Raw genomic sequence first — 288,358 nt, 5'->3', positions numbered from 1 at the left:
GACCTGTGGCTGATGTGGGCAAGGTGTTGTGGGCGTACTCCACCCATGGAAGCTGAGCTGACCAGGAAGTGGGGTTGGAGGACACCAGACAGCGCAGGGTAGATTCCAGCTTCTGATTAGCCCTTTCTGCTTGTCCGTGGGCTTGGGGATGGAACCCTGAGGTCAGGCTTATGGTGGCTCCAATGGCTCAGCAGAAAGATTTCCACACTGCTGATGTGAATTGCGGACCTCGTCGGATACTATGTCCAAAGGCAGGCCGTGAACTGTGAATACCGCTGATACCAGGAGCTCGGCTGTTTCCTTGGCTGTGGGCAGTTTAGGCAGGGGCAAGTAATGAGCAAACTTGCTGAATTGGTCCACAACCGTGAGTATTACAGTCATACCTTTTGATGGTGGCAATCCGGAGATAAAATCCAGAGACAGGTGGGACCAGGGATGACGTGGTATGGGAAGCGGATGTAGGAGTCCAGGGGGTGGTTGATTGGATCCTTTATTCTGAGCACAGACGGAACAGGCTGAAACAAAGGTCTGCACATCCTGCCTCATGTTTGGCCACCAGAACCGCCTGCGCAGAAACGCCAGAAAGCGGGCTACTCCAGGGTGGCATGAGAGTCTGGAGGAGTGGCCCCACTGTAACACAGATGACCGAACAGAGAGAGGTACAAACAGACGGCCCGGGGGGCCATTACCAGGGTCTGGCTGATGTTGCAGAGCCGTCCTTACCTCCTTTTCGATCTCCCAGGTGGCAGCTCCAAAGATACAGGCTCTGGGTATAATTATGATAGGCTCAGCAGCTGTTTCTTCTTTCTCGAACAGTCGAGATAGGGCGTCGGGCTTCACATTCCTGGATCCGGGTCTGTAGGTGAGGGCAAAATTGAAACGGCCAAAGAATAGGGCCCACCTGGCTTAGCGAGGGTTAAGCTGTTAAGCTGTTTAGCTGTGTGGATATATTCAAAGTTCTTATGGTCGGTACAAACCATGAACTGTTGCTCGGCGCCCTCCAGCCAGTGTCTCCATTCCTCGAGTGCCAATTTGACCGCCAGTAGCTCCCGGTTACCAACATCGTAGTTTCTCTCTGGGGAGACAAGTGATGGGAAAGAAAGGCACAGGGATGCAGTTTGTTATCCTCAGGGGATCGCTGGGACAGGACAGCTCCAACTCCCACCTCCGAGGCGTCAACCTCAACTACAAACTGTCGCGAAGAGTCTGGCTGGGTGAGGATTGGAGCTGAGGTGAATCGCTTCTTCAGCTTCACGAAGGCTCCTTCAGCTTCCGGGGACCAGTGAAATGGTCTGGCAGGGGAGGTAAGAATGGTTAAGGGTGCAGCAATGTGGCTGTAATTTCTAATGAAGCGTCTATAGAAATTAGCAAACCCCAAGAATCTCTGCAGCTGCTTTCTACTTTTGGGCTTGGGCCAATCCATGACCGCTCTCACCTTTTCGGGGTCCATCCTCACCTGACCTTGGGCTATGATGTGGCCGAGAAATGTGATTGTGGATACGTGGAACTCACATTTCTCTGCCTTGACGAATAGTCGGTTCTCCAGCAGCTGCTGGAGGACCTGACGAACATGCTGGATGTGCTCCGCTTAACTCTGAGAAAAGATGAGAATGTCATCGAGATAGACAAAAACAAATCTGCCCAGCATTATCTCTCAGCACATCGTTAACCAGACACTGAAATACTGCGGGGGCATTGGTGAGGCCAAAAGGCATGACGAGATACTCAAAGTGTCCCAGGGGAGTGTTGAAGGCAGTTTTCCCACTCATCGCCCTCACAGATCAGGTGGTAGGCGTTGCGCAGGTCTAACTTAGAAAAGATGGTTGCTCCCTGGAGAGATTCAAAAGCAGAGTTCATGAGAGGGAGTGGATACTTGTTCTTTACCGTGATTTTGTTCAGCCCACTGAAGTCGATGCACGGTCTGAGTGTTCCATCCTTCTTGCCCAAGAAGAAAAAGCCGACTCCCAGAGGTGAAGAGGAGGGACGGATGATCCCTGCTGCCAGGGAATTGTGGATATACTCCTCCTCCGTTCAGGTCGAGAGATTTTATAAAGACGGCTACGGGGATATGTAACTCCTGGTAGCAGGTTGATAGCGCAGTCGTATGGTCGATGCGGGGGTAGGGAGAGAGCCTGTTGTTTGCAAAATACCTCAGAAATCCCATGGTATTCGGCTGGTACTAACGACAGGTCCGGTGGCACTGGTTCGGGTTTCTGGAGGGTTACAGAAGGAGGCAGAGCAGATTGCAAACAACGGGCTAAACAGGTGGGGCTCCAGTTCTTTATTTTGGCTGCAGTCCAGTCAATGTGAGGGTTATGAATAGACAGCCAGGAGAGCCCCAAAACAAGAGGTATAAATGGAGAATCAATGACAAACAAGGAAATTTGTTCGAAGTGGTTACCTGACAACTGGAGCTGGACTGGGCAGGTGCGGGTGGTGACTCGAGCCAGTAGCCTCCCGTCGAGAGTGCTAGCTTCCAGTGGCTCCTCTAGTAGCTCGGTAGGCAGCCCCAGCTGTTTAACCAACCTGGTGTCCAGGAAGCTCTCATCCGCTCCAGAATCCATGAGGGCTAGAAGCTCTAGTGTTTGGTCCTTCCAACTAAGGGTGGCATGTAACTGGGTTCGGGGACGGGAAGACAGGTATACCGGCCCGGCTCGCTAGGATGCTTCCCCTGGCTAGCGAGCCCTTCGGTTTAACAGTCGGCTCGGGCAGGTGGCAAGGTAGTGACCCTGCCCTCCACAGTAGAGGCGTATTCCGCGACTCTCCGAAGCCCTTGACAGAGAGAGAACAGCCTCATGGAAGCGTCTTTACCTTGAACCGGGTGATCGAAAACTTTTGACATCTTGGCAGCAAAGGTGGCATAGGTGGTGGTGACTTGATCCTGCTTCCTCCAGTGAACCGAAGCGATCTTCGCTTTCTCCATAGCGTATGTGAGGGGCTTGAGATCAAAGACAAGACCACACTGCATGAGGAACATTTTGCATTCTCCCAAGTTCCCGTCGTACCTCTCAGGTGGGGAGACCCAAGGCTCCCTGCCGGGGTTGGCTGTAGTTTGTGCTCCGGTAGCTGGCACTGGAGGTGGGTTTTGCGGTGCACCCTGGAGATTAGCCATGCAGGTCCTTGAGCGGAGACGGCGTGACGGACAGGCTCCAGGTCTGCTGAGTCCATTCTGGCCGGATCGTTCTGTCAGGACTGGTGACAGGACTCAAACGCAGACCAGGAGTTAAAGTGATTTTCAGTGAGTTTATTTGAAAACACAGAAATGAGTAGTGGCGTGAGTTGCTGAAGAGTCTGGGCGAGCGCATGGATCGGAGCTCCAGGGGTCTTGGTCTGGGCTTGCTGGCAGGCGGATCTGGTTTCAGGCAGAGCGAGTGAGACATGGACAGCCAAAACAAAAACACACCAAGCACACAAAAGGAAGCACAAAAGAAAATCCAAAACTACACTCACTCACACACACATACAAAGCAGCCAGCTCATGGCCGACGGGTGGTGACAACACCCCTGTGTCTGAAAAAAATGATCAAATTAATGAGCTAAGGGAAAATGCAGGAGTGCTGAGAGAAGATGGAGAAAAAATAGACTAACAAGTCATTATGAGATTTTACATCAAAAACTCAAAACCTACAATAATACAGTCAAAAAGGCATGAATTTCCCATTTCTCATCAACTCATCATCAACCATAACAACAATCCCGAGTTCCTCTTCTCCACTTTTGATATTTTAATGGGCACTAATTCAAATAAAGTTTTTAAGACACCAACAGATGAGCTTTGTGAGAACTTTGCAGACCACTTCAGAACAAAAATCAAGGACATCAGATCCTGCCTTTTACCCCAACAGGATGTATCTGTTGACACACCAGAATTGCTGTCCTTGCCTGAGGGAACACTGGAGAGTTTTGCCCTGGTTGATACATGGACGCTTGGTTGAGTTTTCTCCCAACCCAACAACCAGCCTTTTAGATCCAATTCCCACGTCACTTTTAAAATCATTTTATGGATTATCTGAGGAACAGTTTTTAAACATCATGAATTGTTCTCTTCAGACAGATGTCTTCCCTACCACCCTCAAAACAGCGGTGGTGAAGCCCCTTCTGAAGAAGAGCAATTTAGATCAATTTAGATGTTTTTAATAACTACCGACCTGGATCAAACTTAACATTTTTAAGCAAAATTTGGAAAAACTGTTTTTTAACCGTGTCAACGACTTTTTAAACAGAAATAACATTGTAGAGAATACATGTTCCTCAGGAACCCATGAAAATTGGATGTGGGGTTCCCCAAGGGTCAATTTTGGGTCCACTTCTTTTTAATCTGAACATGCTTCCCTTTTGGGGACGTCATCAGGAGGCACAACATCAGCTTTCATAGTTACGCTGATGATACACAACTATATTAGGCCCTGTGTCTCCTTTTTTTTTGTCTGTATAGTTGAACACCACAGGGTGTCAACATTATATGAGGTTGATGCAGTTATATTCTTGCAGCTGAAAGCTTTATTACTTCAGTGCGTGAGTGTGACCCATCCACCCCCCCGGGGTGGCAGGAGTGCCGCCAAGGCGGACGGAGACCCCACCCACCGCAGCCCCCCCAGCCCCAGCGCGACAGAGCGACCGGACACGCCCAGGGTAGTATCCAGCAGCTCCCCGCACCCTCAGGCACTGACGCCAAGGCACCAGGTGTGGCCCCAACCGTTGGGGCCCCCCGGACCCCAGGAAGGTCCCCACAACCAGCGAGGGCCCAGCCACCAGGGGAAGGGAGGAGGGGCCAGAGGAGGAGCCGAGTGAAGGGAGGAAGGCGTGGCAGAGGGTAGGGAGAGGAGGGGACAGGAAGCCCGCCAGGCCAGACCGCCAAGGCCCGCCAGGAGATCCAGGAAGAGTCGGCCACCGATACACCATGAACCCAGGAAAGTGAGCAAGCACCGAAGCCACAGGGAACCCCAGGCAAGTCTCCAGCACCACCCCAATTGGGGGAATGGGAGGCCAGCCGGGTAAACTGCTCAGGGCCGGAAGTCAACCCAGGGTGAGAAGGAGTAGGGCACCCCTAATGTATGCTCAAGGTGTTGTGGTCCGAGGATCCTCCTTAGTAAACCTGGATGAAAAGGGCAATAAAATCTTTTCCATAACGACATTCATCACTGTAAGATAAATTTTTGGCAAACAAAAAGTCAATTACAGAAAATCTGAGTCAATTGATTTTTTGGGGGTAGTAGATATTTTCTCCAATGATATATAATCGGAAAGAAGGTTCTGGGAAATGTTTAGTGACTGTTTGTTCTTCCAGTTCATTAGGATTGTTTTCTTGGCAATGGTGAGAGCTACAAGGACAGATTGTGATAGATGGTGAGGAAGACTGACTGTTTCCAGGTTACCAATGAGGCACAAGTTAGGGGTTAATGGGATTCTGCAGTCCAAAATTAAGGTAAGTTTCTGTGTTACTAGTGACCAGAAGTGCTGTACCGGAGAACAGAGCCAGAGAGTGTGGAAATAGGAATCTGAATAGTTTTGGGTGCATTGCGTACATTTGTCGGCTTGGGAGAAGCCCATTCTATGCATCTTGTATTGAGTTGTGTGTGATCTGTGGAGTATTTTAAACTGAATCAGCTGTAAATTCGAGTTTTTTGTCATTTTAAATATATTTTGGCAGATCTGAGTCCAGAAATCAAAGTCTGTAGACAGGGAAAGATCGGCTTCCCATTTTGATATTGGTAGATGTATAGAATGGGTGGTTGATAGCAGCTTATATATTTAAGAGAGGGTTTTCTTCTTTTTTGGTGCGAGTTTTTTAATGTTGGTGATGAATTGTGGTGGCTGTATGCAGTCCTGGAGCACTGGGATTTTCTTTCTGATTGTCTTGGTCACCTGTAGGTATTGGAGGAAGTTTCCATTTCCTATTTCAAATGTATCAAATAAATCTGTGTGATTCATAAGTAAGTTCCCCTGGAAGAGATGATGGAGGTGGGTGATTCCTTTATGCTTCCAAGTGCTGAGGTGAAGAAGGACAAAGTCAGGTTGTGCCAAATCGGGGAGAACCCACAGGGTTCCTTCTCTCTTCCACCAAGCGGACAGGGTGGCGGCAATAATGGGGTTTTGGAAGCAGTTATGATGCTTAAGGGTGATTGTAATGAAGGGCAGGTCCGAAATGCATATGTTGTGGCAGTTGGCCTGTTCCATTTCTAGCTACAAATTGTAATCTGCCTCTGGGTTTATCCATTTGGTGACATATTGCAGCTGATTTGCCAGGTATTAATTTGTAAAGTTCGGTGCATTTAGTCCTCCTTCCGATTTATTTTTTTGAAGGGTGGTGAGGCTAATTTTTGTCTGTTTGTTTTTTGAGTAAAATTTTGTGACTGCAGAATCTAAGTTCTGGAACCATTTTGCTGTGGTTTTGAATGGGATCGTGGAAAATAATTAAGTAATTAATTTGTGACAAAATTTTCATTTTAACTGTTGCTATGTGTCCTATCAGAGAGAAGGGAAGATTGGGCCAGCGCTTTAGGTCATCACAAATTTTCTCCAGGAGTGGATCAAAGTTCAGTTGCACTAACTCTGATAATTTAGGTGAGATGTTTATGCCCAGGTATTTGATATTTCCTATGGAAAAGGGAAGTTGGGGTTTATGGTCTGCAGGATCCCATGCTTTGTCCGTTATCAGTAATATTGTTGATTTGGACCAGTTGATTGAGTAGTCAGAGAGGGCTGAAAATTTTGAAATACAATTATAAGCTTCCTGTAATGATCTCTGAGGTTGTTGCAAGTAAAGTAAAACATTGTCAGCATATAAATTGATCTTATGTTCAGAGATGGGTGAGTGGATAACCTGGATACTGGAATTCTGACGTATTGCTGATGCGAGCGGTTCAATGGATATAGCAAACAGTAGGGGAGACAGGGGGCATCCTTGTCTGGTTCCCCTCTGTAAGGTGAAGCTTTGTGATGTGATACCATTAGTGGTGACTGTGGCTAAAACAATGGCTTCTGTGTTTCTACGCTGGGACATGCTGATCAGGTTAAGGAGCCTTCTAACGTTATTTGTAGATTGTCGGCCTTTCATGAAACCTGTTTGGTCATTGAGAATTATCGATGAAATTACTTTCTCTAGTCTAGATGCTAGACTAGAGAAGACTAGACTGCTTTGGAAATAATTTTGATATCTGTATTAATCAATGACAGAGGGCGATAGCTGGAAGGAAGTGTTGGGTCTTTATCTGGTTTTAAAAGTTATTTAATTGCAGCAGTATTCATTTTGGGTCCTATACAACCTGTGTTTTTGATTTCTGTGACAGTCCTTAGGAACAAGGGGGCCAGATCTGACCAGAAATGTTTCATAAATTCGACAGGGAAACCATCTGGTCCAGGAGCCTTGCCTGTAGGCATGTTTTCTAATGCTGTTAATAGTTTTTCCATGGTCAGTGGCGAAATCCAACATGTTTCTTTGTTCTGCAGTCAGTTGGGGTAGATTGAGGTTTTTGAGGAAGGCCTGAATGTCGTCAGGATTCAGGTTGGTAGTTGTTGAATATATATATTTTTATAGAAGCTATAAAAGATATGATTAATTTCCTGTGGTGCTTGAGTATGTTTGGCACTTGAGTCCTGAATTGCACTTCTAAGAGATTTTTCTCTGTTGTGTTGGAGTTGATTTGCAAGAAATTTGCCTGATTTATTGCTATGCTCAAAATTGTGGTATCTAAGCTGTTGAAGTACAAATTCTGTTTTTTTTTTTGTCAAGATATTTTCTAATTTTAGTTTTGCATTTTGTAGTTGGGTCAATAATTGTTCATTTGGGTTTGCGGTGTATTGTTGTTATTTCTTTTTTTTTTTCTTTTTTTTTCCGCATTTGTCTGCATTTGTCTGCATAGTTGAACACCACAGGGTGTCAACATTATATGAGGTTGATGCAGTTATATGCTTGCAGCTGAAAGCTTTATTACTTCAGTGCGTGAGTGTTCCTCCCTGGGAACTGTCCTGTTGATCTTTATTGAGTGTAGTGACCTTGTGTGGCAGGGAGGGCAGTGCTACACCTCAGTGAATAGAGGGGGAGAACAAAGGACAGAAAAGATGTAGAAGGATGGACAGTGGAGGAGAGGCATGTGTTGCTAGTAGGAACTAGTGGAGTGTAGGGTTATGTGTTTCCCAAGTCACCTCACTCAAGTATGACTGGGTACAGTCATCTCTGGAGAGATGAGAGAGTCCAGGGGGGTAAGGGTGTCCCAATGGAAGGAGAGAAGTCTGCCATAGGGCACGTAGTGATAGAGTGAAAGCAATAATCCAGCCCTTAATAGCCGGGACTCATCAATTCCTCTTGATGTGATCCAGCACGGGCTGGCAGGTGACAACACACATGCATGTGGGCATTCCCTAAATATGAGTAAGACCATTACCAGGGCTCAGAGTCAGGTCAGAAGCCCCAGCGCCCAAGAACCTCCACCCCAGTGTGGGGCGCATGGGTGACAGGACCAGAGAACCACTGTAGCCACGGGGCAAGCCACACCCCAGCGCAGATGGCGAGCGACGACCAACACCCCCAGACCGACCAAGCGAGCACAAGCCGGTGCAGGCCAGAGCGGCTCCCCATACCCCCCACACCCCCCAGCCACTGCAGCCCGTCCACCCACCGCCGCCAACAACCCCCCCAAAGACCCCACCCCCCGCCCGCAGGGCAGCCATGGACACCTCTCCAGCCGAGAGGACTCCCCCAGGAGCCCAGCAAAGCCCCCACAGACTGGCACCGGCCCAGCACCCAACCAGGGACGGGCCATCCGAACAGGGGGGCCAAGGTGCCGGCCCCATGCCCCTGGCGCACCCAGGCCAGGGAGACCACAGGAAGAGGGAGCCCCCACCTGCCAGGGAGAGACCCCAGCCCCCCACTGGAGGGAGAGGGGAAGCATCAAGCCACCACCCAAACCAGTCGATACCAGAACAACCGGGTACCCAAGGGAGCCGTCACAAACCCCTCGCCACGCAGCACCAGGAGACAAAGCCAGGCCAAGAGGACACCAGAGAACCTAGGTAGGTACCCTTACCAACCGCTGTGGGGCCACAGACCACCAGCCCAAGATGCCCCTGCTAGCGGAGGACCAGGCCCCCCAAGCCGTGCCAAGGGATAATGAAAAGTGACAGTGTCCCTATTACTGTGCTTCATCAGTCCCTGATGACTGCAAGCCCCTACACCGTGACCCTGTGACCCTGGATGTGGTGTGGTGCATTTAGACAGGGGGCAAACAGGAGGGTCGGGTGGGTCAGAGGACTGCAGCACACTACTGTCCTGCAGCCTGCCCTGACCCTGACCGATCCTGGGTGGACCCCTAAGGTGAGGTGCATTAAAAACTTGGGATGGGTGTATGTGGTGTACCTAGCCTTGGTTGTAATGAGCGACATAGTGTATGGTGGAGTGTGAGGTGAGTGCAATTTAGGAGGCAGGCAAGTGAGGGCCAAGTCCCCGACAGCAGGGCCGAGACGCTACAGCAGCCCATGGGACCCACAGATGTGGCGAGGGCCCCAAGGACTCACGAAGTCCCCCGACCAGAACCCGCCCCCAGCCCAGCACAGCAACCAGGATGCGACAGACCCCCAGGAAACCCCGAAGAACCAACACCAACCAGCGGAGCAATGGCATCGCCTACCCCCCATCCACCCCCCGGGGTGGCAGGGGTGCCCCCAAGGCGGACGGAGACCCCACCCCCCGCAGCTCCCCCAGCTCCAGCGCGACAGAGCGACCGGACACGCCCAGGGTGGTATTCAGGCAGCCCCCCGCACCCTCAGGCTCCGACCCCAAGGTGCCGGGCGTGGCCCCGACCGCCGGGGCCCTCCGGACCCCAGGAAGGCCCCCCACGACCAGTGAGGGCCCAGCCACCAGCGGAAGGGAGGAGGGGCTGGAGGAGGAGCCGGGCGAAGGGAGGAGGGCGCCGCAGAGGGGAGGGAGAGGAGGGGACAGGGAGCCCGCCAGCCCAGACCGCCAAGGCCCACCAGGAGATCCAGGGAGAGTCGGCCACCGATACATCACGACCCCAGGACAGTGAGCAAGCACCGAAGCCACAGGGAAACCCAGGCAAGTCTCCAGCGCCATCCCACGTGGGGGAGAGGGAGGCCAGCCGGGTAAACTGCTCAGGGCCGGAAGTCAACCCAGGGGTGAGAAGGAGTAGGGCACCCCTAATGCATGATCAAGGTGTTGTGGTCTGGGGATCCTCCTTAGTGAACCTGGATGAAGAGGGCAATAAAATCTTTCCATAACGACATTCATCACTGTAAGAGAAATATTATTATAGCATTACAGTAAGTGGAACAGAAGTGGCAAAAGCTAGCAGGAAAAGTCAAGATGTAAATTAAGGTTGAGGGAGTCGCAGAATACAGACCATTTTTTGGCAAACAGAGTCAACTGATTTTTTCGGGTAGCAGATATTTTCTCCAATGATATATAATCGGAAAGAAGGTTCAACCACTGGGAAATGTTCAGTGACTGTTCTTCCAGTTCATTAGGATTGTTTTCTTGCCAATGGTGAGAGCTACAAGGACAGATTGCGATAGATGGTGAGGAAGACTGATTGTTTCCAGGTCACCAATGAGGCACAAGTTAGGGGTTAATGATATTCTGCAGTCCAAAATTAAGTTTCTGTGTTACTAGTGACCAGAAGTGCTGTACCGGAGAACAGAGCCAGAGAGCGTGGAAATAAGAATCTGAATAGTTTTGAATAGTTTTGGGTGCATTGCGTACATTTATCGGATTGTTCTGTTATTTCTTTAATCTTATCCTTGATGTTTTTTTCTGCTTGTTGGTCCTGTTTTTTCTTGTAAGAGGAGTAAGATATAGTTTTGCCTCTGATTACGGCTTTCCCTGTTTCCCAGATCAGAGATGGGGATAAATTTGGAGAGTCATTTATTTCCAAAAACCCCTTCCATTCCTTCCTTATTAATGAGTCAAATTCAGGGTCCCTCAGTAATGAGGTGTTGAGGAGCCATGTAGGTGATGGTTTTAGGGAGGGTTCTATTTGAAGGTTGAGGGACACCAGTTCATGATCACTGATTATGATAGGGTGTATACTGGTGCATTGTAAAACCCGATAAGTCAGATAAGTCAATTCTCATTCCAATTATGTTACAACAACTCAATGCGGTATAGCAGCTACTCAAATCATTTAAGGAAACTGAATGCCTTGAACCATTTAAGTTACATTAACTCAATACAAATACTCAAGTACTTAGTTGCTGTGAATTTATTAAAACAATCACATTTCTTTACCACAACATGACAACTTCCACAGCTGCCAACAGAAAAAATAAATTACTGATCAAATACTTAGTGCTTTCAACAAACAGTTACAAAAGTATTAATGAAAGGAATCATAAAAAGTTCACATTTTCTCTTAACAAAATGTTGAGCTTGCTTTACAACTGGCCAGCTGGGTTTGAAATGAACATGTATTAGCACCAAACACTCAATCTGGAAAGCCGGAGTCTATGGCTATTGCCAATTGACTATCAATAATCAAAGGACTATTGTTAACAGACTGGCAGAACAGTGATATCCCTTGGTTCCTACTGTAGAAAAGACATCCATGACAACACTTCAGCTTCCAGAGTGCTGTCATTTACAGCCTGACCTAGAGTTGACGATGCTCTATGAATTTAGTCAATATAAAAGGACTTTCCATCCAAGGAAACTGAAGATAGTCGGGGTAATTGAGTCCCAATTTTTATATGCCTGATCATTTTTACATACAGATATCTGCATATGAGACAACATTGAGCTGTGACCATAGTGCTCTGGAAGTTGAAGTGTTGGTGCAGGAAGTCCCCTGTACAGCAGATACCAAGGAATATCATTGCTCTGTCCCTGAATCTATTAGCTATAGCCATAGATTGTGGGTTACCCGTTAGCCAAACGGATGAAATGCGGGGTGTATTCAGCAGACAAATCACTATGGATCACTTACCATTTGTAAAAATATGATTGCAAACACTCATGGCTTTGGCCTATTGTGAAACTTGCTGCTGATCAAAATACATATACAAACTAAAACACTCAAATACAAATAAAACACTGGATCTGTACTGAACAGGTTTGTTGACAAACAACCATCTTTTGCTGCACTACATAAAACAGTAAGTAAACCAAGTAAATGCGGGCAATTTACAAAGGTGGTGAAAAACTACAACCTTTCCAATGCTAACAATTCTCACTTTTTTCCTACTGGTTCTGTGAAAAAAACACATGCTCAAATTAAAATTGTAACTGAAATTAAAACCAAAAAGTGCCAGTTTCCGACCACACCCAATCTGACTTTACTCAAGCTCATTTCTCAAGGCCTGCAACTTTGGTCTGAGCTGCTTTCTTCCATCATCAAGATTTAAGAGTACAATCTGGATGAACTCAAAGAAGCCACTCAACTTTGCTGCATAGCTCAAATTGAGATTATAGATCAAGAACAGCTACAATTTCCCATTCTCCATATTTTTATTCAACTGTAGCAGGTAACCATTATTACAGCAATATTCAAAAAAATAGTTGAGTTACCAGTTTACATACAAGGCATCCATAACCTGGTCAAGTCACCATACATCCACAACACTGATTACAAACTTGGTGAAACCTCACTGAAAATGAATCCATACTATCCAGACAGTTGACGAGATGTGGTATCCATACTTGAACTACTTGCTGACTGTGGTAAGGTTGCAGTTTCTGAGCTGTAACCACCTGAAGAGAAGACAGAAAAAATTAGCTGTTATTAAATAATAACAATTGGAATGGAAACATTACTTGTTTTGTTCAGACATGCTGTGTAACAATTTAAGACGTTGTGATTTACATTGGATTGTGTGTGTACACACACACACACACACACACACACACACACACACACACACACAATAGCCTACAGTGTTAAATAGTTATTTTACTATTAATTTCTCAGTGATTTTAAGTGATTTTATTTTACGTTTTTTTTTTAGAGTTTTAAAGTTGAATTTTACAGTTTATTCCATTAAATAACAGACAAATGTTTGTAAAATTAAGATACATTTGTGAACATATTTTAACAATAAATATCTGTATTTCTAATGGGGTGTTTTGTAAAAGTGTTTCACGGTTACAGTCATTTTGTGTTATTTTACATTCTCTTTTTGTAAATTAAATGACATTTTAAAAATACTGAAACAATCTGTAAAATAAACAGTAGAATTCTGTATTATATTACTTTTTTTATTTTTTTTACAGTGTATGCCATCAGCAAGTCTGTCATCTTCTCACCAAAAACTTCAGTCTTCCTCTGTTTGTAGAGAGCCCATGTTGAAGTCTGAAATGTCTCAGTAAGCATACCCTGATGGCACTAGAAAAACCCCATAACTTACATTTTCACATGACTTCAGTCTCTGGGTTCAGCCACAACTGAAATGAAAATTAGTTAACATTAGAAACGTATGCTTAACAGACAAAACATTGGCTGAGTTAAGGCAGCAGTTTGGTAAAGTTGCTTTTCAACTGTAGCAACAAATATTTAACATGCCTTATTTAAAATATACTGACTACCGCGGCTCGACCCTTGTAGCTGCGTCAGAGACTGGCTGCGTGTTAAGGCGTGACACGCTACAAAAAAGTTGAGCTGGCCTCAACTTTTTTCCAGCAGCTATTGCACGCTTAGCTTAGCTTAGTTTCAAGCGGTCACTTCAATGTCCCTTGCACACTGACGAGTATAATTTAATTAAATTATAAATACTTTGCTAGCAAGCTCATACAAGAGAGAATAGCATTAACTTACTTGGTTTTAAGACAGCAAGTCACAAAACCATCGAAAATCCACGTTGTGTGTTCTCCAACTTCAGCCCCAGACCAGGTGCGTGTTGAGTCACTGTTCAAAAATAATGTTTTATGGTGTGACAACGCTGTGGTTAAGGTCTTGTTAGGTTTAGGCATAAAAGTTACTTGAATTCGGTTAGGAAAAGATCATGGTTTGAGTTAAAATAGCCGCTTTTGTCGCCGCAAAAATAGCCGTCGTCATAGCAACAGTAAACAGTCAACCAACCGGTCTCCCGCTGAAAAGTCACTTTCTCCATCAAATCTACCTATCCTCAAAAGAAAAAAAAAAAAAAAAAACTTCAGGCAGCAGTTAAAATATGAGACATGGAGTTGATAAAAACATGTTTTTGCAATACTGTCTATAAAATCAATTTAGATCAAACGAGTTAATATAACTCATTGGGATCGTTCCCCATAACTTGAAAATCTACCAATAGTTGATCAAACTCCAAATAACTAAATCATCATGGCAGCAATTCAATTTTGAGTTCATTTTAGTTTATCACTTGAGTAACTAAAACTTTCTTGTCATATAAGTTCTGTTAACTTATTTCTTTTATTAAGATGTACTGTTGGGTTTTACAGTGTGTTGATTCTTTGTACAATAAAATAGTTTGACAGAAAAAAGTCAATTCTAGAAAAGGAGTGGTGTACTGGGGAAAAGACAGTGTATTCCATCTTTGTCGGGTTTTTGATTCTCCAACCATCGCCAAGTCCAAACTCATCCATGTATTCTTTAAGGATTTTGGCTGATTGTGATTTTTTTGTGTGTGTCGAGTTATGGGACCGATCTAGAGAGGGATTCAGGACTGTGTTAAAGTCCCCTCCAATGATTGTAATGGGGTTGACGGCTATGTCAGATAATTGCAAAAAGACTTTGTGAAAGAAGGCCGGATCATCATTATTCGGGGCATAAATGTTTGCAATTGTGTATAATTTATTTATGATTGATGCCTGAATGATGATGTATCGACCTTCTGTGTCTGTTATCAATTTGTTTAAGGTAAATACGAGTCTCTTATGGACCAAAATCGAGACTCCTCTTTGCCTACTATTGAAACAGGAAGACAAAACATGGTTAAAATTTCGATCTGTAAGAGATTTTTTTTCTGAATCTTGTAGGTGAGTTTCTTGAATGAGTAAGATATCGGCTTGTAATTTGGAGATATAATCCATAATTTTAATTTTTTTGCCTGCGAGCGAAATTTAGTCCAAAAATAGTCATTGAAAATTTTTACTCTACATTTCAGAGGGAATTATTGTACTTTTTACATCACTACATATGTAATAATACACAGGCCTACGTGATATATAATAATAATGAGTAGTATGCTACTTTTTCTTTAAAGATTTTAAGTATTTCTTTTTGTGGATATATGTTTTTACTTCTTTGAAACTTTCACTGCAGGATATGTACTTAACAGAGTAGTTTCACGGAGTGTTTTTTTTTTTTTTTCTTCGACCTGTGGGCATGCGCAGCTCCTTCCTCTCTAAGTTTGACGTTTAACAACATACCTACAACGGACGAGGAGCTGGGCGTAATCCCTGCAACGGCACTCGTTACCGTTATTTTCAGCATTCTTGTGCTTGGAACACTCATTTGGTGAGTAATATTTTACCCTTGTTTAGACCGTTTTCTTTCTGTAAGTAAGCGCCATATTTTTCGTGTTTGCTAGTAATGACGTGTGTAGTAATGTTGGCTAACGTTAGTTCAAAGCTATAGAGCTCTGCGCTAGCTGAACTATATTCTGGACATAACATGGCTAAATTTTGATGGAACTTGGTCAATGTTTTCAACCCACGACTTCCTCGGTGTTGAAAATAGGGAACATTAAACACTTTTGTCACGTTAAATTTGAGGAGAAACTAACGGTCGCAGGCGTGCTCGTCACGTGCGCGCGCACACCCCGCTGTCGGAGTTGATTTTTTTTCTGAGACTGATAATTTATGGAGGTACTGACCACGATGAGAGACTGATCCTCGCGGTTTTTGAATTTCCATGAACAGAGGGGTATTCACATGGCAGAAAATCAGAACAAGTCTGGATGTATCATTTTATTTAAGCTCAGCTGTTAAGTTAGGACTATACTAATTTAGCCAGCTTTAGTTACCAACAATAACAATCTGTGCTTGTCAAAGACAGGACTACCACTGTGTGTCGACCTATAATTGGGGATACCACCACAGTCAACAAACCCCATCCCTACTGACCCCTCTCTATACTTTTCAGGTGTTTGCTGAGTTCAACAGAATCGCAAGTAAGAATCATGGGGGAGATTTCTTTGAGGCTCTGGACCAGTATACCCTGCAATTCATTGAACTTCAAAACAAAAAAGGGAGCTGTTGGCTAGAAGCTCAGTGAGCTGATGCAGAACATGAGCTGGATGGTGATTAGGTTAATTTTGCTTTTGATATGTATGATAGTTCATCAATCAAGTTCTAAATGAGATCCTCCAGCCCAACCTATTCAATTTCCTGTCTGACTTGTGCCTTGCAAATTACTCTGTTAACTGGTCTTTTCTCTCTGTGTATTATTAGACACCAGACGTGACAGTACTTCGCTCTGTTGTCCTCAAAGGCATTCCTATTTTACTTGGTGACAACTCCAGTGAATTATCAAAGGCATGCTCTGTAAGTACTTGCACATGATAAAATGTTTGGTCTGCAATAAAATAAAACTATATCTGTGCTTACATAGAGGATGAAATTCTATCTCCACAATATACAACATACATTTTGTGCAGTGATTGATGTATTTTGTATAGCAATTCTCCACAGCTAATCTGAGAGGTATTTAAACAGCCAGTAAATAAAAATGAAATTTGCCAAATAAACACTGTACACATTAATTCATTGTTAATCTAAGGAGCAGGAGTCCAGGTTGAAAAGTCAGTGTCACTCTTCAAGAATATATGGACCTTATGGACCATAGCTTTAGTTTAACCATACCAAATGAAGTAGTATTCATGAAGAATATGTGTATGTGTGTCTTTGTAGGATACAGTGAGAGACGAGGCCCTAGAATGCACTGTTGGTGTGCTGACAGTTGTCAGTGAAGATAGTCCTCATGAGGGTCCAAGTTTAGTAGACCTCTAGCCCATCTCCACTGCCATCATTCTGGAGGGAGGTATTGTCATGGATCGTATTAAAAACTTGCCTCAGGCAGTTTGTCTGTTATTTGGGCTTACATAGGCTTACATAGGTATAACAGCTAAATAGATACGAAATGGGATAGAGAGAGAGAGAAGAAGGACAAGGACTCATTCAAGGAAATTGGTTTGTTTAACTTAAGTGGACCGAAAAAAAAAGAGTGAGTAGTAACTAGTAGATATTTAGTAATTCTAAGTAGGGTTTTTTTTTTAATTGTTTTGAGGCAACACGTTTGCATTCTTTAAGTAAGGTCAACTAATTAGATTTTACAGTGTGTTACATTATTTTCCAGGAACTGATGCTATTGTTGATATGTCTGTATGACATTGTTTGTATCAGGTATAATCAAGTATTCCAACACTCACCTCCTGATTTCTCTCCATCGTCTGTACATCCTTTCATGCTGACAGCAGCAGACGACCCCGTAAAGACGTACAAAATCCTCTTCCAACACAACATACAAAAAAGGACTGAATGCTCTCAATCTCAATGTTGCAGTTAACTGTTGTCTCTTGGAATGTGCATGGCATTCGCTCGCAGGCAAAAAAAATTAAAATTATGGATTATATCTCCAAATTACAAGCCGGTATCTTACTCATTCAAGAAACTCACCTATAAGATTCAGAAAAAAAATCTCTTATAGATCGAAATTTTAACCAAGTTTTCTCTTCCTGTTTCAACAGGAGACAAAGAGGAGTCTCGATTTTGGTCCATAAGAGACTCGTGTTTACCTTAAACAAATTGATAACAGACACAGAAGGTTGATACATCATCATTCAGGCATCAATCTTTAATAAATTATACACAATTGCTAATATTTATGCCCCGAATAACGATGATCCGGCCTTCTTTCACAAAGTCTTTTCACAACTATCTGACATAGCCGTCACACCCTTTACAATTATTGGAGGGGACTTTAACACAGTCCTGAATCCCTCTCTAGATTGGTCCAATAACTCGACACACATAAAAAAATCACAATCAGCCAAAGTCCTCAAAGAATACATGGATGAGTTTGGACTTGGCGATGGTTGGAGAATCAAAAACCCGACAAAGAGGAAATACACTTTCTTTTTCCCAGTACACCACTCCTTTTCTAGAATTTACTTTTTTCTGACAAACAATTCTATTGTACAAAGAATCAACACCAGTATACACCCTATCATAATCAGTGATCATGCACTGGTGTCCCTCCACCTTCAAATAGAACCCTCCCTAAAACCATCACCCACATGGCGCCTTAACACCTCATTACTGAGAGACCCTGAATTTGACTCATGAATAAGGAAGGAATGGAAGGGGTTTTTGGAAATAAATGACTCTCCAAATTTATCCCCATCTCTGATTTGGGAAACAGGGAAAGCCGTAATCAGAGGCAAAATTATATCTTACTCCTCTTACAAGAAAAAACAGGACCAACAAGCAGAAAAAAACATCGAGGATAAGATTAAAGAAATAACAGAACAATACACCGCAAACCCAAATGCACAATTATGGACCCAACTACAAAATGCAAAACTACAATTAGAAAATATCTTGACCAAAAAAACAGAATTCGTACTTCAACAACTTAGATACCAAAATTTTGAGCATAGCGATAAATCAGGCAAATTTCTTGCAAATCAACTCCAACACAACAGAGAAAAATCTCTTATAAATGCAATTCAGGACTCAAGTGGCAAACACACTCAATCACCACAGGAAATTAATCATATCTTTTACAGCTTCTATGAAAAATGATATTCAACAACTACCAACCCGAATCCTGACGACATTCAGGCCTTCCTCAAAAAACTCAATCTACCCCAACTGACTGCAGAACAAAGAAACATATTGGATTCGCCACTGACCATGGAAGAACTATTAACAGCTTTAGAAAACATGCCTATGGGCAAAGCTCCTGGGCCAGATGGTTTCCCTGCCGAATTTATGAAACATTTCTGGTCAGATCTGGCCCCCTTGTTCCTAAGGACTGTTACAGAAATCAAAAACACAGGTTGCATAAGATCCCAAATGAATACTGCTGCAATTAAATAACTTTTAAAACCTGATAAAGACCCAACACTCCCTTCCAGCTATCGCCCTCTGTCATTGATTAATACAGATATCAAAATTATTTCCAAAGCACTAGCATCTAGACTAGAGAAAGTAATTTCATCAATAATTCTCAATGACCAAACAGGTTTCATCAAAGGCCGACAATCTACAAATAACGTTAGACGGCTCCTTAACCTGATCAGCATGTCCCAGCGCAGAAATACAGAAGCCATTGTTTTATCACTGGATGCTGAGAAAGCCTTTGATAAAGTTAACTGGGCTTTCCTCTTTGCCACCCTTCAAAATTTCGGCTTTGGAGAGTCATTTATCCACTGGGTTGCTGCACTGTATAATTCACCTAAGGCCACAGTCACCACCAATGGTTTCACATCACAAAGCTTCACCTTACAGAGGGGAACCAGACAAGGATGCCCCCTGTCTCCCCTACTGTTTGCCATATTTATTGAACCGCTCGCATCAGCAATACGTCAGAACTCCAGTATCCAGGGTATCCACTCATCCATCTCTGAACACAAGATCAATCTGTATGCTGACGATGTTTTACTTTACTTGCAACAACCTCAGAGATCATTACAGGAAGCTTATAATTGTATTTCAAATTTTTCAGCCCTCTCTGACTACTCAATCAACTGGTCCAAATCAACAATACTACCAATAACGGACAAAGCATGGGATCCTGCAGACCTTAAACCCCAACTAACCTTTTCCATAGGAAATATCAAATACTTGGGCATAAACATCTCACCTAAATTGTCAGAGTTAGTGCAACTGAACTTCGATCCACTCCTGGATAAAATCTGTGATGACCTGAAACGCTGGACCAATCTTCCTATCTCTCTGATAGGACACATAGCAACAGTTAAAATGAAAATTTGGCCACAAATTAATTACTTATTTTCCATGATCCCATTCAAACCCACAGCAAAATGGTTCCAGAACCTAGATTCTGCAGTCACCAAATTTTACTCAAAAAACAGACAAAAATTAGCCTCACCACCCTTCAAAAAAATAAATCAGAAGGAGGTCTTGATGCACCGAACTTTACAATCTACTACCTGGCAAATCAGCTACAATACATCACCAAATGGATAAACCCAGAGGCAGATTACAATTCGTGGTTAGAAATAGAACAGGCCGACTGCCACAACATATGCATTTCGGACCTGCCCTTCATTACAATCACCCTTAAGCGTCATAACTGCTTCCAAAACCCCATTATAGCCGCCACCCTGTCGGCTTGGTGGAAGAGTCTAGAGACCACAGGATCCCTGCTGGAACCCTGTGGGTTCTCCCCAATTTGGCACAACCCTGACTTTGTGAATAACAAAGTCCCTCTTCACCTCAGCACTTGGAAGCATAAAGGAATAACCCACCTCCATCACCTCTTCCAGGGGAACTTACTTATGAATCACAGAGATTTATTTGATACATTTGAAATAAGAAATGGAAACTTCCTCCAATACCTACAGGTGACCAAGACAATCAGAAAGAAAATCCCAGCGCTCCAGAACTGCATACAGCCACCACAATTCGTCACCAACATTAAAAAACCCACACCGAAAAAAAAGAAAACCCTCTCTTTAATATATAAGCTTCTATCAACCACGCATTTAATACATGTACCAATATCAAAATGGGAAGCCGATCTTTCCCTGTCTACAGACTTTGATTTCTGGACTCAGATCTGCCAAAATATATTTAAAATGACCAAAAACTCAAATTTACAGCTGATCCAGTTTAAAGTACTCCACAGATCACACACAACTCAATACAAGATGTATAGAATGGGCTTCTCCGACAAATGTACGCAATGCACCCAAAACTATTCAGATTCTTATTTCCACGCTCTCTGGCTCTGTTCTCCGGTACAGCACTTCTGGTCACTTGTAACACAGAAACTTGCCTTAATTTTGGACTGCAGAATCCCATTAACCCCTAACTTGTGCCTCATTGGTGACCTGGAAACAATCAGTCTTCCTCGCCATCTATCACAGTCTGTCCTTGTAGCTCTCACCATCGCCAAGAAAACAATCCTTATGAACTGGAAGAACAAACAGTCACTAAACATTACCCAGTGGTTGAACCTTCTTTCCGATTATATATCATTGGAGAAAATATCTGCTACCCGAAAAAATCAGTTGACTCTGTTTGCCAAAAAATGGTCTGTATTCTGCGACTCCCTCTACCTTACTTTACATCTTGACTTTGCCTGCTAGCTTTTGCCACTTCTGTTCCACTTACTGTAATGCTATAATAATATTTCTCTTACAGTGATGAATGTCGTTATGGAAAGATTTTATTGCCCTTTTCATCCAGGTTCACTAAGGAGGATCCCCAGACCACAACACCTTGTGCATGCATTAGGGGTGCCCTACTCCTTCTCACCCCTGGGTTGACTTCCGGCCCTGAGCGGTTTACCCGGCTGGCCTCCCTCTCCCCCACGTGGGGTGGCGCTGGAGACTTGCCTGGGGTTCCCTGTGGCTTCGGCGCTTGCTCACTGTCCTGGGGTCGTGGTGTATCGGTGGCCGACTCTCCCTGGATCTCCTGGTGGGCCTTGGCGGTCTGGGCTGGCGGGCTCCCTGTCCCCTCCTCTCCCTCCCCTCTGCGGCGCCCTCCTCCCTTCGCCCGGCTCCTCCTCCGGCCCCTCCTTCCTTCCGCTGGTGGCTGGGCCCTCGCTGGTCGTGGGGGGCCTTCCTGGGGTCCGGGGGGCCCCAACGGTTTGGGCCACACCTGGTGCCTTGGCGTCAGTGCCTGAGGGTGCGGGGAGCTGCTGGATACTACCCTGGGCGTGTCCGGTCGCTCTGTCGCGCTGGGGCTGGGGGGGCTCCGGCGGTCGGGGCCACACCCGGCGCCTTGGGGTCGGAGCCTGAGGGTGTGGGGGGCTGCCTGAGTTCCACCCTGGGCGTGTCCGGTCGCTCCGTCGCGCTGGGGCTGGAGGCTGGGGGGGTGGGGTCTCCGTCCGCCTTGGGGGCACCCCTGCCACCCCGGGGGTAGCTGATGCCATTGCTCGGCTGGTCGATGTTGGTTCTTCGGGGTTTCCTGGGGGTCTGTCGCATCCTGGTTGCTGTTCTGGGCTGGGGGCGGGGTCTGGTCGGGGGACTTCCTGAGGCCTTGGCCCTGCTGCCGGGGACTTGGCCCTCACTTGCCTGCCTCCTAAATTGCACTCACCTCACACTCCACCATACACTATGTCGCTCATTACAACCAAGGCTAGGTACACCACATACACCCATCCCAAGTTTTTAATGCACCTCACCTTAGGGGTCCACCCAGGATCGGTCAGGGTCAGGGCAGGCTGCAGGACAGTAGTGTGCTGCAGTCCTCTGACCCACCCGACCCTCCTGTTTGCCCCTTGTCTTAATGCACCACACCACATCCAGGGTCACAGGGTCACGGTGTAGGGGCTTGCTTCCTCATCAGGGACTGAGGAAGCACACTTATAGGGACACTGTCACTTTTCATTATCCCTTGGCATGGCTTGGGGGGCCTGGTCCTCCGCTAGCAGGGGGATCTTGGGCTGCCGGTCTGTGGCTTCACAGCGGTTGGTAGGGGTACCTACCTAGGTTCTCTGGTGTCCTCTTGGCCTGGCTTTGTCTCCTGGTGCTGCGTGGCGATGGGTTCGTGGCGGCTCCCTTGGGTACCCGGTTGTTCCGGTATCGACTGGTTCGGGTGGTGGCTTGGTGCTTCCCCTCTCCCTTCGATGGGGGGCTGGGGTCTCTCCCTGGCGGGTGGGGGTTCCCTCTTCCCGTGGTCTCCCTGGCCTGGGTGCGCCAGGGGCATGGGGCCGGCACCTTGGCCCCCCTGCTCGGATGGCCCGTCCCTGGTTGGGTGCTGGGCCGGTGCCCGTCTGCGGGTGCTTTGCTGGGCTCCTGGGGGAGTCCTCTCGGCTGGAGAGGTGTCCATGGCTGCCCTGCGGGCAGGGGGTGGGGTCTTTCGGGGGGGGGTGTTGGCGGCGGTGGGTGGACGGGCTGCGGTGGCTGGGGGATGTGGGGGGTATGGGGGGCTGCTCTGGCCTGCACCGACTTGTGCTCGCTTGGTCGGTCTGGGGGTGTTGGTCGTCGCTTGCCATCTGCGCTGGGGTGTGGCTTGCCCAGTGGCTACGGTGGTTCTCTGGTCCTGTCACCCATGCGCCCCACACTGGGGTGGAGGTTCTCGGGCGCTGGGGCTTCTGACCAGACTCTGGGCCCTGGTAATGGTATCACTCATATTTAGGGAATGCCCACATGCATGTGTGTTGTCACCTGCCAGCCCGTGCTGGATCACATCAAAAAGAATTGATGAGTCCCGGATATTAAGGGCTGGATTATTGTTTTCACTCTATCACTACGTGCCCTATGGCAGACTTCTCTCCTTCCATTGGGACACCCTTACCCCCCCGGACTCTCTCATCTCTCCAGAGATGACTGTACCCAGTCATACTTGAGTGAGGTGACTTGGGAAGCACAGAACCCTGCACTCCACTAGTTCCTACTAGCACCACATGTATCTCCTCCACTGTCCATCCTTCTACATCTTTTCTTTCCTTTGTTCCCCCCCTCTATTCACTGAGGTGTAACACTGCCCTCCCTGCCACACAAGTTCACTACACTCAATAAAGATCAACAGGACAGTTCTCAGGGAGGGCTGGTGATGGTCACACTCACGCACTGAAGTAATAAAGCTTTCAGCTGCAAGAATATAACTGCATCAACCTCATATAATGTTGACACCCTGTGGTGTTCAACTATGCAGACAAATGCAGACAAATGGAAAAAAAAAGAAAAAAAAAAGTAAATTGTAAACAATAAATTTTTCACTTTTTTGTGAATTATGTCTAATTCTTGAGTTAAAATTCAATCATGAATTTGTGATTATATATTTCATAACATTGTAATAATTATGAATATACAATATCCTAATGAAGACTAATTCAGGGACATCTGTAGATGTTCTTTTGACAACAAGAAAACGACGGCTTTTTACCTTTCACTTTTCAACCGAATTTAGACGTTGTTTGGACACACATGAGATACGTCTTTTCAACGTCTTTTCAACTAGTTTTTGCTTGGTGGGAAACCATAACACAGGTGACTCAAAATTCAAAGCATGGACTACTCAAAACGTATTCCTAGTCAGTATAAATCAGTGCAAATAACTAAACAATAAATGGCGCTTACATTCTGGCCCCTAATTGTTACTGCTGGGGCATAACAATTACATTTCTACACAATAAAGCGTCATTTAATCTGAAACACTGAAAACATGATGAACCTCCTTTTGTTCCTTTTGTTTATATTAACCAATACAAATTTCTTCACATAAACAGTACTTCAAGTACAACACATCTATCTAGCATCATCTTGAGCAATCGTTCAAGCTTAGTGTGAAGCATAAATCACATGTCACACACAACATGAAATTATTCGTCCACCAAACTATCTGCATGTCTCACTATCGTAATAACATAGGGTCAGCAACTATGTATGTAGGTGATGTGACTTTAAAATGCTAAAGCATGAAAACTGGAGATCCATCATCTCACCGTCTTAGTCAGATTGTTGTGCAGAACTTCTGTGTTCTGTTATCCTCCATAATGCTCTGCTAATAGCAACTTTTGCACTGACATAACATGGTTGTGTCACGTTGTCTAGTGCAAATGTGGCCTTGTTCTTATTTGCAAAAATTGAATTTCATGTAGATCAGCTACTGTTGAGATGCATTATGGATTCAATCTAGACAATATGCAAAAAAATGTATCTGGACTTGCAGTTTGAACAAAGACTTGCTTGAATTGATTTATACGTAAAAATAGGTTAGATATTTTTACTATTTATTCAAACACACACACGACTATAGTAGATTGTTGTCTCTACTAGATAGTAGTCTCAACTGTCTGATGATACAGCTGAACTTTCCGCTGATTGATGCTCAAATACAGCCCCTGAATGGTCTGCTGCAAGTCAGACCATTGATAAAAAATGTTGTTTTTTTTATCAGTGAACTGTTAAGTTCAGATAAAAGTGAACTGCAAAGTTCACTTTTATCAGTGAAAAAAGCCTTTAGTCCTGTACCTGTAGTCCCCTGCTGGACATCTGACACCCATGTCTGAAGCTTGTCTTCCTGTAGATTCAACTCAATGGTGAGTCTGTCAAGGTCTGCTGCTACCTCTGCAACCCTTTGTACAGTCTATCAAGTATCTACATTAAAAACAGTATGTGGGTCAATGACAAATAAGCCTTTTAATTTTTTTTTATAAATCTTTAAAAATGTATAGAATACATTTATTTGAAGTTGGAAGAGTGTGTTTAAAATGTGTCTCACTGGTTGGACAACATTTACAGGGTTTTAGTACAGTTTTATACTGTATTTGCAATTTCACCAGCCAAAAAATGTCAGGTGGCGCAACCAAAAGTTTCTTGAAAAAAAAAACACACTTCCCTCTTTTTTTTTAAGAGATTTTTTTTAGCAAGCATACCTGAGAGTGTCTACTCTGCCTAAAACATTACTATTTTGTAGTTGAGCTGGGTATTAAAAGTAACTTATGGATTCTTTATTGTAGGGGGCAGGTATTTTGGTTTTCCAACATCCAACTTTAGATTTCAAATGTGAGTAAATACTTTACATATTTAAAAAATATATTACTGTATAGAATGATTATTTACACCACAATTTCCAAACACTTGTTCACATCAATCTCCCATTTCTTGGTTTAAATTAGTATTTTATCTGGTTGCACCACCTTACGATGCGGTTATGCCACATGATAAGATTCATAATAACATAATAACAACAAATGATGAAAAATTGCATTTTTATTTCACAGAATAATAAAAAAACAAGTGTCTTGCATCTATTCAAGTATTAATTGGTAAATATAAAAACTTATTCATTTTGTAAACTGGACTAAACAGATCAGAAACAACATTGTTTGGGCAACATTACATTACAAAAATTACATTTCGTATACAGTAGAAACTGAATAGGCTCGAATCAAGCATTGATTGTTACAGATAAAAACTGGTTTCATTCCATTTAAGTAAACTGTACTAAACTAATCAGAGAGAACATTATTTGGTAGAAACTGAATAGGCTCCACTGAATAGAACTGATTCATTTTAGGTGGGCCTACTAAAGCAGTCCCAGTCTGCATTGTTAAGGCGCGTGTGCCTTGAATAAAGTGGCTCTGGTTTGGACATGATCTTAATCACATCAGTGTGGTAATAAAAGGTGACATCTGCAGGATGGGGCCAAGTGAAAGCATTCTTTAAGCCCAACTGCTGCATGCAACTTACCTCTAGCTCATCAACCACCTGAAGCACCTGACCCCACAAATGGCTGTTCCTCATACTTTACTAACACAAATTTCCCAATAAGATCCTGTTGAACATTTACCTCAGCACTACTGTTGTGAAAGCTTATTCTGGTGGTTGTGTAGCATTGGCAGATGTCAGGCCTGCTACAGAAACAAGACAGCTCTCGGTGCAGAATGGTCCCTGGTTCAGTTGACAGAATCTGGTGTATGCCCAAAGTTCCTTTTACCAAGGGCACAACTTCAGGGACGGACTCATCATACTTCCTGATGTCCTCCTCACACGCCCAGAAAAACTTAATTTTACCTGATTCCTGTCTCTCCTTCAGAAATCGGTAGAACTCTTTGGAGGTTTGAATGTCTACTCCCATGCTGACAGAAGAGTCAGCGATCCTTTTAACGGGTGTTTGTAGGCAACACATGGGTGTACAGTTGCCTGCCTTCTATTTCCTCCAAAGTGGAAAGCCTGCACTTCCCTGTTGAGTTTACAGTTGATGTTTTCTGCAAAATCAACATGCACAACTACCTCATCATCTCTAAGGTTGTCATTTAATGCCCTGCACTCTTTGGCCTGGTGGAGCCAATTAAAATGGTGTTTTGCAAGGTCATCAAGCTTTCGATTGAAAAGCTCCAACATTTCAGAGAAAGTACCATTCTGTGTCTCCTTCACAAAGTTCATGAATGTCCTTTGCTCCTCTGTGATTTTCGGTTTTCTCACCCACTGAGACCACATCACCATCTCCTCTGTCTGGGGTTGTGAAACTTCAATTTCATTATAGCAGCATTTTGCACAAATTCTGTACATACAGTTCTTGTTGTCTGGATTGCATACAATTGCGGACAACAGCTCAAAGACACTGGATGATTTCAGAAGACCTTTCTGCCGCAGTTGCTCAGACAAGAGTTTCACATTCTCATGGTCCATGCAGGCACATGTGTTCCTGTCAGATGGTTTTGGCTGAGTCACATAGAAAGGACAATATCTGACAAATTGTCTGTAAGAGAGCATGTGGGACCTCTCCATTTCAGAATTAAATGAGGTATGGAGTTCCACTAGGGGTTTAACAAGAACACGCCTCTGCTGTTTGTTCTTGTTCTTTGTCACTGTATGTTTTTTCCCTGGCAGCAAGCGACTGTTTTCATCACGACAGCCAATTTCTTTGTACTCCTTCTTCCTTCAGTTGTAGATTTAGCATTTTCCTGACTCCTGGTTCTGTTCTGTCTCAATCTTTCTAGGTGTTTTCAAAATCTTTCTGTCTCTTTTCTGGCAGCCTCCATTTCCCTTATCACACATATCACGGCGCAACTTTGCTCTCTCTCTCTGCCATCTAATGCTGCATGCTCTCAGTGGTATGGAAGATGCTCTTGGTTGCTGCACATCTAAACTGTTCTCAGCATCAATGTTAGGGGGGTCAGGCTGAAGCTGTGCTATTGGAGATGGATCAAGTGACTCAGGTCCTACTGCAATGGGAGTTGTATCCAGTGACTCCGGTCTTTGGTCTCCGGTTTTTGAACATCAGGACTTGGAGGTTTTTACAGACAGTGTACTGTGCTACATCAAGAACTGTATAGACACTGTAGCTGTGGATAAACGCATCCGGGTCTTCCCAAACCAGAAGCCCTGGATGACTCGGGAGGTCCAACAACTGCTAAAGACCAGAAACACCGCCTTCAGGTCTGGGGACTGGACCGTCTACAGCACAGCCCGAGCTAACCTGAAGAGAGGCATCAGAATGGCTAAGTCTGACTACAGGAGGAGGATAGAGGGCTATCTTGACATCAACAACAGCAGGCAGGTGTGGCAGGGAATCCAGCATCTCACCAACTACAGGACCAACCTCGCAGCTGCGGAAGACAACGCCACGCTGGCAGAGGAGCTGAACCTCTTCTTTGCCCGCTTTGAGGTGAAACCAACACAGGCAGCCACACTACATCAAGCAACCCATAACACCACACTCCTCGTTGTAGAGGAACACGAGGTGAGGCGCACACTGCGGGCCGTCAACCCAAGGAAGGCTGCTGGACCTGATGGCGTCCCTGGACGTGTCCTGAAAGACTGCGCCGATCAGCTGGCTGGGGTCTTTACCAGGATCTTCAACCAGTCCCTAGCCCTGTCTACAGTCCCATCCTGCCTGAAATCTTCCACCATAGTCCCCATACCCAAGAAACCACACATTTCTTGCCTCAACGATTACCGGCCAGTGGCACTAACCCCTGTGGTGACGAAGTGTTTTGAAAAACTGGTCCGGGGTCACATCACAGCACTTCTCCCTCCTGGCTCTGACCCCCATCAGTTTGCCTACAGAGCTAACAGATCCACAGAAGACGCCGTGACCACAGCCCTCCATGCTGCTCTGTCACATCTGGAGCAGCAGGGGAGCTATGTGCGGATGCTCTTTGTGGACTACAGCTCTGCTTTTAATACTATTCTCCCTCACAGATTGGTGGACAAATTGGGGGACCTGGGTCTCCCTCACTCCACCTGCATGTGGATTCTGAGCTTCCTGACCAACCGACAGCAGAGAGTTAGGGTGGGAAAACATACATCCACTGCCCTCAGCCTTAGTACTGGCTCTCCACAGGGCTGTGTGCTGAGTCCCCTGCTCTATTGTCTGTACACATACGACTGCACCTCTGCCCACCACAGCAACACCATCATCAAGTTTGCTGATGACACCACAGTGGTGGGGCTCATCTCAGGAGGCGATGAGTCCGCCTACAGAGATGAGGTGGAGCGGCTGTCAGTGTGGTGCAGGGAGAACAATCTGCTCCTCAACAACTCAAAGACAAAAGAACTCATAATAGACTACAGGAGGAAAAAAACGGACATTATATCACTAACCATCGGGGGAAAATGTGTGGAGAGGGTAGCTGACTTCCGTTTCCTGGGGGTCCACATTGAACAGGGCCTCACATGGAACGCAAACACCTTTGAGCTGATAAAAAAGGCCCAGCAAAGACTGTACTTCCTGAGGGTTCTCAGGAAGAACAATATCAAGGAGAAACTGCTGGTGTCCTTTTACAAGTGCTCCATAGAGAGCATACTGACTTACTGCATCTGTGTATGGTACAACAGCAGCACTGTGGCTCAAAGGAAAGCTCTCCAAAGGGTCGTGAATACAGCCCAAAAAATCATTGGCTGCCCTCTCCCCTCACTGGAGGACTTGCACAGCGACCGCTGTTTCAAAAAAGCACAACACATCACAAAGGACACTTCTCACCCCGGACACTCTCTGTTTGCACTGCTGCCTTCAGGCAGATGATACAGAGCAATAAGAACAAGAACTAACCGTCTCAGAGACAGTTTTTACCCAACAGCTATAACAAAACTCAATGCAATCAAAACAACCCTCAATCAATATGAATGATGTGATGTGTGAGAATGTGGCTATTCTTATTTATTAGTTTTGTTTGTTTATTTATTTATTTATTTATTTATTTATTTATTTTGCACTGGCTGATGGCACTTTTAATTTCGTTGTACTCGTGACAATGACAATAAAGATCTATCTATCTATCTATCTAAAATTCAAGATCTCTTCCAAAGTCCTTTTCTTTTACCTGCTCTTTCTCTGATCTTGCTTCCACTGTTTCCTCACTTTATCCTGTTCTGTTCTGGACAGCTGGCTGATTGGGGGCTTCACAATTTTTCCCTCTCTCTTCCTTTTTTGATAACTATAAAAATATAAACACTAAGGTCAACTGAAATGTTCCAATTCAAAAAAAAAAAAGTCTGACTGACTGTTGTACAAAATTAACAACTCCACAGAAACTGTGGCTTATCTACATGTATCACCTTTCTTTCCCGTTTGCAAGATATCTTTCGCTTGCAGCTGAAAAATTTTTAATGCGCTCCCTGTGGCGTGCCGATTTTTCTTTGCTTGATAGTGGCATTCATTTTTACAATACAATAAAGAGTTTTAGATTAAAATAACTTTTTCTTAGTTTTATATTGGTTGTACCACCTGACATGTAAACTGTACAAGTCTAACTATAAAGAGAAAGTATTAATGAAAATATTTGAGAGAGATTTACATACCTTTCATTCATCAGTCGACGTCAATTGGGGTCCGTTAGATGTTGCAATATCCTGTTTACTCATCCCTCTCTTAATTTCAAGATAAAAGTTGTATGAATATGGTTGCGGCGCCCTGATATTTCAGATATGCAGATTTCTGGACCAAGTTGTTTTTAATATTCCAAACAATTAAAGAACCACTAAACTAATAAACTTTGTTTATTTTAAAAGTTTTCAATATAAAATGATGCCCCCATATTTATATTATATTAATTCATATTTTAAATTACATATTTAATAAATTTCATGTAGTGTTAACTTGCTCGGACAGTTGCACCACCTGACATTTTGAGGGTTTGAGATGGAAAAACATGAAATAGAAATAATTTTTATGATAAACTGGAAACATGTTCAAATTAAACAGGTTTTATAGAATAAATGATATTATTATGAATCATTTAAAAATATGTTAAACCAAAGTAGTGCGCTCGGACACAAAAATGTCATGTCATTGACCCATTTAATTCAATGTTACAATTTAGGAAACAGAAGGGGGGCAGGGGGAATTATAAGAAATATGCAATTGTCACTCATTACCTCACACATCCAGAAATGTGCTTTAGCATGCATAATGGGACTGTCGCGTAGCTGCCCAGTGATCAGTGCCACATTTGCCTTTTACATGCTTCTAAAACAGATGAACAAAGGAAAAATATAGACACATAGACAGCTGTATTGATTAAAGCTGCAAGCAGCTATGGGTGGGACTTCCTGTATCTGCTGGATGTTGCCCCCAGGCCGTAGATGTCTGCATTTACCTCGTAGGGAATTGAAATGGTGAGAACACACAAACTTGTAGGGATTCTGGGACTATCAAGCACAGGATGTTTGGACCTCACACTATTATGTATGCTTGATCTACAAGTATTTCATTTTTTATTTTTCCCTAATTACAAGGAAGAACTACTGCCTGCCTACTGGCAACATGACATTTGATGAGCTCTTCACATTGATACTGTACATAAGATTTGAAAAAAGTAGGTTACAAGCATTCCTAAAACTTAAATTTTTTTGGTCATAAAATATGGAGAGATGACAAGTAACTTTACTTGTCTTGTTGTTCCATGGATGTAGTCAACAAAGGAGGACACTTCAGCATCCTTGGCCAGGAACACCCCATCAAAAAATCCATCAAGTCTTAAACAAAAACAAGGATTAAGCTTACAAATGTTTTATTTTTGGCACTCTAGAATGTCATTGGAAAATAATTTTTCTCACCCTTGTTGGCTCTTAAAACGATATAGTTTACAGTTCTCATCCACTGCAACAGCCAACATGAAGGGGGTGCATGCAGGGCACTGAAGATGCTGCACCTGACACAGCTTATTAACCTCAAATTTCACATAGGTCCATTTCAGAAATGTCCTCTGCATAATGTCCCCAGATATCTTTCAAACTGATAGCAAAAATAGTAAGTAAAATATCAAACATATATGCAATTCATACAAGGTACTCACATTTTCATCCTGTACTCACTCAACCAAAGATTTTGCCATGACAGTAGCCACTCTCAACCAGATCACCTATGCCCACTGACCAAGTCTTCCCGCAGGAGCAGCTAACACTTGGAAGGTACAGATTGTACCATCCTGGAATTTGAGAGAAAATAATTATTCCAATAGTCATGCAATTAAGAGGATTTTTTTATTTATTTATTATTATTATTTATTTATTTATTTATTTTTGGAAGAGGCTGCCCTTCCTTGTCCCCCTTAAGTCAAACCAGTTCAGCCTCTGTTTTTGAGCTGCTGGCTGTTACTGCTGCCTGCTTAAGACATAGAACATCTGAATCAGTAAATAGGAATTAAGCATGTAAAAAGAAAAAAAAAAAAAACATTTTTAAGACAGCAGTGCTATGGTAAAGAGTGCATAGATGTCAATATAGATACTCCTGAGAACCAATGGGGAAAAAGTGTCTTACAATTTCTGTTTTTTTTGTGTGAATTCCTATTTATTTGGGCCTAAAAAAAACACCTTACAAATTAAATATTTTTTATTTTTATTTCACAGAATGTCCACTGTAGAGGACAACAGGACGATATCCGTATGAAAATAGAATGAATTTAGAAAATGAGAAAAAAGGAGCAGATTATATCTTCAGAGTGATATTCACCCAAGAACACATTCTGTATCACTCTTATGTTACTTGTTGCTTACAAGGACAAAAGTTTATGTAATAATACATTACAATGTAATGACAAACATGAATTCAGTTCAGCAGTAAACTATACTAGACATAAAACATATGCACTATGTACTGTGAAGAGTACTGGATTGGACTCCAGTATTCACGGACTTTGGGGTCATCTTGATAGGCAGGAAGCCCAGGTAGCAAAGGTGTGAATCTGTTATGATGGATGGAAATATATATATATTATAAGCATATTTTTAGGTAACTTGCATATATTTAACAGCATTTACACATAGCACACATACTACAATAATCTAACATGATAATAGAATTGAATACATTAGCCTGAAAATATATAAAACATACAAGTTAGTCCTGGCCCACAAAGCACGACAACTTGTGCTTTGCCCTCTCTGCCTCTGACTCTTTCTTATCAGATTCTCCTGCATCTTCTTCCTCTCCTTCTTCATCATCATCTTCTCCTATCACAGCCTGATACTCATCCTCCTCATCCTTTTCCTCATCTGAAAGCTCCAAATCTGAATCTCCCTCTAATATCTGGTCTGCTTTACTATTTTCTCCTACAACAATGTGCAGTCATTAAATACATTAAAATTGTCCAGAGATGTCCACTACAGTTGACATTCATTAAATGACTGTTATTTCAAAACAGAAATAATTAAACTGTTTTCAGATGTAAAAATATTGTTATTAACATGTTTATGAACAAGAATATATATAACTATCATGGTAAAAATAGCAATAGGTAAAGAATATTTGACTTAAGTCTCCTCTTTCCATAAAATGTGGTTGTTGGTATGGGGGCCATCGTGATAGAGGAAAAAAGTCAAGTTCCCAGCATGCAATCCCATCACATGATGCATCACTGGAAAGCCCAGGATGTCCTCTACAGAATACCATAGGGTTTGGGTTTAGGGTAACTCCAAATGCTTCAGGAAGATACAAGTGAACAGAATGTCCATTGTAAAGGACATAAATGAATAGGCCGGGCTCAGGAGGAGATAAATAGATGAGCACTGTCCTTATAATCTTGTCCAATACATTAACATACATTAAGGAAGACACAGCCCAATACAATGCACTCCAGTGCGCCACCACCACCCACTAACCTCAATAATAAACACAAAGTAATTATCACCTTTCTGACCAACCTTTCTTAACCAAAAAAATAAGAGCTTCTTTAAAGTGCAATGTATGGCAGAGCTGTTGTATTGGATCACATTCAATTGCACAGGTAAGTGGTGAGTGGAGAAGGCCTTTAATGGTTCGCCAAATTAAATACCCCCCCATTCCCACACACATACCCACACACTCCCACACACACACACAGCGACAGATGACTGTAGTTAATAAACAAAAAGTTTAAAAACATCAAAGTACTTACCTCACAATCACCCAAGAGCACATCAGCAAGAAATATGTCTTCGTCCTCTTCTATCCGACCCATTTTGGTCTCGTAGCATCAAAATGTTGCTGGCTATGGGTAAACTGGTTTTGAGGTTTTTAATCTGATGGAAACCACCTTGGCACATGATGTCAGGTACATCAACCCGGAAAGGAGCAATAAAGGACCAATAAAAATCCTCCCAAAAAAGCAAAACAAAACTTCAGCCTAATAATAAAATAAAACAAACAAAGAAAAAACTTTTAGTCCTCGCTCGACCAGACTAACCGAGTGGGTATTTATCCATGCTTGTTGTCTGAATTTGATTTCAAATAAAGTTTTGCTTAACAATAAAAAACAAAAATAATAAACACAACTGAATTGTCTGTTTTATTTTATTTCATGTTTTTTTTTGATTAGAACGACATGCAGTTGTTGGACTTATTATTTAAAAGAACGATTATTATTAATTAAAAGAAAGAAGCACTAACATCTATTTTATGTTGTTTTTTTATTGACTGGATATCATGAACAGCTACACAAATATTTTAACAGCTCAGACACACACACAATGTAACAAATAAATGCAATAACATACACGCAACTTCAGCATCCCTAACAACCTGCGTAACAACGGCAGAAAACGTGACACTGTAACAATTTTACACCAAGACATGAAACAATCATCGTAATACCAAGCAAACCAAAGATTATATACAAGAACTGAACAAATATTGTGAATTTTTTATGTATATTTGTCGCTAGAAATGTCATCAAAATGATTCTGTGTGTATAAACTATCTTGAAATAATGCATTTTCCACTGACAATGAAGGAATAGCCTCAATGTTTTTATTTTGAGAAGGCCACTGCAGGCAGTCACGTCACCCATAGAGGCCAATAGAAAAGATTAGGATTAAAAAACGTGAACATTTTACAATTTACAGGCCTGAATTGGGAAGCTGATACGTTTTGCACTGTGGACAAACGTGGCTATTTCACATTTTGCCATGAGACTGAGTGTACACTGCCAACAAAATAAAGGTTCATCAGGGGAAAAAAGCGGAAGGTTTTAGACTGGCCAAGTCAATCACCTGACCTTAACCCAATTGAGCATACATTTCACCTCTTGAAGAGGAGACTGAAGGGAGAAACAAACAAGAACTTAAAGAAGCTGCGGTAAAAGCCTGGAATAGTATCACAAATGAAGAATGCAACAGTTTGGTGATGTCGATGGGTCGCAGTCTTGAGGCAGTCATTGCAAGCAAGGGTTATGTCACCAAATATTAAATGTTATTTACTTTATACATTGATACACAGGACGAGATGTTACAATCCCTTGTGCCATGATCTGAGGAAAAACTCAGAAGCCCAGTCCAACTGGAGACCCTACCAGCAGACCAGTGGTCAGCTACTAACTCGCCTAGCCACCAGCAGTAGGTAAGAAATGATGGGAATGTGACCACACTCCAACCAAACATTTCTTCCTTCTGCCTATATCAGAAATAGGATGCAACCAGACACCGGCTAAGTAGCCTAGTCCACAGCATGAGGTAATGAGAGGTGGTGGGACATGTGACTACCCTTCAACCAACCCCTGGTGCTAGGATCAGAAATAAAACACTATCAGACTAATAAGCCTAGCCACGGAAGTAAACCACTAAGGAACACCAGCTAAATAGCCTAGCCACTAGCAGCAGGTAAGAGATGATGGGAATGTGACCACACTCCAACCAAGCACCTCTTCCTTCTGCCTATATCAGAAATAAGAAACAAGCAGACACCAGCTACATAGCCTAGTCCACAGCCAGAGGTAATGAGAGATGGTATCAGGAATAGCACACAAGAAAACGGCAGCTAACAAGCCTTGCCAACAACAGTAGGGAGTGTGTAGCGTGCGGCACATCATTGGGGTTTTCAAGTGGGCACCTCCCTTCACCGATGTTTCATTAAGTTAGGCCCACGACACCTCAAGAAGGCTTAACAGTGAACTCCAGCATCCCGGAATCACCCCCCTCAATGCAGCCACCACGCCACCATATGCCTATCAACCGACTGATTAGATTAATCCTACTACAACTGCTACCTATTAACAGTACACAGCTAGCCTTACCTTAGCATGCTCCCCAGTTAGCGTGTTTCCTTCTTAGCCACAGCCACTCACTCGCTCGCTCCGCTGCCAGGAACATGCATTTTACAGCGACCCTCTGTTCTTTGCCACGAATACCCAACACTTATAGGAGAGTAATGGTGGATTTTGCCACAAATCCACAGCAGCCGACCTCCATTGGGCACACCCGGGAACTCCAGTCTCGCTGCTCAGCTTCTGACGCAAACTCCGCATCAGAATCTATCTGTCTTGCACTCATTCGCCTCCTCAACTCTGTCTTCCCATGGGACAGTTAATACCACAAAATACACTTTCCTTTCTATTTCGGACCACAACAGCAAATCTGGTCTTTTGAGAGTCAAGGCTATTTGTTGTGGAACGCTCAGGCGGCCATCTAAGTCGGACTTCAGCTCCCAGACTCCACCCACACTTAGCTGCCCCGCACTGTGCCTGATCCTCGCCAGTCTGTCCTTACCTCCCTCCCGAACAAACATAATATGCCTCTTCTCCTTTCTAGCAGATGAGGAATTTGCTTCAATACGTTTTTCCTCAATTGCAGCTGCTAAGCATTTCAGAACTTGGTTGTGACGCCAGGTATATCTCCCTTGGGAGAGGCTAACCCTACAACCTGTCAGAATGTGGCTAAGCGTACATACACCAGAACAAAGTGAGCAGGCAGCATCCTCCCCTAACCACTGATTTAGGTTCTGGGGAGATGGCAGCACATTATAAATAGCCCCTATCATAAATCTAAGCCTACTAGCCTCCATGCTCCATAACTCTCTCCAAGACGACTTCCTTTTCAGTTCACCCACTGTCCTTGCTGCCCTAGTGCATCTCATTGCTTCCTCATGCCTATGAATTTCTTTCACTACCATCTTCCTCTTTTCCGCTGCGGATGCTTTGCTCCACAGAGGTTTCCCTGCACACAGTCCCAGGCCTCCGCGGCCTTGCTGTACATGCCCTATGATATCCCTAAGTCTGAGGGCAATCTGTGCTTCCTGAACCACGTCTCTCGGATTCCACTTCCTCCCTGTTTTAACCGTGGGGGCTTTATGCCTAACTACTGGATCTTTTGACAGAGTAAGAGTGATCTCCAGTCTAGCCTTAGCACACTTAAACTCCTCTATTAGACTAGTTACTGGGAGCTCCAGTATGCCTTTCCCATGCAAGGCTGCACCACTTAAGCAATGTGGGACACCAAGCCATCTCCTAATTGATGAATTAATCATCCTTTCAAGCTTCTCAACCTTTGTCAGAGGGACCTCATATACTGTCAGTGGCCACATTAGTCAGGGCAATAACCCAAATTGCATGCACCATAACCTCAACTTTTCTGGGAGCCCTGACCGGTCTATGCTTGAAATGCCTTGTATCATTTCTTGTCTCAATCCCTTGAATTGTGCTACAGACTTCCCAGACTCTTCGCTGGCTTCTCTAGCACTGTGGGAATCACCTCCTCATTTATGACAAACTTCTTATCTACTACCTTTCCTTTAACAACTGAGATACTCCTAGACTTACTTGGCTTCAATTTCATCCTAGACCACTGCAAGTTGCTGTTTATCTTATCTAGCAGTCTGCTAGTACATGGAGCAGTTGACGCCACAGTCATCGTGTCATCCATGTAGGCCCTAATTGGGGGGAGACGAAGCCCTCCATGCAGCTTTTCTCCACCTACCACCCATTTCGAGGCCCTAGTAATCACCTCCATTGCCATTGTAAAGGCTAGTGGTGAGATTGTACAACCTGCCATGATGCCTACGTCCAGCTGCTGCCATGCTGTAGTATAGTCTGCTGTGGTAAAGCAGAGCTGTATATCTGCAAAATACGCTTTGACTAGGACTTTGATACTGCCTGGGACTCTAAAAAAATCAAAAGCTTCCCATAAAAAACAGTGGGGGACTGAACCAAACGCATTAACCAGGTCTGAAAATACAGCATGCAGGTCCCCCTTCTCTCGCTTTGCTAACTGAATTTGGTGCCAAATCATGCTGGTGTGCTCTAAGCATCCAGAAAGCCGGGAATTCCAGCCTTTTGCACCGATTTATCAATCAAGTCATTTTCCTCCAAGTAACTGGACAGCCTCTGTGCTACCACACTGAAGAAGACCTTCCCTTCAACATTAAGCAAACTGATCAGTCTAAACTGACTTATCTCTAATGAGCCCTTCTCTTTGGGAATGATAATCCCCCCTGCTCTACACCATGCCTTGGGAATAGCTTGTTTCTTCCATATTACCTTCATCAATTTCCAAAGAAATCTCAGTATATCTGGTTCACTTTTATACAGCCGATATGGGGCTCCATTAGGTCCCAGGGCTGAAGAGGTGGGCTATCGTCACACTGACTACCTATTTCTCCAATTGGTGGAATATCAGGGGGTGGTGCCATCTTCCTAAACCTTTCCTTATCTTTGTGTACTTCCCCCAAGTACTCCTCAAGTTCCTGGTTTGGCACCATCAGGCTGCCATTCTTCTCTTTACCAAATAGCAACTTCACAAATCTAAACGGATCCTTATATAATGCTACTCTGGCCCACTCTTTCCTTCTACTGTTTTTCCGAATGCTATCCGCCCTTCTTAATGGGCGGATAACACCCCTGCCTGTAAGCAATTAATGCCTTTCTTCTCCTCCTCTGTAGCTTTCTTCCACTGCTTCTTAAGCATTCACCTATCCTGTATAAGTCTATCAATTTCCTGTTGACATCTAGACCAAACAACCTCTCCCTCTGGTTTCTTCAGTTTCCCACTAATTCCAAATCTTATTTGTTCCATTACTTTTGCTCACCTAAAAAATGCTGTGGTGTAATACAAACGGCGATATACCCTAGGTAAAACACAGATGTGTGATGGGGTCACCAGTATCAATGATCGTGGCCAATCTCTACATGGACGAAATAGAGACTAGAGCCCTGGACCCCTATACAGGTTCCACCCCCACCCACTGGTACAGGTATGTGGATGACACCTGAGTCAAAATCAGGACAGAGGAGGTGGAATCCTTCACACAACACATCAATGCAGTGGACAGCAACATCAAGTTCACCAGGGAGGACATCAGCGGGGATAGCCTGGCCTTTGTGGACTGTTTTGTGCATGTTGCAAGTATATAGAAAACATACACACACAGACCAGCACTTGTTATTTGATTCCCATCACCCTCTGGAACACAAATTAGGAGTCATCAGAACCCTCCAGCACCAAGCACAGACTGTACCCACAAGACGGGATGGCAAGGAAAAGGAGGGACAACACATCAAACAAACCCTCAAAACATGTGGCTATCCCAACTGGACCTTTGTCAAAGGCACAAAAAGATATCACATGAAGGACAGGGAAGAGGACCACAGCAGAAGGAAGAATATCGACATCCTCTATGTAGCTGGTCTATTGGAGAAGCTGAGGAGAATTTTCAGAAAACACTGCATCCCAGTTTATTTCAGACCTGGCAACACACTAAGACAGAAACTGGTCTACCCCAAAGACAAAACACCCAGACAAAAACAGTAATGTAGTGTATGCTGTTCAGTGTAGTGAGGAATGTACAGACTTGTACATTGGAGAAACTAAACAACCCATCCACAAACGCATGGTCCAACACAGGAGAGTCAACTCATCAGGGAACGACTCAGCAGTCCACCTCCACCTGAAGGACAAAGGACACTCCTTTGAAGATAACAACGTCAAAGTCCTGGCCAGAGAGGACAGATGGTTTGAGAGAGGAGTAAAGGAAGTCTTCCATGTCAAAGTGGAAAACCCTTCTCTAAACAGAGGAGGTGGACTGAGATTTAATTTGCCATCTATTTATAATTCAGTTTTGACTTCTGTCCCCAAGAAGTTTCAACATCATTCACATCTTGAGCCTTTAGGCTCCCACCAACAATAGCCTCGTTAGAGCTCTATTCATAGGATAAGTAGCCTTGGCACACAGTTCCCCCCATTCAAGGACAGGTAAGTACCAGCCATTATGGAAATAGTGACTCCAGTTCTGGTCAAGCAAGTTTCTGGTGGGTGTACCCACCGAGTTTTCCTATTTAAACCTCAATTTCCCACTAGTTTATCAGAACTGAAGAAGCTACTCGTATGAGTGGCCGAAAGTCTTAAAGAAATTCTACAAGTCCAGTTGACCTTATTCAAAGCCTTTTGGATTACCATGACCTGGATGACTGAGAACATTCACAGACAGATATATCCTAAGTTGTTTAACACATCTAGATTTAAATACCAGGAAATAAAAGCTGACATTCTGAACTCTTGTGTCATACTCATCTTTTGATCTTAAACCCCACTCAACATTCAACTTGTTTAAATGTATTACTTATTGTTAGTTCACGATGCTCTTGGACCCTACTTGCTGCTACTTGGGTTACCGGCATGTGCACAGTCTTATTTCCCGGCACTGGTGGGTGATAAACTTGCTTGCAGCTCCGACGACGGCAGACGCAGATGTCCTTTCACCTTACATTAGGCAGGCTGAGTTCTTACTATAACTCCCGTTCAGTCAATCATGACAGAAGTTGTTCTTCCAGTCACAGGCATTTATTTCCCTTGTAATTCACCAAGGAAAATCTCATAAGAACCACATAAACTATAAACACAAATTAGATTCATGTAACACAGAACAAGTTACAAACACAATATAAATAATAATATAAACATACCTCAATGGCCTTTTTAACTAAATGTTAAGAAAGTTAAGGGAATTTAATTCTTCTTCGGTCATCTGCTTCTTTTATATCAAACTGTTACTGATCGTCGGTCTATCTCAAGCATGGTGCAGGTAAGGTGCGTCAAAAACAAAACCGCTATCTAAATAAAATACAGTTCCCTTTAAACATATATATATATATATATATATATATATATATATATATATATATATATATATATAAATTATTTCCATTTTAACTCAAATTATTAATAATTAATTTAAATGAACTTAAATTGTATAACTGACTCTGACGGCAGCTACAATTATGGCCTGTGGCCATACTGGATGTGGCCTATCAATTTTCAGTAAGAAGTCAATGTTAGCAGTGCCTAGGGTTTAAAGCCTGATAAGAACTTGATTATGTCACCATCTTCAGCTCCTTCCTCAATGCCTGCAGTCGTTTTGTCTCCTGTTTCTCTTTTCTTCAGTCATTTTTTTTTTTAAAGATTTTTCCACATCACATGCTTCAACTGTATGTGTGTTACGACATATGACAATACATATCTTTATATGTTTATTTTTATGGTAAAAAAGAAAAGGTTTCAGGGTGGCTTTTGTAAAGCATCTCGATTTGAACTGAATTGAATTGAATTGAAATTAAATGAAATGAAAGCACAGCAGCTCAGCGATTAGCGCTGATACCCCCCAGCGAGAAGGCAAGAAAGTCTGGGTTTCAGTCTAGCTGGGTGGAGTTTGCATGTACCCCGCCTCACACCCAGTGACAGCTGGGCTAGGCTGCAGCAACCCCCACGACCCTACTGAGGCTAAAAGTAGTAGAAGATGAACTGAAATTGAATTGAACATCCTGTGGCACAGTGTCTCTGTGTTAGTACTGATACCTCTCAGTGAGAATGTATGGGTTCATGACCAACTCTTGCTTTTATGTGTGGAGTTTGCATATTCACCCTGTGTCTGCATGGGCTTTCTCCAGGTACTCCTACCTCAAAGACGTTGCTCGTTAGGGTGGTTAGTGATTGGTCTAAATTGACCCTAGGTGTGAGTTCGAGTGTGAATGGTTGTTCGTCTCTGTGTTAGCCCTGCAACCTGTCCAGGGTGTACCCCGCCTGTCATCGGATAACAGCTAGGATAGGCTCTAGCGACCCTAATGAGGATAAGCGGTAGCAAAAGATGATTTGAGATGAACTTCCTGCTTCATTTTAAAAAATGGCAACTGAAACGTTTGGCAAAACTGTGGTGAATTTAGTCAACCATAACACGAGACATGCAAATGTCTGTATCTCCAAACTCCTCAGTTAACCTGACCAATTGTTTATTGATACAAAACAATCAATTCCAAAATTGCAGAGATAGAGAAGGAGCCAGAAATACACTACTACCAAGTTGACCAACCACAGCCCTTGCCCTCTACATTGCCACAGCGCATAGTTAAATTTCTGGGGCGGCGCACATCAGGGCAAGTTCTGCGCATGCTCTGTATAATTGTCTGTGTTGTCACTGTCACTGTCACTGCATCAACTTAACACAGAAGTATAAACCCTTTATTAGGGCTAGTTTGAGTTATCACTTTACACAAGTTGTTTAGAATTAGAGTTTATAGAATTAGTATTAAGGGCAGTACTCATTGCTGCATGATTACATCAGATTATAGGTGCTTTATTTTATTGGTATTTCTTATGAAAAAAAATGTGTTAGGCCTCCCTTAAAAACTTTAAGAAACACAATTAATTAAAATACGAACCTATAAATACCATTTTTTCCCTTATAGTTTTTTTTTTTGTCAATTTCTCTGTTTCACCTTTAATAATATTTATTTATAAATCATTCTAACCTTCTTAAACCTTCATACCAGATGAATGATATCTGAGGCTGAAGTTAGTAGACATTCTGGCTACAGAGCACAGGGTTCAGGTCATGTCAAGTCCATCTGTCAGCTGGTAGGTCAGTCTACAGATGCTGTGCTGTAACTACAGCAGCCAGGGGTTCGGATGGCACACATCATCCTCTTTCTCTGGCAGTTGGTTTTCCTGTTCTGTTTTTCTGAGGTACTTGCATTTTGGTGTGACAGCGTGGCTGCACATTTTGCTGTCTCCTTGATCTGTAGCTCCAGGTGCCTCTGGATGGCCAGACCGAGCTCTTCAGGATGTACAGATGCCCCATACACCTCCCATGTCATCCCCTCTGCATCCCACTTCACTTCCTTCACTAGGGATTTGGGAGCATCATCTGGTTCCTTGCTTCCATTGTTGTCACTGTGTGGGGTCTGGCTATTAGAGGTGTCACCTCTACCCTCATCTGCAAGACAGATCTGGGAGAACACATGAGAACTGATGGTCTGACCTGTCTGCACACTGACATCCCTGAGAACTTTGGAGATTGTCATTGTCCCCATGTCATGGGTCATGGTTCTGACTTGGCCAACTGGACTGCCGCAGTACTCATCTCCACTGAAGTGTTTTGAGGATTTAGGGTCAGTGCAAGTAGCCAGTGAGTTGATCCAGGAAGAACTGAGGTTGCAGTAGCATAGCAGATGTTTGGCATCTAGGCCTGTCTCACTGACCGAGGAGATGAGATGAGGCAGGGTGAGGTGGCTGGCAGCTGAAAGAGGTGCCCTGTGGATGTTGCAACTTGGGTTTTTGGTTGCCATGCAAGGCAGCAGCTGGAGCAGTACTGGAATGGGCTCTGAATGGCAGTAAGCACCAAATGTGTCCTCAGAACTTGCTTGGTTAATATAAGAATCATTACAGAACTCCTCGTCACATTTAGCAACATAATGTCCCTCTTCCTCAGTGCACTCTAATTTGACTGCCGCCTTGAGAGGTGACATATACTTGCTAGGTTGTTGCTGTATACCACTGTCTCTGCTGGTGGCCTCTCTGCAAATAGTGGTAACAGTGCTGCTGTGATGAAGTTGCATGGGTTGAATACAGGTTAACATGGGTTGAGTTTCAGCTTCTTGTAAACTTTTATCGCCTCCAGTACACGTAAGTCCACAAGTCACCCTGTCTTGTGCATGGGGGGACACTCCTTTCTTAATCAGAGGTAAAGTGTCTGACAGACGTCTTGGAATTGGTAGATATGGCAGTTTGTCATTCAGCAACATTTTGGCAGCCTCTGTGTTATCATTTTTTGCCTCCACAAATAGCTCATGGTAGGGTGTGGATGAATATGTCTCAGCTGGTCTAGGTGGGCAGCTTGAACCCCTTGAGTGCACACGTTCAGGTGGTGGGCTTTGTTGCAGTTCAGTAGGCCATCTATTGGCCCTTTTACTGTAACTCAGTCCTTCAGCCAGTCTAGGTTGTATTATTCCCTGTGTGTAGCTCTTAGAGGTTTCAAGGAGGAATTGACCAGAAAGGACTGATTCCAAGGGAACAAGTCCCCTGAGTGGATCCAGCTCAGAAACAGAACTCTTGGCCTCTGCCATGGAAACCTTCAAGAATAATAATAATAAAAAAAGATAAATTGTAGTTTATGTGAAAAATCTTATAAAAAGTACAACTGCCGGTACAAATATAACGTAACATTTACTGTAATTTTCACAAAGACGAAATATCAACAGTTAGAGTTGGCATTGTAAAGTGCTTTACAAACGATGCACATTTACCCATTCACACACACACCAGTGGTTGCAGAGCTGCAACTAGAAAATACCCTCTGGCAAATTTTGAAAGGGCCATGGGGGACTACTGCTGGGGGTACCGTCTCTGTCAACAGGGGTTAACACAGTAAGCCTACAGTTAGCACAGTTAGCGCAGCTAACCCACATTTAGCACAGTTAACACACATTTAACACTGTTAGCACACTTAACCCACATTTAGCACAATTAACCTACATTTAGTACAGTTAACTCACATTAAGCACACTTAACCAACATGTAGCTCAGTTAGCACACTTAACCCACATTTAGCACAGTTAGCATGCGGTTAGCACAGTTAGCCTGTGTGTGAGAGAGTAATGCACGCATACGCATGCATGTGTGTGCATCCTACAATTCTTCGTGTGTATATGTGCAACTGTAATAACATAAAGTTCCCTGCGTGTTTGTGTGTGTATGTGTGTGGGAGTTAAGGGACAACATTGCATCATATTAATGTATATATATATATATATATATATATATATATATATATATATATATATATATATATATATATATATATCATTTATTCATTTACTTATTTATTGTAATTTCTATTTCATTTATCTTTTTATATTTTTAACATTGAATAACTGATGTCTGCACTGGTTATTGTTATTGTGTATTGTTTGTCTGTCTTCTATGTGATGGCACTTTTACCTGTGTGTTTGTGTGTGTATGTGTGTGGCGCACTTACGTGCACACGTGTGTGTGTGTGCCACTGTAATAACATAAAGTTACCTGTGTGTGTGTGTGCATGTGATTATTGTGATTGCGTATTGTTTGTCTGTCTTCTATGTGATGGCACTTTACCTGTGTGTATGTATATGTGTGTGTAACTGTAATAACATAAAGTTACCCGTGTTTGTGTGTGCATGTGTGTGGCGCGCTGGCGCGTGCATGTGTGTTTACCAAAGTTACCTGTGTGGGCGGAGAAGTGTGTGCTGGTGTGTGTTGTTGTGGCTGTGGCTGAGTAGGTAGAGCGGGTTGTCCACGAACCAAAGGGTTGGCGGTTTGATCCCCCGAGAGCATCCCCAGTTGCGCCCAGTGCAACTGGCACTGGTGTGTGAATGTGTGTGTGCCTGTGTGCGCAAATGGGTGGATATGTCTCTGACTGTAAAAGCGCTTTGAGTACCTTTGAGTAGGTAGAAAAGCACTGTATAAGCCATTTACCATTTACCATAAATGTATGGGGGACAGGGATCAGCAGTATTAATAGCAGAGACATCAGAGGAGTCCCTGATTAATGAATTGGTCTTTGCTGTGGCTCAGGCCTGCGGGTCAGGGGTTGTCATGGCAACTCAGGGTGGTCGTCAATGGCGACAGAAGCGCTCTGAGTTGGGACACAGAGAAGAGGTGGATTTTTACAGAAAAATACACAGACGGTGGGCGTCACAAGACTTTCCTGAAGACTTTAATATGTTTTTTGTCTTCGTAGAGTAAACATTTTGGAGTCACGTGCGAGTTTAAAACAGAGGTCCCTTCTGCTTCTCTCTCCAAATCTTTGCATTACAGTCAATGGAGAACACAGAGAGACGTGACTGCCAACAGAGGCTCACAGTTGAAATTCAGTACATTTCACTGCTTTGCCGAGCACATTGTGAGAAACAGAACAAGTTTGTCTACAACTGTGGGAAAAATCATGTGTCTAGTTTATAAATTGTGGCCAAGACGAGCGTGGAAAGAGAAAAGTTTCAAGCAATTTCAAGCATGTGCCTTGACTCTGGCTGATGATGTCACGCACTCAAGCACGGATTTCTATGAAAATTATCATGGTCATTGAACAGTGATTGATCAAAAACTATAAGACCTATTAAAACGCAGATTAATACACCAATACACAAGACTCATGTCAAATATTAAAGTTTAAAATAAGTCTCTAGGTGAAAGTATGCCTGAACAGTAGACCTTAGCAGTTAAAATTCGTATTTCGTAAAGAAAAGTAATTGCTCACCAATCCCGATCAAACCGCACGTTTTGATATATAACTCTGGCTAGGAGGCTAGGATGAGGATAACTGTGCTAAAAGGAGGAAGAGGAAAAATAAGAAGAAACATGCGGTATAAAAAAAGTGCCTCGGGGGTAACGCCCCGTGGCCCTAATAACTAGAAAATTCCCCCAGGGAAACTTTGACCGAGGAAATGCTGGCATAATGGCATATTGGTATTGGCATGAGGTGGTCATAATCTTTTGGCAGGTTATCTGAGACCCAGCATTGTGTTGGTAGAGAGACCAGAACCGCAGCTGGGCCACAAGTGCCATGTTAATAAGGGCTCCCGCCCTAATGTAATGCTGTAATGGCCTGAGTGGTCGTAATGTTTTGGCAGACTTATTTGAATGTGGGGTGGGGGGCACATTTGGGTGTGCACTAGGGGCGGGTGGTTATACGCTACAGTGGGGTGTTTGTGGAGTGAGATCTGGCCTCCTTCTCCTTTTCTGTGCATGTCTAAGCTGGTCATCATGATTCAACGGTTCCATCGTGATGACCACCAGGTACACAGCTGTTTTGTTAATGAAAGCCCCCCTCCTGAAAGCCGTTCTTCACTATTACGACTGTGTAAGAAGAAACACCCAGTACAGTGAAACCTCATTCATCGCGGGGGTTACGTTCCAAAAAGAACCCGCGATAAGCGAAATCTGTGAAGTAGCCAGCTTTATTTTTTTCTGTTGTTATCCCACGTGTTTCTTCTTCTTATTTTTTATCATTTTTATTTTTCATCTTCCTCCCTTTTTTCGTCCCTTAACTGACGAGTTATATATCAAAACGTGTGGTTCGATCGGTATTGGTATGCTATTACTTTTCTTTCCGAAATACAAATTTTTTGCGACGTAAGTCGTGAAAAACTGCGACAAATTTCCCACTGAAAATGAAAGGGAAAGCCGAAAAAAATACCCACATTTTTTTTAAAGATCTACTGCTCAGGCATACTATCACCTAGAGACTTCATTTAAACTTTAAAATGTACAGGTGAGCCTTGTGTATTGGTGTATTAATCTGCGTTTTAATAGAACAGAATGCACTGTAAAAAAAAAAAAGCATAAAAAACTGCACTAAAAACATCCGCGAAACAGCGAAGCCGCGAAAGGTGAACCGCGTTATAGCGAGGGTTCAACAATAGTGCCCCTACAGCTATAGTGCCCCTACAGCTATGCTCGGGCGTTGCCCCGTGGCCCTAATAATAAAAAATAGTATGAAGAAGCACACGGTATAACAATAGTGACTTGGGTGTTGCCCTGTGGCCGTAATAAGAAGAAACACGCGGCATAACAATAGGGCCACAGGACTTTAAAAGGTGTCATTGTGAGAATGTTACTTTGCATTAGCTTCACAGTTTGGAGTATGTTGTTTCTCCAGGACTCCAGTTAGTCCCCTCCAAGTCATAGTCAACAATGCTATTGTTGATGGCAGTGAATAGGATTCAGATTCAATTTCACTGTCGTTTGGGTTTGTAGTTGGGACTAAAACTGACGACAATAAATGTGTTACTCCGTGGAAACTGGGAGGACAAGTTGCAAGTCAGAGGAAGATGAAGATGTGCAAGCACTCCGGAAAGAGATTAAAAAGTTGAGAAAGCAGGTCTCAGTCATGTCAGTCAAGGTTCCTCGCCCCACCATAGCCAAGAAAAATTCCCACCTCCAAGAGATCCAAACAACCTCTTTTGCTCCCGCTGTGGTGAGGATGGGTATTTTGCAACTAAATGTAGTGCTGCTGAGATCTACCCAAAAGTGATTCAGGAACTCGCCAATGTCAAGAAAAGTGCTGTCGTGGTGCAGACTAGCCATTTGCTGGAAGGGTTAATAGTAATAATAAAACTGCCCCTGTGAAAGTGGAGGGAAAACACTGCATTGCTCTACTTGATACTGGATCACAAGCAACTATATTCTTTGAAAGTTGGTATGACAAGCACCTGTTCCATATACCCCTACAGTCAGTCAGTGGTTTAGCCATATAGGGTTTTATAGCTATTCAGAGGCTGACTCTGAAGGTTGAAACCCAGACAGTCCCTGTCCTAGCTTTAGTATGTTCAGATTCCCATTCTGCAGACAACATTCCCATCCTCATCAACACAAATGTTTCCAAATTCAGACCATCCAATGCCACATGGGAAATATCAAGATCAAATAGCATCCACATGATAGGGTACTGCAGCCCAGCAAACACCTCTACCTCTACCTGTCACCAAGCCAGTAAAGGTCACTCCTGTGGACAGCTGAAATGAAGTGGTCTGGCCCTGGTCCCTTGCTCATTCGGGAAGGTAGTGAGTATATTGCTTCCTGTAAAGTCCAAGAAACACACAGTGGATAACAGTATGCTAATCACAGAACAAGCTCCCTCACTTCCCCTTTCACCAAGTGTGTTAGTAAAGCCAACTGTATTGTTCTCTAAAATTATGGACAAGAACAAATTCGTGCTGCTGCAGAATGTGTCACTGAAGGATACCTCCATTCCCATGGGCACAGTGATTGCACACCTGCATGTGGTTGACTGAGATCCCAAATTCGTTGTCCAGGATACCTGGAGGGGCTTAAGCCTAAGCCCCTCTAGGTATTGGTTGCTTTTGCTAGCAGGAAGTTGAGTGCCTCTGAGAAGAACAATCAGCAGAGAAGTTGAATGCAACCGGTCATTGCTGGCTTGCAGCCCTTTCAACGTACAACTTGACCCTCCAGTACAGATCAGGGAGCAGCAATGTTGATGCTGACGCATTGTCACGCGACCCCCTGCCAGACAGTGAAGGTGAGTGGAAGAACATTCCACCTGAGGAAGTTAACAACCACAGTTCATCAGTGGAGCAGAGGCCTTAGGCATTTCCTCTGATGCTATCCCTGAGTGTTTTGCATTTCCCACACACTTGGATTTTGGTTTTCTGAAACAGATAAATCAGTGTGACCTGATCAAAGCTCAAAATGCTGACTCTGTAGTCTCTCCAGTGAAGAAAACCATCAAAGAGGGGTGCTCAATTTATTCAATCAGTGGAGAGAACCCCAGAGTTGCACTGTTATGGAAAGAGGCAAACAGGTTGCAGGAATCTGATGGACTGCTTTACAGAGTAGTCGAGAGATCACCCAGTATGGAAATGCACCAACTCATTCATCCTAAAGAATATGTCCCCCTTGTACGCCGATGAGTTGGGACATCTGGGAACAGAAAAGACACTCATACGGAATAGTTTTTAAGACATAAGACAACATTTATTTATCCTACGTATGTGAAATTACCTTGTTACAGTAGTGCAGAATTAGGTACGAAATATATACAAGAAACAATAAAAGACAGTATCAAATTTATTGGCCAAAGATGGGGGCTCAGGTGGAACAGTATGCCAAAAACTGTGGCTGATAACTGTGACTCAGAAAACACCCCCATCATCATTAAAGCAGATAACCAGCAGAGGCCCACTTGACCTAGTGTGTATCGATTTTCTGTCTATTTCTTGTTGTGACAGATCATTTTACTAGATATGCTCAACCTTTCTCAGCTAAAGATCACAAAGACTGAACTGTGGCAAAGATTCTTTGTGAATAGTACTTTGTGCATTGTGGACTTGCTGCATGGATACGTTCAGATCAAGGGAGGGATTTTGAAAGTCCTTCCCCAAATGCTGGGGATCCGTAAGTCCAGAACAACACCTTACCACCCCCAGGGGATCCTCAACCTGAAAGGTTCAATTGCACTCTTCTTTCTATGCATGGCACTTTGGATTCAAGTCAAAAGCAGAAATGGAGTCAGAAGACCAGTCACTTGGTGCACGCTTACAGTGGCACTTGCAATAAGACAACCGGTTACTCACCTTATCTGCTCGTGTTTAGAAGAGAAGCTCGTTTGCCCGTTGACATATGCTTCGGAGTAGTTGGGTAGTGGGTACTGACAAAACTTACGTATCAGCAGTATGTTACCAAGTTAAGAGCAGCTCTTCAGCATGCTTACGAACTTGCAGTCAAAGAAGCTGATAAGAATCATAAGAGAAATAAGAGATCACATGACAAACTGGTGAAAGCACAAGTCTTGGAAGAAGGAGACTGCGTTCTCCAGAAACTTTGGAGTTACTGGAAAGCACAAACTGAAAAATAAATGGAGGTCACAGCCCTATATTGTTATCGAGAGGATGCCAAATCTGCCAGTTAACCAGGTCAAACTAGAAAGAGGAGCACTGCAACCACCTGCTACCCATTGGTTATCTAGTGAGACTGCCTGCTGACAATGATGAACCAGAGCTATCTTTGGGGCCAGTCACTAGAACACAGCAGAGAAAGGTTCACGGCCCCCCACAGATTGTTGGTAATGGAGATGTTTTACTTTCCTCAGATTGAATGGGTGGATGTGGATCTACCAAGACCACCTACTGTGGAGTGGAGAGGCTTGTGGTCACAGTCTGAGCTGAACTCTGGACAACCCAGTCGCTTCAGGAATGAAGACGAAGGTGGTCTGCTGAGTCTGCTGATCATCCGAATGCTGATCTGCCTTCTGCAACTGATTGGGAGGCTGACAGTGTTTTATAAGGGGGAGCAGACTCTAACGAGCATGAAGTGAGTGAAGAATATGAACTTGGACGCTCAAGAAGAGTGAGAAGACCAGTGGTTAGGCTAAGTTATGACAAGTTGGGAAAACCATCTTACCAGCTATTAACTGTCCTGAGCCATGGTGTGCTTGTGGGAAGTGGAACCTATGGAGCTGCCAGACGCCAACCATGCTGGACTGCCTGGTTCCCATTCTGGGGACATCAGACCTCTTAGAATGGGATAATATTAACTAGATGTTTCCCTAGATGTTTGATGACTATACATTCATATGTTAATATGTATGTCTGGTTAAATGTGTGAATTGGTTAAAATTATGTTTTATGATATTTTGTGTCTAAGAGAGTAAAAGGAAAAGCGCAGATCACTCCTTTATTTTGTTAGCTTCACACCAGACTGGTTGTTGTAGATGTCATTTAGTGATAACTGCGGTAATTGATGACAGGTGGGGAAGTGACGGTAGGAATGGAAGAGGTAAAAGAAGAAAGAGGAGCAGAGAGACAGGGAAAATTCCAGAGTTAAAAAGCAAAAAAAAAAGACAGGAATGACTGAACTTAAAGGGGGTCGTTATGAGGACGTCTTCACAGTTTGGAGTATGTTGTTTCTCCAGGACTCCATAAAGTTTTCTCCGAGCTACAGTCCAGGATGCTATTGTCGGCAGCAGTGAATAACGTTAGCAGCAGCAGAAGCACTGACAGCAGACGCCACAGTTATCGGCAGAGGACGGCCACAAATGGCGGAGGACGGAAGCACTCCAAAAGGACTCATTTTCGCTGTCGATTCGTAGTTGGGACTAGTTGGGACAAGATGGCGCCAGTGTGTGTGACCTGCCCTCTGTCTCTGGCTCTGCCATTGTTACGTGTGTTTGTGCTGTTTCTTTTCATTTGTCACTCTAAATGTGTACTCGCTACTGGTGTATGATCGCTAAACACTGTTGGATATTCAAGTTTCTGCCAAAGATCTGGTGGGGTTTGATCATGGTAGACAAAAGTCTTTGCTCCCTTTCCTATTGGGAATACCAGCTCACCTCTGCCGCGCCCCAGCTCCATCCCTCCATGGTAAATGCAGCTTTCGACTCTCAAGGCTTAAGGCCTGTTTGTTGCGAATTTTAAAGGCTTCTTGGGTAAAGTATTGAGCATCGTTATTTCTCGACGCTCACTGAATCCTGTCGACACTTGGCCTTGTACCTGTCGTTGGCCCGGTTGAGATGCTTCAGCCTCGCGGCTTTGTGTCGGGCACCCCCAGGCGGTTACTACTATGCACCCGCCAGTTCCTGCCAAGTTTGGGCTAATCAATGCTAGGTCGCTAGCGAACAAAACTTGTCCTGAAGGATTTCCCTACTTCCCGAGGACTGGATTTTCTCTGGGTGACTGACATGTGGCTAGCTGTTGGTGAGTCCATCACCCTCACAGAACTTTTACCTGGGGACTGCTGCTATTTTATCTCTACGCGGACCTCGGGCTGAGGAGGAGGAATACCGACTATCCATAAGTCATTATAAATGTAAGCAACGGTCTCTGTTGTACTCCTTCTCCAGCTTTAAGGTGAGTTTATTTGAATTAGTTTGCCCTCACACAGTGTTGTGTACAGTGGTCTATAGACCTCCCAAATACAATAAGGATGTCATGGCCTCTGAAGGCCAAGCCATTTGATGCAACGCTGCCCCCTGTGGAAGCAAGAGTAAATTCAGTCTTGACTCCATTTAGTTAAGTTTCATTTTTGGCTTTGGGGGAAGGAGATACATGGCTAGTGCTGGAGACCATTTTGGTCATCTGTTTAGCTGTGGGAAGATTTTATTTGGATATTGAGGCCACAGAAGACCATATCTGTAAGTTTTTTATGTTTCATACGTTTATAGGTGAAGATTGTGTGTTAAAATAACTTTTGTTTTGTACATTTTAATAATCCAGCCATGTAATGAGACATAATTTAGCCATGTAGCTCTTCTGATTTATTTGAGGTGTTTTCTCCTTTTTAGCATATCAGTGTTGTATTATGATGATTATTGTGCTTGTGTAACTTCATTTAGAATTTTTTATATGTGTGTGATAATTTGTATTACAGTTTCACAATTGTGATCTTCAGTGAAGATCAGTGACAACGCCACAGTCCGGTCTATACTTCTTTTCTGGGGATTCTTGATTGTTTGGGCTAGCTGGAACATGGAGAACTTTGTAAGTGACTTTTATGATTTCCTGGCTGAAATTATACCCAAGTATTGTTGGGGATTTTAATGTTTATGTGTGCTGTTCTAATAGGCCAATGGTGAAGGACTTTCTTAACCTCGCTGACTCTTTTAATCTGGTACAGTCTGTTTCTGTACAGTATGTTTCTGTACTCGATCTTGTTTAATCACATGGTTTGCCTGTTTCTAACTTAGAGATCTGTGACGCGGTGTTTTCAGACAATATGCTTGTATTGCATCATGTTGTTGATGCCTGTAACACAGTTAAACCTCACGCTGCTGCTGCCCAGTGCTGTTGTGTCATTAACCCTTCCACTGCTGGGCAGTTCTCGGCCGTTTTTAATCAGAGCTGTGTCGTTCCGGAATCAATGTGTAACGACATGGATGAGCTTAGTTCGTGGTTCAACTCCACCTGCCATATTGTTTCAGACACTGTGGCTCCACTAAAAATTAGGTAGCCTAAAGCTAAATCTGAACCTGGCTAAATGACACTACTTGCGCTGTCAGATGCCAGTGCGGTAGAGCTGAGTGCAAGTGGAAGAGAGACAAACTGCAGGTTTCTTTTCAAATGTTAAGAGAGTGCTGGCGTAACTATCAGACAACTGTGAAAGATGCTAAAACTAAACATTTCTCTGATATTATTTTGTCAAACTGTCATAAGCCTCGTGTTGTGTTTAAGACTATCGACTCCGCTCTTAATGCTCCACAGACCGTCGCTATTGAGGCTTCGCCTGCCATTTGTAAAGACTTTCTTAACTTTTCTGATAAGGTTGCTTGCACTAGGGCTCTCATCTCACCTTCTGCATATGACCCTTCAGTCTCTGTCCCCTGCTTAGCTGTCCTTGATAGGTTTGAGTCTGTGACTGTCAGATTTACAGGACCCTGTTGGTCATTTAAGTGACTCTCACTGAGCCTCCACCACCATCCAGGTATGAGTGAGCTTGCTGCAGCAGGTTGGTCTATGCGTTTCCCATTTGGGCGTTCCTGGTAGCGTTTCATTGATCAATCGTTAAGTGTTTCGCAGGGGACGCCTGGAACGCTGCCATTTCGCTATCAAACACGTGTGTACACAGGTAGACCTCTCCTGTCTCCCGGAGAAAACGTGATGGTCCGGTGAGAGATTATGTCAGTAAGCTGATAATTGTTTATTTTGACAACATTTACTGGAAAGTATTCTAATTTGTGTGACTAAAATAACTGTTGTGTTGTCTTTATTGTATCCAAATCCAATATCACTAATAGCGACAAGCATGGCTCATTAGCAGCTAATCGTTATCTCGTCCATAAGCAACGCAGCTATGTGTAGTTATAGGCTAAAGTTTACAGTGAATATTTGTATTACATCATTTTTTTTTCTCTTGAACAATGTTTAAAAAATGTTCAAGAGGAATTCTATGTTTTACAAAGTTCAAATTGTCTAGTGAAATATTTTGTGCTTTCATTAAATACAAAAATGGAAAAATAAATGAACCCTTGGAGTGAAAAACTGATTGAATTTTTATTGTCTGGTAACTGCCAATGTCCCATTTTTCAATAACCTTATTTAAGTAAGTCACTTAGATTTAGAGTCATTTAGACTCAACTGCTCTTGTTGAAAACGAATATGCTTGCTGCGCAACCCCAACATTACCCGAATCAGTAAACTCGATCCTAGCTGATATCTGACTATGCTTAAGTACGTAAATCAAACGTAAGCTTATTAAGTTTAAATGAATGTTCTTTAACTTGCTTAGCTTACTAATGGTAGCTCTATGCTACCTGTCATATAACCTGACTAGATGTTATTTTGAAACATTCGAGAAAAAATAACTAGCTAACGAAAGAACTTGCTAGCGGATGTTGCTATGTTAACTCAGATATTAACCCGGATGTTGACAAGCATGGGTAGGCGAAGAAGAAGGGGGCATTCCTATCTGCGAGAACGGGAACCCCCCTAACAACAGGAACATCCATTTTTGTGTAGCAGCCGGATGATATTGCCTTCATCACATGGGATGTACGTGCCACTGGACGGTAATCTCTTAGTGCGTTTACATGCAGAGCTTAATCGAGCTATGCTCAATATTTGACTTTCTGACTACAGTCCTTCTCCCAGTTTACATGCAGCACAAGAAAATTGAATAACTGTTCTCCTCTTCCACACTAGGTGGCAATACGTGTCTTTTCAGCGGGATAATACCACGTTAATACGGCCCTGATTTCCAGTTGACCTATTACGCAATATAATAAACAAGGGTCGTTCATGCGGCGGGCCAGCATTTCAAACAACAACCAGACGGATAACATTTCTCTTCTTCTGCGATCAGCTTTCTTGAATGTTTTTGTTCCGGGATCACATGCCAGCGCAGTGGTTGTGGAGCATGCGCACACGCATTATCCGATGAAAACTCCGATTCCAATCGCATTATCTGGGTGTCTCAATCAGATAATGAGAACTCCAATTATAATCAGAGTAACATGTTTACATGCACTTAAGTTCTCCTGTTATAGTCTGATTAAGGCAATACTTTTTTCACATGCATGTAAACGCACTGACTGAGGCCAGATGGAGAGGTTGAAGAGACGTTGGAGAATGAGCTGCTGTGTCTGCAGATGGGAGATAGTGGTATTGATGACTTTAGCAGCCACCTCGGCATTGTCTGATTAGGTTATTTACTGATTTATTTATTTTAATGTTTATTTAACAGGGACAATGCATACAGCATTGCCACAAAGAAATGGAAAATGCGATGCATACAAGACATCTAGCTTGAGCTAATTTGCAGTCCCTGTCCCTGGTCAGGCTTTAAATTAGGATACAATATACTGAATACAAAATGCAATAGTACAAATACAGTGCATAACACAGTGAATAAGTAACATGAATAAATAAACACAGCTACAAAATTTAGGTTAAACAATTACACAAGTTAAATTCAACATTATACATTAATAAAATGCTATTTTGACAATGACTTAAGAGAAGTTAGTGATCGCATTTCTGCTGCTGCTTAAGCCAGTGTTAAGCTTTAACACTAAACTTCTTTAGCTCTGTTTGGGATTGGAGTTCTGAAAGTAAGTAGTTCCATAGTTGTGTACCTTGCACTGAGAGGGATGATTGGCCAAATGTCATCCTGCATCTTTGAATTTTACAGTTTTGCTTGGTTGTGGTCCTTGTTGTCTTATAGTCATCTGTCTTAAAAATCTGAGACATCACTTCTTGGGTCATTCCATTTACACAATTAAAAACTACTTTCAAAAAAGAGAATTTTATAAAATTGGAAAAAGTCAACAGATTGTATTTCTCAATAATTTTGCAATAGTGCCATTTTTGTGGCTTCTGATCTAAAAATTTTAAAGTTTGTTTATGGAGTGAGAATAGAGGTCTGGTGGCTGAGTCAGTGGCCTGGCTCCAGGCAGTGATGCAATAGGGCAGATTTGAAAGAACCATGGCATGCAGATATAAATGAGCTGCCTTAATAGAAAGACATGACCTGATAAGTCTGAAACAGTTCAGACTAGTTTTTACAGTTTTAGACAGCTTCTTTATAGGTGCGTCAAAGTTGAGGATCTAGAGTCACGTCTAAATACGTCCTCTCCTATGGAACCAGCTCCCAGTTTGGGTTCGGGAGGCAGACACAGTCTTAACGTTTAAGGTCAGGCTTAAGACTTTCCTTTTTGAAAAAGCTTATAGCTAGGGCTGGACTTAACCATCCCTTAGTTATGCTGCTATAGGCCTAGGCTGCAGGGGGACGATGCACTGAGGACATGTCCTCTCCTCTTTCTTCTCTGGCTCCTGTCCTCTAATATCTTATCATTTTATTTTCTATCTCTTATAATTTACTAACCACTGTGTCTTACTCTCTCCCCTCCGCTCCCCTCCCCCTCCATCATCTTGTGAGGGTCTCTGGGCTGGAGTGCTGAATATCTGACCTGTGGAGTTCTAAGCTACATCTGCTGCCGTGGCCTCATCAACCAGCCCAGTCTTCATGGTCTGGAGTGCTGTGTATCAGACCTGTGGAGCTCCATAAACTACATTTGTCCCAGTCATCATGGCCTCCTCCAGTTGTGCACTCCTACCAAGATGAACAATTCACCAACCTGCCCATAATTCCTGTTATACTCACAAACTGTCACAGATCATCAGCTATGTGTTATATTACTAGACCCTTACATGTTTCCTTCCGCTTGATGTATGTATCTATGACAGAAGTTTGTTTATCTTGTTTCTCCTGCTCTTCTTTTCTCTCTATCTTCTCTGTTTCTAACCGTCTGGCCTTCGGCAGATGGGTCCCTCCATATGAGCTGGGTTCTGCTCAAGGTTTCTTCCTGTTAAAAGGGAGTTTTTCCTTGCCACTGTCGCCCCCAGGCTTGCTCTGGAGGTTGCAGGCTGGTTTTTGTGAAGCGTCTTGAGACAATTTGTATTGTTATTGGTGCTATATAAATAAAACTGAATTGAATTGAATTGAAATAGATGGTGATCACAATGGTGGACGTGAACTCCCTCAGCAAATTATAAGGACGCAACCCTACAGCCAGTAGTTCCACGTTTGGGGTACAGAGACGTTCTTTCACGCACATGTGTTACATCTCAGTCCGCCCGCACAGGTACAAATCCCGCTGCATTCGCGAAATTCCCTCTTGGTGTTGTTCAGCGTCGCGAGCTCGTCCGTCTTGTTTGCGAGAGAGTGAACGTTCCCCATGGTGATCCCACGTCCCACGAGATACAAACGTCTGGCTTGTATCTCCTCTTCTTAGCTTTCACCTTCTTTCCAGCCCTGCAACCACAGCGTCTCCTCCGTAACTCATCTGGGATTACAGGCCTGGCTCTGGGCGGAAGTACAGGTTTACACAGCGCAATCAACTGGTCAAGTGTGTAAACAATGGTCATGCCACTGTGTGCGTAACACTCCATTACAAAGAGTAACGAAAGTAGCAGTAAAAGTGAAAGGAAAAAGTTGAGATTCACAAAAAAAAATTACGGCACAGTATTTAGTTCCAGTTTAGGTAAAAAAAAAAAAAAAAAGACACGAACTCGGGAGACAACATCAACTTAAATAGACGTAAATATGCAATCAAAAAAGAAAATAAATTGCTTTAAGAAAATAAAAACATGCAAGATTTGCTATCTATCTGTCTATCTATCTATCTATCTATCTATCTATCTATCTATCTATCTATCTATCTATCTATCTATCTATCGTTTTACGTCTTGAAAAATTTGTATTTCAAAGACAAAAGTAATAGCACACTGATCCTGATCAAACCACATGTTTTGATATATAACTTGTCCTACAATTCTTTGAGCTGTACGACGAGTTAAGGGACTTTGATATGTTTTTTGTCCTTCTATAGTAAATATTTTGGAGACACATGCAAGTTTTAAACAGGGGTCCCTTCTGCTTCTCTCATACTGCTTTCACAACAATAATCCCGAGCCAACCTGGCATTTTCAGACCTAGGTCGATTGGCGCGCTTTCAAATCACCAGAAGTCCCAGGTTGGACCTCCCGCTGTGAGAGCTGCATGCCTGTTTTTTCCTCCCTCATCGCGTACTTTGCAGGTAAACAGTGGGGGGCATTGTGTAGTTTTTTAACACTTTCAGTTTGTTGATGACCTGAGAAATGGACTGGGCAAACGTCTGCTCTTTCAAAAGGCTGCTGATATTTGAATAAATCACTTTGTCCTGCACAGTGCCCGATATCTGCTGCCGAATCTCCCACTTTCCTCGGATGCAAAGCACTGGCGTGACCATTAAAAAAGTGTGTGATCTTCCGGTGGCTGCCCAGGCATGATGCACATGTAGTTCCAGGCTCCGTCTTAAAAGTCCGATAAATATATGAAATATCCTACAATTCAGAAACTATTCTAGTCTAAATTACGTGTAAGTATCACTACAAAATGTTGAGCGGGAGATGAGCGAAGAGTAAACTGACTATGTATGAGACACCGGGCAAAAGGAATGTTTCGGGCCAAACACTGGAGGATACGTCAAACGCCGCCATATTGTTAACATTGCGTGAGCAAGAGAAAAGGCTAACTGGAAAAGTTAAGCCTGCTGTAAAAGAGGCAGTCGAAGAAATGCTTACTGGTGAAATCCAAGCCCTTAAAACTATGATTGAAGCCTCAGATTCAGCAGTGAACAAACTCAGCCAGGATATCACAAAGCAAGCCAAGGCCAGTAAAAAGCTACATGGGAGGCTAGATGCTACATTGGCTCAGAGTGGTGAAAAATGATGTGGGTGACCTACAGAAAGAGTTACTGAACCTCTGCCAGAAAGTAGCTGAGATGGAGGAAGGATCACAGAGGCCTAATCTCCGACTTATGGGCCTGCCAGAGTCAGCAGAGGGTGAAAACGCCATTCGATTTTTGCAAGATAATTTTCCTGTGTGGATCCCCTCTCTGGCCGGGGAGAAGATTGAAATTCAGTAGGCGCATCGTACATTCACCACCCAGAACGTCCAACTGTGGTGATTGGGCACAAAATGATCATGTGTGCTTCCCTTTTTAAATTTTATTCTACACAAGCATATTACCTCTTAATACCGATTATTAAGTCACTTTCAGTTTTCAATACAGGCCAGTGCAGGCTGATTCCGAGGAGGTAACCTGATTAGAATCCAATCTTGCATTACAAATGGATGATTACTGGTTTGGATTAGATGTTTCTGATGCCTATAAGGACTCGGACAGAAGACTTGTATCGCTGTTGAACGCCACAGTTAGTAAATAAAAAAGCTCTTTTTATTTTTATTTTATTTTCTTCTCCATCCTAAGAGACCATGCATCATCTCTTGTGGATGTTTTGTTGTAATTGTTCTGTGTTTGTTGCCAAAGCCCTGCCATTTATGTAGAGACTGTTTTATGTTTTCTTCTGGTTTGCATGCTCTGCATTTGAGGAACGCCATTTTGTGTAGATCTATATATCCCCAGTTGGTAAAATGGTACAGATCTTAATATGAGTAACCTCATTAATGTAATGTCGTGGAATGTACGGGGCCTAAACTCCCCAGTAAAATGCACCAAATACCTAGAATTCCTTAAACGTAAAGCGGTCACCATTGCCTTGATCCAAGAAACACATTTGAAATCAACTGATATTCATAGGTTTCAGAATAGATATTATAAGTGTGTTGCTCACTCTTCAGGGACAAATAGGACAAAGGGAGTGGCTATTCTGTTCAGCAGGAAGTTAGGGGTGAAGGGGGAAAAGCGGGTAATGATGACTGACGTCTGTGTTATAATTAATAATACAAAAATTGGTCTTGCATCGATACTGGACTGGACACACACCTGGACTTCAACCAGGTGTGTGACACACATTTAGACAAATCTATGAATACAAGTTCAAGCCCGGACTCCCCTCGTGGGATCAACACCTTTATTTCTGAGCTCAATATTATCGATCCATGGCGCTTTTGTTAAGAATTATACTTTTTTCTCAACCAGACATAAGACATATTCGAGAATTGATTACATGTTCATTTCCCCCTTCCTGAATCACTGTATCAATTCCACTGATATCCTCCCTATCATAATATCAGATCATGCCCCTGTGTTATATAATTGTAAGTTCCTACTGACCCACAGTAAAGACACACACAGGTGGCTGTTCAATACAACATTACTCCAGAATGCAGAATTTTTGAAAAATATGAGAAATAATCTTAAAGTATTAGTAGTATAGAGACAGCAGCCTCACCCCAAATACTTTGTGAAACAACTAAATGCTTTATAAGGGGAGAGGCTATGTAATTTTCCTCCCATTTGAAGGCGGTCAGGAGGCTCAGGGTCTCGCAATTAGAAGATGAGATACAAACTTTGGAATCTAACCTAAAACAGCAGTTTTCTTAATAAAATCACTCAGCTCTCTCGGCCCTGAAATTTGAACTGAATAATTTGCTCAAGGCTAAAGCTGAGTTTATAATTCACCGTACGAGACTCACATATTATGATCAGAGCGAAAGAACTATCAAGCTTTTAGCTGCCAGATTAAAACAAAATGAAACCTTTTCCACTATCAGTGCAATTGAAACATCATGTGGACCTGTCACCTATGACCCTAATAAAATAAATAATACTTTTGCAGAATTTTATTCACATCCCTGTACAGCGGACCCTGCTCCTGACTTGGCTGCCCTTAAATGGTATTTCTCAGAACTTAAATTACCATGGCTATCTGACAATGATGCAGAATCCCTTGAAACACCATTTACTCTTTTAGAACTTAGAGAGGCATTGAGCTCGATGTAAAAGGGAAATCGCCTGGCCTTGACAGGCTGCCTCCAGAGTTGTTTTTGGAGCTGTGGGACATTGTTGGGCCATTGCTCTTAAATTCACTTAACTATGCTTTAGACATTGGTTCCTTTCATCGTGATCAAAACACGTCTCTCATAACAGTTCTCCTTAAAAGGTAAACCACCTTTGAATTGTGGTAGTTACAGGCCAATATCCATTATCACAACAGAACTAAAACTAGTTGCCAAAGAGTTAGTTAAAATACTGGAGCCATATGTTGGTAAATTAATTCATTGTGACCAAACGGGTTTTTTAAAGGGGAGACTTGCATCGGACAATATCCGACATCTTTTCCATATATTACATGCGTCAGAATTGGATACACACCCCGCAGCTATATTCAGCTAACAGCCTTCAATCGAGTGAGCTGGATATATCTGTGGCAGGTTTTGTAGAATTTTGGATTTGGCCAAAAAAATTATATCAATGACCAAAACACTATACACTAACCCTTGTGCAGTCGTACAAACAAATAATACTCTGTCTAAAATGTTCCCCGTGCAGCGTGGAACTCGGTAAGCATGCCCACTGTCCCAACTCCATTTCACTCTGTCACTTGAACCACTTGCCCAGACTGGACTGCCTCATCTCATCCATTAATGTACAAGGCACACAACATAAAAGTTCGCTTTACGCGGACGATGTTTTGCTATTTTTTACTAAAATTTCTGAGTCTCTACATCAAATACTCAAAGCTTTCACACAGTTTTGTCTATTTTCTGGTTATAAATTAACTGGGATAAATCCCTCCCCATTCCTATAAATGCCCCTGCGAAATCCTTTACCTTACTTGCATTCAACATATTCAGCGGCATAACTCAACATTTATATACCTGGGCATGATTGTAACCAATTTCTCTGATATATCACAGGAAAATTACAATTGGACATTCAGAGGTGGCCTAGTCTTAAGATTGAATTTTCTGCTTTCTATGATCCCTATGCCCCCACCACCTAAGTATTTTGATGAACTACAATCCCTCACCACTAAATTCATATGGAGTGATAAAAGAGCTTGCATTTGCCTACGCATGTTCCGACGACCAAAACACTCTGGAGGCTTGGCAGTACCTGACTTTAAATTGTACTACTGGCCATTTCAAATAAAGCTATTGACAGTTTGGTGCAATGAGAATGTTGTCACACCCTGGCGTCAGATTGAGAAAGAGATGGTGAAGCCACATAGGTTGATAGACATACTATTTTGTGGGTTGAAACCTCTGTGTGTAGAAAGTTTGGACCAATCATAGGCAACTCCTTGAAAATCTGGTCTGCTATCCAGAAATGAGTAATGGTATGGGATGTAATGTAAAGTTTTGTGACCGTTCCCCTGTTTGGTACAACTACAATTTATTGCAGCATACTGGTCCATATTTTAACGACAGTTGGACTTCTGGAGGAATTCATACTTTCAAAGACCTGTATGACAGAAATGGTTTGATTTCACTCCAAGAGCTTAAAGAACGCTATTCGTTGGAGGTCGGCAATCCGTGCCCATGGAGTTCCATGGGATTCAGCTTTACTCTCTCATCTGCTGGACACTGGGATTTCCTCTCAAACACCCTCTACTGGATTAGTATCCACTATTTACAATGACTTGCTCTCTAAAAATGGCAAACCTCTGGAGAGGATCAGTTCCTGGAACCGTGAACTTGGGGGTCTTGGTTGTGATCTGGATTGGGAAAATATTTGGACCAACATACACATCTCGTCAAAGAATCCAGCACATCAAATTATTCATTTTAAGTTTGTGCATAAATTTTATGCCACACCATACAGATGCTTTACAATGAAACTGACAGATGATCCCAACTGTACAAAATGTGATCAGAACAATGTTGGCATATGTCTTCATGTTTTCTGGGAATGTCTTTCTGTGTCTAGCCTTTGGTCTGAAGTGCATAGGTGCCTTGAAAATATTTTAGGGGTCCACCCCCCTCTATTTCTATTCAATGATGACTCCATTCTTAGTGGCAATACCAGATTGGCGGAAAATTGGAGGAAAATTATATTTGCAGGACTGACTGCAGCTACAAAAACTATAATACACTCATGGTTTTCCCCAGACACCCATCAGCAAAAGAATGGCTTAATGGCTTTAGAGACATATTGTTCTTTTAGAAAGGTCACTGGCTGTCATACACAAAGCAGGAGCATCTAAAAAACAAAAAAACAAAAAACAACCCGTTTTTGGACAGGTTTGAGTAACATTTTTTTTTTTTTTTTTTTTTTTTTTTTTAAAGCCACTACTTTGGCTTTGGCACACAAGTGGTTAAGACCTCCAGGTCACACGTGACGTCATACACCCAAAACAGCAACGTCAGGCAGCAGGAGCACTTGACAACAAGCAGGCTTGACAACAGCTAGCTCTTCAGTTGTCTTTGGGTAGTAGCACCTGAAGTGTAACAAGATGTCACAAAAAAAAAAATCCATGTTTTTCCCCCCAAAGGTCGTCAGCAATCAAAGTGAACATGAACAGAACCGGTGACAGGTAGCCCTGATGGAGTCCAACCCTCACTGGGAACAAGTCCGACTTACAACCGGCTACACGGACCAAACTCGCGTTCCTTTGGTACAGGGACTGAATGGCCCTTAGCAAGGGGCGTTGAAGTTCCCCAGAAGGACAATGGAGTTCCCCAGAAGGACAATGGAGTCCCCAGTCAGGACACAATCCAGCATCCGACCTAAGGTCTCCAAAAAGGGCGGGTAATCTGCACTGCTGTTCGGTGCATATGCGCAAACAACAGTCAGGACCCATTCCCTGACCCGAAGGCGCAGGGAAGCCACCCTTTCGTCCATCCGGGTGAACTCCAACATACAGGCAGAGAGTCTTGGCCCTTCCTGGACCTCCTGCAGATGGTGGGCCCACAGGGAGGCGAGTCGTCCACATAACCGGTTCGGACTGGGCCTGGCCAGGCCCCATGGACAAAGGCCCGACCACCAGGCACTTGACCACAAGCCCCAACCCCAGGCCTGGCTACAGGGTGGGGCTCCGGTAGCCCTCTGGGCCGGGTACACTGGCTCTCATTTCAGGGTCTTTGGAACCGTCCTTTGTCTGTCAAAATTATGTAAAAATGTATAATTTCGAAAAGAGTGTTGCAGCTGGAACTACTAGAGGGAAGTAGCTAACATTAGCTAGCTAGCAGCTAGTTGATATTACATGGGAAGAAAATGATCCGTCATTATTATCATCTGTCTGTAAATGCAGACAGATGGTTAGATTGCAAGAATTTACTGTTTAATTTTAGATTAACATCAAATGGATAATTAATTATTTTACGTTGTTTTTAACGTTTAATTACAAACATTTTACATTTTAAAATAATGAAATTACCCATAAAGACGGCAAATTAACATTGTAATATGAATAATAATGCTTAAAGTAACAGAAATGTGCTCTTATTAGTTGTTTTAATGGCATTATTTTATTTAAAAAGGCTGTAGGCTATATTAGATTAGATGTAATATAACAGTATACAACAATAATTTGATCTTTTCAAAACATGAGAACATGAGAAAAAATGAGACCAAGCTGAACAAGAACAGCTACAATTTTCCATTCTCTGTATTTTTATTCAACTGTAGCAGGTAGCCATTATTACAGCAATATTCAAAAATCTATTCAATTAAAATGACTGGTTCTGAAACAAAAACAAAACCAAAACAAAATTCAACTGAACTGGTAATGAAAGAAAAAAGTTAAAAAAAAAAAAGAAAAAGAACAAAAAATAGTTGAGTTACCAATTTAGATACAAGTCACCATACATCCACAATACTGATTAGAAACTTGGTGAAACGTCACTGGAAATGAATCCATACTCTATACCAGGGGTCGGTACCACTCAAAGAGCCCTCTGGAAAGAAAACACTGGGAGCCACAAAACCCCTTTGACATCTAAAATGAAGATAACACTGCATATATCATTTTCACCTCCATGCTAGGCCCATAATGTGTTGCATTTATGAAATGAAATAACTGCTACAGAGAAAACGAAATTGCATTATGCATACATAACGGGGATTTATCCATGGTTGGCTTACCTGGGGTCGAAAAGTTCAATAAATAGCGAGCTGGACCTGCCGGCGGGTGTCGCACATCGGCAGTTGTGGCCTATATTTTGTGCAACAAAAAATTAAATGTGGGAGTTCAGTGTTTTTTGGTTGATGTTACAACCATGAGTGTGGTGTGGCATTCAGTGTCATTCAGTTGTTGTGTAACTCTCGCTCGTTCACTGATGAGTGACTCGTTGCTGCTATTCTGAGGCAGTTAGTTAGCGTGAAAAAGTGAACGGCTTTGATCAGCATCCTTGCTCCACACCGCTCGCTGCAGAGAGCTGCAACAGAGGAACGAAAGCACTGCATGCGGCTCCGGAGCTGTGGGTTGCCAACCCCTGCTCTATACAGTTGATGAGGTGTGGTGTCCATACTTGAACTACTTGTTGATCTTAGTGAAGTTGCAGTTTCTGAGCTGTAACCACCTGAAGAGAAGACAGAAAACATTAGCGGTTATTAAATAATAACAATAATAACCCTAATAACAGTTTAAGAGGGAGGACCAGGATAAAGGTGCAAGAAGATACAGCCTTTTCCAATACCACAGCAGTCACACGAGTCCCACTATAGATGACACCGTTGCTTTGGGACAGATAAGCTTGCAAGATCTCAACATAACACACTACAAAGAAAATACACACCAGGCTGACTATACATGGGAACTAAATGAACAACATATTGTTGTTGGGGGAACTATTGCTACTGCTGGATAGAAAAGTCATTTTTTTCTGTACATTGTGATAAAGTATCCTGTGTTCATCCCATAATCCAATCCCATCATTAGTTGTGTGTCATTTGCTACCGAATCAGAATCTAGAGAAGATAGACCCAACTGATGATACTGATTTATAAGCACACTGTCAATTCACTGCTGCTGATTGTACTATATTACACTAAATTACAGGTAAATTATGTTATTTTTCAGCCCATCGATCCCCAAAAAGAGTAATTGTGTGCAACAGATGCATGTACTCACCAGAGAGGGGCATCTGGTCAGACTGTGTTACTGGACTTGTACTGGTACTGGCTCTGCTCAACTGTTGGTTGCTCTGGCTGCTTGGAGGACTGTCCAAAACATGTTGTTGGCCTTATTAAAGGACAGATAGTATTAATATTTAAACACAGACACCACATAGCTCAATGTGGGTATATTATTACCTAACATAATTCTATCCTCAGTAGCCATTGATATATTTTAAACTGTTCCTTTCTCAATATAATGCAGTACACCACCACTAAGACCCACTATGAAATCAGTGAAGAACAAGGTGTAGTGTATAGTCAGCACCTTTTTCAAAACATCAACAAAAATGTAGAGAAGATTCTTTGAAGTATAATTCATAGTAGAACTGCTGTATTGGACTGCATTGATTAGTACAGGTGGACCTAATAAGTAGATTTTGACTATGCACATTTTTTTAATGTGAAAGTTTATTCTGTACAAACTGAAACACATACTTGTCTTTTTGAGCAGTGACAGACGTTTCCTGGCTTCAACTGGTCTGAGGACAGAAAGGAGGTCACTATCCTGCAGGTAGCTCAGGTCCTCAACTCCTAAACATTGCAGATGCTCCAGCAAAGGCTCAGGGTCTCTCAGTTTAAGCACTGATTTGATGAAAGACAGAAGCGGACTCTCTGCATCCATGACTAGGAGGACTAGAAGGAATGAAAAATACTGTTACTGTCAGATTTTAATCTTTCAAACTCCAGATGACTCGGAGTCAACAATGCTATGCTTAATTGAAATTACTCTTGTCCCACAAAGCTTGTACACATGCAAATGGTAATAATCTAGTTTCTGCTCAGGCTTCCAACAGTTCATGCTTGTTTCACTTCATACAATGCAAATGCTGGCACATAGGACACATCATGAGGTGTAACAATAAAGTATACATGCAGTCAGTCAGTCAGTTCACAAAAGTAAATGTAATTCCTCACTGTTAAGTGCTAAGCTAACGTTAGCGTAAATAAAATAAAAAGTGGTTGGTCTGGCTGACTACACACACAACACTCATAGATATATATCTATGACTAACACTGGCAGATGCCGCGTGAAGACGCCACCACCGGCCATACTTTTGTCATCGTAGTTAGCTAACATTTCAATTGACGTCATGCTAGCGGACTGGTTTTGTCGACTGAGTAAAGTCAGAGGCATGGTGGTAAATATAGCTAATAATACTCAGCTTCAGTTTGATACTTGCCTTCTGCCTTCGTCCTTCCTCCAGCCTCGACATTAGCTGCTGTTTGCTCCAAGTTTCTGTGACCAAACGGAAACAGCCGCGTGGTGGTTGTTGACCTTGTTAATCGTAACGTCAAAGACGGATGTTCAGTGTCCCAACAGCCAGTGGCATGTCTTGTTCTTCTTCTTCTTCTCCAACCGTTTCTGCCGACCAATCCAAACGGGACCCGCGCTTTTCAAAGCACGTACTCCAATGACATGTCGCGTTCATGTTTTTGTCTTTTGTGTTTCTGCAGGGAGACGTTGCAGCAGTAAAATGTCTCCTGATTACACGTGTTTTGTTCAGACATGCTGTGAAATAATTCAAGACGTTGTGATTTACATTGGATTGTATATATATACACACAATAGCCTACAGTGTTAAATAGTTATTTTACTTTAAATTTCTCAGTAATTTTAAATGTTTTTTTTTTAAGTTTGAAGTTTTGTTGAATTTTACAGTTTATTTCATTAAATATACATTTGTGAACATATTTTAACAATAAATATCCGTATTTCTAATGTTTTTTTTTGTAAAAGAAAAGAAATATCATGTTTTCACACATATTTTCACAGATCACACACATTTTTTAAATTTGGTATGTAAAATCGCAGTCTTTTTCGTTGATTGTCCAGATTGTGTCCGTATTTTTAAAATACAGAAATAATCTGTAAAAATAATCAGTAAAATTCCGTTATATTCCTTTTTTTTTTTTTTTTACAGTGCATATGAGTATGTAAAGAGCATTAAATGTACAAAATAAAATAATCTAAATACTGTACATGACAAGATGCATTAAACATCTCAGTGTTAACTGTTGCTGAATGGTTGCTGTTGGTATCTTCAACATGATGAATGGGGCATTTTTGTGCCTGGGCTATTGAGGGAAGTTTGTGAAAATTGCTAACCTATTTGGTATTAACTGATAACCATTAAATGCCTTAATTCAATTCAGTCCAGAAGAGCAGGTACCTGTAGGGTATGTGGAGAATGTCTCTATGTCTAAAAATTTCGACACGCACTCTGTGCGCGCATCTGCTTAACTTTTCTGGGCTAAGCCCCGGATGTATCAAAATCCTAGAGATGCCCCTGGCTGTCGTCAAACTCATGTCTCCACAGTGGTGCCATCAGGAAAAACCAGCAGTACCAAGGTGTTGAGAGCAGATTGATGGGATACATGTTTCAGGTCCAGACCTTGGCGTCGGTTACAGCAGGAGTCGCTCTCAATGTTGCACATGTAGAATGGAAATTACAGTCTTCGAAGAGTTGGTGAAGTGTAATGGTAAAACGTAGTTGCCAATAATAAAATTAAAAAATACTTCCATTGGCCAGTTGAAAATATCTACAAAAATATCATTAATGCATGACTGTCTTGACAGTTAAAACAAAAGAATTACCAGCTTGAACTTTGAAAATGTTGTGCGTTCACTGATGAATTTACATAAATATTATTGGTTACAAGTGTACATTTCATAGTTTCTAGTTCTAGTGGACACTTGCAGTGACTCATAATGTAATTATGATTCATAATGTAATAACTTAAATCTAATAAAAATTCATAATGTTATAATTGACTCATAATATAATACAATCATGAGCACATAATGTAATAACGACTTTGTACATAATGTTATAACTTATTACATTATGAGCCTTACTAGTGCCACTCATAATGTAATAACAGCTCATAATTTAATAATGGCTCATATGGTGATAGAAGTGTTGCATTATCATGATTTTTACCTCAGTCATTTCTGCAAGGGTGGAAGGAAATGCTTCCACCCCTGTCTCTCTGTCACTATTTCTGCAACACTTAGATGCAAATACCTCTGTCCTCAATACATATATGTAACAAGGAAGAGAATTAATTGGTCAAAACTGCACACACTGACAACGAACAAGCTTTAGGGGAAGAGGTCTGTGTTTGACAGTAACCAACCTCAAAAGCCAGCAGGAGAAGAGGGTAAATTAGGGAAGGAGGGGGATTGCATTTGATTTAATTTAAAAGAGATTTTTTTTTCATTAACTGTTGCTACAATAAATGTAGACACAATAATAAGTGAACACTCTTTCCTTCCATGCCACCTGAAGACCTTCCAGCTGCTGTCTTAAGGCCACTTAAATAAAGACTTTTAAGCGTTATTTTCCTACTACTTACATTAATAGCAGCCTGCCACAAACGGATACTCAAGTAAAAACATAAGTCCAAATAAATTTAACTAAACACTATGCATAAATAATACATGATCACAAATTAGATCTGTCCAGGTTGTACCCCACCTCTCACCAAATGATAACTGGGATAGGCTCCAGCAACCTCCATGACCCTAGTGAGGATAATTCAATTAAATTAAATTCAGTTCAATATTATTTATATAGCACCAATAACAAAAACCAGCCTGCAACCTCCAGAGCAAGCCTGAGGGCGACAGTGGCAAGGAAAAACACCCTTTTAACAGGAAGAAACCTTCACCAGAACCCAGCTCATATGGAGGGACCCATCTGCCAAAGGCCAGCCGGGTAGAAACAGAGAAGAGAGAAAAAGAAGAACAGGAGAAACAAGATAAACAAACTTCTGTCATAGATACATACATCAAGCTGAAGGTAACACGTAGGATCTAGTAATATAACACATAGCCGATGATCTTATGTGACCATTTGTGAGTATAACAGGAATCATGGGTAGGTTGGTGAATTGTTCATCTAGGTAGGAGTGGACAACTGGAGGAGGCCATGAAGACTGGGGCAGATGTAGTTTATGGAGCTCCACAGGTCTGATACACGGCACTCCAGACCATGAAGACTGGGCTGGTTGATGAGGCCACAACAGCAGATGTAGCTTAGAACTCCACAGGTCAGAGAGATAGAAAGAGATAGAAAATAAAATTATAAGATATTAAAGGACAGGAGCCCTTTTTGAACCGTAACCTTACCGTGGTGGATCCTAGGGGCTATGCTGTCCGGGGTATTTTGCCCCCTATGCTGAAGGGTAAGACAAAGAACGGCTCAGAACACCCTGAAATGGAGGGTTACCAGGGCCCCACCCTAACCACTGTGTCTCACTCCCTTCCCTTCCCCTCCCCTCCCGCTCCATCTTCTTGTGAGGGTCTCTGGTCTGGAGTGTTGAATATCTGACCTGTGGAGTTGTAACCTACACTTACTGCTGTGGCCTCATCAGCCAGCCCAGTCTTCATGGCCTGGAGTGCTGCGTATCAGACCTGTGGAGCTCCATAAACTACATCTGCCCCAGTCTTCATGGCCTCCTCCAGTTGTCCACTCGTACCTGGATGAACAATTCACCAACCTGCCCATGATTCCTGTTGTACTCACAAACGCTATATCAATAAAATTTAATTGAATTGAAACTAAAGATCATATACAAGAACTGAACAAGTATTGTGAATTTTCTATGTATATTTCTTGCTAGAAATGTCGTCAAAATGATTTTTTATGTACAAACTATCTTGAAATGATGCATTTTCCACTGACAATGAAGGAATAGCCCCCATGTTTTTATTTTGAGAAGCCCGCCGCAGGCAGTTACATGACCCGTCTGCAGGCCAATAGAAAAGAATAGGATTAAAAAACGTGAACATTTTCAGATTTTCAGGCCTAAATTGCGAAACTGATACGTTTTGCCCTGTGGACAAATGTAACTATTTCACATTTTGTCATGAGACTGGGTTGTGAAAGAACGGAGAGAAAGTGAAAGAGAAGCAGTGGAAAAGGTTCAACAACAGACACAGAGCTTGTGACCTTGCTGGACTGTATCCAGGAGACCATATTTGGATCGACATGAAACAAAAAGTACTATCACCTCCCAGGACCTCAATGGGAGCTGAACATCAGTCCCCCAAAAAAGCACAGCAGAGGATGTAATTCCTGCAGCAGCTGAAGAAATTCAACCTGCCAAAGACGATGATGGTGCATTTCTACACAGCCATCATTAGGCCTCATTCACTAATGCGCAGAAATGTTCTTACTGTCCGCAAGAAAAAGTACTTGCGCAAAATCACCGTCGGATTCATGACACCTGCATACCAGACAATTTTGTTCTCACCACCGAGCATATATTAGTAAATCAGAACCATTCTAAATTGACAGTTGCAATCAGCATACTGCCACGCCTCTATTTCTCTATATAAGGACATCCGTTTAGTCAATGGGAGCAGCTGACAGAACGTGAAAGATGGCCCCAAAAAGTATGAAGAACACAGTACACTCTTCTGTAGTGTGTCCACGGAATAGAACACATATTGTAGCATGAACAGAATAAATGATTTACACTTAAGATATATTATTTTAAAGAGTTACTCACCAATAAGCCACCCGTCCCTTACAGTGAGCAGTGTGTCGGGTGATGGAGATGCGGCTCCAAGGAATTGCACAGCTCTATCAAAACATGCCTTGGCAGTCAAAAACGGCTCATAAGCCATTCTTCACTTTCATCAAACATGTTTTGACAGTCCCTGAAGATTCGTGCTCTCCTGAATGCACAGGCAGTGATACCTTCCAGCAAGGCTAGATCTGCCATCTCTCCACATCAAGGAAAATAAATTGAACCTCTTTATATATCCATGCCAATTAATCAATGAAATCAACTACAGATGTGCGCAGTCATACAAATACAAATCTTTCGGAATCACCTATCAATTATAGGTCAATAAACTATTTGAACATTCTCATATGGTCTACTCTATTGTAAAATTAATAAATTACAACTGAATTGCTGTGATTGATGATGTTAATTGTGATAATAAATTATGAGGATGAGAAGGTATTTATGTTTGGTCCATACATTAGTAAATTCAATTATTGTTATGATTAAAGCCTTTTTTCCTGATAAATTATGTTTTAATATAGTATGTATTTATTTAAAAGGGTGTGTGTTAACATCTAAATTTTTTCACGGAGTGGGAAAATTTTTAGGTAAGAAGAAACTGATGAATTCCAGATTTGTGCGTAAAATGTGCGTGTCCATGGTTCATGCACAGATTCGTGCGTACGCATGGTTCGTAAATGAGCGCCATTGAGTCCATCCTCACCAACTCCACCACCACCAGGTATGCTGCAGCATAAGGACAAGAGCAGACTGCAGCCTGTCATTCACTCTGCAGAGAAGGGGATTGGCAGTCTGAAGTCTCTCCCTGAGCTGTACATTTCCAGGACACTAAAGCATGCAGCTAAGATTGTGGCTGATCCCTCTCACCCTGGACACAGAATACTTAACATATTCCCCTCTGGCAGGCAGCTGCAATCCAGTGAGTGGATGACCACTTGCCTGGCAAACAATTATTTTCCCACCTACAGTGGGTCTGCTGAACAATCCCCCGAACACATCAAACCCACCACCATCCCACTGTAAATGTTCCTTGTTGTATATACAGCGAATATACATTTTGTATACTTTTGATTTGTACATTAGATTGGCAAAAAGGTGCAAGTCCCCTACCAATCAAGGTGCTATTTAATTCCACAAATTTTCACCCCTGGGAAATTTCACAAGCTGTAGATTGATGTTTATATCCTTCTCCCCAGCTCTAAGAACAACAACAGTACAAGCACCTGTGGCACAGTAAGTAGAGCGGGTTGTCCACGAACACTGAACTGAAGTTGCCTTGCCATGAGGGCCAGGAGGTCTTTGCTTATATACTGGTGTTCTTCATTGTGATGGACCACGACTGGTCAGAGTTCAGCCGGTAGGCAGCACCACAGTCTAAAAATGCAGGGGTGGAGGTGAGGGGCCTGGCAGGACGGAGGCAGGCTGGACCATGAGAGGGAAAGAAAGTAATGGGAAGGAGCGGAGTAGAGTGGTGGCATCCATAATAATTGCAAGTCCCAAGTCGAGCGGGTTGGATTTAGGCAAATCTGATTGCTAGACAATTCTGTTGTGTTTTGTAAAACTAATACATGCTTAAAAAAATAATGAAGCATCTACAGTATGTTTCCACCATGATCATTATTTGTAAAAGGGCTACACAGAGTTAAGTAAGTAGTAAGTTAGCAAGTAAGCTGGAAACCATGGGAAGCAGCTTCCCAGTTTCTGTCCATGTACAATGTGATTCAATATATGTTGTATTATATTTACCTAATTTTTAGTTACAACAGAATAGTTGTACATGTTGTTATATGCTTGAAAAAGAAATCTGTGGAGCATTGTGACCTGTATGTATTGACTCATTCAAGGAATTCACTAGCAGATTCTGACAATGCTGAAATGATCACAATACGTTGATCCCTGTGAACCAGGGCAAACACCACACCAGTTTGCTCAACAATCTTGTGAAATAACTCCAATTTTCCACTGACATGTTGCAGACATACAGACTCACACACATATACTACCTTACCTTTTGTGGCGGTGACACACACCGACCTCTTTACGTCTCTTTGTTAATGAAGGTGCCTGTAATCCCTCTTGCCTCTCTCCTACAATCTCCTCTTCTTTCCCTCTTTTGTCTCAGCACCAGCAGCTGTGCACAGAACAGTGTAAACCTTGAGATTATGCTCCTCTTCATCGGATTATAATTGTGAGGATGCAATCTTGAAATCCCTGCTCTGTAACAGACATTTGAGCTGGTTAGTGCTCATCCAGCTGTAGTGCGGGACAGATGGAGGGGGAGGGACAATGATAATGAGAGGAGATAGTCAGGCAGTCACCGTCATTGTTGCTCCACCTGGGTGGAGGAAAGCAGAGTTGAATGAACATATGGCCCATAGATTAAAAAAACAAAAACATTTCTTGTTTGTTATTCTTCATCTCTGTTCTCCACTAATTCACTTTGACATCAGTGCTCTGGTTTTACATTCTCTGTCATTCTCTGGACCAATCTCCCTGCAACTTCTATCACCACCGGCACTCTTCATCACTATACCTGTTACTATGGAAACTGCAGCACTCATTTTGTTTTGTTTTTCTTCAAGAAAAAGATAAAGAAAATGTAATCCATTTGACATGGGCTAAGCATCATGGACACACAACACATTGTTACTTAGGCTTGTACAAAGATCTGTAATGCCTTCATTAATTTACAATGGCGATTCTTGCTGAAATACGAGTGTATTCGAGCTGCCCAAATACTCAAATGGTTCCTGTAGGCAGCATACAGAGAGAGGGATAGCTCTTGGCTCTTCTGCCGCACCAGATCTTGAAGTGAAGGGAGACATCTGCATAGGTCAGCACAGGGGCGGTACAAAGCTGGGAATTTAGGGTCTCAAAGCAATGCTGGTGTTTTTCACCCCACACCTCAAAAACATGTTGTTTAGACTGTTTGAACTTCGACTCGCCCATCTCAGCTACAAGGCGATGTAGAGGGGTAGCCAACTTACAAACCCCTCCACAAAGTGACGATAGTAGCTGGTGAACTCAAAATATTATCGCATGCAAAAATGATGGCCTAGATAGCTCTTTCTTTCTCTTTAAAGAAAGAACACTTAATCAGTTTGGCCTTCAAGCCTTCTTGTTGCAAGCACCCCAAAGTTCCTTTGCATGAGTTGCTGGAACGTGCCAATGCATTGCATTGCAATGCATTGCAATGCACAGGGCTCCAGGCAGTGTGTCCAGCACCTCTTCAATACAAAGCTGGAAGTCCCTCATCTGGAAGCTTGAACAACACCGTGGCCCCAGAGTTCTGAGAAGAACATGTGGCAGGGATGATATTCATGACTTTCATGGCAAGCCTTTCTGCCACAGACCTTGTTACGGCGAGAGACGTTGGAGAACCTTGGAGGCCTGGTGACAACTTGCAGTTCCAAGTAGCGTAGGGACTGGGTAGCCCGTTAGCTGCTTGGAGCTCTAGCGACCTTAGCTTCTCCTGGCCCTAAGTCTCATAATGTTGGCGGAAGAAGCTTTCGCGATGGTTGACACCATCGACCCAGTTTCCACCAAACAAGGAACCTTAACACCCCCATGACTACATTGACATGTGAACAAGCAGCAATTAACTTGGCTGGGATTATCTGGCAACATGGTGATGGTGGCAGTGAGTGGTTTGGCTGACTCCCCTCATATGCAAAACTGCACCATTTTTACTCCCAGCTACTCAATTTCTATGATTTCTCTATGGATTCTAAGCAAACTATCATATGGTGATCTGGATCAGTGTGGTAAAAACAGGGGAAAACTTGATCATCGTAACGCTAGCTTGTATCTCCTAGTGTGTGGCGTCCCACTATTGGTGCCCACTTTATCCATCTGCAATACACCCGGGACTGCAGCTAACAAAGCTAACAAAAAGTACAACTGAATTTCCTAGGATATGGCTCAGTCACAGTCTTCGGCCGAGTCTTTAAGGACAGACAAGCTCAGATCCTCAAGTCATCACACATAACCAAACTGAGAAGACTGAATGACAGCGGTCACATACACCACAAAGCCAAAAATTAATTTATATAAAGGAACATTTTAGATGTTCAAAACTTGATTGAAACGTTAACTAAGAGTGCTTGGGACATTAATGTGATTATTTTGCCAAATATGAATTTTAATATTGTTGTTCTTTATATCCCTTCTTCTCATGGTGTAGATTTTTATTATGAATGAAATAATCTTCACTCTGTTTGTGACAAATATAATGAATGTATTCTACTTGATGATTTTAACATAAACTGGATGGATAAGAGAGAAAAGTCGAAATTGAAACCACTCATGGAGAAATTTAAATATAAACATTTGATTAATAGACCTACTCACATTACAAGAAAGAGTGGGACACTCATTGATCTGATTCTCACAAGCCAGAGAGTGCAGTAAAAACGTATAATCTAATCACTGGGCTCTCTGATCATAATATGATAATAATTGCAAGAAAGCTAACAAAAATTAGACTAGTTCACCATAAAAAAACTGAAAATCGAAAGATAACAGGAATACCTAAGTCAGAAATGGCAGAATTTGAATATGATCTATCGCAAGTAAATTGGGAAATTATAACTAAAACATCAACCCTGAAGCACAGTGCAAACAATTTTACCTCAACTTTAGTTAACCTGATAAGCATATACAAAAACATGGAAAAGTAAACTGAAGAAACTGTCTCTCTGATATCCACCAACTTATCAAAAAGAGAGATGACGTTCTTAAAGGTCTTCAATAACGAATAACAATACTGACCACCTTACCTTAACCAGTCTGAGGAACAAAGTAGTGTCTGAGCTATGGAAAGTCACAACTAACTACTTCCTCAAACTAATTGAAGAGACCAATGGCAGTAGTTCTAAACTATGGGAGCAGATCCATAGTCTAGCGGGCTCAAGAAAATAAACAAACAAACAAAAAAATTAAAATAACCAATCTTAAAGTAGACAACATCCTAATTAACAGTAATGAGTTGATAGTAAATGCTTTTAAACACTTTTTTTTACTGAGTCTGTGCATGAACTGGCAAGTAATTTCAAATTAACTGACCCCGAGTGTGTGACAATGCTTCCCAAGATGGTTTTCGCATTAAAGAAGTATCCAGCGACACATCTAAAAAGGTTAATACAAACATGAGCACTTCCATGTCAAAGGATATTAATAACTTAAATGTAGATTTATTTAAGAAATATCACAAATATTAGTGAACCTCTCAATAGGAACAAGTACATCCACAGAAAGTTGGAAAACATTGTGATTGTTGTATTGTACAACCATTGCTTAATGCTCCTGAAATGAAAGTGCTCATATGTAAATCTTCCCAAAGGGGCAAAGATCAGTTTCACAACAAAGGGACACACCCCGGAGAGTAGTGGTGTGATAAAGCGTCTGGCCAGTCTTAGCTCAGTTCTCTCTTAGCTCACTTCTTTTTCAGTTTTCTTTTACTTCTCTTCTTTCCCAGTTCTTTTATTTCCTAGTTTGTCTTTGTCTTCGTGATACTTTTTACTTTTAACTCATTTTGTTGCCCGCTGTTGAAGAAGGATACTTTCCTCTCCTTCAGCCCAGGATCTTTATGCCTTTTGGAAAGGATAGTCCATCTATGCACAAATCACGTTAGAATTTCTCACATTTAGGTTATTTATTTGGTACGCAGAAAATAAGTATTGATTTCAATGCTGGGACATCAGTCAATCCACCTTAGGGGTAGAAAAAACAAAATAGGGATCAAATGATTGTCGGCGCCGATATTCGGCATTTTGATGCATATCGGCATTGGCCTTTTTTCTTTTTAATCCGGTGGCTGATAAGAGATCAATATAAAACTTTGTTATTTTGGCTCTGATGCAGCTGCGCCTCTCTGTCTGCTGTCACTACGCTGTCTCCAGCATTGTCCCACCCAAAGGACCATCTGATTGGTTACACGCAGAGTCATGGCACGGGTAACAGCCAATCAGCAGCGAAAACTGTACATGCACATAGCACACACAGACGCATACGGCGGAGAGAAGAAAAAGTTTTGCCACCGTTGAAAGCCGGCGCTGTTCCTGCGGGCTTGATTTCGAGGTAAGTTAAGGTAGCAGAGTCTCCCGCAATTGTAATAAACATCCCAGTCCTCTACAACTCATAACTACTAGTAAAATTACTGTGAGCCCATTTACGTTATAAACACATAAGCGGCAGCTCCAGACGTGCCTGTTAATCACAACAACGACAACTAATAATCGGTATCTGTATTGGCCCTGAAAAAACCATATTGGTCTATCTCTAAAACATAAAGCCCCCCTCTAAACATACACAATACCCTTATATATAGAGGTAGAACCTCTGTCCATTTCATCTTTGTTTCATCACATATTTTGGCCAACTGTTGTTTTATTGACTGATTTGCTCTTTCCACCAGCCCCTGGGAGGTCGGGTGGTAGGCTGAACCAAAGCGATGTTGGATTTCAAAGACCTCTTCGACTTCTTTCAAGGACTCTGCTGTAAAATGGGTCCCATTATCAGAACGGATACATTCTGGGACCCCGTAGTGAGGTATATATATCAACCAATTTATGACCTCTTGAGCTGTCTCAATTTTGGTGGGTTTAGCTTCCACCCATCAAGTAAAAGTATCAACACAAACAAGCAAATATCTACAGCCTTTTACTCTCTGATTGATTCCCATGTAAGTGAGGTCTATCACCTTCTTGCCAAGGTCTTTTTGGGATGGGAAATGCTCTCATCCCCATCTCAAGAGTTGCTCAAGCGTTAAACTTTGAGCAACTGGAACTACAAAATATTTACACACTTCTGATAGATAGGGATGCCACCATTTTTGTCCCATCATTTCAGTAAGTCTTCTTCCTGATTGATGTCCCCTTTTATGTCCCTCTTCACATAACATCATCAGCAAGGTAGAGGAGGTGACAATTCTCCCATCATCTGACCTCCAAATGCCTGTTATTTTACATTTACTGGCACCTTTTTCAACGCACACCTGTTTCTCATGAGCGGCTGCTTCAGTTTGCATACTCATCACTTCACTAATGACTTTCTGTTCCATAGTCTCATTGCTTTCTTCCTTCATTCCTTTTAACACCATTTGCAAGGTTTTTCTGAGTTTTTCTTCACAGCCTGCCGCCTTTTTAGCTGCTGTGTCTGCAGCATTGTTGCCTAGTGCTATCATACCTGTCCCTGTTTAGTGTCCTGAACATTGCTGCCTTACAGGGTTTTGAGAGAGCTTCTTGTAATTTTATCATTTGAATCATGTGTTTCACAGGTTTGCCCGTACTGGTAGGGAAATCTGTTGTCATCCATTGTTTTAGATCTACGTGTACAGCTTTCACAGCATAAGCAGAGTCGGTGTAGATATTCACTTCCTTTCCCTCCCTTAGTTCACATGCTCAAGTTATAGCTATAATTTCTGCTAATTGTGCAGCAGCTGGAGGTGGTACTATGTCTGCTTCTAAGGTGATCAACATGTGTTCTTTTATCAGGGAGGCCTTCCTGCTGACTAGAGCATAGGACTGTCTGTAAACAGATTCTCTGCATCAGCTATTGCTTCAGTGACTATCTTGGAAAGGTGTCCATTTTTTCTTTGACCAGGGCTTCACATTGAATTGAGGTATTTTGCTGGTTATACTAGCGGCCATGTTGTTTTCTGAACTGACATAATGCATATTTGTCTGAAGCAATATCTCCTGCATTCTACTGGTCCTTTGTTGGCTTAGGGTGAACTTTTGGCTGGAAAAGCTCATTATGGTAAATGGTCTTGCTCTTATATAGATATGTGAGCTGTCCCTTTAAGCGCTTTAGCTATAGCACACTGGTGCAAGTAGGATGGCCTTTTTCCCACTGGTTCTAATTTAGTGCTATAATAACATAACACTCTCCTCCCTTGAGGTCCGGGCTGCCACAGTACAGAGCTCACAAAACCATCTTTTTCTTTCACATCAAGCTCAAACATTTTACCCAAATCAGGAGTGGAGAGCTTGCTAGCCTGTGCTAGCTGTTATTTTAGGGCAATGAAGGCATCTTAAGCTTCTTTAGTCCAGGTAAGGTTAGCTTTCAACTGGCTATGGCCTGCATCGGTAATGAGCCTTCTTAAAGGGGTCACAGTTTCAGCGTACTCAGGTATGTAATTTTTATTGTAATTGGCCATCCCTAAAAAGGCCATCATTTGTTGCACAGTAATAGGTTTTGCATATGAAAGTATGATGTTTTTGTGGTTTGCTGTCATACCTACACCATGGCCTGAAATTATCCTCCCAAGGAACACCACTTGAGCTCTGCAGTTTTGTAATTTAGATTTGGATACTTTAAACCCTTTCTCCCCCAACCATGTGAACAAAGCGGCTGTCAGTTGTGCCACATTTTCCTCAGTCTCACCTGCGATCAGAATGTCATCAACATATTGCAATATGCAATATGATGTGTAAGTTTTATATGATCCTCAATCTTAACCTTTTTTTCTTTCTTTCCCTTCAATAACCTTCCCACTTGTTCAAGTTCTATCATCAGTTGAGTCAAATTGTTTTGGAGAGTTCCTATATAGAACTTCCATTGTGCGTCTGTCGGCGGGGGCCCCCTAAGCCACCAAACAGACCATTACGTCTCTGCACCATTTTTCAAAATCTTTAAGCTCTCTTTTTGCCCTCATCTCCAGGAAGGATTGTTTTATTCTCTCCCTCCCTTCCTTTAGGTGGGTTCCTAATGTCCATGGTTCTGCTGTGTCTGAATCACACACTGTGTGAATTGACACTGGGTGTCAATTCAGCCAAAGATAAGGTTGACAAGGTTACAAGTAGGGCTGTAGCAATACACTAATCTCAGGATACGATACGATACACGATATTCAGCCAACGATATGATTCGATACGATTAATTCGATTCGATACGATTCCGGTCTGGACTGCTTGCACTGGAATGTTATTGTGGCTAGAAAAGCGACTGCTAAAATGCATGCCTGTAAGTTTTAAATGATCTTCAATCTTTATCTTTTCTTTTTCTTTCTTTCCCTTTGATAACCTTCCCGATTTTTCAAATTGTGTCATCAGTTGAATCAATTGTTTTTGTTTGTTTTTTATATTTTAGAGAGTTCCCGTATAGTTTAGACCCTTGAACAGCCCACTTCAACAGACAATGGACTTATGTTATCACCGTTAGGTTTCTGTCCACCCGCTGCTTCGGCGTGCTCTGCACATCTCACTCACAACAGTAAAAACAAGACACCTTATTACACCTTATTAATACCTACATAAACCTCATAGCCTCTTTTTATCTTTCTCTATTTATGCTATTTTATAATGATTTCTTATTTGTATTTTATTACCTCAGAGGGTGTCTTTTACAGACAATCAGTTAATATCGGGCCTGAATTGTCTGATTGAGAGACCTCTAAATTCTTCTCCTGTACTTCTCCTACTCCTACTCCTTTACCTCATTTCCCTTCGGGGATGAATGAAGTAATCTATCTATCTATCTATCTATCTATCTATCTATCTATCTATCTATCTATCTATCTATCTATCTATCTATCTATCTATCTATCTATCTATCTATCTATCTACCTACCTATCTATCTATCTATCTATCTATCTACTCAAACATTCGGAGTGGTAGCTTTTATTCTTTGAATACCCAGGGGATCCACGTGCCTAAATATTCAGACAAAGGGAGACCTTTCAAACCCTAACTCCTAGTCTGTTCTACTCGAGCGTTCGGAGTGGCAGCTTTTTTCCTTTGAACACCCAGGGGATCCACATGCCTTCAAACAAAGGGAGGCCTTTTAAACCCTAAACTCCTAGACTCATCTACTCAAGACACTCAGAGTGGTAGCTTTTATTGTCTAAATACCTAGGCATTCTACAAGCCTAAATATTTAGACAAAGGGGGACCTTTTAAACCCTAACTCGTAGTCTTATCTACTTAGAAATTCAGAGTGGTAGCTTTAATTGTCTGAATACCAAGGCAATCTAGAAGCCTAAATATTTAGACAAAGGGGACCTTCTAAACCCTAAACTCCTAGACTGCAGGGTTTTGGGGGCTGATCAGACCCTTCCAGCCTTTAAACAGTGCTAGTCTGCCCTTTTTCTTCTTTTCTCTATTCTTCTTTTCATTTATCTTCTTTTCTCTTCTTTTCCCTTAAACTCAGAGGGCAGCTTTTACATCCAGACAATCAGGCAATATCCGGCCTGACTATCTGGATGAGTGGACCTTCTAAACCCTTCTCTGGTCTTTTATACGACTAATCCGTACGTATTCTCTGTGTTTTATTCTTACAAACAGTACTACTGTTGAATCATACTCTCACAGCCACGAAATGACTCATAAGGCATGCAGAAATTTGGTTAAGAGGTTTTCTGCTCACCTTTTACTTAGTTGCGGCCGCTGACTGTAAGAGATGCTCCTCCAGTGTAACTACATTCCTTTCCTGGTATCCCAGATGAGCCCCCAATTTGTCGAAGGAGGATATTTTCCTCTCCTTCAGCCCAGGATCTTTATACCGTTTGGAAAGGGTAGTTCACCTACGCACAAATCACTCGTCAATTTCTCACGTTTTGGATATTTATTTGGTACACAGAGAATAGGTATTGATTTCAGCGCTGAGGCTTCGTTCAGTTCACCTTAGGGGTAAAAAGAACCAAAAGCCCCACTTCAGGGACGTACAGTGACCTTATTCTACCTAGACTCTGCCCGTAAGACAATGGGGAGGAGTACCGCCTCTCATGTGTCAGTGAGTTTCTATGTGTAGCCAATTAGCTTTATCTGGTTTCCAGTGTGTGAGATATTAGGGTGTGATGTGTCCTAGTCTGTGAGCAAGCTGTAGCAAAGCGAAAGACAACTCCTGATATGGTGAGATAGCGTAAGTAACATTCTTCGTGATTCTTGTGCATGAACAATGGAGAGTTAAAAAGTGCAACAAGTGGCCTATCAGTTTCATATATAACATTAACGTTAACTGGTAACGTAAGTTTTGAGTCTGAACTGTAGGTACATAAACAGAACCCAGCGTTGGTCAGATGGAGTTGTTTTGTCCTTAAAATGTAAAGCTAGTTATAAATAAAATATATTATTATTATGTATAATTATATATGATATATATCCCTCATTGGACAAGAAAACACCATACGATGACACAATCCATGCTAATCTTATTTCATTTGAATTTTCTTGTGTTTTTGTTTCTTGAGTTTTTACTTTTATGTGCAACAAGCTACAATGACAGAGTAATTTCCCATGCAGACCATTAAAGTCTGTCTAAGTTTAAGTCTAAGTGTTATAACATACTCCTGTATGTTCCTGTAACTATATCTTGTTTTATTTTGATCATTATATCATAAACTCTATTGTGTTATTATTATTAAATATGTCATTATCGCTGTTTGTATTGTTAATATCTATCCCCTCTGACAAATGCATACAAGCCTTTCAATGGCGCTGCACATTATCTGCATTTTTAATTTAACCAATCTATATTGTATAATTAATATATGTATGTCTGACATTTATAATTAAGTAAACGGATTGAAAATCGGTTGAAAATTCAGTGAGTTATGATGATTTTAATCGTTGATAGATCTCTGCCTTCACTCACTAATACAGTCAGTAGTAGACACGGCTGCCCCCTGAACAACATGGCGGCCACGTTGATGCATCGTTCCAATGGACAGAGACAGAGGCGGCATCTAAGTGTTATATCTAAGGGCTTCAGGCGTATAGTGAATGCGATGGAGCCCCGCTATCCTGTTCCTATTGTTTGCTTGAGTGTCCTCGCACTGACTGAAGAGGAAGATGTCGGCGTGTGTAGAGAGTATCTAGACCAGACCTGGGCATTTTACAGCCCGCGGGCCGCATACGGCTCTTTGGGCATTCCCATCTGGCCCGCGGTACGTCAGTCATGAGCACAGATGAACTGTGCATGCAATACGACTGTTGTGCTTGTATTTTGAGCCATGATATGTTATTTACGTCATGGCACTGTTAGTTTGTCAACAACAAAAAAAGTAAGATTGAAACAGCTTCTTGCCATCTATTAACCCTCAAAAGCCTGAACGGATCGCTGGCATCCGTCAAAGCGGCCGATTTTGAATTACCGTAAGTCACAGTGGTTTGCACTATTGACAGTATTCATTGTGAGTGAACACTGGTTAGTTGTGCTTTTGCCTGGAAGACCTTCGTGATATCTCAAGGGTATAACTAACTTTGTTTTTACCAACAAATTCCTCCAAACAAGTCTCTCTTGCTGGGGCTCCGCGATCGTTGCTCTCCAACCTGCAGCCGACAGCAGCGGTGCGTCATCATTATCGTAATGGCAGCATTTTTTTCTAGAAAGCGCAACTTGAATATTATCCATCGGGGATTACGGTAATTCAAATACAGCAAGCTTCTCTTTGTGGGCAGACGGACATTCAGGTCTTAAAGGGTTAAACATTTATTGAGATTTATTGAGATACAGAAAATAATTCATGTAGCTATATGATCCACCGAAGTTTTCCAAAGAGGACAAAGTTTCCAACATTCCAATGCATTATATCCAAAACTACAGATCGATTGTGTTTCATTTTCCTCTTCAACCTACACCAAAACTCTATTTACAGAATATTCTTATGTTTCTGATTACCAGTAGCAGCTTATCAACATATATAATTTACTGATTTTTACAATGGGAGAAAATTAATATTGAGCAGAATACCGTTCAAGTTATCGTTTGGTTTGGCCCTCCAACACAGTTCAGATTTTTCATGCGGCCCCCTGTAGAAATTAATTGCCCAGCCCTGATCTAGACTGGTAACTCGCTAGAAATGCTCGACAGCAACACTAGTGGCTGTATGACCTAATTGCTCTTCCTGCAAAGCGAACGGCGGGGGGAATGGCCAGCAAGCGCAGTGCCAGGTGGGACACGGGGGATTTGAATGGGACTTAATGTATCGATACTCGCGGCTGAAAAATCGATACTTTCTTGGAAAAAATAATATCGATATATGTCGCAGAATCGATAGAATTGCCCAGCCCTAGTTACAAGGCACATGACTTAACTACAGTATCAATCAATATACATGCCCAGCAAATTATCATCACAAAAGTCTGCTATGTAGCCTAGCTGTGTGGTTGAGAAAATTTGAATTTTTTCAAATGCAGTCTCACTCACATCCCACTAACGTAACTATGGACACAAACACTAAACTACTATGTGTTGATCAATTCAGCTAAATGCGCCTTTATACATCCGTTGCTTCAATCCGACTTGCGTCAATCGAACTTGTGATGGATTCCTTACGTCCACTGATCACAGCCTTAAAATTAGACCAAGCTATTGCAGCACAATTGTGTCTACTGCTCCCTTGATGATCCTGGAGATTTTTTTTTTTCATGTTCTTCCAACGTGTATCCAGTGTCTATGAACACACGCAGTCCATGCCTGTCACCTGTTAAAGTTGAGGCTCCTGACGACATGCAAAGCAATAAACTGCATCTTCTTACATAGAATATTCACCCGAGTCATATTTCTGATACACACTGACATTAAAGCGTCTTCCATTTCTAGTTGGGAAGTGGGTCAATCGAGGATGCCTGACTCTGTTTGTTTTACATCCACTAATATCCTTCTTCTCTGCTCCAGCTGACCCCGTGGCTGCTACTGCTGTAGTTGTACTGGTGCCCATGCTCTCACCTGGGCCTTGACCTTCCTTATCGTCCAAGTCTGACGCAGCTCTTTCAATCTGAGCAATCGGTGGGGACTCCGAAATCTCAGATTCAAATGAAAAGTTGGTGTGGACGAGTTCTCAGACTCCATGCATGTAGCCTCCTTCACCCTGTTAGCATTAACGACCCGGCGCAGGTGGTGGAGTGACTAACAGCCTCGGTAACAGCCTGAATCCCACCTTTACTACCTGGTCCTCCTCCCTCCGCTGCTGGGGCAACACTGGACCCATCACCTGCCTTTTTTTATGAAAAATTACTCCAAAGTTCTCTGCTTCCTTTTCATTTTAGTTAATTAGCTCAGCAAAACAAGTTGCGCTAATAACAATAATGACCCAGCTCTGACCTCTGTCGTCTTGTCGGGGGGGCTGGGAGATACCACATTTCAAGATGAATGGGGATACAAGTGTTGGGAAAGATAATACCTAGAGAAATCGATTGAGTTGTTCCTATTTTCATTTGTAGTTCATTTATATGTATTAAATAATAGAACAATCAATACAAATTGACACAGGGTAATTCCATAAAATTACATTTTCCCCTGGAGCCAAGGTATGGCAGCTGCCAGACATAGACAACAACACCTCCACACCGAACGCCAAGGGGACCCGTCAGTCTGACTCATTCACATCTCACCGGACAAATCATTAAGTACCGAGGTTAGTGTAATCTTAATCTCAATTGACAATAAACTCGCCGGACTTGATGCACGCCTGTCACTCATCGAAGTACTCCACAGAGAATTACAACAACTCCGCAAAAGTTTGGAATTCAGCCAAGACCAACTGGATGCACTGATGAAAGACAACAAAACTGTCCAACACTCCCCAGATTTTGGCCCAAATTTGGCATGCCAAAAGAAGAACAAAACTTAGCCAAAAGGAGTTTTGGAATTCCAAAATGTTGCCAGAACTATCCCAAACAGAGGCCAAAACCCCATAACCTTGCCAAAATCTAGCCTAAACTGACCCAAAAGGATGCCATAATTGAACCACAGTGATGCCACAGTGGTTTTTATTTTTTCATTTAATTTATGTTAATTATTTATTTGTTTATATATTTATCCATTGGTTGGGTGTGTATGTATGTATGTACATATATATTTGTCAATATCTGTATATCAATATTAACACCTATATCTATATATTATATCTATATAGATGCGTGATTGTGTGTATGTGTATGTCTGTGTGTGTATGTAAGGGTGCATATGTGTATGTGTGGCATTGTTGTTATATCTTAATATCATAATTATTGTTGCTGTCCAAAGCCCCATAAAGCTGCCCGAAATGGTTGGAGCGATGGGCAGAGCTGTTGGCGCTCAAACTTGAACCACAACATGGATAACATCTTGGAGAAGCTTTCGGCTTTGCAAAGGGAAATGGAACGATTCAGAGGCCAGAATGAACAAATAGTGTAGTCGTGAAAAAGAATGCGTCTACTCGCACCAAGACCAAACAATCCCAATCTTATCTGGTTTTGGCGCCCTCACATAGCACTGGCCTTGGCCAAGGCCGCTGCTGGAACAACAACTCCCCTGAAGATCATTGTAGTGAGACGCTCTTGTATTCCTGCCCCACTCCCACAGACACCTGCTGATAGTTGACTCTGCTTGGGACACGATCAAGGTTGTCTCTGGACTGAGGCACCAAGATTGTGATTCTAGGCGAAGCGGCTCCCCAGGCCTACACAGACACACACATATGGACAGATATGCCACACCCCCTACCCCCACATCCAACGCCTTTGTGCTTTTACCCCCTGGTGTGACAAGCGGGTCCATGACCAGCGACCGGTGGGCTGCAGGAACGGATGGCTGCTTGGTTGCACAGGGTTTTACCTCTACCTCTACCCCGCTCCCTGTTGCAAGTCCTGGGTTTTCATGTTCCCATACTGTACTCCTCACAGGAGCATAGTATTGGGGTTGTTGTTTTTTCTCCTCCCCTCTCCTCACGTGACTCTGTATAGATAGATAGATAGATAGATAGATAGATAGATAGATAGATAGATAGATAGATAGATAGATAGATAGATAGATAGATAGATAGATAGATAGATAGATTACTTTATTCATCCCCGAAGGGAAATTAGGTATTTATTAGGTAATTATTGTATTTCTATTTACCATCTCTGTCTTCCTGTCCTGTCTACCCCCATTTTATCAAAGTGTGTGTATGTTTTGTATATGTATGGACGGGTTGATGGCTAATTTTGCTGGTACTTGTACTAGTGACAATAAAAGGATCATATCATATCATATCATATCATATCATATCATATCATATCATATCATATCATATCATATCATATCATATCATATCATATGTGTGTGTATATGTACATATGCCTGTGTATGTATGTATGTGTATGTATATATTATTATTATGATTATTATTGATAATATTTATATCAATAGTAATTTGGGATTGGTGATTGTAATGAAAATTATGATAATGATTATGACTACCAGCCTGCTATCTACATATAATTGATATTATTGTCATTAATACCAGGAATACTGACAATCTAAGTGCCTATCTGTTTTACCCCAAATTCCCTGACTCATACTATATTATTGTTTATGTTTTTTTATACTGTAACATTTGTTATGCTTTCGTTGCTGATCTGAAGACTTCGCCTGCACACCTACACCCCCACCTTATTTCTGATGTTGGCAGACTGGAGAGATGTCTGGTTGAATGTGCCATCATCTCTATTACCTACTGCTACTACTACTGCTAGGCTAGTTAGTAGCTGACTGCTGGTCTCCTGGTTGGTTCTCCAGTTGGACTGGGTTTCTAAAGGAGTTGTGCCTCAGATCATGGCACAAGGGATCGTTACATCTTGTCCTGCGTATTAATGAATATGAAAGCTAGCCTAGGCTAGTGACTGCTGTGAATAGTGCAGCTAGCAACTAGGAAAAGACTTAGTGACAGCATGGAAAGACAGCTGACAGGAGAGAACAGTCACCAATGGGGCTACAGTGGGTTAGCACCTCACTGTGGCAGTAGCCAAGGCTTTGCTAAGCCATTGACTACACTCTATGTAGCTGCAGATTTGAATAGTGATAAAATACCCCTAGAGTCGACGAGAGCAGGGGCAAAAGATGACTCACCATAGGCTAATATGGTTTTTGACTCTGGAACAGACTTGACTACAGGTAGGCAAAATGTTTTAGTGGAAGCTAGTAGTTCAGTTGGAAATGGGAAGAAGCAGCAGGTTTGTGTGTGTGTGGCTGGCAGAAAGTAACAACAGTAAAGCGCCCCAGAATCCATCAAGGGAGGAAAAAGTGCTTGGTAGAGGGAATGCAGGGAACCCGCATTGATAGCTACTTTTTAAGAAGAAAATCAAGTCAGTCAGTTGAAGTCCAGCGACAGAAAGTAACCCACAGCTCGCAGGATATCAGCATCCCTAATGTTGAAGCAGATACTAGCACAGAGGCAGACCAAGAGTGGCCAAGCAGGGAGAAGATCAGTGGTCAGAAAACAAGGGTGAAGTGGCCAGGCGCAGCTGACACTAGGAAGTGGGAGGACATCAATAATGATTTGGCCAGTATGCTAAGTAAGCTAAAAGGGACGGCAGAAAATCAGTTGTAGAGGATGCGAGATATGATCTATGATTATGGTAAGGAAAGATTTGGTATTAGCAAGAAACGGGATAAACCAGAGGGAGAGGTAGTTAGGTCTAGACGTCAGCAGGAAATCGATAGATTTATACAGGAGAGGAGAATGCTTAAGAAGCAGTGGAGGAAGGCTACAGAGGAGGAGAAGAAAGGCATTAATTGCTTACAGGCAGGGGTGAAGGAGCGGCTGGCAGCATTAAGAAGGGCGGAGAACATTAGGAAATATAGGAGAAGGAAAGAGCGAGCTAGAGTAGCATTCTATAAGGATCCGTTTAGATTTGTGAAGTCGCTATTTGGCAAAGAGAAGAATGGTAGCCTGATGGTGCCAAAGCAGGAACTGGAGAAGTTCTTGGTGGAGGTACACAAAGATAAGGAAAGGGTTAGGAAGATGGCACTCCCCTCTGATATTCCACCAATTGGAGAAATAGGTAGTCAGTGTAATGATACCCCACAAAGGTGGAAAAAGGCTCAGGAGGTGGTGATGCGTACAAGAGCCTCTTCAGCCCCAGGACCTAATGGAGTCCCGTATCGGCAGTTTGTTATGGGAAGCTTTTGATTTTTTAGAATCCCAGGCAGTATCAAAGGCCTAGTCAAAGCATATTTTGCAAATATACAGCTCTGCTTTACCACAGCAAAGTACACTGCAGCAGCTGGAGGTAGGTGTCATGGCAGGGTGTACAATCTTTCCACTAGCCTTTACAATGGCAATGGAGGTGATTAGGGCCTCGAAATGGGGGGTAGGTGGAGAAAAGCTGCATGGAGGGCTTCGTCTCCCCCCAATTAGGGCCTACATGGATGACACGACAACTGTGACGTCAACTACTCCATGTACTAGCAGACGGCTGGATAAGTTAAGCAGCAACTTGCAGTGGGCTAGGATGAAAGTGAAGCTGAGTAAGTCTCTGAGTATTTAAGTTGTTAAAGGAAAAGTAGCAGATAAGAGGTTTGTCATTAATGAGGAGATGATTCCCCCAGTGCTAGAGAAGCCAGTGAAGAGTCTTGGAGGGAAGTTCAAGGGATTGAGACAAGAAATGATTCAAGGTATTTTGAGCACAGACCGGTTAGGGCTCCTAGGAAAGTTGAGGTTATGGTGTTTGGGTTATTGCCCAAACTAATGTGGCTACTGACAGTATATGAGGCCTCTCTGACAAAAGTTGAGAAGCTTGAAAGGATGATAAATTCATCAATTAGGAGATGGCTTGGTGTCCCACGGTGCTTAAGTGGTGCAGCCTTGTATGGGAAAGGCATTCTGGAGCTCCCAGTAACGAGTCTAACAGAGGAGTTTAAGTGTGCTAAGGCTAGACTGGAGATGACTCTTACTCAGTCGAAAGATCCAGTAGTTAGACATGCAGCCCCCGTGGTTAAAACAGGGAGGAAGTGGAATCCGAGAGACATGGTCCAGGAAGCACAGGCTGCCCTCAGGTTTAGAGATATCATAGGTCATGTTGAGGAAGGGCATGGAGGCCTGGGACCGTGTGCAGGGAAACATCTGTGGAGCAAGGCATCAGCAGCGGAAAAGAGGAAGATGGTAGTGGAAGAAATTCACAGGCAAGAGGAAGCAATGAGATGCACAAAGGCAGCGTCGCAGGCTAAGCAAGTACAGTGGGTGAACTGGGAGAGTGTAGAGAAAAGGAAGTTGACTTGGAGAGAGCTGTGGAACATGAAGGCTAGTAGGATTAGATTTATGAAAGGGTCTATTTATGATGTGCCATTGCCACTGCCATTTCCCCAGAACCTAAACCAGTGGTTAGGCGAGGATGCTGCCTGCCCACTTTGTTCTGGTGTATGTACGCTTAGCCACATTCTAAGGGTTAGGCTCTCTCAAGGGAGATATACCTGGCTTCACAAACAGGTTCTGAAATGCTTAGCAGCTGCAATTGAGGAAAAACGGATTGAAGCAAATTCCTCATCTGCTAGAAAGGAGAAGAGGCATATTATGTTTGTTCGGGAGGGAGATAAGGCCAGACCAGCAAGAATCAGGCACAGCGCGGGTCAGCTAGGTGTGGGTGGAGCCTGCGAGCTGAGATCCAATGTAGATGGCCAGCTAACCGTTCCACAACAGATAGCTGTGACCCTCAAAAGACCGGACTGGCTGTTGTGGTCTGAGATAAAAAGGAAAGTGTAGTTTGTGGAAGACAGAGTTGAGGAGGCGAATGAGCGCAAGACAGATAGATACGCAAAGATGGCATTGGAAGCTGAGCAGCGAGGCTGGAGTGCCTATGTGCGCCCAGTGGAGGTTGGCTGCCGTGGATCCGTTGCAAAATCCACCATTGCTCTCCTGTACAAGTTGGGCATTCGCGGGAAAGAACAGAGGGTCGTTGCAAACAACATGTCCCTGGCAGCGGACCGAGCAAGTGAGTGGTTGTGGCTAAGAATGAAACAGGCTAGCTGGGGAGCACGCTAAAGGTAAGGCTAGCTGTGTATTGTTAATAGGTAGCAGTTTTAGTAGGGTTAATCTAGTCTGTTGGTTGAAAGTCACACAGTGGCATGGTGGCTGCATTGAGGAGGGTGATTCCGGGATGCAGGAGCTCACTGTTAAGCCTTCTTGAGGTGTTAGCTGGTGTCTGGTAGTGTTTTATTTCTGATCCTAGCAGAAGGGAGAGGTGTTGGTTGAAGTGAAGTTGCATGTCCCACCACCTCTCATTACCTCCTGCTGTGGACTAGGCGAGTTAGTAGCTGACTGCTGGTTGGTTCTCCAGTTGGGCTGGGCTTCTAAAGGAGTTTTGCCTTAGATCATGGCACAAGGGATCGTAACATCTCGTCCTGTGTATTAATGAATATTTATTCATCATTTGCCTCCTCCGGATATTATCTGCCATTCTTTTTACTGCACATATCCATATATTAGTATTACCATTGTTATTATTATTACTGTCATTATTGTTATTATTATTATTATTAATGTGATCTTTTTGCTTTAACTTTCACCCACAACAACATCTTCATACCCAAACACAACCTCATGACTGCAGTGTTGGGGTGTGGGGCCAGACCAGCATTCTCTGGAATTGGGGGGTGGTTGGCTCCCGTTCTTGTCCTTAGGTGGTGGTCCTGGGGCCCTTGATGGAATGGATTGGGAGGGGTCAGTGTACGTTGGTGTGGCCCTCCTCCCTACCCCTTTTTTCACCCATATTTGCTCACATTAATTTCTAAATATGTGCAGATAAGAAGGTCAGTCTCCTCTCTGTGGACAGACTCCCTCCAATGCGGTCGGGGGGTTGTCCATGGTGAAATATGAAACCTGCGGTGGGCTAGCACCATCCCTCATGGTGGGGTGCAGCCCACTGCAACACCTTCACCAAAAGAAATAAAAACAGAGGAAAACCATAAAGGGGAGTGAAGTTAGGGCATGGTCCTGCTGATACCCTCCTCCGCATCCAGCTCGGTCTTCGGGCTACATCGCCTCCTCTGTCTCCGCCTCCTCCACACCTTGTTTCTTTAATTTACTCATATATCATACCAGTTTACAGTATGTCCTTCTCAGACCCTAACCTAACCTGGCCAGGGAAGGAGCTGCTTGAAGGTAGAATATGAGTCTCTCTCCCTCTCTCTGTCATATTGGCTTAATTAATCAAGGGCTTCGGCCTACAGGTAGCTGGGGCAAGTGAAAGGAGGGAGTGAAAAAGTAAAAAAAAGTTCACTCAGACACAGGTGAAAAACCCAACCACAGGCTGGTGATCAGCACAGAAGCCAATATGACCGACACCAGCAGAACAGCACACCCAGAGACAGCCAGCAGTCATGGAGATGAGAGGGAGCCAATGAAGATGAAGAACTTGATCCTACTTAAATAGAAGAAAGCTTAAGTGCTACCAACATTTACCTGTGACCACACTAGCATTAAACTACTGATGATGAGAGGGCCAGCACAACGAGAGAGGATATGCACCAGACAATGAGACCACATGGAGCCAGAGTCACACCAACAGCCCCTCTGTCAGAGCCCAATAAATAGCTGAGGTTACAGCAGATAGAAAATTGGTGAAAAACTTACGCAGCCCTCGGGATTACCTGTTGCAGCCAAACAAGATATCCTGGAAATTACACCAGTGGAAGACGAAGGGAGGGAGGAGGTGGAGGAGGGGCTGCTCTTTTATCTGTGACCACCAGTAATGATTGGCCCCTGGCCACACCCAATCACATAATTCTATGTTGCTACATAAATAATACTTGGGTTACAGAAATGTACGGTATGAGCAGTCAAGAATATCCTTGTAACATTATATTACAAACATCAGGCTCTACATAGTTCGAATAGGGTGCCCAGACTTTATAGAATTTTAGATGTAATATGCATGTAAGGTAGTCTAATGGCACTAACTCAAACACCACTCCCTGCCAGCCTTTAACAGTTGGTATCCTTTCATTAATCCATTGTAGCAAAATATTCTTCCTCGCCGCAAATAAGTAAGAATACAATACAGCCTCTTATTATGGATTGATGTTAGCTCCTGGGTCTTTAAGCTTCTGCAACCTATCCAGGGTCGTGAGATACATAGCTTTATATAATAAACTTACGGATATCTCCCCATCTGTTAAAAATAATAATTTCTCAACTGGACAACATTCATGGTTTTCAACTAACGTAGTACTGTGCAAGACATAGTACCTCACCTGCAAATACCGAAAGAAGTCACTTCTGGGAATGGAATATTTCTCTACCATTTGTTCAAATGTCATAAACACATTACCAGAGAGTAGGTCCCTCAATCTATGAACACCATTAGCTCTTCACTGTTCAAAACCAGTATCAACCATCCCAGGCTGGAGATCGGGATTATTCACAACACGGGTGGAAACAGATGTAAACTCTGACCTTCCCTCAAGTCGACACACTAATCGCCAGGCCTTAACTGTATTAAGTGTAACCGGATTATTGCAACTCAGTCTAATATCTTTAAATTTCTTACAAAACAATAAATCCCTTAGTGGATACTTTGAAAGGGAAGCTTCAACACCCAACCAAATAGAGTTTGAGGTGCTTACGACCCAATCATAAATATACCTCATGTGAGTACATACAGTAGCTGATATTCGGTAAATCTAGACCCCCTACAGAGCTCAGCAGCTGCAGTGTAGCCATCTTGAGTTTTAGTCTGTGCTTGCTCCATATAAAAGAACTTAGCCAGCCATTCAAGTCTTTTATCACCTAATTTGAAAATATCAAAAAACCTGAATCATTTGGATTGGATATAATAATCGAGGTAATACATTCGTTTTAATAATCAACTAGCAAACCCTGTACATTAGGTGCCATCCTTATGGCCTCTGCCAACGGTTCAATGGCAATGGCAAACAAGAGGGGCGACAGGGGGCAACCTTGCCTCGTTCCTCTATACAAAGGAAAATTGTCTGATTTAAGTCCATTAGTTAAAATAGCCACCTGAGGACTATCAAACTGAATTTTAACCCACCTAATAAAATAATCCCCGAGACCAAATTTGTTTAAAGCATAAAAGGCTTTGTCGGCATCTAGAGAAAGCACTAGACCGTCAATATCTATTTGCTGGAAAGCCTGAATTATATTGAGAAGGTGCCTGACATTGTCACAACTTTTTATAAAACCTGTTTGATCTTCTTTTATAATTTTTTTTTTCCCATAACAACTTTTTAAAAAAAAGCCAAGTAGCTAGGATTTTTGAAAGTATCTTCCGGTCCACATTAAGAGCTATCGGTCTATAAGAGGAACGGGACTCTGCACACTTCCCCTTTTTCAGCATGAGAGAAATATTTGCTTTTCTTAGAGTCTGAGGTAACATATTATGCAAAAAAGTATAATTGGGTCTGCTAACAAGTCACCAAATTCTTTATAGAATTCACTACCAAACCCATCAGGTCCAGGGGCTTTTCCATTTGTAAGATTTTTATAGCATTCAATACTTCCTCTCTGGAAATGGGATATGCTCAGGATATAGAGTAGGCAAGCTGAGCTGGGGAAAGTAATTCAAGTCAAGTGCGTCACATAGTTGTTCAGATGCGTAAAGTCTGCAATAAAATTCTCGTTTATGAACTTGTTATCATATATGCGATTGTTCTGAGCATCACAACTGGCTGCAATAGACTGTGATTCATATACATATATATATATTGTAAAGTATATAAATACTTTCCGGGCTTATTCCTATGTTCATAAAATCTTTGTCTAGTAAATTTAAGTTAAGTCTCCTCATCTTGCGTAAGGAGGTTATCTAAGGTTAATTTTACTGCAGATATTTCTCAGCACAAAGCAGGAGTATTTTTATCCCCATTGGGAAAATTCAAATGTTACAGCAGCACAACAGTGACCAGAAAGAAATTAAAGAATTAAAGAAATTAAATAGGACAACAACGTGAAAAAGGCAACAAGTAATAAAAAGTACTGTACAAAAGTACAATACACAAAGTAACAGCAGTTGTGGATAAAGTGACAGTGTAAGTATGCTACATATGGGTTCAGTGAGGTCATAGCTGTGTGCTGTTCACAGTGCTGTTGTACAGTCTGATGGTAGTGGGCACAGAGGAGTGTCTTAAGCGTTCAGCTGTGCTCCGGGGGGGGGGTGATCCACTGGCTGAATGAGCTGCCCATCAGCCACAGCTCATCGTGCAGAGGGTGAGAGGGATTAGCCAATATTGCACAGATTTTGTCCTTCACCCTCTTCTCAGCCACTGTTTCTAGTTCAATCCCACCACTGGGACAGGACTCCTCGGTTCCTCCTGCAGTCCACCACCACCTCCTTAGTCTTGCTGATGTTGAGTTGTAGGTGGTTCAGGTTACTCCACTCAACAAAGCTCTCGATCAGTCCTCTGTACTCCTTCTCGTCATTGGTGATACATCCGACTATGGAAGAGTCATTGGAAAACTTTTGGAGGTGGCTGGTGCCAGAGTTGTAGCGGAAGTCGCAGGTGTAGAGGGTGAAGAAGAATGGTGACAGTACCATTCCTTGGGGCACCCCCGTGTTGCTCGTCAGGACCTCTGATGTGCAGCCATCCCCCCAGGCATACTGTGGTCATCCTGTGATGTAGCCAAAAATCCAGGTAGCCATGTCAGGGTGAAGTTGTATGTCCAGTAGCTTGTCTCTCAGGAGGATGGGTTGGATGCCGTTGAAGGCACTGGGGAAGTCAAAGAAAGTGACTCTCAAAGTACTTCCTGCACTCTTCAGATGAGACAGGGCCTTATGAATGAGGAAAATTATAGCATCCTCAAGACCCATGTGCTGCTCCAGGAAAACAGACAGCATGTCCATTAGGTGCAGGAGAACCAGCTTCTCAAATGACTTCATGACATGGGATGTTAATGCCACTGGCCTGTAGTCATTGGGAGCACTGGGCTGTCCCTTCTTTGGTCTTCTTTGGTACTGGAACAATGCAGGAGGTCTTCCAGAGGTCGGGTACCTTCATCGACCTCAGGGAGAGGTTTAAGAGGTGCTGACAGATTCCAGCCAGCTGCCCAGCACACGCCCTGAGAAGCCTGGGGCTGATGTCATCTGACCCTTTGGCTTTATTCTGCCTCAGCTTGGAAAACTCTCTCTGTACCTGGCAGGAGGTAAGGGTGAGACCAAGGGTGGTGGGGGGACTGTGGTGATAATCAAGGGGACGGGCTGGTGGAGTGAGGGGGGACTGTCTTCTGAGATTGCTGGTGGTTGGAGGGAGGGGGAGGGAGGTGGGGTGTTGATGGGGAGGGAAGCGGAAGCCACAGCAGAGGTGTGAATGGGCAGCGTGGTGGGGGATGGAGACACAGATCCACAGTCAGAGCTCAAAGGGGAGGTGTCAAACCTATTGAAGAATAAGTTAAGCTCTGATGCAAATTCAGGGCCACCATCAATTCCAGATGAGGTTTTCCCACAGCCTGTTATCTTTTTCATCTCTTTCCACACATCTTTTGTGTTGTTCTGTCCCATCTTGGCCTCCATTTTCTCCTTATAGTGAGCTCCTCACAATCTTTGGCCATTAAGGCTCTCTTCTTCCTGTTGAGAAGGCCTTTAATGTCTTTATTTATCCATGGCTTGTTGTTGGAAAAACAACAGATATTCTTAGTTGGGACAATGTTGTCCTCACAGAATTTAATGTAGTCTGTCATGAAGCGAAGGAGGGACAGTAGCTGGACACCAAAAGGTGAATTTATCTGCAGAGGTAAACATCTAACCAGCTGCTATAAGAAAGTGAATGGACAGCCACTGAAAGGATGGACAGAATTTCTAAGTACTCTGTCAAAGCTTTCCCCTGATTACATAGTCTGGAGATTTAAGGAATGGAGTAGGTTTTCACATTAATTCTCGACAAGGGATAGAGGGTGTTGCCTTTCATCAGAGCATCTGAATGACCTAACCGTACAGCAGAGAAACGTTTTTTTCCACAAATAGAGAATCCCAGTATTTTGAGGCGGAAGTCAGCGTTGACCTGACTCATCAGACAGAAAGCATCAGAATCAGAATTAGAATTACTATATTGATCACAGGGGGAAATTTGCTGTAACTTTTTGTTACAGCAGCTCCTACTCAAACTGTACCAGTGTTTACAACAAAGAGCAATTAAGCCAATAAGAATAAGTAGGAGCAAGTAAACAATTGTAGTTAGAATACAAGCAGGACCCGATCTAGATTGCGAGAGGCTACGATCGCACGAGACGTGAGGTTTTGAATCGCTACATGGTGGCATAACGCTGCAAAATTAGACCGATTAAATCAAGTCTTTATAGGATAACATCAACAGAGATCCACGGACTCCACTCGGAATCAAAAAGGTTAAATTAAAACATTGAAATACCGCCAGAGTGGAGGCCCTAGAAACATTTATCGACGAGTACTACCTGCGGTGCGGAGCATTCTGACAATCCAGCCAAGAGAAAGAGAGCCAATTCCTCTGCGGACACGAACGACCTAATAACAGCTGAGGTATCAGTACTTGAGTCTATTAATAAAAAACTAGATCTGCTAAGCCTTATGCACCAGGAGATCAAGGATCTCAAGACAAGCTTAGAGTTTTCTTATGATCAGATCTCTAATCTTCAAAGAGATAATGCAGAGTTGCAAGCTGACGTCACCTCCATTACAGTGGAGGTAAACCAGCTCAAAAAAGAAAATAAACAACTGAAAGAGACTGTCCTGGACATACAGTCAAGGAGTGTGACAACCTAATTTTCTCAGGGATCCCGGAGAGCTCCCCGGACAATCCAGAGGCCCTCATTAAAAACTTCATGACCACCGCTCTCAAACTGCCAATGGAGACGGTGAATAACATCTCCTTTCACCGTGTCCACCGGGTCGGAGCCCGAGGAGGAAATCATCTGCGTCTCATCATTGCAAAATTTGAACATTTTCAACAGAAGGTACTTGTGAAGAGCAAAGGACGCGAACTCAAGGGCACCTCTTTCGGAATAAACGTCCAATTCCCGAAAGAAATCAACAAGAGACGAAAGGTGTTGTACCCGATCCTCAAGGATCATCATCAGAGAGGAAAGAGGGGCGCGCTTACAGTGGACAAACTCTACATCGACGGTCAGATGTTCTGGGATGCAAACATCACCCCCTGGCTCTACTGAAGGATACGTATTGATAAAAATAAGCCATGTATATTTGTTATTTGTATGTATATCATAAATGTGTACATTTGTATATATATATATTAGAATAAAAAAATAGAAAAAAAAACATCAAAGAAAAACCTCACAAAATGTTAATCATGTTACCATTTTCCAGGTACTGATGCTATTGTTGATATGTTTCTATGACATTGTTTGTACCAGGTATAATCAATTATTCCAACACTCACCCTAATTTCTCTCCATTATCTGTAAATCCTTTCACGCTGACAGCAGTAGAGGGCTCCTTAGAGACATACAAAATCCTCTACCAACATGACATACAGAGAACGACTGAATGCTTTCAATCTCCATGTTTCAGTTAACTATTATCTCTTGGAATGTGTATGGCATTCACTTGCAGGCAAAAAAAAATAAAATTATGGATTATATCTCCAAATTACAAGCTGATATCTAGCTCATTCAAGAAACTCACTTAGAAGATTCAGAAGAAAAATCTCTTACAGATCAAAATTTTAAGTTTTCTCCTCCTGTTTCAATAGTAGACAAAGAGGAGTCCCGACTTTGGTCCACAAGAGACTTGTATTACGTTAAACAAAATGATAACAGACACAGAAGGTCGATACATAATTGTTTAGGCGTCTATCCCTAATAAACTATACACTTTGTGAAGCATTCTCCTGTCTGACACCACGGTCAGGGGGTCCAGCTTTACTCCCACATCGTCCGCCACCATCAGCCTGCTGCTCCAGCACGCAACAGCATAGAAGATAGCACTGGCTACCACAGACACGTAGAACATTCTGAGCATAGTCCTACAGATGTTGTCCCTATTTGTTTCCTGTCGCTATGTTCTTACGTTCCTACATTCATCACTTGAGTAAGCGTAATCACTTCCTGATTCTGCACCGCTGCTGTGTGTGCTTGCACTGTTTTAGCTCTGTTAAAATCACATAAACGTTTTCTGTACAAGTGGTGAAACTCGTTATGAGTTTACCCAACCACCTGTCATCTGCACTAGTGGTGCGCGATACTGATAATGCAGAGTTGCGAACTGACGTCCCTTCCATTACATGGTATCGATCCGATACCAAGTAAATACCGGCCAGTATCGCAGATAACGATACTTTTCAATAAATAAGGTGGTACTGGATGCGTCATTGAATTGCTAAATCGCTAAGTGTTTTTTGTGATGTTTCCTTTTTTTATTATTAAATAGTTAAAACCCAGGACAGAATTAGGACAACATTTATAATTAAACAGAAAATGTTTTATCATCAATTTTGTTTTCAGAAAAATCTTGTGCATGCAAACCAGTACACAAATTAAAATGAATAAGTCCTGTTGAGAAACTATAGGGCAATAATATTCAATAAATTCTGAGCCATATAATATTCAGTATATGTGTTTCAATTCCAGTAAATTAATTCATTTAAATAACACATTTCAATGGGATAAATGTATTACATCAAGGTCTTAGGATAATTTATACTTTTTGAGTTGGCTAAAGTAATAAATAACAGTTTCACTTTGTTACTTTCAACACTATAACCTGCCTGGATATTCTGCTGAAAGGCCTCTGCCAATAACCTGCCTCTGGACTGGGGGTTTTGCACACAAAAATGATTCAGGAGGTTAGTTAGTATGACTTAAAAACATAAGCTTTTTCAGCCTAAAAAATGCAGTTTATTACATGTTCATTGTTTTATTAACTCGATAACTTATTTCAAGAAGTTACTTAACTCAGAAATATATTGATTTTTGATAAGCATTTCTGCCTTCACTTAACAAGGAAAAGTATTAAATTAGTGAAACTTAATGTTGTATTAAGCTTGTAGAGGACAAAACAAATCATGTTAGTTGTACTAGACTAATTGAGTTAGTCCAACTATAAAAGATTTTTTTATAGTGCAGCGGGGGCCAGGGAGTGTGGGATTTCTCCTCTCTCTCCTCCTCCTCTTCTCCTCTCTGTGTTTTTGTAGCTCTGTGTTTTCTTTGGGATGTTTTTTATATGTTGATATTTATATTTATTTATTTTCGGTTTGAAAATACAGCCACACGGTGCTCCTCTTCCTCTCTGCCTTTCTTCTGTTGTATTTTCTCTGTGCGTGTGTATACGAACCTGAGTCGGCAACTTGCTTGTTTGTTTACTTTGCTCATCTAAGTCACGTCACGTGACAGTGCAACATCTAAACACAAGAGGAGGAAGGGGGAGCAAAGTGTGCCTGCTCTGTGCTGACACAGGAGAGTTTAGTCCGGAGACCTGGCTGTTTACTCTTTGCCAAAACCGCAGCATTGCAAACAAGAGCGGAACTTGAAGTAAAGAATTGATCTCACCAGGCTAGTATCGATCCGATACCGACTTGGTATCAATAATATTGATATTTGGATCTATCCACTCACCACTACTCTGTAGCACCTTGTTAATCTCACATTTCATCTCAATGTAATCATCTTTGGTGTATTTAGGGGTTAACTATGGCCACTCTCTCTCCCTCTACTTCTTTTTCTCCGTCCTGCTCATCGTGCCACATATTTAGCTACTCTTTTGCCTCCTTTAGTGTTAATGGAACCTGTAATAAATGTATTTATTTGTAGCTTTGGAGGCAAGGCTCTCTGAATTGGAAGCAAGGCTCCGCACCATGCAAAAACCAAAAGATAGCCAGCGTCCTGTAGCTGGTGCAGTCCAACCAAGTGCAGCTCCCATTAGCGTAGCTCCTGCTAGCTGTCAACTGTTTCAGCTCCCGAGCAGCCAGGAAACGAAGGAAGCATAATCGGTAGAAGGAAGCACAGTCTTACCCAGCCCACGGAGCACCACTTACCGCTTCACATTTTAAATAGATTTTCCTCACTCACTGACACACCTGCTGAGAAACCAACTCTGGTAATTGGCGACTCTGTTTTGCAGAACGTTAAGTTAGAGAAACCAGCAACTGTAGTTAGATGCATTTCAGGGGCCAGAATGGGTGACACCAAATTTTACCTGAAACGGCTGGCTAAGGCTGCTGGCTAAGTATGGTATGATTGTTATTCACATCAGCAGTGATGACCAATGGTTATGCCAATCGGAGCTGGACCCCTGCCTAATCTGACCAGTGATGCTATGTTTAGTCGCATGTCCTCATTCCACCGCTGGTTATGTAGGTGGTGTCCAGTCAATGACGTGGCCTATGTTGATAATTGGAACTCTTTCCGGGGAAAGCCTGGTCTGAGTTCACCCCACTTTGGCAGGTGCTTCTTTTAGCTCTAGGAATATTGCCGATTTTATTGACCCCCCAAAACCATGACAACCCAGAGTTCAGCCCAGGTGGCAGAGTTGCAGTTTTACACGCCTCTCTGCTGCTTCTCTAGTACTGTCTCACACCCAAAACTCCCCAAAGTCCATAGATATGCTGTCTGCTCTCAGATTTTTTAAATCAAAAATAACAATAGAGGAGTTATTCATAGGAACCTTACACAAATTCACTAGTACAACAGATCAATAAGAAAATTAAATCTGGTCTTTTAAATGTCAGATCCCTCTCATCTAAATCTCTTTTAGTGACTGATCTGGTAACTGATCATCCGACTGATCTGTTTAGTTTGACTGAAACGTGCCTGCAGGATGATGAATATGTCAGTTTAAATGAGACCACCCCACCCAGTCATAGTAACTATCACGTTCCTCGAGGCACAGGCTGAGGAGGAGTGGCAGCAATATTCCACTCAGATTTATGCATTAATCCTAGACCTAAGCAAAGCTTTTATTCATTTCAAAGCCTTACTCTTAGTCTTGCTCATCCAGACTGGACAACACAAAAACCAATTCTCTTTGTTTTGGTGTATCGCCCACCTGCTCCTTACTTTGAATTTTTAGCCGAATTCTCTGAGTTTCTATGTGATTTAGTGCTTAGAACAGAAGTCATTATAGTAGGTGACTTTAACAGCCATGTTGATATTGGCAGTGACAGCCTTAGCTCTTCATTTATGTCATTATTAGATTTTTTTTGGCTTTTCTCGGTATTCATGTAAATGGATCAACTCCCTGTTTCAATCATACCTTAGATCTTGTACTAACTTATGGCATAGACACTGAAGGTCTAACCACATATTTTCACAACCCTCTATTGTCTGAATTTACTATAAGAGATTACACTGAAATTGGAAAGACATTTTGTTATGGTAGACACTTATCAGATGATGCTGTAACTAGATATAAGAGTTAATTCCTTCGGTATTTACCTCAGTGCCTTATGTAAGTGATGCGGATGACAGCAACCACAGTTAAACTCCATCACAAATAGATTACTTTGTTGATAGCACGACAGCATCACTTAGTACAACTCTAAATCTAGTCTGAACAGGACGGTGATATACCGTGGAGGGTAGCTCCACGGTATAATTCCCAGTTGCGTAGTTTAAAGTATGCAGTTCGAAAGCTAGAATAAATTTGGCATTCCACTAATTCTGAAGAGGTTCACATAGCCTGGAAGGATAGTTTAACAACTCATAAAAAAAACTCTCTGTAAGAGTAGAACAGCATATTATTCTTCATTAATAGAAGAAAACAAGAACAACCCCAGATTTCTTTTCAGCACTGTAGGCAGGCTGACAAATAGTCACAGCTTTGTTGAGTCCTCTACTCCCTCAGCCCTCAGCAGTAATGACTTCATGAGCTTCTTTACTGATAGAATTGTTGGCATTGAGATAACATTCATAGCATTCTGCCAGCTGTCAAAGATGTAAGTAGTGACAGTAGACATTAGAAGTGACATTAGTGGCATTAGAAACCTCTATAGGACCTAGTCAATATTTAGATTCTTTCTTTCTAATTAATCTTCCTGTAATGACAGCATCTAAACCATCAACTTGTCTTTCAGACCCCATCCTGACTAAGTTGCTCAAGAAGGTTTTTCCATTAATACCTTTCTATTAAATCAGATAAACTCATCTTTATTAACAGGATATGTGCCCAGCCTTTTAAAACTGTTGTAATTAAACCGTTACTTAAAAAACCCACTCTTGACCCAGATGTTCTAGCCAACTATAGGCCAATTTCCAACATTCCTTTTAGCTGCATGGAGGGCTTTGTCTCTTGTACTAGCAGACTGCTGGATAAGTTAAACAGCAACTTGCAGTGGGCTAGGTTGAAGGTTAAACCGAGTGAGTCTAGGAGTATCTCTGTTGTTAAAGGAAAGGTAGTAGATAAGAAATTTGTCATAAATGAGGAGGTGATTCCCACAGTGCTAGAGAAGCCAGTGAAGAGTCTGGGAAGGTAGTATGATGCAAGTCTCAGCGATGTAGCACAATTTGAGGGACTGAGACAAGAAATGATTCAAGGCATTTTTAAGTATAGACCGGTCAGGGCTCCCAGGAAAGCTGAGATTATGGTGCATGCAGTTTGGGTTATTGCCCTGACTAATGTAGCCGCTGACAGTATATGAGGTCCCTCTAACAAAGGTAGAGAAGCTTGGAAGTAGGATTTACTCATCAATTAGGAGATGGCTTGGTGTCCCACGCTGCTTAAGCGGTTCAGCCTTGTATGGGAAAGGCATAGTGGAGCTTCCAGTAACTTGCCTAACAGAGAAGTTTAAGTGTGCTAAGGGTGGACTGGAGATGACTCTTATTCAGTCGAAAGATCCAGTAGTCAGGCGGACAGCCCCCACGGTTAAAACAGGGAGGAAGTGGAACCCAAGAGACGCGGTTCAGAAGGCACAGGCTGCCCTCAGGCTTAGGGATATCATGGGGCATGTGCAGCAAGGGCATGGAGGCCTGGGACTGTGTGCAGGGAAACCCCTGTGGAGCAAGGCATCCGCAGTGGAAAAGAAGAAGATGGTAGTGGAGGAAATTCAAAGGCAAGAGGAAGCAATGGACTAAGGCAGTGTTGCAGGTTAAGCAAGGATAGGGGGTGAACTGGGAGAGTGTAGAGAAAAGGAAGGTGTCTTGGAGAGAGCTGTGGAGCATGGAGGCTTGTAGGATTAGATTTATGATAGCGGCAATTTATGATGTGCTGCCATCTCCCCAAAACCTAAGGCAGTGGTTAGGGAAGGATGCTGCCTGCCCACTGTTCTTGTGTATGTACGCTTAGCCACATTTTGACAGGTTGCAGGGTTAGTCTCTCCCAAAGGAGATACACCTGGCATCACAACCAGGTTCTGAAATGCTGAGCAGCTGCAGTTGAGGAAAAACGGACTGAAGCAAATTCCTCATCTGCTAGAAAGGAGAATAAGCATATTATGTTTGTTCAGGAGGGAGATAAGGCCAGACCAGTGAGATTCAAACATAGTGCAGGGCAGCTAAGTGTGGGTGGAGCGTGGGAGCTGAGGACCGATTTAGATAGTGGTTTGAGTATTCCACAACAAATAGCCGTGACCATCAAAAGACCTGATTTGCTGTTGTGGTCTAAGAAAAAGAAGGATAGTGTATTTTGTGGAATTAACTGTCCCATGGGAAGACAGAGTTGAAGAGGCGAATGAGCACAAGAGAGATAGATACGTGGAGTTGGCATCAGAAGCGTATCAGCGAAGCTGACGTGGATTTGTTGCAAAATCCACCATTGCTCTCCTGTGTGAGTTGGGCATTCGCGGAAAAAAAAACAGAGGGTTGCTGTACAGAATATGTTTCTGGCAGCAGAGTGAGCGAGTCATTGGTTGTGGCTATAGACGAAGCATGCTAACTGGGGAGCATGCTAAAGTTAAGGCTAGCTTTGTACTGTCAATAGGTAGCAGTTGTAGTAAAATTAATCGAATCTGTCTAATCTGAAAGGCACACGGTGGCATGGTGGCTGCGTTAAGGGGGGGTGGCTCTGGGACACTGGAGCTGACTGTTAAACCTTTTTGAGGTTTCGTGGGCCTAACTTAAGGAAACATCTGTGAAGGGAGGTGCCCACTTGAAAACCCCAATGATTTGCCGCACACTGCACACTGCCTACTGTGGCTAGGCTTGTTAGTTGGCGTTTTCTTGTGTGTTACTCCTGAAACCACCTCTCAGTACCTCCGGCTGTGGACTAGGCTATGTAGCTGGTGTCTGGTTGTATCTTATTACTGATATAGGCAGAAGGAAGAGATGCTTGGTTGGAGTGTGGTCACATTCCCATCATCTCTTACCCGATGCTAGTGGCTAGGCTATTTAGCTGGTGTTCTCTAGTGGTTTACTTCCATGGCTAGGCTTATTAGCTGGTGTCGGATAGTGTTTTATTTCTGGTCCCAGCAGAAGGGAGCGGTGTTGGTTAAAGGGTAGTCACATGTCCCACCACCTCTCATTACCCCATTCCTCTGGACTAGGCTACATAGCTGGTGTCTGGTTGTATCTAATTTCTGATATAGGCAGAAGGAAGAAATGTTTGGTTGGAGTGTGGTCACATTCCCATCATTTCTTACCTACTGCTGGTGGCTAGGCTAGTTAGTAGCTGACCACTGGTCTGCTGGTCGGTTCTCCAGTTGGACTGGGGTTCTAAAGGAGTTTTGCCTCAGATCATGGCACAAGGGATCATAACATCTCGTCCTGTGTGTTAATGTATATGGCGCCAGCACAGAGTGTACAGTGAAACTTCATATTGTTGTCTTTAGCTGAGAGAAACTCAGAACAGTGGCGATATATCCAGCCAGAAAATGCGCATTTCTCTCCTCCCTGTATTGTTGATTACGTTTCTGTCGCTGTGTGGTATGACACATAAGTTGTCCTTAGGCTGAAAACGTGACTTATCACATAAGTGACGTCACTACCGAGGCACTAGAATAAAATACCCTTTATTGTGATCATGCAGTGTATAGTGTATAACAAGATTGAAGAGCTTCTCCTTTACAGTGCAGACACAAATTATATACAAAATAGTGCATTTACAAAAGAGTTCAAACATTAAATAGTAAAAATAATGAAAAAATATTAAAGAAATGTAAAAAATATAATTTACCAATGATGACATACAGCAACAGTGGTAAAATGTATAAGAAATTAGCAAAAAATATTCCTTTTTATTCAGAATATGTACAAAAATAGTAAATGGGTTAGATAAGCAACTCAGTACTATGATTACTGGGAGAAGTGACACTGCTGGTAGCAGTGATGCCTGTAATGCATTACTAAGTAGCGCATTACAGGCAACACTGGAGCAACTCCCATGTTTCGGGCCAGGTCAGACTGGCTTGTTGTTTGTAATTGCCAAAGGTAAAGATGCTCACAGCCAGCTACTAGCAAGTTTCTAAGCAGTTCTCAATAACGTTAATTATTAATTATTAAATTAAAAGTTCAGTGTAGATACTGTTCAATATGTCCTGTTAATGTTCAACTGATCAAGTAATATCTGTTACACAATTTCACAAACACAAACAGTAAATAGTACTCTCCGAAGCCCCATCAGTCGTGTTGGTGGCCATGGCTAACCTGTGCCGGTGTCGCGTAACCTGGCCAATGGAGCGTAACCTGATTGGTTAGACATTGGCTGAATAGAGATGGGGATCGATTGCTTCTCCCTGGTCATCCGGAAGTTAAGTCTGGCTTTTTCAGTGGTTGAAATTTGGAGGTTGAAGCTTTGAGGTTAAAATTTTAAGGCTGAAGCTTTGAGATTGAACTTTTGAGGTTGAAGCTTTGAGATTGAACTTTTGAGGTTGAATTTTTTAGGTTTATTTTTTTAAGTTGAATTTTATAAGGTTGATTGTTTTATGTTGAATTTTATGAGGTTGAACTTTTTGTGATGATGACTTTTATGAGGTTGAACTTTTTGTAATGCTTAATTTTTTACATAAACTAAATTTATGTAGCAATTGAAATTCAAACTCTGATGGCACAGAAAAACTTGCATAATCTTCGTCTGCACATACCACCTGAAGAACACGTACAGACCAAAGGTCTAACATGGCCCTTGGGGACCTTTCAGTGGTGTATTGAAGCAGATGAGTTTCAGTTCGGTCATGGTCAAAGAGAACCCATTGACAAGGACAAGGACACTGAACAGTGGCAACAGCTGTGAAGCTGAGCTCTGAAGATGACTCAGCTGACCGCGCCTGAAGAGGACTAAGTGGGGTTCAACTGAAAGAGTCCAACTGGCTGCGGGGAACAGACTTTGGGAGCAGCACCGGAAGAGGAAATGGTGCAAGAAATTGAGTGTACTGACCCTGAGCTTCATAAAATGTATGCTCAGGCAGTGAAGACAAAGGAAGCAAGGTCAGTGATGTGCCGCCTCACTAAATCCTCTGACTAGTCGAAACCAGTATGAGCTGTCGCAAGGCTGAAGAGGTTTGTCACAGAGTTTAAAGGACTTCAGCAAAGATCGACCAAAAGCACCAATATTGAGGAAAGAAAAGAATTTTAAATCTTTATCAACACACTGGCACAAGAAGCCTTTGCTGAAGAAATTCAACGGCTCAAGAAAGAGCACACCCTGAGCAAACACAACAAGTTACACCACTTGAATCAGAGGTGGGTAGAGTAGCCAACAATTGGCTAGTCAACCACAGACCCGAACCGAACTCGTACCCAAAAACGTATGCTCTACATTCTGAGGAAATATCAATGCTTGATACTCTACTTGAACGAATATTTAAATGTTTTTGTATTATTTTGTTAAAGTTCATCAGTGCAATAAACAATTTTGTAAAAAAAAAAAAAAATCGTGATCTCAATTCTAAGCAAGAAAAAAATATATATTTTAAATATATATATATTTTGGGCATTTTCAGCCTTTAATTGAAAGTGCAGTGAGAAACAGACAGGAAACAAGGCGGCAGAGAGGAGGGGAAAAACATGCAGGAAAGTGCGCCCAGTGCAGGATTCCAACCAATTCACATTTTTTCCAGTCCATTCTTTCTAGTCCTACTTCAGAATATAGCTATGTAAAAACTTTAGTTTTCAAATAAGCTCGTCGCCTGTTTCAAAGTTCTCTGTGACTGTTTGGATGAAAAACAGCAACTGCACTGTATCAGAAATGTCTGTGCTTTCATCCAGTGCGATAAAAAAGGCTCTCTTTTCCAGGCTGTCCACATGTTGTCATAGTTGCTCTTTGAGGTTGTTGGCCAGATCTTCGATCTGCCGTGTCACTGTGTCACTTGACAAACTTGTCACAGAGCTTTGTTTTCTGCTCCAGGCATACGATGTCGACCACTTTCAAAATGTAGTCTTGCACATATTCTCCGTCAATGAATGGCTTACTCCGCCTGGCTATTTCTTGAGCTCCCACGTAGCTAGCCTGGGTCAGAGCTTCACTGGATTTGACCAGATTTGTGAAAACTGACTGCTGTGCAGTGTAGCCTTTTAAGTTGTTCAAGCTTATTAGTGTGCTTCTCGTCTGTGAATTTGTCATAGGTTTTATGATTGGTATCATAATGGCGTTTTATGTTGAAGTCTATGAGCACTGCAGTAACCTGCCCTTTAGATCAGGCACATGACTTTATCTGACCTGTGAGGGAAGACAAAGTTTGTCCACTTATCATGAAACCGCCTTTTTTCCTCGCTGACACTGTTTTTTTCCCTAGGGACCTGGCTCCAGCGGCTCCCGCTCCAACTCCACCCTCACAGCTGTGGTCTGCAGTCTCTTCCCCGAGGCAGAGTCAGGCAAGAGCAGCCATCAACGCCCCAGTGGTGAAAAAAAAAAACAAAAAACATTGCACCATGGTCCTCTGGGAGTGAGGTCAAGTGAGGTCTTACCACACCTGCAATTACCGCTTATTCCTATAGATGTCGGTAAAGACCACAAAACAGATGTTCATCCCTTCAAAGCAATGTACAATAAGGACTGGTTGGATTAAAACTAACAACTGTGATTTATTGCAGGCTACCAGAAGTGTTTATGCGGGCTGCCATTGGCCTGTGGGCCACTTTGTGGGTTGGGGTATTTTTTCTCATTTTGTATCCCTCTGGTGCTCTTCAGGTGTGGAATCTGATGTGAACTTATACAAAGAGATCTGAGGCACTAAAGAGGATAACGATAAAAAAAAAAAATTAGTACATGGCTAATACAACAAAAGCATGCCAATGCATTTCAGCCATACAGGCCTTTCATCGGGGCAAGGGCAAAATGTTTGCAAGTCAACTCATATCAATTTTGACCTGCCAATGACAGCAGGAAACCTGCACCGCATAGTTTAACATCATAATATCAACAAATAATCAAAACTAAATAAACATACATGCATAATATAACACACTAATGTAACGAATATTGAGCTTGGTCATAGACTAAGAAATTGTTATTTTCTCTCTTTCAGGACCTATATAGGAGACAATAAAACTAACAGTTACAATAGAGAACACAAAAGACAGGGATATATCAGTAAAATACTTGACATTTATCAAATTGCTTACAATGTCCACACTTGTGGTTACCCTTTCTCTTTCTCTGTCTAGGACAATTCCAAGGGCCCCTGACTGACTGTCAGGGGACCTTGGAATTGTCCTAAATTTCCCCCCCAATATCCACTGATTGAGGATACAGGATTAAACCACGCAGTCCAACCCCCACATGTAGACCAAACCTAACCAAAAAAAAAAGAAAAAAAAAAGAAAAACAAAAACAAAACACACACACAACCTCGTACCTGTGGCTCCTACCGAACCACTATGATGAATAATATGCTGTTTTAATGTTATGGAGAGAGTCTTTTCAGGCTATGCAAGCTTCTTCAGAATTGGTTATTATTATTGTTTTATTGCTGTTGTCCACAACATGGCAGAGGTAAATAATGAAGGAATGAACTCCTTATATATCTAATTACAGCATCATGAGATAAGCATCATCAAGTTTCTATCCAATATCTGTGCAATCCATTATTGTAAATTCATATAATAAAATGATCGGACAAAAGAGTAGCTGCAGTTTCAAAATGTACATGCGTTGGTACAAGTAATGTTCTATTTCTGCCATTTGTGCTCACATCCCCATAATCTCTTCTGTCATTGTGGCCCAAGTGTTTTCTTTTACTTTCTTTTTTTTTTAATTATTAGTATGTTCTTGGAGGAATAACTTCAGTTAAAACACATGCAATCTTCCACTTGGTTTTGACAAGACTGAAAATATTATAGTTAAATGTTTCTACAAGAGAGAAAAACAAAAAGTCAGTTGAGATCATTCCAAGCTCTCTGTGTTTATTTGAGATAATACAGTGTTGGCCTTTTTGACATTTATACAAAATAAACACAAAATAACAAGATGGCACCCTCTGATTGGTCTCCATACTGATTTTTTTTATCCTGCGACATTCATGGCTTCAATTCTTAGCTGGTAACAAACGCTTGAGTGGGACCATGTGTGTTTAGAAATATGTGTTTTCTCAGAGATACCTGCCATGTGAAAGGACTTTTTGTCTTGTAGCATTTACATGGACACTAGTATTCTCCTAGTAGGTTAATCAGAATAATGGCCCAATTGGACTGACATGATCAGGCCATAGAAGGCAGCCAGGCAAAATAAGTCTTCAAATGGACTGAGAGGTGATAATCCAATGAGTGGATTATATAAATATTAGCACCTAATGACATTTAAATGCTTCATGTGATTGGTTCTCTCTTGTCAGAATCACTGCACTTTTACTGTACATATTTGCCCTATGTGGAGGAAACAGGTCTGCGTATAAAAATGTTATGCCAACACCTTTCCTCCAGTATGGATTTAAATGCTCTATTTAATGCAGGGAGTCTGCATGTTAAGCATGTATTCACTATGTAACTGTATGTTTTGGTAAAATGGTGAAAATAATAATAATTATAATAATAAAAAAATGTCAGTATACGATATATATTTTGATTCGGTTCAATTCCTTCTTATCCCTAGTATGTCCACTGGGCATAAAACTTTACCCACCTTGCTCCCAGTGTGAACTCCACTGGTGTATGATTGCGAGTGAGTGATGTTTGGTAGTTTACCACCACCAGGGTGTGACTGTGGGAGTGGATGAAAAATACATTCAATGTAAAGCATCTTTGGGTATTTAGAAAAGCACTATATAAAACTGATGCATTATTGTTGATATCATTTTTATATATACAGTGGGGGAAATAAGTATTTGATCCCCTGCTGAATTTGTAAGTTTGCCCACTTCCATAGAAATGATCAGACTCTGGTTTTTATGGTTGTTTACTGGTTATGGGTATAGACAGAATATCAGTCGAAAATGCATAAAAAACACACAATCTAAAAGTTATAAATTGTTATGTATTTTATTAAGGGAAATAAGTATTTGATCCCCAAGCACAACACAAGTCAGTACTTTGTAGAGAAACCTTTGTTGGCAAGCACAGCGATGAGACGTTTCTTGTAGTTGGTCACCAGGTTTGCACACAGCGCAGGAGGGATTTTGGCCCATTCATCTTTACAGACAGTCTCTAAATCCTTCAAGTTTCGAGCCTGCCTCTTGGAAACTCGGAGCTTCAGCTCCCTCCACAGGTTTTCGATCGGGTTAAGGTCTGGAGACTGACTAGGCCACTCCATGACCTTAATATGCTTCTTCTTGAGCCACTCCTTTGTTGTCCTGGCAGTATGTTTTGGGTCATTGTCATGTTGGAAAACCCACCCACGAGGCATCTTCAGTGTTCTTGCTGAGGAAAGAAGGTTTTTGTCCAAGATGTTACAGTACATGGCTGCATTCATTGGCCCCATAATGCGGTGAAGTTGCCCTGTACCCTTTGCTGAAAAACAGCCCCAAAACATGATGTTTCCACCTCCATGCTTAACCGTGGGTATGGTGTTCTTTGGGTCATACTCACGTTTTTTCATCCTCCAAACACGGCGTGTCGAGTTAATGCCAAATAGCTCAACTTTGGTTTCGTCAGACCACAGCACTTTCTCCCAAGCCTTCTCTGAGTCATTTAGATGTTCACTGGCAAACTTAAGGCGGGCCTGTACATGTGCCTTCTTGAGCAGGGGGACCTTGCGGGCACTGCAAGAGTTCAATCCATAACGGCGCAGTGTGTTGCCAACTGTTTTCTTGGTGACGGAGGTCCCAACTGCTTCCAGATCATTAACAAGCTCCTGCCGTGTTGATTTAGGCTGCTCCCTCACCTTTCTCATCATCATCCTCACTCCATGAGGCGAGATTTTGCGGGGAGCTCCAGACCGAGGACAGTTGATGGTCCTTTTATGGGTCTTCCACTTGCGAATAAGTAGTTGTCACCTTCTCACCAAGCCTTTTGCTGATGGTTTTGTAACCTATACCAGCCTTGTGCAGGTCTACAATCTTGTCCCTGACATCTTTTGACAGCTCTTTGGTCTTGTCCATGGTGCTGTAGAAGTTGGAATGTAAGAAACTGATTCTTAGAGCAGGTGTGCTTTATATACATGACGAGTTAAGATCAGGAGTATTGGTAATTAGTTGACTGAGCATAGCTGTGTGCCACATGCGCACCAGCCAATCTGTAGGAGCTTGAATTCTAAGTGAATTGTTGGGGATCAAATACTTATTTCCCTTAATAAAATACATAACAATTTATAACTTTTAGATTGTGTGTTTTTTATGTATTTTCGACTGATATTCTGTCTATACCCATAACCAGTAAACAACCATAAAAACCAGAGTCTGATCATTTCTATGGAAGTGGGCAAACTTACAAATTCAGCAGGGGATCAAATACTTATTTCCCCCACTGTATATATATATATAAAACCCACACGTAATTTTAAATAGCTCTGGTCAAACAGAAAGCCTGAGTTATGAACTTGGGATACATGGACTGAAAGATGTGGCTATTCACCAAGGAATAAGGCTGCTTGTATATAATTTTGACTTCCCATATGGTATGTAATAACTTCACGCTCAAGTACCCATGAGCCACAGCAGCTGACATTTAGCGTATCCTAAAAGTATTTATAAAGCACTTTTCGGATATACCATGACCTGCATGACTGAGAACCTTCACAGACATAAGTGACATTTAGCACAAGCAGTGAAATTCATTTTCTGGCTCAGAAATAGCAAAACCTTGTATCAACTACAGCTAAAACTCCAGTCCTGTAGACCAGCTTTGACTCAACAGTATTTCGTGTAAGGTGTATATTTATATTAAGGTCTATTTGTATTTATATGCATGACATGACAAAAAAAAAAACCTACACTATGCAGGTTAAAAGCAAGAATAGTGAAGGGGAAAAACAGAGACACTAACTACTATGGAGACCAGTCTGATCATTTAAATAAAAGCTTTATCTAGCAAACAGGGTATAATAAAACTTATCACTAACAGTGATGTACCAAATCACATCATACTGAAATTGAGTTGTCATCATTAAGTTGTGTCTATTTGGAATGTCACCCCAACAGCTGACTGGACCAGGATAGGAGTTGTGTGTCTGTACTGTCTGGGTGAGAAAGTTGGTCGTTTTGTTTTGCACTTACCTCCTAACTAGAATTTACAACTGCTTTTAACATGGACTCCTTTACAGTCATTCCCGTGGAGATGAGATGTGTGTCTGTGCATGTGATACCAGTCATACATTCTACATCCACATATCCCAAACACACTTATCTGCTTAGTCCTCTGGATCTACAGCTGATCAGTGTCAGCCTTTTCAAACACCGATTGTGTCTAAAGGCTGCCCAGTGCTTGCGGTAGGTTGGCAACAGATCAAGAGAAGTGAGTCCACTATGATCTTGCTCAAACAGCAATCAACACTTTTAGATTTCATGTTGTGCAGTTATTCAGTTTTCCATGCAGCAGAAGCAACAACACTCTCAGCTAAGACCTCGTAGCTCTCTCAGTGTGTGCTGATGATGATTCCAGATCAGGTAGTCCAAGTCTAATCCAGAGCCAAATGTTGAATCAACCACAAAATGCAGTCCCAACTTTTCTGTGTTGTGTTGTGTGTGTGTGAGCTCGTTGTCTCAGCTCCAGCTGGTGCCCTGGAGCTCTTGGCGTAGCCAGGAAGGAAGAGGTTGGCCCAACCGATTCAGCAAACGCAATAGCTCCGTGTTATGCTCATGGTAATACTCTGTTAAAAAGGCACGCGACTACAGACACACAGAGACACACAGAGACACACACAGACACACACAGGATTTTTGTGTCAAAGTTAACATATTCAAGCATTCCTTTTAACTGGGGTTTTAATTAACATAAACATGTTCTGTGATTTGACCCACAGCCCAACCCACAGTTTGGGAGATCAGGATGCAGAAGATGCAGCAGCGCCATGGATGGTATCAGAAACAAAACAACATCCTGAGCAAAAACTGATATAGCCCCACCAGATAGCTCTGCCAAAAAAAACAAAGGCACAAGCACTCGTTAATGTGAACCAAGCCACAATCAGAGTACTGCACTCTGCAGACCTCCCTAGGCAGCCCACACTGCAAATGTAGTATATCCCTGTGCATGCGTTACCTTTGAGATTATTCAAGACAATACTCTGAATAAAACTTGTCAATGTTTTGCACAGTTTCAATAATAATTTTATATAAATGTAAACATACATTTATATAAAAATGCAACATTTGTCTGGTCCCATGTGGGAGTATTTAAGACTTAAAGATTAATTACAAAACATTGACAGTAGTCATATATTATCTATGAAAACCGTGTAATTTCATGCAATTAAAAACTGATTGATTGCTAGCCCTGATATACACAAATAAGAGACGACATGATGACTACCTTACTAATATTGTCTGTAGGTCTCCCTTGTGCCTCCAAAACTGTTCTGACTCATCAAAGAATGGACATAGGCCTTCCAAGGATGTCCTGGGGGGTCTGGCAACAGGACAGTGCCTGGCTTGTTCCAGAGTATCTCACAGACACAGGGATGTGAAAAAGTGTTGGCCTCCTTCCTGATTTTTTTTTTCTTTTCCATATTTGTCACACTGAAATGTTTCAGATCATCAAACAAAATTAAATATTAATCAAAGATAAAACAAGTAAATACAAACATGCAGCTTTTAAATTAAGGTTTTCATTGAGGGAAACAAAATTCAAACCTACATGGTCCTGTGTGAAAAGGTGATTGAACCCTAAACCTAATAACTGGTTGGGTTGCCCTTAGCAGCAACAACTGCAATCAAGTGTTTGCGATGTTTGCAACAGTGAATTTTGGCCCAATCATCTTTCAGAGTGGCTTGTCCAGGGTGTACCCCGCCTCTCACCTGATGCCAGCTGGAATAGGCTCCAGCAACCACTGCGACCCTAGTGCAGGATTAAGCGGTACAGAAGATGAGATGAGATCTTTCAGAATTGTTGTAATTCAGCCACATTGGAGGATTTTTGAGTATGAGCTCATAGCTTCTCAATAAGATTCATGTCAGGACTTTGATTAGGCAAAGGCATTTTGTTTTTTTTCAGCCATTCAGAGGTGGACTTGATGGTGTGTTTTGGATCATAGTCCTGCTGCAGAACCAAAGTTCGCTTCAGGTCACGAAGAGAAGGCCAGACATTCTCCATTAGGACAGCAGAATTCATGATTCCATTTATCAAAGCATGGAACATGTCATTATAGCATTTGACCAATCAGCAGAGGCCCTGAACGCATCCAAATTCCTTGTTTTTACGAACTTGGAAAATGATGCTTTTATTGCTCTGCTGCTTCCAGGCGTGCAACAATAAAGCAAACCATGGTAAGATGACAAAACATACATTTTGTGATTGAATAGTTGTATTAAGTGATGACATACGTGATGGCATAAAAAATGCAGGCACCATATAAACCCCTTCACAGTTTGGCAACAATGTGACTTTTGTGAGGCACAGGGCTTAACTGGATGCAAAAACATCTCAAATACTATTGCCTGAAACCGCGGTTAGCATATTTCAATGGACTGTTTTGGCAAGAATGTAAGCATATTTTACAGAATATGCTAATACACTCACTCCCTAAGACCATGAGTATTATTTTTAAAAGTTGACGTCCCAGGTAAAACTAATCCTCTATGAATAAGGACTTATTTGAAAAGAGCAGTACAGGTGTTCAGATGTTTTTATGTTCTTTTAAGTTAAATTCCGTTATGACTGTGCTACTTTCTATCTCACTCACTCTACTGCGTGTCAAGAGATAGTTTTAATTACTTTACAAATTATAATGGATAATAAGAATATATTTTTAGATAGATAGATTACTTTATTCATCCCCAAAGGAAAATTAGGTAAAAAAAGTAGGTCGGTATTAGGTAGAAATTAGGTTTTGACAACATTTATCCCAGGGAAGAAATTACCAATGACCTAGCAGTATTTAAATCAAGTCCACCTTTGCCGATGAACACATTAATGATTGTTTTAAGGATTTCATCCATCTGAAGGGGTGAATAGTTCAAAGTTTGCACTCTAACATCTGTCCAGACTTTGAATTATAGCACATCCTTCATAATTCTTAAGTGACAAGAGGCAGAAAATGGCACAAATCAAACAAAAGTAAAAACTCACCCACTCACAGAGATGTCAATTTGTGCTGGATTATTATCAGAGGACCTCTGTGTGGTGTGGTGTAATTTTTAATGACAAATCACAGACATGTATTAAGATCACTTACAACCTCTGTCTATCAGAGGTCCCCAGGTAAAACATTTATTCCAAAAATAAAAATAGGATGTACAACTTTAATGTTCCACTAAATTCTCCAAAGTTTCCTCAGTGGACGAGAAGCACAAAACCTTCTTTTTTTCTGCTGGTCCTGTTGCCACTGCCACTGCATTGCGTTACTTCCATATTTCACAGCAACTCCGTGTCTGTTCTCATCGGCTATAGCTCCATTCACGTCACCACAATTCAGGTGAATATGTGGCATAAAAAAAAAAAACACGTAGTCTGAACTTGGTTTAGTTCAGCAGTGTTTTCAGCATGGCCATTTTTCCCCCAGTCTCTTTCTAATGGTAGAGTCATGAACACTGACCTTAGCGGAGGAAAGTGAGGCTTGTAGTTCTCTGGATGTTATTCTGGGGTCTTTTGTGACCTCTTCTTTCTCATGTCCGTCCGTCTTCTACACCGTGTCCCTCCAATGGTTGGCACAGGTGAGCACAGCTGTGCTTGGTCCAGCCAGGTCATCTCCAGTACACCGAGGGGACTGACTGCATTCCATGATGTGCTCCAAGGTTTGGAGCTCTGTGCAAGAGTCAGATGTTGTTAACTTCCACCTCTTCATTGAGGCCCTGGTGCAGGCCGTTCAGAGTTTTCCAGACAGCCCAAGGTTGGTCATGGCCGGTAGCAAGACATTCGTGGGGGGTGACGCCTCTCTCACTTCACTGAGTCATCCGGCTTTGGTGGTGTCCAGGAAGCTTTTCCTAGAGCAGAGTCATTTCTGGGTGGCAGAGTGCTCATGAATTGAGTGCCGATTGTCTTGATGCTCTACGAATGTCAGGGAGGCAATGCCAATGAGGGTGTACTCCATGCTGAACAGACATATTCTGCAGCAGGAGGCTGTTCCTGGTGGAGACCTTGGCTATCATCTTCTGGATATGTTCTCTGTAACTGCAGCCTAAAGTGACTCCCAGATAAAATGGATGCTGGTATATCACGAGCTTTATCCTGTCCCAGGTTACGTCAAGCTAAAGTTTGGCCTCTCTGTTCTTCAGATGGAAGATGCCAATTTGGATTTTCCTCGGGTTTGGGCACAGGTGGTTTTGCTAATAGTATGCTGACATATCTGCTAGACCTCGTTCCAGGGTTGACTCAACTTCTGGGGGGTGCTGCATCCTTCTGGTAGGGGTTAATTGTAGGTGTACACATTGAGGAGGAGAGGAGCCAGAACACTGCCTATTGCACTGATGGAACCATATACCTTTCTTGTTGAGTGTGACATGGGACATCCTGTTGCTCAGAGGCTTCTAATTATGTTGCATAGTTTAGCATCTCTTGTTGTGTCAAAAAAATAAATAAATAAAAAAATCAAAAATAATTCACCAGCAGCCTATGTTGGACAGTGTCACAATCTGCTGACAAGTCGACAAAGGTGACACCTGTTAACAGCTTCTTCTGATACTCATCTTCGATGTAATTGATGAGGCTTAGCAGCTGACCTGTGCATGATGATGAGTCACCGCTTGTGCTCTTGGCCAGCCGGTCACTCCTGGGAGGGTTTTCGTTATTTGTGAATAATGCCTCTCAATGTGGTTTTCTGGAGTTCCAAAACTTTAGAAATGGCTTTAGGACCTTTTTCAGACTTTCATTTTGTTCCTGAATTTCTTTGGATCTTGGCATGATGTCTAACTTTTGAGGATCTTTTGGTCTTTTTGATCCTGTTTAAGTGATTTCTTGATTGAGAACAGGTGTTACAGTAATCAGCCCTGGGTGTGGCTACAGAAACTGAACTTGCGTTATCTTTGTCCTGCATTTAAATTAGTTTGATGATCTAAAACATTTAGGTGTGACAAATAAAATAAGTAATCAAGAAGGGTGCAAAGCTTTTCACGCCATGGTACTTGATCAGTTTGGGATCTAGGGAAGACGAGGTCAACAACTTGTGCTGTTTTTCACATTTTTTTAAAGTTGTTCCTGAACCGTTTTTGAGTGTATACTGCTGCATGTCTATGACATCCACATGAACTCCACATCCAGCAGAACAGTGTATTGTTGCAAAATTCTCAGTGTTATTTACTCCACCTGACAGTGGTTTTGCTGTTGTGGCTAATAAGTATACAGTTGTGTTCAAAATAATAGTGTGTTTAAAGTGAGTGAAAAGCTCAAAATACTTATAATAGCTTTTATTTCCATATGTGCAAATGTGTTGGTAACACTCTATCATTCTATTCCAAATAATTATCAAATTTTTAATTACTTCACAAAAACAGAAGAAAAAGGTATATTTGGCTGTTCTGCAAAATAGCAGTGCCTGGATTTTTCCTTACAAGGTCATACATTTAGATTTAGCTTTCCTAGCTTGATCCAACTTCTGGTACCTGTTAACCGGTATTCCAGCGCAGGATGACTGGACTACATTCTACAATTCCTCTTCATTTTTGATGTCACCTTGCAAGTTTTCCACAAGGTCCGAGGATTGGGTTGGCCACTACGTAACATGTGTCTTGTTGGTCTGGAACCAAGGTGATGATCTTTGGCAAACTGTACCCTCTTCGGCACATGCCATTTTTGCAATGGGACTTTGCAGGGGCTTTTTAGCGATAGCTTGGCTTCACATAGATGTAGTACTCACAAGTAACTTTAGACTTTCTTTGATCTCCCTAGAGCTGATCATTGGCTTGGCTGGAGTCTTTGCCATTTTCGTTTCTCTTCAATCCATTGGAATGGTAGTTTTCAGTTTTCTTTCACATCTGGTTTTGGTTGCCATTTTAAAGCAAATGAGATCATTTCATCTTAGCCAAATCATCATTTTCTACAGTTCTTTATATGTTTCACCTTTTTAATCGACATTTTAAAGTCATTCGAAGTCAGCTGTTCTTTTGTTTGGAACAACCTATTTTACTCATGATGTTGGACTGCTATTATTTTGAACACAGCTGTATATAGATATATCCAAAAACAAAAAAACAAACTAAACCTCAAATCACATTATCAAAAACTTTTAAACATGTATTTGTGCCTCAATTAAAGACAGCTAAGATAAGGAACAAATCCTGATTTAGTGATTGTTCTTTTTAAGAAACAGTTAAGATTCCTGTAGTTTAAAAATGTTTTTCTATGTCACTGTACTCCAAATGTCACAATTTTTATTAACTCAGTTTTAATGCTGGTAAAAGCAACGACTAACAAAATAGTAAAGCAGAGCCATCCCTTAAAACATTGCACATGCCTGGCATTGTGTAGATGAAATCATGATATTATAAGGTGTACATGTACCTCAGGACTCATCTCTGGGTACTTCCTGCCTTTGCTCTTCCCCAGACATTTGGCTCGGCTCCCTTCCACTCGTTGACACCAGAAACCTTTGCTGTCATCATACCTGTAGAAACATATTATGTTATTTTAAAATAAAACAATTACCTTTCACAAAAGTGGTGAATCTGTTTTTATTACAAACCCAAACCCTTAACAGTCCCTTTTGTATATTTCTTCTAGATGAACAGTGTGTATGGTTGCATGAATGCAATTGAATGTGTTACAAACATTAGAGCCAGGGTGTAATTGAAGATTGGAGTGACGCCGAGGAACCTCTGGATTCCTTCCATCACTAGTGCTGGGTTGGATCTCAGCAGGGTCCCATCCACAATGTGCAGCTGAGGCACACAAAGAGTTAGTCTCCAGCAACAGAGGTAGATATATATATATATATATTTTTTTTAATAAAAATTATCAATTGAATGCAACAAAGAACTTCAAGCTTATCCTCTCATGCTAATTCTACATTTAAAGCTATTTTGACTAAACTAGTTATCCTCAGGCAATACCATGTCTTTAGGTACACATACTTAGTGATATGTTCTGTAAAGTTAAGATTCAAGTACTTAACATATTAGTGACATCAAAGAATTAACAGTGTACAGTATGTATGTTATGATCAACGGCATACTCTGCACTTAGTCAGCTTGAGTTGACTGTGAGACTGTAAAACATGTTAGTAAACAAGTAAGCACATAAAAGTGACTGATTTCACCTTTTTAGGGTTTAAATCCCTTGTGCCATGATCTAGGGCAAAACTCCTTTAAAGAGGCCTGGTCCAACTGGACAACCAACCAGCAGACCAGTGGTCATCTACTAACTAACCTAGCCAGCAGCAGTAGGTAATAGAGATGATGGGAATGTGACTACACTCGGACCAGACATCTCTTCCTTCTGCCTATGTCAGAAACGAGATACAATTAGCCTAGCCACAGAAATAAAACACCAGCTGATTAGCCTAGCCAGCAGCAGTAGGTAATAGAGATGATGGGAATGCGACTACACCCGGACCAGACATCTCTTCCTTCTGCCTATGTCAGAAACGAAATACTATTAGCCTAGCCTAACATTCCTCCCCTCTGCCAAGATCAGAAGTTACACACAAGAAAACGCCAGCAAACAAGCCTAACTAGCAACAGTAGGCAGTGTGCAGTGTGCAGCACATCATTAGGGTTTTCAAGTGGGCACCTCCCGTCACAGATGTTTCGTTAAGTTAGGCCCACAACACCTCAAGAAGGCATAACAGTGAGCTCCAGCATCCCGGGGTCACCCCCCTCAATGCAGCCACCATGCCACCGTGTGCGTTTCAACCGACAGATTAGATTAATCTTACTACAACTGCTACCTATTGACAGTATATAGCTTGCCTTACCTTTAGCATGCTCCCCAGTTAGTGTGCTTCCTCCGTAACCACAACCACTGACTCCCTCGCTCCGCTGCCAGTGACATATCTTTACAGCAACCCTCTGTTCTTTTCCGCAAATTGCTAACTCACACAGGAGAGCAATGGCGGGTTTTGCAACAAATCCACGGCAGCTGACCTCCACTGGGCGCACCTGGGTGCTCCAGCCTCGCTGCTCCACTTCCGATGCTAACGCCGCATATCTATCTCTCTTGCGCTCATTCGCCTCTTCAACTCTGTCTTCCCACAGGACAGTTAATTCCACAAAATACACTATCCTTTCTTTCTCAGACCACAACAGCAAGTCCGGTCTTTTGAGGGTCACGGCTATCTGTTGTGGGACGCTCAAACCACCATCTAAATCGGTCCTCAGGTCCCAGGCTCCACCCACACTTAGCTGCCCTGCACTACACCTGAATCTTTCTGTTCTGGCCTTATCTCCCTCCCGAACAAACAAAATATGCTTACTCTCCTTTCTAGCAGATGAGGAATTTATTTCAATCTTTTTTTCCTCAATTGCAGCTGCAAAGCATTTCAGAGCTGGGTTGTGACGCCAGGTGTATCTCTCTTGAGAGAGACTAACCCTGCAACCTGTCAAAACGTGGCTAAGCGTACATACACAAGAACAAAGTGGGCAGGCAGCATCCTCCCCTAACCACTGCTTTAGGTTCTGGGGAGATGGCAGCACATCATAAATTGCTCCTATCAGAAATCTAATCCTACTAGCCTCCATGCTCCACAGATTTCTCCACGACACCTTCCTTTTCTCTGCACTCTCACAGCTCACCCACTGTCCTTGCTTAGCCTGCAACACTGCCTTAGTCCATTGTTTCCTCTTGCCTATGAATTTCCTCCACTACCATCTTCCTCTTTTCCACTGCGGATGCCTTGCTCCACAGAGGTTTCCCTGCACACAGTCCCAGGCCTCCACGCCCTTGCTGCACATGCCCCATGATATCCCTAAGCCTGAGGACAGCCTGTGCCTCCTGAACACCGGGTTCCACTTCCTCCCCATTTTAACCATGGGTCTAGCCTTAGCACACTTAAGCTCCTCTGTTACGGGCCAGTGTGTGTGTGGCCTTGTCTTTTTGTTCTTTCGTTTCAGGTACCGCCTTCCCCCCCTCCACCTCAATCAGCTGATTAGCTGATTGCCAGCTGTATTCTATAAAGCTCCTACCTGTGTGCGTCATTAGGGGAGTGATCCTGCAGCCAGCGTGTGCAGCGTGTTTGTTTCTGGTCGGCATTGTGGTGTCTGAAAAGGCTTCTTCGTGGTTTATTGTATATTGTAAATAAATCCCTGCGATTGCAGACGGTCCTTGGTTGGCTTCTTTGGTTTGTTTTCTCCTTTTACCTCAATTGTTACCTCCTTGTGTTCCCCTAGACATTTTCTGCCCTGTCGGGTCGTAACAATTTTGGGGGCTCGTCCGGGATCGTTCTCGCAGCCGTACCGGAGAGTTTTTTTTCGTTGTTCATTCTCAATTTGTCCTGCGTATTGGTGTCTGTGTGCCTGCAGCCGGTGGCGACGTCAGTGGCAGCTTCTCCAGATTACACAGGTGAGTGCCCAGTTTGGTTGAGTTGAACTCATCCTTTCCATCGGGTGCTCTTTTGTTATTTTGCCTTTTTTATTTTCGGGGTTAACTCCGGGTGGAGGCTTTGGTCTCCGGTGGGGGCTGGCGTTTCAGGGTTTCGGCCGCTGATGTGTTGCCAATAAGACGCCTCGAGCCCGGCACGCCCCAGAAGATAGGTAGGTGAAGTTCATGTTAGGTAGGATCTGGGGAACTTTGTCTTTCGTGGCGGCTGTTTGTGTGTGGACATCATACGTGGTGCGTGTGTTCCTGGTGGTTCCCAGTTGATTATTTTGTTTGTGGTCTGCTGTTATTTACTCGCGGAGTGTTTTGTAATGGCAGCGTTTGACGCTGGCGCATTTGTGTCGGATCCCTCATTCATTGTGTTTGATAAATGTACAAAAAGTGATCTACGTGTGATTGCCGAGTATTATGGTGTTCCGGTTTCTATGTCCATTGTCAAAGCTGAGCTAAAGGCGGTGCTCTTACATGAGTTGGTCAGTAGAGGAGTTCTTAGTTTGCCTGGGGTCGCTCCGGCTGTGGCAGCAGCCTCTCCTGGTGAGGGCGGCCCGGTGGAAGTGGCCGATCAGGGTACTCCTGCTGTAAAAGAGGTGGGGACGGCGGCGAGGCCGGTCACACTACCTCAGTTTGTCCCATTCTCTGTTGAGTCCACTCCTGGCTCAAAAGTGGAAGCCAGGCTGAAAGTCCGTTTAGCTCGTTTTCAGTTAGAAAAAGAGGAGCGCGAGCGTGAGTTTCAGTTTCGCAGGGAGTTGGAATTAAAAAAGTTAGAGGCGGACACAGCTGTTAGGCTGCGCCAAGTTGAGCTTCAGGCTCGTACTACTCCTGCTGGCGAGGCTCCACCTGTGTCACTTCCATCCATCACTTTCGATGTGACTAAACACATTTCCTTGGTCCCTGTATTTCGTGAGGCAGAGGTAGAAACTTATTTCGGCGCCTTTGAGCGTATTGCCGCTGCGTTACGCTGGCCAGAGGATGTGTGGGCTATTTTGCTACAATGCCGGTTGACGGGTAGAGCTCAGGAGGCCTGCTCCTCCTTGTCCGTGGAGGATGGTCTCAATTATGACAAAGTTAAAGGTGCTATTCTGCGGGCATATGAGCTGGTACCTGAGGCGTACAGACAGCGATTTCGAAGTCTTCGTAAGACATCCAACCAGACCCATATTGACTTTGCCAGAGAGAAGGGCATTCTCTTCGACCGGTGGTGTGCGGCCTGTAAGGCTGACAATTTTGCCTCGGTGCGCGAACTTATGTTGCTGGAGGAATTTAAAAGTTGTGTTTCGGAGCGTACTGCTGTATATCTGAACGAACAGAAAGTGTCCACCTTGCAGCAGGCTGCTACCTTGGCAGATGAGTTTGCGCTCACACACAAAAGTGTATTGGCTAAACGTGAGTCTTCTCGGGAGGTTTTGCTGAAGTCTGGTTCGCAGGTGTCAGGAGCTGCTGTTCCTTCTGTTTCCAAAGCTGATCGGAAATGTTTTTATTGTCATAAGTCGGGTCATTTGATCGCGGATTGTGTTGCCTGGAAGCGTAAGCAGCCTGTTGTGAGGCCACCAAAAGGCGTGGGGCTTATTAAAACGTCCATCAGTAGCGAGACCATAGTGTCAGAGGTTCCTGAAGACTGTTTTAGGCCTTTCATATTCAAGTGTTGGGTGTCTCTTGCGGGACAGGCCAGGGACCAGCGCCTAGTGACTGCGCTGCGTGACACTGCCTGCTCGCAGTCCCTCATTTTGTCCAGTGTGTTGCCATCTGGTGCTGAGTCTGACGCCAGTGCTGTGGTTAGGGGGATTGAGATGGGTTTCATTCCCGCCCCTCTGCACCGAATCCATGTGCAGTCGGATCTGGCAACTGGTTATTTTCATGTGGGGGTTCGCTCGTGTTTTCCTATTAGTGGTGTCGATTTCATCATGGGTAATGATATTGCTGGCGGAAAGGTTTATCCTGTTCCTAAGGTCGTTGCTGAGCCCATTCCAGAGACTTATCCTGATGAGTTGGCTGAAAAACATCCTGATGTGTTTACGGTTAGTGTGCTAACAAGAGCTAAGACCCGTGGGCAGGCTCAGGACCAGGAGGTTGATTTGGCCGATTCTCTGTTTCTATCTGTTCTCTCCCAGGATGAGCTGCCCCCTGGTGGTGGTTCAGAGGACGGTGGGTTCAGAAAACCTGACCAGGGTGGGGAGTCTGTTGCTCTTGCGGCTCCCTTACCACTTAATCGTGAGGTTCTCATTGCTGCCCAGCAAACAGATCAATCCTTAGCTAAATGTGTGGCTGCTGCTGTGAAGGAATCCAGTGAGTGTACATCTAAGCAACCATATTTTCTTGACGATGGTGTCCTGATGCGCAGGTGGGCTTCACAATCAGGCAGAGCAGCAGTTGAGCTTGGTGAGGATTGGGGGGTGGTCCATCAGATAGTCCTTCCTGTTAATTGTCGCCAGCATGTGCTGAAGTTGGCCCATGAACATTTGTGGTCTGGTCACCTGGGGGTAACTAAGACCTATCATCGAGTCCTCCGGCATTTCTTTTGGCCCGGTTTAAAGGATGATGTGACGAATTTTTGTAAGTGTTGCAATACTTGTCAGATTGTAGGGAAACCGAATCAGCCTGTTCCCCCTGCTCCTCTTCGTCCTGTTCCAGCCGTTGGTGAACCTTTCGAGCATGTGATTGTTGATTGTGTGGGTCCATTGCCTAGAACTAAGGCTGGCAACCAGTTCATGTTAACAATGATGTGTGTCTCCACTCGGTTTCCTGAGGCTGTCCCTTTACGAAAAATTACAGCACCAGCGGTCACGAAGGCACTGCTGAAGTTTTTCACTCTGTTTGGTTTGCCGAGGGTGGTGCAAACTGACCAGGGAACTAATTTTCTTTCCAAGGTCTTTAATAAGACCCTGCAGTCTCTGGGTATTGGTCATTCTGTGTCGAGTGCTTACCATCCCGAGTCTCAAGGTGCGCTTGAACGGTGGCATCAAACTTTAAAATCTATGTTGAGTAAATTTTGTCATGACAGTGGTAAAGACTGGGATGAGGGGGTACCATTTGTATTATTTGCCATTAGAGATGCAAAGCAGGAGTCCCTGGGGTTCAGCCCAGCAGAGCTAGTATTTGGGTACAATGTGCGAGGTCCGTTAGCAGTCTTGAAGGAGCAGTTGGTGGGCAGCTCCCCAAGACAAACTAACATTGTGGATTTTGTCTCCAAATGCAGAGAGCGTCTGCATCTTGCCTCTAAACTGGCAAAAGAGGCCCTCTCCTCTGCTCAGGTCAGTATGAAACAACGATTTGACCAGAAGGCTGTTGAGCGGCAGTTCCAGCCTGGTGATGAGGTGTTGGTGTTGCTACACACACCTGGGTCCGCGCTTACAGCTCGATTCACGGGTCCCTATGTAGTGGAGAGTAGAATCTCTGACACAGATTATGTCATCCGGACGCCCGAGCGTCGCAAGAAGACTCGTTTGTGCCATATTAACATGCTTAAAGCTTTCCACTCACCAGAGGATAAACAGGTTGCATGTTCAAAGCACTCTGTTACCGTCGCTCCTTTGCTTGTTTGTGTAGCCGATGTAACTGATGACTTGATTCCACCCTCTGATGCGCAGCAGTCTGGCCGGTTGTCCAACTCTGAGTTCATGTCGAATGCCAAGCAACATCTGTCCTATCTTCCCCAAGCTCAGCGTCAGGATGTGCTTGACCTTCTCGTTACCTACCCCACTTTGCATGGGGATGTGCCATCCCGTACCAATGTGTTAGAACATGATATTGATGTGAGTGATCATACACCCATTAAGCAGCATGCATACCGTTGTCCTGTTGAGAAAAGAGAATTAATGAAACAAGAGGTTGCGTACCTGGTTGAACACGGTTTTGCCCGACCTAGTTGTAGTCCTTGGAGCTCGCCCTGTTTGTTGACTCCTAAGTCAGACGGAACCCCTCGATTCTGCACCGATTTCCATAAGGTGAATGCAGTGACTGTGCCGGATTCCTTTCCTTTACCTCGTATTGATGACTGTATTGACAGTGTGGGTCCTGCAGAATTTATTACGAAACTAGATCTGCTAAAAGGGTACTGGCAGGTCCCTTTAACGCAACGTGCATCTGATATTTCTGCATTTGTAACCCCTGATGCTTTCTTGCAGTACACCGTAATGGCCTTTGGCATGAGAAATGCCCCAGCCACTTTCCAGCGCCTCATGCAGCATGTATTGGGAAATGTGCCTGACTGTAGCGTGTACTTAGATGATGTGGTGGTCTATTCCAGAGACTGGGTGAGTCACATCTCCAGCTTGAAGGATGTGTTCCGGCGCCTGGCAGATGCCTCACTAACGTTAAATCTGGCCAAGTGCGAATTTGGCAAGGCTATGGTCACCTACTTGGGGAAGCAGGTTGGCCATGGGCAGGTTCTACCCGTGACCACCAAGGTTGAGGCTGTGCTGGCTCTCCCGACACCTACGACTCGACGTGAACTGAGACGTTTCCTGGGTATGGCCGGTTACTATCGGTGTTTTTGTAAAAACTTTTCTGTAGTGGTTGCCCCATTGACCAAGCTGTGTAGCCCATCCATTCCTTTTGTTTGGGATGATGACTGTGCCCATGCCTTTACTGCTGCCAAGTCCCTCCTCTGTAGTGCCCCAGTGTTGGCTGCACCCAACTTCTCCAGGCCTTTCAAGCTAGAAGTCGATGCTAATGCCATAGGAGCTGGAGCAGTGCTATTGCAAGACGGTGTTGATAATGTGTGCCACCCTGTCTGCTACTTCTCAGTGAAGTTTAAAAAGCATCAGCTGAATTACTCAACGATTGAGAAAGAAACCCTGGCCATGCTCCTTGCTTTGCAGCACTTCGAAGTTTATGTTGGCTCCACGTCTGTACCGGTTACAGTGTACACAGATCACAACCCCCTTGTTTTCCTGATGCAGATGTATAACAGTAACCAGCGGTTGATGCGCTGGGCGCTCCAAGCACAGCGCTATAACATCGAGGTGAAGCACAAGAAAGGGGCTGATAATCTGGTGGCTGACATGCTGTCACGTGGGTAACGTCATTGCTTGCAAAGTCAATTGTCAACATCTGTGTTATATTAGTGTATGATCTGTGATTTATATATAGTGTAATGCTTATTTTCTGCCTGTAGGTGGGGTTTATTCTTATCGGTGGGGGTGTTACGGGCCAGTGTGTGTGTGGCCTTGTCTTTTTGTTCTTTCGTTTCAGGTACCGCCTTCCCCCCCTCCACCTCAATCAGCTGATTAGCTGATTGCCAGCTGTATTCTATAAAGCTCCTACCTGTGTGCGTCATTAGGGGAGTGATCCTGCAGCCAGCGTGTGCAGCGTGTTTGTTTCTGGCCGGCATTGTGGTGTCTGAAAAGGCTTCTTCGTGGTTTATTGTATATTGTAAATAAATCCCTGCGATTGCAGACGGTCCTTGGTTGGCTTCTTTGGTTTGTTTTCTCCTTTTACCTCAATTGTTACCTCCTTGTGTTCCCCTAGACATTTTCTGCCCTGTCGGGTCGTAACATCCTCTGTTAGACTAGTTACTGGGAGCTCCAGTATGCCTTTCCCATTCAAGGCTGCACCACTTAAGCAGCGTGGGATACCAAGCCATCTCCAAATTGATGAGCTAATCATCCTTCTAAGCTTCTCTACCTTTGTCAGAGGGACCTCATACACTGTCAGTGGCCACATTAGTCAGGGCAATAACCAAAATTGCATGCACCATAATCTCAGCTTTCCTGGGAGCCCTGACCAGTTTATGCTCGAAATGCCTTTCATTTCTTGTCTTAATCCCAATCCTAGACTTACTTGGCTTCACCTTCATCCTAGCCCACTGCCAGTTGCTGTTTAACTTATCTAGCAGTCTTGCTATGGAGCAGTTGACGTAACAGTTGTCGTGTCATCCATGTAGGCCCTAATTGGGGGGAGACGAAGCCCTCCATGCAGCTTTCCTCCACCTACCACCCATTTCGAGGCCCTAATAATCACCTCCATTGCCATTGTAAAGGCTAGTGGAGAGATTGTACACCATGCCATGAGACCTACCTCCAGCTGCTGCCATGCTGTAGTATAGTCTGCTGTGGTAAAGCAGAGCTGCATATCTGCAAAATATGCTTTGACTAGGCCTTTGATACTGCCTGGAACTCTAAAAAAAATCAAAAGCTTCCCATAACAAACTGTGAGGAAATGAACCAAACGCATTAGCCAGGTCTAGAAATAGCGCATGCAGGTCTCTCTTTTCTCGCTTTGCTAACTAGATTTGGTGCTAAATCATACTGGTGTGCTCTAAGCACCCAGAAAAGCCGTGGATTCCAGCCTTTTGCACCGAAGTATCAATCAAGCCATTTTCCTCCAAGTACTTAGACAGCCTCTGTGCCACAACACTGAAGAAGACCTTCCCCTCAACATTAAGCAAACTGATTGGTCTAAACTGACTTATCTCTTCTGAGCCCTTCTCTTTTGGAATGAAATCCCCCCTGCTCTACGCCATGCCTTGGGAATGACATGTTTCTTCCAAACTACCTTCATCAATTTCCAAAGAAATCTCAATACATCTGGTGCACTTTTATACAGCCGATATGGGACTAACATCACACTGATTGCCTATTTCTCCAATTGGTGGAATAGCAGAGGGGAGTGCCATCTTCCTAAACCTTTCCTTATCTTTGTGTACCTCCGCCAAGTACTCCTCACGTTCCTGCTTTGGCACCATCAGGCTGCCATTCTTCTCTTTACTAAACAGCGACTTCACAAATCTAAATGGATCCCTATAGAATGCCACTCTCGCCCACGCTTTCCTTCTCCTATCTTTTCTAATGCTCTCCGCCCTTCTTAATGCTGCCAGCTGCTCATTCACACCTGCCTGTAAGCAATTAATTCCTTTCTTCTCCTCCTCTGTAGCCTTCTTCCACTGCCTCTTAAGCATTCTCCTCTCCTGTATAAGTCTATCGATTTCCTGCTGACGCCTAGACCTAACTACCCCTCCCTCTGGTTTCTTCCGCTTCTCACTAATGCCAAATCTTTCCTTACCATAATCATAGATTATATCTCCCATCCTCTCCAACTTATTCTCTACCGTCCCTTTTAGTTCACCTAGCGGATCATTATTGATGTCCTCCCACTTCCTAGTGTCAGCTGCGCCTGGCCACGTCACCCTTGGTTTCTGACCACTGATCTTGTCCCTCCTTGGCTGGCTACGCTTTTGTTCTGCCTCCGTGCTAGTACCTGCCTCAACGTTAGGGATGCTGATATCCTGTGAGCTGTGGGTTACTTCCTGTCGCTGGACTTCAACCAACTGACTTGATAGGCTTCTTAAAAAGTAGCTATCAATGTGGTTTCCCTGCGTTCCCTCTACCAAGCACTTTTGCTTCCCTTGATGGATTCTGAGGCCCTTTACTGTTGTTACTTTCTGCCAGCCACACACACAAACCTGCTGCTTCTTTCCATTTACATCTGAACCACTAGCTTCTATTAAAAGGCTTTGCCTATCCATAGTCAATTCCGTTCCAGAGTCAATAACCGTATTAGCCAATGGTGAGTCATCTTCCGCCCCTGCTCTCGCTGACTCTAGGGGTATTTTATCAGTATTTAAATCTGTAGCTACATAGGGTGCATTTAAATGCTTAGCAAAGCCCTTGACTCGATTATAGTGTTATTGACAGGATTATTTCAGATAAAACACACACATAAATGAATTCCAAGAACATAAAATGTTTGAACTGGTACAATATACTATTTCCATTCATATTTTTAACTTCAAACCACATACCTGGCTGGGTTGATAGTATTGCAGCCAGCGTTCCAGATGGATAGCATAGGTCCCAGGATTAAGGCAGCGTCTCTGAAGTGCAAGTAGATCCCTCAGGGCAGATGGGCCTGCTGTCACCACAGCATGGAAAGTGTTGTTGAGTGCTACAGGGTCTTGATGGGCCCTCTGGTGCTGTGGTCATTAGCACACATAGAAAAAACAGTAGAGGATAAAGTTCTAAGTATTAAAAAATGTCCAGTCTGACACAGCAGTGGATATGCGTGAAGTTTCATCAGCAATAAAGACGATCTTGTAGAGGGTGATAATTCGTACCTGGTACCAAGAGTAAGCCCTGTCTATGGGGTTGGTGAGAACTGCCAGAATTTTGGCTCTGGGTAGCAGGGCAGATGCTCTTTTGGGAGCTACCACTGTGTCAAAGTAGTTGGCACTCTTTTCAAACATAAAGTCTGTGCTGACATTGGAAGGGAATGGGAAGAAGTCCATGTACCTGAGGGAAAACATGAATATACCAGGTAAAAAAAGGAGTCACCGTCATGAAAGATTTAATTTGATGTTGTATTAGGTGTTGTGTTAGCATCTCAATAACAGTGTTTCAGTTTGATACGGATATGAAATAACAACTGGATCTTTGGCAGATTTAAGTTCATTCCACTCTGAAAAAAATTTGAAACTGTATCAAATTGTACAGTTAGTCTTTTGTAGACCAACCTGCGGACTAAAAATCTGGACTTTGGGGACAAGCGTGCTTTGGCACAGCACGATTGCCTAGTGTGAGTGCCCCCTAAGTTTTGACTGTGGATTGTATTAGAAAAAATACATGCAGAATATGTGATCTGAATATTCTATGAAGATCCCCTCATTAAAGTGCTTTACGCCACTCATTTGTTTGCATTAAGGAATTGATAAAGACAGTGTACAGTAAGTAGGTTCTGTTTTTACCAATCAATCCCATTGTCATAGTATACTCCACTGAAGAACTGAATCTCCTCAAAGGTGGTGGGGCTTGGAAAGGAACTGGTGATTGCTGGGTGGAGACTCAGGAATGAATGAAGTGCTGTTGTACCTTTGAGTAAAAATTTGAAATTTATAATGTCAAAAAAAGAACATACACATGCACACATTCAGTTTATATACACATACAGTATGTATATTGTGTGTGTGTGTGTGTGTGTGTGTGTGTGTATATATATTATGTTTTAATATTGTATTCATTATATATTTCCCAAAGGCGTTGAGTAAGGTCAACTGGACTTGTAGAATTCCTTGAAAGAAATTCTACAAGTCCAGTTGACCTTCATTATGTATATCATATTCTTTTCTGCATGAAAAAAACTAAAAGCACCAGTAGAAGTCTGAGCAACATACAACAACATAATAGAAACTGGGGTCTACAGCAACAGAAGTGACCCTAGGTGCAAGCTGTGCAAAAACTGGACAGATACTTCTTCATTTCTTTACATTTATGTATAAAATGACTCAACACATCAGTGCACATGCTGCATCGTTAATTTACGTTTAAGAAAACGCAGCATTTATCATTAGTAAGCTATGTTCCTGTGCTCTCTGATTTATCGTCAAAAACTGTAAAAAATTGCAATTATTTGTGTTTTAATTAAATGGAACTATTAGTTATATTACTGATAAGTTGTCTTAGTCGACAAAAAAAGTTTGAATTTATTTCAGTGCAACTCAGTATGTATTTAATTTATTGTGGTGTATCGCCCACCTGCTCCTTACTCTGAATTTTTAGCTGAATTCTCTGAATTTCTATGTGATTTATAGAATAGATAAAGTCGTTATAGTAGGTGACTTTAGCATCCATGTTGATGTTAGCAGTGACAGTCTTGGCTCTTCATTTATGTCATTATTAGATTCAATTGCCTTTTCTCAGAATGTAAATTGTTTTAATCTCTCCTTAGATCTTGTTCTAACATATTTAATGATAAAATGGTTTGCATTAGAGATAAAATTCAGCTTCCTTCCAGCTGTCAAAAATGTAAGTACAGTGGCATTAGAAACCTCTGTAGGACCCAGTCAATATTTGGATTCTTTCTTTCTTTTTTTCTAATTGACCTTCCTCACTTCAATAATTACAGCATCTAAACCATCAACTTGTCTTCTAGACCCCAGGACGTGATGTTACGATCCTTTGTGCCATGATCTGAGGCAAAACTCCTTTAGAAGCCCAATCCAACTGGACAACTGACCAGCAGACCAGCCGTCAGCTACTAACTAGCCTTACCAGCAGCAGTAGGTAATAGAGGTGATGGGACATGCGACTACACTTCAAGCAAACATCTCTCCCTTCTGCCAATATCTGAAATAAGATACAACCCGACACCAGCTACATAGCCTAGTCCACAGCAGGAGTTAATGAGAGGTGGTGAGACATGTGTCTAGCTTGTAAATTGGGGCCGGGACAAGCGTGGAAAGAGAAATATTTCAAGCGATTTCAGACATGTGCCTTCACTCTAAATGATGAGGTCACGAACTGTAGCACGAACATTCCGTGCAATACACATCCATTGTAAAGTCAGAATTTCTACAAAAATTATCATGGTCATTGAATAATGATCAAAAACTATGAGACCTACCAAAACGAGGATTAGTACACCAATACACAAAGCTTAAATTTAAGTTTAAATGAAGTCTCTAGGTGAAAGTATGCCTGAGCAGTAGACCTTCGAAAAACTTTTTTTCTTTTTCGCTTTTTTTTTCGTCTGTCCCATTCATTTCAATGGGAAATTGTTTCGCAGTTTTTCATGACTTATGTCACGAAAAAATCATATTTCATAGAGAAAAGTAATAACACACTGATCCCGATCATACCACACGTTTTGATATATAATTTGTCAAGGAAAAAAAGGAGGAAGAGGAAAAACTAGAATGAGGCAGTTTCATATGTGAGCGGACAATAGAAGTTTGGCCACTTATGTAAGAAAGACCGTCAGTGTACATTCCGCTTCACTGAATTACCTATCAGACAATGCAGCATTTATTTTTGGCAAGTTGTGTCCTTGTGTCGTCCAATTTATTAGTGAAAATTTGGTAAAAAATGCAATTGTTTGTGGTTATTTGTGTGTAACTATTATGTTATCAATAGGTTGTCACGCCACAAGTTTTGCCATTCTTAGTTGTCAGAAACGTTTTTTTTCCCCTGATGTAACTGAGATTTTGCTGGCTTTTCGCCTGCCATAGGTGATTAGAGAGACCACTGCTTATCGTCACTTACTGCCCCTCACTCTGCAACTTTCTTTAAGGTATTATTGTGTGATTATGTGATTTATTTGCTTTGTGTTGGTTTTAGGTTTATAAGCTACTATTGTTATCTGCAGGTGGTACATACTATACAGGGGTGGATCCTCCAGTGATTATTCCTGCTCTTCCTTCTCTTTCTCCTCTGGTTTCTGCCACTTGGGGTACTTTTTAAGTATTTAATACTATATCTATGTCCATTCCCAGCAGTCTGTGTGGTGTGCATTTGTCCCTGCAGAAAGCCAGTGCTATCTCCTTGGTTTTTGCCACATTAAGCTGGAGGCAGATTTTCTGGTTCCAGAATGCAAACTCTCAGATGACTCCTCTATAATCTCTTTCAAATCCTGGATTAGGCCAAGGATTGCAGAGTCATCTGAGTATGTCTGAAGATGACAGCTGGTTGAGAGGAATCTAAAGTCTGCAATGTACAAGGAGAAAAAGGGAGCCAACACAGTTCCATGATGGGCTCCGTGCTGCAGACTACCACATCAGGCACACAACCCTTTGTCCTCATGTACTGTGCTCTGTTGGTAAGGTAGTACAGCAACCGTAACCCTTACCCAATCACACTTGCAGGAAAAAAAGTATTGACACAGTAGACATAAATTACCTATTAAAAAAATAATTATGACATCTGTTCACTATACAATGTGCCTGGTAGGGGTTGGAGCCGAACTCAAATTTGGTATTAAGAAAGCCACAAATAATGCGTTCGCTCACACAACAATGCATACATTCACACACCAGTGCCACGAAATGGGAGCAACTGGGGGTTCAGTGTCCTGCTCAAGGACACTTCGGAATGGGGCATGTTTAGCTCAGAGGACACTTCGGGGATTGAACCACTGACCACTCTAACCACTCTACCTACCTACCCTACCGAGCCACAGTCATCGCTATTGTCACCCACAAGCTCCAAATCATCATCACAGTCAGGTTCTGCCCCTTCACGTCAGCCTAAATCACATATGTTAGCTGAATTTAATGCAAAACATCAACCACATACATCCATTATCATTATAATGGCTAATTAAAGAATACTTATTTTCAAACATGCATATCATAAATTAGAATTATAACTAAAAAAAAATATTTTTTAGACCTATTTTTAATTTTACTCAAGTACAAATAAAAATACCTTTTTTCCCCTCAGCAAATACAAATACTGGATGGTTTGCACAACCCCAGTGTCTGGATAATGTTTTTTTAGCATCCCCATTCCACATTGGTTTTATTTGGGTATTGCTGCAGAGAATACCCAGATTGAACAGACTTCAATCACAGAGTCACTGAAAAATTAGCTGTCCAAAAGGAACGCAAGTGCCTTTAGCCAGAAGTGCAGTGGCCAGCTCAACTGTTCCAAAGCTGAGATCAACCTTCACCGCAGAGACACCTTTAGTGACAAATCCAGGTAAGAATATCTGGGCCCCTACCAACACCTGGTTGACCCACATACACCAACTCTGGACTTTGATGGGAAGGAGATCCAGGAGGTTGTCAAGAGAGCTTGAAGAAGCTCAGACCCTGTAGCTTTCATGGTTCATAAGAACTGACCAAAGCTGGACCACAGGCTCTGCTAAGATCCTGAAAGCATTTCAGCATTGTTGCCAGGCGGCTATCTCTTGAGGAACTTGTACATTAACACATAAATCCAGAAAGGAGGAATCTCAAAGGTGCCGGGGTGTCAAGAGCATACAGGTGTGTTCACACACTTTATCAGAGAAGCCCAGGAAATCAATGAGGACATGGTCATGCTGTGGTTGGACGTTGCCAACGCCTATGGGACCTCATTCTGGATAGTTTCAGTCTGCAATTCTTCACACAGCCACCATTCGTGCAACAAACCTTGAGCTTGAAGCCTGACTAGCCACAGTGTATAAGTCAGGCCTTCCTTTTAAGTTCAGAGCCCGGATCTCCCAGCATGGCATCCCCCCACAGATTCTCTTACTCCTTGTGATCTACAAGATTTGAATCTCCAATACTGAGGGCTTTGAGGGGAGAGTCAGCAGACTCCTACAGAAATGGCTGGAACTGCCTTGGAGCCGGAGCGACATCGCCCTGTATGAAGCTACTTAGCAGCAGACTGAATGAAGAGTTCAAGAGTTCAAAGGGAGCTGTACTAGGGAGGTGCTACAATACTGGCAGTCAGAGAACGCGAAAGTCTCTCAAGCTGGGATTGATGTAAGAACAGGGCAGAAGTGGAGGGCTGCACAGGCTGTGGGCATTACTGAGTTATGACACAGCGCATGGGAAGGAAAGGAGGTCACTGGTGCGGAAGAGGAGCATTAGTATGCATCAGTAGAGGAGGAGTGGGCAAGCAGGTCGGTTAGATTGCAGCAACGGGGGCCTGGATAAGATGGGTGCAGACAGTGTTTCATGGGAGGAGGTGTGGAAAGTTGTGCCCCATTGTATACGATTCCTGATCATATACTACCAAGCCCACCCAACCTGTGCCTGAACAAGGGGGCCCTGGAGCACATCCTCAGCTGCTGTTTGAAAGCCCTGATTGAGGGGCGCTACTGCTGTCGCCATGACCAAGGCCTAAAGACCATAGTGAACACCATCAGCAGTGGAATTGTCCACCGCAAGTGCCTCTGTCCCATGAAGAAAACCATCAATTTTGTACAAGCTGGGGAGAAGCCACCACCAGACACCTGGGCACCTCCCCTGGCTTGCTAGCAACAGCAAATGACTGGGAGTTCAAAGTTTACCTGGATAAACAACTAAAATCCCAGAAACTGTTGCCACTACAACACTGACTGCTCATCTCATAAGTTGTGCCTAAAGGTGGCTATGAATGAGGAGAGGAGAGCTGTGGATGAAGTAGCACCTCCTGGACAAAAGACGGGGCCTAATCAACCCTAGCTGGGTCACCTGGCAGACAGTGTATGAAGTTCAAAAGACCCAAAACACTCCATGACCCCAGGTAACATCATTGACAATGTGTCCAGGTTGAATCAAGTTGATGCAGGTTACAAGTGCCAACGGTCTGTAGTTGCGTTTGTGTAGATGCACCCCAGTTCCTATGTGTTCGTACATAGTTGAGTCGCTTGGCCTTGTTTCCATGTTAGAGGTATGGCTTTCTGACTACAAGTCTTTCATGAGGACCACTTCTGTCCAGTCTTCACCAGACAGTAGATGGGAAAAGAAAAGGGCAGTAGCACCAAATATTGATGTGATTTAGATTTTCCGTTTGTTCACTCACTTTGCATTATGTAAATTGATAAAAAAAAAATAAAAAACAACCATTATTTGTATTTTTGAAAGCATTCTTAGTTGACAGCATTTTTTTACATAGTAAAGGAAGTTGTTACCTGTTTTCTGTGGTCCAATAATGAGAAATTTCGGAAGTCTATCACAGGTCTTTTCTTTAGACCAGATATCTTTGTGTCTCTTGTCATGACAAGGGTTCTGAAAAATATATTTTTTTTATTACATCAATAATTATGTACATTCATCCATATACATTAATTTCAGTGTTTCTGCTACATTTATAGTTTTTCATGTCTCAACTCTTGCGCACAGTTTGCCACCATTATCAGAAATCTGTCACTGATGTCTAATACTTTTTTGATCACAAACATGAAGAAAAAAAATTCTAATAAAATAGTTAAATATAAAATTGAATTTAAAGAATTAAAAAAATACATTGTTGATGTACAGCTGTAGCCGTTTAACAATTCAGGACTCAAAGATTGATCATGAGGCAAGAACAAAAGGGGGATTTTGATGCCAACAACTTTATAGCAATTCCTGTAAGATAAATCAAAGATAAATCTTTGGCAAAAAATTATCTGTATTTCAAGAAGAAAATAAATGTAACCACCTGCCAGAGTGGATCTTTCTCCTCTGGAAATATCTGGAAGTATTTCTCAGCAAGCTGGACGGGTGGCAAAGTCTGCAGCTTGAGGTTGGTCCAGCACTGGACAAACTTCACTAATGACTCAAAAGTGTACAAACCCAAACGATCGTTGCCATAGTTTGACAGGTGAGTCATAAAGATGCTGATCTGGATTGACAAGACAAAAATTACAAATTAAAGTTGTTAATTTAACAGACAGCAGTGTTTGTTTCCAGCTAAACATGTTTTAAAAACACACATTTTGCAGCATTAATAATCACAGTATAATTTTTACAAAATAATTTAAAAAACACAAACTTCCAAATAAAACCATATACCATAGTAAATAAATCAAGTTGTGTACAAAGTCCAAGTGAGTTCCCAGATATTTTTTGTATTAAATGTCAAAAAGGCAGTTCACATCATAACTGCAAGGACACAAAGGCCCATATCACGAATGAAAACTGGACATTTAACTTCCAGATCCATTAATGAATCAAAGCACTTGTACATATCAAGAAAAAGATTCAAAGGTGCAAATATGCAGCAAAGTTAAAATTTAGAAGATGCACGCACTGGCAGGTTACAGTTACATCTAACATCCACTAAAAAATTCCCAGAGCTACAGGACAAGGGGCATTAAAACAGGTTGAATTCTTAAACTAAATACTAGAACACAAATAAGTGTTCTAGTGTGCAGAAAACAGCGGACAGAAAATAACAGAGCTACTGATTTCATTCAGTTATTCTTGACAATTTCTCAGAAACACAGTTTACATTGTAGCTTCTACCTTCAATTGAAATAAATATTAATTATTACAAAACAAGCTTTAGGTTTCAAGTCCCTTCTGGGGTGTATGCATTAATGTTGGTTCTCTTACGGGATTGAGAAGGAGAGTGAGGAAGAGTTCTCCTCCTCTGATGCTCTTGTCCAGCTCCTTTGACCCTCCTGGGTATTCATTATAGAAGATTGTATGTGTGAAAAGACCACAAGTCTGCCTGGGCAATATCTGGAACACACACAAAAAAGTTAATTGGTTGGTATCTATCTGTATGTTGTATGCTCTTCCGTTTCTATTTTTCTGTACGTTTTAAAAAATAAATAAATAAAAATAACATTTACCTTTTATTTATTGTGCTAGAATCAGTATTATTCCAGTTTATCCACACCCTCTATTTTTTTCAACATATGCAGCAATTTGCTTGGTAGCTAAGTGAACTGTTAGGGAAAAATAATTTTAGTTTGACAGTCACATGTCTGGCTGCTTTCTGCAGCTGTACCCGGATCCCACTTTGATTGACTTATGGGTGCTGCCAGAAGCTGCTACCTGCTAGCCTTGGTCTCTCTGCTAGTCCTCAACTGAGATAATGACAACCTCTTGGCTGGATTTGAGGTTTTGGATATTACACCCATGTAACATTAATGTCTCGCTGACAAAATCTTTGATTGATGAGAAATTTTTTATTATATTTTATATTTTTTTTTATTTTCTCCCACAAATTTGAAATTCTTAAAAGACATATTCACATAAAGTAAAGAGATAAATGGAGGCAGAAGACATTATCTTCATTCAGAGATACAAGAGCTGTCTCAACAGCACTCCATTTCACACAGAGCACCCAGTCTTGTCAATCTAAGCCTACTGTACACAGTAGGACCTGCCCCTATTGTTGCCGAGCCAATCGCCTACTATGTGCTGACTCTGTCAGGTTTCCCACAATTGGCTAAGATCCTATTCAGTCCCCAGGTGAAATCCCAGACACACGCTGCAATATTAGCTTATTAGGGACGCAGAAGTTGCTGAAGCCTATCCCAGCTATTGGGAGAGAGGTGGGGTACACCCTGGACAGGTCACCAGTCTAATGCAGGGCTAACACAGAGACAATCAACAATTTGCACTCAACACTCACATTTACAGTCAATTTAGAATCACCACTTAGCCTAATGAGCATGTCTTTGGATGGTGGGAGGAAACCAGGGTACCTGGAGAAAACCCACACAGACACAGGGAGAACATGCAAACTTCACACATAAAGGCCGGAGTCGGACTCACCCTCAATTATTTTCTTTATCCATGATCATCACTGAGTATATAGACCAACCTGAGCAGTGCCTGGATTACAACAAAGCCTCCAATTGAATGCCACATACATGGATACTGGAATGTCTGGAACTGTATAAGATCAACAGGAACCTAAGGGCCTTCATCCAGAACTCGATGGGAATGTGGAAGACAACCCTAGAGGCCAACTCAAAGCTGATTACCCACTCAACATCAAGTGTCGCATTATCAACACTTCTGTTCGGCATGGGGTTGAAGTCCCTTAGTCAGATCATCACACAGTGTGGCTACAGGTACCAAATGAAAGTGGAGCAACAATCAGCCACCTGCTATACGTGAATGTCACGATTACTCGATTTCACAATAAATTGGGGTATTTAGGGCTACGATTCATTGATCGTACCATTTCCTGAATACCGTCAGAAAATATTATGCCAGAACCATAAGGGCAACTCAAATGGAACGAAAACAAAGTTTCGCAACACCCACATGTTGCCGCTCCTGCATGTGCTGCTTTGTTTTGGTCCCTGCAAGTTGCAGATGAGAGGGGTGCCTGTGGGGAAAATGGCAGAAGAGTAATTCCCCCCGACCAAATGTGTTAAATCAGCCGTGTGTTAATATTTTTGGCTTGATACAGGAAAGATGACCAGGGTTGAGGACGGCTTGCCAGCATGTAAATCATGTGATTAAAAATTGCAGTCAAAGGAGGAAACACATCTAATATGTTTCACCACCTGTGGGATAACTAGGGATGTATATCGTTATGATTTTATTGATACCGATATCAATACTGATATTCCTTATCAATACTGAAATTTATCAATACTCTTATTGATACTACAACGTAATTTAGAGTACACAATAAAGACATTACAAGATGTTGAAAGATTCAGACAAAAAGCCGGGTGCTGCTGCACTCACTAGCGTTTGGCGGACGAACTTTTGCCGCGTCTAAGCAGTTATGAGTGCGCTGCAAGTGCTTCATGATGTTGCTGATGATGATGTTACCTCCCTTGGACAAAACAAATGTTGCATCGAGACGAATCTTTGTTAACTTTGATAAAGTGAGCCCACACTTTGGATCGCTTAAAACAGGGGTATTCAATTAAAATTTGAAAGAGGTCCAGTTACTAAAATTTCCTCCCAGCAAAGGTCTGAATCTAATGTCATTCAAAATAGTGTACCCTGATGTAAATAATATCAACAACCTATGTACATTTCGATATCATTTTTTAAATTTCAAGTGTTTTCAAATTAATAGCCTATATTTTTAACATACCAATAAGTCTGAACTTAGACTAACTTTATTGTCATTTTGTATGCACAGGGTGTATACAGAACAGATTTTTGTTGCATACGGCTCAGGACAATGTAATAAAATTACAAATAAAATAACAAAACACAATATAACAGTGCAGCGCTGAAAGTGCAACAGCGATGTAGATGTATAGGATGACATGTATCATAGTTCAAAAATATGTTTAAAAATGTTTAACAGTGCAAAATATCGTTGGCAGTAAATGATAATAAAAAAAAAAGTATGTTCAGTTAGATACATGTACAGTGTGGAGTGGAGTCCAGTTAAGAGTACAGTAGCGAGAGTTAAAGTCCAGTTAAGAGTTCAACAGTCTGATCGCAAGGGGGAAGAGAGGCAGCTGGTCAGAATGCTCTCTATGGTCCTTCTGAGGGCAGGAGGGCTCTCCTAACCCTACGCAGTAAGTACATGCACTTCTGTACCCTCTTGACCAGTGGCGTGGTGTTCACAGACTAGGTGAGGTCGTCTGTTTTTACCACAAATTCCTCCAAACAACTCTCTCTTCCTGGGGCTCTGCGATTGTATATCGCTCTTCCACCTGGAGCAGGTAGCCACAATAGCGGTGCGTCATCATTACCGTAATGGCAGCTTTTTTTTTTTTTCCAGAAAGCGCAACTTCCCAGTGTTTCCATCGGTGAGTTACGGTAATTCAAATACCGCAAGCTTCTTTTTGTGCGCACACAGATGTTCAGGTCTTGAAGGGTTAATATTACAATGTTAACGGGTCTGGGCAGAACCATCATTCGGTCCGTGCCCGGTCCAGGTCCATCATTTGTTGATGCCTGGTTTAGACCTTTCTGCGGACGTGACCAGTCGACTAGGCACTGCGTCATCACCTATCGACGGCGGTAGTGTTATGATTACGCGACGGTTGGGTAGACAGACGTTCAAAAATTACCGATAACAGTATCATTTGTCCAGAACCTTAACAGTAAGATTATGGACCAGTGCCAAACAATACCAGTACTCGGTATACATCCCTAGGGACAACCACCTGACTTTGTATGCCAAAGGTAAATACAAAGTAACATTAAAATATGTCATGTTTTTCTAATGTTTCATTGAATTAGTAGGAAATTAAATAAAATATATATAGTACATATGTGGCATTTTTGGTTTCATTGTTTACAGAGAAGTGGTGATTTTTGTTTAATTGCCATTTTTCTTGTACGTTTCGGGTTCTTGACTTTGTTGGCATCAAAAGATAGAAATAAAGGAAACCTTCAAGTAGTGTTCATGTGATTTTACTTATGTATAGAGTTGTGAAATCAATCAACGCATAATAATCGTGACTATAATAATATTGTGATAAATTCTCTGACAGTAATCGTACTAAGGAAAACTGTAATCGTGACATCAGAAGATGAGACTGCAGAGGAAGAAGAGCAAACAACCCGGGGGGACAAGCCCCTACACAACATGTACCACCGTCAAATTGAATAAATGGCTGATATCAAGAAAACCTACCACTGGCTGGAAAATGCTGGACTGACAGACAGCACAGAGGCACTAATTATGGCAGAACAAGAACAGGCCCCAACAGATCTGACTAGTTGCTTTCGTCAACGGAAATTATGACGAAATATCGTCAACGAACCTTTATCACGTGACTAAACCAAGACGAAACGTAAATGGTGGTCTTGTGACGATAACTATAATTAAATATATAATACAATATTGTTGACAAATAAAAACGAGACTAAATGTGGTTTACAAAAGAAAAACTCTGCTATCTAGCCTAGCGTTTGTTTGTTTGTGGGTGGGTGGGTGTGTGTTTGTAGCGTGTGTCTAGCATAGACTATATAAAAAAGCGGTGTCGAGACTAGCGGGAGTGCGTGCGAGAGAGTATAAAGTGGATTTATCCAAAATATCTGCTAAAACTGTTATATTTTTGTGTATCCACAACAACACACATTAATATATATTAATTAGCTCTAACTGGAAGCTGATTTAGTCAGGAGATTTTAACAAACTTCCTCTGACTAGTGCTAGCAGCAATTATAGTCATGTGAATCAACCAATTCAGTTTCTACTTCCTACCTGACTGACTGACTCTGTAAGTGCATTTAAGCATCCCTTAGCCACAAAGGCTAGATTGCCACAAAGAAGTACAAAGACAACTCCTCAAAGCAACATATCAAAGAAGAAGGGATAGCACAGTGGATAGGCCGCACAGGACTCCCAGCGCGAATTGTAGAAGATGAGGAGTTCATCACAATGATGGCAAAAATGGACAAAAAGTTCCAAGTGCAAAAAAGACAAACATTTTGAACTTAATTGACAAAATGTACAAAGAAGAGAAAGAAAAGATCAAACAAAAGCTGACCACAGCACGCAGGATTACTACAGGGTTAGATATTTGAGCTAAAAAGGGGTTAACAGCATCCTTCCTGGGAGTCGGCGCCTGTTACTTCAACCTTGAGGACAACAAAAGATGAACACAAACTGCTGAACTTGAAGGAGATGGTTCATCCTCACACCGCAGAGTCGATAAGTATACTTGTGGAGGAGTCAATGGAAGAATGGGGGATTCCTAAAGAGAATGTCCTCACAACAATTACGGACAATGGCAGCAATATGGTTGCTTCTTTCCACACACATGCAGAAGTTCCCACGACTTCTGAAGAGGACTCAGAGGCAGAGTAAGACGATGCCAATGACGGCAATGAGCATCAGGAGGATAACAGGTCAGTCTGTGTATGAAACTTTGCTTTTAATTCATTCAACATTGGTCTTTGGTCATTCAACAACTGGTCTTTTTTTATGAATAAAAAAGTAATTCCATAGAAAGTTAAAAGATTAAAAATAATGCTATTAATTCATTCAGCATTTATTAAACTGTTTATGATTACATTTTATATACATGAAAACTTAAGGTCATCGGAAGTTAACTACTAGAACTATGTAATTTGGTTCAATAATGCAAGGGTTAAAGTGATTAAATATGTGCATTTGTTTTTTTAATATTTCCATGTAGATATGACTACGGAGCCATAGAGAGAACTCCATGCGTAGTTCACACCCTACAGCTTGTAGTGAATATGGTACACAAGGATCCCCCGATCCGAAGGCTGTTGGAGAAACTGAGACATCTGGTGAGCAAGTTTAGGAAGTCATCTGTTGCTACAGAACGGCTGCTGCAGAAGTGTGCTCTTGTTCTTGTCAAAGACTGTCCCACCAGGTGGCAAGTTCCTTTGCTATGATTTCGTGCTGGCTTGAAGTCAAGGAGCACCTCACAGCTGTGGCTGAGTGGATGAGCTGGGACAGCCTGCAGACTAGTGAGTGGCAAAAGATTGGGATACTAAGAGACCTACTTCTGCCATTTGCGGAGCACACCCGGTCGCTTGAAAGTGACACTCAATCACTTTCCCTTGTTGTGCCAGCACTCCTGGATCTCAAAAACCATCTGACGGAATTCTCACTTGCACATGGGAGAACCTACAAAGATGCTGCTGCTCTGGCCCAGAAGATGCTTTCCAGTATGGATAGGCGCTTAAGTGTGTTTCTTGACGCAACAGCTGACAACAGCATGTTTTGTTGACCCTTGTGTTGCTGAAACCCTTCAGGAAAATGATGACAACGAAATACAGAATCTTGTCAGAAAGGCTGAGGACTACATTGCTCATCTTGTGCCACAAACAGTGCAAGTGCGAGAGGAGCAGTTGACTGATGATGAGCAAGTCGCAAGTGAGGGTACAGAGGCTCCAGAACCCACCCCCACAAAACGGCGTTGATTCCAGTTCTTCAGTGCCAATCGTCCATCGAGGCCCAAGACAGCCAAGACAACAAACATTAGGCAGGAGATTTTGAAGTATAAAGACACGCTGTCCGAGCCCCACCAGGCTGCTGCTACTAGTGCTGAGGTTGAGGAATCGGGCATTGAGTATTAGTTAACTCAGTGTTGTTCCACTGTCTTTCCAACACTGAAACCAGTGGCGCTGGACCTCCTGGCGATGCCAGCCTCTCAGGCATTTACAGAGAGGGTCTTCAGTGTAACTGGTTACTTCTCTTGTGGCCGCAGGAACAGGGCTAGGACAATCTTGGAAAGAAGCACTTTCCTCAAAATAAACAAGCCTAAATAGTGGTTAATGGCTGGGCTGGCCTGAACAGACATGCAACAAGCATGCATGTACTGAGTGCACACACAACACACAAACGAAGGTAAGAGAGAGAGAAGTGAATGTAGAGGAAACCCAGTTGCTGCTGTTGAGACTACTTGTTATTTGTTTCAGTAGTTGTCAGTACTGTTTATTCTTTCTGCGTTGATTGATTTCACAACTCTATACATATTCTTTTTTTTGTCAACAAATTTCTGTGCAGTCACTGCCATTTGTACTGTTCTTTTAAGTTAGTTTTTATGATGCAAAAGCATCATCATGCAAAATTGAGTCTACAAGCAGGTCACAGACACACACATTTGCACTTTATATTATGTTACTGTAGCTCAAAAATCCTTGTTTCTCTTTATGACTTGAATGTATTACTTTTTTGTTGCATTATTTTGCAGTATTTTATTTATTTAATGTAAATTTATGTGTGTGTATCTACATGTTTTGTTGGTAAAATAAATATGTTGAGCGTTCTGCTCAGCAGAGCATCTTCCTCGTCTGGAATGGATGTTTTCTTGACTCTATAAGGTAACAATAACATAATAAGATAACCATGTTTGTTTTGTGAAATTGGTTTGACTAAAAGAAAAAAAATGGTTTCATCTATACTATACTAGGTAATTATACTATATTAAATGGGTTAAACAAAATTACATTACTAAAAAGAGATTAAAATCATTGACTAAAACTAGACTAAAATGTCGATCAGTTTTCGTCGACTAAAACTAGACTAAAATAGTCGTGGGTTATTCTGACTAAAATAAGACTAAAATTCTCAGAATTTTAGTCGACTAAAACTTGACTAAACAAAAAGGAGTTGGAACGTAACTAAGACTAATAAAAACTAAAATAACAGTTTGACAGAAAGACTAGACTAAAACTAAAGTTAAAACAGGCCGCCAAAAACAACACTAGATCTGACCCAAGATGCAGACTGTGCAAAAATGACCCTGAGACAGTTTTTTTTTTTTTTTCCTTTTGAAAAATGCGCCTTTTTCTGTGCCTTTAACCAGTCAAATGGTTTTTGGTCTTCTCGTCTTTTTGTGCTGATTTGATTTAATTTTTGTTTTTGGCTGTGTCGTTGGTTGTGGAGTTTGGCGGAGCGGCTGTTGTGTCCGTTGGTGTGTTCATGCAATCAGCTGCTAGCGCTGTCCATGTCCCTGTGAGGCCTGAGAGTCCAGCTGAACTTCAGCTGATGGGACCCTGAGGGAGTGTGTCATGAGAAGAGCTTTGGAGACCTGGTTCATAGGACTACGGTGCGTCTGTGCCCGGCTTCAGACTCTGCGGGCGGACACACACCGTTGGCGTTTACATTTTTCCCTCAGTGGACAATGACAAAGACACACCATGCCCTGACCATGACACTGTCCATGCTGCTGTTGGTATGCAACTGACCAAACAACCTCAGACACTGTTTTTCCAACTATTTTTGTATGTTTTATAAGTATAAGTAACAGGAACAGGAAAAGGAACACGTAAAAGGTTGAGAAGTACTAAGGGTTGAAAGAGCAGCTGGAACAGATGTGGAAGGTTAAGGTGAACATGGTCCCCGTGGTAGTAAGAGCAGTGACCCCCAAACTGGGAGAGTGGCTCCAACAGATCCCAGGAACAACACCTGGGACCTAGGAACCTAGAAACAGCTAAGATACTGCGCAGAACCCTAAAACTCCCAGGCCTCTGATAGAGGACCTGAGTTCAAGGACGTCACAGATACCATCCTGCAAGGGTGACAGGGACGTTAGTTTTTTTTAATACACACACACACCATTTAGGTGTCTGTTTATGTGAGGCATATTTCCAAACCGGCGCTGAATAAAGTCAACTGGACTTGAAGAATTTCAATCCGCGTAGTTTCTTCAGTTCTGATAGACTAGTAGGAAATAGAGGTTTAAACAGGAGAAAGTCTGTGGGTACACCCACCAGAAACTTGCTTGACCAGAAACGGGGTCACTATTTCCATAATGGCTGGTACTTACCTGTCGTGAAAGGGGGTGCTGTGTGCCTGGGGTATTTATCCTATGAATGGAGCTCTTACAAGGCTAGTGTCAATGGGAGCCTCCAGTCTGAAGGTGTGAATGTCGCTGAAACTTCTTGGGGATAGAAGTCAAAACTGAATTGTAAATAGATGGTAAATTAAATCTCAGTCCACCTCCTCTGTTTAGAGAAGGTTTTTCCACTTTGACATAGATGGCTTCTTTTACTCCTCTCTCAAACCATCTCGTCCTCTCTGGCCAGGACTTTGACGTTGTTATCTTCATAGGAGTGTCCTTTGTCCTTCAAGTGGAGGTGGACTGCTGAGTCATTCCCTGATGCGCTGGCTATCCTGTGTTGAGCCATGCGTTTGTGGATGGGTTGTTTTGTTTCCCTGATGTACATTCCTCCCAGTGGACTTCAGGAGGTAGGGCATCCCTCTAATGGAATGGAAATGGAATGGAAAGACTGGAGTACCATTTTAAGTAGTTGCAATGAATTGTTTAGTAAAACGAACAAGGCTGCAGCATAATTGTTCACTCTGATTTACACTGTGCTTAAAAAGTATTTGCACCTCTTACAATGTTCTATTTTTGGGCATAAAAGTCAAACAATCTGCGATTTGGAACAAAGCACCTGCTGCCATTTTTCTGCACCCCAGTTCCTATGTTTTGCGCATAGTTGAATTGTTGTTGGTTCCATATCAGAGGTATGGCTTTTTGGCTGCAAATCTTCCATGAATTCCACTTCTCCTGACACTAGATGGTACAACCGTCAATCCTTTGTGGGTTAAAAGATTTATTGTTAAGTAAGTTGTTTTCGGCATGCTGTAGTAGGCAGCTTGAAATGCCACGTGAAGCGCATAAATTTCACAGAGTAGCAGATGAATCACTCAGGCCTTTAGTCCTGTCAGAATAACTCGGTATGTTGTCTCACAGAAACACCAACAGCAGCGAGGTTTTCGGTGTCATTTTACCAGCCTGTCTCTTGAGTCATGGCCCATCGTTGCCAGATAGTCGTTGGAGAAGAAAGCATTTATTTGCGACGGTTGTCCAAACAGTGTAAAACCATTAAAAAATGTAAATAACGTTGAACACAGCTGTTTGTTGTCTCAGTCACACAGAAGAGTGGTTCCTTCAGACTCATTGCATAATTTTGTATCACTAACATTAATAACGCGCTAAACCAGGGGTGGGGAACCTTCGGCCACGGACCATTTCAGCTGGCGCAATAACATTTTTATATATGCTCTTATCGTATGAATACATTCAAAAATCAAGAAAAAAATATTGACAGACATTAGTTTTCTGTGATAAAACAGATGGACATGTATGTCCCAAATCATCATCAGGGTCAGTGAATTCTGTATGCGAGCATGTGGTATATGTAATTGCATTAGTTGGAGTGATTGACACAATGACAAGTGATGAATCATGGCAACTGTCAAGAAAAGAAAGGTGGATGCAGAGTGCCGCATAATCCAGGAAAAATGGACCAATGTTGAAGTTAAAGGCAAGCCAGTGTGCCTTTTTTGTGGCGAGGCACTGGCAGTGATGAAAAAGGAAAATGTTGAGCGCCATTACAGCTCTAAACACAATGAGTTGCTTTGAAATGAAGTTAAGGCTGTGACATGGACAATTGAAAAGGGGAAACATTGTGCATTTTCCCAACCTGCGAGAACAAAATCCTGATATTATTTAATGAGAAATGAAATGTGAAAAATGTGGAAAATATACAAAAGGAACTGGACATGTTTGCTACGCCTTTTAATGTGCAACCATCTGATGTGCCAGACAACCTCCAAAAGGAAATAACAGAGCTGCAAAACAATAACAAACTCAAAGCTAAGTATATCAACGTCTCTCTGCTGGACTTTTACAAACTGTATGTCCGTGCTGGGGATTTTCCCATCTTGAAGAGACATGCCCTGAAGTTTGCATCTCTATTTGGGACAACATGCTGTTGTGAACAGTTCTTTTCAAAACTGACTCTTGCAAAGACTCACTTCCCCTCAAGATTGACTGACACAAACTTGGAAAACCAGCTTCGAGTGGCATCATCATCACTGCCAACTGACATCACACACACGCAGTTGAGTGTGTGGAAACGGTGAGGGAGAGAGGCAGAGGAAGTCAGTGGTTAAAAAGAGTTAAATGGATGGCGAAGGTGGTACTGGTAATAAACAATTTGTAAAAAAAAAAAATTGTGCCAAAGAATCGTGATCTCAATTCCAAGCAAAAACATCGCGACTCACATTTTTTCAGCCCTAGCCCTTGATGTGAAATAGGTATATATACGTCATAGGTTGTCGCATATAGTAAATAGACTTACGAATTGCCTGCTAAGCCCACGATCCACTGTGGGTTTCCCCGCCGCTACGTCACCATTTTGAGCCCTATTAATTTTCCCTACTTTTAGATATGATACCAGCACAACTCCTTCACATGTGTGGTAGTGGACACATATTTCTCTTCACACAGAATGATGTTTAGTAGCAAATACAACGAAAATTGTCACACTGCACAGGCCTGAAGTTGCTGGTTGACTTCGCAACTGAGATCGCGTCCATCAATCTGCGACCAAACCTGGTGCTATGGTCAGCTTCAATTAGGCATGTATACAGTCCCCTCCAAAACTACTGAAACAGCAAGGCAAATTCCCTTGTTTTTGTTGTTCACTGAAGACAGTTGGGTTCAAGATCAAAAGATGAGTATGAGACAAGAGTTCAGAATGTCAGCTTTTATTTCCTGGTATTTACATCTTGATGTGTTAAATAACTCGGGATATACAATCCTTTGTATGAACTCACCCATTTTTCAAGTGAGCAAAACTACTGGAATATGTGACTGACAGGTGTTTCTTGTTGACCAGGTTTTGCCTTTAAGGTTGATTGTTCAAACATTAAATAGATCTGCAAGATGAGTCTACTTTTTGGCCTGGGCTGAAACCTATAAAGTATGCATTCCTTGTTAATGACAATAAACCAACATGATAACCAGAGAGCTGTCTATGGGAGAAAAGCAAGCCATTTTCAAGCTGACAAAGGAAGGAAAATCAATCAGAGTCAGTGGACAAACATTGGGCATAGCAACCACAACAATTTGGAATGTCCTGAATAAGAAAGAAACTACTGGTGAACTGAGCAACAAACGTCGAACAGGTCGACCAAGGAAAACAAAAGTACTTAACGACAGAAATATTGCGAGAGCTGTGAAGAAAAACTCCAAAACATCAGTAAGTGACATCACCAACGACCTCCACAGTGCAGGGGTGAAGTTATCATAATCCACTGTTCAAAGAAGACTCCAAGAGCAGAAATATAGAGGCCATACCAAAAGATAGAAACTCCTCATCAGTAGTAAGAATCGGAGGGCCAGATTGAAATTTGCAAAGAAGTATAGAGATGAGCCACAAAAGTTCTGAAACACAATTTATGGACTGTTGAGACCAAGATTAATTTCTACCAAAGTCATGGGAAGGCCAAAGTGTGGAGAAAGAAAGGAACTGCTTATGATCCGAAGCTTACAAGCTCATCTGTGAAGCATGGTGGAGGTAATGTCATGGGTGTGCATGGTCACTTCTGGAACAGGCTCATCAAAATGTATTGATGATGGTAACAGCAGACTGAATTCCAAGTGTAAAGAAACATTTTGTCTGCCAATTTACAGAGAAATGCATCCAAACTAATCGGGAGGAATTTTATCATGCAGCAGGACAATGACCCAAAGCACACTACCAACAAAACAAAGGACTTCATCAGGGGAAAAAAGTGGAAGGTTTTAGACTGGCCAAGTCAGTCACCTGACCTTAACCCAATTGAGCATGTATTTCACCTCTTGAAGAGGAGACTGAAGGGAGAAACAAACAAGAACTGAAAGAAGCTGTGGTAAAAGCCTGGAATAGTATCACAAATGAAGAATGCAACAGTTTGGTGATGTCGATGGGTCGCAGGCTTGAGGCAGTCATTGCACGCAAGGGTTATGCCACCAAATATTAAATGTTACTTTAAGATTATTTGTTTCATTACTTTTGCTTACCTAAAAAATTCTGTGGTGTAATACAAATGGTGATACATAGAGAGTTGTTTAACACATCTCGATGTAAATAACACATCTAGATGTAAATACCAGGAAATAAAAGCTGACAGTGAACAAGCACTGAACAACAAAAACTAGGTAATTTGCCTTGCTGTTCCAATACCTTTGGAGGGGACTGTACATTATCGAGCTCAGAGTGCCCTGGGAGAGCTCAGTCGAGGAGGCTTACGAGCGCAAGCAGAAAAAGCTGACTCAGAGAACAGGCAGTTCGATTACAAATGGAGAGAGAAATATGTATTTATTGCTGTTAATGTGCTTAAACTGTCATGAGATCCACAACAAAAGAAAAAACATCCATCCCCAGGATGGGGAAGCCAACACAATCACCAGTGGAAATCAATAAAATCTTCAAAGACTTTTATATAAAACTATATCCATTAAAAATAAACCCAAATCAAGACCGGATCGACTACTTTTTAACACATCTCTATATAACAACCCTGATCAAATTGCCATAGTTAATACAGAATACAGAATTCCTTAACTAAAGAAGAATTATTCCATGCTCTCCAACTCATGTGGGGGTCCCAGCCGTCAACAGACGAGAGGCGGGGTACACCCTGGACAGGTCTCCAGTCTATCGCTGGTAACACAGACAAACAACCATTCGCCGGATTACATAATTTCAGCCATAATTTTAGTTATTCTTAAATCCAACAAAGACCCATCGCTACCCTCAAGCTATTGTCCAATTTGTCTTATAAATGCTGACACTACAATTATTACCCAAGCACTGACTAGAAAAAGTAATACCATCCATAATTCATCCAGACCAGACCAGTTTCATTAAAGGCAGACACTCCTCCAGTAACACAGGAGGATTACAACATAATTGACAACTCTTCCAAGCATCATATACAAACCATCATTACCACACTAGACACAGAAAATGCACTTGATAGGGTTAATATGTTGTTTCTTATATCGACTATGAATAAATTTGCCTTTGGGGATTTATTTATTAACTGGGTAAAAATTCTATACACAGCACCTTCAGACACTGTTATCACCAACAGACTAACTTCACAACCTTTCACACTTCACAGGGGGACTAGGCAAGGATGCCCCCCCCCCCCCACTTTTTTTATTTACAATATACATTGAACCACTTGCCACAGTCATATGCCAAAAAAAAAAAAAAGCCAGTCTTTATGCTGATGATATCCCACTTTTCCTACAAAACCCCCACACATCCCAATTAAAACCAATTTTAACTGGCAAAAACCCTCAGTTCTCCCACCAAACAGCAGCAGTGGTTTTGCTCTTATATAGCGCTTTTCTACCTACTATAAGGTACTCAAAGCGCTTTTACAGTCAGAGACACATCCACCCATTCGCTCACACAAGCACACACACATTCACACACCAGCGCCAGTTGCACTGGGAGCAACTGGGGGTTCAGTATCTTGCTCAAGGACACTTCGGCATATGGCACACTCAGGGGATCGAACCGCTAACCCTTCGGTTCATGGACAATCCGGTTTACCTACTGAGCCATAGCCATGGCAACCCAGACTCTTCCCATTCCTATATGCACAGATCACATCACATATCTGGGTATCAACATTTCCTCCAAGCAGTCAGAGTTACTCAGTCTAAATTATACAACATTACTGAAATCAATATCTGACAGTCTCCTACTCTGGATTAACCTACCAATCTCATTATTATGCCGCATAACATTGATCAAAATGACAATACTCCCAAAAATGACTTACCCTTTCACAATGATCCTGTTTCAACCCAGCACATCACGGTTCAAATCCCTAGATTTGATTGTAACAAAATTTCACTGCTGCTGTTCTTGCATTTTGCAAAAAAAGAAAACAATAGGAAACTACAATCAAGCAAACAAACAAACAAAAGCAGCCCATGGCAACTCCCATCTTGTTTTTAATAAACGTTATGCCACATGTGGCCCGCATCTGATCGCAGACTGAGGTGTGTGGGGAGCCTTTTGCCGGTTCCCAGTGGGTTGGCAGGGGTCCAAGACATCCCATATGAATGTCTCTATTATAATATATAATTATTAATTGTTTTGCATATGTCTGATCGTTTTGTTATTTATTATATTTAAATAATTATTAATTGAAGCTTTAAATTACTTTATATATTACTTTATTATTGTACTCATAATTTGTTGGTAAACATGCAATTATCAAATGTAAAACCACATATGCCTTCCAACAAAAAGCAAAACATGGACTCTGTCATGGCAATTCTAAACTTTATCTGTTGCACCTCCAGTTGCACTTCCTTTTGTATCTTCGACCCCTTATTTTGCCTCAGTTTCATGAACTGGCCTCAATTCCAAATTAATTGAACAGCCCTGGTCTAAGGCATGCCAGAACTACTTTAGGAAATAAGATAGCAAGCTTGAAACCTTGATGTGACCAGCACAGTACCCAGACTTAAAGGTGTACAGAAAAGAAAAATGAATTTGATTTCACTGTGGTTAACAAAATTACTGTAATAACTCATCTATCAGACGATATAGGCCAAACTTTGTGCAAAATTTTATTTTCGATGAATCCCGGGTGAAAGTGTGAGATTTTTTTTTTTCACATTGGATAGTGCAGGTGCACAGATTATACATCAGCCTGCGCACGATTCATCAGCCAAAGTCATCTGTCAATCAAAAGAGCGGGTAGCTGGAGCTGGGCCGGCGGGAGGTAAGGGCTCGAACATGTACGGCTGTACACCTAGAGCCCCTGCCTCAACTTCCTCGTGCTCATCATCTTCCTCGAAATCTCTCTCTCTCACACACACACACACACACACACACACACACACACACACACACACACACACACACACACACACACACACACACACACACACACACACACACACACACACACACAGCTTGATATCGGCCAATCAAATTTGTTTTGCTTACTCAGGTAAACTCGTGCTGCCACTCGTGGATACTTGGCGGGACAGACAGGACAAACGGCCATTTCTGTACACCTTTAACCACATCAAGCTGGTTTGGTGTAAACTGGACAGCACAACACAAGTGGCACACAATTCTACAGAATCTGGAAGAACTTTCTGAAAAATATTTAATTTCCATTTTAGAAACAAAGCCACAAGTGTGTTTGCATTGTAACTGCCAAAGTTGGCTTCTTTACGGAGTTGAAAGTTTATAATAAATTTTGGTTTGATATAAATTGATTCGATGATTCACTTCAGTTGTATATTTGTTTAACACTTTAATTTCAGACATTAAACTACATAAATTTCACCAAAAGTGTAATATTGCGGTGTTTTGACCAGTAGTGTATACTCATGGTAACAAAACCTAAAACACACATATTAGTTATGGACTGCAAACTGACCTGTATCCCATTGTGGATGAAGCCACGGCGATATCGTGCTGGCCTCAGATGAGGGTATTCCTCAGTACTGGTCACCTTAATTCCCCATACAGATTTCCAGGCCTCGTAGAGCTGGCTATGAACTGGGTAAACCCCAGAGTGATGAGGAGCCACTGCATAGCCCATATCTGTTGGGATGCCGTGCTCCTGGAGAGCAGGAAGTGAAGTGAGAAGACAGGATGTGGGTAAATGCAATGATTGCAGATGGACAGGCAAAACGGTGAAGAGAAAGTAAAGAGCAAGGCAAAGAGGGGTCCACTGTTACAAATACCAAGCAAAAATGATTTGTCCCACCAAACTGACTTCTCAGTGTAACAATCCTGCAAACCTGAGCAAATATCTTGTTGAGCCTCATTTGCTCAGCTAGAACGCTGACATTATGAAACAGATGAGGCTGCATATGGCTCCACATGTGAGGAAACCACCAAAAATCCATCCTGTGTTCCAGCAGCATGTCGTCACCAAGATCCTCCTCATCAGTACCTGCAAAAAACACACCAAAGTAACCACCACACACAGATGAGATAATGAACATTAAATATAGCGTTCACGTCAGTGGCAGTGTCATGTCAGTGTCCTCCCATGATTATGTACAAGGTTTCTTCATGTTTTTCTTTGCCACTGTTGCCTTCTTGCTTACTCTGGGGGTTTCAGTAAACATATTTCTAAAGTTGCTATCGACATGAATTTTTTATCAGGTGTTGGTAACAATCCAAGGAATCCATACATAGAAAGAAACCAAAACAAATAAGTTCAGAAATTAAGTTATGTGCAATAATGTAAAATAACAGAGGGAAAAAGTATTGAACACACTTGCTGATAGGAAATACTTTGTACAAAAGCATTTGCTGGTAATGAAGCTGGTAGTGAATTTGGCCCATTCTTCACCACAAACAGTCTTTAAATCTTGAAGCTTCCATGGGCCTCTTCTATGAACTCTGATTTTTAGTTCTTTCCATAGATTTTGAATTGGATTCAAGTCAGGTGATTGGCCGGGCCATTCTAGCAGCTTTATTTTCTTTCTCTGAAGCCAGTTGACTATGCTTTCCCAGTATTGTTGTTCAGCAAACTTTAAACAAGCTTCAACATGCTTTTTCTTGTTGAGTCTTGTGTGGTGAGCGTGCATACAGGCCATGGCCGTTGAGTGCATTGCTTATTGTTTTCTTTGAAACAATTGTACCTGCTAATTCTGAAGCTCTCCACCAGTGTTCCTTGGCTCTTGGACAACTCTTCTGATAATTATTTTCACTCTCCTGTCAGAAATCTTGCAAGGAGCACCTGGTCGTGGCCGGTTTATGGTCAAATGATGTTCTTTCCACATCTGGGTTATGGCCCCAACAGTGCACACTGGAATGCTCAGAAGTTCAGAACTCCTTCAGTAACCAATGCCATCAGAATGTTTTGCAACAATAAGGTTGCGAAGGTGAGGTTGAGAGAGTTCTTTGCTTTTACCCATCATGCGATGTTCCTTGTGTGACACCTTGGTAATGATACACATTTTTATAGGTTGTCAGTTTGGACTGAACCAGCTAGTATTCATTTGCACTGACAAGGATGGCTTTCTAATCACTGATAGAATTCAGCTTGTGTCTTGGCTTTCCATGTCTTTTTCCACCTCCCTTTCTGCGTGTGTTCAATACTTTTTCCCTCTGTTATTTTACATTATTACACATAACTTGATTTCTGAACTTATTTGTTTGTTTAGTTGTTACGTATGGATTACTTGGGTTGGTACCAACACCTGGTGAACATTTCATGTCAATAGCACCTTTAGAAATATGTTTCTAAAGCTGTGGAATGTTTCATAGAAATGTGTGCTGAAAGACTAATGTCAAAAATTTCATACCTGTGTGGTAGAACTTTCCTGAAAATCCCAAGTTGAAGGTGAAATTAGGAACCAGTGCTCTCAGTTTGTTTTGAGTGTTGAGTAATGCCTGTGAAATAATGACAAATACACCTCAGGTTTACAATAAACAGAAGAAGTTGAGAATGGCTGTGGTTGCAATTTTTAAAATATGCTGGGGTTAAAGAGAAAATGACAATTTGGGTTAAAATATATCCTTTCCCACGTAACCACGGCAGGTTTGATCAAATAAAGCAGACACTGATCTTCCATAATAAATCTAGGTTCATTAGAGAACATCTCATGTTCTTCTACCGCTTATCCTCACTAGGGTCGCAGGGGTTGCTAGAGCCTATCCCAGCTGTCATCTGGCCAGAGGTGCCATTAGGGAACAAAGGTATTTTTGTTATCAAGATCAAAAGTATATTTCTCTGTTATCGCAAGGTAACTAAAACCATGAAAATGGGTTTATTTATCCTGAATAAGCAAGGTAACAGTAAAGGAAACTTGAGCCTAACTGAGAAAATATGATGTTTTTATTTCATAGCTATTCAAGAAACACTATTGGTGAATATCCATGAAGTCCCATGTGGTTACAGTTTTGAAAAGCACAAAGGCTACAATGCATCTGCATTTTAAATGAATACTTTTTATGTCAATATCTTTATGCAGATAACGTTTTTAAAGAACATGTTTTAGTGCATTAATTGTTCTAGAAAGCAATATGAAGGATCCCCAAAGAAACCCAACATATACATGAGGTATTAATATTCTGAATCTCTTTTGACAACAATAATAAACAATTGCAGTCAGTTGTAGTAAGTGCCCTGTACTTTGTTGGGAGAGTAGTAACAGCAAAATCAGTAGGATCAACAAATTGATCCTAAAGGCTGGACAAGGGATGGTAGGGAGTTGGAGACATTTGTCTCAGTGAGGGACAGGAGGATACTGAATAAACTGCTCTCCACCATGGACAGTCCATCTCATACACAACACCAGAGGGACAGAGGATCTCATTCTCCAGCAGACTGATTCACCTCTGCTGCCATAGTGAATGCTACAGAACTTCTTTTATATCCTACTCCACCCAGCTGTATAACACTTCACCTTTTTCTAACAACAAGCAACTATGACCAAGCAAATTTCCTTGTGGATGATAATTACTTCTTGTAGTAAGAGAAATACTGATTTCTTGCTATATACAAGACTGTTTCTTCATAACCAGTGATGTTTAATCTGTTTTGTGTGTATTAGTAAAATCGGTAAGCAAATTTACAGATTGATAGTAGTAGTATGTACTCCACATAGAATACTCAAACAATGAGTTTAAAACAGTGACAGTTTTAACAGTTTCATATGCTGCAACATAAGATATAAGGTATACCTTGAATCACTAACTGATAGGTCGTACATATCAATGTAAGAGATTACGCTTGCCTGTAAATCCAAAATAAAATGACCAGATTAAAGGGCTTGCCTTCATCTGTCTAATTCATTGGCTTGGAGACCTTGGCTTGATTTCCCCACTTCCATGATCGCTTGTCGAGTCTTTTCTTATACATCAGTTCTTTCAGCTGAAATGAGCCCAAGTCATAGCCTTACATTACAAGATCTTCAACTGTCATTCCTATTTTTGATACCTCAACAAATCTCACATTAATAGTAGTTTGGAGGAATCTTATCCGGCCAATGGAGTAATATTCTAGCCAATTCAACAAGTTTAATGTGTCAATATATTTCAATTATTTCAATTATTCAGTATCTGAAATTTACCACTTCTTATTATGAGATTGATTGAATTAATTAATTTTATTAATGCAACGTTTTCCGTCAAACCTGAACAGTGCACCTAACCAACTAATAAATGAATAAAAACCAGTAGCTTTTGCTAAAAACTTCTGAAGTTCATGACGGGACCTGAATGGATGTTTTGTTGCTGTAGATGTAAAAAGTCAAAAATCTGAGTTAAATGGCTCCCTGATATACACTCACTGGTCACTTTATTAGGCATACCTGTTTAACACAAATAGCTAATCAGCCAATCACATGGCTGAAATTCAATGCATTTAGGCATGTAGAGGTGATCGAGACAACTTGCTTAAGTTCAAAACCGACCATCAGAATGGGGAAGGAAGGGGATTTAAGTGACTTTGAACGTGGTTTGGTTGTTGGTGCCAGACGGGCTGGTCTGAGTATTTCAGAAACTGCTAATCTACTGGGATTTTCACACAGCCATCTCTAGGGTTTACAGAGCATGGTCCGAAAAAGAGAAAATATCCAGTGAGCAGCAGTTGTGTGAACAAAAAAGGCTTTGTTGATGTGAGAGGTCAGAGGAGAATGGGCAGACTGGTTGGAAATGATAGAAAGGCAACAGTAACTCAAATAACCGCTCTTTACAACCAAGGAATGCAGAAAACCATCTCTGAACGCACAACACGTCCAACCTTGAAGAAGATGGGCTACAGCAGCAGAAGAACACACCAGGTGGCACTACTGTCAGCTAAGAACAGAAAACTGAGACTACAGTTCACAGGTTCACCAAAATTGAACAATAGAAGAAAGGAAAAATGTTGCCTGGTCCGACAAGCATCGATTTCAGCTGCAACATTTGGATGGCAGGGTCAGAATTTGGCATCAACAATATGAAAGCATGGATCCATCCTGCCTTGTATCAACGGTTCAGGCTGGTGGCGGTAGTGTAATGGTGTGGGGGATATTTTCTCGGCACACTTTGGTCCCCTTAATACAAATCGAGCATTGTTTAAATGCCACAGCCTACCTGAGTATTGTGGCTGCTCGATGTCCATCCCGCTACATGGTGCAGGATAATGCACCATGTCACAAAGCTCATATCATCTCCAACTGGTTTTTTGAACATGACAATGAGTTGACTGTACTCCAGTGGCCTCTACAGCCACAAGATCTAAGTCCAATAGAGTGCATCTGGGATGTGGTGGAACGGGAGATTTGTATCATGGATGCGCAGCCGAGAAATCTGCAAACGCTGTCACAGCAATATGGACCAAAATCTATGAGGAATGTTTCCAACACTTTGTTGAAAGTATGCTTGGAGGCAAAAAGGGGTTAACCTTTTACCAACAAGTTGTCACCTACATGCCTAAATGCATTGAATTGTGATTGGCTGATTAGCTATTTGTGTTAACAAGCAATTGAAAAGGTATACGTAATAAAGTGGCCAGTGAGTGTACATCCATTCTGTGTGAAGAAGCCAAAGTAGCAGCAGTATAGATGCATTACTACAGGGATAAACAGAAGACACTAGTTGAGAGAGATAGACAGGAAAAATACGGTGGAAGCAGTACTACTCGATTACAGTTTCATGTGATCGACCACAGACAGTTAATTAACAAATTCAGGTGCTATGACTTCACCCCAACAGTAATAGCATGGTTGGAGAGTCATCTATTTCATAGAAGTGTTTCTTTAACGGTGGCGGCAGAAGCGAGACAGCTTGCACCTGGTAGTCCACAAGGAAGTTCACTTGTCTCTCACTATACTCCATCTTTACAAATTACTTCCATCAGGTTCTGGAGAAAGCAAAAGTGTCCATGTGTTACGATGACACGACAATATATGTACATGGACCCACAGTAAAAGAAATCAGTGACATCCTACAGACAGAATTAACAATACTTAGAAGTAGCAGCAGTAGCAGATTGAGTGTTGTTTTCCGTTGAGTGTGTTTGTTTGCTGGGACTGTAAACCAAACTGCCCCCTGTGGGAAGAATAAAGTTTTCTGACTGACTGACTCAGTTTTAAAAACGCACAAAAAAAGTATTATATTTGTGCCAAATTATTCAGGGAGCGGTAAATCTCAGTTAAATTTAATGATATTGTTGAGTAGGTTAAAGAAACAAAGCTCTTGGGTGTCATTTTAGAAAGCAATCTGTCATGGACAAGGCACACAGATCAAGTAGTTGTAAAGATGGGGAAGAATAGATCAATCTTAAGGAGATAATTTGTGTATTTGACACTGCAACTGATCAAACAAGAAACTGAGATACTAGACTTGTCACAACTATATTTCTGCTCAATGATGTTGTCAGGTGCAAACACGAAGGACTTGGGAAAACTGCAGCTGGCTCAAAACAGATCAGCTAAACTTGCCCTTAAATGTACAATAAGGTCAAATGTAAATGAGACGCATGCCAAGCTGTCCTGGACAAAAAACACAGAGAGACTGAAAGTATGCAAGTAATTATTCTTCTGGAGTATTATTCCATTTACTTTGACTGAATGAAAAAACATGAACTACATGAACCGTACTCTACTATCACCAAGTATTATTGTTTTGTTGTTTTTTTATTTAAATTTTATTTCTATTTGAACATGTTTTTATTTTCTTTTTATCTTATGTGTGGACCCAACGGGAAGATATACAGTGTGAGACAATTGCTCCCTTGGCAAAAATTCTGAACATTTCTTAACATGTAAAGCATGTTAAGAAATGTTCAGAATTTTTGCCATGTGAATATTTTATGAGTCTCATAACCAATCACAACTAGGGCAAGTTATGTAGTCTCTTGTGTCTATGGCTTATTCTGTTCACCCACCTCCACATCAGACACCTTCATACGGGTTCCCTCCTTGCCAACAAATATATCATCCACGTCCACCAGGATGTGACGGTCCAAGGACAAACACAATCTCCTCCCTGTCAGATAGGCGATGGCATCTACAAACACCAGCTTATGAAGCCAATAGCTGAGATTATTTCCGAAGAAAACTCTTTGTATACCATCGAGGAGGCCCAAATCCTGGACCACTGTGGCATGAAGTGCTCGCAGAGAGATAGGTCCAAAATTTGCTAGTGCCTCAGAAGACTGGGTACTAGCTAGAAGCACTGCTTCATAGGTAGAGTGGTTAGACTGGAAAATGGTCCAATCATCTCCTGGTAAAGAACCTTGCTCCACCTGGTTGGGTTTGGTGATGTAAAGTAGAGGAGCATTGGGATTGATACGGTAGTCTCTTAGTCCCAGGTGTGAGTGTAGAAAAAGTGGGAAACCTTTGAGCTGTGCACTGAGAAGAGAGTTTTCATTAGCTCTGAAGAAGCCAATGACACCTACTCCATATTCTGCACAGTACTTGTCCAGCAAATCACGATTCCATGCATCCAGATTGACATATTTCAGCACGTTTTCATAGATAATCAATGTGTAACGACCACGGTTGCGCTCTGTCAATGTTGGCATGTCACCTTTGCCAGGGGAAATCTCAGTCCGGTAGTGGAAGCGACTTGATTCTAATATGGCTACAATCTCTTGGCCTAGCTGAGAATAGATACTCTCTACAAACACCAAAATCACAGGTTCTGTCTTTGAATTGTCAATAGGCTTCACTTGTCGTCGTAGTCGTCCCTGGTGAGGGGGTAGAAAAAGTGGTGCCCTCTGGCCACTTGTGCCTCCGCCAAAAATCCCTGTACTCACCCCTGGTGACATCACCCCACCTCCACCACAGTCGCTGAAAGGTAAAGGGGGAGCCTCCTTGATTTTGGGACTGTTGGAGACGTAGTAGGCTAGGAATACCATGGACAGTAGGCAAAAAATGATGAGGGCCAGAATGAGGCGGTGAAGCTCCAGCTGGCGGACACCTCGCATTAGCTTCCAAACACCAAAGCCTGCACCCAGCATGGTGTTGGAGGGTAAAGGCAGTACTGGTTACCGAGCAGTAGCGTTGAGCAGGAAAGGAAAGTGGAGAAAGTAGAGTTAGGACAAAGTGAGAGGGGAGTGACTGAGCAAAATAGAGTGGTAGATAGTGGCACTGAACAGTGCTGAAAAATAGCCATTTAGACTAGGTCACCAGTATGATCCATTACTTGCTCTCCATTTCTAGTTCAATAATGCAAAAAACACGACAAAGACAACGGAAAGGAAGACAGGCGTGAGAAAAAGAAAAAATATTAGTTGGTGGATAGAATGTCAAATACAAGGATTTGGGAGATACAGCTGATCTCTGAGCCTCAGCTGATTCTTGAATAAGTCAAAATCCAGCCTCAGTTGCCTGCTGCTTGGTCAGTTCTTTTTTATAAAAAAGCTGAAGCGGTGTCTCGACATGAGGATGTATCCATCTGTAGATTTTTGTGTAGTTGTCAGCTGTGCAAATGTCGGTGTTGGGGGCCTGTTCTTTGGGGCAGAGCCCCTTCAGACCACCTAACCTGGACATCTAGAGGATAAGGGCAAATAAAGGTAAGACAGCAAGAGAAAGGTCAAAGTGAAAAGGGTTGCAAAAATAATGTGAGGACATATTTAAATCATGAGAATAAGGCAGTTATTAATTAAAATCCACCAAACCCCACCTACTTTTTTTGTTTTTGTTTTTTTGAGAAGCAAGGTCTTGTAAGTCTTACCTCAAAAATACTGCAGACATAGAAACCATCCGATGCAAATCCCAAAACCCTGTGCTGAAGAGAGGAGAGGGGGAAGATATGGAGGATTATATAGAAGACATGGCTAAATAATCAGCATTAAAGACTAACTGTAAAAATAAAAATAAGTGTGCTGTAGTAAAAAACTTTGACTACAGTCTTCATCCAGCCACATGCAGGGCTCGGCGTTAAGGCTCAGCCACTTGTCCAGGAAAGAGATGTCATTTTGTATTGCAAGTGGAAAAGAAATTTATGGATGGACAAAAAGTTTTCCTCAGTTCAATAAAAAATATTTATTTCAAGTCATGTGTCTTTTAATTTAATTCCAATAGATAGGTCCAGCCTATAGGAAGGATGATTTTATATTAATATATTAAATCGTAATCACAAAACCATCTCTAAAGGGAACACAAGAAGTCCTAAGTCAAACAGATACAAAAAATATAGATTTAAGACGACTTCATGCTTAAAATGTCTTTAGTTATCGGGTTACAAACTAATTTCTACAGTATGATGCCAGAATTGGATTTCTTGTGTAAAGTGAAGTACGGTTGCCTACTAGCAAACTAATGTCTTGTTACTAGGGATGCACGATAACTTTTTTGAAACCGATACAGATAACCGATAACTTTCTGCTTCCAAAGGCCAATACCGTTACTCAATAACATACCTGGAGATAAGAAAGACTAATGAACAAACAGTTTTGACTCTTAAAATGAAGATATTTATTTTTTCAGATGGAAAACTATTAGCAAGCAAACATTTGATAAAAGATCAAGGTCAAAACAAAACAATTTGTTATTTCAAATGAACCTCATAAAATAAAGGCCTCTGAAATACTTTGCATCAGGTTTAAAAGTAAATAAAGTGAAAAAGTGCGTTCCACAAGTTCTAAAAAATAAATAATGCACTGACACAAGTTAGAATCAAACATTTCTATGCTAGTTCTATTCTATTTCTCCCTCCCCGTGGTATTTTCTTTAAACATTTATTGCACTCAGCCAGCGAACTGTCTTCTTTGGAAACTTGAAAAAACTCTGCGAACTATTTACAAGCGTATGCATGTTGTGATGCATGTGGTGACGGAAATTCCCTTTTCCCAGTTTGCTAGTCGTTTCCCCAACCTTTTTATGTTGAGCAAAAATGCTGCTACGGTGAGGCAGAAGCCCCAAACAGAAGATAATGTTACCTGGTATCAGTGGTTAAGAAAATCTGTGTCAGAGGCACAGAAGACCTACATGAATTTTATCAAAGATGCACAAACTGGAACATGTGTCGAAACACCACTACAATTGGTTGCACCAAGACAAAGAGTGCAGAGCTCTAAAAGAAAGCCTCAGAGAAGATGAAGTTGTCCGTCATGTGGATTTTTCAGAGAATTTCTCTTGCAAACTTAATAGTGAGGTGCAAGCTTTTCATTTTGGAGGGAAACGGAAGCAAGCTACAGTCCACACATGTGTGGCTTATACAACAGCTGGCTCACAATCTTATGCTACCATCTCAGCATCTCTTCAGCATGATGAGAGGGCTGTGTAGGCCCACTGGGAGACATTGCTAAAGGATGTGATGGAGAATTGCAATCCATCACCCACAACTTTACATGTGATGAGTCTCAAGCTTCCAACAGGTGACCTGGAATTTCTCTGAGAAGTCCCATGGAAAAGGTGCTCCTGATGGAGTTGGTGGGGCAGTCAAGCACACTGCTGACTGTGCTGTTCAAAGGGGTGCAGATGTCAAGACCCCAGAAGATTTTCACAGCCTCATAACAGACAGAAGATTTGACATCAGGTTCTTCTGGGTGAGTGAGGGTGACATCAGAAGGTTTGATGAAGCAGTTCCTGAAGTTGTACCCCCTGTAAAGGGAACTATCACATTGCACCAGGTCATCTCCACTGACCCAGGGAAAATCATGCACCAGGAGGTCTCCTGCTTCTGCAGCAGACCACATACCTGCCAATGCTACAATACCACGGCAGTCAACTTGCAAATATCCAGTACCCAAGCCAGTGCCCAAGATGACAGTGGTCTGAATGGGAAGTTTATCATAGTAATATATGATCAGATCAGCCGTTCGTGGGACAGGTACTTCGGGTGATGAGATTGAGGTGAGCCACATGCACCAGCTGGGACGAAAAAATAAGTTCATAGGGCCCCATCCTGCTGATATAATTTTTTACTACACAACTGATGTGCTCAAAATGATCTCAGAGCCTCTTAATTCACAGCACACACAGCTGTACGATTAATAAGATGCTTCACTGGTTCAAATGGTTCGTTCAAATGGTTCTTTCAAATGGTTCTGTCAAATGGTTCACTTGCCCCTTACACCTAGTGACAGAAATGTAACTTCATACATTTCAGTTCCATTTTATGAAATTAATCATAACTGACAGTGGTTGATAGTCACATTGTGACTCAACCTCCATGTGTAAATTAACTATGTACTGTAATGCCAAAGAAAAAAATGTACTGACTTGCTCGGACAGGCTTTTCCATTACAGTCATGATTCCTTCAGATCAACATTGCTGGAACAATCTGAAAAAGGAAAGAGAGAGAGAAAAAGTGAGAGAGGAGAGTGGAGATGATCACCATCGATCATCATGTGCACCAGGGTGTGGCATGCCCCATGGCTACGGTGGTTCTCTAGTCTTGGTACCCATGTGGTCTGCACTGGGGTGGTGCTCCTCGGGGGCTGGGGCTCCTGACATGACTCTGGGCCCAGGCAATGGTCTCACATTTAGGGAATGCCCACATGCATGTGTGATGTCACCTGCCAGCCCATGCTGGATCACATCAATAAGAATTGATGAGTCCTGTCTAATAAGGGCTGGGCTGTTCTTCCACTCTATCACTATCTGCTATATCGCAAACTTCTATCCCCAACTGGGACACCCTTACTCCCCTGGACTCTCTCATCTCTCCACAGATCTACACAGCACCCCCTGGACCCCGTCAAACCGGACTGAGATGACTTGGGAAGCACAGAACCCTACACACCACCAGTTCCTACCAGCACCATAAGCCTCCCTTCCACATCTTTTCTCCCTCTATTCATTGAGGTGTAGCACTGCCCTCACTGCCCTCCCTGCCACACAAGGTCCATGAAGAGGCATAATGAGAAGACTTGTGGCAACAAAAGGTGCCGTATCAGTTGTTACGTATTTTCAATATACCAGTATTTGATTACATAGCATTCAGAATGCTGCACTGTGAGATACTGTTTCAGACTGGACCATTTTCAATATAGCGCTTGTAAACATGCATGGTGTGACTGGGTCACTGCGAGGCGTGGTGAAGATGGAAAGGTACATCAGAAAAAGTGCAGAATGAGAAGACTTGACTAAATTTCTATACATAAACTTAACCAATATATATTCATACGAGGGCTGCGCGATAAATTGTTTAAAAAATTCGCGATCTCTAATCACACATACACGTGATCTCATTTCGATACACAACAATTCTTAAGTATTTTATTTCACGAGGGGCATCACAAACAAATGCTCCCATTTCTTCCCGGATTTTTTCAAGTGCCCCTTAAGGCAGCACTGCCGCCAAATCCTCCCTCAACCTATGGTAAAGTGCCTTTACAACACGTGATTCTGTCAGTGGAGGAAATCCGCCTGCAGTTGAGTGTGTGGAAACAGTGAGGGAGAGAAGCAGAGAGAAGTCAGCGGTAAAGAGTTAAATGGATAGCGAAGAAACCACAGAGTCAGCCATTGAATGTTTTTTTTTGTTTTGTTTTGTTAAAGTTCATCAGTGCAATAAGCATTTTGTAAAACAAAATTGTGCCAAAGAATCGTGATTTCAATTCTAAGCAAATAAAAGCTGTGATTCACATTTTTTCCAGAATCGTGCAGCCCTAATTCATTCTGATGAATCCATGCTGAAACAAAACCACACCGTCACGCAGTATTTTATTTTTAATATTTTCAATTAAAAATGGTTTGGTCCACGGTTCGTTCTTCCTCATGTGAATTAAGTGAGCGCGGACAAGCAATCTGTATGTTTCACATATTATCTCTGAGATAATATGTGAAACATACAGATTGCTTGTTGGGACGTCCTGTGATTCAGATATCACCCCTACGTCTGTGTTTCATGTGGCACATTTGCACAGCATGATCTCTGCTGCTTTCCGCCTCACTCCACTGCAGAGGGCAATTTACACTTTTGACAGCTGTAGTTGTCAAAATTATAATGGACAATACAAAATATATTTTTGATGCTATTTATGCATTTAATCTATTTAATCTAGCTCCACATTTGCCGTTAAACACTTAAATGCTTGATTAAATGTCACAAGTGTGTACACATGTTAAATCAGCCAAAGATGGTTACTTTGATGAGTCAACAGTTTAGAATATACAGCAGGTAAATAAGTATTGAACATATCACAATTTTTCATCGTAAACTTATTTCTAAAGGTGTTATTGACTTGCAGCTTTCACCAAGTGTTGGTAACAAGTAAAAAGTAACCCACATATAGAAAGAAACGTATGTCATAATAATGTAAAATAACAGAGAGAAAGCGCATTAAACACACAGAGAAAGGGAGGTGGAAAAAGGCCAAGACACCAGCTGAAGTCTATCAGTGATCGGAAAGCCATCCTGTCCCTTGTCAGTGCAAATGAATATCAGCTGGTTCAGTCCAAACTGATGGCCCATAGAAAAGGTGCGTCATCACCAAGGTGTCACACAAGGAACATCTCATGATGGGTAAAAGCAAAGAACTCTCTCAAGACTTTCACAACCTTATTGTTGAAAAACATTTTGATGGCGTTGGTTACAGGACTTCTGAACGTTACAGTGAGTGTTGGGTCTATAATCCAGAAGTGGAACGAACATCATTCGACCATAAACCGGCCACGACCAGGTACAGTCTGTTCAGATGAGAGCAAAAGTGAACTCCTTGGATGTCATAACACACACCATGTTTTGAGGACAAAACGCACTGCACATCACCAGAAAAGCTGCACAACATTCCGCCTGTAAAATACTGAGAAAGCATAGTCAACCTTCAAGATTTAAAGAAAGACAGTGTGAAAAAATGGGCCAAAATCACACCTGAGCACTGCATGCGATTAGTTTCTCCACAGAGAAGGCATCTTGAAGCCGTCATTACCAACAAAGACTTTTATACAAAGTATTATTTCATTAAGCGCGTTCAATATATCTTCCCTGTGTCAGACCTGGATGACATCTAACAAAACCAAGACTGAGACAACTACGCCAGGACAAGGAAGAGGCCAACAGGAGCGGAGATCAGGACCTGTACAAGCAGGCCAGGAGCAAGCTGACAAAGGAGATCAAGGCAGCAAAGAGGAATTACACTAAAAAGTTGTCAAATCCCTTTTCTGCCAGTGATTCTACGACAGCTTGGAAAGACTTGCAGACCATCACCAACTACAGGACATCCCCCAACCCTGTGGTGAGCCCACGCCTGGCAGAGGATCACCATGTATTTTACTCCAGGTTTGAAAGTACTTTCACACCTTCCAATTCCCCCACCATCACTATCACAAAAGTTGTACCTGCACCCCAAACCTCCCCCTATCTGACACCCTGCCTGCACTGAGGATTTGCGAATCGCACGTCAGCTCTTTAGAAGACAGAGGATCAGGAAGGCTCCAGGACCTGATATCTCCATCCTGCCTGAAAGTGTGTGCTAACCAGCTGGCTCCCATCATCACCCAGATCTTCATCGGCTCCCTGGAGTTAAGTGAGGTCCCCTCTTGCTTCAAATGCTTCACCATCATTCCAGTCCCCAAGAAGTCCCCTGTCACAGGATTAAATGACTACAGACCAGTCGCCCTGGCATCTGTGGTTATAAAATCCTTTGAGCGACTGGTGTTGGCCTGCCTGAAGACCATCACTGACCCCCTGCTAGATTCCCTACAGTTTGCCTATAGAGCAAACAGATCCATGGATGATGCCATCAACATGGCTCTGCACTATAGCCTGCACCACCTAGACTCTGCAGGGACCTACGCACAGGTCTCATTTGTGGACTTCAGCTCCACGTTCAACACCATCGTGTCTTGGAGCTTCTCCACCACAAGCTGTCCCACCTCACTGTGCCCCCCCCCCCTCCATCATCTGTTAGTGGATCATCAGTTTTCCTAACTGACAGGAGGCAGTAGGTGACACTGGGATGCTTCACATCCAACACTCAGACTCTCAGCACTGGCGCCCCCTGGTGTATGTTCTCTCCCCATGCTCTTCTCCCTTTACGCAAATGACTGCATCTCTGTAGGCCCTTCTGTGAAACTCCTTTGCAGATGACATCACCGTCATTGGACTCATCCAGGACGGGACGATTCTGCATACAGAGGGAAAGTGGAACAGCTGGTCCTCTGGTGCAGTCAGAACCACCCGGAGCTAAACCCTGCCAAGACTGTGGAGATGACAGTGGACTTCAGGAAGAGCTACCCCTCCTCTTACCATCCTTAACAGGACCGTCCATACAGTGGATTCATTCAGGTTTCTAGGGTTCACAATAGGGCTGAACGATATGGAAATATGTGTGGAAAGTGCAGTTTTATTTTTAAGAATTCACTCCCAGTCCTCAACATTAACATAAATTACAAATAAATAACTTACATACACGCATTACGCGATGGTGTTGTTTCAGGTGGTGAAACATGTTGTGCTACCTTGCTTCGCCGCAATATTTGCTAAGCACAACCTGCACAGCACCTCACTGTGGTTAACACTGAATCCAAAATACCTCCAAATAATGGAGGATGATTTATGTTTTGGCACCAACTCAGATTCTGCACTGCCATTGACTCAATGAGAAAGAAGACCCAGCAGAGGTTGTACTTCCTGCATCAGCTCAGGAAGTACAACTGTCCCAGGAGCTGCTGATCATCTTCTACACAGAAATAATCCAGTCTGTCCTGACCTCATCCTTCACGATATGGTTTGGATCAGCCACCAGATACGACAAGGACAGGCTGCAGAGGACAATCAGGTCTGCGGAGAAGATTATTGACACTGACCTTCCCTCCATCCTGGACCTGTTACTATACCTGTTACTACCCGTTACATCCTGAACTATTAGCAGGCAAACATTTGGTAAAAGATCAAGGTCAAACAAAACAATTTGTTATTTCAAATGAACCTCACAAAATAAAGGCCTCTGAAATACTTTGCATCAGGTTTAAAAGTAAATAAAGTGAAAAAGTGCGTTCCACAAGTTCTAAAAAATAAATATTGCACTGACACAAGCTAGAATCAAACATTTCTATGCTAGTTCTATTCTATTTCTCCCTCCCCGTGGTATTTTCTTTAAACATTTATTGCACTCAGCCAGCGAACTGTCTTCTTTGGAAACTTTAAGAAAACTATTTACAAACGTATGCAGGTTGTCATGCATTCATGTTGTGACGGAAATTCCCCTTTCCCATAGTGCGAGTCATTTCCCCAACCTTTTTATGTTTGTTTCTATGATTTATGTGCAACATCCAGGGCAATGAGTAAAATACTGTGGATATGACGTTGATATCAGTCAGCTACTAAAATTATGACAGAGTTGCTGAGTTGTTTTCCGACATGAGTGAGTAATGCATTTTTTTTTCAGTCAGAAGGTTGTTTTTTCCGATTATACTGACGCCACCTGAACGCAGCATTCACTGCAGGCCGTGCAGGTCTCATATAGGATAGGGAGCGCCTGATTTAAACGACAACTCACACCTCAGTGCTGACAAAGATATATATTATATGTTATCAGGCTGATAAGTGATGAATGGAATGATGTCATAATTTCCTGATATCGGGCCGATAATTATCGTGCACCCATAATTTTTATAATTCTTGTAAATATTGTGTATAAAGTACACTGTGTTTTTATGTTTCACCATATGTACGGTGTTGAGTGCCTGTACATTGCTGCAGTGACTGTGAAATTTCCCAGTTTCAGATGAATAAAGCAGTGGGGGCGCTGTGAGTAACACCCTTGTGTGATTCGCGCTGTACGGATGAGGGCCGCACTAGACCAAACCACAACAATATGGCGACCGGAGTGAGTAGCAGACGCATTTAGGCAGCGCCTTTAAACCTAAAAACAGACGTGTGGAATCATTTTGTATTCCCATGTAAACCTGTAACCCAGGAAAGAGATAAAAGTAAGGTGTTGTGCAAACTTTGCCAGACGGTTCTGACATACTGTAGCAACACAACAAACCTGCTTAACCACCTGAGCCGACACCATGCAGGTGCAACCCATCGCGAAATCCGTGGATTCAAAACAAACACAACTCGACAGTTCCTTTATGTGCAAACTGGCGCCAGGTTCTGACCGCGCACAGAAGAACTTATGTGTTATTGTTCAAGGATGTCAGGTGAGCTCAGAAGAAAGAAAGAAATACTGTATATGATTTAATTATAAATACATTACATATAATACAGCACATATACTTTTTACTTATGTTAACCATGCTGGTATTATCGTGCTGATGTTATATTTATTAGTTTGTTTTTTTGCCCAAAATGCTGAGTTATTTATTTACAGTTTACAAGCGGAAAGAAATACATAATTTAAGTCACATGAAGTTTAGTTCATTGTCAATACAACACTGTCATTTTTTTTGTACTTTTGTACACACCATGTACTAGTACTATTGAGCTGATGTTTTATTACTCAAAATGTTATGAGTTGTTTTACAATTTCCAAGAGGAAAGAAACACATAATTTAAATTTACATGCACTGTAGTTAAGTGTTAAAGCAGTGTCTTGTTTTGTCATGCTATGAGTTATACCATGGCTGTTCATAAGGCATGAAACTAAATAAATATTTTAAAAAATGATCTGGTACTTACTTGTGTATTTGTACTTGATACTGAATCGATATCGAAGCATTTCAATCAATATCGAATTGAATTGATATCAAATCGAATCATGATCTAACAAATCAAAATCGAGTCGTGAGATTCTTAACAATACCCAGCCCTAAAAAATAGTGTGGATTCAATTTTTGGTCATATTGCATTCATATGATTTCCACCTGACTACTACCAATAACTGGGGGAGTTGCAATAAAAAGAATTTGTGGGAAATTGTCTTACAGTACCATTAAGAAGCTTATTGTGCATGATAGTATTTGACAAGTCAGAGGATTAAAAGGTAATAGTTAAAACATGCACATCCTATACACTTGGTGCAGGCGTCTTTACTCATGCTATTCATGAACGCTTATTTTCTTATACATATATACAGACTCCTTACCACTTCAACCCAATAACTAATTGTTTTGTTTAGTTTTTTTCAACTTTTTGGTCAGCTACTTAAACCGAATCTCATCTCATCTTCCATTACTGAGCTATAACCGCAGCCAGGTGAACTTTGAATTGAAATACTACTCGCAGCTCTGACTGTAGCGAGTCAGCGAGTGACCAAAACACGAATCAATGCCCGTTGTGAGCATCGTCGTATGTTAACACATTGTCTCGAGTTACCATTACAATGACGAAATTTCGGGATTATAACAAACTCAACTCTTAAACGCATTATCGAAATATGTGTATCTGGAAATCATCATAGTAAAATACCACAGCAATCCACAGGAAACCGTGGATTGCTGCTAATATGCTAAAAGCTAGCTCCTGTGTATACTACAGTGTCAATACACGGTCCGTCGCTGATGTTAGCATAACTAGTCAGCTTACAGTGTTTCCTGCAGCCCAATGGACAAATTTGTGACATTAACAAGGTCTTCTCCGTGTTCTACTTCTTCCACTGTGCTGGCATAGTGTTATCCAGTCGGTAGGAAGTACTCATAGTATAAACTGCGGACCCGTAAGCGCTGGGAAAATTGGGTACAACATCAAGCTGGTGAGGCTACTCACCAGAGCTATCCAGGTGATTTCACAGACAACGGACCTAAACTTTCAAACATTTCCGTAAGATGTTAAGTGTGACTTTGGACTTACCAGTATATGTTCTCACGAAACAGCATTCCGAACAGCAATAGAAGATAACAAGAATCAGCATTTAGAGTTATAAAGTGAACTTCAGCACGTCACTACTCAGACGGCCATCTTGGTTTGTACTGAAGTCATGGACTCTAATGTTGTGTGGTTCGCGAATGATTCAGTCGAACGAAAAGATCTTTTGAGTGAACGAACTGAATGAGGTCACTACATGAATTGATTCGTGCTTTTTTCAGTTCAGTCGACCAGAGCTCAGCCGCGAGCATATGGCCCGCGCGCGTTCTCCGACTCGTGACCATTGACTGTAAGGACAAACCCCATAGATATATAAACACGCATACACCCATCGTGACGTCACCCGTTGGATTCTGAACCTCGAAAATGAAGCCCGAAGTGGGCGGAGCCTGCGGTCGCCATTTTGGATGTGCTTTACGTCGCACACACTCGGATACTCCAACTATGGATATGGGGGTCGTGTTGGGGCAGAGCTAATGCAGCCTTAACATTGAAACCAGGCGGCAACCTTCATGCTGCTCTACGAAGCCCATGCAGAAGTGCAAAAAAATTGCAGTTCATCGAGTGAAAAATACCAATAGACCCCAAAACAGTTGTCTGCTTTGCTGCACCTTCTAGAAGCCCATCCGATAAATTAATTTGGATAATATATTTTTATGGTCAGTGTCAGTGCCCAATATAACTCGTCTGATAGCTGAAGTTAATTATCTAATTAGCCAGCTAATGAATTAGCCTTAGGCTAGCCTTCCAGCGAGGCTACGGTTTGTTAGCCAGGCTAACGGGAGGCTATCAATCAAACCACCACTGAAGTCAGAATGTAAATAACAATTACTAATACTTTTAAATAAAGTGTGTCAGTTTGGGAAATATTAATCCATCACGTAAAGTAGGAAACATTAATGTCTCGTTCACATTTGGAGTATCCAAGTGTGAGCAGAGTAAAGCTCATCCAACATGGCGACCACAGGCTCTGTCTACTTCGGGCTTCATTTTCAAGGTTCAGAATCCAACAGGTGAAATCACGATGGGTTTGTCCACAGGATATACAGTCAATGGTTGAAACCCGCCCACCCAACTCTGCGTTACCAGGTTAGCTCAGACTACCGAGCTAGGCTAATCGCTATTCAAGGTGCTAGCAGACGGCTAACACGGTGGCCTTGCTCCCAGTTTGATGCCATTTGTCCCGACTAAAATATAATATGTAATATATTCAAAACAGTTAGGTTTTAGAGATTAATGTCTTTAATTAAAATAAAATAGAATATTCTGTTACAAGCTATGGGTCACATTTCAATTAATTCTATTGCAAGCAAATACCAATATACACAAATTAATCATTAATCATAATAATTTTAAGAAAAATTACAAATTAAAGTCAAACTCATCAAAACATCAACACTGCAGTTAACACATCTAGGCTGTAATAAAAATCAGTGTCGGAGAGGACTTTCAAACTGTTCTCTGAACACATGAGAAGTCCTGATAGTCCAGTTCTTCATCTCATGCAGAACATCTGGATCATCTGGAGGAAAATTTTACACAAATAGTCATGCAAAATAATGTTATGTACAGAATGTGTATGTGTACGGAATATTATTACGAATATTCACATTTTGGTTCCTCGATCTTAATTTACATTACCGACTAACAACAAACTAACATTATGTCTGGATCAATAGTGTAACATAACATTCATATTTTAATGTAACTGAACACAGCTCAACACATCAAACCGAAGTCTCTTGTTGTCGCCGTAACATCGGTCCTGTGGAATACAACAATTACCAACAAAATAAAGTGTATAATTAAATATATATTCATGTTGATTGACATTTTGCTCTCAAAATGAGCGAGTGTGCTTCCCATTTCCATAGAAATAAATGTGGCCTGACTAATAACTGGAACACAATCAGTCACGTCAGTAGACTCCGATGTGTGATGGATCCTAGGTCACCACTACAGCAAATAATCCGAACCTTAGTAACGACCTAGCCACAGAAATGATTTTCTAGTCCCAGATGAGTGAACTCTGAGCTGATGTTTATGTTTTAACGCGGTCTCGGACTTTACTGAACTAAATCAATAATACATAAATGAGCAAAAAATGCTTACTTTGATTGCCCAAGTTATAACAAAGATGCCGTTAACAACAAACCGATCCATTTTGTAACGTATTTTTCAGCCGTTTCCTGCACCAACTCTGACAGTTACAGTGTTGTCATGGAGATGGATACAATGTTGCCACAGACTTGGAGGAGCAGTATTTTTAGTGATGAGTCAGCCATGCTGTAATGCTGATTTGAGCACGTTCTAAATGTCTTATTGACCGATCAGATTGCTTGGTCGGAACTACTTGTTGTATAATTAGTATTATTATTATTTACGTTCTGACTTCAGTGGTGGTTTGATTTTTAGTCTCCCGTTAGCCTGGCTAACAAACTGGAGCATTGCTGGAAAGCTAGCCTAAGGTTAATTCATTAGCTGGCTAATTAGATTAACTCATTCCCAGACGAGCTATGCTTGGCACTGACACCATCAGTTCTCCAAATTCACTTACCAGGTAGTCTTGTAGGAGGTGCAGCAAAGCAGACAACTATTTTTTTATTTTAATTTTTTTTATTTAAATGATCCAAAATGGACCAAAACCTCAGATTCAGCTGAGAGGATGTCATTAGCTTTTGGCAGTGCCAACGTGTCACCTGTCACTCAAAGTGGGAACCAGCAACGTGCCCTTCATGACATCACCCATTGGATTCTGAACCTCGAAAATGAAGCTGAAGTGAGTCTGCTGTCGTCATGTTGGATGACCTTTACTCCACCCACACTTGGATATTACAAATATGGATGTGGGGGGTCATGTCGGACTTGAGACTCGCCCACCCAACTCTCCACTACACAGTAAAATCAGCATACCCAATTTAACACTGTAAGAGTTGATCTTGACACTTTTAAAGTGTCTATATGGGTCCACACCTCAGAGTGTTAATTTAACACTTTTTCGAGTGTTAATACCTTTCACTGAGTTAGTGTAAATTTGACTCTTCTTGTAGTTAAATTTAACACTGCCTAACACCAACTAGTGTTATTTTTTTTTTTAACACACTTATGTAGTGTTAGCAATTAACTGTCTCAGAGGACTATTTCTTAGCTAGATAATTCCCTCTGGGAAATTCTGAAAGGGCTACGGGGGGCTAATGCCGGGGGTACCGTCACTGTGGACATGGGAATTAGCACTCTTTGCCTACATTTACCACAGTTAGCACATGGTTAGCACAGTTGGCACACTTAACCCAGATTTAGTACAATTAGCATACGGTTAGCAAATTTAGCGGGAGGAGGGTTAGGAGGGCGCGCTTGCGTGCGCATGTATGTGTGTAAGTGTAATCACAAAGTTACCTGTGTAGTGTGTGTGTGTGTGTTGTTATAAGTTAGCACAGTTAGCCTACATTTAGCACAGTTAGCCTGTGTGTGAGAGATTAATGCGCGCTTTCGTGTGCATCTTTCCGTATCCTACTACTCTCCCTGTGGGTATTTGTAATTGTAATAACATAAAGGTACCTGTGTGTTTGTGTGTGTATGTGTATGGCGTGCTTGCGTGCGCCTGTGTGTATACCTGTAATTGCGAAGTTACCTGTGCGGGTGGGGAGGTGTGTATTGTTGTAACATTAATGTATGGGACACAGGGATCAGCTGTATTAACAGCAGAGACAACTGATTAATGCATTGGTCTCAGCTGTGGCCCAGAGCTGCGGCTCAGGGGTTGCCGTGGCAACTCACAGTGATCGTCAATGACAGCAGAAGCGCGCAGAGCTGGGACACAGAGAAGAACTAGATTTCTCCCCTTTTCGCTGGTCTCACATTTGGGCTTACTGTGACAAAGCGGTAGCTCCTATCAGAAACATAAGCAGACCGTGGGCATTGTAAGACCTTCCTTAACACTTTGATATGTTATTTGTCCTCCTGGAGTAAATATTTTGGACACACTCTTGAGTTAAAGACAAAGGTCCCTTCTCCTTTTCTCAGAAAATCTTCGGATTGGAGTGAATGGAGAAGAGACAGGTACTTTACCGCGAACAGAGGCTCGCAGTTTAAATTCTGTACGTCTCACTGCTTTGCCGAGCACATTGTGAGAGACACAACAAGTTTGTCTACAACTATGGAAAAAATCCTGTGTCTAGTGTGTAAATTGGCTGGGACAAGCATGGAAAGAGAAAAATTTCATGCGATTTCACACACGCGCTCTCACTCCAAGTACCAACTTTCCGCACTCTAAAACAAGAATTTCCGAAAAAGATTATGGTCATTGAACAGTGATTGATCAACAATGATAAGACCTATCAAAACGAGGAAATAATACACCAATACACAAGGCTCCTGTCTACATTTTAAAGTTTAAATGAAGTCTGTAGGTGAAAGTATGCCTGAGCAGTAGACCTTTATAAAAATGTGTTTTACGCATGTTTTTTTTCAGTCGTCCCATTCATTTCCAAGGGGAAATTTATATTTCGGAAAGAAAAGTAAAAGCACACCAATCCCGATCGAGCCGCACGTTTTGATATATAAGGGACGAAAAAAGGGAAGAAGATGAAAAATGAAAAAATAAGAAGAAACACGTGGGATAACAATAGGGGCCTCAGGGCTAGGCCTCAGACGAAGCCCTGTAGCCCCTAATAATAAAAAATAAGAAGAAGAAACATGCGGGATAACAAGGCCTATGGTTAGCACAGTTAGCCTGTGTGTGAGAGAGTAATGTCTGCATGTGTGCGTCCTACAACTCTTTGTGTATCTGTAACTGTAATAACATAAAGTTATCTCTGTGTGTGTGGCGCACTGAACTGTAATAACAAAGTTACCTGTGTGTGGAGGAGTATATGTTGTTGTAACATAAATGTATGGGAGACAGGGATCAGCAGTATTAACAGCAGACACATCAAGAGGAGCCCATGACTAATGAATTGGTCTCAGCTGTCTCTCAGGCCTGCAGGTCAGGGGTTGCCATAGCAACTTAGGCTGATTTTCCCCCTCTTCGCTGGTCTCACATTTGGGCTTACTATGCCAAACACGCAGACCATGGCTGTCGTAAGACCTTCCTGAAGACTTTGATATGATTTTTGTCTTTGATTTGAGTCTAGAGTAAATATTTTGGAGACACATGCGAGTTTAAAACGGGTCCCTTCTGCTTCTTTCATAAGTGATTGATCAAAAAATATAAGACCTATCAAAATGAAGATTAATACACCAATACACAAGACTCGTGTCTACATTTTAAAGACTCAACTCGGCGAGTGAGTCAGTCAGTGAACTGCTTCACTTAGCGAGTCAATCAGTGAATTACTCCCCTGCAGTCAGTGCCGACACAGGGGCTGAGCTGTCGGAAGCCCTGCTGGTTGAAATGGCATGTGGACCAAACCACTTTGGGGAATGTGTTTTTAATGATCATTAAATAACACATTGTGTTACATTTAGGACACATATAACCTGACATAACATTGCTAAAATGTGGACAAAGCCAGTGTGTTCAGAATTTACTCCTGACTCATTAATGAAAAGATAACTGGTCGACTGCTGCCTTTTATGGCCAGATCTGAGAACCTGCAGCCTTGAAGTATTGGAAATTAATGAAAAGTCAGACTGAATCCTACACATCCGTCACAGCAGGTTAAGTGTTTTGAATTATCTTTATTAAGTAAACTGTACACACTTAGTATTGCTTTTATATATCTTTTTTTGTTTAATGTTTTCACTCTGAATTAGAACCCTTTGCAATCAGCACATATAGAACTCTGCAATCAATCTACACTTGTGAGAAATACAAAAATATCACAGTACATTTTCTACTAAGTCACCTTCACCTGTGAGGTCCACAACCAACAAAATAGGCAGATTCAGAATCACAACAGCTGCCTGGACAGAGAGCATTCATATGTTGAAGTAACAGCACCATGGTCTAGAGCTAAACACACTGAACAAAGGGGCCTCTCTCTGAGATGTGAGAAGTCTGGGTGAATGTTTGGACTCAATGAAGCAGGGCTCGCCATAGCCAAACCACAGCAGCGCAATACTCATTGGCCACTGTGTGGCAAAATCATTGTCTCTGAAAGTATAGAGGGGAAACCGCATTGCTCATGTGCAAGACAGCCTACACAGAATAGCCACTGCAGACACTACTCCACATCAATGTCAGCAAAATAAAGACTTAAAGGAGTCTATAAATTCAAACAGATTCAGTGGTTCTAAATTGGCATGGGTTTTATTTTAAACTGCAATCCTTGAAAAAGATGGCTGAAGAACAGTCATAATCAGCCCTGCCCGCGTAGTAAATAAGACAGCCACATGCCCATTTAAGATGTACATTTGCCAAACTAACTACTTCTTCTACAGAACTGTAGTAGGGGCCTATACAACGGTCAGGGTGTCTCTTACCTGTATGAAGAAAAGAAGACACTGCACACAGGCAAACTACACAAAGATACATTTAAAAGTATGTTTCATCAGAAGTGTAAACTGTATGCTTGTGTTTTGCTGTAAATATCACACTGGAAGAACAATCATGAGAATTAGTTTGAAAAATGTACATCTGGCTAACTTCACCACCTCCAGGAAAAAAATGCTAAGATGGGTAAGTGTTGAAATGCTTGTTGTTTTGAGACTATATAACCAACTATATGGGACACATTTGGATTCCTCTGCTAAATGTCAAGAAATCTTTTCTAGAAAAACTTTACTGAACTAAAAATGTAATGTAGCCCTACGAGTTCTGAAAAAAAAAAAAGAAAAAGAAACATCATCAGTGTACAGTGATAGCGAGTCCGACTGACAAGTCACAACAAAAGACTGATCCAGACACTCGACAGTGAGTAGGGGTATATTTGGAGAAGCCCTTGCATGTTCTGTTTGACCCTAAAGTTGTAATGGGGGCTCTGGTTTTGGTCTGGAACCATGTTCAACACATATGTAGACTGAAATGTACCTATGGATCCCACACAACAGCTCCTTCAACGTTTGCATTTGCTTCCCATTCCACTCTGCATAATGTCATAGTCTATATAAAGTATCAAAACCAATTAAACAAATCTAAAAAAACAAAAAAAAACTCACCTGCACTGACAATTAATCTTTTCTCATTAATCTTCCTTGCAAATATTGTTTTTCAACAACACATACTCCAAAGATTCAGATCCATAAAGACAACATTTGTTAAGTAATGCCAGGAACATTGGAGTGGGAATATGAAGCACAATCTGTGGTTTCATTAAAAAACAAAACAAAACTACAAAACACTGGAAAATAAGTAAAGATGGAGGGTGAGAGATCCCCTTCTGTCTTCAAGTTCAGGGGAAATGAAGAAAGGATGAAATTCACTGTAATACCACAATTACAAAAACATGAACAATGACAAAACAAGATTGTGGAATTAGGCAGGAACAGGGGCAGGAAGTTGACCAGGGGCAGGAAGTTGACCAGGAGGAGGAAGCTGTGTGTTTTTCCACACAGATATAAAAAGTCTTTAAGTTGGGAACATGGGAGCCACTTGTACTGCATGTGCAGGTTTTGAGTCCATGTAACAGGGAGCAAGGTCCCTTAAGGAACTGGTTAACATGAATGTTGGCAGTTCAGTGCAGCAGCATTAGCAATGCTACAAGCTGTGTGCCCAGGCTCAAACACAGCACAATATTTCGAGTGTGCTGCTCAGGGAGAGAAAGTTGCCATTTCCAGGGATATACGCTGCCATAGCTCCTTGGTCTGCTTGCCTCTTTTTAGGTTCTGCAGCACATCATTAAACTGCATCATGCCCACTGGTGTCAGGCAGAAAGCACCTCGAGCGCTGCGTATGATGTTAACAAAGTCATCATAGTCAGCAGGCGTCAGGTGGATGAGCCGGTGGTGGATGTACTGCAAAAAAAGAGGATGTAATAATTATACAGGTAGTCTGGATTCACTCAGTACGGAACAAACATCTGAATGCACTTTATTCTGTTCATGTTCATCACTCATTATTATTAATTTCTTGATACACATTTTCTAGTGTACAAATACAGGTCAGATCCAACTGTTAAAATTCAAGTAATAATTACAAAGTAGAGTGTTGTGGTCTTAAGCTGACTTGGACTGGTAAAGAATGTCTCAAGTGGTAGCCTGTGAATTGCTGGATGCTACATTAATCACTATTAATTAGTTACAGCAAAATATAATCTCAAACAGCCTTACTAAAACATTGTTTCTTCTTTTCACAAATGTATCTCCTAATGAGGTAACAACTCAGATTTATTCATTTTGATTTTTTTCAAAAGATGTTTGACTTGGTACCAATTCAGACGCAAATTCTAGGATGCCCCCCCTTATTATATTTTGTATAAAATCAGAATTATGAATGTGTTGAACCTGCAGGTAGGCCTGTTGGCAGCGCTGGACGAGCTGGTGGAATGCAGGCGTTCGGAGGTGGGCGTGGATGTGGGCAGGGTTCAGCCTTTGCAGAGCCTCCATGATGATCTCCTGTAGGACGAATGGACTGAGAACACCCTTTGCTGCTCCAACACAAAACTGATACACATAGTTGACTCCTGTAAGGATTTGCAGACAAGAGAAGGGAAGAAAATTAGATATAGATGTGCAAAAAATAGGAAACAACAAAGTTTCTAAAGGAGACACTTTTTTTTTTTGTTCTGAATGAGACAAATCACCTTTTATATTTAGGATTTTAGAAAACAGAGTGCAGGCAACATCTGGAAATGGTTGTAAGAAATGACATTTCTGACACAAATACGGTAATGACAAAAATCTCCCTTGTACATACACACGCATATCCATATGTGTGTATGAATCCCAGCATGAATCCTGTGTGTGCATTAATCCTGGCATTATCTTGGAACATGCTCATGCCATCAAGGGAAAAAAAAGTTAATTGATGGAAAAAACTGGTCATTCGGTATAGGTGACCTTATTCCTTGGGCACATAATGTGGCTGAACCTAGAATTGACCAACTGCAGCAACCCCTGTATACAGTGGTATGAAAAAGTTTAGGCATTGTTTTGATTTGAACACCTGTAAGTACTTAGTTTTTTTAGTTTTTAGTTTTTTAGATTGGTTTGGTGAGATCATTAAGCCTTGAACATCATAGCCAGGTGCATCAAATCATGAGAAAGGGTATTTAAGGTGGGCAATTGCAAGTTGTTCTTCTCTTTGACTCTCCGCTGAAGAGTGGCAACACGGGGGCCTCAAAACAACTCTCAAATGACCGGAAAACAAAGATTGTTCAACATCATGGTTTAGGGGAAGGCTACAAAAAGCTATCTCAGAGATTTCAGCTGTCAGTTTCCACTGTGAGGAACATAGTGAGGAATGGCAGGCCAAGAAAAATATTGGAGAGGCAAAGGCGAAGGATGGTGAGAATGGTCAAAGACAACCCACAGACCACCTCCAAAGACCTACAACATCATCTTGCTGAGGATGGTGTCACTGTGCATCGTTCAACAATTCAGTGCACTTTGCACAGGGAGAAGTTGTATGGGAGAGTGACGCGGAAGTAGCCTTTTCTGCACACACGCCACATACAGAGTCGCTTGAGAAATGCAAAGGTACATTTGGACAAGCCAGCTTCATTTTGGAATAAAGGCCTGTAGACTGATGAAACAAAGATTGAGTTATTTGGTCATAACAAGGGGCGTTATGCATGGCGGCAAAAGAGCACAGCATTCCAAGAAAAACACTTGCTACCCACAGTAAAATTTTGTGGAGGTTCCATCATGCTGTGGGGCTGTGTGGCCAGTGTCGGTACTGGGAATCTTGTTAAAGTTGAGGGTTGCATGGATTCCTCTAAATATCAGCAGATTCTTGAGAATAATGTTCACGAGTAAGTCACAAAGTTGAAGTTACACCAGTTGGAAATTGTCAGGGGTGCCTAAACTTTTTCATACCACTGTAGCAATGCCCCCAGAGGCTTGTACAGTCACTTTATCTGCCTCTCTTCTTACCCTGATGCCCCATCTCTCTGGAACATAGTAACTCTGGTCTCATCAGACCACATGATCTTCTTCCATTACTCAAGAGTCTCTAGCAAATTGAAGCATTCTTTTCTTCGGTTAGCCTCACGTCGTTTCTGCTTTTGTGTGTGTGTGTTTGTATTTGTGTGTGTGTGTGTGTGTGTGTAGGTGTGTGCAGTGTGCTGTAAACTAAGAGTGTTTTCAAAAATGGAAGTGTTAATAGTTCATTTTCATCAATTAGCAGTGAACGAACAGATGAGAAATATAAATCAAACCATGAAGACCACTTCTGGCCAGAATTGTCCTGACAGTAGATGGGTGTACCTGATTCCCACTGGTTTCTGCCAGTTTTGAGCTGATGGCACTGCTGGATATCTTCTGATTTATCTGACAGTCCTCCAGAACGTAACTTAAAAAGTAACTTAAGGTATGACTTCTTCAAAAAAATACAGCATAAATGAATATTACCTGAGCTTAAATGTGAACCACAACACCAGGTTTCTGTGCCTGGATTCCAGTTGTTTCTTTGTAATGCAGCGATCCATTTACTTCTCTTTTCTTTGGCAGATATCTGTAAAAATATATCTCCAACTGCTTTTCACATCTGTTGGTACATTCAATCGCACAACAGTTCTTGCCCATTTTTTCAGTTCATTTTACAATTTAGATGGTATCAAAGTCTATCATTCAAACAAATGTGGCTTATCTACATGCTCAGCGATCACTTTTTACCAATGAGTGGCCACCACAGACAACACTCCAAAAGCTAAGCTGATGCAAGCTGGGAAGGCACCAGGGCCTAACAGCCCCCCAGCAAGGGTGCCGAGGGACTGCACGCACAAACTGACACCAGCGCTACTGGATTGCTACCATACCTGCTCCCTGGAAAACTGCCACCATAATCCCTGTACCCAAAATACCATGGTCCAACAAACCCACACAACACAGTTCGATCTCCTTCAATTTGCCTATAAGTAATGCGAATGAAAAAAAGTTGAATGACTTGAATAGAAGTTTTCCATTCTTTTTTTTTTAGGGCTCACCTAGCCTTGCAGCAAGTCCAAGCAGCCATTTGACGTCCTCGGTGTAAGGTGGGCTCCTCGAAAAGTTGTTGGGATGGTCATTGTGGGCTCTCCTGCCCAGCATCTCCAGTGCTAGCATGCCTTTACAAAAAAGAACATATGTTCATCTCATATGTTCAGTCAACTATTCTACATAGTGTACTACATTTACACCAAGAAAATTAAGATACAAACTCCTCACCAACTCTGTAAGCAGAATGTAGATAGTGAAGGCCCTGTTGGCTGACTGGATGGTTGTGTTGCTCATCTTCCACTGCGAAAGGAGTGCTGAGCAATGAGGTGGGCTGGGCAGAAACAGAGGGCAGAGATGCACCCTGTATGGCTTGGATAGTGGGGCCAGAGTGTATGCTACCTACTGTAAAACATGACAAGTACATCAAACTATTTCACATTGACAGCCAATTATGAAATAAATTCCTGAGCTGTAACATGTAGAACTTAATGAATTACACAAAAATAAGAAGCAAAGGAATAATAATATGTAGTCCTTGCCTGCTACAGTGGTGCTGAGGGGCAAACCGGTCTCAGTGTGGTAGGGATGTACTGCGATCTGAGTCATCGATGGTACAGGAACACCAGGAAAGGTAACAGCTGTGGCTGCCATAGATGGCTGGGGGCCGGTGGCCACAGAAAATGGGTACTGGGCACCAATAAATGCTGGATGCATTCCCTGACGAAGTGAACGCGGAAAAGTTTTGCAAACAATTTTGCAAAAAGATATTTCACAATAAGCAAGAAAATTTTTTTTCTGGAGAAAATGTTCATAAATGCTTAAATATTTTGCTATATTATTATAATTGTGCCATGTCATAGAGTTAGCTGCAGCTCCCCTACCTAATACGTTTGAAACGTTAAAACACTGAATTAGCTAAAAAGTTGAAATGTCTTTAATTACATGGTTACAAATCATGCAAGCTAGAACCCATCAAAACAGCAGCTGTAGGAAAATCTCAAATGAAAAAAAATAAGGCTTCTAAAGTCTTAAAGAAGGCATGTAGTAGCTGTCAACGCAAAATTCCATTGTTTGTCAACACCACAATAATGAAACACTTAAAGATTTTTATAAAAAGATATTAAGGCCTATATGCCATATTGCTGTCAGTTGAACATGCCATAGTTATGATGTCATTTTTCCTCAGTCAAATTGAGACTTCACTGAGAAAAAAATCTTTACCCTTCAGTGTAAGTTTCTGTTCCTGGTGGCAAAAGGATCGAAATCAAAGCATGAAACGGATTGTTACCATTTTTACCCCCAAACCAGACTTTTGATGTGTATTGCAGTTTTTAGAGCAACAGAATCATACGTTGCATCTGTCATTTTAAAATTCCTGGATGAAACTCTGAAAGTGGACGCATCTGTTGACATTTTGATGTAGGTTGATCACCAATTTTATCCCATTCTCTTTTTCCTTATAACTATTCCACCTGAGCTAAGCATACAATACTGCATTAGTTTGGCTTTTTGGATGTTTTTGCATTTTCCAAAGTGTATTTCTTGTTAAATGGACAGAGAAACAAGAAAACTAATATACAGGTGCTGGCCAGTAAATTAGAATATCATCAAAAAGTTGAATTATTTCAGTAATTCCATTCAAAAGGTGAAACTTGTATACTGTATACTTTCCTTCCACACATAGTGATATATTTCAAGTGTTTATTCATTTTCATTTTTATTATTACAACTGACAGCTAATGAAAACACCAAATTCAGTATCTCAGAAAATTAGAATATTCTGAAAAGGCTCAATATAGAAGACACCTGGTGCCACACTAATCGGCTGATTAACTCAAAACACCTGCAAAGGCCTTTAAAAGGTTCCTCAGTCTTGTTCTGAAGGCTCCACAATCATGGGGAAGACTTCTGACTTAACAGTTGTCCAAAAGACGACCATTGACACCTTGTACAAGGAGGGCAAGACACAAAAGTTGATTGCTAAAGAAGCTGGCTGTTCGCAGAGCTCTGTGTCCAAGCACATTAACAGACAGGCGAAGGGACGGAAAAAATGTGGTAGAAAAAAGTGTACAAGCTCTAGGGATAACCGCACCCTGCAGAGAATTGTGACGACAAACCCATTCAAAAATGTGGGGGAGATCCACAAAGAGTGGACTGCAGCTGGAGTCAGCGCTTCAAGAACCACCACGAAGAGACGCATGAAAGACATGGGATTCAGCTGTCGCATTCCGTGTGTCAAGCCACTCTTGAACAAGAAACAGCGTAAGAAGCGTCTCGCCTGGGCCAAGGATAAAAAGGACTGGACTGCTGCTGAGTGGTCCAAAGTTATGTTTTCTGATGAAAGCAAATTTTGCATTTCCTTTGGAAATCAAGGACCCAGAGTCTGGAGGAAGAGCGGAGAAGCACAGAATCCACGTTGCATGAGGTCCAGTGTAAAGTTTCCACCGTCAGTGATGGTGTGGGGTGCCATGTCATCTGCCGGTGTTGGCCCACTCTGTTTCCTGAGGTCCAAGGTCAATGCAGCTGTCTACCAGGAAGTTTTAGAGCACTTCATGCTTCCTGCTGCTGACCAACTTTATGGAGATGCAGATTTCACTTTTCAACAGGACTTGGCACCTGCACACAGTGCCAAAACCACCAGTACCTGGTTCAAGGACCATGGTATCCCTGTCCTTGATTGGCCAGCAAACTCGCCTGACCTTAACCCCATAGAAAATCTATGGGGTATTGTGAAGCGGAAGATGCAATGCGCTAGACCCAACAATGCAGAGGAGCTGAAGACGACTATCAGAGCAACCTGGGCTCTCATAACACCTGAGCAGTGCCACAGACTGATCGAGTCCATGCCACGCCGCATTAATGCAGTGATTGAGGCAAAAGGAGCCCCGACTAAGTATTGAGTGCTATACATGCGCATGCTTTTCATGTTCATTCTTTTCAGTTGGCCAACATTTCTAAAAAAAACATTTTTTTCATTGGCCTTTTCAATATTCAAATTTTTTGAGATGCCAAATTTGGAGTTTTCATTAGTTGTCACTTATAAATATCAAAATTAAAAGAAATAAACATTGGAAATACATCGGTCTGTGTGCATTGCATGAATATAATGTACAAATTTCACTTTTTGAATGGAATTACTGAGATAAATCAAGTTTTTGATGATATTCTAATTTACTGGCCAGCACCTGTATATTGGACTGAAGCAAATAATAGTGGTCATTACATTGGTTATTTTTTCCCCAAAAGTCTACTTTAAAAACATTCAGCATGTTGAAAATTGGTTGGATGTGTCATGCTGCATAGTGATTTATTAATAGAAATGAGGTTCCACAAAATACCCAATCATTGTATGAAGAGGAGTTCTTACCTGTGGATATGCAGCCCCAGCCACAGGAAAGACAGTGGGCCGGGGTACATGCTGCAGAGGGTGTCCCAGGTATTGAGGGGTACAGACGGTGGGGAGATGAGCCTGGATGGTGGTGTAGGGGTGGAGACCCTGACTGTGGGGGTGAGCAATAGCCTGCCCAGGCATTGCATGGGACTGGAAAATGGTGGAGCCTACAGAGATGACGGGTACAACGGCTGCTGCTGTAACTGAGGCTGTGACTGCTGCCACTCCTGGAGACTCCATGTTTGCACCACTGTCTAGGACACTACAGCTGGACTCTGGCGGTCTTCTGCCAGAACCACCGTTGGCTCCACAGCGTCCAGAGGTCTCACGCAGCTGACCTGAGCCCCCACCAACTGACTGCTCATACAGCCAGTACCACTGGTGAGCCACTTCAAACAGAACTTCAGGATACACACCTCCACCCTTGGCTGCTTCCTCTACAGCCATGCAGGCCTTCTCCAGCATCACATTATCCTGGAAAGAGAGAGGGACAGTTGGAGTAAGTGAGTTGAAGGGGTCAAAATGTTTGGTGAGTGTAACAAGCATTATGTTATACTTATTTACTTGATGTAATCCAATAAACAGACTTTAATGATCCACAAGGTAAATTAATTGATCATAGTAGCTTCATTGTCGCAAAAAGATGAGCTGTTATACAGCTGAATATAATATGGAATAAAAGAAGTTCTGTAGCGTTCACTATGGCAGCGGAGCTGAATCATTCTGCTGGAGAATGAGCTCCTCTGACCTCAAATGTTTAGTGTGGTGGACGGGATGGGTTGTCCATAATGGAGAGCAGTTTATCCAATGTCCTCCTCTCCCTCACTCTGAAACAAATGACTCCAACTCCCTACCGATCACATGGCCAGCCTTTTGGATCAATTTGTTGATCCTACTGATGTCTATTTTGCTGGTACTACTTCCCTAACCAAACACAGCAAAGAACAGGCCACTCACAGCAGCAGACTGATAGAAAGATTCTAGTAATTCACTGCACACATTGAAAGACCTGAGCTTCCTAAGAAAGTAGAGTCTACTCAGGCCCTTCTTGTACACAGCATCACTGTTGTCCCTCCAGTCCAATCTGTTGTTCATGTGGACTCCCAGGTACTTGTTGTGGTCCACTACTTCCACCTCCAGGCCCTGGATGGTGATGGGCTCCACTGGTTACCTATTTCTCCCGACGTCAATGACCAGCTCCTTGGTCTTGTCCACGTTCAATAGTAGTTGGTTAGCCCGGGACCACTCCACAAAATCCACGATCAGTGTCCTATACTCCACCTCCTGTCCATCTCTGATACACCTTTCCACTGCAGAGTCATCAGAGAACTTCTGCAGGTGGCAGGACCCAGCGTTGTATTGGAAATCAGAGGTGTAAAGAGTGAACAGGAAAGGAGATAAAACAGCTCCCTGTGATGTACCCACATTACTGACAATGGTATCTGACAGGGAGCCCCCCAGCCGCACATACTGAGGCCTAACAGACAAGCAATCCAGGAGACAGTGGTGGAGCTGTGTTAAAAGCCCCAGAGAAATCAAAGAACAGGATCCTCACAGTGCCCTTCCCAACATTCAGGTGAGAATGAGCTTGCTGCAGCAGGTAGATAACAGCATAATCCACACCAACATGAGGCTGATTCGCAAACTGAAGAGGGTCTGAGATAGGGGCCACCAGGGGTCTCAGCTGGACTGTAAGGACTAGATTGATGGGGCATGAAGAGCCAGCATAGAGTCCAGCACTGAATCTATTGAAAAAGACATTCAGTTCAGTAGCTCTATCTGGGCCACTTTGCTGCTGCTTGGCTTTGGTATTACAGCCGGGGATCAGCTTCATGCCTCTCCTCATGTTCCTTGTGTTGTTCTCCTCCAGCTTCCTCCTGTAGGTGTCCTTACACTCGCTCAGTTTGACTTTAATTTGCCGCTTTATCCTCTTCAACTCATCCCTATCTCCAGATCTGAAGGCCTTCTTCTTCTTGCCCAAAAGATCCTTCGGTGATCCAGGGATTGTTGTTAGGGTAACAGCAGACAATCCTAGTAGGGATTACTGTATCTCACAGAAGTTGATATATTCAGTGATACAGTCTGTCAAGCTATCTGTCATTCCCATGAAGCTGGCAGAGCACACCCTAGTTGGTGGTCTCAAAGCAGCCCTGCAAAATTTCACTAGCCTCCTGACTCCTCCTCCTTCAGCACGACTGCACCATCTCTCATTAATATATACAGCAAACTCGCCACCCTTCTTCTTACCACTCAGGAGGGCATCTCTAAAATGAGATTAGAAGTAAAATAAAAATAAAAAGTGTAATCAAAAAATTTGCAGAATTAGCATTATGAAAAAATATACAAAAATAGTTGGAAAAACAGTCAGAATCAGAAAAAAAAAAATTATCCCCGATGGGCAATAGGAGGGTGAAGAGCAGTACATAAAATAAGAGCAAGGCCATAAAATAAAATAACAAAAAGAATAAAAATCACAAAAGAGAGCAAAAACAGCATATTATGTACAATAAGTTCCTTTGGCTGCTTCTTCGTTTTGCGGACATTCAGCACCAGACAGGAAGAGTCACACCACTCTACGAACTGCTGCAGAGCGGGTCCATGGTGGAGGGAGGGACCGGACTAATGTCCTCTAGCTGGATGGAGTTCCTAATTTCAAATCTGGGGAAGAAGGAATTAAGGTCATGGGGGAGAGATGCTGGCGTGCTGCCAGGGACGTTAACAGGGTTGTTGCTGATGGGAAGGTTAACCGCCACCATTCTCTTCAGGCCCTGCCAAGCTGAGCGGAGGTTTCCATGAGAAAACTATTCTTCCACTTTGTTCGTGTAGTTGAGCTTGGCAATCTTAATAGCCCTCTTGACCTCTTTATTAATCTCCTTTTTCTCCATCTCTGACCCAGAGAAGATGATCTGTGTCTTCTTATTGACAATAGCGTTTAGCTCCTTGGAGACCCGGGGTTTATTGTTAGGGAAGATGGTGACAGTCTTGGAGGGTGTGATGTTTTCCTCGCAGAAGTTGTTCACCTGTTCGTTTATGTCATCAGAAGAGGTAAGGAGGTTGGTCCAGTTAGTAGACTTGAAGTATCCCTGGAGGATGGCTATATTCTTGCTAGTCCACTGCTTGATGGTCTTGGTAACCTTCTTCATTTTCCTGATGACTGGGGTGTAGGCATGAGCGAGCGGGATGGTGAGGTGATCAGCTGAGCAAAGTGGGGAAAGGGTGACATTCAGCTCTGTAGGCGTCTGGGACAGAACCGTAGCATCTATCAAGTGTCTTTCCCAGACGGATGAAGCAATGGATATATTGTTCAAAGCCTTTCAGAGATTTTCCGGGATTGCAGTGATTAAAATATCCAAGAATGAATTTGGGGGAGTCAGGGGATAAATGTTCAAATTTGTCCAGGGAGGTCAGTTGCTGAAGTGGAGTTAGCTTTGGGATCTATATAAACCAGGACAAAGAAGAGTTGAGGGAACTCTTTAGGAAGGTAAACGGGACTAAGAGACAGAGCCAGGAGCTCAATGTCTGGGGTGCACAACTTCTCTCTGACACTGCCAACAGTGTCCGATATGGTTGTTTGGTCAATTGCATAGCAACAGCAGCATGGATCGTGTCATTGCATGGTGTTTCTCGTCAATGGTGTTTCCTTGTCGTTGTCGACTAAGGGAAGGATGTAAACGCCAACAGAGTGTGTCCACCCGTAGAGTTTGAAGCCAGGTAAAAAAAAAAATAAATAAATAAATAAATAAAAAGTCAGAAAAAAAACAAAATAAAAACAGCACAAAAAGGCAAAAAACGTCCAAAAACTATTTGACTGGTTCAAGGCACAGAAAAACATCAACAAGTCAGACAAAAAACAACCATTAACACACTCAGAATAACCTATACAGGTTCGCCCGTGATTTGCCCATGATTCCTGTTATATACACAAACTGTCACATAAGACAGCTACATCAGCTATGCGCTATATTACTAGATCCTATGTGTTTCCTTCAGCTATGACAGAAGTTTGTTTATCTTGTTTCTCCTGTTCTTCTTTTCTCTCTATCTTCTCTGTTTCTACCCGGCTGGCCTTCGGCAGACGGGTCGCTCCATATGAGCTGGGTTCTGCTCAAGGTTTCTTCCTGTTAAAAGGGAGTTTTTCCATGCCACCGTTGCCCTCAGGCTTGCTCTGGAGGTTGCAGGCTGGTTTTTGTGAAGCTTCTTAAGACAATTTGTATTGTTATTGGTGCTATATAAATAAAATTGAATTGAACTGAATTGAATTGAATTCTTCATGGAGTTACCGGCGACATGCAGCCACTCTTTCAGGCGCTTTTTTTTTTTTTTTTTTTTTTTAAAAAGAGACCTTACGCTTCCCATGAGGACAGATGATACTGCTGGTTTGAATTTCCTTCTCCAATGTTTAACTTTGACTCTACTTCTTCTGAACTTCAACAGGAATATAAAGCAAAATAAAAAGCAGATTAAAAGAGAAAAAACAGCCCAAAACAATGACACTGACAAGAAAAAAGTTTCCTCAGAAAAACTTTGAAAGTAACACACAGAAAAAATTGGCAAGCTAAAACACAGAGCTACTGACGACCTGCTTCATTCAATTCTGATGAAAACCGACTAATATGAAATATTATTTATTATTGTTCCTTTATAAAAAAAAAAAAAAAATCAAAAAAGAAAGGAGGATCTTGTTGTTTTTGGATTAAGCATAGCAACACAGTATGTAGTGTCTTCAGCAAAAGCTTGAAGAATTATTTTGTAATCCCAATCTCACAGTACCTGCTCTTTGCACTGCACCAGGGCTCTCTGGATTTCATTAGGATTTAGGGCATGGGCATGAGGCAGGCAGCTCAGAGCCAACTCCGCTGCTGCCCGAACCATGTTGGGGTCCCTTGCCCGCGATGCTCGGTCTGCCAGAGATGCTACCTCAGGAGGGGTGAGGTGACCATCCCAGCATTCTACCAAAATATTAAGAGCAGCGCTGCCAATCTCCATAGCCTGTCCTGAGAGAATGAAAGGGGATACTATATTAGATCAGGTAAGGAAGTGGGTCAGTGAGGCAGGAAAGAATCTGAAAATGTGTAACTATTTGTCTCTCTCAAACAAACATTCCCTCACCAGTGATCCAGGACACATGGGAGGAGTAGGTCCTGGACAACCAGTTGGGTGAGACAAAGTTGTGGAGGCCAAGAGCATACAGGCCAATCTCAAAGGCACATAGGTGCAAGTTTCTATGGGGCCCTTGGTGACCCCCAGTTGCTGAAGGTTGGGTGAAAATTGAGGTGGAGGAGTTACCCCCAGCTTTGATCAGCACTGTCTTTGCCAGTTCAAAGTAAAAATGGGCTGCTGCCTCGGATGGTTGGTTGGGCACATGAGGTGCGTGGCACTCTGGACGTCGCCCTTTGTACCTGAACACAGGGAAACGGCATTAGACTTAGACTTTAATAATCCACATGGGAAATAACTTGTTTACAGAAGCTTAGTTGCACATAAACAAAATGGTCTTAAAACGACTCCACTAAAATGAAAGATAAAATAAAATAAGATTAAAATAAAATACTATCAACTTAAGTACTATCAAGTAAAATAAAATAAATTAGTGTATGTAGTGTATCATCTTATGAACAAATGTACAAAAATAGTGGGCAAAACAGTGTCCAAGGCGATCTTAAGGGGATCTTGTTGCATGCTGTTGCCTTGTCTGCTGAGGGAGGGATGCAAACTCCAACACTCGTGAGCGTGTCTCTATCCGCCCGCACAGTCTTAAAGATAGGCCTATTTTAAATGGACAAATATAGAGACGTACAGAGTGGATTCTGAGTAATTATTTAGATCCCATCACTTTTTACACATTCATTGTGCGCTAATGAAAGTGTAGTTCAGTAAAATTTAGTTGAATACCACCGGTATAAACTATTTGTAAAGCTTAACATCCTCAGTGGCCCAGTAAAGTCCCAGACTCAAACCCATTACAACAACCGTAAGAGATCTTAAGAAAGCAGTGACTATCCAGTGTCATGGAGCTTGAAGGGCCCTTCCAGGAAGAACCTAAATCCATGTGTGAAAAGCCTGTTAGGACTAACTCCAAGGAGACTTGATGCTATAATTTAGCAAATGAAGTATCACAATTAAGAATCAGAATATTGGTACATCAATTAAATAATTTGCCTATCATTACTTTATGAACACACTGTAGAGCTTCTGTGAATCAGCCATGTTTTCAGGCAAATCAACTCAACAAAGCAGACAATGCTTTACAAACAGACCAGCTTGTAATCTGACAAGTGTGCCAATTTAGCCCTGAATTTTCATCATCACTGCCACGCACTTGCAGATGACATGACTGACAAGACTGCCTGAAAAGCAAATCATTGTTCATTAATGTTTCTAAAGACTTTTTCATTGTGAACTAATGCCAAAACTCTGAATGTATAGTTATCCTGAATATTTTACAGATGAAATGAGAAAATCACAGATGTGATCACAGTTTGGCAATTTAGTGATGATTTTGTTTCGAGAGGGCAACATATTATTGTGACTTCCAGACAGTAAAAATGAAACTGAATCAAAGTCTTGTTGAGTTCTTGAAAATGTTCAACTACGATCCAGATGGATTCTCAACAAACTTGTGTCAGACAGACAGGTTATGGTGTTTCTCAGGGTTCTGTGCTAGGACCAATACTCTTCCCTACATGTTTCCCTTAGGCAAAATTATTAGGAAACATTAATCTCCAAACATTAAACAAAACAGAATGCATTGTATTTGACCCTAAACACCTTGGAGATTCATTATCATCGTATTGTTTCTCTGGATGGCATTACCTTGGCCTCCAGTACTACTGTGAAAAACCTTGGCGTTATATTTGACAAGGATATGTAAAATCATAAAAATTAGGAACATCCTATCTCAAAGTGATGCTGAGAAACTAGTGCATGTATTGCCAGGCTGGATTAGTGTAATTCATTACTGTCTTATTGTCTAAATATCCCAGGAAGAGGAATATGGGTGCATGGTGTTTTAAGTAGGTTAGCGTGTAAATACTGAAATCTACATTCAAGCCTACATGCTCACAGTCATTGGTATCTGATTATTCATCCAACACACGGTTTTATAATATAAGTCTTTAATAAGGTCGTTGTGTATGTTCACCTGCTGGCATCAGTGCTCTTGGACCTGGCCCCACCCCCTGCTCTGCGAGAGCCACTAGAGGAGGAGGAGCCCAGTGAATCAGATGATGAACTGCTGATGCTGTCACTGTCCTGGCCCCGTCCCCAGGAAGCTGCTGCCCAGCTGCCTCGGAGTGGTCGTCGGCTGAGAGTGGGGGAACTGTCGGAGGTCGTCTCTGGAGCACTGCTGTCGATGCTTGCCATGCCTATCCAAACAACATGCACATCCAGTACGGTGATACAGTTTAGTCCATATGTGTTTGGACACTGCCTCAATATTTGTTAATACAATTATTTACCAATTGGATATAGAAATTGTTGCTGTGAACTAATGCTGCTACAAATTATTATTACTTTTTTTCAATTAAACGATTTACCTTTCAGTTATTATAGTAGTGATAAAAATATCCTGTGGTATATCTACCACTAAAAACTAACCATAATATCCGCCATTAGGCTTTCAAACTTTAATTCAAATATTTATTCAGAACAACACACTTCTACCCAAACTTAAAATTTTACCTAATAATACTATTCATCACTGTGGTTCAGACTGATGAAGTGTAGATAAGAAAGATGCTGTTCATCGTATTCTGCCATTAATTAGCACACAGTGTGTAACTGGTTTGGCCTGGCGGTGGGAGCCATTACAAATGGGGATGAACTTAAATATTGCAATTTTGTTAACACATTTAGTGATTAGTGTGAACGATGACATCAATGCTTCCTATGAACCCACAATATGTGTTCAAAGGACTTTTCAATGTATGTGAGACGATCCTCAGGAAGCATGATCTCAACGAATCTCTAAGAAAGACAGCAGGACCAGACAAGGCCAATTCAACAGTTGGGGAGATTCTTTGAAAATAAGAACCACCACCAACTGCCTCCACTTGTTCAGAGAAGCAACTTAACTATCCATATTGTTAGACTCACATTTCAGATTATATCTTGTTTTACAGGTTAAAAAGTTAGATACGTTTTTGTTCCCAAAACCATCCCAAAATAAAAAAAAAATAAATAAAAATTCTGTGTGGTAAGAATCTTTTTTTTAAGTGGTCTAAATAAGTGTTCAAGCAAAAAAAAAAAATGAAATACATATGCAGAAAAATCCTGGCAAAGCGTCACAAAGGAGGAGATGTAAGGGTTCTGGACAGTTCCTGTCTTTAAATTAATCTTGATAGAAGAAACATTAGAATATTTCCTAAATGTTTTATACAGTAAACCCTTGAGAGTCAGTCTTCACTCTAAGCACACATTAATTATTACAGTGGGGTGGCAGTAGCTCAGGAGATAGAGGCAATAATTGAAACGTTGGCAGTTCAATCCCGCCTTATCCGTAGTCCGTCCATTGTGTCTTTTGGCAAAACACTTAACCCACCTTGCTCCCAGTGTGTACCCCACTGGTGTATGACTGCAAGTGAGTGACATTTGGTGGTGGCCGGAGAGGCCGTTGGCACAGATTGGCAGCCCCTTTATCATCAGTCTGCCCCATGGCAGCTGTGACTACTGAGGTAGTTTACCCCCACCAGGGTGTGGCTGTGTGAGCGGATGAATAATGTATCAAATGTAATGCAACTTTGAGCATCTATGATAAAGTGCTATATAAAACCAATGAATTATTATTTTTGATAGCAGTAGCAGTAACTGGAGTATGACTTTGTAAACAGATGAAATGACAAAAACTGTCTGTCCACACATATAGAGACCTGACTGAAGCAGTTTTACTTAATATGGTTTTGGGAACAAAAACGTATTTAACCTGTTTTAACCAGTAAAACAAGATATACTATATAAGCCAAACTAAAAGTCTGAAAAGTGAGTCTAAAAATGTATATAGCTAAGTTGATTCGGTGAACACATGGATGCAGTTTTCTGCTTAAAAACAGAGCTGCTGCTGTTATTAATAAAAATATTAATAACAATGTTGTTGAATATTAATAATATTGACGTTATTGACAAAAGAGTACCAGTGTGTTTCTTCTTCTGCCGAACTGGTGATCCCCAACAGCGTTGGCTATATCCACAGCGTGTTCCCAGAGCCAGCCGACTGGGCACTGTAGCCTCCATCTTAAATGCTGTCGTTTCACTCTGCTGGTCACTTGATGCAGGAGGCCCATCTGAACCTGCAAGGTCAGAAAATGATGTCTGCCTTTGTCATATCATGTCATGTCATGTCATGTCATGTCATGTCATGTCATATCATATCATATCGGTAAGTAGGATGTATGTTACAACAAAACATATGGGTAGAGAAACTACTCATGTTTTCATGCACTGTAGAAAGCCCTAGAACTGTACAGTGGCAATGTATAACGTCTCATAACTCTATGGCAAATGTGAAAATGCTGTTTGTATCTTTCAGTACAATAAGACTTGTGGTGGAGGTTCTCACCATGCTCCCTGGTCTCAGCAGTGCTCTCTCCAGCTATACTGTTTGGCACTGGGTTCAGATCTGGCTGAGGGACCACATCCTCCCCTGTCAGTACCACAGCAGAGGAAGAGCTGGAAGAAGAGGCAACCAATGTGGCTGCAGAGGAAGATGAAGGGGCATGTTTGGAGACCACCCCTGCGGTACCACCAGCCCCACTGTGGTTGGCATGTTTGGATGGGCTGCGCTGACTGCCAGCTGCTGGCTTGCTCGAATAGAACGAGCTCAGAGTCTGGGGCTTGTGGGTTTGACTCTCCCTGTCCAGCAGCTTATCCAGTATCTGAAGATGGAGAAACAAAGAACTTAATGTAGACTGTATTTGCGAGATCATGATGTTGTCACAAAGTAAATGTATGTCCATTCACTTACTACAGAAAATGTAAACAGCTCATGACACTGTATTTTCCATATATACTATTGCATTTTGATATTTTAAGGGGTTGGACAATGGTTTCATGCAGAGTAAATTAGTTTGAAAGGAATACCTAAACAAGTCACAATTATTAGTGCAAATCCAGAACAATGACTTGGTAGCCACTAGGAGCAGCTGGGAAGCAGTAATCACAACACTGACATATTGTCACCCTTTTTCCTTTTTCTATTTACCAATTTGTCATTGCTAAGGACAGCAGACACTGATTACCAGATGTGTCACTGCTGGCTTACAAGTGCTAAAATTGCTGAATTCTAGAAGCAATGACGTAACACACTTGTTTGGTCATCCAGCAGACAGAGCAACATCAGTATTCATTTTGTGTTCCTTTTATGTTCTGTTGACATACAAGACACAAAAACACTATGAAATTATGTACCTCAGCATAAAATAAAAACACACAATAAGCAGATAATGGGCATTATATTTACTAAACATAAATCCTGAAATCTTGGTTGCAAGGAATGTTTGTGCTATGCATGGTCATACTTTTGATCAGATTTGTGATATCAGTATGTACACAGGTTGCTTTGAGAACCTCTACAACAGCTAGAGAATTGGGTTAGGGTGTTCACAAGGAGAACAGAAGCCAGTGTTGAACTAAGAAAACACTTGGACAAAGCTTTATTAGCTTGGGTTCACTCCCACTTGATAACTGAGGCAGAGACCTGTTCATCCCTCAGACAAAACAGGCAATCATCAACAGAATAACGTGGTTGATGCTATTCAGCAAAGTGATGAATTTACAGATTTTTATATTAGGGAAAAAAACTTGCCAAAAGCATGGCTCAGCACAGAAGAGCCAGCACATCAGGAAACAACTGAACTGTCCATCTACCCCTGAAGGAAAAAGGACACTCCTTTGAAAACAAAAAGCCTGAGGCAAAGAAGACAAATGGTTTGATAGAGAAGTAAAGGACACCATCTAAGTTAAATTGGAAAAAGCCTTTGCTGGATGTGTGCCAGAATGTCTTCAAGAAACTCTACAAGTCCAACTTAAACGTCATTGAAAGGATACATTATGATTAGGTACATACATTATGTATCTGGTCATTATCAGACACTTGTCATGCAAGTTTCTGAAGCGTAACACTCATAGATGTTCCTATTTAAATCCCTACTACCATCAGTCTTTTAGAACTGAAGAAGGTATTTGGATAAGTGGCAAAATATCTGATTGTCTAACCTCTCTGGTAGGTAAAGTTGGGGATAGGAAGGATCTGGAGAAGATGACGTTTGCTTTGTGGAATGGCTTGGAATATTTTTATGTCAGTACATGGAGCATCAAGCTTATTGTGTCTGTCAGATATCGATGACTTCAGAATTGCATTTATTTGTCCACACAAGGAAGAAGTCTAAGTAATAAATAAATCCTGATTTTTAGTTTCTTTTCTCTGAGGCACTTTTGTCATTTTGATGGTCAGCCCACAGGGTGGTAGTTAGTGAAAAGAGGGCACAAAAGTGGTTTTGAAATGCTAGATAAACATTCGTTTAAAAAAACAACGAAAAAAAAAACACATTCTATCTAATCTAATCTAATCCCGGGTGATGTCACTAAGAGCCCCAGGAACAACTATTATAAACTTAGGAATGCGTGAAAACGCATTTAAACAATGAGAAAACCAAAACCGTAAAAAAAAAAGTAAAATTTTTGCAGTCCCCTAGAACATTTGAATGGTGTCACTTGCATAAAATATGCTGAACTAATTAACATTTGGTTCATTCACTGTAAATTGTAAAATTAGAAAGTTAGAGAATAAATGTGCTTAAAAAGTTGAATATTTTTTATATTAGAATGAATTAATCACAGACCAACAGAAGAATTCATAAGACCAACAGAAGGATAAACTAGTAAATTTTCTGGCAAAAATGCAGTTTGATTGCTGAATGCTGAAAGATTTTGCCATGCATAGCATTAGATGATGAATTCCAAACTCAATAAGATAATCTAGAGCATTCAGAATGGAAATGAATGACTTGAAAAGCTAGAAGTACACACATACATTTGAGGGCTGTAGATAAGGTACTTTACCCTCCAAGAGGTTTTATGTGTTAAAATATGAAATAATAGTAGGTTACTGTTACCATCGAGTGTTTTTTAATTTGAAAAGTCAGCAAAGTTTCTGAAAAAGTTGTTATAAATTCTGGGGCAGAGTGGGGTCTGTCACTTAGTGGAAATCTAAAGTAGACTACTGTGTTTTTAAATTACATCATGAATGTTCCCAAAACCAAAATGAATCGATCCAATTTTGTGCACAAATGGAAAATGGAAAAAACAGATTACAGGCGATTCGTAATCACATTTAGTTCCAAAAACAAAAAAAATAAGTTGGGAATTTTTTTAAAGTCACATTTTTGTAATCACATTAACAACAGCGAGGCGACTCCTTCCAGCTCCAAACCACTGAGCTAGATTTAACATTATGCGTGTTCATGTTAACAAGCACAACTTTATAAACAGTGCTCCTGCTCTGCTTCCCCCTGCTACACGTTCATCTCACAAATCAGGTGAAAGTTCTCTTCCAATTCACACAACTTGCAGCAGATGAAACTATCCGAATCAGATAAAACGCCTGGAACGCATGTTATCCGTTATTTCTATTTTCCATATTTGCACAAAATCAGATAATGAGTCGTTAGCCATATTTCCATTTTGTTATAACTATAGTAAGTAGCCTGTTCCTATGTTGCTGGGTAGTCGTACACAGTTTCTGTTGTCAGTTACACTATTGGCTAAAACTGGATATAAATTTTGTTAACATAATATGACATCACCATGAATGCTTTCCAAGCTGTTGATGTTTTCCTATGTCAAAAGGTTAATAAATAATAAACTTGGTCCCAGGTGAAATGTCCACATTTGATGAACGCAATTCCCTCTGTTGTCACTTTTGTAGTGTAGTTGTGTCTGAATAGTTTGTTTTACCTGACGCTGGATCTCTGTTTCTACTCGTAGGGGCACAGTTGAGAGGGCCCTGGAATGCAGTGTTGTGGACTGGTGAACTGCTGCAAAACTAGGTCAACCAGTGGAGTGGTTTACGAGGAAAACAAAAAGCTCATCAAAAAGTGAGTCTAACTTAGTTTTAATCTAAATGGAATTGATAATGTAGTTTAGATATTGTTTAAATTATAATTTAATTTGTGTAATGTGTAACTGGCAATTCGTGTGGGTGTGTGTGGGTGACACAACCTCATCAAGCTGTTTACCTGTGTGTGGAGCTGAAATGGCAAATTGTCTGTGATATATTGCGTGTGGTGACTTTGCTTACGGATTGCTGTGTATTGTGTGTGTGGTGTTCACGCCATGAGCGTTTTTTTTTTAATTTTTTTTAAATTGTCACTGTGAAGTCAAACTGGAATAAATAAATAAATAAATAGTGTAAAGAGTGGAAAAGAGTAATTGAATCAGCCACGGCTTTACCTGTGGATAACTGACCGGAAGGAACCATTGTGAAGCAGAGAGAAGTCAGTGGTAAAGAGTGTTCAATGGATGACGAAGAAACCCCAGGTGGTAGTGGCGAGAGTCACCCACAGACCCGAATCCCAACTCGTGGCCAAAAACGTGTGTTCTACATTCTAAGGAAATCTCAATGTTTGATACTCTACTTGAATGAATATTTGAATGTTTTAGTTTTGCTTTGTTAAAGTTCATCAGTGCAATAAACATTTTGTAAAAAAAAAAAAAATCATGCCAAATAATCGTGATCTCAAGTCTAAGCAAAAAAATCGTGATTCACATTTTTTACAGAATCGAGCAGCCCTATTTCAGAATTTAGCTATATGAAAACTTATTTAGTTTTTAAATTAGGTCCTCATCTATTTCAAAGTTCTCCATGACTGTTTGGATGAAAATCAGCAATTGCGCTGTATCGGAAATGTCCATGCTTTCATCCAGTCTGATACAAAAGGCTCCCTTTTCCAGACTGTCCACACATTGTCCCAGTTGCTGTTTGAGGTCGATGGCCAGATCTTTGATCCGTCGTGTCACTGTGTCATTTGACAAACTTATGTCACAGAGCTTTGTTTTCTCTGGGCATACGATGTCGGCCACTTTCAAAATGCAGTCTCGCACAAATTCTCCGTGACTGAACGGCTTACTCCGCCTGGCTATTTCTTGAGCTACCACGGAGCTAGCCTGGGTCACAGCTTCACTGGATTTGACCAGATTTGTGAAAAATGACGGCTACAGTGTAGCCTCTTTTAAGTTGTTCAAGCTTATTAGTGTGCTTCTCGTCTGTGAATTTGTCGTAGGTTTTATGATTGGTATCATAATGGCGTTTTATGTTGAAGTCTTTGAGTATTGCATTAACTTGCTTCCACATGACTTTATCCGACCCATGAGGGAAGAAAAAGTATGCGTTTGTCCACTTATGTTGAAACCGCCCTTTTACCTTGCTGACACAGCATTTTTTTCTAGGACTCCATCCTCTCAGCTGCTTTCTGCAGTCTCTTCCCCAAGGCAAAGTGAAGCGAGAGCCGCCGGCAGTGCCCCAGTGGTGAAAAAAAAACATTGCAACAGTGTTGTTTTGGAGGCACAAGGGAGACCCACAAAGAATCAGGGCAGGTCGTTTTAATGCTGTGGCTGATCAGTGTATTGAAAAGTATTGTAGTAGCATTCTATAGATAGGCAGCTGAGGGCTTTTTCTTTTTTGAAAATGCTACATCTTACTTGTTGGCCATTGTTGGTGTTGTGTCTGAAATCTGCTGTATACAGGCTGAAAAGGAAGGGGACCAAGACAGTACCCTGTGGGGCACCCGTGCTTCTGGTGAGCAGGTCAGACACAATTCCTGGCTCTCACAAGCTGAGGTCTGTTTGTGAGGTAGTTCAGGATCCATTCAGAAGGGTGGTGGTCCACACCCATCCCCTCCAGTTTGTTCCTTATCCAAAAGGGGATTCTCTGAAGAAGCCACTCGCATGGGTGGCGAACCGTCTTCAAGAAATTCTACAAGTCCAGCTGACCTTATTCAACACTTTTTTGGATTAACCATGACCTGGATGACTGAGAACCTTCACAGACACAATGCTGCAAGACTTTTCCACATGAGAAAGAGCTCGATGTAGCAGGAAGATAACAGTGTCCTCCACTACCACACTAGGACGGTAGGCAAACTGTAGTGGCTCCATGAGTGGGGCCCACTTCAGGGCGAAGATGTTTCAGTACCAGTCTCTCCAGTGTCTTCATCAGTTGAGATGTTAGAGTCACCAGTGAGTGGCTGTTGAGGTCCTTAGGGTGCAATATTTTAGGCACCTGTACCACGCAGGAGGTCATCCAAATCTGTGGCACCACCCTCAGCTTGAGGCTCAGGTTGAAGACATGCTCTATAACTACACACAGTTCATCTGCACAGGACTGTTAAGGGGCCTGGAGCAGACACTATCCGGTCCAACTGCTTACCTTGCTTTTATCCTTTTTTTGAACCAGCCGATGCATTCAGATCGAAAAAATGACAGGTTCGGAACCTGAAAAGTTGGTTCTCAAGGAAACCAAGAAATACCCAGTCCGTCCCTGCGAACTGTGACATCAACAGTGAGAAAAAAGAAGCAGCAGCAGCGACTGACAGCAAAAATTGAAAAAAAAAAAGAATATCCAATGGTCCGCAGATTGCCTGTTATGCTAAAAGTCGCATTAAATATCTGTTGTCTTGCTGTGTTGTGTTAGCTCCAGTAGCCATGTCTGCCTTCGCAATCGTTACATCTGTAAGACATATAGGACTTATCGTCCTACATATACTTTTTACAAACCATTCACATTCTACGTCTTCTCGCCATCAACAGCTGGTGCATGCTGGACTGCTGGATGCAAACAAATGTCTGTAGCAACAGGACAAAAGCCCGCAGATGCTCCATGGGATCTGCCATTTTGCCATTACTGTGTTTACTGTCGCCTTAGTAATGCGAAGTAACGTCCTCCCACTTTGGTTTCTCCCACTCAACTGGGGTGACCTGACCTACACCCACTTTGGTTGCACTAAAACTTGTGTGAACTCAGGCTAGTTCACCAGAAAGCACCCAGGTTCTCAGACTCCAGAACAGAACCAGAGCCAGAACCATGTCTGTCTGAAAGCATTATGAGTGTATGTGTGCAGAACAGATGAGAGAGAAGCATGGTTGAAGTCTCCAGAGATGAAGAAGAGGGTCTGTGGGTGCTGTGTCTGCAGCTTGCTGATAACTGAGAGCAGGGCATTAAAAGCTGTGTCTGCGTTAGCAGAGGAAGGGACATACGCCGCTATCACAATAACATGTGAAAACTCCTGTGGCAGATAGTATGGCCTCATGCTAACCACTAACACTTCAATGTCCCTGTTACACAGTTTTGCTTTAACCGTGCAGTGTGTAGGTTTACACCACCTCACGTTTACAAACAAAGCCAGGCCAAAGCCAGGCATCCTCCTTTCCTCTCCTCTGCCAAATGAAGATGGATAGGAGAAGCAGGTGGACTTAATGCACTGATCTGGTGAGAGGAAGAAGGGACTACTTCATATCTTGCCCCTAAACCTCTTTTTTGCAGACAACTGGCAGAACAGATGTGGTTAGCCATATAATTTCTTTAAAGTATGCAACCCCCATATGACAAGCAGTGTCCAGAGTCCCAAAGCGACCATTACCTGTCTTGCAGAGAGTGCTAGACATGATGAGAGAGATGGGAGTGTGCCTTCAGTCAGTGAGTGGAGCAGCCCCATAATCCTTGTTCCAAAAAAAGACAATGGAGTAAGTTCGACTTGTACCCAATGCCCAGAGTGGTTAATCTGGTGGAGAGACTGGGCAGTGCCAACTTCATCATTATCCTGGACTAAGGGGTACTGGCAGGTCCCTCTCGTGAGGAAAGCAAAAGGGTAACGGCATTTCGAACCCCTTTTGGACACTTTCACAGTTCACAGTACTCCCTTTTGGCCGACATGGGGCACCGGCAACTTTTCAGATGATGGAAAGGTTGCTGTGGGGCACAGTATGCTGCAGCCTACTTGGATGATGTGGTGGTCTACAGTTTCAGCTGGAAGGATCACATGTCCCATCTGGCGGAAGGAGAATTAAGGAAGCAGGCCTTACCATATGCCCAGATAAGTGGCCAAGCAGGAGTCCAAGTACCTTGGGTTTGTGCTGTGAAAGGGAGTGAGCTGTCCCCAATTTGGCAAAATGGATGCCATAATCTCAGCTGAAAGGCCAAGAACCAAGTTACAAGTCAAGTCATTTTTTAGGCCTGTATGCGTTTTGTCCAGGGTTTCTCTACCCTCTCAGTCCTTCTTACCAACCTGACAAGGAAGAACCAGCCCAACAAATTCCAGTGGAGAAAGGACTGTGAGGAGTTCTTTCAGGCCCTGTGTGTTGTACAAGGAGCCAGTGCTGAAGAGCCCGGACTTCCAACAGCCTTTCATTCTGCAGACAGATGCATCTGAACTGGGCGTTGGAGTTGCCTTGTTGGAGGGGTATTCAGACAGTTGTACCTTTTTAAGAGGGAAATTTCACAGATGCAGATTGATCAACTCCACATTCCTGAGTGAAGATATACAATGTTGAGCTCAGGACGACTAATCAAGGTACACCAAAATTTTTTGTGCGACCGATCTCCCAAATTATCCTTTTGCTGCCAGGAGAAGACAAGAAAGCTGAATAATTCAGAAATGGCCCTGAGAGGCCAGGTGGGGAGTCTAATGCCCTCTGGACTTTACAGTCATTAGGAAGGGAGAGGACAGTACAAATATTCCCAGAAATTATAAGTGTGGTGCATACACAGCGGGCACAGACAATTACTTTTCCATAATAATGCACATATCAAGGTCTCACTGCGAGTCTGGGGAATTGGGGGCAGGCCAACATTTTTCTTTCTGTGTTACAACCTAAAACATCTACACTGATTGCTCCCTAGTAAACCATATCATTAAAAAATTCCAAATTAGCAATTTTCTTTCTTTACATTTTCTTGTAAACCCACCCAGAGACAAAACATAATGATGTAGATGTTCTGTACCAATTGTTTTTTCCCTGTTCTGTAAGTAGGGTTGGGAACCGGTTCCAAATAGGAACCTGTTCTTAACGTCCGGTTCCGGAACCGTTAAGAAGACGTTTGAATTTCGATTATTTTTTTTCAGTTCCTAAATGCCCGCACTAGTTTGTTTCCTGGGTCTGTATTACTCTGCCCAGTGTGCTCCGTTTCTTTCTGCTCCGCTAGTAAGAAGACCATCACTCCTCTGAACTTGGACTGCAAAAAACACAGCTCGAAAGTCTGGCTTCATTTTAATTTGACAAAGGATGGATTGGCACAGTGCAACCCCTGTGAAAAACTTAATATTGCCAAAGGAGGATGCACAACATACATGATAAAACACCTTTGTCTGCATGGTATAATAATCAACTGGTCCATTCTTCAGGTCATCAACACACTGCAACTTTATCTGCAATGTACGCGATGGCGTATGAGGGAGGAAAAAACAGGCACGCAGCTCTCACAGCAGGAGGTCCGACCTCGGACTTTTGCAGATGTGAAAGCACCAAAGGCGAGTCGAGCCGGGTCTGAAAATGCTGGGTCGACCCGCTGTGAGAGCTGTGTGCCTGTTTTTTCCTCCCTCATACGACGTTGTGCAGATAACATTGCAGTTTGTTGAGGACCTGAACAATGGACGGGTCAAACCCCTACTCCTTGTAAAGGCTGCTAGTACTAGAATAAATCACTGTGTCCTGCACAGAGCCCGATATCTGCCGCCAAATATTTTCCTCTAATGCAGAGCGCTGCTATGATAGTTAAAAAAGTGTGGGAGACAAGTTGTATATAATCACAGTCACCGTTTACCTATGCGCTTCCATTAACGATCCTGTAACAACACATTTGATTTGTTTGATTGAAAATAAAAAGGCCAAAAATCTCTGCCCTTCAGAGATCAGTCTTTATGGGAGTAGACCAGAACTTGTTTTTAAGCTGAAGCTTCTACAATGATACAGTCTGTCAGGCAGTCGAGTCAGAACAGATACCTCAACATCAGAGAGAAAAAACAATAAAAATATGATAAAATCACGGTTGGACTGCGAGTCATTGACCCAGGTTTGACCTGATGGAGCGAAAAACCCTGGTCGTCACGGGTCGATGTGAAAGGGGCTGTAGCTATACACCCATGTAGGCTGCAGCTCTTTGGTTTTTAGACTGCTGCCAACTTGTAGTGTTATTTCAGCAAGTTTCTGTTTTACAGTTACAGTTAGGGACCTTCCCTTCTCTTGTGAAATATTTGTGACCCGATGACCTACACCTCAAAGAATCGTAATCGAGAATAATTTAGAACAGGAATCGAAACTGAGAATCGGAATTGGAATCATTAAAATTCAAACAATGACCAACCCTATCTGTAAGTGTGTAAAAAAAAGCATACAGCTGGCCACAACTCGTACCAGAAAAAAAATCAAGTGAGCTACAAATACCACATAACCCTGCAAACATACAGCAGCAAAGGACCACATCCCACCAACACATAACATTTAACAGTGGTAGAATGTACTCAAAATCAGAATGAAAATAACTACACTGCTCCTGTTTTGCTGATTAGAATTGTAAAGATTTGTATCCTTTTCTTTAACATTTAAATACATGAGAAAATGAAGTTACAATTTTAGTTGAAAATTTTAGTTGAGGTTATCCTGCGAAGGATAAGAAGGAGATCTGAATCACCACAAATCAGTCATTACCTTTTTGAGTTTGCTTTGGTCATCCTTATAGGTGATCATGAGAGCCAGTGCGAGATCACCCTTCACTCGTCTTGTCCCTTCACATAGCAAAGGATGCTCTGCCTCACTAACAGTTGTCTTCATACCTGCAGGGCACAACAGGTAGAGACAAGACGAAGGATATAGTAGAAAGTGTGTGGAAGATGATGAACACAATTATTAAATAGAGGAGATGAGGGAGAAGACAAGGAGGTACTGAGGAACATAGACAGAATCCAATTAAACAACAATCTTACCAAGTGCAGCCACAGAAGCCTCAAAGCCCAGCTCCTCATCTCCAGGCATCTCATTATTACGGTTGCGGCTGGGAGGACGGGAACCCGTAGGAGACACAACTGCACAAACAATACGGAAACAATAAAGGGATTCCTGAAGTGCTTATTTAAATACCACAATTCTGTCCTCAGAAATTACAAGGCAAAATTAGATTTTGTCAATTTATCATGATATGCATTCATTTTTGTTGAACTGAAGGAAATAATTTCATTATCCCTTAGGATACATAACTGCAACCCCACACAATTTGGACCTACGATTAGGGATCAGCATGGATAAGATTTTTTTGATACCGACGCCATTATTGATTCTGCTTATCGATCAGATTCTTTGTCGATTCCCTTATGAATTCCTACTGTGATTTTTTTGGTTTAGAAAAAGTAGGCGTTCATGGTTTTGTATAAACAACAGCAATTTTATTGATTTTCTAAACGAGATAAGTGCTTGTGTAAGTACACAAATAGGAAAGACTTAGCGATAGCTGCAATTGTTGACTGCACATTGTTGAACACATGGCACTCTTGGTATTTGATACTGTGCGTCGTCCACAAATGCTTCAGTATGTTGCTGGTGTTGCCTGCCTTGCTTGAAATTACAGTACTACATAAATTGCATATTGTGCTGTTATACAGCAGCTATTCATTAATACACAGGACAAGATGTTACAATCCCTTGTGTCATGATCTAAGGCAAAACTCTTTTAGAAGCCAGGTCCAACTGGACAACCAACCAGCAGACCAGTGGTCAGCTACTAACTAACCTAGCCAGCAGCAGTAGGTAATAGAGATGATGGGAATGTGACCACACTCGACCAGACATCTCTTCCTTCTGCCGAGGTCAGAAACGAGATACAATTAGCCCAGCCACAAAAATAAAACACTAGAAAACACCAGCTACTTAGCCTAGCCACCAGTTGTAGGTAAGAAATGATGGGAATGTGACCATACTCGACCAGGCATCTCTTCCTTCTGCCTATTGCAAAATAGCTCTATCACACACCAGCTAATTAGCCTAACTGCCAGCAGAAAGTAAGAAATGATGGGACATGCAACTATGCTTCAAACAACATTCCTCCCCTCTGCCAAGATCAGAATTTACACACAAGAAAAAACACCAGCAAACGAGCCTAACTAGCAACAGTGGGCAGTGTGCCGCACATCATTGGGGTTTTCAAGTAAAATAAGTATTGAACACATCACAATTTTTCATAGTAAACATATTTTGAAGTTTTCACCAGGTGATGGTAACAACCCAAGTAATCCATACATGGAAAGAAACCAAAACACAGAAGTTCAAAAATTAAGTTACGTGTAATAATGTAAAATAACAGAGGGAAAAAGAACAAATGCTGAAAGGGAGGTGGAAAAGGGGATGAAAAGCCAAAACACCAGCTGAAATCTATCAGTGATTAGAAAGCAAAACTGATGGCCTATAAAAAGGTGTGTAATTGCCAAAGTGTCACACAAAGAACATCTCATGATGGGTAAAAGCAAAGAACTCTCTAAAGACCTTTTCAACCTTATTGTTTCAAAACATTCTGATGGCATTGGTTACAGAAGGTTCTTCTGAACGTTCCACTGAGCACTGCTGGGGCCATAGTCCGGAAGTGGAAAGAACATTATTCGACCATAAACCGGCTATGACCAGGTGCTCCTCACAAGATTTCTGATAGAGGAGTGGAAAGAATTATCAGAGTTATCAAGAGTTGTCCAAGAGCCAAGGACCACTTGTGGAAAGCTTCAGAAAGACCTGGAATTAGCAGGTATAATTATTTCAAAGAAAATACTAAGGCCTGTATGCATGCTCACCACGCAAGAAAACGCATGTTGAAGCTTGTTTAAAATTTGCTGCACAGCATTTGGACAAGCCTGTGAAAACTCTTTGGATGCCATAACAAACACCATGTTTGGAAGACAAAATGCACTGCACATCACCTCAAAAACACCACACCAACAGTGAAGTTTGGTGATGGGAACATCATAATGTGGGGTTGTTTTTCTGCATATGGTACTCATATAATTGAAGGGAGAATGAATGGAAAAATATACTGAGACATTCTTGAGAAAAATGATGCCATTTACCAGAATGATGAAGATGAAACAAGGGTGGACATTTCAGCAAGACAATGGGCCTCATTCAATAATATGTGAGCAGAAATGTTCTTACTCTCCGCAAAAAAAAGTACTTGCGCAAAATCACTGTCAGATTCATGACACGTTCATACTGGCCAATTTTGTTCTCACTACCGTGTGCATGTTAGTAAATCAGAACCTTTCTAGATTGACAGGTGCGTATCCACGAACAGCAATTCTATTGATGAACTGCATAGAGTTTGTTAATGGAGCTTTCATGCGCACATGGGTGCAGTCAATTGCTCCAATAGTATTTGGCATTCCAGCAATGCCTTGAAAACCCCCCTTCACTTCACTCCAGCGTTGTTCGTCATAAGGGAATGTTAAGAAGACTGGCATTTGTTTATGATCCCATTTAACGCCTTCGGGATAGCACAGCTCAGAGTAGGTTGTAGAACCCATCCCAATCCGCTATTTCCCTCTGGAGTGTACCTGTAGCCAGGAAACCGAGGGCGGACAGGACTTGGCACCTGAGGAGGTACAGGGTGAGAACAGTGTGTCGGGTGATGGACATGCGGCTCCAAGGAATTGCACAGCTCCAGCAAAACATGCCTTGGCAGTCGGAAACGGCTCATAAGCCATTCTTCATTTTCGTCAAACGTGTTTTGACAGTCCATGAAGGTGTGCTCTCTCCTTAATGCACGGGCAGCGATATCTTCCAGCAAGGCTAGATCTGCCATCTCTTGGCTTCGTTGGAGGTAAATTGGACTCCTTTATATATCTTCCATACCAATTAATCCATGAAATCAACTACAGATGCGCACAGTCATAGTAATGCGAATCTTTCGGAATCACCTATCAATTATAGACCTAGAAACTATTTAATAAAGGCCAATAGTGTTACATTTCAATATGAACATTTTCATATGGTCTATTCTATTGTAAAATTAATAAACTATAACTAAATTGCTATGATTGACGAAATTATGAGGATGACACGACATTTACGTTTGGTCCATACATTAGTAAATTCAATTATTGTTATGATTAAAGCCTTTTTTTCTGATAAATTAGGTTTTAATATAGTATGTATTTATTTAAAAGGGTGTGTGTTAACATTTCCAAGGAAATTTCTTTCATCAATTGTGTGTACGCATGGTCTGAGGAAGTTCTAAATCTGTTATTGGAGAAGGAAAAAATTTAGGTAAGAAGAAATTGATGAATTCCAGATTTGTCCATCAAACGTGCCACAGTTTACGCACAGATTTGTGCATACGCACGGTTCGTAAATGAGGCCCAATGATCCCAAACGTAGAGCCAAGGAAACTCTTAACTGGTTTCAGAGAAAGAAAATAAAGCTGCTAGAATGGCCCAGCCAATCACCTGACTTAAGCTGGATTTCCATACACAGCCTACCTCTACACCACTCTGCACTGCCCACTTTAATGAGGGGCCAGAGGGAGACTTTTCTAGGTACTTTTAGTACCTCCTCTGTAGTCAGTCCGAAGAAGGTGAATTGAAGCCGAAAATGTGACATAAAACGCTGCTTGCTACTGATTGGTCAGGAAAAATCAAGGCCAGGTACAAAGCAGGATGTTTTGGTTTTGGTTTTCTCTACTAGAGATGAGTGTTTTTGACTAGTAGTAATCTGCACACTTTCAACTTTCTGCTCTCCTGTTGGTACATTTTTTAAATGATGACTGGAAAACTAATGTCATTCTGGACCAACCCGGAGGTGAGGGCTTTTCTGTCCTTGTTGGGAGAAGACAGTATACAGCAGGGGTTGGACGGGACCTCTCGGAATGACAAGGTTTTCCATCGGATCACGGCTGAGATGGCCAAACTTTGCTTTATCAGGACGGTGAAAGAAATGAAGGAGAAACTTCATAATCATAAATAAGGCCAAGGGGTACAACAGTACGAGTGGTACCCACTGAAAGGTCCCGAAATGGTATGAGGAGATGGACGCAATATACGGCCGCAGACCAGGGAGTGCCAGTAGGGAAGCTTGCCTTGAATCCATTCCACCGTCGGCGGAGTACTCCGCTAAATTTTTATCTTTCGTTACATTCATTGTGTTCTGATTGAAAGCTCATAACTGCATAACGGATTCTTTCATTCACTGGTTGTTGGAACATAACTTTACTGTGTAGCCCGCTGTTGCTAGTGGCAACAAGTGTGGGTGTGGCTAAAGCCCGCAAAACCTGGGGGAGTGGGGGTCACTCCTAAGCAATGGAGGTACTTAAAAGAAGCTGGGGCGGTGTGAGGCGGGGCAAAACTCAACTTTAGATATAACTTCGTGTAGCATAAATGTCATAGCCTCCGTTATCTGTCGCTGTCGCCGAGAGCCAGTGGGATATGGAGTGGCATTGTAAAGAGTGTCCTCAATGGAGAACTGTGTTGCAGTGGCGGTGGCTGAAGTTGACGCGCTTTTTGGGGGGCCTTTGCTCCATCAACACTTTGTCACACAGAACATTAACTGGTTAAGTAAATTTCTCATGTTGCTTTGGGTTGCAGACAGGACAGCGCGACAAACTTTGCAATCAATCTCCTGCTCCACGTCCGACAATTTGAATCCAAAATGTCTCCAAATTACCGAAGATGTCCTACGTTTCTTTTAAACTAAAGGCTCAGCCTCGCTTTCTGCCATGTTCTAAATCGCTCGTTCCACAATTGATCCACACACGTCACACGCTTGCTGAACGTGCACGTGCTTTTACAGCGAAGGAACTTGCAAACGCCGTGCAGCAGATTAATCGATTACAGTATTTTTATGATCGTGAGAAGCCAAAATCGAAATCGCGATCAAAATTTTATTAATCGTCCAGCAATAACTTTACACTAGTGGAGGAGAAAAGTCAAACAGCTGAGTGCAGCTTTTTCAAAGCGAGTGTCTCAAGGGGTTGTTCTGTTTTTGTTTTGGTGCAGCAAATCGGGGGTATTGCACAAAAGTCGTATAAAGACATCCGGGATAAGTGAGCAAGCTTGGCTTGACCAAACCTTGTTGATGCTTTATTGGATTAATTGGTTGCACGATTGCTGAGCCAGGATAAAAAGACGCTGCTTAATCAAACCAGGTGTGGATTGTTAGGTAAGTGCGTATTGCCGTTACTGTTAAGAAGACCACGAGATCAATCACAGAATCACAGGTAGGAAAATGGAACATGGACGCGCGTCGTACTTCACCGACACTGAACAAGAGCTGCTTGTTGGACAATATGAAGAATTAAAGAACATTATAAGAAAAAATGGCAACACCAGAGCAATTAAAAAGTAGAGGGAACAGCCCGACAGACAATAGTGGACCGGTTTAATGCGTAAGTAGCCTGAACATGTACAACTGATAAACTGTTCTCCATTGGAACGTTCATATATACAGTTAAAGGATGTGGAGCTGATTAGTCCATTAAATTGTTTTAGGTTTAATATGGCACATTGAAGTACATGTTACTCATGTTATATAGGGTATAATTAAGTTCAAAGAAATGATCTACTCTTCTGTTGAATCTATTTTCCCACAGTGTGTTCTGTTTCATTCATCATTTTTCTTAAAGAACAACCTTAGGACTGGGAAGCAGGTGAAACCCAAATACAAGAATATTATGCTGAAAATGTATTTCTATATGATTTTAACTGTCAAGAAAAAAGCACATAAAACTGACACCAGGGATGGTCCACCCAGCCAGGAGCTGACCCCAGCAGAGGGGCTGTCAGTGGATGTTAATAAAGGGGGGCCAGTGATGGAGGGGTCCATTGAGGGACTGTGATGGACTCAGTCCAAGCAACGGGAAGTAGCAGCTTCTTAAGGGGTTCAGTTCTACTAGAGATTAAACAGACTTGATAATATTATACTATCTGACTTAGAATTTTCTTGCAGTGTCTGGGGACATGGTTGCACTTTAGGAGCCACTAGAAGATGGACTCCAGAAAGCTTGAGGTATCATGTCAGTGTTGTGGAGATCTCCTGCTTATTTAGTACAAATCAATATAAAGTCAGTGATGTAATGCTACCAAAAATATGTGTTACAGGACCCAGAGACTGCACAGCCTCAAAAGCAGCCTGGTAACATTGAGTATATGCTGAAGTAAATCTACGTGATGCACAAATACTGCTGCTAATTGACATTTCTTCAAAAGAATTCACAGACTATAAGAATTCTGTACGGTATGAAGAACACCTGCAGTAACAGAAAGAGCTGGAAGAAGTCAAAATTCAGAGAGAAAAAGGCAATCTGGAACTGGTGGAGCTGGACATTAAAAGGAGAACGTTGGAAACTAGAGAAAGAGATCCAGAAACTGGAAAGGGGTGGAGTATTCCAGGGCAAACTGTAACTGTATTTGTGATGGGGTGTGTTACTTCTTGTGACTTTTGCTCTCTGTACTCCAGCTCAAAGCTGAAAAAATGGTGCTTGTAAATTCAGAATCAGAACTCTAGAGAATGTATCTAATGATGATGCATCATTTCTTAACCTACTGTACATTGTTACACACTCATATCCAAGATTCTTACAAATATACACCACACATTACACAAATATAAATACAGATATGCCATCATATCTTCATATTGCTTTGGACTTTCACCTTGATTCCAGTGTTGACTGATACTCTCAGACATTCCAGTACATTTGATGAAGGACTGTGTGCGTTTGCATAAAAATTTGGCAGCCATGTTGAAGTGTGTAAAAAATGCCGTGTAAGTGCAGAGGGCACATACTTTGTCCGATTTACATGGAACTTGGTGGATATGGTCTTCAGACCATATCCACCAAGTTTCATGTCTGAACTTCAAACTGTTTTGCTGCCAAACAGGAAGTAGGCCAATATCTCTGCGATGGATTGATGCATCGCCACTAAAGTTGGTGTATGGGCTCATGACGCCTTCCTGAGCAGGCATTGGCTTGCCTGCTATGCTGCAAGGACCCCCAACGCTGCGTGCAGCTTTAATTTCATTTAAATATTTGCACCAAGTTGCACTTTTATTTTATTTCAAAAATTAGAATGCAATGTTTACAAATGCTGTTAAAAGCTATGTGAGCTTTAAGTTTTAATAAAGTCACAGTATAACTTCACCTGTGGTCACATATTTTCCATCTTTCTTTTGGGGACCAGAATAGCTGTTGTACTGTGATGTTTTTAGATGTCAGTATCAAGCAAATTACATCCGCGTATTATTAACAACTTACAAAAACAAACCGGTATCAGCCGATCCAAAAAGGCATAACACACTTACAACACATGATCCATAACAACACACTGGTCCCATTTGCGCACTTGGTCCAGGAGTACAGCATCAGGAACAACCAGTTTCTGGAATACCTTCAACTCAAATCATCAATTCAAGCAAAATACAATATCAAAATCATTAACTTAGATTTACCCCCACCAACTTCGAACCTGATTGACATTCATCCAAAAAAGAAAGTCCTTCCAAAAATATATCAAATCTTTTTACAATCTGACACAGGCCTCTCCATACCTACATCCAAATGGGAAAAAGATCTGGCAATTGCTCCTGATGCTGACTTCTGGAAGTCCTTTCAAAAATGTACCAAATCTTCATACAATGTGACACAGCGCTACTTATACATAATTGGTGTACAATTTAATTATTATTGATCATTATTAATAATGTAATTTATCAGTAATAATGTACTTATTATTGCATTGTTGTTATATTTATAATCTGCTGGTAAACATGTAATTATCAAATGTAACACCATGAATGCACACGCACACAGACACAAACTGTTCACACTTTGTTCATAATAAAATAAAATATTTAAGATATTTAGCAGTGAACTGCTGTTGACCACTGACCACCACCAAACATCACTCGCAATCACACACCTGTGGAGTTCACACTGGGTGCAAGATGGGTTAAGTGTTTTGGTCAAGGACACAATGGTCAGACTAGGGATAGCCAAACTTTCGGTTACTGGACGACTGCTCTACTACTACTGGACCTCCTGATCTACTGCAGGCCAGGATACACATCTACATTGCAATGTAGAAAAGGTCATGATGTAAATTCATAAGAGGCGTAAATGTGGTTTCACATATACATTAAATATGTTAAACTTATCACTTTAAAATGTACGTGCCAAAATACATATGTTTATCACCTGCAGTGGTCTTATGTATGTAAAAAAAAAATGTGAAAAGATTCACTCCAAAGGTAACTGAGTTTTCTTTTAGATCACAGTGATGAGTGTTGGAATCTTAGTGTCTTGTTAACCTTGCAATATGAGCTTAGAACCTACCCGTACCGTGGCCCTTTTAGACAGCTTAGTATTAGTAAAATATAGTTGTTGAAAAAGGAATACCCTTTGTGCATTTAATAATAATCAGTTATTGACCCTCGTGGGAAAATAATTTCTCTGCATTTGAGTCATCCATTTGTACACACTCGGAGCAGGGGTTGGATGCTTGCTCAAAGCTGGAACTTAAAAAAATGTGCTTGTGAAGTTGACCTTTAAAAACCATACACAGTAGTAATCTAATTCATTTATAGAGTGCCAAATGAGAATAACTTCCCAACACTGAAACATGAAAAAAAAATAGCTGGTGCTTACCTGGGGTACACAGCACATCAAAGATGAAGCTGGCCAACATGAGAGGTAGGACAGGTCTGTAATCACAGAAGTTTCCATCCCTAAGCTGCTCCGCTCGCTCTCTTATGGCCAACATCTCCATCAGACCCAGAGGAATCTTCTTCAACAGAGCCACAACCTCAGATTCCTGGTAGGCCAGTTTCACCTGGTTTTCCGACACACACATCATAAAAACTAATGAGAAAAGATTTTGTCAATGCCACTTTGATCTCTAGATGGGGTTTGGATCTCAAGTAGAATATTGCTTCACTGAGGCACAATGGTTCCGAAGACCGCCATAAACTGCAACCAGAAATCTTTGTTGCATATCCTTCCCTGTCTCTTGTTCTTCACTTCAGGGAAATATGCTGAAAGCAGAATGTGCTGGGTACTAGTCCACAAAGTGGATCACACTTGAAGAGAGTCAGCTCAGCAACAACATTGCACAAGTAGACTAAACTTTACTGTGATGACAGCTAATGTGGGTAATGCTATAAAGGCAAATTTTTCTTTTAGAAACAGTTAATTAGACCTCTAATGTATTTTTTTTCTGTAACATTAAAAACATACCGGCCACTCTTACTACTCTACTCCCCATCACCAAGCGAAGTGAACTGCTTTTATCTGGTTATCAAAATTACCTAGTGATATGTTCAATAATTTAGAATTTGCTACTTCTGGTTATGACCTTGATTCATTTTATTAATCTAATGTCTCAGAGGAACCTGGATGGTGTCCTAAAATTCGAACAATCACAAATATGCATAACCAAAGTATCGTTTGACCTACACATGTTAACATAATCCCACCAAGTTAACAACCTTGCACCTCTTCATTTGCAGCTCTTCCTAACGTGACAGAACAGTAGCCAACAAAGATCTACTTTCAAGCCTTGTATTTATATTGCCTCCCTCCATATGGCAATGTTGCTATTGAATTATACAACCCATGTACTGCTTGTGATTCAACCAAATTAGTGTCTAAAATGCAATAACTTTTCCTTTGATTTCTTTTTTTTTTTTTTTTTTGTAATCAGACACTTTTAGGTTGTTTGAAAAATACCTGACATGTTTTCGACGGTAGGTTCTTCCATCTTCTTCAGAGGTGTCACTTGTTGTTACATGACATACCTATCAGCTGATATTTTCTGAGGCGGTGTCAACCTGTCGCAGCTTGATAGGTTGACCAGCCACTGAAAGATGTTGCACCAGGTGCATAAGAGGAAAAAAGTCCCCTTGTCCTGGTTCAGAGTTGTGTGGAATCGTTTCTTTATCTCCAGTTTCCATAATCTAGCATTGGTGCCTGTTGTTTTCTGTGCAGATGACTGCATTTCCAATCCATGATACGATTTTCCTGTTTGCTATGGCCCATTATTGCTGATTTCATTTTTACTTTTAATGCCTGTTGTTCTCTTGATTTGACCTGTCTGATTTACGTCACCTGATTCATCAGCTGATATATACGTCACATAACCGTGAGTGACACTTTGGAGAGGACGGAAGAACCTAGTCAAAATGTCAGGTATGTTTCAAACAACCTAAAAGTGTGATAAAAAAAGATATCAAAAGAAAAGCCATCCACTGCTTTATATAAATTACTTAATTTCAGTTATTCATTTAGTGGATATGATTGCACTGTTAAGAATTTTTACTGTTTTTTATAATTTAATGACCAACAACAGACACAAAAGTGTAACTCAACAGTTCAAAGCAACAAACTTTTTTGAATTGATTTCTGAGGTAAATATGCATACAGAATATGAATTTGTGTGAGTGAAAGAGACCTCCAGTGCTTTGGTAGATGCCGGTGGTCTCTGGAGTTCCAGGGAGAACATGCCGATGCTGAAGGCCAAGTTGTGGAGCTCTAGTCGCTCACTAAGAACAGTGAGGAGGAAGGCAGCTTTTGACAATGTATTAGTGGCCACCTGTGTTTGACGACTGGTTGACACTTTACTCTTCTTGCCCTAAATCCAAGAGATAAATAAAAAACAGTTATGTCAGAAGAGGAAACCATTAGTTCTGTCAAGCAAACAGACAGATCTCATATTTTGTAATTAAAAATAAAATAAAAAACAACATAAATATAAATAAGAAAAATATTTTCTTCATGACGAGATCTACAACAGAAGGACACATGTCAAAGTAACAATATCTACCTTAGTTTGTGGCTGTTCCACTTTCAAGTCCGGAGGGTTGGCCAACAGGTCTTTGGCAAGCTCTACAGCCAGACGGCAGGCCTCATTACTGTAGCCATGAGCATGAAGGGCTTCAGCACATGCAAATAGCACCTGAACATGCCACACAAAGCAACAACATGTAAGGAGGACTTTCATATCTGTGCTGCTGATTTTCCAATATTAGGAGTGCCAACCAGAGATAGTTAAAGAGTGTGCCCAAGACACTTTCGTGACTTTAATTTAAAATAATTTTTATATATACATATTTTTTATTCATCGCATCTAGTCCACTTATTCCATACATTTTTATGTACAACGTGCCAGCATCAGAAAATTGGTAGTACAGCAATCTATCCTATCATTCAAAATCAAACTATACAAGTATCCCATGTGCATTTAATAATAATAATCCTTTATCAATCCTTGATTGAAACAACTTTACCGTATTTGACCCATCTATTCGTTCAAAGTGTTCAAAAAAGAAAAATGGCCGGAGCAGTACTGGTGTCCCTCAAACCAGGGGTGCGCTGGAAAAGGAACTAATGATTGATGTTAAATGGAAAAATCATGCAAAAAAAAAATGCATTAAAAAATACAGGTACAGGCAGTCAAATGGGTTTGAAAAAGTAAAAGGCCTTTAATTTAATGGGCTGGAGTTATTAAAAAAAACACCATGACATATCGGCTTGCGCATTCTTCAGGGTGTGAAGACACAGTGAAAAAGAGTGATTATAGTTGCAATAACCACAGGTGTGCAGCATTAGGACATGCACCATTTTCCTTTCAGCCTCTAGGGGCATAGGTGAAAGTTACTCCCTCTCTCTGACCCATAGGAGCCTCACATGAAAGTCATTCTGACAAAATTTCCATGCTCAATGTGGATAAGAAATAATCAAGCACCCGATCACCCCCTGTATGGGGGACTGAGGTGAGATACGTGCACTACAGACAGTCTAAACGCATGACAGCATGCACCATTCCGAATATATAATACACCTATCAGGCACTGCCACCTAAATGAAACACAAATAAAATCCCAAGCAACTGTATAGAAACATGACGAAAACACGAATACAGCGAATATCTCATTTAGTGCTTCTACTAATCTCACCATTTCAAGATAGCCACACAAACCTGGTACCATATGAAAGCAGAGATGCTGTTGATTACAACAACGTCTGTCTCTTCACTGTGCGACAAAAACTTAGAGAGCTAGAAGCCAAAGAGTCGTGAAAATAACATTCGCAAAATCATAAAGTATGTCTTACCTTTTGTGATTAAACGTTATATTCCAAAAAACGCTCCTAATGGTTTTTCCTATGACTCTGCATCAGTTTTAAATTAATCATGGCCCGTTTGTTTACATGAAAAGGAAGAGGCTTCTAGGTTGGAGGGAAGGGTCGCTGACCATATGCAATCTTTGTGTTCACTCTGGATCGTTATTAGGGGTTGCTACGGTAAATATGGGCATGGCTTTCAGTTCTCCAGACTCGGATTGGTCGATAGAGGTGTCAATCATTAAAAATGACCAATTGGTTGTCGAGATATTCTCCTTTGAGTTTCACAGAACGTCTCCTTTTACACACGGTCTGTGTGAATGGGTCAAAACTGTTGTATTTATGTTTGGTGATATATCAGTGAAACTAAATTAGTTTTTCAGACTGGTACCTGAGAAAGGTCAAATGGCACATATGATGCCAAAATGTGACAAAAAGGTATAATTTGTGTGCTAAGGCTAGACTGGAGGTGACTCTCACTCAGTAAAAAGATCCAGTAGTTAGGCGTACAGCCCCCACGGTTAAAATAGGGAGGAAGTGGAATCCGAGAGATGCGGTTCAGGAAGCACAGGCTGCACTCAGACTTAGGGATATTATAGGGCATGTACAGCAAGGCCGTGGAGGCCTGGGATTGTGTGCAGGGAAACAGTGTTGCAGGCTAAGCAAGGACAGAGAGTGAACTGAGAGAGTGTAGAGAAAAGGAAGTTGTCTTGGAGAGAGCTGTGGAACATGGAGGCTAGTAGGCTTAGATTTATGATAGGGGCTATTTATGATGTGCTGCCATCTCTCCAGAACCTAAATCAGTGGTTAGGGGAGGATGCTGCCTGCCCACTTTGGTCTGGTGTATGCACGCCGGATTCCGGGATGCTGGAGTTCACTGTTAAGCCTTCTTGAGGTGTCGTGGGACCAACTTAACGAAACATCGGTGAAGGGAGGTAACCCCCTTTAAACCCCCAATGATGTGCCGCACACTGCACACTGCATACTGTTGTTGGCTAGGCTTGCTAGCTGGAGTTTTCTTGTGTGTTATTCCTGAAACCACCTCTCATTACCTCCGGCTGCTGATTAGGTTATGTAGCTGGTGTCTGGTTGTTTCTTTTTTCTGATATAGGCAGAAGGAAGAGGTGTTTGATTGGAGTGTGATCACATACCCATCATATCTTACCTGCTGCTAGTGGCTAGGCTATTTAGCTGGTGTTCTCTAGTGGTTTACTTCCATGGCTAGGCTTATTAGCTGGTGTCTGATAGTGTTTTATTTCTGATCCCAGCAGAAGGGAGCGGTCTGGTTAAAGGGTAGTCACATGTCCCACCACCTCTCATTACCTCATGCTGTGGACCAGGCTACGTAGCCGGTGTCTGGTTGCATCTTATTTCTGATATAGGCAGAAGGAAGAAATGTTTGGTTGGAGTGTGGTCACATTCCCATCATTTCTTACCTACTGCTGGTGGCTAGGCTAATAAGTTGGTGTTTTCTAGTTGTGGACTAGGCCACGTAGCTGGTGTCTGGTTGTATCTTGTTTCTGATATAGGCAGAAGGAAGAAATGTTTGGTTGGAGTGTGGTCACATTCCCATAATTTCTTACCTACTGCTGGTGGCTAGGCTAGTTAGTAGCTGACCAGTGGTCTGCTGGTTGGTTCTCCAGTTGGAGTGGGCTTCTAAAGGAGTTTTGCCTCAGATCATGGCACGTAACATTGTAACATCTCGTCCTGTGTATAAGGACGAGATGAGCTCCTGTGCAGCTAACTGTGTAATGTATATGTGATTCCACCGGGGCATAAATGGGCTAAAAAAACATCTCTTCTGCACAGTTACAAATCAGATTTTACATTACTAATTCTATCATACATACACACTTTATTGCACACATGCATATAGACATACCTTTTGTATTTTAAGGTTTTATATAACTTAATACTGCTTTTGTTTTCTCCCAACCTGCATGCCCCTTGTGTCCCACTCTTGTCAAGATGCCAGAAATGTGAATTTCTCAAAGAGATGAATAAAGTATCTATCTATCTATCTATCTATCTATCTATCTATCTATCTATCTATATGTATATATGTGTGTGTGTGTGTGTGTGTGTGTGTGTGTGTGTGTGTGTGTGTGTGTGTGTAATTTTTGCACAGGAGTTAGGATCCTCACTGACTAGTTTAGGAACATCTGGGACAAGAATGTCACTCCTGAAGACTGTGCCAAATTTCTGATTGCCAAAGTCCCGAAGAAAGGCAAGAAATCTACAAAACTGCAACAACCGTTGAGGCGTCACATTGCTGAGGCAGGAGCAGGCATGCTTCAGGAAAGGAAGAGGGTGTACCGACCAGATCTTCACAATAAGAAACATCATTACACATCTCTGGAGTGGAAAACCCATTATATAACAACTTTGTTGAATTCCGCAAAGATTTTGACAGCTTGCATTTTGACACCTTGTGGAAGGTGCAATTAAGAAGTTCCTCCAAAAATGACTGCCCGAAGAATTTGTTCTACCATCATTTCCATTAATCCGAGTGCAGTGTCACTGTCAGTGGCAACCCCACTGAATGGTCTCCAGTGGAATCTGGCATAGGCCAGGGATGTATCATCTCCCCTGTACTCTTGCTTATTGCCATTGACTGGATCATATCTAAGACCAGCCCAGAGGCTCTCTTCACCCAGCTAGAAGATCCAGTTGATGACCTTACTGTTCTTTCCACGAATCACACCCACCTACAAGAGAAGACTGACAGGTCTGACAGATTTGCACAACAAATCAGTCTGAACTTGAATACCTTCAAAACCCAAGTGATGTGCGTAAACTCTTCAACACCACATGCACCGATTTCTATGGATGGTAACCCTCTCGATTATGTCGAGGAGATTACATACCTGGGAAATCTCCTCAGTAAGGGTAATTCATCCAGCAGAGACATCAGTATAAGGCTCTGGAAAGCATGCAGCACATTTGCAAGTCTTCAGACCATCTAGAAATCCAACCAATATAGCCTCAAAGATCCATACAAAAAGACAAACTGTTGCAATGTGGCACTGGAAATTAAACATCTACGGCTCAGATGGATCGGACAGGTCCTAAATGGAGCAAAGCTGCATTCCCAAAGTAGCCCTGAGATGGATGCCACCTGGAAAGAAGGGAGACCAAAAACCACCTGGCAGAGAACTGAACTAAAGCCGGCAAACCGATGGTGGGGTGAGGAACAGCATGCTGCAAAGGATAGGACCAGGACCACCTCCCTCATCCTGTTTTTGGCCCCTTTCATGTGAAAAGAACATGCAGTTTTTTATACACCCAGTCAGCTGTTGTAACATATGAGCCCCTTTTGGGTTTTCACAAGAAACACATTTATCCATAACAGAATTTGCCTAAGTCCTTAACAGTGATCGTGGAGTCTGCTAAAAGGCGAAACATGTACAATACAGAATGAATGTGGATAGCCCTCAACGTGCTGGACATACTCGTTCAATTCTTAATGGGAGATAAGCATTGATGAACTGGGGTTTTAATACAGGAACTGCTATTTGTTGTTTCTACTCGATCAGGTTTTGTTCCTTTTTTCTGGATAAGCACCTTACATTTAATGGGCTATTGTTGTCACAAATCCCTGTGACTGGCTCAGCAATATATTGGAAAATAGACAAGTGATGAGATTGGTTGAAAGTGTAGACCCTCAACCTCTGATTTACGTTACACTTTACTCTTTTGCAACTTTTGCTATATACACTCCAAACCTACTGATTTTTCTCTTGCTGCAGACCTTGGTTCTTCCTTCCTTACCTCCATTCGTCCCTCCTGTTCAAGAGGTTTTATCCCAGCAAAGATGTCTGGCTCCTCCTCCAGGTGGTTGTCAACCAATTGTCGGTCTGCTCCCTCTTCTGAGGCAACATTCAGGTAGTATGCCTGATAGTCATCCTCGCCCACAGGTTCTCCTTCTGCAGCTCCACCTATTGATTCTGTTCCTGGGTTAGCTGCTCCTGAAGCAGCTGCACCACTTCCTGCTACTCCAGTCAAAGCCACCTCTCTGCAACTGCATGATAACTTGTAAGATGGTTGAATGGAGCCTGCTTTTCCTGTCACTATGGACACAGAAGGTTGGTTACTTCCACCAGAATCTACGGCTTCATCCGAGTTCGTCAAAGGTTCCGCCACCTCTGCTCCCTTTTCATTGCCACAGGGCACATCCACAACTACCACCAAGGAATCTTTGGAAGGGAGGCACATTGAAGCAGGTTCTACAGCAAGTGTAGCTGCGGTATGGCTGATGCGCTTTGTTTCAAAAATCATGCTCCCTCCGCTGATGCTATGCTTTCGTAAGTCTCTGAGTAGTGGGCTAGGGGAGGGAAGAATGTCTGGTTGTAGGGGGAGAAACTCAAAGGTGTTGCTGGCCTCAGCCCCCAGAGCAAGACTGCAGCCATCATCAAGGTTGAGCTCAGCCATGTCTGGCTCCAGGGAGCTATCCTCACTACTGGTTCTCCGCTTGGCACTTGCATGTTTACTACTTCCTAAATTTCCACTTCCTCCAGGACTTCCTACACACGGCCCCTTTCCACCTCCCTGTGTCAGCTTCAGCTTCCCTCCAGAAGTCGAGCCGGGCCCTTTGTACGTACACTTCCCGCCTCCATCTTCTAGTGACAGTGAGACGCTCCCTCCTAGTCGAACTAGCATCCCTCCTCCTCCATTTACTGAAAGACCTTTCCTCTTGGTCAGAATGGTTTCTTTTGGTCGCACTGCCACATCCTGTTGTGAAAAGTTACCACTACTTCTTCCTTTATAGTCTCCCCCAGCTCCACATTCAATTCTGGCTCCTCCTCCTGAATCACAAAATTCTCCCACTACGGCAGTAGCTTTGACTCCTCTCTGGTGTGGCAGTCCCCTGGACCAGATGAATGTCCCACTCTTCTTGTCCACACTGCAGTAAGTGATGCCTTCCAGTGGGTATGCCACCTCCCAGTTGAAATAGCAAGACTCCAGAGCTGGCTTGAAGCCTTGAAACAGTTTATCCAGGGATTTGCGATGTTGTCCCCGCTTCACTATCTCTATAACTTTCAAGTGCCACTGCTTCAGCTGTCCTGCCAGTTCCAAGCGCCTAGAAAAGAACACACAAAGTCTGTATATTAAACCTGAGTCCATAACATCCCCATGTAACATATTTTGACTAAATTCTCAGACTGTGTCAGTGGGCTAACCTGCAGGGATTCATGGTGGGGTCGAGCACTGCCAGCCTCCATAGAACCACCATCTCATCACACATGCTAGCACAGGCATGAGCTGCCACTTCTGACTGGCCGTTACTGCGTCCAGTGTGGCCGCTGGCACTGCTGTGGGATGCTGATGTCCGAACACTGTACCACCAGCTGATGATCTGAACAGACACAAACAAAAATTAGGTGTGTGTGTAAAAGAATATTGAGTATTTAATAAGTACTCATAACCTTTATTACCCATATAGATTTTGTATAAGAGCAGAAATCTCCATTGACAGCATCAACATCAAGTTGTACATATAGTTTCAAAAAGGTCATACATTCAGAGAGAATATAGGGAGAATTAATTCCAGTTCGATGTATTCATCACTTTGTTCATTAGGTTTGAGTGTACTAGTTGAGTTTTCCATTTGCAGTTGTGTAAGCCAAATTTTTGTGCCGACAGGCTGACAAATGATAAAATACTGTGTTCTGCACAATATCATATCATGTTACGTAATTCCCACAATTGCTATAATATGATATTCTCTGACAGCTCCAAAGTACTGCAGAACTCAACGTGCAACATGCGCGGATTACACCATCAAAAGCATGTGTGCACAGGTGCGTCCATACTGTTATATAATTGTGCTGCAAACACTAGGTGTGTACATGCCCATGGGCTGCTGATTCTATTGTATGCTGTGGTGTTTCTTAGAATTACTCTGTCCTTTTTAACTGAAATAGTTCAGCAGTTGCAGCCATCTTACTGCCCCCTAGATAGCACCCTACCTAATCTTCTCAAGGAGATTTTTTTTTTTTTTTTTAATTCCCCTGGGTCATGTATTGTGGACCTTATTAATTCTTCTAATGCCTTGCACTCTCTCTGCTCTGTCTAACTTCAAACCTATTTCCAAGCTCCCTTTTTTGTTAGAGGTATTAGATAAGATAGTTTAAGGCCCACTGCAGACATAGCTCAACTTGCATGGTTTTTCTGAGAAGTTCCAGTCGGGTTTAAAATCATGCTCAGCACAGGAACTGACCTTTTAGGAGTTTTTAATGACCTGCTTTGGACTGTTGATTCTGGTAACCCTGCTGTCCTGGTTCTCTTGGATCTTACACCTTTATGTCATGTTTCGACTTGTGTGTAGGCATTAAAGGCCCTAAAATAGTAAAATAGTTCTAGTCCTGGATCAGCCAGGAGTTTCTCTGCTGGGCCAATATTCCTCAATGGGATCCCCCCTTAGATGTGGCATTCCTCAAGGGTCTATCTTGGGCCCCATTCATTTTTTATTGTACATGCCGCCCTTGGAGTCAATTTTTAAAAGGCATATCATCTCATTTTAAAAAAAATGATCTGCCAATACAGACAAACACAATGCCTCTATAAAGGCTTTGCTGAATTTTCGGAAGGATGTGCACACTAAATTAATCTAAACAAAGGCAAAACTGAAATCACACCATCTGGTCAACCTAATGTCTTAATAGGAGGATAGAAGGCTGATGGTACTGTCAAAACCATCTGGCACCCTGGTCAAAGAAACCTCGGTGTGATTGTTAAATTTTATCAGCAGATTAGTTCAGTAGTCAAGACAAGCTTTTTTTAAATTAGTCCTACCTCCCACCATATTTTGAGGGGGGGCGTTGAGAGGATTATACATGCTTTTATTACTTCTCATTTAGACTACTGTAACTCTGTACAGGCTGTACAGAATGTAGCAGCCCGTCTTTTAACTAGGAAAAAATGACGAGACCACATTATACCAGCACCGGCATCCCTACACTGGCTTCTGGTTCATTTTAAGATTAATTTTAAATTTTTACTACTAGTTTTTAAGAGTCTTAATGGCCGGGCATTATTACCTGTCAGTACTACTTCTTTGCCACACTCCAGCCAGAGCACTGCAATCAACAGACCAGCTGTTACTGGACCTCTCTAGAGCCAGGCTCAGAAACAATTTGGGGGTGACAGAAAAGGTTCTGTCACCCCCAAATTCTAGAACACCCTACACTTTTATATCAAAGCTGCCCAGAGTTCAGAGCATTTTAAATCTTTGTTGAAACCCCACTTCTTCTCGCTGGCCTTCAGTCCAAGTTGAGTAGGATATTTTGGCTTAATTATTCAAACACCGTTTTCATTGACAGTTTTACTTTAGTTTTATTTGATGTTTTATTGCCTATTTTAGGTCATAATTATTTCTGTTATATTAACAGAGATTACTGATTTATTTCTATTTGTGTGGCATGTACAGCACTCAAATGAGGTTGTTTTTAAATGTGCTTTTGAAAAAAACTTGACTTTGTCTTTGTCCATCACGTAAGTGTATTGCATCACTTCCTGTTTCTGCGGCACTGCTGCTGTGTTTGCTTACAGACTGTTTCTTCCAAATCACAAACACCTTCTCTGTATAAGCAGTATAAGCTGTATAACCTTCCCCTGTTTTCAGTCAACTCCACCACGTGTATTCTATAACTGTTGCTATAACTCGTGAATCTCGTCTCCACTTAATTAACTTTGGTCTGTTAGCTCTAGCAGTTAGCTACAGCTACTCTCTCACTCTTTGTTTTAACTTCTCTCTCCCACTTGTCTTGTCACATGTTTAGTCACACCTCCTCTTGGTGGTAATGGTACTTGTAATGAATGTAGTTTATTTGTAGCTTTGGAGGCGAGGCTTTCTGAATTGGAAGCATGGCTCCACACCATGGAAAAAAACTATAGCTAGCCAGTACCCCTGCAGATAACAAGCAGCCAGGAAACCAGGGGGGTGATGGTACGAAGGATGTATAGTCCTACCCAGCCCACACAGCATCACCAACCCCTTCACATTTCAAACCAGTGACCATAGTTAGATGCATTCCAGGGGCCAGAGCGGGCAACACTAAATCTTACCTGACTGTTGGCTAATGCTAAGGCTCTACTTTTAAGGTTAGGCTCAAGACTTTCCTTTTTGACAAAGCTTATAGATAGGGCTGGACTTAATGATCCTTTAGTTATGCTGCTATAGGCCTAGGTGGCTGGGGACGATGCACTAAGGACAAAGTTTCTATTGCTAACCTCTGTGTCTGTAGTTGTCTCTGTTCCTCTGCCCAATCTGACCAATGATGACATGTTTAGCTTAGCTAGTTATCTAGGTGGTGCCTAGGCAACAACATGGCCTACATTGACAACTGGAACTACTTGTGGGGAAAACCTGTTCTGACTAGGCGAGATGGAGTTCACCCCACCTTGGTGCTTCTTTTATCTGTAGGAATTTGGTCAGTTTTATTAACCCCCCAAAAACATAGCAATCAGGCAGAGTTGCAGTCTTACACACTTCTCTTTCGCTTCTCTATTACTGTCTCACATCCAAAACTCTCCAAACTGTTGTATACTGTCTGCTCCCAGATTTTTTTAATTTGAAAAACAACAAAAGAGAAGTTATTCATATGGACCTTATACAAAGTAATACAAATTCACTAGACAAATTCTCAACAGAGAAATAAGGAAAGTAAGTGTGTTTTTTAAAATCTCTCATCTAAATCTCTTATCAAATAACTGATTTGATAACTGATCATCAAATTGATCTATTTAGTTTGACTGAATATAGCTGCAGGATGATGACTATGTCAGTTTAACTGAGTCCACGCCACCCAGTCACCCCCACTTTGGCCTAGGTTTTTGGTTTCCTTTATAAAAAAAAAAAAAAATGGCATTGACATTTCCTTAGTTGTTTGCATTTTTAGTATTTTCCCTCGAGTGACCTGCTTTGAGTTTGTAAATTGCACACATTGAAGTCCTCTGCGATATCTACAGTAATATCATTTACTGTCCTCACGATTGTGAATACTGACACTAAAACCATTAATTTTAGTCAGCAATGCTTTATTTTCCATGTCTCAAGCTCATTTCATGTCACAATCAGACACATTATACCTGTTCATAGGTGAGGCACTGTTCAGTGAGGATCTCAAGCAGTGGGGCAGCATTGCTGTCTCGTCTCTTAAACATCTCCCTTACAATGGACAGAAGGTTCCAGATACCTTCTGGCTCTCGACCCCTCAGAGGTCGCAGCAGACAAGCCCACTCAGCAGCTGCTGGTGGTTCCGTGGATGAGAGGTACATTGAGTTTACATCGCTGTGAAAAACACACAAACACAAGGGATTTTATCTAATTAACAGTGAGGTACTTTAATCCGGAAAAAAGCGAGTTAGAATAAAAAATAAAGTTCACAGATCAACTACCGTTACCCTGCTAATCATATTTTTTAGGAGAAAGACACTTTTGTGTTATCTGAAGTTACTGGAGTTACATGACACACGCTAAAGGTATATACTACACAGTGGTTTGGCTTTCTACAGGCAATACAAGTAGTAGGTGTTCTGGTATTGTTACATAAACCAAATAATAAATAATGCAATAACTTTTAAATAAAGGGCTAATGGCATAATGGCATAATCATATGCATGGTTAGCTTTAGCTAAAGTCTTGAAGTAATACATTGAGAAAAACTAGAAAATTCCCTCTGTCAACATGGGAATTAGCACACTTTGCCTACATTTAGCACAATTAGTTATGGTTAGCACAGTTAGCTTACAGTGAGCACAGTTAACCCACATGACGCACACTTAACCCACATGTCGCACAGTTAGCTTATGGTTAGCACAGTTAGCCTGTGTGTGAGAGAGTAATGCGCGCTTACGTGTGCATCCTACTACTCTTCCTGCGTGTATCTGTAACTGTAGCCTGTGTGTTTGTGTGTGCATGAGTGTAAGTGTGTTTATGTGTGTGTATGTATGTGGCGCGCTTACGTGCACATGTGTGTGTAACGGTAGTAACATAAAGTTACTTGTGTGTTTGTGTGTGCATGTGCGTGGCGCGCTTGAGCGCGCGCCTGTGTGTATGTCTCTGTGAGAGTAATGCGCGGTGTTTGTGCACCCTACTACTCTTCCTGTGTGTGTCTGTAACTCGTGACCTACTCCTAACTGTATCTGTAATAACATAAAGTTACCTGTGTGTTTGTGTGTGCATGTGTGTGGCACGCGTGCCCGAGTGTGTGTGTGTAACTGTAATAACATAAAGTTACCTGTGTGTGTATGTGTGTGGCACACTTGCGTGCGCCTGTGCATATGTCTGTAATTACAAAGTTACCTGTGTGGGTGGGGAGGTGTGTGTGGTAGTGTGTATTGTTGCAATATAAATGTATGGGACACAGGGATCAGCTGTATTAACAGCAGAGACATCAGAGGAGTCCCTGATTAACGAATTGGTCTCAGCTGTGGCCCAGAGCTGCGGCTCAGGGGTTGCCGTGGCAACTCAGTGGTCGTCAATGACGACAGAAGTGCGCCGAGCCGGGACACAGAGAAGAGCTGGATTTTCCCACTTTTCGCTGGTCTCACATTTTGGCTTACTGTGACAAAACGGTAGCTCCTATCAGAAAAACAAGCAGACCGTGGGCGCCTTTCTGAAGACTTTGATATATTATTTGTCCTTGTAGAGTAAATATTTTGGACACACTTGCAAGGTCCCTTCTGCCTGTCTGACCAAATCTTTACATTACAGTGAATGGAGAATAGACAGGTACTTTACCGCGAACAAAGGCTCGCAGTTTAAATTCTGTACGTCTCATTGCTTTGCCGAGCACATTGTGAGAGACACAACAAGTTTGTCTGAAACTGTGGAAATAATCATGTGTGTAGTGTGTAAATTGTGGCCAGGACGAGCATGGAAAGAGAAAAATTTCAGGCGATTTCACACATGTTCTCTCACTCTAAGTACCAACATTCCGCACTCTAAAAGTTTTTTTGAAAAAGATCATGGTCATTGAACAGTGAACAGCTCAAAGAAGAAACATGTGGGATAACAATAGGCTGTGCCCCAAGCCTCCAGTCTACAGCATAGCTTGCCCCATAGCCCCTAATAATAAGAAGAAACACGCGTGATAACAATAGGGCCTCGGGCGAAGCCCCGTAGCCCTAATAAGAGGAAGAAAAAGAAACATGTGGGATAACAATAGCACCTCGGGCATTGCCCCGTAGCCCTTATTATGTGAGGCAAGCAACATGCACCTGAAGACGACAGGCGAAGGTCCACAGAACTTGTGCAGAGTCTTTTTGATGTTGTCGCTGAGCGTCGACTCATCCAAGTACCAGGTGCTCTGGTCAGATGCTGACGGGCCTGCCGTTGGGTCTACACACATAAAATCACAGGTCATACAAAAATATTTTAGCAAACTTAAGCATTTGCTACATAAATATATCCTGAATAAAATATTTTAGATTATATATTTATACACTTTTGTTAGCATTTGCTTGATTCTCACACAATGATCACAAATGCTAGTATCATCTGGTTTAAGCAAATGTCCTGATACTACAACTTAACATTAAATAAGCCAGCTGCAGTTCATAATGCGTATTGGCCCACAATGTGTCGAGTAGTTTTTTTAAACTTAAGTTTGTGCTGAAATATATTATTTGCCACACTATGAATATTTTCTGCTGCAACCACACAAAAATGGGTAATAGCACTGAGCTACTCTTGAATTAGGACCTGATCAGAGCCTAACTTGGACTCCCTTTGTAATGTAAACTCACTACATGTGTGTGGTGGAGAATGTCATTACTCACCTACACAGCTTAGATTTGTTCTCTTGCTGTACATTGGTAACAACAACTGCTACTGTACCTGGAGCTCCACACACAGTGTTTATAGCCGTAGATTGTGAAGACAGCAACTCATCCAGAAGCCGTTGGGCTGTGGGTAGGATCTAGAGACACACAAGAGAATTAAAAATAAACTTGCCTTGTCATATATGTGACATATATGTCATTGCCATATCGAACAGAACTACTGGTTCATGTTGGATGTTACCTGCTGGGGCAACTCACTGATGAGGTACTGGGCAAACTTTTGAAGCTGGTCCCTCTGCAATCTGGACAAAGACTCAGAGACTGGAGCCCTTAGACACACTGCAGATGCCTACACCCACACACACACCCACACCCACAGACATTTTGTTTTAACATCCATCCTGGCCAGTCAGAATTGAACAACTTGAAAAACACAGAATGCATCAGTGGTCACGTAAGACCACCAAAATAACCACCAAGAGCACAGCGGCGAAATTACATTGTGTGGAAGTTAACAGGGTTCAAGTTATAATCTGAGTGTTGTGCAAGTCAATTAAATAACTACCGTAAGAGATGTTATTAACAACAACAAATAAATAATAACATAACACATGTGCTTTCAGAGAGTGTGAGAAATTTCACAGCTGTTCAAAATTATGCACCATTTCCCCATGTCATAAGGCACACAATACAAACAGCTAATCCAGGTTCTGATACAGCAGCAGAGACATTCATAATTTAAAAAAATAAATCCTTTATGTAAACAAACTCACATTGTGAATTCTGAAGAGGCAGAGTGCCACCACATGCGCACACCATTTAGCCCCTGCACCACAGGTGCAGCTGCAGGAAGTGATACGGCAGCGGTCAAACATGACTGCCACATTATAGGCTCCTTTAGATTGACCAGACTGACTGGAAAATACTGTAGCACTGAGATGGAAGCCTGGTAAAAGACAGACAGTCAAAAAATATAAAGACACAAAATCACACTAAAGGACTGGGAGTAAATATATACAGGGAAGTTGTTGTTTTTTTTTGTGCAGAGTACTGCAGAGTGACTTAGGAGTAAGTCATGCAAATCATTTTTTATTATTTCTATCATATAATATAATATAATATAATATAATATAATTTGGTATTATTTAAATGGTATGCCATACAGAACACAATATGCTATATACAGTTATGGAATCAACATACCAATCTGCAGGGGATCTTTGACAGCTCTGATCCTGTAAAGCTGCTCTCCACGTTGGAATTCATCTGGACTCCCATTAGCCAAACAGGAATATAACCTGCAGCAGTGTCAAAGCAAAGATTTATTTTTTTAAAAGGAGTCTATTGGTTAATTATCCACTATGGCGGAAAGAAAGACAATGTTGTAAGGAGTCAGCTACAGTGGTTTAAGCGTCTGGTGAAGATGCCATCTGTGTGAGTCCCCTAGGCAATTTACCATATATTATCAGAGGGGAAGAGGCCTTGGCGTAGACACAGAATGTGCTGGATGGATTACATATCTTGAATGGCCTGAGAACGTCTTGGGATTCCTCTTGAAAAACTATCATTAATATAATAATATAATATTTAATATATGCAAGAAAACATTATTATTATATATGTATTATTATAAATATATATTGATTATATTGTGGCTCATCTTCACCCCTCACACAACAGTATATTCTCACGTGACTTTCCGGTTACCAGGTCAGCATAAACAGCGTGTCAGATGAGCTAACTGAGGAACATCAGCAAAATGCTGAACTGTATGTGTGTAACGGTAGTAACATAAAGTTACTTGTGTGTTTGTGTGTGCATGTGCGTACACACGAAAATTGACTCAGAATGCAGAGTGTTCAAAGAGCAGTGGACAGAAGAATATTTTTTGTCGACACTATGAGACTCGTCACAGAGAGCAGTACGCTAGCTTTCTGGGCCAACTGAGGATAGACAAGGTGGCTAAGCTAAGAAGTGGATTAGCTGCCCAACAAAGCGGATTGCAATGCCAAACACAGGTGTACCAGGCATCCATCCAAGTGTTGGAATGCAGTGGCGGAGGAGGTGAGTCCAAACAAGAAAGCAGTTTGTCTGTCTGTATCTACAGCCACCAGATGAATGCGACTATGCTGCCCTCCCAAATGAGACCTACCCCAAAAACATAAGAAAGCACGCAATAAAGATGTCCGCAGTTTTTGGGCGCACATATATCTGTGAGCAACCTTTTTCACACATGAAGTTAATAAAAAAATCCAATGAGCTCAAGTCTCACAGATCAACACCTACATCAGTCTCTGAGACTTGCTGTTAGTGGAATGGAACCTGACAACGATCTTCTCACCACTCAGAAGCAAGCCCACAGCTCACACTGATTTCACTCCTGATTTCAATAGCATTAAATATTTTAAAAAATATCATTATAGTAATGCTCTTTTTATAGGCAGCATGTTCCTTTAACAGCCAGTGCGTTTACATGCACGTGAAAAAAATTAGTTGCAGAAGAAAAAGAAGGTAAACGGAGCCGCTAGAAGAACCATCTGAGGGATAGCACGCAACTTTTCTGCACCAGAAGTAATGTGAACACGAGATTAAAAAATGTACTATTGTCCTTATGGTTGTTGTTTGAAATGCCAGTCTGCTGCATGAACGACTCATGTTTATTATATGTCCATACAAGTCCAACTTATTGCCAGCTACGCAGACCAAACTCACGCTCCTTTGGTACAGGGACTGAATGGCCCTTAGCAAGGGGCCATCCACCCCATACTCCTGGAGCACAGGGTGGATGGTGGATTCATGTACAAAATCACCTTACATACCATTTCTTACAATTATTCTGTATTAATGTTACCTCAATCTTTCCTTCATATTACCATTAGTATGTGTTGTTATTTCCCGTAAAATATCTATGGTACTTCAACAATAAACATATGTGAAGAATTTTAATTACCTTTTTTGCAAATCGGCACTAAAGCCAAATGAAGGGCAACTTCAACAAATGATCATTATAATCTCCACAGTAATTCTAGTTGTCACCCCGGCCTGATATAATTTTGTGTGAGACTGACCCTGGGTCCCCATCACAGAAAAGAAAGTTGATGTGGCACACTAAAAAAAAGGTCCCTACAAAGGGACCCCTGCTGTAGGTTGATTTAACAGGGGCATATAGACTTTTTGTACCTGGAAAACTTTAAGTCTATCAATGGAACATAAGCAATGTTGAATGTATTAAAAATGCATTCAACTCACAGAGCATTAAAGACCTACTTAACATTGATCTTTGTTACATACAGATTTTTTTTTTTTTTTTTGGTCACACTTAAAAGTTTCAGATCATCAAACAAATTTAAATATAAGACAAAAATAAGTAAACACAGAATACATATTTTAAATTTTATTATTAAGGGGAAACTGTGTTTATTACACCTGAGTTCAATTACTCTAGCCACACCCATGGCTGATTTCTTCCACACCTGTTCTCAAACAAGAAATCTCTTAAATATTACATTAAAAGATTCTCAAAAGCCATCATGCCGAGATCACACCGAGATCCAAAGAAATTCAGGAATGAATGAGAAAGAAAATATTTGAGATCTATTATTCTGAAAAGGGTTATAAAGCTTAGTGACTCCAACAAACCACAGGCAGAGCCATTATCGACAAATGGCAAAAACATGGAAAAGTGGTGAACCTTCTCAGGAGAGTCCGGCTGACCAAAATTACCCCAAAAGGCCCCACAGCAACATCCAAAGAACTGCAGGCCTCACTTGCTTCAGGTAGGGTGAGTATTCATGACTCCACAATAAGAAGGAGACTGGTCAAAAATGCCCTGCATGACAAAGTTCCGAGACGAAAACCACTGCTGAGCACAAAGAACACAAAGGCTTGTCTCAGTTTTGCCAGAAAACATCTTGATGATCTCCATGACTTTTGGGAAAATACTACGTGGACTGAGGAGACAAAAGTTTAACTTTTTGGAAGGTCTGTGTCCCATTACATCTGGAATAAAAGTAACACCACATTTCAGAAAAAGAATATCATTCCAACAGTAAATATGCTGGTGGTACTGTGATGGGCTGTTTGACAGTTTCAGGACCTGGAAGACTTGCTGTGATAAATGGAACCACAAATTTTGCTGTCTACCAAAAAATCCTTAAGGAGAATGTCCAGCCATCTGTTTGTAACATCAAGATGAAGGGAACTTAGTGTCTGTAGCAGGACAATGATCGAAAACACACCGACAAGTCCACCTCTGGATGGTTGAAATGAAGACCTTGCAGTAGCCTGAATCCTGAAGCCGTGGCATGAACATAAAAGGCAGTTCATGCTCGAATAGTAAAAATACTCCTTCAAAATGGGAATAGACTAAGAGAGAGACACATGCTGAAAACTCTACAACGCTAACATGAGTTGTTTTTTTTTTTTTATTCTCACAATAAACCACTGCCGCATGTGTCCACCTTTAAAGCAGAGTCCTGTCGAGTCGGTTCTCGCGAGTACTAAGGTAAACAATAGATAAGCATCTTGCTCAGTATCTACTCTTTGAGAGGGCAGGGTGGGGAGTGGGCATATTACGGCGTTAATTACTCGCAAGAGCGTGGGCTTGAAGGTGACATCACATCAAACACCCAGGCACCAAGTCAGAAAGTCAGAAGAGTGTTATCTTGGAAAAAAGAAAAGGGCAGCAATTTACCAAAGAAAATTATTATTATTATTTTACAAGTTAAATTGCTAGACATTCGCAAAATATTGATGAGCAGGTAATATGATGTGACATATTGGCAGCTTAAGTTAATAAAATCATTGTCACTAACATGAGCAAAGCCCAGCCAGCCTCAGCTCGGATCGACGCAGCTTCGTTGTGAACAAGAATGCCCTGTTGACCTGCGTTTTTCGCTCTAATGTTGATGTATCTGCCTTTTAAATTCTGAGTCGATGTCCTGACAGACTGTGTCAGTCAGTGCGTTTACATGCAGAGCTTAATCGAGCTATGCTCAAATTCGACTTTCTGACTACAGTCCTTGTCCCAGTTTACATGCAGTGCAAGAAATGTTCTCCTCTTCCACACTAGGTGGCGATAAATTTCTTTTCCGTGGGATAATACCACTTTAATACAGCCCGATTTCTCGTTGACCAGATATAATAAACGTGATATAATAAACAAGAGTCGTTCATGCGGCAGACCGGCATTTCAAACAACAACCAGACAGATAATACTACATTTTTTAATCTCGTACGTAATGTTGGCACTACTTCTGGTGCAGGTAAGATCCGTGTTATCCCTCAGATGGTTCTTCTAGCGGCTCCGTTTCTCTTCTTCTTCATCTGCGATCGGCTTTCTTGGACGTTTCTGTTCCAGGGTCACACGCCGGCAGTGGTTGTGGAGCATGCGCACACGCATTATCCAATTGAAAACTCTGTTTCAATCGCATTATCTGGGGGTCTCAATCGGATAATGAGAACTGATTTTAATCGGAGTAACGTGTTTACGTGCACTTAAGTTCTCCTGTTATAGTCCGATTAAGGCAATAATTCATTTTTTTTACGTGCATGTAAACGCACTGACTGTAGAAGCTTCAGCTCAAAAACAAGTTTTGGTCCCATAAAGACTGATCTCTGGAGGTCAGAGATTATTGTTCATTTTTTTCAATCAAACAAATCAAATGTGTTGTTACACAATCATTAATGGTAGCGCACAGATGAATGGCAATAGTGCGACTGTGTTTATATACAGCTTGTATAGCAATCTCCCACACTTTTTTAACGATCATGGCAACGCACTGCATTACAGGAAAAGAGGAGATTTGGCGGCAGATATAGGGCACTGTGCACGACATAGTGATTTATTCTAATATAAACAGTCTTTTGAAGGAGCGGGGGGTTGACCGGTTCATTCTTCAGGTCATTAACAAACTGCAACGTTATCTACAATGTATGCGATGAAGTATGAGGGAGGAAAAAACAGGCATGCAGTTCTCACAGCGGGAGGTCCGACCTGGGACTTTTGCCGATGTGAAAACGCACCAAAGGCCAGTGGACCCGGGTCTGAAAATGCCGGGATTTTCGATGTGAAAGCGGTATCATTGATAGCATTAAGCTAATATCTACACACCATGATGTAAGTGCTGACTACATTTTCAGATGAGCTTGTTGAAATATTTCTCTAAGAAGAGAAAGGCCCCTGATGAAGATGACACAAGTCAGGTATCATTATCCTTTTACTGACTCAAATGGTTAGGTACAAAAATTGTGTTCACACTTGCGCCAGTGCCAGTTGCACTGAGAGCAACTGGGGGTTCAATGTCTTGCTCTAGGACGCTTCGGTATATGGCACACTCCGGGGATCAAACCGCTAACCCTTTGGTTCGTGGAGAACACGCTCTACCTACTGAGTCACAACCGCCCCACTTGGCAGCCGCATTTCCGTTTCTAGAAAGTGATGATTTATAAACATATCTGCAGCACACAGTGTTGATACGCTGTGTTTATGTTCAGTTCTGTTGTTTTCTATTAGTTGACATTGATGCTGTTTATGGTATTGATGTGGTATATGGCAAATGCTTTTATTATTAAAGGAAAACAAAATCCAAACTTAGACGGCCTGTGTGATTGCCCCTTAAGCCTAATAACTGCTGCGGCCACCCTTAGAAGCAACAACTGCAGTCAAGCATTTGCAATAACAATGAGTCTTTTACAGTGATGTGGAGGAATTCTGGCCCACTGATCTTTGAAGAATAGTTGTAATTGGAGGGTTTCCGAGCCTGAACCACCTTTTTAAGGTCATGCCACAGCACATCAATAGGACTTTTTCAGCCATCCAGAGGTGGACTTGCTAGTGTGTTTGGATCATTATCCTGCTCCAGAACTCAAGTTCGCTTCAGATTGAGGTCACAAACAGATGGCCAAGCATTCTCCTTTCATCTCGCTCCCGCTGAATTTCTGACCATTACCGCCCGCACCCACAATGTGTGTCTTACACTCCTGCCTGCTCCCGCAATGTGTATGTCCACTCCCACCCGCACCCGCAAAACGTATTTGTGCCCGCACAATAATAGAGCAGGTGTGTCGCCTCAACCCAGAGGTGGTGGATTTGTGTCCATTGTAGACTAGTATCTTTGGACATTTGTTACAACTAACAAAGTCCAGTTGGTTTCCATCTTTGTCACAGACAAATGAGAAGCTTCTCCAAATGTCAGACTTGCCTTGCTTTGTCTTAGTGCTGTAAATACCTTCTTTGAGCTTCCTTTCGACATCATTTGTTGACATCCTGTCGCGAGGCTACGTCCCGATCCCGTAGTGTTTTTGTTTTTTTTTAGCCGCCCGCTCCGCGAGTTGCAAAGTTTATACCGCCCGCTCCCACAAGATTTTAATTAGGTCACCGGGACCCAGCGGGACCCAATCCCAATGCTCTCTAGTAGACAGAAGTGAGGTCTGCAGTTCTTCGGATGTCATTGTGGGGTCTTTTATGACGTTTTGGATGAGTTGTCGCTGCACTCTTCGGGTAATTTTGGTTGGCTGGCCACTCCTGGGAAGGTTAACCACTGTTCCATGTTTTTGCCATTTGTGGATAATGGTTGTCATTGTGGTTTGCTGTAGTACCAAAGCTTTAGAAATGTAGTCCCCCATTGATGTTGTTTGTTGTTGTTATGAGACGTCAGAGGCTAGACGGTCGAGGGGTAAGGCAATGACAGCATTGTGTTCGTGTGAAGCATCCACACAAATGAAAAAGAAGAAACCACAGAAGCTTCGTATTTGTCTTTTTCACCCTGGGACCTGGATTAAAAAAGGTTCGGTTTCAGTCACCGAAAACTGCCCAAATCCAATAAATAGAAATAAATATGCCCAATTATAAAAGGGAACCATAAAAGTTCATTATTTAGCAATAATAGGAAAAAAAATTATTTAGCAATAAACTGAAACTGAAACGTGCATGCGTTGGCGTCTACTGTTGCTGCACAACAGAGCTCCCCAAGCATATGTTTTTATCCAGTTTTATCCAGATTTATCCAGTTTTAAAACGTTTTAAATTATCATAAGCATTAAGCCCCTGGCTAATGTTTGCTTTTAACGTTTGTCTTTTACTGGATGAAAGTTTTTTAGTCCACGGACATCTGGATCTTAAGTTTTTAAAGAAAGGCCTGGTGAGCCGCCATGTCAACATTGGATGCTGCTGACTCACCTGGAGTGATGGAACAAACGCTAAACAAAGCATTCAAAAAGATTGCTGACCTTCTCCAGGACATTGAACAGATGTCGAATGAACTGTAGATGAAGGATTTAATGTGCACTCGGGCACACAGTGCACACAGTGCTCTGGGAGCCGTCTTCCTCCGGGCAGCAGCCCACCTGCTCCACACCAAACAGGGCCCCCCCCGGACCGAAGTGATCGTCCACGGGCGGAAGAGGGCTCACAGCTCTGTCCACAGGGACCTGCACTGGGAGACACCAATGGTTCCTGCAGCAATTGACACCTTGCCCCCGCTGACGGACACCACAGCCTTCCCTCCACTCACGGCTAGCTGCCCTCCAGGTGGGTGTCTAACATGGGGTTGTCCGCCCCAGCTGTACCACTCCTCATCACAGCGTAGGCGGCTCGTCAAGGACGCAGTGCGCTGGCACTCCTCCCATTCTCCTCACCAAGCGAGGGATCACACCCGAGGCCCTGGTGTAGGTGGCGGGGTAGCTGAGCTGGATTGCCCCCCTGAAGACCGAGCCGACGTTCCCACAACCCTGGTCATCGGGGACTCGATTGTGAGGCATGTCCCGCATGAGGGGGCTTTCACCATGGCGTTTCCAGGAGCCACCATAAAGGGCATAACGGGGAAAATACCTGACATCCTGAGCTTGCCTCCGCAGGCAAATAAGATTATCATCCATGCAGGTGCAAACGACATCGCCAGGCAACAGTCCGAACTTTTAAAGAAAGACTTCATCCACCTTTTTAACTCTGTCTCACGGTCTGGCCCCACCCCCACCTGCGGCAGAGGGATAGGCAGCTTCAGCAGGCTGCTCAGCCTCAACACCTGGCTCTCCTCTACCTGCAGCTCACATCAGGTTGGCTTCGTCAACAACTTTGACATGTTCTGGGAGAGAAGACATCTCTTTGGGATAGACGGGCTCCACCTGAACAGAGCAGGTACCCGCATGCTGTCTGCCAACCTGGCATACGGCGTACAGCATGCCAATCACCCCAGACACACACCAGCTGCCCTGTCCGCCATGGATTGATGTCCCCCAGGTCCATGCTCCTATCCATTCAGTTCCACCTCTGACCACCATACACACAATACCGGACTTGGACCTCATATTCCCACCAATATCTCACCCATTCCTGTAATCATTACACACCATCACCACATCAGACACTGTCATAGACTCGGTGAACTTTCACAATCTTAGATCACTCAGAGAACAATCCACCTCTCCAGTCAACAAGCCACCTGTCACTATCAACATGGCATTTTTTATGGTTTGCTCTCTTTTAAATAGAACTTTTTTAATGAGTGATGTGATTTTAGATAACAAGTTAGACTGTATTCTTTTAACTGAGACATGGCTTGGCACTGACGCACCCGCTGTTCCCCACCAAATTTAAATTTTTCATTTTATACTAGAAAAGGTAGAAGAGGAGGCAGGATGGCATCGATCATGGATAAATCACTGATCTCAAATGGAGTGTCTTAAAAGTTGCACATCATTTGAGCACCATGCCTTTACTTTTAGCCGCCCTCCAATTCTTTGCCTTATTGTGTATAGACCATCCCATCGCTCTAGTTCTTTTATCAGCAGGAGTGCTGAGACAAGATGGGGAAAAAATAAACTGACAATTCATTATGAGATTTTATGTCAACAACAACAGGCAACAACAAGAAAAAGGCACGAATTTCCCATTTCTACCGACCTGTATCCATCTTACCATTTTTAAGTAAAAATTTTAGTCTAATTAAAAGTTAATGACTTTTTAAACAGAAATAACATTTTAGAGAAACATCAGTCTGGTTTAAGGAGGGACAACAGTACCGAGACAGCACTTTTAAAGATTTTAAAAGACATCAGGTGGAATTTAGATAATAAAAAGCTCTCAGTGTTGGTTCTACTGGATCTAAGTGCCACTTTTGATACAGTAGACCCATCACTCATCATTTTGTTAAATAGACTCAGAAACCTGGTGGGCCTCTCTGGTACTGTTTTTAACTGGTTTTGTTCTTATCTCACAGACCGATGCTTTTATGTAAGTATGGATACATGTTCCTCAGGAACCCATGAAATTGGATGTAGGGTTCCCCAATGGTCAATTTTAGGTCCACTTCTTTTTAATCTGTACATGCTTCCTCTTGGGGACGTCATCAGGAGACCGGGCATCAGCTTTCATAGTTATGCTGATGATACGCAACTGTACATCGCCGTGCCTCCTGATGATACAGGGCCAATTGATACCCTTTTTAACTGCATTTCAGATAGCGAGTCATGGATGGCAGCAAATTTCCTACAGATCAACTGGGACAAAACTGAGGTTTTAATTAATAGATCCTGAAGGCCTGAGAGAGAAACCTTTACCAAAACTTCAAGATCTTAAACCAACACAATCAGTAAAAAAAAAATCTGGGCGTGATTTTTGATGCTGAGCTGAATTTTATTCCACATATCAAAAATATGACGAAAATAGGTTTTTATCATCTTCATCGATTTTAAGGTTCTTTTACTCGTTTTTAAATCTCTTAACGGCCTTGTGCCCTCTTAATTATCTGACCTGCTTTTACCATATCAACCCTCGTGGATCCTGAGGTCCTTTCGGCATCAGCCTTTTATCCATACCGACACCGAGAACTAAAACCCATGGTGAGGTGGCATTTAGCTACTATGGCCCCCACCTGTGGAACAGCCTGCCGAAGAGACTGTTGATCTGATTTTATCTTCTTTTAGCTGTTTACTCTATTTACTTATGCTTTTCAGGGTTTTTATCCTTTCTTATGTTTTTAGTTTTTAGCTTTAACTCCAGCGTCTCCTTAGGGGGGTCCTCCACGCTGGGAGCAGTGTCCGGGCTGCTGCTGGGGGCACTGTACAGCACGACAGCATCGCTTAGTACAACTCTAAATCTTGTTGCCCCTCTTAAAAAGAAGGTGATAAATTGGAGGAGGGTAGCTCCATGGTATAATTCACAGTTGCGTAGTTCAAAGCAGGCAGTTTGAAAGCTGGAAAGAATTTGGCATTCCACTAATTCTGAAGAAGCTCACATAGCCTGGAAAGATGGTTTAACAACTTATAAAAAAAACTCTCCGTAAGATTAGGACAGCATATTATTCTTCATTAGTAGAAGAAAACAAGAACAATCCCAGATTTATTTTCAGCACTGTAGCAAGGCTGACAAAACAGACAAGACAAGATAAAATTCATAGCACCTTTCCAGCTGTCAAAGATATAAGTACAGTGCCATTAGAAACCTCTGTAGGACCTAGCCAATATTTGGATTCTTTCTCTCTAATTGATTTTCCTGAGCTCACTTCAGTTATTACAGCATCTAAACCATCAACTTGTCTTCTAGACCCCATCCCGACTGAGTTGCCTAAGGACTTTTTTCCATTAATTAATACCTCCATATAAAATCAGATAAACTTATCTTTATTAACAGGATATGTGCCCCAGTCTTTTAAAACTGCTGTAATTAAACCATTACTTAAAAAAGCCACTCTTGACGCAGATGTTTTAGCCAACTATAGGCCAATTTCCAACCTTCCTTTTATCTCTAAAGTTTTGGAAAGGGTTGTTGTCAATCAGTTGGTTGATCATTTAAACAGGAATGGTTTGTTTGAAGAGTTTCAGTCAGGTTTTATAGCTCATCATAGTACAGAAACGGCTCTGGTTAAAGTTACCAATGATCTCCTCATGGCTTCAGGCGATGGACTTGTCTCTATAATTGTCCTGCTAGATCTCAGTGCTGCATTTGACACTATTGATCACAATATTCTACTACAGAGACTTGAAAGTGTGATCAAGATTACAGAAACTGCACTAGACTGGTTTGAATCATATCTGTCAGACAGATTCCAGTTTGTCCATGTAAACAACAATTCTTCTATAAATACTAAAGTAAGCTATGGAGTTCCTCAGGGTTCTGTGCTAGGACCAATATTATTCACATTATACATGCTTCCCTTAGGCAATATCATTAGAAAGCACAGCATAAACTTCCATTGCTACACAGATGATACCCAGCTATATTTATCCATAAAACCAGATGAAACTAATCAGCTGGTTAAACTCCAAGCATGCCTTAAAGACATAAAGGCTTGGATGACCGGTAATTTTCTACTTTTAAACTCAGACAAAACAGAAGTCATTGTATTTGGCTCTAAACATGTCAGAGATTCATTATCTAATCACCTGGTTTCATTGGATGGCATTGCCCTGGCCTGGCCAAAAAAAATTGGTGTTATACTTTTTCAGAGTGATGCGGAAAAACTAGTTCATGCATTTGTGTCTTCCAGGCTGGATTACTGTAACTCGTTACTGTCTGGCTGTCCAAATAGCTCTTTAAAAAGCTTCCAATTGATTCAAAACGCAGCAGCAAGAGCACTGACAGGAATTAGCAAGAGAGATCATATTACTTAGTATTAGCTTCTCTTCACTGGCTCCCTTTAAAATCTAGAATTGAATTTAAAATCCTCCTCCTTACATACAAGGCCTTGAAAGGACTAGCTCCATCATATCTGAAAGACCACATAGAACCATATTGTCCCAACAGATTACTACGATCTCAAAGTGCAGGTGTACTTCCCCTCCATCTTCTTGTGAGGGTCTCTGGTCTGGAGTGCTGAATATCTGACCTGTGGAGTTCTAAGCTACATCTGCTGCCGTGGCCTCATCAACCAGCCCAGTCTTCATGGTCTGGAGTGCTGTGTATCAGACCTGTGGAGTTCCATAAACTACATCTGCCCCAGTCGTCATGGCCTCCTCCAGTTGTCCACTCCTACCTTGATGAACAATTCACCAACCTGGTGAGGTTTCTTCCTGTTAAAAGGGAGTTTTTCCTTGCCACCGTCGCCCTCAGGCTTGCTCTGGAGGTTGCAGCACTATATAAATAAAAGTGAAGTGAATCAAATTGAACCGTGCCTGGGTCCCTTTGGTCCGACTAGCTTTCGTCTGTCAGGGTCGGGGGGCCTGGGTGCTGGTGCCCCCTGTGGCACAGCCTGTGACTCCTCCCAGAGTGGATGGCCCCAAAGATAGCGCTTCCTCAATCCTCAGTGTCATGCCATGTCTCCCTATTGTCAGTATTGAGAGTGGGCAGGTGTGGGCAGGTGTGTGCAGGTGTGTGTGTGTGCGTGTGTGCGTGTGCGCGTGTGTGTGTGCGTGTGTGTGTGTGCGGTATGGAGGGTGGGGGTAATCGTTTCTGATTTATGTACTTGTAATTGTTTTTGATTTTTGTGTGTAAAGTACTTTGTGTTGCATGTCTATGCATGAAAGATGCTCTATAAATAAAGTTTGATTTGATTTGATTTGAAATAAAAGGCTCAAAACAATAGCCTACAAACAGTGGGCACGGCGCAATTGCGCATTAGGCAAAACAAAAACAAAAACGGCCCAAATCCAATAAATAGAAATAAATGTGCACAATAATAACAAGGAACCATGAAAGGTCTGGGTGTATCTGATTGATGCTGCAGTTGCTGTGGCAGGTGCACCTGCAGTTATAAAACGGAAAACGATTATTAGACTAAAACATTGAAGGATGTTTAATATGAAAGATGTTTTAGATGATACGTCATGTTTGTAGTCGAGTTGTGATATGCAAACAGTTGTTTGCAAATTTTGCATTCAACTTTTTTCCCACCATCTATTTTGGTATAATTCACACTGCCAATGTCTTTGACATGGATGGTAGAGGAGGACTCACTGTTAATGAAACACTCAAAATAAAAATAAATAATCAGCAAACCACCGTTGAATAACGTGGACGTTCTTCAATCTACCTGTCTCTCGTGGGTTGGGCTAATCCAAAATAGTGAAAACAAGGGGGGTGTTCTCTGAAGACAGGCTGTTTACCTGTGAAACAGGGGTGCTCTGAAAACACCCCCATTAGCACTTGGTACTTTCCTCCTGATAAAATTATCTATAGACTGTATGAAATTAACATGGCAAAAAATCGACCAATCAGAATTTTGGTCGACCCAGAACAAATCGACCAATAAGTCGACCAGTCCACTAGGACTTTACAGCCCTAATAACAATATCTTCAATGGACATGTGCAAGGATGTAGTAGAAGAATTTGAACGATGACTTTTGTCCATACGAACACAGAGGGTCTGTCTTTATCAAGTGAAGCCTCTGCAACAAAGATATTAAAAGGTGCAAGGGAACCACTGTGCAGGGTAAAGTAGCATCTTCTGCTTGGACACCCCTGAAACACGGAACTAACATTGCGTTACCTAGCGGTTAGCATTAGCATTAACATGCAACAAGAATCCCCTAAATAAGCATTAACTTAATTTCAGTCCCGATTTAGTCTAACCATAACATTTTCCAGGCTGAAACTGATGATGCATTACATATTAATCTGACCTGATATGAAGTGTTTTTGATTGTCTCATTCCAATCCTTTCTTTTAATCGCGAAAGCCAAACCAGTGTGGTCTAGCATGACTGGCATTGGCTGCTATGTAATAAAACTTCCAGCCAAAATACAACAAGATGACATTTTCATGGTTGAAAGTGACAGTGTTCACCTCAAACTAACATTGTGACGTCACAGTGACAAAGGCCATGAAGGGGTCTATAAGGATGGGTACCAATACTCTGTAACATAATGGTACTGGTGCTGATGCCAGCGGTAGTAACCAGACTAAAAAGCAACACAGATTTCGGTACTCCATTTCAGTGCTACTACTTTAATTACCGCCCTTTAGCTGTGACGAAGCTACACATAACATCACGCCAGTGTTTCAACTGCATGGATGGAAGTGAACCTTCAAAATGCCTATGGCAAAACGGTCCAAAGTTCAGCTGTACTTCACCTCCTCAGATGCAAACACAGCAACCTGCAACAAGTGCTCGAAGGTGATATTGTGTAAGGGAGGTAACACCTCAAATATGATTAAACATCTGATGACGCACAGCATTTTTTTAAAGCCAGAAAATGTACCATCTTTGATAACCTGCGAGATCCCACGCCAAGTTAGCTGCATCCCCAGGACGCAAAGGAGAGTCCCATCACAGACGATGACAGCAACCGTTCTTCTTCGGGCAACTAACTTAATGTTGTTGATGTGTAATTTACGTCAAGTAAGTTACTTATAGTTGTTAAATTAAAGCGCTAAATGAACGCTAAATTAATGCGATAAATCAGTGCAAAAATGATGCAAAATTAATGTATGTAAAGCAAACACCAGCGTAAACTCATGCAGCGGTCTTTTTGCCGTTTGATAGCAGTGACTCCCTTCACCTTGGCCAAGAAGGCAAAATTGACAAAAGAAAAAGAGGATGAAATGCACAGGGCAGAAACTGCTGAAAGTTTTAAGGTACTAGGTGTTTTTGATACACTTTGAAGTTGACTGAAAGTACTATACAATCTTGTGACTTATGGCATGTTCTCTGTGTTCTGTATTTTCCTGGTTTTGATACAATGCTGTCTCTATTATGATAATAATGACAATTTGTTGTGATTTTATTTTATAATGGTTAATTTATTTCTTGGTCTTAATTGTATTTATTTTATTTAAATTAATATTCTGCTGAACTTGCACATCACAAAATGCCTTAAAAATAAAAAAGCAATGTTTTTGGACAAAGTTGGTATGTTTCCATTCTTTAGGCACCAGTTTGGGCACTACTTTGGGCACTGCTTAAGCACTGGCACCGTTTCAATAGTACCCGTTTGGCACTGGTATCGGATAAAACCCTGATAATACCCATCCCTAACTATCAACCGCCTGCTTCTGATCTTGCCCTGGTTATAGAGGGCTGTTCCATCTCCCCATCAACAGAAGTCCGGAACCTGCATCATACGGGACTCCACCCTCTCATTCCGGTCCTATATCAAGAGCACCACCAAATCTGCCTTCTTTCACCCAAGAAGCTTTTCAAGACTCCTGTCTGCAATGTATAACTCAGTAACAGATACTTTCATCCACTCATTCATGTCCTCTCACCTGGACCAGACTGAAAACCTATGGGGACAGAGCCTTCTGTGCAACTGCCCCTACTCTCCTTCAACAGTAGTCTCAATTTTATTAAGTATGCTACACCTTTGTTTTATTCTTTAGGGGTTGTGGCAGGTTTGAGCTAGTGGTTGTATCATTGCCTTCTGCTAGATAAAAATAGCAACATATGCTATAGAAATATACAGTGCAAAAGTTTTAAGCAGGTGTGAAAACATGCTGTAAACTAGAATGCTTTCAAAAATCTAAATAATGATTGCTTATTTTTATCAATTTAAAAAGTGCAACATGAACTAACAAAAGTAAAATCTAAATCACATCAATATTTAGTGTTACCACCCTTTGCCTTCAGACCAGAATCTTATTGGTACACTTCCAAAAAGTCAGGGATTTTGCAGGACTGCAGTCAGGTGCATGATCAACCAATTATACAAAACAGGTGCCAACACTCATCAATGTCACATGTAGGTTGAAACACAGGCATTAACTGAAACATAAAAAGCTGTGTAGGAGGCTGAAAATTGGGGGAGGAACAGTCAAACTCATACTTTGCATAGTACTGTACGTCTGTGTACGCAATTCTCAGTGTCTCTCTGATAGAAATGCTACCCCATTGACTAATGGCTTAGTCATTTGGTGCTTTTCTTTTGAAAATGCTCTACTCTAATGCTGCAAAGGTCTCAGTGGTCATGATGTAATGGTGGTCTACAGTGGGGGAAATAAGTATTTGATCCCCTGCTGAATTTGTAAGTTTTCCCACTTCCATAGAAATGATCAGACTCTGGTTTTTATGGTTGTTTACTGGTTATGGGTATAGACAGAATATCAATCGAAAATGCATAAAAAACACACAATCTAAAAGTTATAAATTGTTATGTATTTTATTAAGGGAAATAAGTATTTGATCCCCAACAATTCACTTAGAATTCAGGCTCCTACAGATTGGCTGGTGCGCATGTGGCACACAGCTGTGCTCAGTCAACTAATTACCAATACTCCTGATCTTAACTCGTCATGTATATAAAGCACACCTGCTCTAAGAATCAGTTTCTTACATTCCAACTTCTACAGCACCATGGGCAAGACCAAAGAGCTGTCAAAAGATGTCAGGGACAAGATTGTAGACCTGCACAAGGCTGGTATAGGTTACAAAACCATCAGCAAAAGGCTTGGTGAGAAGGTGACAACTATTGGTGCCATTATTCGCAAGTGGAAGACCCATAAAAGGACCATCAACTGTCCTCGGTCTGGAGCTCCCCGCAAAATCTCGCCTCATGGAGTGAGGATGATGATGAGAAAGGTGAGGGAGCAGCCTAAAACAACACGGCAGGAGCTTGTTAATGATCTGGAAGCAGTTGGGACCTCCGTCACCAAGAAAACAGTTGGCAACACACTGCGCCGTTATGGATTGAACTCTTGCAGTGCCTGCAAGGTCCCCCTGCTCAAGAAGGCACATGTACAGGCCCGCCTTAAGTTTGCCAGTGAACATCTAAATGACTCAGAGAAGGCTTGGGAGAAAGTGCTGTGGTCTGACGAAACCAAAGTTGAGCTATTTGGCATTAATTCGACCCGCCGTGTTTGGAGGATGAAAAAACGTGAGTATGACCCAAAGAACACCATACCCACGGTTAAGCATGGAGGTGGAAACATCATGTTTTGGGGCTGTTTTTCAGCAAAGGGTACAGGGCAACTTCACCGCATTATGGGGCCAATGAATGCAGCCATGTACTGTAACATCTTGGACAAAAACCTTCTTTCCTCAGCAAGAACACTGAAGATGCCTCGTGGGTGGGTTTTCCAACATGACAATGACCCAAAACATACTGCCAGGACAACAAAGGAGTGGCTCAAGAAGAAGCATATTAAGGTCATGGAGTGGCCTAGTCAGTCTCCAGACCTTAACCCGATCGAAAACCTGTGGAGGGAGCTGAAGCTCCGAGTTTCCAAGAGGCAGCCAAGAAACTTGAAGGATTTAGAGACTGTCTGTAAAGATGAATGGGCCAAAATCCCTCCTGCGCTGTGTGCAAACCTGGTGACCAACTACAAGAAACGTCTCATCGCTGTGCTTGCCAACAAAGGTTTCTCTACAAAGTACTGACTTGTGTTGTGCTTGGGGATCAAATACTTATTTCCCTTAATAAAATACATAACAATTTATAACTTTTAGATTGTGTGTTTTTTATGCATTTTCGACTGATATTCTGTCTATACCCATAACCAGTAAACAACCATAAAAACCAGAGTCTGATCATTTCTACGGAAGTGGGCAAACTTACAAATTCAGCAGGGGATCAAATACTTATTTCCCCCACTGTATGTGAGACAGTGTGTGCCAGGCCAACGAGAGACAGGCGAGAAAGTTAACAGAGCAAATGGAACTCACGAGTCCCCTCTACTAGAAAAATTTGAAAAGTGGCTGGTGCACTCCTCGCTCTGTTGAGCCTGCAGTCCAAACTGTAGGCCCTACAGAAATCAGAATTACACCATCTGAAAGATGACAAAAATCCTACATTTTCCTCCTACAAGTTTTTATCTGTGTAACTCTGGCCACCAGATTACAAACTTTTTTTGAGAATTTTGAAGAAAATGTGACAAATTTTCCAAACGTTCCTCAAAACATAAACAATGACCAAACCGTAAAAGGTATCAAAACACAGTTTTCATTAAAAAATGCTACACTTCACTAGGCTCTTACAAACTTCCAGTTATCTTTCCACTAAAAAGTATGACCAAGTCATGTCACACCTGGATATACAATTTGTCTATAGAATTGCCAGAAACATTTTGCCTGGAAAACTGAACAAAAAATAATGAGTGGCACATCAAATAGTACCGCCATTGGCACATGTCTAATCAGCACATTCTTACCTGATATCCTCCTCATTCTCAGGGAAGCTCCAATAAGCAATGCGGAGCTGAAGCTGTTCAGGCACAGGGGGATAGACCTTTTCTACCACCTCAAAGGGGATGTGGAACGCTACCTGCTTTGCTGACAGCTCTACCAGTGGAATCACTTGACCATCTGTGGAAGACCACAGAAGAGATGTTACACAGGAGAAGGTATGTTCCTTCACTGTACTGTCATATTATTGATAGTTGCAAGTTGAATTACATGGATCAGGCATAACATTATGACCACTGACAGCAGAAATAATATATAAATAATGTTGACCATCTAGTGTCAGCAGTCATCCCCAGCATAATGCAACCCATAGGACCCAAAGGCCCCCAATAATAACATTCTGTTATGTGCTCAGAAGGCTCATGTCCATTTTCTGATGAGCCAGAACTGTTTTGGAAGTACAAGGGAAATATATAGAAGGTGGTCATAACATTACGCTTTGTCTTGTCACTACTCATAGTTAAAGTATTAATTTCAGAGAGAAGAAATGAAGTTATTTTCCTTCGATCAAATGTAAATTCAGATTCAGTGACTAGGGTTGTCTTAAATAGTAGACTTGGAGATGAACCTTTGATAGTAATGACCACAATGAGTTCTTCCGTATATGGTCTTAACTTTAACAATAACATGAACTAAAAAGTGCCAGACACTGAGATGTTGTATATTTCCACTAATTAACAATGCAATTAGACAGAATGTCATATTGTACAAGAATGCACTGACAATATGTATTTGCAGTTTGACTTTACTGACAGCATACAGAAAAGAAAAAACAAGTCTAAATCCAATTCAACCTAAAGGAACATTTAGAACGTGCTCAAATCAGCATTCTATACTACAGAAATGGGCTGGTCTAACTCTGTAATCCTCCATGTAATATTTTATGCCCAAGGTTATCTGAAGAAAACATTTCTCAAGACATTGTGGTGTTCAGTGTTTGTTGTTATTTTGGTGCAGCCTTTGCCAAGTGCACTCTGCTGGTAGTATTGAATACTGATCTACTACAAACTTGCCAACGATCCACATTGCAGAGTTTACAAATTGCTGCCTTAAAGGTTATTCCACACAGGAGACAAGTTTAGTCACGTGTTTTGGTTCCTCTACTTTGACTTTTGACAGTTTTGAAACCACCAAAACAGAAGTCAATGTCTTCTTTGTTTTTGACAAAGAGGAATAAGACGTTTTGCCAGAAAAGGGGCCTGGTTTTCATTCTTAGCAGAGATAAAATAAATAACTAGAAGAAACAACGTCATTTTCCAATGACATTGTCATTGTCATGCACTGAACAGTTGATGTTTGTGTATAACTCAGGTAGTCCCCAGTAACTAGTAGATGTCAGCCATTTATGAGTTCAGCAGCTTGTGATGGCAAGTACTTGATTATTAATTTGAGGTTTAACGATACACCAACTCCACAGTGCAGTTCAGTTCATAGTAGAGATGTCAAGGTTACAGTTTTCCTTAGTACAATTATTGACAGAATTTATCACAATATTACGGTAATCACGATTATTGTGTGTTGATAGATTTCACAACTCTACAACACACAGTTGAGCTTTGTTTGAGGTGTAATGACTTATGTTGACAGTCAAAATGTAACTCTATTTCTAATTATATGACCTAAAATTTGTATTTGTGTATTTAAGTATCCATTTAACAGTCAGGTCCATAAATATTGGGACATCAACACAATTCTAATCTTTTTGGTTCAATACACCACCACAATAGATTTGAAATGAAACAAAGAATTAATTTGAGGGTATTTACATCCAAATCAGGTGAACCGTGTAGGAATTACAAGAGTTTGTATATGTGCCTCACACTTTTTAAGGGACCAAAAGTAATGGGACAATTGGCTGCTCAGCTGATCCATGGCCAGGTGTGTGTTATTCCCTCATTATCCTATTTAGAAGGAGCAGATAAATGGTCTATAGTTCATTTCAAGTGTGCTATTTGCATTTGGAATCTGTTGCTGTCAACTCTCAATATGAGATACCTATTACTATCAGTGAAGCAAGCCATCATTAGGCTGAAAAATCAAAACAAACCCATCAGAGAGATAGCAAAAACATTAGGTGAGGCCAAATCAACTGTTTGGGACCTTCTTAAAAAGAAAGAATGCACTGGTGAGCTCAGCAACACCAAAAGACCTGGAAGACCAGGAAACCATAAACCAGAAAACAACTGTGTTGGATGACAGAAGAATTCTTTCCCTGTTGAAAAAAAAAACCTTCACAACAGTTGGCTAGATCAAGAACACTCTCCAGGTGTATGTGTGTCAAAGTCAACAATCAAGAGAAGACCACCAGAGTGACACAGAGGGTTCACTACAAGATGTAAACCATTGGTGGGCCTCAAAAACAGGAAGGTCAGATTAGAGTTTGCCAAATAACATCTAAAAAGCCTTCACAGTTCTGGAGGAAAGGAACTGCTCATGATCCAAAGCATACCACCTCATCAGTGAAGCATGATGGTGGTAGTGTCATGGCGTGGGCATGTATGGCTGCCAATGGAACTGGTTCCCTTGTATTTATTGATGATATGACTGCTGACAGCATGAATTCTGAAGTGTCCCAGGCAATATTATCTGCTCATATTCAGCCAAATGCTTCAGAACTCATTGGACGGCGCTTCACAGTGCAGATGGACAATGACCCGAAGCAACCAAAGAGTTTTTTAAGGCAAAGAAGTGGAATGTTATGCAATGGCCAAGTCAATCACCTGACCTGAATCTGCATGCCTTTCACTTGCTAAAGACAAAACTGAAGGGAAAATGCAAACAAGAAGAACAAGCAGGAACTGACGACATTTGCAGTAGAGGCCTGGCAGAGTATCACCAGGGATGAAACCCAGCGTCTGGTGATGTCTATGCATTCCAGACTTCAGGCTGTAATTGACTGCAAAGGATTTGCAACCAAGTATTAAAAAGTGAAAGTTTGATTTATGATCGTTAAATTGTCCCATTACTTTTAGTCCCTTAAAGAGTGGGAGGCACATATACAAACTGTTGTAATTCCTACACCATTCACCTGATTCGTGTGTAAATATCCTCAAATTAAAGCTGAAAACCAAATCTGCAGTTAAAGCACATCTTGTTTGTTTCATTTCAAATCCACTGTGGTGGTGTATAGACCCAAAAAGATTAGAATTTTGTCAATGTCTTAATATTTATGGACCGGGCAAGCTGTCCTCAATAACGACACCCTGGTCGTTTTTCCTGTATCCACAATATTCCCACACGGTTGATTTAACACGTTTGGTCGGGGGAATAACTCTTCTGCCATTATGCCCACACACATGCCTCTCATCTGCAACTTGGAGGGAGCAAAACAAAGCAATACATGCGGACGCGGCAACACATAGGTGTTGCGTAACTTTGTTTTCGTTCCGTTTGAGTTGCCCCTAACTATGGTTCCGGCATAATATTTTATGACGGTATTTAGGAAACCTTAAAATCAATTAATCGTAGCACTGCAATTAACTGTGAAATCGAGTAAACGTGACATCCCTAGTTCATAGTTTTGAAGGTATGCTTTGGTTGGACTGGTTCTTTATGCAGGTGCAGCATCACCTTTATTGAGATTACTCGTTGCCTTCACATAGCTAAACAAATAAATACAATATCTCCGTTAGTTTTTGTAGGTGCTGATTCCACAACTGGTTTCTACCTGTGGTAGTGCTTACCAACTACTTTGTTTACCCCCAGATTCTCCAATCAGTACACAGGGCCTGCATGAAAAGGGACCGGGCCATGAGCACTGTTGCACATACTACCGCTTATTTCTGTTGCCTGCCTTGTTAGATATTGAGATGTGTGGACATAGGCGCTCTGTTAATGTAGACAGTTGGTGGTGGAAGGTGCGGACTAAAAGTAAGAATGAGGTAACCTCCAGGGGTGCCCAAATTCATCTCAGTGGAGGGCCAAAATTGTATCCGGGGGAGGGTCATGGGCCAAAATGTTAATTTTGCAGTACATTAAAGGGGACATGAAACAAATATAACATGCACCAACATAGTAAATGTGTACATATTTTAAACATAATGCCAAAATAAAACATCTTAAAAAAATCAGCCATTTAAAAGAAAATCATCTTTTTAAATGCATTTCTGAACCGTTTTGGATCATACTCTTAATTTTATGTCACTCCCCACGTCATCGGATGGGTTAGTTGCTTTGCCCGTTATTGAAGAAGACGCAGCTAAAAGGAAAAAATATGCCAGAGGACAAGGCGGAAAGGGAGATTTTTCTCTCAACTAATCCCAGTGGCCTACGAGTTTGAGCCACTGACAAGAAGGAGGGTTATGAGGAGGGTTGAGAGACCTATTTTTGCTGAAGATGAAGGAGGCTCTGGACCGAGATAGCAGTGAGGAGAGGGTCAAAAGTTTAAAACCATAACTCAAAAAAAAAAAAAAAATGTGTGTGTTTCAAATATTACCGTCTGCATTTCATGTGGTGCACACACACGGGATCAAACTTTCCCATCAAACTTTCCACCTCACTCCACTGCGTGTCAAAGACAGTTTTAATTTAATTAATTTTAATTAACACTTTGCAAATTATAATGAATGATAAAAATATATTTTTGATACTGATGGTTGATTTAATGGTTTCATCCAGCTAAAGTGAATAGTTCAGTGACATGTCAACATTGCGCTCAAACATCTGTCCAAACTTTCCAGACATCACAGATGTCCAGATGTGCATTCACATTATTATCAGAGGACCTCTGTGTAGGTAATTGGGACCTAGCAGTGTAAACTGCAAAGGTACCAATTGTTTTAGTAGCTTTTCTTATTATTATTCTTCTTATTCTTATTGTTATTATTGATCTACTTTCTGCTGCAATTGAAATCTATGGCACCCCCTAGAACGCCATGGTGAAAAGTTTTGAAACTTGGCACACGTATTCAGGACAGTCCCATGGTCAACCTCAAGAATTATCATGCCCATACATTAAACTCTCTAGCGCCACCAACATGTCAAAGTTTGAAGTGCATTCCGCTTCATAACTTTGGACCCGTTAGTCCACACAATGTTTCACAAATGAAGTACCGTTGGAATCCTTGGGTCAAGACGAGTTCAACACACCCTATGAGGTCAATTTGCGCCATATTGGATTTTCCACCATTTTGAATTTTATCAAAAACCTTCAAAAAGCATTTCAGGTCACACACACACACACACAGATTGTCCAATTTCCATGGAATTTGGTACATAGAATCTTCAGAACAAGCCGCACAGAAGTTATCATGTGGATTTTTTAGTTTTGCTTCCGTTTGCCTGTAGCAACCCATAAAACTCGGGGGCAAACAGGAAGTGAGGCCATATCTCAGCAACCGTTTGATGTTTTGACTTCAAACTTCTAACGCGGACTCAAGACACTTTGAGAGGCCCAAGAATTTTGCTGACCTTTGACGTTTGGGGGGGCGCTATAGTGACAGAAATTGCATTTTTACTCACACAGGGCACAAATTTTGTCCAACTTACATGAAACGTGGTGAATATGGTCTTCATATCACGTTTGGCTGATGGTTGAAGTTTCATGTCTGAACTCCAAATTTTTTTGCTCTAACAGCTAATCAAAATCAGCGGCAAGGCCCTAACCCTAACCCAGGTTCATGACCCGATCTTTGAGAGGCCCAAGAATTTTGGTGACCTTTGACCTTTGGGGGGTGCTATAATTTACAAAATTGCATTTTTGCTCATATCTTCATATTGCTTTGCTTATTGCTAACCTTGATTCCAGTGTTGACTGATACTCTCCGACATTCCAGTACATTTGAAGGACTGTGTGCGTTTGCATAAAAATTTGGCAGCCATGTTGAAGTGTGTAAAAAACTGTTTTGCCTCCAAACAGGAAGTAGGCCAATATCTCTGCGATGGATTGATGTATCGACACCAACCTTGGTGTATGGGCTCATGACACCTTCCTGAGCAGGCATTGGCTTGCTTGCTGCTAGGACCCCCAACGCTGCTTGCAGCTTTGCAGCTTGCAGTGTAATTTTTACTTTTTAAATCACAGATATGGACGATTCGTACAGGATTAAGATCATAGATGATCTCCATGATTATTAGAGTTCCCATTTCTTCTTTTTGCATTTTGCTCTACCTATAACCTACTTAAGATCCAACGGCGCAAAATGGAAATTCCAATTCGAGACTCTTCCTTTTGAGTGCAGTTAGAACAGATGGTGGTGTCAGTGGTAGCCTACATGATGGAAATGAACAGGTTTCCCCCAAGCTTTAACTTCATAAAACTCATGTGAATATGCAGGAGCAATGTGGAACATGCCTCGTTTAATTCGTTTTGTAATCTGCTCCTTTTTCCATGTCATTTTCAATGTATATGTAGCTGCTTGGTGCAACTGCATATTGAACCAGCCAAACCATCGGCTCCAATAACGTCCGGCAACACAACAGCAATGGAGGTGCCCTGTATTGTAAATTTGAAATTTAAATGCTGAGATTTTGAAATCAGTGTTATCAAAATTTTCGCCATCAGTTAAAACTTAAATAATAAATAAATAAATTTTTAGTATGAGAGACCTTCTTTAAATTATCTTAACCATATTTAGTATTACAGGTCCCCTTTAAGTTAAATATGGATATATATAACATGTACAAAATAAACACAAATTTATTTGAAAAAAATGAAAGACACTATCTCTTTCAGTCTCTCTTTCAAACTAGCAAAATGATAATTTACCATTAAATTCAAATCATGCATATTCCTGAGGTCAAAATACCTATTTTCTCTCTGACAAAGGCACTATAACAGGTGGTTTATGCTTCCACTTCAAGATGACAGCGTAGTTATGACAACAGCCTATACTCTACACAGTTCCCAATGCCATAGCCTTACATGCACCTCCCCAGAACTGCAACTACATGTCACTCCGACGCAGACCGCATTGTTGACTGTGAAGCAGTAACTGGAAAGTGAAGCAAGTAGAAACACAAATCAACCCGTATGGCAAAAAAGACACAGCACAAACTACTGTTACCACAGGGCGAGCCAGACTGAGGAGGGCTCAAGTATTGTGACAGTGAAGTACAAGTTGATCATTAATTTAAAATGGTTTGCCATTTGTTCTTCTTACTTTGTTATTCTTAACCACAAAGACAGCGTTTCTGCACAATCTACTCTAATATTTTAACAGAGTCCAGAGTGCTATCTTTCTGACAATTTCCACCACAGTATAAATGGCTTGCGCCTGCGCTATATAGTCCCACAGAGGCATAAATTGCACTTAAAATAAATCCATGATCAAGCCTTTTGAGCACTAGTTGCAGCAGATTAATTAGTTGTCTGAGGAAAAGCATAAAAAACAACTGTAAAGAGGTTAGTCTACAAATTCACACACAAACAGGCTGTGACCAAGTAAGGAGATTTAAGATGACTGTCTTATATCTCACAGGAGTGGTAAACCAAAAATCATTCCAAAAGTGCAAGATGCATGTCACAAAGAAGCACTTCTAAACAACTAAAGGCTCTCTCACATTGGCTAGTTAATGTTCATGAATCCCCCATCAGAACACTGAACAGCAATGGTGTGTGTGGCAGAGTGGAAGGGTAAATCCACTGCTTTCCAAAAAGAACAATTCTGCCCATATACAGTCTGCTAAATATGATCTGGAAAAGTCAGAAGACTATTGGGAAAATGTTTAGTGGACAAATGAGACCAAAGTAGAAAGCTTGGTTTAGATAATAGGTGATGAAACAACATTGCATTCAAGCATAAGAACTTCGTCCCATCCATGAAACATGGGAGTGGTTAAGTCCCTGTTTGGGCCTGGATGGACTGATAGACCAAATAATTCAGACTTGTTCCAGCATATTCATGCAGTCTTCACATGCAAGAAGACAACAAGCCTAAGTACACAAGTTGTTGTACATTCAAATGCATAAAGAAGAACAAATTTAATGTTGTGGAATGACCAAGTCAAAGTCCTCAGCTAAATCTGAAAGAAAGGTTGTGGAAGGACCTGAAGCAAGCAGTTCATGTGAGGAAACCAACCAACATCTCAGAAAGGAAGCAGTTCTGTACTGAGGACTGAGCTAAGATTCCTCACAATCGCTATGATAGACTGATCAGACGTTACCTGAAATATTTAGTTGCTGCACAAGGTGGTCATGCCAGATACTGAAAACAAGGGTTCACATACTTCATATACATGGTGACCAAAATCTTAAGATGGGAGGAAAATTACAACTAACCAGGTTGTAAATAGAGTTTTGAAAGGCAAAAAGAATAAACTGGTGCAAAGGATAATAAATAAAAGCAGGTAATTCACTGAAAACTGCATTTAAACTCAAATAGGCTGTGGCCATAGTCTTAAAAAGGAAACATCTGTGCAAAAACTTATGTCATTTTCTTTGATGCATTCACACGGCCATGACCTCCTGATGGTAAGGGTAAAAAATTATTTTTGAACATGGCAGGATAAATAACCGTCCGAAGGAAGGCCTTTCTGGATGCAGTAAGAGAGTCATTTTAAATTACTTAAAAGATCCTAAGGGTTATAGGACACTTCTTCTCTGTTGCTAAACAAATGCTAAATATTTGTTTCACTTGTTTAACTAGGTTATTTTTGTCTACTTTCACAACTTGTGTTGCAATCCCCTGAATCCCTCAGAAATGTAGAAAATTATGAGGGCCACAGATCTTTTGTACTATACTATTTTTTTTTATTTTTTTTTCAAGCTGTGCTTAACCACCTTCTTTCTCTTTCTCTCCTATTCTCTTTCTAGCAGCTTGCAAGCCCTGGATAACTCCTCATCTATAACAGGAGGAGAGTCTAAGAATTACAACTGATTTGACTTGTCCTCTTGCTGATTATGGCAATCTATAGCTAACTTATCTTCAACTTGCGGTGAAGAAGAACTGTCAAGCTCAGGGCACACAATAACTTCCAACTTCGAAAGTTAATAATGTTGGTACTGGAATGTATGTGTAATTAGATTATTTTACATGGTAGACTTGTCCACCATTGCAACAGATTATGTGCACAGACCACTTAATTTGAACGCATTGATGGTTAGGCTCATAGAAACCTAGATCGAGACGATAACCAATGTTATATAAACACTGTGAGATTACAGTTGTTGGGCATACTAAAGCTAGATAACTAAACAACTGCAACTGACTACAACAACGCAATGACAACATGACTACATTGATTTACATGTTACATGTGAATATGTTGATGGAAGTGCCATAACCCAAATGTCAAAAGTGAGGAAAAATACTACTACTACTACTACTACTACTACTACTAATAATAATAATAATAATAATAATAATAATAATAATACATTTTATTTGTGGGCGCTTTTCAAACACTTCTGGTCACCCTATATAAAACAACAATACATGTTATAAATATAAAAAATGCAATGCAATAGCATAAAAGCAAATTAAAGTACAGAACAAATGGGTGGGTTAGGTGTAGGGCTGGGCGAAAATGTATATCACAGTATTTTTCAAAATTCTGATGGTACTTTTTTCATGCGTAATTACGTGTTTGCAACATGTTCTGAAATGAAATCCAAGACATTTATAGCTCGGAGATGAAAAACAGAAAAAAAAAGAATTAAATGTTATCAAGCTGAAATGAAGAAACAGGGACAATTATGGTTTCATTTATTTTGACATATTTATTCATATTTGAACCAGGGCTCTCAAAACTACCCTGATTCATAATATGCAAATATCCTGCATAGTTCCTAGACTTTAATAAGCAGCTATTGCAATAATAATAATAATAATAATAATAATAATAATGAGAATAAATAAAGTGATGAAGTGATTGTGTGCAACAATTATTCTCATTCATAAAACGCTGAAATCTGGGACATTTTCAAGGACAGCTTTAGACGGAGGTCGTCCAAAACGGGGACTGTCCCCAGAAATTGGGGACGTCTGGTCACCCTAAAAAAAAAAAAAAAAAAAAAAAAAAAAAAAACACAGAACTGACAGGGCACCTATTTGGAACAAGTTCTTACATGTTTTCTTGGTCTTCTTTTTCTGCCACAAACTTTCCATCTTCAGCATACTTCACAGTAACACAGTTGCACCTTGCATGTTTAGAAGAGCTACAGTGAAAATGATCCGGTTGGAAACAGTGTCTCGCGGTGCAGTGTTCTGAATACAGTGTAATCAAATACACCAGTATATTAAAAATTCATATCATGACCGAAAAAAAAATATACCAGTATTCGGTATGAATCAGTATACCGCCCAGCCCTAGTTTGGTGGACATTAGATATTAGAGATTAGAGTCTTTATTGTCATTGCACGGTAGCATATAACAATAAACACTGCACAACGAAATTAAGGTACAGCTCTCCCGTCAATGCAAAAGATAAATATTCAATAAATAACTAAACTAGACAAGGCATGTACAACAAACAAACTAAAAACACTATGTATAAATTAGAATGTAAACAGGACTGTATAATATTGCACTTCTGTTTAGGGAAAAGGAAAAAGCTTATTGCACAGTCATTATTTTCATGAAAGTGAAACTTTGCGGCTGAAATGACACGATTGTGTCAGCTGTTTTTGTTCAGCAGGGCTATGGCCCTGTTGTAGAAACTGTCCCTCAGTCTGTTTTTCCTTGTTTTCAGCATCCTGAAACGTCGCTAGAGGGCAGGAGCTGGAACACCCGGTGTCCTGGGTGTGAAATGTCTTTCAGGATGCTGTGTGCCTTCCTCAGGCAGCGGGTGCTGTAGAGGTCCTGTAGGGAGGGGAGAGGGTGGCCGATGATCTTCTGGACCGTGTTAATGACCCTTTGTAGTGCCTTTCTATGTGCCATGGTGCAGGTGGAAAACCACATACATAAACAGTATGTCAGCACACTCTAAGCAGCGGTAGAAGACAGTCAGCAGCTCCCTCTTTAGGTTGATCCTTCTGAGGATCCTCAGAAAGTGAAGCCGCTGTTGGCTTTCTTCACAACCGCTGAGGTGTTGGAGTTCCATCTGAGGTCTGCGTCCATGTGCACACCCAGGAACTTGAAGCTGTGCACCCTCTCCACAGACTCCCCGTTAATGCAGATGGGCTGCAGGTCAGTCTTCCTCCTCCTGTAGTCCACAATCTTCTCCTTTGTTTTCGAGGTGTTGAGGACCAAGTTGTTGTCATCACACCACTCCACCAGCCTCTGGACCCACTCCCTGTAGACAGTCTCGTCACCACCAGAGATTAGTCCCACTAAGGTGGCGTCGTCTGCAAATTTAACAGTGATATTGTCTGGGTGGGTGCTGACACAGTCATGGGTGTACAGAGTGTAGAGCAGAGGACTGAGTACACAGCCCTGTGGGGAGCCGATGTTGAGGCTGAGGGCTGTTGAGATGGGGCCCGACTCTGACTCTCTGTACACAGTTGGAGAGGAAGTCTGTAATCCAGCAGCAGATGGTGGCTGGGAGTCCAATGTCCAGCAGTTTTTCTGTCAGTCTGTCCGGGAGTATGGTGTTAAAGGCAGAACTATTTTAAGCTCTTTTAAAAAGATGTGTTTTGAGGATGTCGGAGGGTGAGAGAAACAGAGAGCAACTGAGCAACTGGGTGCTCTAGAACTGTAATTCTTAAACAACACCAACTAATAGGCCGCAACTGTGGGAGCAGGACCGCAATGCAGTTTAGCACCACTTGGTGGCAGTGAGGCAGCAGCCAGTTCAGAGCCGTATATTAGTGAGAGTCTGGCCAACTCAAATCATGGGCACCATATTAGATGCATCAGTGCGAAGATTCTACAATGTAACCCTATGGGGCAGATGTGTTATGTTAAAGTAAATGTCTTATTTTCACCATTAACAGTCCTATAAATGTTATTTCGTACGTCTGTCAATATGTAAAAGGGTCTCACTTAAATATCCCAGCGTCTACATACTTTACATATGTTGAATGAGCCTGTAAAATGCTTTGTAACACAATCACCTCATCAGTCATGGAGCTGTGTTTACCTTCTCCTCAGTCCTGTGTTCATCCATCGCCATCAAAAGTTTGAAATTACTCAGAAAAATTATAAATACTCAGAAATAGTAAAAATTAAAATAGTCTTACTGATATTTAGTAACAGTAACTAAACAGTATTTAGTATTGTTATTATAACATTAGCACGCTAGCCATAATAACTTAGTAGTAACCCAGGCAAAGTTATGTATCAATTAAATTAAAATTAAAATTTGTCCATCTACATCAACATAAATTACATGTTCACATAGGTTTCACAGTACACTGTGGCATATTTTAACTTTTAATCCAACTTTATTCTCTGTTAATGCCATTTCTCTATGGGTGGATACTGGTTAGATGTAGCTAACATGGTGCCCATGAAACACGTGAGCAACTCAGAACCAATCAGCACAGTGGGATAGCTCAGATGTTCAATTCCCTAGTTGGTCAGACTTTCTTGGCTCTGAGCCACTTCTTTAACATGCTCCAATAAGCACTAGAAGAAGAAGCCAGCAGCAAACCACTGGCTGAAATTATGGACAAGTGTTTAAAATGAACATGATAAGATATAAGTGATGCCAATCCCTCCTCAAAGGTTAAATTTGTACGCAACTACAACCCTAACTTTGTTACGTTTGGCTCTGTGAATGGAGGTAGCGAGGCAGAGCCAAGGGCCCAGTGTGTTAAGTGTAGGCTTACGCTATTTAACGAAGCATTGAAGACAGCAGCTAGAAACCAAACACTGCAGTCAAGTGAACCGTTGTCCAAATGTTCTTGTGCATCTACTTCTGTACTTACACTACAGGGTCACTGTGAAGGAACGTGTTTTATTACTATTTATGAGGAATTCAACTGTCAGGATGCCTTTAGGTTGGGTAACTTTGTCAGTATTTTTTTATTATTATTATTATGCAGTAAAATGACCTGAACTACTGTGCAGTAATTTTAAAAAATGATGTGAACAAGAATCAATTCAGTAATGGTGGTAACCTAAGAAGGAAACCAGATTTTTAAAATCTGAACCAGATCATCATGTTTTATTTTTGTCTATTTTTTTTTGCATTTTGGCCTGTCCCAGTACCTGTACCGTAAGTACAGACTGAAGCACAAGCAAAATAGGACTGCAGCTGGCTTGACTTGCTTTCTGTGAACCACAGCTCACCTGACCGCAGTAATCAAACATCCAAAATAAGCCAGCGGATTTTTTCCAGAGAAAAGAAAATGGGCTAGAGATACAGAAATCTATTGTATCACTCATACTATTCAGCAGCAGGTTATACGGCAATATCTTGTTTTGCACTTTATTTATATTTTATTTACAGTTTATCTATTTAATCTGAAACTTTTATTATTTTGAGTATATTTATTTTATTACCACAGAATTTCTCTTCAGTTTTTTGAGAGTCTATCTAAATCCAAATATTGAGCCTTGAGCCTTTACATTTGTTGTTGCAGCAACTTGATTTGTTATAATTGTTAGCATTTTCAGTGTTGTAGTACAGTGGTATGAGAAAAGCCCCTTTAAACACAAGTTTCTTTTTATCTCAGTTTCTTCGCACCTCCTTTGTGTTTTCTCTCCATCTCAGAAGATCCTGGAAGATAATGTTACATTCATCCTATACTGCACATCACCGCAATGAGCCAAGGGAGGAGGTGTTTCATGATATGACTGTGCCACCCCCGGGTAAGTATAGAAAATAACCAATGGTTGTGTTTAACTATGAGATTGGGCCAGCCCAGTGTCAATCAGGCTGCTGATCTACTGGTTTTATGGGTTGGTCAGTATATAAATTTAAAAACAAAAGTGCCAGGACTATTGGCCCATGGCCAATATGAAAGCCTTGGAGTCTTGCATGTGTCCTTGTCAGTTCTTATTGAGATTTGAACTCAACAGAAACTCAAGCGCAGATGCTACAATGTAAAGGCTGCTTCCCAACACATTCACAAGTTGTAGTACCTGTAAAGTGGAAGCAATTTAGCAGTAGTTTTCATCTACATGGAGGATCTGGGTTCCTGCTGGCTTGCTGGGATTTTTCTGCATTTCCATGTTCTTTATCCTTATTATGCTTTACAGGATAATACAGATGCATTTCCATTTACAATACTGTAAAGTAGTTAACGACAGAATATAGTAAAGACCTTTTTCCTATTACCATTCAATAAATTAGTTTTTTGTTGAATAGTATCATTTGGTAAAATTTCAGGTCTGAAATGTTTTTATTATTCATGGATATCATGTTCAAAAAGGTCATCATTTGCGTATGAACAACTTTTATTAGAAAATGTTCTGTTATATTTTAGTCATTGGGAAATGGATTAATTGAATACTCAGAAAATAGTTGATACATTAATTCTAATAAAGAATCAATACTTTGCATTTGAGACAGAGAATTTTTAGAACTTCCTGCAAATGTGGATTTTTTTCTTCATGATGAAAAACAAATACTAAGAAAGTCCACTAATGTAGGTAGGAACCCTGTCTTGTCTTGCAAGCAATCAGGTAGCTTTCTTACGAAACTTCAAAGCAGGGTTAAATTTGGCTTTTGGAATATTTTATGTTATGATACACCAAACACTATGTTTTTGGAAGTTTTAAAAGCTATGGAAGCTGTTGTACAACAGAAACAAAAGGAGATAACGTGTTAATTACAGGTCTTACTCATACTGGTTAACTAATGCTAAGGGTGATTTAGATTCAACACTGCACAGTTAAAAACACAACATCAGTTTGAAGAAGAAAGCATTTTTGAGTTAAGTCTGTTCATTACCTAAACAGTCAAAACGGGGCTAAATGTGACTAATTACGTTGCAGTTTGATTTAAGGTGTGCATGGACGATCAATTTTCTGCTTGCGCTCATAAGAGCTTGACAGAACTTCTTGTGGAAACATTTTTCCAAAGAAAGGCATCCACCTACAGCACTGGACACCTGCATAACATTATAAGCCATATAAATGACTCAGTGCAAGTACTCTTTGAGAAGTAGTTGATTGAAAACTTAAAAACTTTTTTTAAAGAAAAAAAGTTAATATCTAACACACCAGTCCCCTTTTTAACACATACACAACCTTAAATTAGAATGTCAGTGTACACAGTCTCAAAAGGTGTGCTAGTGTATGAATGTATGTGTGTCCTTTTCAAACCTTTAATCTTGACAGTAGGTGAGTTAGGTCCAGCAGACTGCTTCCTCCACCCCCTCCAGTTTTGACAGAGGCTTTCAGCCTCAGAGATGAAGGAGCACAGAGAATCTTCCTCGAACCTGTCCGAGTCTTCGAATGAGAACCTCTCTCCATCCTCCCACTCGGCAAACATTAGTTCCATTACATCCGCTTTACGAATCCGGATTTGGTCCAGACTTTAGACGACTGTGACTTGAGGTCACAGCTTTTCTTTGGTCTACAAATCAATAGGAAGCCCAACAAACGGTGTCCAGGAATCAAAGGCTATCAAGACTGGGGGATGGGTGGTCCCCAGAAACCAAATAGCAGCTGAGAGGCTTACTTTACGCTTTTTGCTGGGCCCTAAAACACAACTACATAATTCCAAAAAAAAAACGAGAATTGGGTGGTGTGGCAAATAGCCTGCAAGAAAACATACACATATATATTATCATTATCAGATAACACTTAACTAGAAAATGATTTTAAAACTCACTCCAGAGTGGAAGCTGACTTACAGTCTGATACTCGTTCGTGTATTTGAGCACATTTCGACAACCGCTACAGCCGAAGTAGCAAACAAGCCAAGCTCAGGTAAGAAATGGTTGTGTCGAATAATCCCAAAAGCAGAAAATGCTGGACTCAATATGCCCACTAACTGTGCAACTAAAAAGACCAATACGTTTTGGCTCCAACGAAGACTCGCCAAGAAGCCAAGAAGTCGTTTTTCTTCATCCCGTCGTCCTACTCTTTTAAACCGAACTGCTTAACTGCACTAGATCTCTAGATGAGATATTGTAGCATTAAAGTAATCCTGGCGTTTCTCTCGCGGCAAAATGTTGTCAAGTAGTCGATGTCAAACAGACGACCGGTCAGTATTGACAAATATCTCCTTTGTCCCACGTTTAATGCACCAGTTAACGATGGTAATACACTAGGCTGCTAATAGAAAAAACAACTAGCCGACGTTAGCTGAAATGCCCATTTTGTGAACAACTGCTAACACGGACAACTCAAACACGCGTCATCGAGATTAAATCTTGATTTCAATCTGACGTCGGACTTGTTCAGTTAGGTTTTCCTGCCTTCTAGGTTTGACCAACGTTACCTCTCGTTAGCTGTTGCACTAAGTTAGCACTAGAAGGCTAACCTCCAATCGGCTACTTCTGCTAGCTTGAACAGCTGTTCGTGTACATTTACTGGCGACGATGTTCGGATTTCGCTCAGTAAGGACAATATGCGCATTTGCGTTGCATATCTTCAGGGCTAAGGCATCGATCTACCTTATATTTGCTTAGATATTTCGATATTGATCCCCGATCCTAGTTATGTTTACCGTTCTTAGAGTCAGATGGTCCTCTGACATGAAAAGTTTACATATTCCTCAGTCAGATATGGTGAAGAAATTCAACTGAGTACACGACATCTTTTGCTTCACGACTGACGACGACGATCTTGGTGTTTTATAGACGTCTATGCCTCCAAATAAGGAGATCCACAGATAATTCCGTGTGCCCCTCTTGATCACGTTCTACCCAAGTGTCAGTCTGCCGGGGGAAGATGGCTCACCAACAGTTCTTCCTCCAACAGCTGATTACTGCTTCCGGCTACCGCCTCTACAGCAGTAACGATGGTCTGTAGCTTAGGCTGAAAGTGCAGTGTAAGGGAGGCCATGCTACCTACCTACAGTATGCTGCCATGAAGGTCGCACTATTTTCAGGCGAAGGGAATGGGAAATATGAATATTCAATAAAAGGCTCAGTCCAACTGCTTCGATCAAAATAGCCATCCCTAATGCTGGAATGCCAGAGAGACCCACAGAGAACTGACACCCAGGGTTAACGACTTAATTCTGTTTAAGGAAGATGCATATCTATGTATATGTCAGAAAAAGAAAAACGATGTTTGGATTATAATCATCTGACACTGGAATGACATCTAATCCTCCTTATAGACAAAAGAAATCCCATTAAATGAGTATAATGAGAGAACTTAATTTCACTTTGGGCGGCTACTTAAACATGAAATTAACAATTCCATTACAACACTGGACTTCATACCCACACATATACAGAATGTCAACTGTTGATACTGGATCGATTTCGAGTTTCTAAGTAAACATTCAGTATTTGCACTTTACCATGCTGAAATCCAAGGAGCTGTAAAAACAACTTTTCATGTCAAACCATAAATGCACCATTGAAACCCACTATTTGTTTGTATTTATCATTATTTCTGGGGGGAAAATAGCCCATGTCCAATAAAAAGTAGCCTAATGTTTTGTTTTTCAAAAGTCGGAAGGAAAATCAGATCCATTAGGCCATGACATTTTTGACCAGGGAAATAAAAAAAGACAAATAACAAAATCTGTTTATAAAAACAGTCACAGGGACATCAGCAGTGATCATTATAATGAATATAAAGAATAGTGGAAACTCACAGGGGGTAAAAGCATATATAAAAAAAGCATATTGTCAGTATTTTGGAATAACACAGATCAAGAGCCTTTGCCACATTAACCATATACATATGATTGCTATATACCTTCTATTGCCTGTGGCAAGTGTAAATATTTATAAACATTGCCTAGGCTGTAAGAAAAAATAAAAGCAACTTTTCAGAAATATAGCCCATATATTATACACAAAATCCAAAATAAAACCCTACTGCATTTGGAAGCTACAAGTACCCAGGAGTCCACATGAACAACAGACTGGACTGGAGGAACAACAGTAATGCTGTGTCTGGCCTGAGTAGACTCTACTTTCTCGGGAAGCTCAGGTCTTTGCATGTGTGCAGTGACTTACTGGAGTCTTTCTATCAGTCTGTTGTTGTGAGTGTCCTGTACTTTGCTCTGGTTTGTTGGGGGAGTAGTACCAGCAAAAAAAGACATCAGTAGGATCAACAAATTGATCTGAAAGGAAAAGTGATTGGTAGGGAGTTGGAGTCATTTGTCTCAGTGAGGGACAGGAGGACATTGGATAAACTGCTCTCTATTATGGACAATCCATCCCACCACTACACTAAACATTAGAGGGTCAGAGGAGCCCATTCTCCAGTAGACTGATTAAGCTCCGCTGCCATAGTGAACACCACAGAACTTATTTATTCCATATTCTATCCAGCTGTATAACAGCTCATCTTTTTGTGACAATTAAGCTACTACGATCAGTTAATTTTCCTTGTGGATCATTAAACTCTGTCTAAGTCTATGTCTAAGTCTGTTTAATAAAGATGGTACAGGTCCAACCCTAACATCTGAAATGAAAATAAAAATACCACTATCCTAGTGGGTCATGATAAATCTCTCGCAATGTCATTTCCATGCTTGAAATTAAAGATAAGTTATTGCCAGGTGGATGCCACAGAGTTGTTTTAAGGTCATGGGCATTTTAATCATCTAACCCTGACTTAAATCTGTTGCATTGATAAAGGAATTTGGCATTGAAAATAATATTTGGCATTGTAATAAAAGTTGTCTTTTTACAATGTGTTTTTTTTTCTCTTCAGTCTCACTGGTTTTCAGTTTTGATATTTTTTTTTCCACTTTCAGTGTTTTGTTACTTACCGTTTCAACTTTTTGGCAGGATTGTGGTGACACGTGAATGCCCCCTCAGGTTATAAAACAGGGCTGAGACCTCTGCTACATAGACCTTATAAGATGACATTGTCATGGTTCTGTCTTTTATTTTGTGGTCATGTTTTGAGTTTCCCGTTTTATTTTGTCTGTTGTGCTTTTGCATGTGTCCCTTGATCATTTATTGTTTTTCTCCCTGTGTTTTTCTGTCATGTCACAATGTCTGTCTGTGTCATGTTTTGTGTCTCCTGTTTTATTTTGTTAAGTTTCATAATTTCCTGTCTGTATTGCCTCCTTGTTTTTGTTTTATTAGTTTCACCTGTGTCTTCTCATTCCTGAGCCCTCTTGTATATATAAAGCCCTGCCTTCTCTTCGTTCCCTGCCGCACCATTGTGTTATAGCCATGTGTTTCTTGTGCTACATGAATGTTTTCCTCCTTGTTGTCTCCTGGCCTTGTTCTTATGTTGGGAGTTTTCATTTCATGTTTCTGTAGTTTTAGTTCAGTTTAGTGCAGGATTACCTGCCGTACCCAGTGCTTTGTGTTCCCGTTTGTTTTCCTTAAAAAACCCTTTTTCCCAGATTCGCTGCCTCCTCATCAATTTTCCTGCGTTTGGGTCCTCACCTCAACACCCAATACCAAACAGACAAGGTCCTTATAAAGCACAAGATAAAATTTAATGCCACAGGGTCCTAGATGAATAAACGCAAAAGAAAGTAACTGACTTACTGATAGCTGGGGAGCTCCAGGTGATCTGTCATATTTTGCTTTTTTTTTGTTTTTTTCCTATAGATGTGTTTATTCGTGCTAACGTCACGCTATTAAAAACATTTTTTTAATGTTTTACTCAATATTGAACAGGAAGCATATTTTTATAGTTCAAAAACATCCCATCAAATAATGCTCCCAGTACTCAATGCATTCATATGAATTCAATATCCACCTCACTACACCCATGAAATTAACCCTAGCATGTATTTATATGATTGTGCTGACATAAGTGTGAAATAAGCCCAGGCTCTGCTGGGCAAACAATCATATCATTTACTACACAATATGTGACTTCAGTTTTGAGAGAGGGAATTGAAACGTCCAATATGCTAAATCACAAACAGCACAACATAACAGCATGGCTTAAGCTGAACCTATCCACAACAATGACAATCTGGATAAGCGGTATCCCGACGCTGGTTATCAACTCGTTAACTTAACTCAGGTTTGCCTTGTTGTGAATTGGTGAACGCGCACGTATAAGGGTATAAGGGCAGCAAAAGTTTCAGAGGTACAAAGAGTGATTCTCCTCAAATATGATGAAAAAGTAAATGTCACCCAAAAGTCAAACACTGTGGCTGCATCGAATAGATGCCAAATAGCATGGCAAAGGATTGCACATTGCATAAATACATAAATTAGACATCAATGGCTGAATTAGCTTACATTTAAGACAGCCATGAATCCCAATCCCTGTGCTGCATAGATGAATCGCGTATATGACAATTAGTCTCATTCCCTCAGATGTAACCCCTCTGGAGTAATTTCATAATGTTACCTGGGCTACAATAAAGCTGGAAGCTGATGCCCCAGTTACTTCAGATCAATACATCAAGTTGTTGGCCTCAATAAAATGATCCTGATTTTGAGCTGTGTTTAAGCTTAGCGGGGACAAATATACTCTTCTTTGCGTGGTTATCTCCTGGAAGATGCGTTCACGCCGTAACGCTCTTCTCGCAAACTGGGCTCCAACCTCAATCGGGTCTTCAGTGAAAGGACACGTGATTCTTTCCTGAACAGTTGATTCCTGAAAGTTACCCTCAGCAGAAGCACTTGTGCCACCTCCTTTTTTTGTAAAAAAAAAAAAAAATAATAAAATAAATAAATAAATAAAGAATTATTGTTATGTAAAACGGAACAATTATGTATATTGAAGTAGATCATGGAAAATGGTGAATTGCCTTGTTTTCGGCTGTACCAATCAGACAGACTGCAAAAAAACATTTGGAATTTTATAGACTGCCAGGGACAATAATGCCAAAAGCTATCAGAGGAAAGGAGGCGGTTGTGGTTAGCGATGCTAAACCAGGATCTGCGAGGCAAAACTCTGGACAACATGTCCTTGTCAGGTAACCAAAATGTGACTCTTACCTAATTTTCAGCTCCATGAGCCATGTTCCAGATTTGGAATTTCTCCAAAGTTTTTTAGTGAAATAAATCAATGGTGTTTCATGAGTTGTGATACCTTATCTGACATGTTCCCCTTAGCATTTACCACTCATTTTGTAAACTGTGCGTTGCTGAGAAATTATGTTACCAGCAATGCTAACTGTGCTACACACAGTCAGGGCATGGAGGGACAGAAAGGAACACCAAGGTGAAAGGTAAGATCTCAGATTTTTTATCTTTATTTTGACCCCATCATTGAGGGGGTAACTATATTGATTTAATGCAAGTGCTATACAGACTTGAAATTGCTATTTTGAATAACCACACAAAATGTAGTTAGAAAATGTCTCTCTCGAGTTACTATTAATAATGAATGTTTTACAGCCACGAAATGCAGCAAATACAGTGAAATGATCATGTTAGCGCTTGTAACAAGAGCTTACATTATTTTGAAATCTCAATTTTTTTTATACATGTGTTGTATGGATAATACGATGGATAGTATGGGTAATACTGCTCTTTGTGTACTTGTTTCTTGCAATCTAAACCATAAACGTCCTGATCACAGGTGTGTACCCTCAAATAAAGTGATTGAAGTTACGAGGTCCTTTAAGTCCGTGATTCTTAACCATTGGGCCGTGGCCCACCACCTAATGGGCCACAAAAAAAATCAGTTCTGCATCTGTTGGCCACGAGACCCGCAGTGCAACTTCCCTCCACTTGGTGGCAGGGAGGCATCAGCCAGTTGTTTAACACGTTACGTTAAGCATCATAGGAAAAAGCTCTTTATACACAGCTGACAGGCTAGCAACAGTAACTAAGGGGGGCGGGGCTTTTGCAAAAGTTCTTCTGTGTATGTATGATTGGACTATTGCAAAACGTCAGTAATGGAGAAGTTTTTAAAAAGAAAATATGAAAATGAGAGTGATGCCAATCCGCCGACAAAGGCCAAATTTACAAGCAAGTACAACCCTTTATTAAGTTCGGTTTTGTTAATGGAGATAGCCAGAGGGAGCCGAGACTTCAGTGCTAGTGTAGTAAGTGTGGGCTAACGCTACTAAGCACTGAAGTCATGAAAGTTGAGGTGGTATCTTGAAACGAAATATCCTAATAATAGCAGCCTCTTCTAAATACAACTGCAAGGGAAGTTTCATTGCACTTTCATTACACAGTTTTTTATTGTGTTTGACCAGTGTGTCGTGTTTTAATTGTGTTGTGCTGGTATTATCAGCAAATTTCGTATTCCGCATGGTATACAAATTGGTGACTGCATTCATACTCTGTCCCTATATGCGGACGATATAGTGGTATTCCTCTCAAGCCCAGATTAATCTATCTCAGCTCTTATGGACACACTGATAGAATATGGTAAAATATCTGGCTATAAGATCAATATACATGAAAGTGTTGTCATGCCTCTGAACGCCAATGCTGAAGCTGATCCTCCTGTTACTATGTTTCAATGGAGCCCTAATCACATTACCTATCATGGACTTAAAATTCCAAAAGAAGTGCATAATACATTCTCCCTTAGCTATACACCATTACTAACAAAGGCAAAAGAGGACTGTAAGAGATGGAATGATTTACCTTTGTCTTTAATTGGGCGTATTAATTGCATAAAAATGTATGTATTACCAAAATACTTGTATCTTTTCCAGATGTTACCAATCCCTGTCCTGAAGCAATTTTTTAAAAAACTCAACCTTTGCATTGGTTTTCCTACGTTCGTCACGTGAGTAAGCGTATTGCGTCACTTCCCGATTCTGCAGCACTGCTGTGTGTGCTTGCACTGTTTTAACTCCGTTAAAATCACGTAAACGTTTTCTGTATAAGTGGTGAAACTCGTGTTTTGAGTCTACCCGACCACCTGTCCTCTTTAGCACCTTGTTAATCTCACGCTTCTTCTTAGTTTAATCAGATTTGGTGTATTTAGCGGTTAACTATGGCCACTTTCTCTCCCTCTGCTTCTCCTCTCTCCTGCTCGTCCTACCACATGTTTAGCTACTCCTCTGCCTCCTTTAGTGGTGATGGTACCTGTAACAAATGTAGTTTATTTGTAGCTTTGGAGGCAAGGCTCTCTGAATTGGAAGCACGGCTCCGCACCATGCAAAACCCAATAGCTAGCCAGCGCTCTGTAGCCGGTGCGGGACGACCAAGCGCAGCTCCCCTTAGCATAGCTCCTGCTAGCTGTCCCCCTGCAGCTCCAGGGCGGCTGGGTGATGGTACGAAGGAAGCATAGTCTTACCCGGACCATGAACCACCACCAATCGCTTCATGTTTCGAACAGATTTTCCCCACTCGGCGAAGCCAACTCTGGTGATTGGCGACTCTATTTTGCGGAACGTGAAGTTAGAGAAACCAGCGACCATAGTTAGATACAATCCAGGGCCAGAGCGGGTGACACCAAATCTTATCTGAAGCTGCTGGCTAAGGCTAAGGCTATGTATGGTACAATTGTTATTCACGTCGGGAGTAATGACCAACAGTTACGCCAGTCGGAGGTCACTAATCTTAATGTTGAATCGGTGTGCAAGTTTGCTAAAACAATGTTGGACTCCATAGTTTTCTCTGGTCCCCTGCCCAATCTGACCAGTGACGATGTGTATTGTCGCATGTCCTCATTCCACCGCTGGTTATCTAGGTGGTGTCCAGCCAACGACGTGGCCCACGTTGATAATTGGAACTCTTTCTGGGGAAAGCCTGGTCTGATTAGGCGAGATTGACTTCACCCCACTTTGGCTGGTGCTTCTCTTATCTCTAGGAATTTCCCCAAAAAAATCATGGAGCCGAAAATCCCCAAAACCATGACAACCCAGAGTTCAGCCCAGGCGGCAGAGTTGGAGTCTTACACGCCTCTCTGCCGCTTCTCTAGTACTGTCTCACACTCATAACTCCCCAAACTCCATAGGTGTGCTGTCTGCTCCAGATTTTTTAAATGGAAAAATAACAATAGAGGAGTTATAAATAGGAACCTTATCCAAATCAACACAAATTCACTAGTACAACAGAGCAATAAGAAAATTAAATGTGGTCTTTTAAATGTCAGGTCTCTCTCATCTAAATCACTTTTAGTGACCGATTTGATCAGATTGATCTATTTAGTTTGACTGAAACGTGGCTGCAGGATGATGAATATGTCAGTTTAAATGAGTCCACGCCACCCAGTCAAAACCAATTCTCTTTGTAGTGGTGTATCGCCCACCTGCTCCTTACTCAGAATTTTTAGCTGAATTCTCTTAGAACGGATACAGTCATTATAGTAGGTAACTTTAACATCCATGTTGATGTTGGCAGTGACAGTCTTAGCTCTTCATTTATGTCATTACTTGACTCAATTGGCTTTTCTCAGAATGTAAATGGTTCAATAACTGTTTCAATCACACCTCAGATCTTGTACTAACCTTTGGCTTAGAAACTGAAGGACTAACAGTATATTCCCATAACCCTCTATTGTCCGATCATTTCCTTGTAACATTTGAATTTTCTATAAGAGATTACACAGAAACTGGAAAGACATTTCGTTATGGTAGACACTTATCTGAGGATGCTATAACTAGATATAACGAATTAATTCCTTCAGTATTTACCTCAGTGCCTTGTGTCAGTGATGTGGATGTCAGCAACCACAATCTAACTCCATCACAAATAGATTATTTTGTTGACAGCACGACAGCATCGCTTAGTACAACTCTAAATCAAGTTGCTCCTCTTAAAAAGAAGTTGGTAAATCAAAGGAGGGTAGCTCCATGGTATAATTCACAGTTGCGTAGTTCAAAGCAGGCAGTTCGAAAGCTGGAAAGAATTTGGCATTCCATTAATTCTGAAGAAGCTCACATAGCCTGGAAAGATAGTTTAACAACTTATAAAAACAACTCCCCGTAAGATTAGAACAGCTAATGAGGCTATTGTTAGTCCTGGCCAGAGAGGACAGATGGTTTGAGAGAGGAGTTAAGGAAGCCATCTATGTTGAAGTGGAAAAATCTTCTCTAAACAGAGGAGGTGGACTGAGATTTAATTTACCAACTATTTATAATTCAGTTTGACTTCTGTCCCTAAGAAGTTTCAACAACATTCACACTTCGAGCCTCCAGGCTCCCATTTAGAATAGCCTTGTTAGAGCTCTATTCATAGGGTAAGTAGCCGAGGCACACAGTTCCCCCCATTCAAGGACAGGTAAGCACCAGCCATTGTGGTAATTAGTTACCCCAATTTTTGGTCAAGCAAGTTTCGGGTGAGTGTTACCCACAGAATTTATTCCTATTTAAACCTCAATTTCCCACTAGTTTATCAGAACTGAAGAAGCAAATCGGATGAGTGGCGAAACGTCTTCAAGAAATTCTACAAGTCCAGCTGACCTTATTCAACGCTTTTTTGGATTACCATGACCTGGATGACTGAGAACCTTCACAGACATTATTCACATTGTATGCTTCCCTTAGGCAATATTATTAGAAAGCATGGCATAAACTTCCATTGCAACTCCGATGATACCGAGGTATATTTATCCATGAAAACAGATAAAAGTAATCAGCTGGTTAAACTCCAAGCATGCCTTAAAGACATAAAGGCTTGGATGACCAGTAATTTTCTATTTTTAAAGTCGGACAAAACAGAAGTCATTGTATTTGGCTCTAAACATGTCAGAGATTCATTATCTAATCACCTGGTTTCATTGGATGGCATTGCCTTAACCTCTAGTACTACTGTGAAAAAAAATTGGTGTTATATTTGACTCACATAAAGCAGATAACCAGGCTTTCTTTCACCTTTGTAATATCTTTAAAATTAGGAACATCCTTTCTCAGAGTGATGCGGAAAAACTAGTTCATGCATTTGTGTCTTCCAGGCGGGATTATTGTAACTCATTACCGCCTGGCTGTCCAAGTAGCTCTTTAAAAAGCTTCCAATTGATTCAAAACGCAGCAGCAAGAGCACTGACAGGAATTAGCAAGAGAGATCATATTACTCCAGTATTAGCTTCTCTTCATTGGCTCCCTTTAAAATCTAGAATTGAATTTAAAATCCTCCTCCTTACATACAAGGCCTTGAAAGGCCTAGCTCAATCATATCTGAAAGACCTCACAGAACCATGTTGTCCCAACAGATCACTACGATCTCAAAGTGCAGGTGTACTTGTGGTTCCTAGAGTTTCTAAAAGTAGAATGGGAGGTAGAGCCTTCAGCTATCAGGCTCCTCTCCTATGGAACCAGCTCCCAGTTTGGGTTCAGGAGGCAGACACTGTCTCTACATTTTTTTTTTTACATTTTTCTATTACTAACCACTGTGTACTAGATCCTACATGTTTCCTTCAGCTTGATGTATGTATCTATGACAGAAGTTTGTTTATCTTGTTTCTCCTGCTCTTCTTTTCTCTCTATCTTCTCTTTTTCTACCTGGCTGGTCTTCTGAGGATGGGTCCCTCCATATGAGCTGGGTTCTGCTCAAGGTTTCTTCCTGTTAAAAGGGAGTTTTTCCTCGCCACCGTTGCCCTCAGGGTGCTCTGGAGGTTGCAGGCTGGTTTTTGTGAAGCGTCTTGAGACGATTTGTATTGTTATTGGCGCTATATAAATAAAATTGAATTGAATTGAATTGCATTACACAGTTTATATGGAGAAACAAAAACCGGCCAAGATAACGGTGACAGTATTGCAAAACCCTCTAGAAAAAGGTGGACTGAAAGTCCACAATTTTGAGCGTTTCTATTGGGCAGCACAAATTAGAGCAATATGAGTCTGGCAAACAGACAAGTCCATCCACCTAAGTGGAAATAGATTGAACAGAATCCTCTAATAGGGTTGAAATTGAAATCAGTTCCATATATCAGCTCACTAAGCTCTCTTTTGTTTACTACAACAAACCCAATTACTGTCCATACTTATAAGATTTAGCAGTAAATATGGAAGAAAACCGGCTGTACTCAACCAATTTATGACAAATCTCCTTTTCACTCAAATCCCTCTTAATGGCATTACAAGCGTATGGTTTACAAAAGGTATTACAACTTTTTGGAATTTCTTTAAAGAAACTCTCAGAACTCTTCAGACCTTTGAAGAGCTCTCATCTCAGTATGGGTTACCCCGTACCCATTTTTTTCAAATACCTCCAGGTTAGGCACTTTGTTATCTGCGAACAGAATGGCCATCTTCAACCACTAAAAGAGTAGCCTCTCGATAAACTTATGCATAGAAGACAGGGGGTGAGGGGGTTTATATCTTATTCTTACTCAGGAATCTCTCAAATTATAGGTTGGGAAGAGCAGAGAGTGAATGTAAATGGGAAGAAGACCCCGGAGTGTAATTTTGCAGAAGGGGATTGGGAATCAATATGTACTAGTAGTCAGTGTTGCAAATCTGGAATAGGGATGTTGGTACATATGTTTTGGACTTGCCCTCGTCTTAATTCATATTGGATGTCTATAATCAAAACGCCAAATGATATTACAGGACTAACCATCCCCACAGAGCCAAGAGTAATCCTCTTGCGTGACACTACTATGATAAAAGTCAATAGAAACCAACTCAAATTTATCAGGATCGCCCTTATTACAGCCAACAAATGTATAGCTATGCATTGGAAAGATGTATTACCACCTACACTTGCTAGATGGTCAAATTAACCAGCTCATGCATAACAAGTGAAAAGATAATGTACAATTTGAAGGGGAAATTTTGAGGGGGAGATCTGGGGTGATTTTCTAACATATGTGGACACAGAATCCACAATACAGTAATCCTTTTACGTTTAAACAAGAATTAAACTCCTATGTAATGTGGTTGTTAAATATGCTTATTCAACAAATGGTGCTGTTTGTAACTTAATTTTTATTTATTTTAATTTTTCTGGTATACCTCTTTCTTCTTGTCCCAGTCTTTCAACTAAAGTGCCGTACAGTGGCTGTTATTTATTCCCTCTCTGCAACACTCTTGTTTTATGCTACTTCTGGTTCTGTTTATTTGTTTTATGATAAACTGAAGGTTTGCATTTATTCTTATTTATCTGGATAGGTACACAATCTGTAGGAATTGTTTGTTCGGACCCTTTGGGGCGGGTTGAGTGGGAGAGAGAGTCCGAGGGAGGGTGGGAGGGATAGGCTGATTTGGTACCCATACGATTTATTTTTGTATATTGCCCCTTCATTTAGCTCAAGGGTTGTTATGTGAGAAAAAACAATAAAAATATTGTTGAAAAAAAAAGAAACCCTGTTTTAAGTTCTTCCACCTCAACCAAAATCATCCTTCACAACTATGTGTCCTTTCCCCCTGCTTCCTCTTTTAACTCACTCCACTGTTTGTAGTCTTATCCAGCTCCTTCAACGCCAGCAAAAGCCCTCTTCTGTCCTCAGCTCCTCTCAATTAGGGGACCTGAGCAGCTACAACTGGGAGAGGAGTGAGGCCTGCTGGGAGGTGTAGTAGCGGCGGCCATTTTGTAGGGGAACGTAGCAGCCCTCTACCACCTGCCCGCTGGTGATGCGTCATATCCCTCTCCCCAGGCCTGATGTCCTCGGCGGCTGAAGAAGGCCAAGAATGCATCACGGCGGGACAGGGCATCTGCATTTCCATGGCATTGTCCTGGAAAGTGAATGACAGAGAAGTTAAACGACTGGAGGCTTAGGAACCACCTTGTGACCCGGCTGTTTGTTTCTATGTTTTTAGCCATCCATTGCAATGGTGAATGATCTGTCACTAGAGTGAATCTCCTCCTCAACAGGTAGTATCTGAGTGTTTCAAGGGCCCATTTTATGGCCAGGCACTCTTTCTCCACTATGGCATAGTTCTTCTCTCAGGGCAACAATTTGTGACTCAAATAAAGAACTGGGTGTTCCTCACCATCATCAACTTGGGCTAGCACTGCACCCAGACCCACCTCTGAGGCGTCCGCTTGTACCACAAGCTCCTTGCTGAAGTTGGGGGCTGTAAGGATGGGTTACGAACACAGTGCCCTTTTTCAGGTTGACAAATGCTTCTTCAGCAGCAGGGGTCCATTTCACCATCTGAGAGTGTTTCTTTGTGGTCAGTTCTGTGAGAGGAGCAGCTACCGTAGCAAAGTCAGGTATGAATCCTCTATAATAATTTGCAAGTCCCAAGAAGGACCTCACCTGCCTCTTTGTCAGCGGCCGAGGCCAGTCCTGGATGGCACCAAGTTTTCCCCCTGGGGTTTGATGAGACCACGATGATGTACCGCAGATAGTTTGTCTCACTGAAGGCTAGTTTACACTTCTTACGGTTCGTGGTCAATCCAGCTTGACGGAGGGAGTCTAGGACCTTTTGCACCCAAGGTAGGTGGCAAGGCTAAAAGAAAGTATAAATAATAAATATTAAAAGATATAGTAATTTTAAAAAATGACAACGCCACCTAGGTTCGAGAGTCTACGACTCTACAAAATGCAGGTTCTTGATTTAAAATCAGGGTTGAGCAGAGTTACCAACCAGGAGTCCAACTGACAATATACATCAAATTTATTATTAAAATAAAATAAATAACTCCAGCCCAAAGTCTCCCCCAAGGATCCCACAGTCTCTGGGTCTTCTCACACTCCAACCAGCTGAAGCGACAGGCCTCCGACCCTCGGAGGTAACGGAACAGGCCTCAGTCACTCCAGAGCACATGCACAGGAGACAGAGAAAAAACACCCCGGATCAGTTGTCAAATAAAATAAGGCCAAAAACAGAGGAGAGTCCTCAGAGACTGAGATCCTGTTTAAAATCCTTAGTCCGTTAAAAAGAGAACTTAGCTAAAAGAGCCCATGGCACTTCCCCTCGACTCTGTCCGGAGATGGAAGTCAAATTCCTTTCCACCTGCAGTGATGTATATATTTATATACACAATATATATATATATATATATATATATATATATATATATATGCTCCGGCATGGGCTGCGGCCTTGTGGTGCCGTCTCCACACCTTTTGTCGCTTTGGACCTGGACACATGATCTGGAACATTCTCTCATGGGTGTTAGGTTCAATGAATCTGCGACGCAGAACTCCTTCCCGGACACAGAGCCTCTAGTACTCTTTTAACAGTCCAACAGTGCTGGCTGTGAGGGTGCTACGTTCAACGCCAAGGGACAGGAGCTTTGCTCCACATACTTCTTTACAGTTTGAATGTCAGTGTCGGCCTGTTGTTCGACCACCCAGCTGTTACCCTGTACCATGGAATCCTCTTGTTCCACTGCTGCTGATGTTACCGTGCCTGCAGTGCGGGACGTCGGCTGTGCTGACATGGGCCAAGCGGCCGGAAACCGGGGGAGGGCATCCGCATCGGTGTTCTCCCTACTGGCTCGGTACTTTACTTCAAAATTGAAGGATGCCAGCTGGGCTACCCAGTGCTGCTCCACTGCACACAACCTGGCGGACTGTAAATGAGCAACAGGGTTATTGTCCGCAATAACAATGAACTCAGCTCAAGTCAGGTAATCTTTGAATTTCTCTGTATTTGCCCATTTTAGCGCCAGCAGTTCCAACTTAAACGAGCTGTAGTTTGCATTGTTGCGCTCGGTGAGATGCATCTCTGGCTGGCATAAGCGATTGCGTGTTCCTTACCCTCCCGAACTTGAGCCAACACTGCTCCCAACCCTTGGTGGCTGGCATCTGTGTAGAGAGCAAACGGCTCAGTAACGTCAACAAAGGCTAGCACAGGAGCCTCAGTTAGTGTCCTCTTTCAGTTATCAAAGGCAGCTTGGGCCTCAGCTGACCAACTTAAGGGGCGGGAGCCAAGGCACTTGTCATTTGGTATGCCAATCAAAAGTGAATTTAGCGGTCGTGCCACTTTAGCAAACCTCTCATTTGTAAAGACCAGTTATGGAAGCGCTGAGCCCTAAATTTAGGCCATTACAGGATTTACATTTGAAATTTCTTTAATTTGTTGAAATATAATATCACAATATGAATATATTAGATACAGGGAGTCAACCCACCATAATGTGGGATGTCAGCTGCTTGTGCACCACCAAGCAAAATCTAACCTGTCAGTGCTTCAATGCAAAACATTTCACATTATGTCATCAACAGATGACTCCCACAATCACAGAAGTTCACTGGCAAAGTCCTGGAGTCGTTGGCAAATGGTATGTGGTGAAGAACGAGGATGACCACTACTAGGGGGCATCACAAATATATGTGAAACACGTGTTGAGGTTAGCTGCATGCACAAACTGGGCGTCAACAGATTTTTCTGGTCAGCACAGGAAAATGTGCTTTGGTACCTCTTTGAGGACACTTGTGTCTCATCCCACCCCCAAAGCCAGTCACAGGTCGCTATATGGCCAGTCAAATTAGATACAGCCTCTTAAATGACCAAAATGGGTTGTTTTCACACACATACACACACACACACTTGTTCACTCACTTGTACATACGTGCACACACACCAACGCACACACTCACTCTCACACTCGTACACACACAAACACACGCGCTCATTCCCGTTACCAAGTTTTCATTCCTGTTACTTAATTGTTTTTTCTAAAAAAAAATTAAGTTAATTAACTTTTTTCCCAATTATGTGTGGTCCATCATTAATTCAGTTGTTTAATAAGTTACATCATAGGAAATTTGATAAACTTAAGTTTTTGTTTTTTTCATCTTTTAGAAAAATGCAACTTGAGTGCATACACAGTGATTTTTTTCATCACAAATAGTAATTATTTTAACATATAACCAACCATTTCTTTAAAATGAACACTTTTGTGAGGAAAAGGAATTAGTTGATGTGCTTTTAAACATGCTTTGTAGATTCACTTTAGTCACAGAGTCACTTTAGTTTTGATAACAGGACTGAAAAAAATGCAGACATCTTTGACTTCCAAAGCTTGTAAAAAATAAGTATTGTAGGCTGAGGTTGACCAATTCACATTCTAAACAGTTAAATATGTGTGTTATTATAATCAGTGTTGAAAAAAATATAACAAATTAAGTTTAATTTGGGACTGGTACAACAAGCAAATGGCAATTCGGTGGAATGTCCCTTAAAATTGTCTATAAAACCAACATCATGTGCTCTGCGTTAAAAGACTAAAAAGGTTTTCAAAATCTCTTTTAGTCACCACTGGCTGCCTGCGTGCAGTGTCATTGGTGCCCACATGTACCACCACCCTGGTTACAGTTAGAGCGCAGCAGCGCAGGGAGTTTCTCCAGGATCATTGGCACGGTGGCTCCAGGAAAACAGTGGGTAGTGGCATTAGCAAATCGAGTGTGCCTGACTAAGGAGTCACCCCCTACCAGTGTGGGCTGAGGGAGGAACAGTGAAGGAGGCAGACCCTTGTGGGAGAAGGAGACACGTCGTGCAGGTGTGGCAATGTCCCCAGTTCCGTGACGTTACTGTGACGGAAGGTGTTTCCCCGTTGCCGCAGCGTCGGAGCTGGATGAGGGAAACCATTTAGGAAACCCAGTGGAGTGACGGCGCACGGCCTCCTTCAGGATCTTCCTAAGAGTAGTTGTGACTGAGGGTCGAGATGATGTTGTCTTCTCCTTCAAGCCACCAACCACTCGAGATCCAGCAGTGACCAGTGCGGGGAAAGCACCAGTGTCAGCAGGCGCCGGGACCTGACCTGGGGAGAACGGAGCCGCTGTATCAGTGTCTGGATGACCCGGCAGTGTGTCATCCGATAGTACTGCAAACCGGTTAAACAGGCCTGGGTGTGGAGGAGAGGCAGACCCACCGCAATCCCGACCTCGTCCACGGACCACCACCTCGGTTCAGGAGGGCCGGCAGTCAGGCTTGGAGCAGGAGGGTAGTGGACTGTCTGTGCGCCACCTCCATGAAGCTGGACAACATCAAGTCCTTCTTCTTTAATTCATCAGAGAGATATCTTCCTTAAGGTCGTTTTTTATTTGCTTTCCTTAGTAGTACGTCCTCATTTGAGGGCATGGCTGGCAGTGTTTGTTAGCATAGTCACCGGGGCTACGGCAGACTCGGTCGGGTGGTCGCCCAGTAAAAGATAAAAACAACAGTCTATGTTGTTTTGATTTTCTCAGTTACGAGGGCTGAATGACTGGATAAAAGGAACCAGTAAAACAATTAAAAAGTAAAACAATTAAAAAGTAAATCAATTTTTGTGGGCAGTCAGTTGGGAGCAGAGTTCTCACGCAGCCATTAGCTGTTTCGCCATCTTGGATTTCACCTCATAATAGGACATCAATGGACAGATGATCATCACGTAGGCGTCACACAGACGCTGCACACACGTTGTTGCGCATACCTCTAGGTGACGGGTGCGTGCCGCCTCACTAATACTAATGTCGCTAATACTTGACATAAAAACCACACATGACTGTTAAGTACAATTTTACATGAGCATACAGGCACACCCTGTGTAGTGTTTGTGGAAATCAAATAGCGAGGGGTCATTCGTGCCGTGCCACGTGTTAACGCACCGGACGCTTGTGCGCATGCTTGTCTCAATGCAGAAATAATCATTTACGTTATGAGGACGAATTTTGAGTTTAACAGCTGCTTTGCTTCACAATTCAAGCAGTCCATGTATTACCAAGAGAGACGATGTGACAGCTTAGGCTATTTCAGTCACACATGTACACGTTAAGGCCTCTGAAGCGTTGGCTTTAGTACAATAGTGACACACGCGTTAACGCCTATAGCATGTGCAGGCCTATATATATATATAAGGGACTGTACCATTGGTCAGGTGCGAAACTGATGAAGATGCTGTGCGCATTTACGCACGAGGTACACTGTATCATCAGGACCTGACAGTCATTCATTTTCTATGTTCTGCAGCGGGGTGGGGGGCACGCGAGCATTTCGCCTCTGTTCTGTTTTTGACGCTCGATGCGAGGCACACACAGAGAGCGGATCGTTCGGACAGGAAGTCAGACAGAGCGAATCCGGTCGTTTTTTACAATAAAACACCATGAGCAGACTCCAGGTCGTATTTCCTGTCGCTAGACCAACACTACGCTATCATTCCGTAGCAGTTCTAGTTTTGACGGAGCCGTTGTTAAACCGCGCAAACTCAACAGAGCAGATTGCATCAGGACAGGAAATCCGACACAGAATCAACGTAAAACACTTCCGCCCCCTTTCAAAATAAAACACAATATGCCGTTCACGTAGCCTCACAACTTCACATCAACATTACGTCATGGCCGAATTGAAGTGGAGCAGCATAAAATCATTTATGATACAACACATTCTTTTTATAAGGACAATACAAGAAAGGACAAAGGCTGGAATGTAATCCCGCGGTTTCGTGTACATCCAGGATTATCGCGTGACCTCGTGATATCGCGTGAATATGGCCGGCTCGCAAGCCAGCGGGGTAACCTCGAAAATCCACCGTATCTGTCCGCATCGCCCTACGCCAGCGTCGCATAGCTGGTCCGTCCTCAACTCGATGTCAACACTCACCGGGCGCGACACGGGCGCGGAACGGCAGCGTAGCGCTGGTTTGCGAGCTGGCCATATTCACGCGATATCACACGTTAATCCTTGGCATACACAAAACCGCGGGATTACATTCCAGGCTTTCTTGTATTGTCCTTATAAAAAGAATGTGTCGCATCGAGCATCAAAAATAGAACAGAGGCGTAAAGCCCGTATGGCCGAGCGTCAAGACGCTTCTGGGACGCATAAACATTACAACAAACAAAAACAATACAAGGGATAATAATCATTCAGTTTAAATCAAATTTAGATTAGAAAGAGAGAATAAAAAGAATGTAAAAAAGAGAGAGCGAGCGAGCCTAGGTTGTAGTGGCGAGAGTCACCCACAGACCCGAACTGAACTTGTGGCCAAAAACGTGTGCTCTACGTTCTAAGGAAATCTCAATGTTTGATACTATACTACTTGAATTAATATTTGAATGTTTTTATTTTGCTTAAGTTAATCAGTGTAATAAACATTTTGTAAAAAAATTAAAAAAAATCGTGTCAAAGAATCGTGATCTCAATTCTAAGCAAAAATCATGATTCATTTTCCAGAATCGTGCAGCCCTATTTCAGAATACAGCTATATAAAAACGTATTTAGTTTTTCAATAAGCTCCTTGCCTATTTCAAAGTTCTTCGTGACTGTTTGGATGAAAATCAGCAATTGCGCTGTATCAGAAATTTCCATGCTTTCATCCAGTCCAATAGAAAAGGCTCCCTTTTCCAGGCTCTCCACACGTTCTCCCAGTTGCTCTTTGAGGTCGTTGGCCAGATCTTTGATCCGTCGTGTCAGTGTCATTTGACAAACTTATGTCACAGAGCTTTGTTTTCTGCTCCGGGCATACGATTTCGGCCACTTTCAAAATGCTGTCTCGCACAAATTCTCTGTCACTGAACGGCTTACCACGTAGCTAGCATTTTTTTTTTCTCAAGGGTCCCAGCTCTGGTGGCTCCCGCTCTGACTCCATCTTCACAGCTGCGGTCTGCAGTCTCTTCCCCGAGGCAGAATGAGGCAAGAGCCGCTGGCAGCGCCCCAGTGGTGAAAAAATAAAACCCTGCACCGTGGACCTCTGGGAGTGAGGTCAAGTGAAGTCTATTCACAGCTGCAATTACCGCTTATCCCTATAGATGTCGCTAAAGACCACAAAACGGATATTCATCCTTTCAAAGCAATGTACAGTAAGGACTTTGGTTGGATTAAAACTAACAACTGTTATTCATTGCTGCACTTTGAGAACCTATGATTTAGAGATATTTGGCTTGTCTCTTGGTCTACCAACTGTGAGATATCACAAGCACCTTATTGTTGTGACGGCTGGCTTTACACGAATGCCTGTGGTTAAACGCATGGATCAGAATTTTGATTTAATCTGTAAACACACCAAATTTATATCAATCATCTCTCAGAATAATGCAGAAATTACTATAAATATTTGTACAAGATCTTGTACTTAAAATCACTTAGTTTTGAAGATGAAAAAATTTTCCCTTCACTAGGCTTGTAACTTCACCCTGCTGGCATACATTGAACTGTCAGTTAGCAACCTGCATCAATGTTTGTACTATATATTCTGCATTACATTTTCTATCTCACTCTCAGTGAGATACTGGTAAATACAAAAAACAATTCCATACAACTGTGTGTGCCCCTTTAAAATCTATGATAAACTTAGCAAGCGGGTATTGTAAATGTTGATGGGGTCATCACCAAGCAGAACAGGGAGGCCTCGGAGAACAAGAGTATGTGTAGCCGTCACATCTGGTTTCTACAAGTGGATGATAAACAAATTAAGTTACAGATAATGCAGCTTTCAAACGTTACAGTAAAAAACTGTTTGTGAAAGTGTCTCTAAAACACGTGAAAAATAAAGAAAAACACCATCTGTCACTTTTTAATCGAATGAATTTGATGGATCAAAGTGGGCGTGACCGATCAAGTGGGCGTGACTGAGGAAGTGGGCGTGACTGAGGAAGTGTGCGTCACCAACTTTCAAGGTGGGCGTGACTGAGGAAGTAGGCGTCAGCAACTTTCAAGGTGGGCGTAACCAACGTTGATTGGATGTTGTGGCATTTCACTTTCCTTGGGGGTAGGAAGTCGGGGTCTGTGTGAGAATCTTTTTAAGATGAGTCAGCGGGGTCACGACCCCCCAGTCACACACACAGGCAGATACACACGCGCGCAGACCCCAGTCACACACACACACACACACACACACACACACACACACACACACACACACACAGACATGTTTCTATGAAAGTCACGTGATGCCACCCGACCCCGCCCATGCTTCCGGCCAAGTGAAAAGCTAATGATAACTGAAGATCGTTGCAGTCCATTCTCCAGTCCGCGCCTGACTTGAAAAATAAAAATGAGCAAGAGAACTTACACATCCGGTATCATTAGTGAGACGCCTGTGAGCGTCATTCAGGAAGCCTTGCCAGGGATGGCGCCGAGAAAACTGATGGTGTTTAAGTGCAGATTCCAGCAGCCGCCAACGGGCCCTCTCCAGGAAGAGTGGCGTTTGGAGACGGGTGAGAAATTTGGCTATTCTTTCAACTATCACACCGCTGAAGTCTGTATGTATCATCTCTATCCGGGACAAACCTTCAGTCCTGACACACCGAATGCCATAATCACTTCCAATGACTGGGGAGTACTGAACGGCTTGGTGGCCAGATGCATGAGAGGCGAGAGCATTCCATCTTGTGTCATGCTAAACGAAGAGGGAGAAGCCCATTTGATGCCTTTGAGTTCCATGAGGGAGAAGAAGAAATCAAAAAATTCATCAAGATAATATGGGAGACCAAATCTGACAGCTCCAGTAAATGGTTTTACAGAGTAAAATTGGAGATGCACGGGAAGAAAAGTCCAGGCGGCCACCTGGTGCTGGAGCGTTTCAGCTCTGAAAATGGGGTATTTCTCAGGTGCCTGAGTGTGCCGGTTGTTGAGTGGATGAAGATGCTGGATGAATCGGCCGATCGCATCACCGCTCTATTCCAAAACAGTCGCCTCTGGAAAGATGTGACGCTGGTGAGAAAAGACATTTCTCATCTGTTTTAGGACTACAAGGCCACTCCCCCCAACCCGCCCACTTCCCTGACCACAGCATAAATTTGAACACCCGAGCCCCAGGTCCGAAGAAGACACCAACTTCAACTTTGAGCATCATGTCTCTCGCCTTTGACTCAACTCCACCTCCGTCTCCTCTCGTAGAGGAAGAGGTGACTCTACCACCCACTCCTCCTTCATCTCCTTTCGTAGAGGAAGAGGAAGAGGAAGAGGAGACTCCACCATCCACTCCGCCTTCATCTCCTGGGTCAGGCGTAGAAGAAGAGGAGAGTTCT

At 41.9% G+C, this 288,358-nt stretch overlaps 2 protein-coding genes across 7 annotated transcripts; both read right to left on the bottom strand.

Annotated features, from left to right (window-relative positions):
* Positions 1–113,842: 113,842 nt before the first annotated feature.
* On the bottom strand, positions 113,843–173,711 carry ndst2a (N-deacetylase/N-sulfotransferase (heparan glucosaminyl) 2a). 5 transcript variants are annotated; one of them, XR_007114024.1, is made up of 17 exons: positions 173,391–173,711; positions 165,931–165,992; positions 163,439–163,492; positions 161,646–163,254; positions 157,075–157,162; positions 155,557–155,711; positions 155,190–155,375; positions 139,175–139,303; positions 138,279–138,461; positions 137,767–137,863; positions 132,137–132,260; positions 131,510–131,684; positions 131,198–131,368; positions 120,697–120,806; positions 120,430–120,532; positions 115,309–115,514; positions 113,843–114,665 (listed from the first exon to the last, which is right to left on the bottom strand). XR_007114024.1 is itself a non-coding variant. In XM_047603643.1 (16 exons), exons 4-16 carry the CDS (start codon positions 162,720–162,722, stop codon positions 114,540–114,542), a joined length of 2,724 nt encoding a protein of 907 aa, XP_047459599.1. In that variant the 5' UTR covers positions 162,723–163,254; positions 163,439–163,492; positions 165,931–165,992; positions 173,391–173,710; the 3' UTR covers positions 113,843–114,539. The 5 variants fall into 5 exon arrangements, 3 of the variants coding, with proteins under 3 accessions (XP_047459599.1, XP_047459600.1, XP_047459601.1); XR_007114025.1 differs by lacking the exon at positions 113,843–114,665 and adding an exon at positions 114,675–114,911; XM_047603643.1 differs by lacking the exon at positions 115,309–115,514 and having other exon boundaries at positions 173,391–173,710.
* A 5,353-nt stretch (positions 173,712–179,064) lies between these two features.
* Positions 179,065–267,452, bottom strand: zswim8 (zinc finger, SWIM-type containing 8). Of its 2 annotated transcripts, none has more exons than XM_047602346.1 (27): positions 266,404–267,452; positions 265,871–266,308; positions 250,744–250,897; positions 232,928–233,022; positions 232,498–232,670; positions 231,966–232,073; positions 231,780–231,861; positions 231,161–231,281; positions 229,028–229,229; positions 225,118–225,293; positions 223,709–225,017; positions 218,640–218,771; positions 218,268–218,447; positions 216,467–216,650; positions 207,780–207,878; positions 207,505–207,629; positions 197,366–197,681; positions 196,941–197,096; positions 194,954–195,176; positions 192,922–193,211; positions 192,583–192,806; positions 187,789–188,286; positions 184,961–185,138; positions 184,650–184,823; positions 184,430–184,549; positions 181,788–181,966; positions 179,065–181,298 (listed from the first exon to the last, which is right to left on the bottom strand). In XM_047602346.1, the coding sequence occupies exons 2-27, from the start codon at positions 266,046–266,048 to the stop codon at positions 181,095–181,097; spliced, it is 5,880 nt and encodes a 1,959-aa protein (XP_047458302.1). In that variant the 5' UTR covers positions 266,049–266,308; positions 266,404–267,452; the 3' UTR covers positions 179,065–181,094. The 2 variants fall into 2 exon arrangements, with proteins under 2 accessions (XP_047458302.1, XP_047458303.1); XM_047602347.1 differs by having other exon boundaries at positions 267,222–267,452.
* Positions 267,453–288,358: the final 20,906 nt, after the last annotated feature.

This window comes from Mugil cephalus, chromosome 13, assembly GCF_022458985.1.
Source record: "Mugil cephalus isolate CIBA_MC_2020 chromosome 13, CIBA_Mcephalus_1.1, whole genome shotgun sequence".
NCBI classification, from domain to species: Eukaryota; Metazoa; Chordata; class Actinopteri; order Mugiliformes; family Mugilidae; genus Mugil; species Mugil cephalus.
This window is presented reverse-complemented; position numbering and strand designations above follow the sequence as displayed.

What these genes read in the sequence shown, in the direction of transcription:
- zswim8 (XM_047602346.1), bottom strand. Translation starts at nt 266,048, where the DNA reads ATGGAACTAATGTTTGCCGAGTGGGAGGATGGAGAGAGGTTCTCATTC. An exon ending in TCAGTGAGTTGCCCCAGCAG is followed by an intron (nt 231,862 to 231,965) that starts GTAACATCCAAC and finishes GTGTGTCTCTAG; the next exon opens with ATCCTACCCACAGCCCAACG. An exon ending in TGATGTGCTGTGTACCCCAG is followed by an intron (nt 207,879 to 216,466) that starts GTAAGCACCAGC and finishes TTGTTTGTGCAG; the next exon opens with TTGTGTCTCCTACGGGTTCC.
- ndst2a (XM_047603643.1), bottom strand. Translation starts at nt 162,722, where the DNA reads ATGCTGGGTGCAGGCTTTGGTGTTTGGAAGCTAATGCGAGGTGTCCGC. An exon ending in TCACTCTCCTTCTCAATCCC is followed by an intron (nt 138,462 to 139,174) that starts GTAAGAGAACCA and finishes TTGTCAATCCAG; the next exon opens with ATCAGCATCTTTATGACTCA. An exon ending in GGGCTTACTCTTGGTACCAG is followed by an intron (nt 131,369 to 131,509) that starts GTACGAATTATC and finishes TAATGACCACAG; the next exon opens with CACCAGAGGGCCCATCAAGA.